This window comes from Phycodurus eques, chromosome 10 (assembly GCF_024500275.1).
Source record: "Phycodurus eques isolate BA_2022a chromosome 10, UOR_Pequ_1.1, whole genome shotgun sequence".
Classification (NCBI taxonomy): Eukaryota; Metazoa; Chordata; class Actinopteri; order Syngnathiformes; family Syngnathidae; genus Phycodurus; species Phycodurus eques.
The window spans coordinates 8,500,483-8,771,824 of NC_084534.1; the positions used below are offsets into that span (position 1 = coordinate 8,500,483).

The following is a 271,342-nucleotide window of genomic DNA, read 5'->3' on the forward strand; positions in this document are numbered from 1 at the left end:
AGGATTGCAGGTGAGTTGGAGCCCATCCCAGCTCACTTTGTGCGGGAGGCAGGGTACACCCTCAATTGGTCGCCAGCCAATCACATCGACTTTATCTTATTGAAAACAATAGTCACACACTGGTTGCTTCATACTTTACATGGCTTTAGGGGCTCCAATGGGTATCATGACGTTTTCATGTTTTCTGTCCCATCTTCTCTTCTCCTCTCCCCTGAGGAAAGCAAAGAATGTGAAGCGGTATGACTAATTTGTGGTTTCCCCCAACAATCTATCACCAGTTTACACTCAGCAAGGAGTCATTACACCAAGAGTCAGAGCACCGCAGCTCCCAACAGGCTGTGCAGTCAGAAATAACCCCTCAATCACACTTAAATGGCAGCAGGGGTGCTCAGAAAACAACAGACAAGGCTCACAGCAAGGAGCTGCCAACACTGCCCAGAGTGTGCAACAGACTGTCAATCTTGATCCCCTTTTGCACTACAATATCAAGTGTCCTTCACTGCTACAATTCTATGAATTGCGTGTAATTGTTTTCTTTTCACATTGTCTCTGTTTCAATTTTATTTCTGAACTGACTATTAACCACATTTCAAAAGATTTGTGGTTTAAACGACACTCTTGCTATACATCGATGCATATACCCAGAGAAAAATAGACAGTCAGGTTCACACGATTCTTTTGAGTCACTTCCATGATCTTCTGAATGCATGTAGTTATATCAGTTATACAGTACCGGTATTTGATTCACCAGGCACTCACACAATCAGTCTCTCAGTTTCAGGGAAGGCGTGACCAAGCTTCAATTAACCAAATTTGACCTGTTCATATAAATTTTATAACACACAAAATTCAAAAATAAAGGAAAATCCATTTAGATTTGAGAAGTTATCAACTTTGTAACTATTTGTGCATCAGGCTGTGTGTTTCCAAATAGATTTGTGTGGCTTTAACTAGCCAGAGATCACTTTAGTTTTCTGTTAACAGAATTCTAAATGAGTGAGCAGGATTGGGAATTAATGCACTTAACTGCTGAGTCAACTCCAAGGACCCTAACAGCTTAGTCAGACAGGAAGCACGGGCTCCTTGACAGAATACGAATTAGAAGTGGGCAAGACAAAGAGAAGAGGAGGAGAGAAAATGAAATAGATGGACAGTGCACTGGACGGTCACTGCCATCATGTATTCAGCACATCTCTCGAAATAACAGATGGCAAACATATTCAGTCATCATTTTTATGTGCAAACCTTCAGTTCACAATGTCACTACTATATGCATATGTATGATCAAGGCCTTCCTTTCATCCTCCTATCCTACTCCAGAAGAGTTTGGCAGATTATGACATAGTAAACATTTTTCTATTCAGAATAAACGGCTTATTGAGTTCTATGGACCACCTCCCACAACCTTCACATGACTGCTCAAGAACATACCACCTGCAAAGTTTGTCTACAAGGATAATTGGCCTTTGCTAATCGAGAGAGAGAGAGAGAGAGAGAGAGAGAGAGAGAGAGAGAAAGATTAAGATTTCAGCATGGCACGTATCCCCAAAAAATATGTTTTATAGTGATTTATGAAGATAAAATAGGGCTAATGTTGCCAGATGCACTGCCAAAACAACAATAGAAACATCTGCAACTTACCACAAGGTGTTTTCTCAAGTTATAAGTGGGCTGAAATATCCACGTTAGAGAGAGAAAGAGAGAGAGAGAGAGAGAGTCTTGTGATACCAATGAGCGTGGCATTAAAATTAATGCTCAGAAATGTTTTCATTTACAGTTTTCATTTACAGCTCCGCTTTTTCTGACATTTTGCTCCTCAATCAAAATTTTAAACACACCTTTCAGTGTGATGTAGCACGGTGTGACAGCTCTCATTAGATTGTGCAGGTATAACTAATGCTGTGGCCGCATTAGATTGTGCAGGTATACCTAATGCGGTGGCCGCTGAGCATATGTACAGTGACAACAAATTAATTTGGTGTCCTGATGTGAAAGTATGTCTGGTGTTCCCTGCATGGCTATTACCTTAGGTAAGAAGGCATTTATTGGACTGTTACATGCAAAGTTGTATTACTGAGCTGCTGTAGTCATGATTTAGCTATGCGCCTGGTACACACAACATGTTTGTCAGGTTTCTGTTATCTTCTACAGTAAATTTTTTCTAAATCTTAGCATTCTTTTTGAGTCTCTTTTTTTATGCAAATCAGAATTGTAAACGCTACAACACTCAACAGTTACAGTAAGACATACTACAGTACATAAAATAATGGTGGCATCAATAGATGGTCCTTCATTGCTTTGGTATCACTGGCAGAATCGAGCACACACGCATGCACGCACACACACTGTATAAACAGAGGGGGGCCAGCAGAGACCATAAGTGCTTAGATGTGTAAATGAAAGAATAAATAAAGCCAGATTCCTTTACAACCTTGAGAGTTCATGCTTGTCCACCCCTCAAAGTGGAACTAGATCATCGTTTCAAACCTAGCTGCTCCTCTGCTCCTTGCCTCCCCCCTTACAAATCTCTTGGGGCCATATTCTCCCATGGACAATAAGAGCGTTCCAGTCAATGTAATTTATCGACATGTTAAAACATGGGAAAAAAATATGAAATTACACACTTCAAAATACAAATAAAGTTCAAGTATCTCTTGACGAGATTGAAAGTAAATATGACTGTTGCACATGCACTTCCATGTGAAAGATGGTCTTTTTGAACATAAAAATAAAGTTAAAGTATCTCTTGATGAGATAAAAATTAAATATGATTGTTGCACATACAGTTCTGAGTCATAGATGGGAGTCTTTTTTAAGTGTCGTTATGACTATTTGTGGAGTCCGAGGGTAAGCATGAAAAATGCATGCAGGTGGGGAGGTAGGAAATGTCAATAGAGGAATCAAAGCAATCAGGAAAGTGCTGAAGGGGATATTGGTGTGATAAATCATGTTGTTCCTGACGGAGGTCACAGAGGTGGGAGGAGGAAGAGAGGGCGAGTAGAATAGCTTTGCGCATGTCGAGGCACAGCTTGCTTAATAATCCTTAAGGAATGGTTTAAAGATGGTTTAAATTAGTGGTTTAATTTAGAGTGCATCTCTTGATGTTTATGTGTGTGTTTTATTAATGTTAATGCTACTTTCTCAAGAATTGTTGTTAAATACATTCCCCCCTTGAACAAAAGCATAGAAGGACATAACACTCATCAGAAAGCTGACACCCAGCAAGAGCAGTGGATAATGATGTTTATTTATACAATCAGAATTTAGGGCAGTAAAGTAATATGCACTTTGAGAAGAAGAAAAATCCGTTTCTGCAAATTGACAAATGATGATTGAGCCCTGGGCTTCCAGCTGAAAATAGCATTTTTCTTTTTGCCATTCTGCCCTTTAGGATTGCAAAAAGAAACAATACCGAAATAATGTTATGTAAATATGTCATCATAATAGGTAATACCAAGAGTTCACGGTCTCAAGGTAGCCAGGCCCACCAGCATATCGGCTAAGGAATAACCAAGGCACAGTCACACGTGGATGGATATAAGTGGATAAGGGAGAGAGGAGTCAGTTGTCTGAGGCTCCATTAACCTTGTTTGTGTAAAAGCCCCACCACTATCCCAAACATATCCCACATTGCATAAGGAACCTCAGGGGACCCTCCACTAATTAACCTTGCGGAGACACCCTCAGCAAAGTAGGCCGGGGCCAGAATAATAAGGAGGCCTTTGCTTGGCCATTAGCAGGGAGATAAACACATCCAACTATCAAGCACCTTTTTGAGATAAAACCAATATTTGCCTGGTGTGATGAGTGCCAAAACTTAAGTCTTCGAGGCACATGTTTTAACCCCACATAAACCTTAGTCACCAAATAGATGTTTATTTAGTGAAGTAACAGTATGTGTTAAGTCAGTAGCTTATTAAAAATTTTATTTCCATCCATCCATTTTCCGTACCGCTTATCCTCACTAGGGTCGCGCGCGTGCCGGAGCCTATTCCAGATGACCCTGGGCGAAAGGCGGGAAGGAAGGAAGGAAGGAAGGAAAGAAAGCAGGAAGGAAGGAAGGAAGGAAGGAAGGAAGGAAGGAATACATAAATACAGAAAGGCTGTGTGGTCATTCATGTAAAATGGTTAAAAGTTAGAGAGTCTGAGTGAAGAATGTCAGCAGAGATTCAGAGCAGGGAAAATGTGTTGATGATAAACCAGATAAGTCTCCACATGGCGATGGGTTGCCCGAGTGAAAATACAGGTTAGAATTATGTATAAATAATGTCTTGGTTTCCAGTAAAAGTAATAACATGCTTTATTGAGGTGAGTTCAGGTGACTCACTCGGTCATTATGGATAATGTTTCGATGGAAAACAAGTACAGTAGATGAACACTGAATAATTTTTTTCATGGAAAATAATATACCCATCACAACATCAACAGAAGTAATATCGTGGGTGTAACATTGTCAAACGCACTCGAGACAAGGGGCACCTAAAACCAGAGATGATCAGCAGAAGGCAGCATCAGCCCTGCAATCTCTCAGAAAACCACTCTGGTGGCATCAGCCCATCTGATGAAATGTGAAGCTTTGGATTTACAACTCTGCAGTAGTCTCCATCCTGCTCTGTGGTTCAGAGACGTGGCCCCTCAACAAGACCCTGGCTGCAAGAATAGATGGCTTTGATAGCAGAGCTCTCAGAACCATCGAGAACATCAGGTGGCCCCAGCAGGTCTCCAACAAAGAGCTAAGAGCCCGTACATGTCAGCCTGCAGCATCCTGCCTGGCTACGCAGCGCCACACCCGCTGGTTTGGTCATGTCCTCCACCTACCATCAGACCATCCAACAAAAGCTATCCTCCAGTTTGACCCGAATGTGGCAGGATGGAGGCGGCCGGGAGGCAAGCCACCCAACCGATGGCTTGACAACACAGAGTTACCACGGAGGCTACAGAACTGCTGGCACAAGACCGCAAGCATTGGTTCAAACTGGTTCACCTGGTCGGCTCAACGCATCGGGACAGTACACTGCCCCCCTCGTAGGAGCCCTAAGAAAAATGAGAAGGTATCATTAACATAATCAGTTTCTTCACATAGATGAACAATTAGTTAACAATAATAGCATATAACCAAAGGTAATTTGAACAAATTGGTTATTTCCCATGTGTGTACCAAACTTGTAGCCCCTTTACATTAATCAGTATCCATGAAGTAGATCTCAGTTTCAAAAAGGTTGCTTACTCTGGAAAATTGAGCAAACAAACGTCAACCTGTCTCATCAGAAAGATGGAGTGACAAAAATATGCAAGTATGATGTTTGACAGGCATCAAACATCATACTTGCATATTTATATGCAGTCACATCATCTGATGAATCATGATGATGTGACTGCCAACAGAAGAATTAGAAATAGAACTATAGGCCTATGTGCCGTGAGGGCCTTCAGAGCCTTCTCTGCTGTCCTGAACACTATCAAAAGCTCTGACTTACAATTACAAATTAATTAAATTATATTTGTTAAAATACATATAATATAAGAAAATATATATGTATATAATAATACATACAGAACAGATGTGTGCAGTGGGGGCTTCAGACCCTTCTCTGCTGGCCTAACCCTTATACAAAGCATTGACCAATCATATTTTAGATTCACCACTGCGCCTTCACGCAGACTGAGTCACGTTGGCATTTTTCCCCTCCTCTGATTGGTTCAGCTGAATATATGCATGAGAATTGATTTACTTTTTTACTTTACTATTTAAGATGACAATTTTGGGCATGATTCAAAATTCATTTTCAAGCCAATTTTAGAAAAAAAAAGAAAACTCGACTTTGTGGGGCTATGTCAGCCAACATATTACTGTCAGGCTTGTTTTCAACCCAGAAAAGGACTGTGAGGCACTTTCAGAGCCGCATGTATGAGCTAGCTTACACAGACAGCCAGAGGAAAAGAAACGTCTCCATCAGCATCTCCAGCGAGTAGGATGTATTTAAAGGTTTTACTTTTTGTCATGTTATATTAGATAAATATTGATTGTGAAATATTTTGTAGTTTATAAACTACAATGGCAATAGATGTTTTCTTTTTTTTTTAGGTGAAGTATTGGAATATATATACAGTAGCGCGAGAGTATATCTTCGTTGTTGTCTGAGCCAAATTTTGATTTGTGTCTCGTCATGACATGCTACTGCACTTCAGACCATGAAAACCAGGTGGACGAGTATGCTTCCATGAAAGCAAGAGAAAGCTAACATCTTTAACAGAATATAATTGTGATTACTTGTCATGCTGGGATTTGCTCTGTGGACAAAAATGAAATGCATAAAAAGATGATGGTCCCCCTCCTTGTTGCAATATGCCACAACATGGCATTTTGTTGCATATGATCAGACTTCAGCTTTCTCTCTTCTTTCTCTTTATTCCTTCTCGAAAGTGTGTTTTACTTTATCTGCAAAATACCTACACAATGTTTGTGTAGTTGACACATCCCTACCTTGCTTCACTTCACTGAATTTTGCAGCAAAGTGGATGGATCTTTTGAACTTCTACCCGGGAGTAAATCCACAGAAATCAGAAAATTCCCTGACAGCACTTTGAGATTTTGCATCAAAAGGATACGATACACATCAATATATTTTCTATCTCCCTCCGTGACACTTTGTATTAAATCTCAACCCACAGGGAAACAGACATCAGATCTGAAAGGTAGTTGGCCGTTAGCCACATTTCAGTGGAAGGACTGAGGAAGCGGTCAAGGATGAAATTTGTAAGTATTAGCACCCCTGCCCCCTCATTGATCTAGGTGCATTTTATTGTGTAATGCAGCATTGTGTATTCCCAGGCCTCTGATGTCGGGTCGACTTTTTCAGAGTGAGGCGACAGCATGGCCCGTGCTCAGACACCTTCTGGGCTTCATGCATAATGCTCTTTGTGTTTCTTGGAAAGGATGGACGAGTGACAAGGAGGACTGAGTTCCTTCCAGAATCTTAAATGGTTTACGCTCACTTTCTTCCTCTTCTTGCTTTGCTCTATCTCCCACTCATTGGTAACAGTAAACATCATTGATGTGGCTCCTTGATTGGGATGGCATGAGAACAAAGGAATCACATTTCCCAAGCATGCTAGGGCTGTTCGTCTCTCAATTTTTCTATGTAACTTCCTCTTCCTCCAATCTGTTCCTGTACTGTTCTTTTTTCTCTCATCTTTTTTTTTTTTATCTTGCAAGGATGTCTGACCTGTGTCGTGTGTGTAACTTCAGAAGAGGGACCCAAGTCAATTTTAGACACAGATAATTGGATAAGAATATACTGTATATATTTACCGGTATGTGTGCCTGTTTTGTTGATAATGGCAGTGAATCTATTCTGACTGACAACAGGAAATATTTTATTGGTAAGCCTTTATTAAGAAATACGAGCTGATATTAACTTGTCATCTATACTCGTGATGTTTTTCATGGAGCCATTTAAAAGTACTTGTGTTAACAATTGCAGATGCATGCATTATTGAATAATTTCCTTCCATCACAGCTAGTATTTGCAACTGCAGTGCAAATTACATTCAGGAATACAACCACAAAGTAGAATTGACCTGAACTGCCATGTTGACAGCTCGCCGCAGACTTTGTCACTCTTCAGTAAGTTTTCACATACAACTGTCATTCAAAAGTTGTACAATGTATGTAATATGGAATACATCACAATCATATGTTGTGTAATATTGTACAATTGGGTTACATGGATAACTGTAGACCCTAATGTGGGCCTGGAGTTGGCCCTCAGGGCAGATAATGTAATAGCAGTGGACATAAATCCACTTGTGTGCTCCTTGCATGCAATTTATCAAACCCTGAGACTCCCTGTAGTGCTTTATAAAGCTCAAGACAGCCAGGTCTGCCACAAGCTACAGTACATTCATGCTCTATACAAGTTCAGGAAGAGAGATTAGTGAAACATAAATCAGAGTAGCTAGAGAGGAATTGGCCCCTGGCATAATGCAGCAGTGATTATGAACTCAAATGTACACACTTTTCAATAGAAACGTGAAATATGATCTTGCTTCAGGAGAACTGACAGACATTCATAAGAACATTATGAACAAGGGACATTCTCCAAGGTTAGGACATGGAGACCCGACAAGTTTACGTTTGACCAATAACTAATTGTTAAGTTCAAATTTAATGTGTGTCTTATGCGCAGACCCGCAGGAGACAAGATAAGGGAATGTTTCTTTATAGTCGTAGTCAATAGCATTTCAGGATATGCATGAGTTCTCTCAATAAAAAAACTGTTTCTCAACTTTTGAACTCAGCACACTTTATAATCAGGTCCATATCATTTTGGACAATTCCTTGCCTTTAAATTTCTGGCAAGGTCCATAAAGGCACTGCTGGATGTGTGTGGTGTGGAAGAAATGCCCTGACCGTCACTGAACCCTGACTTCAAACTCATCAAACACCTTTGGGAAGAACTAGAACAGAGATTGTGAGCCACGTCGTGTCATCCAACAACAGTGACCTCTAAATCCACCCACTTGTCTATTAGCTGGATAAATGGACAATATTTCCCACAGTCACTTTCCAAAATTCTGTTCATCTTTCCACAAAAGTGGAAACTGATATTGAACGACCAACTCTATTTCCCCCGACGCCCATCTTTACCGACAGTATAGGTCCAAAAGTCTCTACTATGTTGGCATTTTTGCCCATAATGCAGAAATGTATGCCAGTAAAATTGAGAGATGATAAATCATTCGTCATTTGGTTTATCCAAAATGTCTGCGACAAACCAAAACACTCAACAATGGGTATTTGTCAGGCAGACTCTCATGTAAGGTAGACCCAATTTCAAAATACCATTACTTAGAGCACATATTGATCAAGGAACTTGGTGCACAGGGAAAACCAAAACATTTACTGAGCATCACAAAGGCCTTCATGCTTCCTTTAAAGTTCGTCAGGGTGCGCAGCTTCAGATATGATCAGCTGGCATTATTTTTGAAGACGAGTTCATGTGATTGGAGCCCAGACTATGCCCCATGATAATTTTGGAATTCTCTGACAAATTCCTCAAAACAGAGTCAAATCAGTCCCCTGCTGTACTGCCTCAGGCATTATTTGTGAATGGTTCAAAGATCATGCTGGTGGGCTCTCACGTTACGTTACACATCTGCAGGACATATCAGCCATGAAATCATATGTGAGCTCCTGATGCTACTCTGTCATGTTTCGTAGTTAGATGCAAGCCAAAACATTGTGTTGTGCAAACATGGCTTTACATGAATAATGTGTGAGTATAAAATTGGTTTCCATGAGCGCTTTGTTGGAGCACTGACAAATAGGTTTTGAAATCTAAAAGGTACAATTTGTACTTATCTTTTCCCTGACTGACTATTTAATCAAATCTGTGATCTACAGGATATAAATTGACCCTTTGTAGTAAAATACTTTCAGATTTGTCACAATTCAGAGATTTTCTAAGCAAACCACACAATTTCTATTTCGTCGATGACACAGGGCGAGATGGATGCTGATGTGCGCTCCAATAATCTCATCAGACACGCTGTTCCACCTCAGCTCCTGCTTTTCACTCCCCTTTAGCGTTGCTATGATTAGGCCTCAGAATTGGATTTTGTGCAGTTCTATCATTTTTATGTTGTGTTGTGTTTGTGTGCCTAACTTACTTGCTTCTCCCCCTACTCAATTCTCTGCATATTCCATTTCAAACAAACATATCTGCTGTCACTTTAAAGACGTTTTGTATTGATTCTACTATTGTGAACTTATACAACTCCAATCATGGTTTTTTGGGGAAATGCACACTATATTTTCTTTTTGAGTAGAGGATTTGCATCTAAGTAGTAAATTGCTGTAGAGCCAGTGAGTGTCCATGGTTATAATTCCACAGAGTATAATGTTGAATGTGTAATACCATGCATTGTTAATAACAATATATATACAAACTAAGACGCAATATATAAGTTAAAATGCATCGAAGGCAATCAAAAGAATAAGCAAGATAGTAAAATCATTTAAAGCACTTAATGTAAAAAGTAGTAAAGTGTAGTGCTCAGTAGAGTGGCCCATTGAAGTAGTCAAGGATTTTACTTCAAGGAATTCATAACTTGTTATAGTGGGTTACATGCACACAAATGACAACTTTCTTAAGTATCACAAACACAGTCATCACTCCTGCTAGAAATGTTCTCCCATGTAGTAATAAATATATTTGTGCATAGCGCATCAGCATACTTTTGAATTAAATGAACAAATTAAGGCTGACGTACTGTATTTGATGATGAGACACCAATTATTAGTCTCTTTATTCATGATTATATAATGGTGAATAGATTTTTTGTCTATATATTCCCATTTGTAATGTTTGACCCTTAAAAATTATTCAAAGTGTGTGCATGGAGGGATCTGTAGGTGAGGAACAGAATGTGCAAATAAAGGAACATTCACTTTTAAATATAGTTTAGAGAAGGGAGAAGAAGGGGGTGAGCAGAGTCACTGACTAAAGAAGCAATCTGCAGTGAAACTGCCCTCAAGACATTGCTTGAGGTGCATGCATACACATATGTTCAATATACATATAACTGTACACACAGTCGCAGGATCGCTGGGAATCAACAAGCAGCTCGCAAACAAAGCATTCCTTTTGTGAAACAAATGAGTTGCACGCTAAATCTTTCCTCCTTCGTTACACTCACGTCACTAATCCATGCTTTGTGAACTGAGGCAAAGTCAAGCTGGAACAGAAATAAAAAACCTTGTCCAAACTCTTCCCACCTAATAAACTAAGTTGTGAATTGATTCATTAGTAAGTGTGTTTGGATACCTTTGTCTGTATTAGTGGTGTCCAAACTATGGCCCCATTTTCGACACACCGTCCAATTTTTTTGCAGAATGCACCATATACTTGTACAAGTTGTACACCCCTGACTATTCACAGTTTGGCAATAGTGACTTCGCCTATTTGCGCACCCTGGACTGGTCGCCAGCCAATCATAGGGCACATGTAGACAAACGGTCATTCACACATTCACACCTACAATGTAGTCTTCAGTTAACCTACCATGCATGTTTTTGGGACATGTAAACTCCAAACAGGGGAGGCCGGATTTGAACCCGGGTCCGCAGAACCGTGAGGCGGATGTGCTAACCAGTTGTTCACTGTGTCGCAATTATTTATATATATTTCTTTCCTGCTCCAAATCTGTTTTATACATGTCTTCACTGTGTCAGCCATTGTTCAGCGGTTGGAGAAAGTGTCTTCCTCCTCACATTTCCTGCCCATGACAGCTCCTCTCGGGGGAGATACACTCATTCCAGCTTGTTGGAGACAGAGCAGAGGCCAGAATGTACTTCCCACACAAACTCAAGCAGACTATACACAAGGGCCACTGAGACTAGTAGCTGACCTTTATTCGACCTTGTTTGGACTAAGTTGCTCTCAGCAGGCAGCGGTTGGGTGCCGATGCTCGAGACAGAAATACTCCATGAGGTGTTCGACACCATGATGACAGCCCCATAGCATCTGGCAGTTAACTCTGGGCAGCTCTGATGCCGACAATGACACAGACATCCTTTCAGCCAGGTTCACACACAGGTGGCATTTGGTTGCGCATACATAAAGCACTAAAACACAATAGTTGCATAAGAACCAAGATGTGAGCAATGTGACGTGAAATTATAGCAATTAGTAGTCACAGCCAGGCATTAAAAATGTTAGCAAGAAAACTTTTTTTTTTGCATTATAAAAATATATATACCTGCATACATTTAATTTTATAATACGTTAATTATGTAATCTTCCCCTTTCTGATGTTAAAGCTAAATTTCACCGGAAAATATAATTCATGCTTATATATATATATATATATATATATATAAAGCATCATATGCAAAAATAATCTGACTCACAACTTTTTTTTCTTTTCTATTTTTTTTTTTTAGATTTTACAATTTTGATAATTTCCACTCCCCAACCCCCGATGACCTTCGCTCCCGCTCCTGCCCAATCACGTGATAGAGTTCACTCCCATCCCGTGGGAATCATACAGGATCCGGAGGGATTCCCAAGAAATGTCAATGTAAAGTGCAATAAGTTCCCACCAAACTGACGATAAAGAGCCAATTTCATGTATGTCGTTTGCGTATACAGTATGCATTTAGAAATGAGAAAATCTATTAGTGAAAAATGCAATCAAAAGCCTGTATGCCATTTATTTTTAGAGTAATGTTGGCATTTTAAAAGATATCTACATGGATTTACCTGACAAGTCACATCATAGTTTGGGGTATATTTAGGTTTTTCACGATTAATATAGGCAGTTATAATCATTCACGTGACATTTAAACATCCACCATTTGTGAACTTTTGCTGTTTTGCTACTCCTATATTCTGGAGGTTCACGGTATTTCCGTTAATGTTTTGTCTCTGCATGCGGAGATGTTACCCGAGTTACATGGATACATGACCATTTGATACTTTTGTATACTTTTTGGACATATGTTATGAATATACTGTATGTACCATAATTAAAATTTCTCATGTATAATGCACATTTTTTTCCCTAAAAAAGTGTCAAAAGTCAATAGTGTTCATATACATAGGTATAGGGGCAAATGGAAAAAACTTTCACATCATAGGTATAGGGGAAAATGGAAAAAACCTTCACATTTTATAAATGTATGCCGCCATCTGACAGTGGGAGTGGCAGAAGTGACTCCAACCAGTGATTGGCAGGTGGGTCCAATCGATGGCGGGGTTATGCTTCTTGAGCCAGGGGAAGCCATACAGGAGGGAGAGCTGGGAGATGTCTTGGTTTGGCCCACCTCGGTGCTCTCGGTTTGTGGGGAGCCCCGTCTTTTGGTCTTATAGAGCATGTGGCAATGAAATGGCCTGGCTGTCCACATTAGATGCATAATTGTTGACTGAAGTGGCGCTGACGTTCCAGAGGGTCTAATCTAGTCTTGCCAAGTTGCATGGGCTTCTCCCGTCCAGTGGGGGATGATGAGGAGGCGGCATGGTGTTCAGTATGACACGGAATGGCTGGAGGTGCTGTGCCCCCCTCAATGAAAGCCTCCTGGCGTCCTACCAGGCTTCTCAGGGTGAGCCGCATAAAAGTCCCTAATCAGTGAGTCATCCAAAATCAGCTTGCGAGATATCCAGGAGCGTTCTTCTGGATCATACCCCTCCCAGTCCACAAGGAACTGAAAGCCCTTGCCCCGGGGCCACGCATCAAGGATGCGCGACACCGTGAAGGCAGGATGGTTGTCGATGACATGGGGGTGGAGGGGGTATGGCTGGAGGGCTAAGGGTACTGGTGGAGACAGGCTTAAGCAGAGAAACATGAAATGCCGGATGGATCTTGAGAGATAGGGAAGGTTTTAAATAGGGAAAGTTTTAACTACTGAGTTGGCATTGGTGATTTTAGTGATACGAAAGGGACCAATGAAGTGTGGAGTGATTTTATGGGATTCGGTTTGGAGAGGGAGGTCACGGGAGGAGAGCCAAATCATCTGACCCACCTTGTATTCTGGCGTGGCAATCCGCCAGCCGCTTATTTTGTTTCGGCTGAATGAGCTAGGGCAGCCCTGACGTCCTACCAAATTGATTCGACTCATTGAAGGTACTCCCTCACTGCGGGAACCGCCACCGTATGCTCCTGTTCCTGAAACAGAGGAGGTTGGAAACCATAGCATGCCATGAAGGGAGACATACCTGTGGCTGAGCTAGTGAGGGAGTTATGTGCATATTCAAACCACGGGAGAAAGGTGCTCCAGGAGGTGGGATTGCATGCAACAAAGCAGCGAAGAGCTGACTCCAGGTTTTGATTCGGCTGCCCCGTCTGGCCGTTGCATTGGGGGTGGTAGCTGGAAGACAGACTGGCTGCTGCGCCCACCGCCTTGCAGAACTCCTTCCACACCTGGGGGGAGAACTGAGGACCTTGGTCCAAGACAATTTCAATAGGGATGCTGTTAGGTCTGAACACGTGAAGGACTAGAAGGTTAGCGGTTTTGAAAGCAGAGGGCAACTTGGGAAGGGGTACATAATGGACACACTTGGAGAAACGATCAATGATGGTAAGAATGATGGTGTTACCTTCAGAGGGGGTCGGCCGGTAACGAAATCCAAGGCAATATGTGATCGGGGGTTGTGGGTTGATGAAAGGTCTTTCCTCGGGCACAGACGGAGCAGGCTAGGACGAACTCTTGGGTGTCTTTCGTCATGCTGGGCCACCAGAAGTGTTGTTGGATTAATTAAATGGTTCGGGTGATTCCGGGGTGACAGGTCAGTTTAGAGTTATGGGTCCACTGAAGTACTTCCGAGCGTGCAGAATCTGGTACGAAGAGCCGGTCTGGAGGTCCGTTCTTGGGATCCGGTTGGATTCTCTGAGCCTTTTTTACCACTTGTTCAATCTCCCACGTGGCTGCCCAAACATAGCAGGAGGAAGGAATTATGGGTTCTGGTTCAACTGGGCTGAAGGGGGTGAATTGAGGCGAGCGAGGGCATCAGGCTTGCCGTTACAGGAACCTGGGGCCAATGTCGGGCCAATTATACATTACCCGTGCTCTCACTGTAGTAGTCTTGCCACGCTGCAGTATTTGTTTTCCAGTAAATGCCCAGCGGGGTGTCATTAAACAGTGTAAAGCACTTTCATGGAGGGCAGAAGAACATAGGTCACATGTACAGGGTGCGTTCAGGGTGCATTGACATCAGGAACTTGCATACACAACCTGCACTGCGACACATTAATCGTTTTTCTTCGATCATAACATTTTTATGATAGAAGCCTGGATATAATCTCCTGAGGGCGTTTTTATTTTACTTTATTCATTTATTTTATATACACTTATAAAAATGGTAAGTATAACAATAATACTTTTGGGGCTGAAACAGATTAATTGTATTTCCATTCATTTCAATGGGAAACATTACCTCATTTTACAAACGTTTCAGGTTACAAACATGGTCAAAGAACGAATTAAGTTTTTAACCCGAGTTTTCACTGTATTTTATTTTTCTGAAGTTAACCACTGTAATTGATCAAGAACTATTTTCCCAAAATGTAGTCCAAGTTTTACTTAAATGACAACATTACAGTTGTGATCATAAATTAGATTACCCTGACAGAATATGTAAGATGTGTGGCATTCTTTAAAGGAAACGTGTTGTCATTCAAAGATAAGAGTAGCATCGTGTGCCTCTTGCAGGCGCACTATGTGAGCACCAGCACCATGGGAACCATTCCTCCTTTTGTCTTTGGGAAGTACACGACCAGTTTTAGTGTTGTTTTTATGGCAATATAGCCCCCTGGTTGAGCCTGTTGACAACTGCTGAGCACTGGTTTATGTATTTTAATAGCAACAATCTTACATTGGTAATTATATTTTATATTTGTCCGAGTAACGAGCGGTGGTAAATGTATTCATTGTTTGTCCTTTACTAGTTTTATTTGAAGTGCATGTGTTGTTAATTTAGTCCCTTCCTTTTGTTTGTTTGGCAGGGTTGTTTTATGTTATTTTTTTAGCATTTGGTTGTGTTTGGTTTATAGATTTTGTTAGCCAATTATTTGTTTGCTTCCAGTGTAACCCCACAAAGTCCCTTTTGCTTTTCTTGTCAGTTGCTGAGGCCCAGTGGTGGTACCGGTGATTTGGTGGTGGGATCCCCATCCCTCTTGTTGTTGTGTGCAGTGTTTTCTTGGGATTTGGGTGCTTTCACGGTGTGAGTGTGATTGCCACGTGAATCTGGGTGCTTTCCAGTTCTTTTTGATGGGCGATGCTCAAATCACCACTAGCCCCTGCACCCCGGTAAGCCTCAGCGCTTGTTAGTTGTCTCTCCCATTTTACCTGAATAAATGGTATTCTGCGCAGTCATTATGTACATATTGGTGTAATAAAGTCTTTTTTGAACTGGAACCTCGTTTCTTGACAATGAGTAAACATGTGTGCCTTAAAGTAATTTTATATCCAACTATTTCCCTGGGTGGAATTCCCAGGGTGGCGTTGTCGGGCAACTTCTTTGTCGAGCCAAACGTATAGTCGAGCACACTGGTATTCCACATGCATGAATATGTTACTAAACTACAGGGACTAAATTTAAAGATGCATAGCACATGCTTACACGACAAAAAATAAATATGCTTAGTGCCGCATTGCCATCCTTCACTGATAGATCCATTGTGCACACAAAGTGATTGGGAATGGTATATGAGACACAGATGACTCCAATGGGGACCCTGCAGAACAATTTTGGCGAGATTGGGTGCTAAAATCTGATTTACAACATACTCTGGTGAAAGGACCGTATTCATAATAAATTAGAATGAGCCTTCAAGCTTTGTTTGTGTTTGCTTTGTATCAATATTGTTTGCGAAGGAAGGCACACAGTTTTATTCAAAACAATGCTTTTGTAAATCCACATTTTTAAATGGAAAGTAAAAGCTCAGGGACACTATATCTTACGTAATTATTACTATATTTGTCACATGATGCAGAGAGTATGAAGTATTGTCTGGTTTTGACTGGCTTTTCTCTCCACTATGTTTCCACCCACAGCAATGCAAGCTCAACATTGATAAGGTCACGGTGTTAAACGGCACCTGAACAGTTTGAGAAATTCATCTGATGGATTGTCACAGACAGACGGATAGCTGAAAAGGCAACAACGGAACACTAACTGTCTTTGAAAATTTTAGGATATGATTCTCTATCTGGCAATCTCCAGAGAAATGTATCCAGGAGGTTGATGGAGTTGTCTGAGTGTACACTGGACCACTGGAAAAGTGGTTTGCATTGTGATTCACCTCACTATATTCACTCCAGCTCTGCTGTCCTGTGACTTCCAACCCGTATACTCGGTCAGATTCAGTCACACTTGGCTCACTTCCTTGTCAGAGAGCCTCAAGTAAATCTGGTCCTGAGGGTTATAATTTTATGAAGTGGGTGCGATGTGTCTCCATTCAACTAACATGATTACAGACTATCTATTTGCCTGTGTGAGTGCACACTGTAATCTGAAATAACACCTGGGCTACTACGTGATGCAAAATTGAAGGATTGCCAAAGTACTTGGCAAACCCCCAAAATGAATTAAGGTGGACCATTCCGCTCTGTCATGACCTTGGGGGGGGGGGGGGAGGCGCATACTGCTTACTGCTCCCTGGGAAACCAAGTGAATACTTTTTTTATTTTTTTAAATTTTATTTATTACTACTGCCTCACTATGAAATGTGTAGTGTATGTTAATCCTTCTGGGACTGGGAAGAGGAGAGCCAGTTTCCAAAGGAGTCAAACAATGGTGTTTGGGGGAGAAAGGGAGCATGAAAAACAGACAGAAGTGCAGAAAATTGGTTCTGCTTGGAAGAGGAGAGCAGTCAAAGGAGAAAGGGACATTGGGAGAAAAACGGAAAGGTGACAGGCGTGTGCAGAAACAGGCAGACGGGCAGAGCCAACGGAGGAAAGAGAGATGGAGCCAGTACACCCAGATGGAAAGACAAGGGCACATTCACGTTGCAGCTGAAAACCTTCAGAAATTGTCAATGTGAAACAAAGAGCAGGGTGACATCTATTTTTTTTCAGCAACAGAGGACTGGTTCCAGGTACATGTTACAGACATGCAAATTGAAAATCTTATGGCAATTGGCTACTTTATGTGTCCAATTACAGCATGACTACAACATTCAACTAATAAAATCATTTGATTCCAACAAAGTCACATCCAGACGTCATAGCTAGCAGATGGCTGGAGATTGCTCATTGCTCATCAGGGATAAGCTGAAAATGGTAATGTAGTTGATAGGTGATTGCTCATGTTCAAATAATGGTGCTAACAGTGTTATGAAATACAGAGTTTACTCAGTCCTTTATTGTGTAATAACTAAGTCCTAGGACATTCTGTGGACAGATTTTCATAGTGTGGTGTACACATGAAAATATCTTAACTTCATGTCTTCAATCCATGAACAAATAAGTGAACAATGCCCTCCAAGAATTTACATTTGTCTTCTATCCATCTTTTATGCCCCTTATGCCAAAACCAGAAATTATCCCAGGTAAAACTATGAGGTTACATAGAAATATACTAATTTGGTGACTGTACTCACATCTGGGCAGAGCATGGAGAATCATAGGGCATGATGCCCAATTTGGGTTTTGTGTTTAAATCTGATCTTTTTATGTAGTTGGTCACATTACAAAAACAAATGTGACCTCTAATGTGGACGAAATGCGTCTGTAAAGTTTGCCCACAAAACAAGACTTTACGTGGCTCATGCACACAATATACAAGGCGTGGTGTGTATACGGAAGTAAATGTGGTGCCTCGTCCTGATGCATTTTTTGCAATTTTAAGGATTGTGTGCTAAAACTGACCGATCACCCCATATACTTACTGTACATTTGTATTTATAAGTTCTAAAAGATCTTTTTGCCACTCTTTCGTCCGCCATTGCTTTTCACGCCTATCTGTTTTGTCGAGCAGTTGCAAAGTTTTTTGCTTTTTGATGATTTATAGGCTGCGATTGGCTGGCAATGGATGACTTATAGGTCGGATAAGCTTGACCTGAGCGTCAAGACTGCACTCGCATTGGCTACATATTATATCTATTATTAGATTATATCTACATAGGCCTGGGTCGTATTTGAAAAAAATTGGAATTGTACTGTACTGTTCACACTGACATGAAAAAAATATTTACCTAAATTGACCTGCAGTGTTAACGCTTCCACAAAGTCCCTGAACCAGAGTCTCTGAGGTTCCAGATACTTACATTCAAGGACAAAGTTATATTACATTCCGGGCATCCTGGTTTTGCTTGATTGGTGTATGACCAAGACTATGCCTGGGGATTGTTCAGAGCCACACGATTCAATTCAATTTCAATTCTTTAGAATGCGATTCAATTCAATTTCGATTATTTGGATTTTCTGAATCAATATTGAATTCAAAAGGGGAATATTGCAATGCATTGATTAATCGATAACTTTACCCACCCCTGACCAAGACATTATCCAGTGACCTTGGAATAAAAATCCTATGGTATTAAGACGATTTTGATTCCAACAATCTGCTACAAAGCACATCTCACGCATCTTATTAAGTACAAATGGTTACCAAATAATTTACTAAAGTATGATGCAGTACACTACAATTTTCCCCTTCAACCGAAAAATCACCTTTTAAATTAGTAATTACATTTTCAAGAGTATAGCTAACATGTAATTCTTTAGTTCTTATGAATGACAATAGGTAGCATGGTAGCAAGTGGTTGTAACATCTGCCTCACAGTTTTGAGTTTCAAGATTCAAATCTTGACTTTGGTCTGACTGTGTGGAGTTTGCATCTTCTCCCTTTGCTTGTGATTACTGTACTACAGATTCCTCCCACATTCCAAAAACATGAATATAAGGTTAATTGAAGAAATGCAATTGTCCATGGGTTTGAATATTAGTGTGGATTTATGTTTGTATGTATGTGCTGTTTGTTTGTTTGTATGTGCCTTGTGATTAGCTGGCAACCAGTCCAGGGTGTACCCTGCGTTTCGCCTAAAGTCAGTTGGGATGGGCTCCAGCTCAATTGCGACCCAAATGAGGGTCAAGCGATATGAAACATTAAATGATGAACGACAATAACTGCTACTCGAAACCGAGTATGAGTACGAACAAGTCAAGCCGAGAAGAATGACAGTAAAAAACATTTTTTCAAGATTTCTTTTCCCAACTTGAGTATATTTGCATGACATTGACTGTGATACTGTGTTTTCCAACATTCACGTGAGCAAATATTATAGGCAGAGCTGAGTGAGGTCCCACATAAAGGTTGATGAATGCAAAGTCTCCGCTCATATCAGTCACCTCGCACTGTCGCCATCTATTGAGTGGGTAGTGTGAGAGGTGCCTTGGCTGCACCGGCAGCTGTGGGACCAGCTGCTTTTCATCTCAGCGCACAGGCCATACGATTCTGGTCTGCTATCCTCCTGCCTCATCCCTACCTAAAGTGATCAGCATGCACATTGATGCATGCTGTCCGCCTGCCAGGAAGTAGAAAAGTCTATAATCTATGACTGCCATGAGGACTTTAAGGAGCCCAGTTCTTACCTTCCATTTCATATAAATGCTCTCCCCTCAGCCGCTTCCCCACAGTCGTAATGCTGGAGCTGTCAGTCGGCAGAGAGTTACGACCTTAGCACAGAGAGGGCATTTTGTCATAAAGATGAAAAGTGGATAAAAAGAATGTGGGCATTGGAGGACGATAAATTTGCTTAATTGCATTGCAGTGAGGTGCTTTCACAGAGCACATGCTTTTTTAATTAATGATACCATACCAGACCCGGCGCTACTGTGTGGCGTAAATGAGATGGAGCACTCAGTATCTAGACAGACAGACAGACAGACGGTAAATAGATAGATAGATAGATAGATAGATAGATAGATAGATAGATAGATAGATAGATAGATAGATAGACCGACAGACAGACAGACAGACAGACAGACAGACCGACCGACCGACCGACCGACAGACAGATAGTTACAGTAGGTAGATAGAAGCCGAGCAAAAAATGTTGACATGCTTGAGTGCTTGTATATTTTATGAAAATGTTGGTCAAATTTTAAATTGTAAACCTCGTACAAGTTTGACTTTATGTTCCGAGATACGAACATGATATTGTTAAAACCTTTTTGATCCCAGGATGGTTGGTTTCCATTTTTCTGAATCTTAATACAGCCTTTAAAATCATCCACCCTGTACAGCAGCTCTTCACCCACTCATCTCTAGACCATTCCTACCTACATTCGCTTCGCCATGCTGCTTGCTTAACTAGTTACCTATGTCCTTATTTTGTCTGTGACTAATGTTGATCTCCTGCATATTCTTTTTTCCACCCTTCCTCCCATATGTCTCATCACCCACTCATGCACCTTCTGCTATCCAGCCTGCTCTGCACCCATGAACCTGCCTGCATTGTGCCTCTGCTTTGCGGGCCTGCCCACTCACTCATTTGCCTGTCTGCCTTCCATCTCCTTCAGCCTTCCTTCCATTTTAACCATTTGTGCGAACAACGAAACTTCCTTTTTTCCTGTAGCTCCAATATGAGTATTGGATTTCATTCCTCAAATGAAATACCTCAAAAGGAAAATGCTTTGTATACTGGAAATAATAGGTGTTGATGTTTGTTTTTGACAATGAAATAAGGAAGGCATTGTGGACACTTTGTTGCTTTTCAAAGTTGATAGAAATGAAAAAGCCAATATGAAGGCCTTTTCTCCCAAACAGCAGCCGGGAAGATTTGCAAGGCATACAAACACATTGTATGATCAAAATGCATAGAGGAAAGCAAAAAACTCATCATTATAAGGAGCATTCCACTTTCAAGATATCTTCTAAAAAATAGATTACTGGTTTTGCAAACTGGAATGACCGTCACTCTCAACTGTTAGTCCTTGATGGTGGCTTATGCATTATACATGTAACAGCACAATGGGAAGAGGAGTCCCCTGCCCATCAATGTTTTATTTATTTTTAAACTTTTAATTTCTTCTGGCCTGGGATCCATTTGTGACATGCTGTTTTTGAGCCATAGACTTAAAATACCAAACATTAATGAGCTTCAATTCAATGTCAGAAGCACATGTTCATATATAACATAACATCAGTGGAGCAAAAACCTTTTCAACAATTACAGTCAGTCCTTGATTTGATGCATATGAGTCTCTGTCGGCATAGACAGAGGCTTTAATATTGCCGGGGGTTACTGTTCAGACAGGCAGGTGCCTAGGGGGTAAAATCTTTTAAATTAATCCTAAAACTGGATATTTTTTTCTTTCACTCTCGGTCTTTCTGTCTGTCTGTCTGCCTGCCTGCCTGCCTGCCTGTCTGTCTGTCTGTCTGTCTGTCTTTCTTTCTTTCTCTCTCTCTCTCTCTTTCTCACACACACACGCACACACACACACACACACACACACACACACACACACACACACTGGGAGAAGCAAAGGCAAAAATTAGATACTGTCCAAGCCACAGTAAATTAAAGTGCTAGAAAAAGAGATGCAACTGTGGACGGCACAAGTTTCTATAAGATTTTCATGGTTTCCAGCCACTGCATATGTAGTGGGGAAGTTGACATGTGAGTCTGATGTTGCCTCATCTTATGGATGGACGATTTGCTACTGCTGTCATGTCCTCAGGCTAAGGCATGTTGATGATGGTCATCAACATCATTAAAACAAAGTCATGGTGAGGCATCGTTTTTTACTGTGCTTTTGTATACCTTTTTAGCGAAGCTTTTAGCTAATTTATTTATTCATGGGTTTCTGAGTCAAAGTTGAACCCAACTCATTCTCGTGTTTTGTTTCTAAATACATTAAATGTTTGAAGTGCTGAAAACATGCAAAGACTGAGAACAATTTTGTACTAAATTGTTGAGATATAGCTTAAAATGCTTTTTCATCATTTCAGTTGGTCAGATTTGTTGGGCAGGGCTAAAAATTTGCCCTGTAATGACAGCGGGCTGGGGCGTATACTTTCTAGCATGAGGCCCTCCCCCACTATATAAACACCAAGTGCCCGTATTCCATGCAGTGGCCATTCGGCTGAATTACCACTTCCTCATTTATCATGAACTGACCCATTACTCCCAGTACAGCGTGCAATTGGCCATCAAACTATACTCACAACTTGAAAGAAATACATCTTCCCTAAAGTGTAATGTGTTTTGTGTTATTTGGGCTACAGTCTCTGCCGTCTGGCTCAACACGTGTTGCGTTGCGAGACGGCATCGAAATGGATGGGATCCGCCTAACAGTGGTTAGAGTAGCCGCCGGAGGTCCGACACAACAGCGTAAGGGCTGTCAGCTTCACAATTGCCAGCCCCACGTCGCATGCCGAGGAGAAGGAGGAAAAATAAATCATCCAAGGGTACTAGTGCACCTCATGCTACTGTTGTCGCCTATGATCCACCCTCTGATGGCCACAGAAGTGCGCTGTCCCGCTGGCAGGAGGGGAAATTGTCCCGCTGGCATTGCTGATGGCCATTCTGCCGGCTCAGAGGTTGATTCTCTGCAGCCCATGAGAGCGTGCGCAATGTCCATCGCTGGGAATTCTCCTCTCCCCATTTAGGAGCTGTGAAAAAAAAGGCACAATTTTGATTGACAGCTGAAAGTTCCGGGGAGGCGGAGTTTTCAGAGCATTCAGTGACACGCCCGTAGCATTTGCAAGCTGAAAGAATGTCTCAATTCTTGACCATTTTTAACCTTGATTTGTACATACTTTGCCATTTTTCAAATTCGTTCATTCATTGTCTGGCTTGTTAATGTGACTCTTCTGTGATGTGTCAAAAAAAGACTTTTTTTGGGGGGGTTTGATTGGTTCTACTTTAATGGTTTAACTTATGTTCTGTCTTTCAGTAAAATTTTAAATCTTTTTTTTTTAGAAAATATAGTAGACTGATAATTTCTTAACTGTATTTAATTATACTATATTTTATATTTTTTAGTAAAGATTTTAGCTAACTTAGAGGCAAGGGTCTGTTTTTTTTCGAGATCTCCTTTCTACACCAACCTGCACATTAGACCCATTAGTACTACAACCTGACATGCACAAATATTTATTATTAATATTATTTAGTAAACTTGTTGTCAAGAAAATAATCCAATCTACCAGTGGACAATGTTGACGTTGACAAAGTATGCCCACTGTATTATTGCAGTTGGGCTGCTGCTTATCAAACAGTAGTAGTAATACTACATTTAACATTATTAGAATGTAAATATTGTACCAGGCGTCACGGCAGATGACTGGTCGGCACATCTGCCTCACAGTTCCGAGGACCCGGGTTTAGATCCGCCCTTCGCTGTGTGGAGTTCGGAAGTTCTCCCCGTGCCTCTGTGTTTTTTTTTTCTGGGTACTCTGGTTTCCTACCTCATCCCAAAAATATACATGGTAGTTAAATGAAAAAAAACATTATTTCTATATGCCCTGCAATTGGCTGGCTACCATTTCAGGGTGTACCCCGCCTCTCGTCTCGAGTTAGCTGGGATGGGCGCCAGCATGCCGCAACCCTAGTGAGGATAAGCGCTACGGAAAATGGATGAATGGATTTTGTACCATCCAAACAGAGGCAGATGCAACCGTGTAGAGTGCTAGGACAGCCTCCTTTGTTATCTTTAAATTGTTTTTAATAATACCGTTTGTTGGGAAGCACTTTGTGTTACAAGGACTAGTGGGTCAGTAAAGTGGTCAGTGTTAATGGACTGCGGGGAGTGATTGAGGTGTGCACATGGTTTTGGCACCTGGGATAGAGGAAAAACGCTGGCAGCTATAGCAATATTATTGAGTGTTTGGTTGAAGACCAGCTCAAAGGGGAAGGGCTGGTACCCAACCAGAGGCCATCAGATTTCCGTCCTGACAGAATCAGCTTCACGAGTTATTAGTGAAGTTAACAGGCATGATTTACATTTTACCATTTGGCATTAGGGGAATTAAAAAAATACTACCCTGATTAATGTGCATGATAAATTCCACATGGCATCACATACCTTGAAATAAATGTGCATATACTTATAGCCACTGCTGATCTCTCAGGCCCTGACAATTTTCCATCAGAGTGTGTGCATATAAACTGCCTTAAGAGTGAAATTAGTCATGTTAATAACATTTTTATTATTCCATTAGATGATGGCAATGGGAGTGAGACAGTTTCACAAACCAAGGCAGGAACACAGACCATCCATTTTTAATAAGCTCATGTCCAGATCAGACATGGAGAAGGGCTCAACATCTCAGTGTATGCTTACTTCTCCAAGATCCACAGATGAAATGAACAAATATATATATTTAGTCTGAACTAAACATCGTTCATGATGGTAAACACCATCATTTCTTTTGATTCATTTAAAGCTTACACAAACCTTCACAATAATGCGCATAACGCCATGGGAAAAAGTACTGCGGCAGTTTTCCTTGCATGAACCATGAAAATGAGTCAAGTTCCCTGTACTCACTTACTTAGGCGGTAATGCCAAAATACAGACATTTCTCATCGACTGTACATGGATCATTAAAATATACCATTTAAGTAATTCTGCACTAAAAAAAAAAACAAATAAAACACTATTTTTTAACTGACACTTTTACCCAAGACTTATTGATGTATAGCAAGTTTTGTGGTTGTGCATATACGCAATATGGGGTGGGGAGGACAACACAACATTCACGCCCCTCAAGCAGGTAAATATGTGATCTTGCATGAAACACTTTGAAGCAGTCAGAAAACCCAGCTGGCTTTTAACGTTTTGTCAGCATGAGTGCACGTGTACCCTTTTAAACAAAGGCTCACTTGATTTGCCCCTGGCTACACCTGCCAGTATACTTTTTTGTCAAGGCAGCATGGAAATGTACATAAGAGAGGATTGACGATGGATGAAACAAAGCAATGTGACAAGTTAAACCTAAAGGCATGATAGGAAACTCCTGACTGTCTGGAGCATGTCTGCTCATGCTATCCAAAAGATACTGTATGTTATTTATTACAGGTTACATATTATACAGGGCAGCATGGCGGAAAAGTGGTTAGCACATCTCCCTTACAATTCTGCATTTGGGGGCTCTAATCCAGGCTCCTGCTTGGCATTCTCCTCATGCTTGTTTGGGTTTTCTTCGGGTACTTCAGTGTGTCTCCCCCCCCCCCCCCCCACATTCAAAAAACATTCATTTTAGGCTCATTTGGCTGGGGACCGATGTAACCTGCCTCTTGCCCAAAGTCAGCTGGGATAGACCTTAGTGAGAATAAGCGGCATAGAACATGGATGGATGGCTATATTATACAGGTTATATATTAAGGTTATTTCTATTAACAGAAAGAAAGGGATACAGGAATATGTTTTCATAGAAATGATACCTTGATGAAAATCTGTGCTCTCATGGCTACATTGTTTTCAATTGGACAACCACTTCAAGTTAATTGCAACATTTTTATTTTTTTTCTCTTTAAATTTCAGTTGATATATATATATATATATATATATATATATATATATATATATATATATATATATATATGTATAATATCAGTCACTGTGTAATTGATTGATATAATAACAATAATAATAATAATAATAATAACAATAAAGGGTTGGAGCATCAATCTACAGACAGCCGCAGTAAACCGTACTTTGCCATCAGTAGCTGTGTCTTGATGTTGCTCTACAGACAGAATTCAACCACATTTCACATATTTCTGTATGTATGGCTGTAGCGTGTATGAGGGTTAACTAAAAACGTAATTAATTTAGGAGAAAAGAATAAGCCGGAAGCGTAGCCTGCGTTACTTCCGGTTTAGCGTAATTTTAAGTTTAATTGTTAAAATCAAACTAATCTGTGTCGTACAGGGGCAACGCGTAATTTTTTATGTGTATACAACTTAGGGAAAGTGATGAGAAAACTTTTTATCTGTCTCGTAATCTGACGGTTGCTACATTTGATGAAATTATGAGTTCTAGATGACAGAGGCTTACTTAAACTCAGAACACATACAAAATACAACCAAGAGTGGAATTTTATAGAATATTTAATGACATCTACAAGGGATCTAGAGGGAAACACACAAAGGGGTCTAACCAAAGAAAGAAAATAACACTCATAATGGTAAAAAGAAGAAAAATTGGTGTACGAAAAGGGACGTAGAACATCGTGTGTTGGACTTATTTTTAACCATATTAAAGCTGGTTTATTCAGACTTAAATCAAAGTTGATATCAAATATAGAACGTATCAATCAATAACAGTCCTTGTTCCATATTTTTTTTATCACCCAGCCCAAGTTGTAATGTAACTGTAATTCATTTGAACCTGCTGCAAAACATTTGTAATAGGATATTATTTGTAACAGGTGGAATTGGAAGGCAGCATTTTTCTGTTGTTTCCCCCTGACTTAGAGGGATACACAGGAAGTACGATCAGAAGAGCAACTGGAGGAGGGAACTACATCCTTTACATTGTCCCTGTACAGGAAGCATTTGATCTAACACCTCTTCCGGACGTTGCCCCAGAATTTTCACTCATGCCAAAGGCTGAACGCAAGAGTTTCTTTAAGGTTATGCTATTGGTCTACATGTACAGCAATGTAACCACAGAGAATGCCAAACATCTTCATGTTCTTAACCAGAGTTACACAATTAGACTTCTTGTTGATTATAGCTAACTTCTTTCTAGAAAAAGGGATGATAGTAACTTCATCAAAATGCAACTTCCATATTTATGTTTAGATAACAGAGGTAGGATCTTCTCTCATCTGGGGTAAATAAAAAATAGGCTCATTCAGACTGTTGTCAATATTCTGTAATGAATTGTATGACTTTTTGTTTAAGCCAAGAAAACGAAAGTGCACCATTTGCCAGGAAGAATACCCAACTGAGGATTTAGAACAACATGCTCGTGTTTGCGGCGACTAAGAGAGTAATTTGGAAAGGTATAGTATCAGTTTAGTACAGCTTTTAATAGGAGAGTAACTGTACAGTTGTGTGATATATGTGGTGGGTTGTATTGGACTGCATGTACTGTATTTTAAGACACTAATGTTGCTTAATAGAGATCTTAATATATCATGTTTCTTTAATACACATATTAACTAAGCATCAATATATAATTGATTTGGATTTTTATATAGCTAGCACTTCTGTGAATGTAAATCTGACTCGTTAAAATGATTTATATATATTTGGAACTTCTCTTATCATGGCAACTATTTCATTCATATTAATGGGGAATGTTATCTTTCTGCAGTCCTGCTTCCTGTCTGGATTGCAGCCCTGTTGGGTTGCAGAAGCTGTAAAATGAAGAAATGTCATGGTACTAATATGTTTATGTATATGACCCCACATTGTGCTCACATTTTCTGTGTTTCAGGGTTATGTGCAAACAAACAAAAAAAAAAAAAGAAAGGAAAATGCTATGTTTTGTGCAAAAGTTTTTTTATGTTGCCCAGTTATGTGAAGAACAAATGCTATTCGTGTTTTATACAGGAAGGAAAATAGTGTTTTGTGCTCTCATTTTGTGTGTTTGCAGGTTATGTCGAGAACACATTTTACTCTTGTTTGATACAGTACAATACAATTAAGTGAAATTTTTTCTTATTAAAAGAAACTGGCGTTTTGGGCGGCTGGGAAAGGAGTCTGCATTTTTGCACCCTTGTATTTACTGGTTGTATTTTTTTGCATCTGAGAATGCTAATATATAAAGTTGATGGTGGGTTCTGAGCGTGGACCAGTTTCAAAAGTGTTATTATTAAGTCACAAGACAATGTTTTATTTTTAATTGGAAAACAAAGTCGTATGCAATTCAACCCGGACAGGATGCCTGACAAGGAAATATACAGCATCCAGTCAATTTTGAACAAAAGATAATATATGGACTTAAAATATTTTTCAACACCATATCAAAGAGGCACTGAATGAACAACAAATCATCTTTGGAAAAATAACCTCCAAACTAAATCTTAAATGTTGATACTACTTGAAACTTGCAGTCATGTACATAAATACCTTATAACAAAATTTGAAATTTTAAAATTCTACATTTTACAAGTTTGCTGAGAGTGTCTCAGTTCAAAGTTGCAGTGAATGAATAAGACTTCACGCAGTCTTCTCCCAAGATCTATTGTCTGAATATAAAGTTCCTGGTTACACAAGGTCGATTTGATAGGAATTTATTATTCCCTGAAAGACATGAACGCAATGGTCGGACAGGCAGGGGGCAAGGAATGTCTGACACTACCACCGTATCATCTGGGTCAGGATCAGTACTGTTATACTGGAGAAAAGGCTCCAACGACTGAAAGACAGTAAGGTTAGATTAGAACAATGAATACTGATCAAACATACTTAGGCTTGAAGCCAGGACCATTTTTGGGGGACACATAGTGGAATTTTTGTTTGTTTGCAAATTCTCACACCAGAAGAAGACTACTGAGGAAGATTACACTGGAAGCTGTCCTAAAACCAAAAAGAGAACTTGACATGCTTTAACTGCTAACCTGTTGCATTCTTGTCACCTGATTTAAAGCTTTATGAAATGATAGGGTTCAGTAATAACGATCTCAAGCTGTATAAATTACTATTGATTAAATGAAATTTAAAATAAACATTTAAGTTAAAATTTACATTCCAATAAAATCACCAAAAATACCAGGGGAACTCTGCCCTCCAAGTATGAGTAGGTTTATGGAGTAGGGTAGCTATTGGGTAGCTGGGAGAAAGGCCATGGAGAGCTTTCAAAGTAATTAGTACTGAAACTCCAATCCAAAACATGGGATCCAAAGAGATACTAAACCAGTAGTCATGTCTTATTTCCTAATGTGTGGGTTAGAGTACAATTTATGAATTATACTTGTCAGCAGTAAAGCCTGCCTCATTTTAGTTGAACACTTGGGCCTACTACACGACCATTTTGGTGGTCCCTAGAGAGAGCAAAGTATTTTTTCTAGGTGGGACTTGGTTTCAAATTTTTGAGTAATAGGGATCTAAGTAAAGTGCTTACGCGAAATCAAGTGTACCTCTATATCTGGTTCAGCCACAGGTATGGAGAATTCCAATGTCCCACAGCTGCTCCGGAGAACAGTTTCCTTCAGTTCTGATTGGATGCCTGTTCCAGCTCCTCATGAAGCACTTCAGATCAGATTTGAGCCGTGGGAGAGACACGTAATGCACACAATAGAGGTGAGAGGTCAAACAGTCCCCTTTCTTCCAGTGGATGAAGTACATCATAGTACTTACAAGGGACAGCTGACCACATATCACGCCACAGCCTCTCAATTCTGAGTACAAAATTAAAGATTGTTTTATAAAAGAAAACAAAACAGAAATGTAACACTTAATCCGTGTTTATGTTAGATTGTGCTGTAACTTAATTTGGTGGATTTTACCTTTGATTGTGGAGACTTGTGCGAGCAATGAAGCTGCCACATCCAGTTCCTCGTACAGAGAACATGCATCGTGCGATGTCAACATTTTCCACTCCATGGTCAGCATGCACTCAAAAAGAATTTTATCAGTCATCATGCCTTGTGCTGGGGTCCAAGGGATTAACCGATAATGAAGCCCATACAACAAAGAATAATGACCCGTTGATGTTCTTCCTACTTTGAGGGCAATCCATGTTTGTGGACACCATCCATGAAGAAGGAGAATGCTGTTGAGGCTTTGTTGTTGGTGGCAGCTTCAAGATATAGAATGTATGTAAAAGGAACGCGGAGATAGATTTCACTTTTATGAAGTTTCAACAAAGGCTAATAAAAAGAGAAGGTCGGTCTGGATATGACTACCGTCACGTTGGACAATGGTGCAGGAACACAGTAGGTTCTGTGAGCTACAAATCCAAGCTGTACCATCCTTGCCAAAACTCCTTCTCCATCCACCCGCTGCATAGTCGCCTACACCCTATGCCACTGAACACAGTAGTCTCTGGCTAACAGCTCACCTTTTACCAGTCTATGTCCAATATGGGGCATTCTTGTTTTTATGGACCTGACAACACGATCAAGTTCATCATCAGATATTTGTGAGTAGAATCCACGAACAGAAAGGCCATGTCCTTTCATACGTCTGTTCAGTGTTCTTCTTGAAACCGCATACAACCTTGAAAAATATCAGAATCAGAATCATCTTTATTTGCCAAGTATGTCCAAAACACACAAGGAATTTGTCTCCGGTAGTTGGAGCCGCTCTAGTACAACAGACAGTCAATTTACAGAACACTTTGGGGACATAAAGACATTGACAAAAACAATTGTGCAAAAAGATGCAGAGTCCTCTAGCACTTAGAGCAGTTCGAATGACTAATATTGCAATCGTCCGGTGCAATGACCATTGTGCAAAGGGCGCCGAGACTTCAAGGAGTGTATGCTAATATATATTATTCCACTATATAAATATATATATGTATAAATATTCCACTGGAAGACCAGTACATAGGAGGAGGATGTATGGATGGATATATGGATGGACAGATAGATAGCTAGATTAGATAGCTAGATAGATAGATAGATAGATAGATAGATAGATAGATAGATAGATAGATAGATAGATAGATAGATAGATAGATAGATAGATAGATAGATAGATAGATAGATAGACAGACAGAATATTGCAAGATGTTTGAATTTAAACTAACAAAAATTGAAAAAAAAATCGTTTAATGTTATCATCATATTATTACATATACTAATCCAATTGATGGATAACTGGTTTTGTAATCAGAAGTCAGGGATAAATTTCTTCAATTATCGTTCAAGTTATTGTTAAAAACGATTTGTTAAAAAAAATTAAAAATAAAAGGCTTGCAATATCTCAATGTTATTATTTATTACATATGAATTTGAAAATGTGGTGCAAATCATCAGTTGACACATAATATGCTTTTGTGGGCTGTTGTCATATACTGCCCTGCAGTTCAATTATAGGAGCCGGGAGGGCACTTTGCGTCCTCTCTCTCAAACTCCCCCCTCCCCTCTCTGTTTTCAGCAACCTGTCTCCAATCAGCCTCATCACCACCGGTATATAAGCCTGCCTGTTCCAGGAAATCCTCGCCAAAGTATTGCAGTTACTTCCAGCGGTACCACGGCCCATTTACCTCCAAGTAAGCCACACTATTCTTTGTTCCCTTTTTCTTTGTTCTCAGTGTTCCCGTGTTCCTGATCCACATCACTCCTGCCACCAAGCCAGCCGCCTGTCCTCCCCACTGCCTGCCACCTGTCGACGCCACCGCCTGCCAACGCACCCAGGACCACCTCCATAACCTTTCCTCAATAAATTGTTCATCATTTTACATCTGCTTCCGCCTGCTCTTGGTTCCAGGTACTCCCCATACGTGACAGCCGGCCACATAAAAGGACAATATACATTTCATTGACCTACCTGAGACTGCATTGTAGGTCTTCTGTATGAGAGGTCTGACAGGAGGCGGAGTCAGTCCCTCTGCTAGAGAAAGACCGCAATCAATAATAACTGTGTTGATGAACTCCATGTTAGGCCATATTGGTCAGTGGTCATGAATATGGCAGCTAGATACGTTAGCAAGTTACAATAGATGAGCCGGTTTAATAGCTGCTAAATTGTTGATGAAAAACAGAAACGCAAGCGAAAAAAAAAAAAAAAAACTCATTTTCAATATGATTGTGATTTAGTAAGAAATGGGTAGTCGTCTTCAATTTCATTTACTGGCATCATTTGTCTTGCTCATATACTATGAAAGATCATGAGGTTTAACATCACATATGAATAGGCTTGAATAACTAACAAAATTATATAAAATGTCAATGTAAAAAAATGCAGAAGTCCTTAATAGCTAAGCTTATATAAAAGAACTATATGTTCTTTTCTTGCGTTGCTGATTTCAAATCCATCCGTCCATCCATTTTCTTTACTGCTTATCCTCACTAAGGTCGCGGGCTGCTGGAGCTATCTTCGGGCGGGAGGGGGGGTACACATAGAAAACAAACAACCATTTGCACTCACATTCACACCTACGGGCAATTTAGAGTCTTCAATCAACCTACCTGATTTCAAATCATTAGGGAGAAAAAACAAATCTTTGTGACTAACAACAGATCCATCTCGTAAATGTATTCATATACGTTAGTTACAGGAAAACATGCCTGGCGGCCATCGATCCTAAGACTCTGGGCCTGGGGACAGAAATGCCTTTATTGTATTACACCTAAACGATCCTTTCATCTTCCAAATGCTATTGACAGCAGAGAAGCAAAGGATAGGCAGTGGAGAGAAAAAGACAAACACTTACTCACGCCTAATTATTATCCTGACCAGACCAATGTGTATAGAGGAGCTTCATGTTTACATACACCATTGGATGCATTCATAACCCATTCAGAGGGGTTAATAGCACTGGAATTCAGTCTTACAAATACAAAAAACATTTTGAGTTCACATTCTATCAACCTCTGTTGTCTCAAATATGCTTATACTGTACATGGTTTTAGAGGTGAACTTTAAGAAATCAAATAGCTCTTTTTGTTCACAAGATCATATTGATAACTCTTAAAAGGGCTGTATAGCGTGACATTGACTTGGTACAGACCCAGACTGCGGCCTGCCATTTGAGTGTAAATACTGTAGAGAAAAAAACATTTCTATTCAGATTCACACCTACACTAGACTAAAGTCTTGTTTTTGCAATGTGTGACAAAGTAAAAGAAAGTTCCCACAAAAAACAAAAAACAAAAAAAAGAACATGCCAACTCCAAACAGAGCTGAGATTCAAAGCCAGGATTCTGAGCCGAACCCCTGAGCTGTGAGATAGACATGCTAACCACTAATCCACCATGCTGCACATGCGTGATATAGTTACAGAATCTCTCCCGAACGTAAAAGGTGGTCCATACCGGTACTATCAAGCTTACTGGATAGCACCGTTAAACAGATCTGTAGCCTAAAAGATCCTGTGTGCTTCTACAACAGCAGTAGGACAACGGAGCCTGCATTGTACACATTAAAATTGATTTGCACAGGAGAGTCGAACGACAGAAGTTGTGAAAGTATTTTATAAAAACACAGAGACAAGACATCCAAATATATCTAGGCAATGTGTTACAAAATAAGCAGAACCTATTTATGTCAGTGAGCATCAGTGCATCCCACTTATAGACTAACAGTGCTGCTTTGACTCTTCCGCACAGGCGGACATGCTACACACTTCACATGCATAAAGACGGACTTAGTGGTCAGAAGGTTGCATCCCCGCGTCACCTGTATTATAGTATGTGGCTACATTGCTCCCTAAATAGGATGGCTACTTCCAGGGGCAAATAATCTTATTTGTATTGTCCAACTTAAATGACCCGAAACTGAGCTACAAAGAAACAAGGCAAAGACATCCACTGAGTGTAGTTTGTGGTGTTCACTTAGGTTCTACTTACTATAGATAGCTATGGCTGTCTGGGAAACTCACAGTGGAAGCGGGCGTCAGGCTGTGTTTTCCAACGCTAAATGCTTCTGGCATCTCAGGGACTTGGCTTGAGTTCTCCCATCCTGGCACCTCCAAAGAGGATGCAGGTGATCAAAATGGAAATTCAGGATGTCCTACTTCAGAAGCAAACTGGGGCTGTGAGTTTTTCTGGTCACAATGTAATGATTCATGACTGCCACGCATTCTGACCTATAATGTTTTAGAGGACATTGTTTCTATCAGTATCTCTTAAATTTGACCTTTTCTTCCAACTTTTTGACATCTGGTAACACAAGGTCTTTTAATGCTGATCAAAGTGAAATCGATGACGACAGTTAATGTTTCGTAGCGATTAAACGAGAGATTTACAATGTAGCCATGCAAGTTTCACTCTGAATTTTACTCTGAATTTAAATTCGTTGTACGATAAATTCTGCGACATGGGTTGCAATTTAGCATACATATCCCACCATAAGAAATACTGCAAATTGAATTGTTTAATCCCCTTCAATATTATACAGAGCTGCTACGCTGCCGCTACATCCCAGCAACTTCCATTTCCAGTTCTGCAGTCAGCACAGACGCACGCACATACGCATGTACGCACACACATACGAAAAATAAATACCCTCCTAAAACACGAGTGGAGTGAGTAGTGGAATCCTTTAAATGCTCACTGAAGTCTAACGTCATCTGCTAAAGAGACTTCAGCACATCTTGCTTGACATCGGTCAACTTCACAAATTTTGTGAGAGGAACATTTCTCCTGAGGTTTTCAGCAGCTGCAGACTTTAGGATTGTACGCATTCAGACGCATTCGAATGAGGACGTTTCACTATATGGCTATTCACTGCTTTTCCACTTCAAGTGATGGACGGACGCACGGTTACCTAATTGATGGAAGGCAATCAACTCAGAGAGACACCCACGCAATCTAATGAGATACAACAATAAAAGAACAGTGTCACTAATTCAGCCTTCATTCCAGTGATAATGCAGTGGTGTAGAACTGTACTGCCCAATATGGTGACTTATGTAGTTATGAGGCAACTGTTTGACCTCATGAGATTGTGAAATATTTATTCAGGCAACAACCTGCCTACCAGCTTTCCCAATCCATGCTTGTTATTTTGAGTGCTAAAGGGCGGATATCAAAATCTTTACCCCTTTGATTTATGCAGCCTGACCACTTTAAAGAACAAAGCGCCCATAGATGGCTTACTGCCTCAGTACAATGAATTCACCTCCTGTTTGAAAAGGTCATTAGTGACGGCTTGGACCCCTCTGGTTGAAACGCCGATATCTTTTCATAGGGCAAACAGGCCTAAAATGGTTCCTGCAGTGCCTTTCTGTCAAACCCTGGAGTCCATCACTTTCTGAACAATATCAAACAAAGCGAATCACGTCACCGCTCATTTATTTTTATATTAAAGACCTGACGCCCATGAGCAGAATTCATACAAACAACAAGTTCTGATTGATAATATTCTTATTGTTTAAAAAGCATAGTAAAGCAAGGATAAGTGGGAGACTCAGCAGAGTGAAGAAAATCAATGAAATTACTGTAGAGTTATAAAAACAGCAGGTGAGGGAACATGTTTTAGCCATGTACAAGTGTAATTATTGTTAGTGACTTCTTAGACTGCTCTCAGTAATCTGCCCCCAAGCACAGCTTTATAACATAAAATCCTGGAACAGTCTTAATGGTTTGATGGGTTTATTGAACTCTCAAGATTTTATATACAAAGTTCATTTGCATTGGCATCACCTTTCTCATAAATGCTACAACTGCTGGTCAGAGTTGTGGATCCTCATGATGCATGATGCTAATGGTGATGCTGTTGGTGATTTAATTGTTCACCAATTGATTGAGTATATATATATTTACAGTATATGCATACCTATAATTGGTGCTTTTTAGGTGCTAATGTTATAAATACGTCAAGAACTGATTAGTGACATGGCAATTTCATGAACATCAGATCAAGAACATAAAATTGATTATCAGAAAAGGGGTGAGAGTGATTTACTGTATGCTGGAGCAGCTTCAAGGGGGCCAGGAAAAGGCTAAGTATATCAAATCTGGAGAAGAATGAAACAAGACAGCTGTAGGGGGTAAGCTAAAGGATGGGAGAAATCAGCATTTCAATTACATGAAAGCAATTGTTTTTATCTTGAGTGCAGGTTAATGAACCTAATTAGTCTTTGCAGCATGAACCCTCTGGCATGTCAGCTAATCGCAAGAAGCTTTAGATAGTGCCCGTCAATTTTAGCTTACTAGAACAAACACGGTCTTATCGGTCCAGCAAGCATCACGTTTGGGGTTTATTATCAACTGTACGACCTCTTTTGACCTACCAATCTTGGCACATTTGTATGAGGTAGGCACAACCAAAAAACAAGCTTCTACATCCTTTGGAACATCCATCCATCCATTTTTTGTACTGGTTATCCCTCACTAGGATCGTGGGTGTGCTGGCACCTACCCCAGCTGACTCTGGGCGAGAGGGACGGTACACCCTGAACTGGTCGCCAGCCAATCCCAGTCCTTTGGGACATCCAACCCAAACTTTTTTTTTAAAATGATCATCTCACTATATGCTATACGATACTATATTCAGATCTATCATTAATGAAAATAAAAGCAAGAAACTGAAACATTTTCAAACTATCAAAAATAACATTGGACAGCATTGATTCCGCCAGAAACCACTGACACAATAAAACAACAAATTTGAAAACACACACATTATGCAGTAACAGTACTTCTTTTTTCCTAGGTCTCAATCCCAGCAATCGAATATTGCCGCATACTGGCATGCAATAGCTTTTGACTTCAGTTGGCAACCTATGTACAGTAAATGACTATACAACCATATATGCTCTATTTCTTTTGTTTTTTGTTATTCTCTTAGTATTGGACAGATTTATTACTAAAAATGTGAATCTATCTTTGTAGTTATAATTTTATGTTCTAAATTCACATTTTACTATGTTATAGAAAACATGTACAGTACATGTTAAAAATAACCATCCATGCTAATGACTCCTTATGAAGGACAGGAGCCTTTTGTCTCCTATTTATTTCCTTCTCCACATGGAAGGATGCGTTGCAACCAAAATCAAAGAATTCCATTGATAATATACATTTGAAGCAGCATGATTTAAAGACTAATGGCTCATTTAGTCATGAAGTGCCATGTTCTCCTGTTCGTGCAAAAGCGTTTTTTTTTTTTTTTTTTTTAAACACACGTGGCTTGCGCACCTTTCATCTACACACATTCACCCGTCCAGACTTCTGACACGTCACATTCAGCTCTCAGCGAAATGTGGTAGGACACATGATGGCCGTTGGCAGTCTGTGAGCATCAGTGAGCGTTATGGGCCAGGTATGTCCTGCACGCTCAGCATGAGTCATCCATTGCCGGACCATTGGCGGGCAGTCAACTGAATCAAAATGTGCAATATGATATTTCACCTTCACGGGGTGCTGCACTTACTTTTGCCTCTGGAGTGCGGAAGACGAAAAGCATGCATGACGGGCCATATTTGACAGAAAACGCCCACTTTTTGCACTGAGAGTGCATACCTGGCATGAGGGTTCATAAATGGTTCGATTTAAAGTGCCCCAAAACGTGAGTCCTTGTTTGTTTCTAAATACATTAAATATGTTTGAAATACAGACAAAATGTGCAAAGACTGAGAACAATGTAATACTGAATTGTTGAGATATGGCTGAAAACACTTTTTCACCTTCTAAATGTTCCTGATTTTGTGAGCGGGGATAATAACTATCCTCGTGACGGTCAAAAGGTTTGGGCATATATTTTTTGTCACACACTATACAAACATGAAGCGCCCCTATAACCATGCAGTGGCTATCCGGCGGAATTGCCACTTCCTCATTCATAATGGACCCAGTTAAACCAGTATAGCGTGCAGTTAGCCATGAAACTATGCCCACATTTTGAAAAAAATACATTTTCCATGAAGTTCAATGTATTTGGTGTTACTTGGGCTAACATGTCTCTGCCGTCTGCCCCTACGAGCGTTGTGGTGCGAGGGTGCAGCGAACCGCACAGGTTCCGCCACCCCGCGGCCCCACGCCAGCCCGACAGGGGTTGAGTACATGATGAAGGTCCCACAGAAATGGCGAAGGGCTTTCAGCCACTTGAATCGCGAGCGAGGAAGAGGAGGGAGGGTAGAGGGGGGGAGGGGGGGGGGTGGGGGGGAAGAGAAATCTGGCTTTGACTGCCGAAGGCTGCAACTTGCAATGTGCGCACCACGGAATCTCCCTCCCTCTCCTACTCGTCGCGATACGTCGCGGCTGACGGGTCCCTCCATTGATTAACGGCCCGTTGAATTTCAACGGATACAAAGGGGCAGACGGAATCTCTGTGGCCCTTGAAAGCGTGTGCTATGTGTATCGCTCCTCGGCTTGCAGATACGTAGATAGGAGCCGCGAGAGAATAATTATTTGATTGAACGCTGGAGGCAGGATCTTCAGAGCACCCAGCGACACCAGAGCGTGTGGAAGCTGAAAGAATGTCTCAATTCTTGACCATTTTAAAGCCTTATTTCACATACTTTGCGATATATATATATATATATATATTTTACCCATTCTTTCATTTTCCAGCTTGTTAGCATTATTCTCTTCTGTGGTGTGTCGAATTTACAATACATTTTTTTGGCCTGTTTTCTAGCACTTTAAGTGGACAGAAGAATGTGTGTAGCCAGAAAAGCCTTTTGTGACTTACACACATGGGAGAATATGGCCCTTTGTTTTAAGAGGCACATCAGAGTCATTTTAGGGAAACTAAAAACTTTGTTGTCAATGTTCAACTCAATACTTTCCATTCATTAATCATATATATATATATATATATATTTTAAAGCAATGTCTGTACAAATAGTTACGAAGCCATAATCTTGTGGACTTCTGGTTTGATTAGATTTTCATCAGGCAACAATACACTTCCCTCCAAAAGTATTGGAAAAGTGTGGTCTCGCAGACACTTGAAACTTGTAAAACTCTGACATCAATTCATGTAACACAACTACATGGTCACTACTTGCTACAGTTTCTACATTACCAACAGGCTCTAGAAAAGTGGCAAACCTCTTTGGGAATTTGAAGGTCTAATGAGAAAAAGGAAGAGGTGATTTTTCTGACAAGTCCAAATTTCAAAGTAGTTTTAGGAATTGTTGCTGTCAGTGACAGGTGGAGTAGACCCTGAACTAATCTCTGTCAGTCACAGAGCTGACACATAGAGACAGACAACCATTCACATTCACACCTTAAAGCAATTTAAAGTCTTTAATTAACCTTACGTGTTTTTCAGGGCCAATCCCTGAGTTGAATAATCCTTTGCAAAGCACAGCAGTGCTGACACACAATTGTGAATATCAATGAAAGACTGAAGATGCCATCATTGACTTCACCTGAATTGTGTATATTAACATGGCTTATTGTATTAATATTTACATGCTGATACAGAATAAGTCAGGGATGGTATTGTAAAGGGAAACTGAACTAACGGTTTTGTTTTGGAAAGCTTTCAGATGCTCATCAATAAACAAGAGGTTTATATTAAAAAAGGTGATTACGAAAATAATATTTTCAAGGTATTCCAGTTTAGGTAGGAAACAGTAGTAGTTTTTATCTGGTGTCTCCAACCCTGAGAATGTCACAGTATGAAGACAAGAGTGAGCACTATCCATGGTGCTGAACCATTGGCACATCATTTCCTTCATTGGCAAAAATAGGTCAGTTGAAATAGTAATAGTACTTTTTATGACATCTCACATGAATTATTGATTTAAATGTTTCTAAATAGCTAAGCTGAAAATGCATGAATAATAGTTCTCCTTTGTTGTAACATGAGTATATCTGCGTTGCTTCCCATCCACTTTAAACATACAACTTGAATGAAGTATAAAAGAGTAATTAATATAGGCATTAAATATTGAATGCTCAATCTTGGAAGAAGGCAATACATAAATCAAGAAGATTTAGAGATTTGGAATTTGCAAAAAAAGGTCAGAACATAATGATCAACAATAAATTGATCACAGATTGATAAACAAAGCAACATTGTTTATCATTGTTTTTAATATCATCTATCGTCGTGCTTACCGTGTGGCAAATTAATATTTATTAATTTCAAATATATCTTTGTCCATCTGTTGATGCCAGTGACTTATAGTGACAGGAAGAATAATTAAATGCTCTTCCATTAAATGGTAGAAAGTGCATGTCAGCTTTGTGTTCAATTAAACAGGCCCAGATTTCCAACTGAGTAAATGATTTTGTGAGTAAACTGAGATAAGGTCGTTATTATTTCAGTAGTCATACTTTTGAGACATTTTTGTTTGGTTGCGTGCTGTGGGATTTTAAAATGCGTGCCTTGGCTCAATAAAGGTTGGGAAACACTTCTATTGACTGAAAAACCTTGGTTTTTCAATCAATAGGTATAAATAGAAATAGACATCAATGTAGCCAGCGTATATTATTTAAATTAATATCTGCTTGACAAACTCTAAAAGTTCCTGCTTGTCAATAAATACTCAAAGCTACATGGAAAAAGTTTGATCCTCTTGCAGATTTAAAGGAAATGAGAGGAGCTGCTTTGATTGGCGGTGACTGAGGTTGGCTGGAAACACGCCCACAGTGGCGCAGCCCTGCCACTCTCAGATTCGCCAACCTGTGTTCATCTACAAAATTACCAACACTGATTTCACCCGCCTCTGGCACAGAGTTGCTCCGATTTATAGGTATACAAACCTTATAGTCTGCAATACCAAGAGTCTTGTCACAACACTTCATCCACAAAGACAAATACAATATATAAAAGCCAATTTATTGATGAGATATGTCACTAATGGTGTCATGCTCCACATGGACTTCCGTCGGCAGCCTAGGTTCAGTTCCCATTCGATGTGAATGTATAGAGATTTTACCATCTACTGAATTGACTTGGTCAGTAATTGTCCTTGATCTTAATTATTTAACAAACTGCTAGTAAACGTGGATTTGGCCTATCTTTGTTTGATCCATAACTAACAACCCTAGTCACTAAAATTGATTGAAAAGGAAAATAAAAGGAACTGTGTCCAGTCGAGAAGGAGACATTTGAAGCTTAAAGTAGGTCAGATGTGCTACTATATGCTAAGACAGCTCCAGTATACTTGTGCTTATGTGTGTAAGGCTGTCAATGTCGCTATGAATTCATCAGCCAGTAATACCCATGTTGATTGCACAGAAGCCAGTATCAGCCAACAGCACACTGAAAAAAACAATAAGATAAAAAAAAAACAGCATGTGTACAACTTAACTCACATTGCTCATTAATAATTTTAAAGATTTACCAAATTATTTGCTCAGAAAGATTTGGTCCCCAAAAAAACTTAAGCGGGAAGAAGTATTTTAGAAATACACACTTTAACTGTGTACATTAATCATCTGATATAAAACTAGAAATGTTTATATCCTAATATTCCCACCCAGGGTGGTGCAATAAAAATCTCATGCAGCCTTCCTGTTTGAAAACTCGCTTGTGCAGAGACTGATGGATGAAAACCGATTGCGGACATCTGTAAATAAAAATTACTGCACTATTGATGCACGCTGATAAAGTTAAGGCATGTATTGTGAATACTTATTTTAATGGCTGTTGAGACAAAATTCAGAAGTATGTTTTTTACTCAATTTTACCATTTTTGTTTGGCCAGACACATTCACAGTATAATATATTAGGCATCACATTTTGTCACATAGATACAAGAACAGCAAAACTAATGGTGACATTTGTGTGCTGCAGACATCATTAATGGCAGATGGAACACAAAAGTGCCTTATTATTCTTGGACAGCACAACTGTTATGTGACAGGGGAGCGCACCATCACTACAAAGCTAAACATCATCATCAAACTATTGTTAGCGTGAGTTCTTCATATCACCAAGAGGGATTTGGAATCCCTAATTAAGTCTTCAATGTCAGGAGGGGAACATCCAAGTTACTCCTCAAACATTTTAGCACCAATGATAGGGGAAAGCAAAAGTGCACAAATTCCATTAAATTCCATTAAGTGTGCAGTGTGCACAGTGAGTGGAAAAGAATATGTGGCACCCCAGGGAGTCTTGAAGTAGTATTTCTTTGGCCTATAACATCCTCTTAGTGGGAAATTGAATCTGTTTCACTTCTTCACTCCTGGCTCACTACTGTCTGATTTTAGGATAATATAATAAAAATATAATATAATGTAACATAATATAATCGGTGTCGGGCAAGTTATTCTGTCAAATTCCCTTCACGCACACACGCACACATACACACACACGCACACATGGGAAACTGAATGTGGGTCCTTAAATTTGTGTTGGACATTTTGGAACTTTAACAGAATAAAGCCATTTGTGACGCAGTCTAGGAATCCATCCATCCATTTTTTGAACCGCTTATCCTCACCGGGGTCACGAGAGTGCTGGTGCCTATCTCAGCTGACTTCGAGGGAGAGGTGGGGTACACTCTGAACTGCTCGCCAGCCAATCATGGGGCACATATGAACAAACAACCATTCGCACTCACATTCACACCTGTGGGCAATTTAGAGTCCTCAATTAACCAACCAACCTTGCATGTTTTTGGAACGTGTGTGTGTGTGTGTGTGTGTGTGTGTGTGTGTGTGTGTGTGTGTGTGTAGGGGGTAGAGGACCAGAGAAAACCCGCAAAGGCATGGGGAGAACATGCAAACTCAGCACACAGGGATGCCGGATTTGAACCCAGGATCTCAGTACTGTGAGGCAGATGTGCTTTCTAGGAATCACAGGAACAATATGGATATGAAACATTTCATTCAAGGTGCATCATATAAGACTTATTTAAATTGAAATCTTACTTAGGAGAGTAATGATTAGAAAGTGGAGAGAGTCAAGAGATTAAACTAAACCAAATGAACTTGTCCCAGATATTTTCCAGACTGCTTTCATATAACTTTTGATTTGAAAAGTAATTGAGTAATGTTTTTCTTCAAACATTTTAGCTACATATTCGCCCAAAATGTAATCTCTGCGACTTCAAAAGTATTTGGGAGCAAACAGTTTTTGTGTTGTGAGCCAAAGTCACGTCATTAGCCTCCATATTGATCAGTTATTAATTAAATGTCCATCTTGAGGGGGAATAATTCACAGTCTTGCAGTAATGTCAATTGAAAAAGACACACTTCAGCATCAGAGTCACAACAGACAGATAGATCAAATTTCCACCCGTAAAAACAAACAGTATTCATTTATGTCTCCACCCACCAAGTAGTTGGCGATTGCAGCCGTTAATTTGATTTGGATTACATTGTTAACTCTTCAAAGCGAAATTATTCTCTGTGATTTCTTTGTCAATTGAAAATGATGGGCTTGGCTGACCTTTTTTTTTACATATAGTTTTTCATACACTAACAATGTGTACCTATTTTCTTTTCTTTATTGTGTTTCATGCTGCAAACATACCTCCTGTGTTCCTTTGCGCGCTACATTTGCTCACATCCAGTGATGCTCACATCCAAGGTCACAGAGGTGGTAAAACAATATCCTCTGTGGCAGGGCCCGGAGGTGGATGAGGTCCATCTGGAGTTCCTCAAGGCTCTGAACATTGCGAGGACATCGGGGTCAGTGCCTCTGGATTGGTAAAGCGAGGTGGTGCCACAACTCACTCAGTAAGGTTTGCCGGTAAATTGAACTTCAGATTCAAGAGGTGCAGTATGGTTTTTGTCCTGGTTGTGAAATGGCGGAACACCCTCTACAACCTCAACAGGGCCCTAGGGTTGCATGCAATTTCAACTAAGCACTCTGCATGTGCATTGATGACTAGAAAAAAGTCCCTTTGGGAGTCCTGTGGGAGAAGCTTTGGGAGTACTGTATAGGGAACCCTTGATATGGGCCGTTCTGTCCCATAGGATTACACTCTGTAAAGGCTGCCAGGGTTTGGTGGCCTCACTGAATCAGCACTTCCAAATATGAGATCATTGTATTCAGTGTGAAAAGGGTGGTGTTCCCTTTTTGGGTCTGGTTGGAGATCCTGTCCTAAGTATCTTGGGGTCTCAGTGAGGGAAGACTGGCGTGCGCATCGATAGACAGATTGGTGTGTATGCAGTGATGAGAACTGCATTGGTCAGTCACAGTAAAGAAGGAACTGAGCTGAAAAGCAAACTTCTCCATTTACTATGTCCCTAACCCTCATCTATGGTCTTGAGCTGTTGACCGTGAACAAAAGAGCAGGCTCACTGAGGCAAGCTGCCCTTTTTTTTTGATCCGTAGGATTTTTGGGCTCCAAAGATACGGTCAGAACCTTGGTAATCTGGGAAGGGCTCAGAGTAGAGCTGCTGTCAGGAGGAGAGACAAAGCCAGATGGCCAGCCGAGAGACACAATCCCCCAACGAGTGCTGGGTTGTCCCTGGGATGTCATCCTCTGGGATGGACACAAAATCAGGAGGAGAGCCAGATGAAATGGCTCGGGCATTTTTTAGGCTGCCTCCTGGATGTTTCCATGGTGAGGTATCAGAATCAGAATCATTTTATTGCCAAATATTCTGAATCAGAATCACCTTTATTGCCAAGTATTCTGATTCTGGTTCTGATACCCCACCATGGAGACATACAGGAGGCAGCCTAACCAGATGCCTCATCTCATCTGGCTCTCCTCCTGATTTTGTGCCCATCCCAGAGGATGACATCCCAGGGACAACCCAGCACTTGGGGTATTGTGTCTTTCGGCTGGCCTGGGAACTCTACGAGATCCCCCGAAAAGCTTGACTAAGGAGCAGGGAGAGGGAGGTCTGGGATTCCTTGCATAGGTTGCTGTTGTTGTGACCCAAACTTGGATAGGTGGAAGAAGATGGCAGAATTAATGGATTGCTGGATTGATGGATGGCTTGATCGATAGATGTATGCAAGTATGCCTTGATGGAAGGATGGATGGATAGATGGAAGGATGGATGCCAATGGATTCCAACAGTGTTGATGACATGCTGAAACGAAACAAAATAAATTCATAAAAGATCCCCTATTGAGTGCAATTTTCCCAGAAATCATACAAAGGTGAGCAAAAATGTATATTTTCGCACTGATTTTACAAGTTAAAGATCTAGCTTGACTTTAAACAAAATGGTTTGGCTGCTCAGTGCCCTAAATTTTACAGGGGCTGGACAGGTTGTCACATTTACTGTGTGAAATATAATGCAATAAGATGTGGCTATAAAAATGGCGGTAGTTGTTTTAGAGACGAGCTTTTTGCAGCGCAGAGCTGTCACTTAAGTGTCATGAGTTTTATTCGGCTAATCGCTGATTTTTAATCAAAGATATATGAATCTTATGGGCTTATGTACCTGAGAATTGCACAAATATGTCCTTCAGCCTTTGCACTGCCAACAGTTAATGAAACATAATTTTTTTTTTTTTTTTTTAAAAACACCCTCTGACTGTAATCCCTCATGAGAACATTATCGAATGTAAATGCCATCTAAAAAATGTCGTGTATTATGCCATTCATGTGTCTACTTGACAGCCAGGTCCTTAATAATGCAGATGAATCTCTGATGTCACTGGATATGCAAGTAGAGTAAGGACATACTGAAAGCCTAAATGACATGAAACTGCGTTCTCCAGCTGAGATTCACCTCTGTTGCGCCAACTGACAGGAGATGAATCTCTGAACCTTCAAACAGAGGAGCTTCTGATCTCTTTCAGCCTGCTGCTGGTGATGAGGAGCTTCTAATCTCTTTTTCAGTTTGCCGCTGGTGACGGTGACCCTTGTTTCCCCTTTCGCCATTGTGACCAATTGTCATGTTCCTTTAAAAAGGCTTTAAACTGTTAAAGGACTGCTAGCTGAACAGACCGCTACTGAAAGTAAATGTGCGACGAACAAGGAAAGACTATATTTTATTGAAGATGTTTGTCATTTGCAATGTCACACGCTGTACACTTGGTGCAATTATATTTGTTTTACCTTTTTAAAATAAATTTCTTGTAACAAAAGGAAACAAGGTTGAATTTTTTTCATAGGAGAAATGGACACGCCAAAGATGTGTAATGTGGACAATGTTCATGAAAAGGTTGGATTCTGATGGGGAGATAAATAAAAAGTCAAGGGAGTTTTGGGATTATTTCACTGGGTTCTGATTTACTCCTCAAACAATTAAAATTGTGGCTTTCAGATTTTGCCTCAGTCCGAAAGGGAGTAAGGCAATCATTTGAGAGATGTACATGTCAATAAAGCACAGCAACCGCACCGTAGATTTTATAGCTGTAGGAAGAGAAATTAATTGATTGGGAAGTGATCTTTAATGACACACTAATTTATCAGTAATCCGTTAATTATTCAGACCTCATGGTGAGTAAACATTATATTATTCCTCAAGCATTATGTGTGGTACAACCTTGCCCATAGGTTATAGTTATACAGTACAACGAGTATGAACTGGGAGGTGAGATGCAATAAAGTATAAAGTAGACTTTTGGTATTAATATTGGTATTGAATCAACAAAGGAGTTAGGTTTGACCCCTTCGGACCGCTTTATCTTGACAGACATTTTAGACATGTTATGAACAAACAACCAATAAATGAATGATGAGGAAGTACTTCTCCTTCTTAGGAGAAGTCCTTGAGATTATTTTACTTGCCCATTGTTCTGGGTATTGGTCAATTTCACACGTAGGCCTAAAGTCAAACAAATCAATTTTTTACTGGTAATGAAAAACTCGGAGCAGCATTCATAAGCACTAAAGAGAGTTAATGGGGCTTGTCCTTGTCTAGTTAATCCTAGAACCTTCAGCACCACTTATTAAAAGATCCAACCTCTGCATTCATGCCAATGATGAATGGAGGTAAACTTCTGACCATAACTGTATTTCCCCTTTGCACTCAACAGATTTGTTGTGTAACACAGACAAACAGGGGAAGATCTTTGTCGATATGAATTTCGTGGATTAGCATTTCTAGCATTTCTACAAACTAAACTTAATTAATCAAAATGCTTGCAAAGCACCTTGTTAAATCTTCTTCCATCCATAGTATCGTTCCTGTAATTCTCTGAAAACCACGACTATGTCTTTCATCAACTTTGCGGACATCACATTTATTCCTTTTCAATCGAGTTTCTGTGGTTCGCTTCAATAGATGAGTCAGGACACAGGATTTAGCAGGAGAGAGGAGCTGATTACCACCGTGTTGTGTTCATTTGCACAGAGCCTAGTTAATTGACTCCTGACCAGTGATGCATTGGAAAAACACACATCTGCTGCCAACCTCCATGTGACCCCCGTCAGAGCTATAATAACGGAAGAGCAGCTCTTGTTCAAACTCATGTTCTTTCTATCCCTGATGTGTACAACAGGTAATGGGAGAATAGCACAGGAGGACGCACGAAGACAGTGTCCAAAGCCTTTATGTTTGTGATGTCGTTTTTTTTTCTTTTCATTCATGGTTGAAATAAAATTTGGAGAGGATTCTTGCTACCATTCCACTTTTTCCCGGGGTCAGAGATGACTGAAAAACATTAATAAATGCAGAGACCTACCATTTATTGCCACTCCATCGTTATCCATCCATGCTGGATGAGGACTAGATTTACAACTACAGCAGTAAAAAATGTTGTCCGTTATGCTGTATTCAAAGATTTCCCACTTTCAACATTGTGCAGTCACCGATAATGTTTGAAGAAAGGCATTACATTTCACTCATAAATGTTTTAAAGTCCAGCAGTATTTATATTCATCTAGTTTAATGGCAAATCTATATTAGAACCATTAGGCATACATTAGTGAGTGAAGTATATTTGACCTAATCCTGGTCCTCATCGAGAAGTCAATGGCTTGCATTAAGACGGCCTAAATAAAATCTATGGGCCAGCGATATTTTTGCACAAGTCACTTGAGTACTACTTTGGAGACCCACTCCTTCCACCTCCAGCTAATTGGCACATTTATAACTTGAACATGATCCCTCGGTGACTCTTGAACATCAGGGACCCAATCAATGCAGGCAGACCGAGAACACACGCAAAGAGTTAGAAACAGAAAACAACATTAGGATCATTGTTGATCATTCAGTAAACAGCATAACCGAATACAGTATACAGACACAGACACGATTCTCCTTGTAAATATTTAATAACGTTATTGAATAACTCCTCGTTTTCAACAATGGGCCTGATATACTCAAGGTTTGCCATGGAAATTGGGCGCAAAATTTGATTGCTCATGCAAACAGATGTGGATGCTGCTCTAACTTTGCATATGCTAAACAGGCAAATTTACCCCGGGGTTCATTTTGTGGGTGTCCACACGATTGGCTGGAAGGCTAGTGTAAACTGGCACCGCTGTTTTGCGCTTGCGGTGTTCCATCAGAGCTACCCAAGGTGCAATCTTAGCAGATCGCTTACAATATGGCCACCAATCTGTTAGATGGAACATGCAAATATTGTGCACGGTATTTGGGATCGTCATGAATCAGGCCTAATGAGTACTCATTTTGTTGTTTGTTGTTTGGATAGTTAACTGGCTTATAATAAAAAGAGCAGCATCTATCTGATTTTCATGGTAACCTCCTGTACATTGAAAAAAAGTCCTTTGAATGTCCTTAATTCAAACATGTAGCTCAGCTGCACATAATAATAATGTGTTCCACTAAACTATATTATTGGATTCTTTTTTAAGAAAAGAGGGGGAAATTAAGCACTTTTTTCAGTTTAGCTGTCTAGAAAACTGATGAAACAACCGAAGCAAATCTCATATGCTTGTACAAACTTTACTAACTACTGAAATGATCAGTCTGAACTTGTCTTTTTGGGTTAACAGTCCCCAACACTTTAAAAGTTTGTATTGGGAGGTAAGGTATTTGTGAATGGCAATGTATCTGCTGCATGCACCACATGCACTGTTTCCCACACTTGACTCGAGTGAAAATACAATAGATGCTTTGATTGTCTTTTATAAGCACGTTACTTTTTTCGAAAGTAAAATCGAGATTCAAGTGTCGAAGCAGCTCTGCCACTGCACGGTTGTCATGGTAATATGAGGCGATACTAGCTTTGGCACACCATGCAGGCGACGAGGTGAGTAGTGGCTCATTTATATGAAAACACGCATCTCTAGAAATAATAGACTTCAAAAATATAGATAATACAAAGTAATAAACATTAATTTACGCATGAATAAATGTTTTTTTTCCACTCTTAAGGAGAAAGAGAGAAGTTTACAACAAGGCCAGATCTACTCTATCGTACCTGCTTCAATAATTTAGCTTTGGGTGTTAATGCTGCGATTGTGAGATAAACTGCAACACTTGGAGGTCTCTGCTGTTCTCCACCTCCTTTGTCACCAAGTCAATTTCGAATGCTTTGCTTTGCTCTTTAGGTGAAGTGAATGCAGATATGGGGAGCTTTTCCCAACACCCATTGGCCACTGTGTTTATCTCACCAACAAGTCAGTGATAATCTTGCATGGTCTCATCACTTCCAAGGATCTATGAAAAAGTAATCATTGCATCATTTTATCGTGGTTATGTCCCAAGCAAAAGCTTGGAGAAGTAGCTTCCTCCTACAATTGTGCTGTCAAGGAAGGAGAATGATGTTCACTGCATTTTTACATGGCTTTCACATGGCTTTCACATGGCTTTCCCCAGTATTCAAAGTGCTTTGAGTTTTTAAATGTCTACAATTGAAATCCAATTTAATGGACATATTGACCCATGGAAATCACTTGCAAATGGGATCAGTTGTGCCCAGGTTAAGTGAGTGATTCGGCCAATGTGTGGTGGAATGCGGACAGCTGTAGTCTCTCTCTCTCTCTCTCTCTCTCTCTGTTCTCCCTCAATGAGTTAGCCCCAGCATGAATATTAATGGGGAATGGTGAAGAGCAGAGACTTCGTGCCACTGAATGGCTTTTTGCTCGGCCCTTCGACAGCAGAGCTTCCCTAATGGGTTCAGCCTGACTAGATTCAATCATGTCCCTTGATACCTTGTGAAGTGGATGTAAATTGACAATCAGAACCCTCTCTCCTCTTGTCATGCTTCTGCCTTTTTTTCTGCTGTTTTCACCTCATCCCCATGATAATTTTTGCACAATTCAACTTGCTCATACTTTCAATTTTCTCATCTAACATACATTTACATCTGCCTTGCCCCGTGTTTTGTGCTTGTGTATTTGCCGTTGACAGAGGGTTGTGCACATGCAACATATAGTTCTGTGTATGCTGTGATTCTACTGTATGTGGTGGTTTTATTGATTAATGTTTAGACATGATGGATGTTTCCCCTTTTTATTGATTAAAAAAAGGAGCTACTGTATCTGACTTTTCCCCCCCCAGTTCATTGAATTTATTTTTGGGCAGCAACAGCCAAAGAAATTAGTTGTGGCATGTGCTTCCGCCACCTAAAGTGTACATTGATGGAGTCATTACAAAACTCATCATGCTCGTAAAAAAATTATTACAAAAAGACCAAACTTAGTACACAAAGGTTAAAGAAAAAACATTAACATATAAAATATATAATATATATATATATACACACACACACACACACACACACACACACACACACACACACATATATAATTATACACGTACATATAGGGCGGCTTTGGCTCAGTAGGTAGAGCAGGTCGTCCAGTGACCCAAGGGTCCGTGGTGTGAAATCCGACTGCCCACCTGTTGCACAGAGGCAGGTTAGACTGTGTTTTCATAATTCACAGATGCGCGCAAGCCGGCGTATTTAAAAAAGGGGGTTCTGCGTCGCTGTGGGAGTGAACGCAGCCAATCAAAGCTGCTTGTGACTTAAAAATATCTGCGGACTTCATGCATCAATCTCCACCCCAGATCGTTCATGTGCCCTGACCCCGCCACCCCCCCATAGCTGCATGCCGGTCTCTGGAATGGTTGAAAAGCTATAATAATGATGAGGATTATAATAACGCATTCAATGAATTGATTTCTACTTTTAACGGAATACGTCTCACATCCACCACACACGTGCGCGGACCTCAAAATCTGCTTGACTGTGCCCCGATCGAATTCGCCAAAATCATGTTAGACCATCGGTCTACCTACAGCGCTGGCCAAATTGGCAAACATGCACAGCGAGCCCTGCGCTTGCATGAAATTCTAAATATGCTAGAAATTGCAGCCCGCCGCAGATGAAAATAGAGCCCATCATCTTTAATTGACAGATTCATGAAATGACAAAATCAGGGAGTGAAGGTTTAATTTCTCTCAACATTTTCTCTGCTCACTCCTCGGGTGATCTTCTCGACTCATTGTTGAATTCTCTGATGGGATAAGTTTACAAGTGAAGAGATGAGAAAAGTTAGAGGACCGAGAAAGTTGCAATTATATAAATGAGGTTTACATAAGGAAGGCACAGATGCAGGAATATCAATAACAAATCTTCAAATATCTGTCCATACATCCTTTTTTTTTTTTTTTTTTTTTTTAATACTGCTTATTCTTTTTAGGGTCATGGTTGAGGTGGAGCCGATCTCTGGGTGAGTGGCGGGGTACACCATGGACCTATTGCCAGCCAATCGCAGGGCACCCACTATAGACGAACAACCATTTACACTTATGGGCAATTTACAGTCTTCAGTTAACCTATCATGCATGTGGAAGGAAGCCAGAATACCCAGAGAAAGCCCATATCAGCACAGGGAGAAATGCGAACCCCACACAGGAATGCTGGGGCCGAGTCTCAAACCCCAAACCACAGAACCTTTAAACTGAGTAGTCTTCCATGCTGCATTGAAGTAACCCCATACCCTAATTTGGATATGTCATACAGCCATGCTTGTAGACTATGCTTGTCACAGAACAGTTTTGGAGTGTTGCTGCAGAAACTGAAGCTGTTTTAACTGTACTGTATTCATCAATATTGTATATTTATTGTAGTTTTCTGGGCAATGGAGTATTCCTTCCAATCAAAGAGAACAAGATGTTATTGGTTCAGCTGATAGCATACATAATTAGCTGTGATAAATTGTATAAATTTGTATTGTGATACGCCATAATTTATTTTAAAGGTCAACAAGCCTTTCCCAGGAGTGAGTATCATTGTAAGAGTAGGTGATGTATGGGAGCTCAGTTAAGAGGCCATTGCCATGGGGAAAGGAGCGGTCACAGTAAATAGCCACTACATCGTCAAGGGGAATGGATGGAGTGAAGAGGACAAAATCCTTGTGATTACACCACTTCATGCATTCATTTTTGACTGTTTTCTGCTATTCACCTGTGCTCTCTCTTATCCTCTCTATGACCCTATTCTTTTTCTTTCTTCCTTTTTCAATTCTGCTTCTTTCATTCTTGCTTGCCTGGTCGGTGATCGCTGAAAGGAAAGTGGAATTGGCTGCCTTCCTTGCAGTGATTTCCTGTGAGATTTGTCAGAGATTTTGTTTTGCAGGAGTGACTTCTACACCTCACTGGCTCATCACCCCCCCAAAAAAAAACAAAAAGTCAGCTTGCCACATTCTGCCATGACCACAATGAAACTAGCACACAGGACCACAAACTTAACATGGAAACAGCTTTGGAAACAGCTTTGACTGCATTACGCAAGTGATATAATATTACATTCCCGGCCCCACCGTGTGGCGTTTGCATGTTCTCCCCGTGCCTGCGTGGGTTTTCTCCGGGCACTCCGGTTTCTTCCCACATCCCAACAACATGCGTGTTAGGTTGAGTGAAGACTCTAAATTGCCCAAAAGTGTGAAAGTGAGTGCAAATGGTTGCTTGTTTAAATGTGCCCTGCGATTGGCTGGCAACCAGTTCAACAAAAGAAAACAGCTTGTGCAGCAAAATTGGCACTCCTCCTTAATATTTGGTTGCACACCCTTTGGCAGTGATGACAGCCTCCATATCGTTCTTGTGTCAATCTATAAGCTTTATGCACTTATGCAGAAACCCCCGAGCCCATTGGTGGACACCAACGGTGAGGGATGCCATCAAGCTGAAGAAGGAGTCCCATCAGGCCTTTTTGGTGATAGATCACTTATATTCCTCCAGCATAGTTGGAGTCGCTTACATGGGTCAGTGGTCATTCATAGTTGTCCAAGCCATTGTCCTCCCTCATCATCCCATTCCAGCAGAGCAAGGAAGCCAAAGGTTTAATCCCCACCTCCAGTTTGAAATCACCTCCTACTTTTTCTTGATTTTTCAGCTTTTTTTTTTTTTTTTGAGCGATGGAAGGGCTGCTTTAGCCACTGTGGAAAGCGACAAGCTGGGTCAAAGGTGACGGAACAGGGTAATCACTTTATGGAACATTCCTACCCTGCTAAAGTAAAGCTGGTGTGAGGAAAGTCAGCATGTATTGACTCTGTCCCTCACCAGCCTCGGCCCGATTGTAATGCTCTATTCACTCACTCACTTACCCTGAGAAGCACAAAGCTGCCTGCTCATACAGAACTTGTACATGTAGCTTGAATGCAGTGGGAGAGAGAAGGCAGACTGATGTCTGAACGGTTATTGTGAACACGACTGACCTGTGACACTCAATCATCAGCTTCTCAATCTCCTATCGTATGTTTTCATCACATACTGTACCCATTAATGTAATTAATGGGTAATGTAATGTAATGCAACTGTATATGGAGGAATTCAATATGTCTCAAGTATATGACTCAGGCAGTATGGTAGTTATCAGTCATGCTTCTTTTCTCAGATCGAGGATGGATCAAGCCTGTACTGCTTCAAGAACACAAGAGATCAGATCCTTTTTGTTTGAGTTTTGGTATGCATGACTGATTTAAAGATAGGCTTTTCTAAAAGCTGTACCAATAAGACATTGACAGGCTTGATTTTATTCATTGTTAATGTAGTTTACAGTGGTGTAGAACTGCACTCTAGTATATTGTCAGCTGTTTGTAATACTGTATGACCATTTAAGAATATCAAACCCTCATCCATCCACAATAACAAATATATCTAAAGGGTGACAAAAATGCAAATGTTTTTATACATTAGGGTTAATTTCACACCTAGTCAAGAGTGTAACTCAACAACAATGAATATAGGTATTTATCACCATGTTTTAGCAAATAAATGACATACCCTTGGAAATATCCTGCTGTTTAATTCACTTGGACAGACTGATTCAGACACTGTGGTGATCGTAGTGGGGGGATGAAGTATAGATGATTCTAGGGATCCATAACTGAAAAGAGTGCTAAAAAAAGAATATTTCAATTTGCGGCCATTAAGTGTTGAGAGCACACTCGGTCAGACAACACAATCAAGGACAATGTCAATTGCCCTGGTTTTGTTAAAACAGTCCAAATGCTGACAGTTTGGAGTACATTATGGTCATGATGTTTTAAGCAAGTCAAATCAAGTCTAATCTGTGTAAACCTCGTGTTGATTGATGTGTTCAGGTTTAATTATTTATTCTAAGAAGTGTTACTTGAAATATCAATGCAATCCTTGGCTGACATTGTGATCTTTGTGTAGCCCTGTGATTGGGTGGTGACCAATTCAGGGTGTACCCCACCTCTCGCCCAGAGTCAGCTGGGATAGGCTGCAGCACGCCCGCGACCTTAGGGAGGACAAGCGGTAATGGATGGATGGATGATCATTGTGTAAATAGGTGCTTTTACCTTGCTACCCTTTTTACAAGCTTTCTCCAGGTAATATGGGTGCCTATGGTCTCAAAAAAAAAAAAAAAAAGTAACAGAATGTAACAGACAATCGGCTATATCGCACGGCCCCCTGCCCCTATTAGTCCGTTCTATCAAGGTGCCACTGTACTTTGGATTTGGTTTTCACCCGGTGCTTTGCGAACTCAAATGTCATGGTACTTCCTGCTCTGTCCGACCATCACTTCAAAAAATATGAAGTCTTGGTCCATTGCCATCATTCTGACCACAACCAAAGTATAGCAGCCGTACTATTAGTTCTTCAACTACTACTGCACTCGTTGAGTTATTACCCTCAGCAATTGCCCTCATTTCCTTCTTATGTGGGTCCTATTGATTATCTCACAAATTATTTTAATGTGGCTCTGTATAACACTCTCGACACCGCAGCGCCATTAAGACTTAAATCGCATCATAAGAAATTTACTCCTTGGTTCACAGATGAAACCAGAGAACCTAAACAAGCAAGTTGGAAACTTGAGCATGTTGTGTCTCGAATTGTCGCCTCCGGATCGGGTGACGCCTCCGGTGAGTTGCAATCTCGGCCTCCGCCTGTGCTCCTTCTGCACCTTGGGCCACTCTCCTCAGAAGATGGTGGTCAGATGATGGACTTGGATTTGAATTTAACTCTCAAAGTTTTTAAGAAGTTAACTTGGATTTAGACTTGAATAAAACACTGGAGCTGATCACTGAATGTTTAATCCAGGCCTCAAACAAACAGAGCAATTTGCCAAGATGACAAAGAACTGCCTGAAACATTCCTTTCTATACACTTTTTTCACCTTGTTCTAAATCCACCTCTTGGTCCTGATTGGCCAGAACCAAGTTTCCCTAAAATGGCATAGATTATAATTGTGTCACAGCAGGCTCAGTATCGTATGTTACCCTAACTGTTGGTTTATAATCGTGTCTCAGCATCTTAATTGATATTTTTTAATATAACGAAATCATGCAATTTATCCACATGTATGTTAGTTTTTAATGGTGTCTGGTGTTCTTCTAATACAAAATATAACTAGCTACTAATTGTTCTTTTACTTTTTAATAGTGTCTGAAGCTATGAGGTAGTTATGGCCTTTATCTCCCTCTTGGGGGCGCCGTTCGTTCATTAGGCCATGCCAGCGAGCGTCAGTGATGTCACGGGTGTAATGAGTCTCTTCCAGTAGGCAATCGTAAAACATTAGAGTTGGGAGGTCTTGCCAAGTTAGGGCCCACGCAATCGACTCGTTGGCTACCCATCGGATACTTTCAGCTGCACAGTAATTTCTTGACCTTCATCGAGTGTCACCCTTCTAAGAAGGGCCCCAAAGAGGTATTTTCCACTTCCCAAAAGTAGCCTGTGGGAGGTCAGCATATTTTACTATTCAGCTTACTACAACCCCAATTCCAATGAAGTTGGGACGTTGTGTTAAACATAAATAAAAACAGAATACATTGATTTGCAAATCATGTTCAACATATATTTAATTGAATACACTACCAAGACAAGATATTTCATGTTCAAACTTTATTGTTTTTAGCAAATAATCATGAACTTAGAATTTCATGGCTGCAACACGTTCCAAAAAAGCTGGGACAGGGTCATGTTTACCACTGTGTTACATCACCTTTTCTTTTAACAACATTCAATAAACGTTTGGGAACTGAGGACACTAATTGTTGAAGCTTTGGAGGTGGAATTCTTTTCCATTCGTGCTTGATGTACAGCTTCAGCTGTTCAACAGTCTGGGGTCTCCGTTGTCGTATTTTACGCTTCATAATGCGCCACACATTTTCAATGGGAGATAGGTCTGGACTGCAGGCGGGCCAGTCTAGTACCCGCACTCTTTTACTACGAAGCACTGCTGTTGTAACACGTGCAGAATGCGGTTTGGCATTGTCTTGCTGAAATAAGCAGGGGCGTCCATGTAAAAGACGTTGCTTGGATGGTATCGTATGTTTCTCCAAAACCTGTGTTTACCTTTCAGCATGTGTCTGAAGTGTTCCTGACCCCATGTGGTGATATCCTTTCCACATTGATATCGGTTTTTGATGCAGGGCCGCCTGAGGGATTGAAGGTCATGGGCATTCAATGTTGGTTTTCGGCTTACATGCCACTTACATGCTGCTTACATGCAGTGATTTCTCCAGATTCTCTGAAACATTTGATGATATTATGGACCGTAGATGATGAAATCCCTAAATTCCTTGCAATTGTACGTTGAGGAAAATTGTCCTTAAACTGTGGACTATTTTCTCACGCACTTGTTCACAAAGAGGTGAACCTCGCCCCATCTTTGCTTGTGAATGACTGAGCAATTCAGGGAAGCTCCTTTTACACCCAATCATGGCACCCACTTGTTCCCAATTAGCCTGTTCACCTATGGGATGTTCCAAACAGGTGTTTGATGAGCTTTCTCTGTCTTTTTTGCCATCTGTCTGTCATGGACTGCCCTGCAGTTCTGTTTTGGAGCCTGGATGGCGCTTTGCGCCCTCTTGTCCTCTCTTTCCCCCTCCCCTCTCTGTTTCAGCTTCTCCTCAAGCCACGCACCTGCCTCCAATCAACCCTCATCACCACCTACATTTAAGCCTGCCTGTTCCCGGAAATCCTCCCCAAAGTATTGCAGCCACTCCTAGCGGTACCACGGCCCACCGTACTCATGTAAACTACTCAACTCCTCGTTCCCTTGTTAACTCTTGTGTCTCCTCGTTCCCAGTGTTCCTGACCCACGTCATTCCTGCCAGCCCCCTGTTCTGTCCACTGCCTGCCACCTGTCCACGCCGCCTCCTGTAAACACATCCAGGACCACTTGCATAACCTTTGCTCAAAAAACTGTTCATCATTTTACATCAGCCTCCGCCTGCTCTTGGGTTCAGCTGCTTCCCACCTGTGACACTGTCCCAGCTTTTTGGAATGTGTTGCAGCCATAAAATTCTAAGTTAATGATTATTTGCTAAAAACAAAGTTTATCAGTTTGAACATTGAATATCTTGTCTTTGTAGTGTATTCAATTAAATATAGGTTGAACATGATTTGCAAATCAATTTATTCTGTTTTTATTTATGTTTAACACAACATCCCAACTTCATTGGAATTGGAGTTGTAGATGATTACTTATGAAGAAGGCCATTAAAGAAAAAATCATATTAACTCCTTGCAGTGCTAATATTCCACAAGCGTAAATGGCGTGCGACTAAACTTGTGGTCTTCCGTTAAGCGTGGGGGGATAGTTTTCTGAAATACAAACAAGCTCTCATTTCCCCTAAAACTATTATTCCAAAATAATTTGTCTTAATAAAAAATACCCCTAAATACTTATTTGATACCGTAGCAAAGCTAGCCCAAAAGCAGCCTACTTCCAACAGCTCCCCCTATTTAGCTGATGATTTCTTGCGATTTTACCCAAAAAATAAAATAAAAAAAATAAAAATAAAAAAATTGAGCTCATTAGGAATGAGATTATGGACACCGTGCCTTAAGTCCGGTTGAATTTTTCGATCACTGAGACTAATATGAACACCATTTCAGATACCCGTCCTGCTATCCTTTCTCATTTTGAGATAGTATCCCTTGACAGACACATAAAACTCGTTAGTGCGGCAAAACAGACAACATGCTTGCTCGTCTCTCTTCCTGGGGAACTCGTTAAAGAGCATTTTTCAATTTTACGACCTTCAATCTTAACTATTATAAATTTATCACTCTCCTCTGGCGCTGTACCTATAGCTTTCAAGACAGCCGTGATTCAACTCTTACTCAAAAGACCCAACCTCGACCCTGAGAGTCTCTGCAATTATAGGCTGTATCAATTCTCACATTTATTTCAAGAATTCTTGAAGAAAATGTAATATAACCTCTTGGTTGTGCAACATTTGCACAACCAACATTGTCCCAGATTATCGCACTACTCGTCACTTTAAACCGCATACACTCCTTGAAGTCTCGGCGCCCTTTGCACAATGGTCATTGCACCGGACTATTGCAATATTAGTCATTCGAACTTCTCTAAGTGCTAGAGGACTCTGCGTCTTTTTGCACAATTGTCAAAAAAAAAAAAAAATTGTACTGGCATTACCAGATAGCTAGCAAACCTTTACTGCTCAGTGACTGTTTTTTTTTTTTTTTTGTCAATGTCTTTATGTCTCAAAAGTGTTCTCTGTCAATTGACTGTCTGTTGTCATACTAGAGCGGCTCCAACTACCGGAGACAAATTCCTTGTGTGTTTTTTGGACATACTTGGCAAATAAAGATGATTCTGATTCTGATAACAGCTTAATGATCACAAAACTCTGCAGCAAGACTTTTGACGAAGACGAGAAAGTTCGATCATATTACCCCATTCTGGCCAACTTACATTTTCTCTCAGTCTATATGAGAAGTGATTTTAAGGTCCAGTTACTTACTCATAAAATATTACACGGGTTAGCACGCTCTGATCTTGCTGACTTAGTTTTACCATATGTTCTGTCCCAAACCCTACACTTGCAAAACACTGGTCTTTTGTTGACTCCAAGAGCCAGAAAGAAGTCCACAGGCTCTCAAGCATTTTCTATTCAGGCACTAGTACTCTGGAATGCTCTACATGCAGATATTAGAGCTGCTACCTCAGTAAAAATGTTTAAATCACAATTTTAGGCTCATTTCTTCTCTTTGGCATTTAGCAAAAGTACATGTAGGCCTATTTTACTTACACTTGTCCTATCTCACCGGCGGACACATCGTTTCACAATATTTTCACTGATGTCACCACAAATCTACCGTGTTGGCTCAGTATGAAAAGGAATTGTTTTCGATCAGAAAGTAGTCCGGGAAAGCCAGCATATGATTTTAGATATAGTTGTGCCTCAAAAGTGATGGGATCGCAGAAAAGCAGACATGCCGTGTTTGCTTCAGGGTGGGAGGAGACATGTAGAAAGTCAGACTTGAGCATACCTAACCTGCTAGCAAGCAGGTTACATTCATGGAGTTGTTACTGCGGTGGCTGATTTGGAATTCCTCTTCCTCGGCTCATTGAAATGGATTGATCAGGCTTACCCTCATCCAGGGTCAACTTCCTCTGTGTTTTCATGTCACCTGCTTGCTGGAATACCCCCCTGTGCATAAGCAGTGGCACAGTCTGAGGTGATAGCTGTTTGAAAAAAAATGGAGGCCCCTGAGGAAGGAAACTGGGAAGAGAGGGACGACAATCCAAATTGACTGTGGAATGACTGTCCTTGTCTATTCTCCTGACACGTCGCTTAGTCTGGTACTGAATAAAACAGGAGAACAAATCAAAAGCACAACAAGAAAGAAAAATAAACAAAAAAGGGTTGCTGTTGAGTGGAAATCCTGTTTCCCGACTTCATTGATTGATTGATTTTGACTTTTGAACATAATACGATTATCCATGTTCTCCTCCATCTTCTCTTAATGTATGTAACCAAGCAACTGCAGCTGCCGAGGAGCAGGAACGGGAGCCTGCCGCAGCTGCCGAGGAGCAGGAACGGGAGCCTGCCGCAGCTGCCGAGGAGCAGGAACGGGGCCTGCAGTCGCTTCCTCAGCCTGCCGCCATTGAGGTTTGGGAGTAGAGGGTAGGGGAGTGGAAGAGTGCACAAGGTCTCGGGAAGGTGAACTAGGAAAAATGGCTGGTACTGAACATGGTGGCTTGGGGGCAGGTTTGACTGGACGTGACTTAATTGGAGCCGTGGAACAACATGTGGGAACAGGTGAAAAATTAAGTGACTTGTGAACAGGGAAAAAACGAGGGGGCAAAATTTGACCTTTACTTAGGCGCCTCCGTTGGCCGCCACGCGGCGGTCCCGGGTAGATGGCCAAACGGGTGCCCAAGAAAAGGTCCAAGGGAAAGGTTTTGGACTCACTGGGGTTGGAAATGCGGAGACGTGACAAAAACTGACGAGGACGGGATAAACTAGGGAAGGAAACAGAAAAATCTAAGTCTGTGTCAGAGTCAGAATCAGACAGAAGGTTAACTAAATCGGGGCCATCTTCACAATCAGAAAAATCAGAATCTAAAGAAACATGTGGATGTAAAATAGTAGGGCATGGTGAATAACTAGGACAAGTGGGGGGACCCGATGAAAAGGACAGAAAAGACTGAACGATAGGGCTTACTGGAGGAGGGTAGGTATGGATGGCAGGCTGAGGACGGTGGGAGGCAGTTTGGTGGTGTCCAGGGTGACGCCATCTTCTTCCCGCTGGGTCCTGCTCTGGTCGGTTCATTCTGTCACGTACATGGTTAAGGCGAGGGCGAGTAACGCAAGGCAAGAACATGGTGGACCCAATTGCAGGGAAGCAAGGCAGGAGTGCGGGAGTCTCAAAATAATATTTAATCTTCAAAAAGGGAAAACTAAACAAAGTCCCACAACAGATACCAATCAAATCAAAGTAACAAAGAAACACTCAAATATCTAAAACTGGAAACAAACTATGACCTGTGAGTAAGACGTGGAATAGAAAGGGAGAATGACACCTGACGATAACATACCACAATGATAAAGACAACTGACGACTATGACATGGCAGAGACATGTGACAACAACAATGAACCGACAAGAACTGAAAGAAACCAGGGAACTAAATACAAACAGATAGACGAGACAACGAGGAACACCTGGACAAGACATGAGTGGCTGGAGAGAGCTGATTAGTCGACACAAAGCAGACGAGAACAGGTGGACACAACAACTTAATGAGCACACGACAAACATGGAACACAGGAAAACATGGAACAAAACTAAACACAACCCAAACCAAAACACAGACCATGACACACACGCACACAGCTTTGGCTGTGTGAATGTGTTTTTTCTTCTGCGGAAAGTCACTGAGGGATGCTCATCCGCTTTTTCTGTCAGATGCAATAGGGACTGGCCGTAAAACCCAAATCCACACTCACCACTGCAAGAACTGGTAGAACGAGCATAGCCAGCTGCTAATGGACCGTTTGCTGATTGCAAAGCTCTGATGAGGCACTCCAGCACCTATTGAAAGTCCCGCGCTTGGAACATATTTCACTCTCAAGCCTCAAGTGCTGGAGGGTGATGACGGGAAGGGGCATCCTCACTCACCCTCTGTCCACACCCTCTTAGCCATTTTTCGCACATGGACACACACAAACAATGATCCTGAATTATAATGAGCTGACGGCTAAACTTGCACGTCTGCCCGCGTTGCGGACGGGAGGCTGGGCTGTCAAGAACGGTGGGTTGATCAAGTATGCTTCGTGTGCTGATGAAGATGTGATGCAGAAGTGGGCAGTTTGACTTTAAGGCGTGCGATGCGACTCTTTCAACTCTCTCTCAACTCTCTCGCTCGCTCGCTCTCTCTTCCCAGCTGGGCTACGTTGTAATGCACACATGCTCACTCACACGAGCGCTCTGCCTGGGATACAGACTCTCTACTTAGTGGCTCGGAGAGAGGACCGAGGCTCACAGCTTCTCAATGAGGGGACGCGGCCACGAGGAGACAGAGCAGTCATTCCTCGGGAGCCTTCCGCTGCATGCGTGACAAAGTGTGTGAGGGTGTACAAAAGAAGCTCCCGGTCATCGCAACATAGGGCTTGGAGGAGAGGAGAGCAAGGCAACGGCTGAGGCAGAAGGAGAGGAAAAGAGAGCTCCACGTGTGAAGCTGATACAGCAGTGACATGATGAGCCGCCGCTTGCGTCAAGCAGACCTGAGGCTGCGCTGGGCTCGGTGACTCTTTGTGTTTCCGAGGAATTCAAAAGAAGACCATCCAGGGACTATCCAGAAAATTAAAAAAAGAACCGCCTTTTGGCTAATCTGGAATTTCAGGCAGGCATCCCAGGTTTCCACAGTATGGGTGAATATAAAGAGGCGTGAGTCCGCTGGGGGAAGCATCCATTCGAACCGAGCCTTGGTCCTCCTCAACTTACTGCTCAGGTAATGGCGTGCGTCACACTGTTTTTTTTTTTTTTTTTTGGGGGGGGGGGTGGGATGTGGGGATGTGGTTACATCTGACGGGAGAGCTGCAACTTTGTGAAACAAACTGTCACATGCTGCTCTACATTGATGTGACTGCAGCAAATATGTGAAGGCTGAAATTGGGCGTGTCATGCAAACTCAATACTGATGTGATGCGTTAAGTGTTTGAAAATGCAAAAAGTTTACATGCAGTTGTTAAGTCATCGTGACGCCGACTGCTGCTGCGGGGGTGACAGCGGTGTCGTGCACGCATGTGTGTGATTACATCCATGCAAGTCTACGATCTCACCCTGGTTTGAAGAAAACAAAAGATGCGCTCTGGTCGAGGTGCGGCACTGACTGCTTAAAAAAAAGAGAGAGGGTTGGTTATGTTATAATATTTAGGCATGTTTTTGTCCCCCCCCCCCCCCCCCGCCCCCCCCCCCCCCCCCCCCCCCCACAAACCTTTTGGTAAGATGTTTAAGATAATTTATGCATGCCTAATTAGAGCTTTAGTTCGAAATTGTATGGCTGTATTCCGCTACAAACGCAGAGTGGAGCGTCTTTCCCTCACCAAAAGAATGTTTATGGGTGAACAAAAAAAAACCAAAACAAAACAAAACCAAAAATAAAAACATAGCTGTTTGCTGTCTGGTTAAAAAGAGAGCAGATTTAATTCACTTAATCACAAATTAAACAAATTATCTTATTTAACACAAGTTATTACTGACTCATGTTTTTAAATGAGACGTAAGCATGCGTTTCAAGGATAAGAAGAAACAATCAGATGGTCAATCGTTTTCTAAAATAATTTTTTTCAGTTTCATTAGTGATCCTGAACTTTCTTAAATTATCAAAATATCAAACTTTTCAGTCTCAGATACAGGTCAAAAGGTTTTAGTTCATAGATTGTATAAACATTGTTATGCCTCATAGTCACAACAAATCAAGTTTGCTTTCCTGGTACAACATTAGAAGCATTTCTTAAAATTCAATTAATCTTCATCTGTGAGAGGCTTTGGTTTGATTTTCAAAATGACACTGTAGAATATTCATATTTAGGTCACATTAGTTGGTTCCATTACACCATACTTTCAGTAAAAAAAGTGTCATGTAATATTTGTGGTCAGTGGAAATGACATTTATACCAGACAGTGTGGGATATAAAGAGAAAGGGAATGCAAATGATTAATTTACTCTTTTTTCCTGGATGGTAATCAACAGTCAATCACAGTTCAGTTCAGAGAAAGTGTGTAATGTGCCATAATGCAGTGTATTCAATGGAGACACAAACTAATAAGACCCGGAAAAGAGAGTATCTTTAATAAATCAGACCTTTGCGCTGTCACCATATGCAAAGGCATTGATAGAAGACATCAGCGACTGTTTTTTTTTTTTTCATAATCGTTTTGTGTTATACAGGTGACATGTATTTTATTTGGAAAAAAAAAATCATGCATGGTTGTAATTGAGGAAACCAGATGAACCTTTTTCCGCATGTATTATATGGGGTCAATGTGACTCAATGCCAAAGGACTGGATGTTCTGGGTGGGTGTGCAGGTTTGAATGATATTGCTCATCAAAACTGTATGGAAGTCTATTTCTTTCTTTTTTGAATACCAGCTTCCTGACCACTGTTGAGCTGCATAATGGTGTCACAGTGTATACTACGGTTTCTTCCCATGTTCCAAAAACATGCATGTTATCTTAATCGAAGACTGAATTGCCCCGATGTAGGATTGTGGATGGGAGTCGATAAGTATTTGACATTGACCTGTACCAAGTTGTACCCAAAGTCAGCAAGGATAAACTCCAGCTCACCCACGACCCTGAACAGGATAAAATGTAAAATAACCTATGGGATTAATACCCTGTCTTATTTAGAAATAAATAATACACGTTTTATTCAAATTGTGTGTGTGTAACATTCAACAGAGATATGATTTTATTATTAGTTTCAATGATGTCCAACGTGATCAATGTGTGGGTTGTCACCAGATAACCTTTTTTTAAAAAAAAACTAAACAAAAAAAACAAAAAACAGGCTTATATATCAAAATAATGGAGACAGAAAGTTGCTACGGTCGGCTGATGACCAGTCCAGGGTGTACCGTACACCACCTACGGCCCAAGTGAGCCGGAATAGCCTAACAAGGACAAGTGGTATAGAAAATTGATGGGTGGATGGATGGACAGGAAGTTGCATTAAAATGTTAATATATTTAAATACAATCACCAATGAAAACTAAATAGTGTCTTTGCTCCATAACAATACAGAATAGAGCATTCATGAGTTGTTAATGTTCTAAAAGTTTTTAAGAAGTACGCCTTGTGGTTTTCACTCTCAGTCTATGCCAGTGATTTGGGGATGAAGATGCCTCTCCTCCCAAGTGACACAGATTTTGGGGTGGGGGTGGGGGGGGTGATAAAGGTCCTGCTGCTTCCTGCTGAAGTTGCAAATTGTCTCCTTTACCTTGCTAGAATTTTGGACATTGTTGTCATGGTAGCTGGCTTTGTCTCTTTCGCTCTCTCTCTTCAAGTCAGCTCACTGTCTCAGACAAGGCCAAGCATGGGGTTTTACATCAGCCAATTTAAAGTGATGCTGATGCACCCCTGCAGTCATACTGTACGTAGCGAGGAATCTGCTGCAGTTACTGCCATTATATAGGTTTATTTTCATCCCCATTAACTAACTACAGTAACACTCATCCATACACATGAATAACCTCCTCCAGTTACTATATATAGCAAAGGTCCCTCCGATAAGACAACCCACAGCACGCAAAAATCAATATAAGAGTGAATGTGTATTATACATAAATAAGCAACTCAATGACAAAACAGTAGTTGTACTCCCTGTGAGCTATTAAAGATACAAACAAAGCAAAGAAAACCAGCGCTCTTTCTTTCCAACAACCTGATTTACACACTTGCTCATCCAAGAGAATTTAATACAGCCATCCATTGTATTTACCACTTATCCTTATTAGAGTCGTGGGTGAGCTGGCACCTATCCCAGCTGACTTTGGGCAAGAGACAGGGTACACCCTGAACTGGTCGCCAGTCAATCGCAGGGCACATGTAGACAAACAACTATTCACATTCATGAACAATTTAGAGTCTTCAATTAGCTGAACAGGCATGTTTTTGCAAACACAAAACACTCCAAAAAATTGGAGTACTCATGCAATCACAGGGAGAACAGGCAAACTCCACACAGGAGGGCTAGAGTCTGGATTCAAACCCACAACCTCTGAAATGTGAGGCAAACGTGCTGATCATTGGTCCACCATGCCAGAGAATTCATGCCTGTAATTGGAAGCGCCAAGTAAATTTCCATAATTAATTTTCAAACTAAACAGTGCCATTGTACACGGAAGTAGATGTTAGCACATCTTCCTCGAAGACAAATGAGTTTCAATCAACTTTCTGTGTGGAATTTGCATGTTAACCTTGTGTTTTCTCTTGAATACTACATTCATAAAACCATGCCTATTAGGTTAATTGAAGACAAAATTGTCCATCGGTGCATACGTGACTGTGGCACATAGTGATGGACTTTTAGTCTATCAATAAGTGCTTTGTACTCCACCTCTTCCACGGTGTCATCTGGGATAGTCTCTAGTTTACCCATAACCCTGGACAGGATAAGCATCTGAAAATGGATGAATAACTGAACTAATTGAACATGCCAAACAGACAAATGATAGTTTTGTAACCGATGACATGAGCCTAAGACAAAGCGCCTCTGCATTAGCCAAGACACAGTTCTACTGACTAAAACAGAATTTGGTTTGTATGTGTCATTAAGCAGAGAGCAGCTTACTTTATAGGCATGGGCAAACCCTGTGACACTTATATTATCTTCTTTATTAATAATGATTAGCAAATAAAAACCCTCACTCTATGACAGGTATGATAGTCCTATCTTTTGTTTACTGATATCAAGTGTGTGTGCGTGTGTCTAAATATGCACAAAGACAAGTTGTATTAATACTCTGATCCCTTGTCTCATAATCTGTGCAGAATGTCCTGGTTTTTGGCCATGTGGGTCAACCTCAGCTTCTTGTTGTTGTGTCAGGCTACACTCTACCAGACCATCCAGCAGCACCATGTGGCCCGGCCTGGCCGCACTGACATTCTCACCCTGGGTAAGTGTACAGCTTTGTCCGATTTACAGCACTGTGTTTGGATGTGAGGTGTGACTTCCTCCACTGGGTCTACACTTCCCAGCTTTGGCTGTGTAAAAGCAGCTGCTGTTATATGCCAGGATGATTTGCCACAGTTGTATACTGTAACATGATGATTCACCATGCTTGCAGCCATACACAATAACGACAGAGGAATGATGACTAATTGTGCCTTTAATTTGCTTCAGATTTACTCATATGCCCATGCTCATATACACATTAGGGTATTTATGAAAAGATACGCAATTTGATGCTGTGGCGTTTCCTTCTACACTTCATCCAACATTGTTAGTTTGTTGGCAAGAAGATGATTTGGGGTGAGAAATTGGTGACAATTGCACCCTGAGTCTTGTTGGCAAATGACTACAACAAGCTTGAGGCAAAAACCCCCATTAATGTGCTGGTAGCCAAGGGAGCTTTGATCTCTGTGCCTTGGATGGAAATGACAATTATGTTTCCCTCTTTTGTAATGAAAACCTTTGGCAATTAAGCCAGACGCCTTCTGCACTGCAGGGGCAACTGAGAAGGGAAGCAGTCGAGGCAGATTTAATTCTCTGATTATGAAAAAGCTTACTAGCATCGGTAATGGTGTAAGAGGGAGTGCTACGGGTAAGGGGAGCTTTTTTAGTCGAAAGCAAAAAGGCTTTCTTTAAGCCTCTAACAATGAGCGTTCCATCCCTTGCTGAACCGTCAGACATTAGCGGGGATTCAGTCCAGAAACCAAGCGTCTGTTAAACAGACGCTATCTTCTGCTTAGTTCTCCCTGTGCTATGCATTGCATTTGATGCACAGAAAAAAAAGGCACAAAAAGCCAAATACATGCCTGTTTTAGAATGCTGGCAACTTTAAGCAGCATGTCAGAAAACTTACTTACAGCAGTTCTATGATGAAACAGCTGACACATAAAAATCCAAACTATGATCGGAAGCTCTCCAAGCATACTGCTGCTGTTAATTGGAACAAGGGGTTGACGGCTGAGCGACAGAGAGATATGAATGAATTTTTAAAGGATAGCTTTCCTCCCAGAGTTCCTTTTTTTTTGACAGGTGGCAATTCGGGTTTGGTGCCAAAAATGTACAAGTACGTGCAAGCCTCAGTAAGTGTCTTTTGAATAATGCAGTGGTCCCGGAGGGAAACAGCGGGAAAAAAATAGCCTTCCTCCCCACCCTCAGCGTGGATCGAGAAGAGTCGTCCAGGATGGTTTCGTCTCAGAGCTCTCTGGAAGTTTCCTTGTAAGACTAACTAACTGCATTAAAATTGGAAGTCATGTACTGTACATATTTTGCACGTTAATGCAGAATCTTCCTGCTGGCAAAATTGTGGTTTGACATTTTCGTGGATCACCCAAGGATGTCCGAGCTTTGTTCAAGACATCTTTTGATCTTTTTAAAGATCAAATTTGTTGTATATGTCACTAGACTGATTTCATCTGTAGGAGTTATTACTGAATAGTAGCACCAGAAGGAACATTCACTCAGACACCCGTCGGATTATATGTTGTTTTAGCTTGTTTCTTACACAAGCAAGGAAAAGTTTTCAAATTAGCAATAGTTGTTGTACAGTCATAATGTCAGGATACGTTTTGATATTCTACTCTAATCTGCTGGTGTCCGAGGGATTATTGTCAATCACAACTACGCACTTGGAGATATACTCTATGCCTAACCATTTTTTTACTGCTCGTGGGCAATGTAGCATCCGTACAATTTACTGTATCATGTTTTTCTTCTGAAAAGGATTAAGCTGACATTCAATCTTATTCAGCCGTTGAGTGCCACTAACCAGAACTGCTTTCTCAAAATTGAAATGTTATGATGACTACTTGAATTAGAATTGATTTTATAATTTGAGAATGTCTCCAGTTTCACCGAGGCTGGTATCCTCAGATATAAACAGATGTGGCTGTGTGGCAAATACAGATGCATTATTGTAAAAGCTATTGCCCCTTATACTTTAACACTCTGTCTTCTAAAATCAAATGATTTATTTCATGTCTAAAACCAGAATGAATGCATACTTGATACCTGCTCATGAGACACGTCACTAGGTACACTGATAAAATCTACACACAGCCCGGTGGCAGTCTAACGGAAGCGTGGCTGCCATTCTGCGCCTACGCTCCCTCCGACCACCACCAAATATCCAACCACATTCATTCGTAGGCAAAATGGGTTCAGTGTCTTACCCGAGACACAATGACGAGATGCACTCAGGTGGGTATATGAATCGACGACCCTGCGGTTGCAGTGTGTGCTCTTACCCTCTGCGGCACGCTGCCCCTAACACAAGAGACAAATTAAATAATGTTTGTTTTTTTTCAAATTTATAGTGTCAGGAAGGTACCAATATAACATTGTTTTTGTGGTTGCATTGCAGTGGTGCCAGTGTCGGCGTCATTGGGGGACATTGAGTTACTGTGTCCCCCGCCCCGCCCCTTGCAGTGTAACCTTTTCATGCCAAACTTAACATATTTTCTTAATCACACAACGCACAATGCTCCAAAGAATAAAAGACCGACTTGGTTCAGCTGGCATTTGAGGGACGTAACCAGAAAATGCACAAGTAAGTGGAAGGGCACCGTCGGGTACAGAAAAATGCTTGCCGTCTCAACTCTTCTCAAGCTAAGCCATGGGTTTGATTTACCCCATCGTTGCAAGCGTGCCTCACACACAGCATCTCAGCTTGTTATTTGTAATAAAAGTGTAAGAAGTCAACCAGATTATGTAATGACTTTTGTGCATTACAAATGGACAAAAAATAAATCACAATTGTCCTGTTGGATAACATTTGACAAATCACCCTATATACCTTTTGCAAAAAAATGCTGACATTGCATACACCAAAATTAGTTCAATATCTTTTTTTTTTTTTTTTTTTTTTGCCATCCAAAATGTTTCTATGACAAATGGGTTCGCTGAGGCAGAGATTGAGTAACCAGTCGCCTGACTGCTTTGTCACCTGTTCAGGAAGCAGCGCAAGTCTCTTTCTGGCAAGCCTCTAACCTCCCTCACGTCCTGCTTGTGCACCTGAAGATTGATGGTGGCCTGATTCTGTGCAGGCAATTCCGCTCTCTCAAGAAATAATCCACTTCATTGACAGATGTGCTGAATGTGACATGACACACACAGGCCGGGCCGACACTTTATACACCTGCTAGAGCAATGTGTACAAGTGCTCACTGCCAAGAAACACTGGAGAAACCAGGCCATGTTAGACAGCACAAAGTATTAAATTCTATTACAAGTAAGTGTATTAAAGTAAGTGTAACCAAGTCGTATTGTACATCTGTCAGGGCTGCCAAAACAAATTATAGCTGGCTAATCTTCACATCATTCACTCAGGGTCACGTACTTGTACGACATGTCATACAACATTGTCATTATGTTGTCAAAAAAGGAACTATACTTATTGTTACGCTAAAAAAATGCATACAGACAGCATATTCATTGTGCATCAATACCCAGAAGGGCACTCTGAAGATAACTGCATTTTAGCTGGTGTTTTATTTTACTATGAATCTGACAGAGCAGTTTACGAGAGCCTCAGATCTAATAGACGACCGTTATTCCTGGGCCAGGTGCAGCTGTAAAACTGACCCGTAACTCTTTTGAAGCAGCATTGAGCGGATGTCGTGTTAACCATTTTTTTGCTCAGTGTGTGTTCGGTTTAATACACACTTCTCCTGTTATTACACAACGTAGCTTCTGTTGAAGGTGATAACAAAAGGCTGAAATTATATCCATTTTGACTGGCAGCTGCTGGTCTGCTAATGCACATTAGAAAGGCGAAATCACAAAGAGAAGGCTTATGGTATCCAGGGGTGTCCAAACTCATTTTTGTCGTTATGGTTTCTGTCAGAGGGCCGTTACGACTGTGACTCATTATTATAGATACACGGCAAATTGATGGCTAACTAGTTTTTAAATTAGAAGTCAAGGATAATAGTTTGTTCAATAATTGTTGAGGGTTTTTAGTAACAAAAAATGCTTTCAATATCTCAACGTTGTTATTTATTACATAATTTGATGACACATAATTAGAAATTTTGGTACAGATTTTAGCAAGAATCATGCAAGTTGATGCACATGATTTGCTTTCACGGGCCACATAAAATCTTGTGCGGGCCGGATTTGGCCCCGGGGCCTTGAGTTTGACATCGGTGGTATAAGCTATAAAAGTCTAATTATGGATAATTTTGACTTATGGATACTTTTGACATTGGCATTTTGACACAGAGCAACATATTGTCCAAAGCCTAAGTATACCTCCTAAGAGTTAGGTGAGTATGCCTTTCTGCGGCTTTTTTGCAACATGTTGTCAAGGAGAAGGAGAAGCCTCATTAACAAGGGGTGATCAGAGAAGAGGAGAGCTCTCTTCGAGACTTCTTGGGGAAAAACAGGCAAATTAATTTTCTTAGCCACAACACATCAAGCACATAATCACATGCAAAGGGTGTGTTTTAATAAACTCAGCCTCAATGTTTCTCACAACCTGTCCAAACACTGTAAAGCTGGACCAAGTCTCTACGTATCCATTAAACTTGAGGTTTTTATTTTTGGATCTGAGGGTTGCATTCTTTTCTGGCAGAAGGAAACAAGATGCAGCATGTGAAACCCTGCGCTTTATTTAGGGTAGCTGTGTTTGGGCAGATGAGGGCGGATATGAAGTGATTGTCATGGATTTTGTTGTAATGTTTTGAAATGCAAAGAAATCTTTTTCAACTTGGAGCTCATTTCCATAGTTGAAGCAGACTCATCATTACAATGGCTGTGAGTTAGCAGGAGAAACACACGCGCGCATGGGCTGTTTCTACATTGTCTGAATTGGCAATCTTGAAGTTTCTCCTGTGGAGGTGTTGTAGCTCCTATGAAATTCATTCATCGACACAACTCACAAGAACATCTTTCCACATAAGCTGTCCGAGCTTTTGTTAAACCATTAAATCAGCTTAATTTCCATCCTCATTGTAGTGCGGGGACTAATTAGTGTGGGAAATTCATGGCTAAATAAAATTCAATTAAATTCCTCCACGCGAACACAGTATATGCTGTGGTAGTCATATTTTTATGATGTTGGTGAAAATAAAATGCTCTGACAGGCAGTGTGAGCTCATGGGGAATACAGGAAAATACTTTACACACAAAGTGCACATATACATGACATAAAATAGCAGTTTTTTACTATTCAAAATATAGCGCCAACACGACTCGAATCAGACTGGAGTCGCCAATCTTAGGACTTGTGACTTGCCTGGCCAATACTTTGGAAGACTCAACTTGAGAAGTATTTCTTTTTACAGTTGAAAATCTGCATTTTCAACATAGTGTTCTGTTTGTTTGGTATTTCTGTTCACACCAAAAGAAACACAAGAATTTTGCTGTCTACTCCAACCACTTTCTATCTTTCAAACACACTCAGGGTCACCACTCTACTTTCACTCGTTCCCGCCCCTCTGACTTTCTCATCTAATCACATATCAAGACTCAGCCTGCACACATTTATTGCCTTACAGATCAGGGGAACTTATAGAACTCTTAACACAATTTGACATTTGACTTAACATATAACTGCTAGGGTCATTAGAGATTTCAAAGGCACATTCTTAGCGTCAATAAATTAGGTAAACTTTTGCCAGCTACTCTAATGTAACTTGCTATAACACAGCTCATTCGTATGGATTGTATTAATGTAATGTAATATTAGTTTTTTTTAAATGGTCACCACAGCATATGAAACATAACCTTTAAACATAACCTTTAAAAGAAGGGAATTGTCATTTGGTTCACTATGAACTGTGACACTGGTCCTAAATGAGCCACCCGAATGAGTGATTGAATAGGGTACATATGTGCAACACACTTCAACATTCTAAGAAATAGGTCAAAGCAATTCTGGCACAGGTAAATGGTGCAACCCTTTGGCAGAAGACTGGGTCAAAGCACCCTTAGGAACCTAGACATCTAAATTGTCTTTTGTTTTACACAAGCTGTCTTAAAAGTGCTACCAAAGATGACAAAATACGATTTTCAAGTTCCCTTTGTGTCGTATCGTATCGTATTTGTATAAATAAATGATAGACTTATATTTAACCTTTGTCCAAAGACACCAGCCACAAAGAAACAAATTATTTGCAAGTTCAGAGTCAAACTATCATGCCATCAACCCATAGTTATGCTCGTTATCGCAGCTTTCACAGGAAGTCCGCTAACCTGTTTTCCGGGTTTAGTGACTCTACATTCCGCATAAAGTGGATTAAAGTAAACGGGGAAAAACGAAAAATGCAGACATTTTTTTCCCATTATTTTTTTGCCATAAATAAAAAATGTTAAGGTTGGTTACATGTTTATGTCATGGACAATGTTTACTATTAGATGTAATTTTCTATTAGCCATGTGAGAAGCACATCCAATTATATTTGAACTGCAGAAAACAAACAATGCATTTCGTATACATGAAATGAATTTCATAATCAAAGTTGTTTTTCCATTTTACTTTTATGTAGGGCTGGGGGAAAAAAGTTAACTAACTCGGCTAAGTCGACTACAAAACGCAGTGTTGGAATAATGACAAGTGTGGGGTCAACATTTTGAATTAAAAAAGGCTGCAAATAATGTCCTTTGTAATTACTGCCAAGTGGCGCTGGTTGTAGCCAAGATATCATGTTAAGATTGCTGCTGCTTGTATGAATATGTTTGACGCAGCTGGGAAGTAGCAATGCTAGGGTAACCCGTCTGCTTTTACAACACTTGAAAACTGGTCCCGTAGTACTGAACATCCCAGTCTCGACAATGTACATCCTATCACCACTTTACTGGAGTAAAACATTATTCACTCATCTTTGTGCCCGGGTAAACTCGTCTTGGTGCACGTTGAAGCTTCCACACAGAGCTTAGCTTAGCATAACTTGCTCCCCGTAAACAAAGAGACACTTTTAAGAACCATCCAAGTCTGTTTTTAACACATCACATCATAATACCCGGATCATACAACATGACTTTTGACCCGTTTATTGGCCGATTTGCTATCGTGGGTGAGTTGACATATTTTGTCGGGAACGGCCGTCATGTATATGGGTCAGTTAACCCATTATGTCCAACGGTGCATAGAGTTGACTTATTTCTTTCTTTTTTTGGCTGACTCACAGTTGAGTATTCCTCAAAGTAAACTGGGGTACAAATCAGTTACAATCAATCATATGACTATTCTACAGAAGCATGTACAGTATCACAACACCCCACTGGATGCTCAAACGCATTTGATTCAACTTTAGAGTCACTAAGCGCAGTCATGCTTCTTGTGGTGCCTTTTGGCTGTTGTCAAGTGCCACGTCACTTTTCTTCGGTTTTGAAGAGTCGTTTAGTGACTCAAGCTAGGCTGGTTGTTGCACTTGAATTAATGGGTATCTAAATGATATTTACCAGCACCGTTACTTTATTTTGTAAATGCTCTTCAAACACCAGATAATACTATTCAGATTTGGTTGACATTCTCAGACTGGAGCGGTATTAGAGGTAGTTTTTAAACATTGTTGTTGCATTTTCTACGCAATACGATGTTTGTAATAGTTTAATTACCCTATTCAGCCACATGAAGAGGGTATTTAGAAAATACTGCAAATGCCAACCAAAATATTAAACAGATGAATACCTCTCTGTCATCGTTCATTAACATTGAACATTATTATCTTTGTAAAGCAGAATTGTTGGCACAACCATACCATTGTTTTGAATGATCTTGAGCTATAATGGGCTGCCTCCTCAAAAGAGCAGCTACCTGTACGCTTTCCATTTTTCAGCTACCTCACAGGTATGCCGTTGAGTCTTTTGCAGTCTTATAATTAGTAGCGGTCGACACTGGATGGTGGACCAGAATTTCCTCGAAGCTGTCCGGAAGTCTTTCTCCATGGCCTCACCGAACTCCTTCCATACCCGGGTTTTTGCTTCAGCAGCCACCAAAGCTGCATTCCACTTGGCCAACCAGTACCCATCAGCTGGCTCAGGAGTCCCACAGGCCAAAAAGGCCTGATAGGACTCCTTCTTCAGCTTGACGACATCCCTCACCGTTGGTGTCCACCAACGGGTTCGGGGATTGCCGCCAGGATAAGAACCGACCACCTTATGGCCACAGCTCCGGTCGGCCAGCTCAGCAATGGAGGCGCGGAACATGGCCAAGGCCTTTGGCCACCGCCCAAGGCCTTTGGCCACCGCCCAGCTCGTACTCCACCCGACCCCTATGGCCCCTCCCACAGGGGGTGAGCCCATGGGAAGGGGGGCCCACGTTACCCTTTCGGGCTGTGCCCGGCCGGGCCCCATGGGTGCAGACCTGGCCATCAGGCACTCGCCTTCGAGCCCCACCTTCCAGGCCTGGCTCCAGAGGGGGGCCCCGGTGACCTACGTCCGGGCAAGGGAAAACTGAGTCCGTAATTTGTCTTCATCATAAGGGGTCTTTGAGCCGTGCTTTGTCTGGTCCCTCACCTAGGACTTGTTTGTCATGGGTGACCCTGCCAGGGGCATAAAGCCCCAGACAACTAAGGCTAGGCTCATTGGAACACACAAACCCCTCCACCACGATAAGTTGACGGCTTCCAGGAGGGGTTAATATACATACTCTGCATACATACATGCATACATACATACATACATGCTGGGTGTATCAGTGTCAATATTATATTTCACTCTTGCACTAATTGTATCAATACTGCTGTAGTGTAATTGAACTCTATGTATTACTTACCCAAGACCAACAAGCAACACATTAAATATTTAGAAAAGATGAAATTTAAAGTTCCTAAAATTCCTCTCAAATGCTGCTATTGTATTTTTTTTTACTTTGTTGGTTCTTCTTTTATGATTAATATGAGTGTTCAGCATATTTGCAAATATTGCTGGTGTGCCAATCAAATTTTCTTCATGGAATGAATAAAACATCTACAGTATCATCCATCTATCTATCTTTCATTTAATAGCATTGTTCCCCACTTTGTTGCAATATAGCACTATAATGATGAAATACATTGACTTACACTACACGTTTAAGTTCTTTCTCACCTCTGCAGCTCTGCTCTGAAGATCACCTTGGCCTTTTTGTTTCTTTTTAAACCCTTTAAACGTTAAACGTCTGTGAAACGTTTTTTGGCCTGCTGAGATACACCACCACTGTATTTACCACAGACAGTAGGGAGGGAATCTCTGAACGGAAACAGAAAAGAAAAGTCAAGCTTTAGTTTATCATTAATTTTGGCATCCTCCAGTAGTCTCACAAACCCTACAGTTTCTCTCACAGTGGTAGTATCAAACTCTCCTGAGTCCTTCTAGGTACCAAAACACTGGAGCAGGTCTTCTTTGTGTTCACAGCTCGCCCGGGAAGTTCCACCTCACTGTGCTTGCTGTTGGGAGTCTGTTCGCCACCATGCTATCAAGCATGCAGGTTCTCTTTGGAGATCTTGAAAAAATTCAGCCAGGTCTGAGATGAAATTACGCACTTTGGGATATGTGTAATCACCTGCTGCATGATGAGGTTTAGTTGGTGAGCATAGGAATGGGCATAGTGAGCGTTCACATGTACATCCTGAACCTTCTGTTGCACATCACCTGTGGCTCCTCACATGACACTTGCACCATCATATTCTTGGGAAATGAGCTTGCTCTTCTGGTCATTAGGGAGAATGGAGCTCAGCCTATCCAGAAGTGTTGTGGCAATGGGATCAGCGTTGACACTTTGGAGATGGATGAACTCAAATAACCTCTCTTGGACATGATGGGCTTTGTCAGTTTAGCGGACCACAATCACCAGCTGACACTGAGTGGAAATGTCCATTGGTTTATCAGCCTGAATGGCAACAAAATCGGCACTCGTTTCTTCAAAGATGCACTCACTCAAAACTGACAGCATGCAGTCAAGGAGTTCATTTTGTAGTCTTCGATGTTTCCATAAACACAGTGGCAGTCTGCAGGTGCTTGTGCAGAACTCTATCCAGTGATGCCACGAAATCCACTAATCCTCTAAAAACACCAAGATTTTCTGAGCCTTCACCTTCATCATGGCCACGCAGTGGAAGTTCAAATGCACAACAGAACTTAACACAATCTATTATTTTAGAGAGGATGTGCCTGTTTTTTGTCAACCTCCTTTTTGTGGTTACAAATACCTAATCTCTAGCCTTCATCAAGCTGGCAAGCAATGTTTACTTTCCCAAACAGTGAATTTGCTGTTTGGGAAAGTAAACATGGCAAATTCACTCGAAGCAGTGAATTTGCCATGTGGATCCCAGAAAGCTCATGCGTTTTGCCTTTACAGCAAAGTGTTCTAAACATGTCAAACCTGTTCTTGTCCATACAGAATCACATGGAAAAGCAGGCAGGGAAAACAAAACAGAGCATTTGTCTCGCTGCATGACGTTTGTCAGGCCCTGTTGCGAAACCAGCTCCGAGAAAAAGACCTTGTGTATTCTCTCCCTCTCTATTTTGACTTCTGCTTGATTTTAATGTTCGGCTGGTCGCGTTCTTTAAAGTTGAGCTTCTCCTGGTATGTTCTTCTGCTGCTCTGAGAGACTTCACTGAGTTACTTAAGGTCTCTTCCGCCATTTTTCAAAATCTGGACATAGCTCTACTTGGCTCTACAATGGCGAAAACATAGAGAGGCGGGGGGAGAGCCCGTAGACCTGAACTGAAGTTGATTGACACGAACGGCGATGTTCATTTCTTTTTAAACCCATTAAATGTTAAACGGGCGCTGGAATGCGACATCCGCTCTCTGCAATACTGAATTTCTTGCTTTAGAGTACGACCCAATGCGCACGTCAAACTTTTAACAAGAGTTTACCGTAAAACCTATGAGCGTCCTGAGACCGGAAATTACGTCATAAAACGAGAGAGCAGCAATGAACGAATCCTTTTTACTCTTCATTAACTGTATACAATTTATCCTGCTCAACTAAAACTACATATACGGATAATTTGTAATTATTTAAATCAGCTGGGATAGGCTCCAGCCCGCCCGCGCCCCTAGTGAAGATAAGCAGTTTGGAAAATGAATGAAGTTTTTTTTCTTATTCTAGGTAGTCACTCCGCTGACCGGTAGGGCAGCGCCCCTGGCACCCTTATTGACCAGCCGCCACTGCCTATAATCTACCTCCACGCTAGAGATAGTAGATGTTTGATAAATTGAGGATTTAATCTAAGCTAATCAACACCATGTGGTCTCTCGCTTTTACAGGCACACATGCACGGATGCATGCACACACACAGACACACACACACACGCGCAGACACACAAAATGCCTTATGTTGTAATGAAAACAGCCTTTCAAGACAAAACTAAGCAATAACTACTGGATTATTCAGGTACCAAACAGCACTCTCTTTGCGCCTGGCCTTCCCACCCCACAGCCTCCCTCCATCTCCTCACTCCTATCAGCCCCTCAGACGATTTGTCATGGATCAGATGAGACAATTTGTCATGGATTAGTGCACTTAAATGTCTGTGTGATAGTGGAAGCAGTCACTGGAAAAGCTCAGGAATCCCATTACATTGCGTTTTATGGCCAGAAAGACGGCGGGAGGAGTTCAGGTTGGATTGGCACTTTTCTTAGCCTGTGTACCATTTCTCCACTAATTCCTCTGTATATCATCAGACATTATAAAAGAGATGCATTGATAGGTCTAAATTTGGAAACAAGACCAACGATGCAGATTAAGCTGCAAAAAATTGCTCCTCCTCCTTTCAAAGTTGCTCCTCAAATTAAGAAATGATTAGCAAAACTGCTCTTCAAAGAAAACAACTATTTTGAGCCTTGTGTTTGGGGGTGTTGCTGAAGTGCTTCAGCGAATCATTATCCACTAAAAGTATGAGTCCTGTCTTGGTGCAAGCCAATCAGAAGAAGAGTAGGGCGGGTTATCGTTTATAAATACAACGGAAACAAGACTTTTTTTCCGCACTTAATACATTTTCATTGTTGTGGTAACACCCAGTGCGCCGCTCATGTTGCAACGAGCCGCTGGCGGAACAGCTTTGGCTCCGTAGATGCAAACATTGAGGACATTTTAGGGAAAGTTAACTATTACGTTCACGAGCCCGCAGGCTGACTAGCTAGTGTGCTACGGAGCTAAACAGCTCACTCTGGCTCGTTCGATTGTTGTGACATCATTTAAAATAGAGGTCACTAACTTGCATTCCGCATCCGGAACCAGAAGCAGTCCCAGAAAGGTTATGATTCAAGACATACGGGGTTTAAGCGGCACAATATATTACAGTCTTTACGGTAGTGATGAACTGTAACGACTAATCACATGCGAGTTCCGCCAGCCTTTGCCCTCAGCCAATCAAATCTGCATCGCAGGCGGTCATTACTCAAATCACAGACCAGACAGCGAGAGAGAGAGAGAGAGAGAGAGAGAGAGAGAGAGAGAGAGTTAAAGATGGAGAAAGATCAGAAAATGACCGACAAAGGAAGGGAACAAATGGAACTAAAGGTGGAATGGGCAGAGTCATTTTTGTTTGTACTTCTCAGTGGGAAGTTCCCACTGGGAGATCTTATTACAATGTATTACAATACACACACTGGTTGCCAGCCAATCGCAGGGCACATATAAACAAACAACTATTCGCACTCACATTCATACCTACGGGCAATTTAGAGTCTTCAATTAACCTACCATGCATGTTTTTGGCATGAAAGCCCACGGAGGCACGGGGAGAACATGCAAACTCCACACAGGCGGGGCTGGGGATTGAACCCCGGTCCTCAGAACTGTGAGGCAAACACCCTAAACAGTCGCCCACCGTGCCGCCATCATTATATCAGTGGCATAAAAAGATAAATAAATCAAATAAACATCAACAATACTATCATTTATCTTGAAAGTTTTTGGGAATATATATTGTTCTAAAGTACATGCGCTATTGTGGCAGGCTTAAACACATAATATTGAGAGACACAAAAATATTGTGCAAACAGTGTAAAGTATTAAAGATTAACAATGTAATTAAAATCTGCAATATAGCAGGACCGTGAAGCAAGAACCGTGATTAGGTTTAGGATTACTGTATCTGCATTCCGTGATGATAAATTGCAGGGACTCAGCGTTCCAGGGTTGGGACTCATTGTTTCCATGACATGTGCATCCCAGTACTCACATAGTCTCAAGTGTAAAATGATCTACGGGAGTGCTCTATCAAGAGTTCAATTTCTATTTTTAAAAGTTCTGTTTTTGTTTTTCTACATAATGTTACTTATATACTCACCTCTTTCACCTCATCTAATTTTCATACGGTGTCATAGATCATTACCATCTTTATTTATACAATAAGATATGCAGGTTCTCGCTCACCTCTATGTCCCTCAAGCCCTTTAGAACTCTCCGTTTTGAGTAAAATTGCCATCTTATGTTAATGGGGTAAGCGAACGTTCTACCAGGTAATTGTGATGCAGAGGTGCTACGCAATGGCATCATTTAAATCTACTCTGTTTTGTTTCTGGCCGAGTCACTTTCTTTTCATTTACTCTGTGGCAGTCAAATTAGGTTTTCTTGACTATATTTGTTCAAATCTGTTCCTGTTGTTTCATTGCAATCTATTTTTGTGCACCTGATAGTGTTGTACAATACCAAACAAGCATATGTTTGTCGTGACAGTTATGGAAAAGTGCCAGCCAGTGGATTTTCCGGTGAGTATTTAGCTTGTGATGGGTATCTTTGATATAAGTGATGTCTCCATTTACGTCCACTTTATGCAGTCATGTCTTCTCATTATATTCTAATTTAGCAGCATATAATCAGTTTGTAGCCAAGGTGACTTTGGTCCATGCGAAACTTCATTCGCACCCTGGTGGGACAAAAATTGATTATTGGGTTTGGAATTATGGAAACACGAATTCTCTCACCCGCATACATGTGCACATGTCCAATGAGTGATTGAAAGTCTGTCTAAATTCTCCACCCAGGGTGCTCTGTCAGCATTGGCTTAGGTCTGTTTGTCTTGTCTGATCTGCCTGGATGAATATGTGCGCCCGCTGTGCTGAGGCAGGGACATTGTCTTCAAGACATTGGGTTCATCACAGCTTTAAAAAGGCTCAGACTCGTGAGATGAACACAGCCAAGTACCTGAACAAATACACAATGTAGCTGTTTTACCTGCTGGTATTACATGTGCCAGTCACTTGTACAGTCCTTGGACACAATGGTGACAGACTGTGGAAAATGTTGGAGGACAATTAGTATCCAGCAGCTCTGCAATGTGTCTTCATTTGCTCCAGTATCTGCAGCACATGTCAGCCTCACTGAGCATGGCTCAATGCCCTCATACCTTCCCGCTTTGTGCCTGTTGGGCAGGAGAGAGAGAATGAAGAATGAGATGGCATCTGCATGTGACTCTCTGTAGCGTAATGACCCAAAGGAGCTTTCTCTCTCTTCCACACGATCTGTCTCCCCGTCTCCTGTCCTTGATGCTTTTTGACCCTCACAAACTTAATCTTTCAAGGATTTGACTATATACATCAGCCCCCCCACCCCAACACACACACAAAATATGTTATTTTTATGATGAGCAAAGTACACATAAAATTATTATTAACTCAGACAGGAAATTAATTAATGTATGGATTATGTATGTTTTTTCCCATTGCCCTCTGACATCAGAGGTTTGAAGTAGTTTCAGTAGTTTCCAAGCTTTTGTACTAAAAGACCTGCTTTTAGGTCTGTGCATGGAGTGCACTCCATGCCGTATTCACGTGAATAAGGTATGGAGTGAATCAGGGTTATCACAAGGATTATCGTAAGAATGATCAATTTCTCTATGAAACCTCCTTATTTCATTGACTGAATGGTGTAGGCGGACAAAACACTCTTAATATTAAGAGCTGATCTAGTTAAATAGCTTCCAATGTGCAGTTTTTTATTATTACGGTATGTACCTTCCTGTATGAATGTTTCTCGGAGGCATGAATGGCACCAATGTATGTTAAATGGTATTGAAATTGAAGTGTAATAAAACTGGACCTCTGATTTGATCAAATGTTATTTTTTTCTGCTGCGATAGAATTGAATCTATGTACATTAATCTATGACATCCATATTTTCCTCATGGTTGATGAAAAAGAAAGGAAAGAAAAGGGGCAGGTTATTTAAAACAGTCTCTTTCACAGTAAAATTGGTTGATTATTAACTGCCGTCTTCTTAACACCCACAACCTAAAAACAAGTGGAATTGAAAATGGCTGGCTTTTGAATTATTTTCTGATGTAGACATAATGCTAAAGCTATGTCTTCTACTACTACTACTACTACTACTAAAACTACGACTCTCAGTGGCTTCGGTCATTCCATATTGCGAGACCAATGGAATTTAAAAACAATGTCTCCAATACTGGTTGTAAAATGGTCAGTGCTTCTGTCTCACAGTCGAGAGGTTCTTTGTTAGAATCTTTACTTAGACTCTCCTGTGTGAAGTCTGCATGTTCTCCCCATGTGTGGGTTTTCTTCAGGTACTCCAGCTTTCTCATACTTTGCAAAAACATGCTTGTTAGGTTAAACGGAGACTCTAAATTGTCAGTATGTGTAAATGTAAATATTAATAATGGTTTGTCTGTGGCAGGCCTGCATGCGTGTTCTAAAAAAAATAACGCACCAGTGATGAGACATTGTGATTTCCTTGGAATGTTGTACAAGTGATTCTTTGAAAATATAAACACTTGTAGAGATTTATAGAAAGTTTATCATGTTGATATGTATTTTTCCTACCTTCCTTAATTCATTCATTATCATTGCTGATAATTATTTTCAGAAATCTTTAATACAATTTGTGTCTTAACATAGATGAATATGAATAATAACATATAATTTAAGGTAATTAGATTATTTTTTTTTTATTTCAGAAGTGCGTATCAAAGTGGTAGCCCTTCACATTAATAAGACCCAAGAAGTATCTCTCAGTTTTGAAAACATTGATGAGCCCTTGTCTATACTGTATGTACCATGCAGTTAACTGGTGTCCAGGTGCACCCCGCCTCTTGCCCATAGTCAGCTGGTATATGTCCCGTGGCAATAATGAAGACAAGTCAGATCGACAGTGGATGAATAGATGTTTCTAAAACTACACATTGAATGCCTCTTGAAAAACAATTTAATTTCCTTATTGTCTGCTTGTGCAAATCAAGCAAGGTGCTCTCCTTCCATCAGGATCAAGAAATCAAGGTTTACTTTTAGCAGATGCCAAATATAGAGTAATAGTATCCCTACTTCACATACGGTACAGTCTATGAGTGATTTTTTTATTTTTTTATTTCCCCTCAACATTACGCCTTGCATGGCAGACAATGAGCTACCAGAAGGACATAAAGCCACTTCTGTCTTAGCACTAATATGAGCTGTAGCCACCAGTATTACTCATTCACAACCTTAGTCACTTAATCTTCTCATATACACTACTAGTGGATACTCTGTCTACACATGACAGAGAATCAATCCTCTTGAATGTCTTTCAGAGCTTTTCTTATGAAGTTTTTGTCTTGTAAGGAAAATCTCCTCCTATCTGGTAAATCCTTGGAAAACCAGCATATTGTTGCAGCAATGTTATTACAATTCAAGGTTATTCGCAAGAATGGGCAGTTGATTTCCGCAGCAAATGAGATTTGTCACCCACAACTGACGTTGAGACAGGATTAAGGAGGTACATCTTTAAAGACCTGTATGTTCGTTTCACTGCTATTATGTTTGTTTCGCTGCTAGTATGTGGTCAGTGCTATGGGGCGGGCATGCTGGAAACATTAAGTGTCATTCTTCATATTATTGACAGTTTTCTAAATTGACACAAGTTTAAGTCAGGGCTCTGGCTGGAACCTTAAGTGCAGCAGACATTTTTTTGTAACATTGGGAAGATCTGTGCCTTGCCGCAATTCTGTCTCTGAGCTCTTCAGGCAGTTCCTTTGACCTCATGATTCTCATTTGCGCTGACATGCACTGTGAGCTGTACGGTGGGTGTTCTATAGACAGGGGTGTGGCTTTTCCAATCAAGTCCAATCAGTATAATCACAGCAAAGGGTCTGAATACGTATGGCTGTGTGATATTTCAATTTAAATTTTTTAATAAATCTGCATATATTTCAACAATTCTGTTTTTTTCTGTCAATATGAGGTGTTGTGTGTACATTAATGAGGAAAACATGAACTTAAATGATTTTAGCAAATGGCTGCAATATAACAAAGAGTGAAAAATCTAAGGGGGTCTGAATACTTTCCGTACCCACTGTAGCTGGGATAGGCTCCAGCACACCCGTGACCCTAGTGAGGATAAACAGTACGGAAAATGAATGAATGAATAAAGTTCTTTCTTTGAAATTAACAACAACGATAAGTTTCAAGTGGCACAATTACAGTGCTGACAGGAAACATCTAATGATGAATGAATGACCTTAGCTCCTTTGGCCATCTTGTTTTCGATACTGTATCATTAAAAATTGTTTGGATACTCTGATGTGCGCCAAGATTACTCTTCGAATAAGGACATGAAGAGACAGTGACAAGAACCATTTACAGATGCAGGTGCCAATTACCATGCTATCCGGTTACTTTGAAGAGTTTACAAAGTAGAATCATTAAGATATTCAACATTGAACTTCTTTTAACTGCAGAATCTACAGTATATCCAAAAGTGTAGTTTTCGTTTTAATGTAGTGTGGTATTGACTGATTCAAGTCAACAGTCCATAGGGAAAATTCTAATCTGGAAGGTATCTCAAATGAAATATGTTAATCAAATCATGCGTTATACTATATGCTGACAGACTGTGCCTGTAAAAGCTTTTCATAGTAGATGGGTCTTGAGATTGCCAGGGGGAAGGATGAGATGGTTGGCCTTGTAAAAGCAATGCCACTACCGGCTGTTTTCTCATGAATCATTCCTTTTAAAATGAGGGCTGGAATGACAGCCTAATAATTATCTTAAATAACCAAAGCGCAATCCATGCATGCGTTTATAGTGGGTACGGAAAGTATTCAGACCCCCTTAAATTTTTCACTCTTTTTTATATTGCACCATTTGCTAGAATCATTTAAGTTATTTTTGTTTCCACGTTAATATACACACAGCACCCCATATTGACAGAAAAAAAATAAATTGTTGACATTTTAGCAGATTTATTAAAAAAGAAAAACTGAAATATCGGGTTGGACTCTGCCAAGGCTGCCCTTTGTCACGATTAACTTTTATGGACAGAATTTCTAGGCGCAGCCGAGGCGTAGAAGGGGTCCGGTTTGGTGGCCTCAGTATCGCATCTCTGCTTTTTGCTGATGGTGTGATTCTGTTGGTTTCATCAAGTCGTGACCTTCAACTCTCACTGGAGCAGTTCGCAGCCGAGTGTGAAGCGACTGGGATGAGAATCAGCACCTCCTAATCTGAGACCATGGTCCTCAGTCGGAAAAGGGTGGCGTGCCCTCTCCAGGTTGGGGATGAGATCCTGCCCCAAGTGGAGGAGTTCAAGTATCTTGGGGTCTTGTTCACGAGTGAGGGAAGAATGGAACGGGAGATCGACAGGCGGATCGGTGCAGCGTCTGCAGTGATGCGTGTATCGATCTGTTGTGGTAAAGAAGGAGCTGAGACGAAAGGCGAAGCTCTCGATTTACCGGTCGATCTTCGTTCCTACCCTCACCTATGGTCACGAGCTGTGGGTCCTGACCGAAAGAACAAGATCCAGGATACAAGTGGCCGAAATGTGTTTCCACCGCAGGGTGTCCGGGCTCTCCCTTAGAGATAGAGTGAGAAGCTCGGTCATCCGGGAGGATCTCAGATTAGAACCACATTCTCCTTCACATCGAGAGGAGCCAGATGAGATGGCTGGGGCATCTGATTCGGATGCCTCCCGGACGCCTCCCTGGTGAGGTGTTCCAGGCACGTCCCACCGGGAGGAGACCCTTGGGACGACCCAGGACACGCTGGAGTGACTACATCCTTCGGCTGGCCTGGGAATGCCTCGGGATCCCCCAGAAGAGCTGGATGAAGTGGCTAGGGTGAGGGAAGTGTGAGCGTCCATGCTAAAGCTACTGCCCCCGCGACCCGACCTAGGATAAGCAGTCAAAAATGGATGGATGGATGGAAATATCACACAGCCATAAGTATTCAGACCCTTTGCTTAATATTTAGTAGAAGCACCCTTTTGATCTAATACAACCATGAGTATTTTTAAGAATGATGCAACAAGTTTTCACACCTGGATTTGGGGATCTTCTGCCATTCCTCTTTGCAGATCCTCTCCAGTTCTGTCAGGTTGGATGGTTAACATTGGTGGACAGCCATTTTCGGGTCTCTCCAGAGATGCTCAATTGGGTTTAAGTCAGGGCTCTGGCTGGTAGTGTAATTTCGTTCACGAACGTTTAGTTCAGAAGAAAATATTTTTAGTTAACGAACTGAACCGAATCAGTTTATGAAATTATTCGTTCTTTTATCTTGGCCGCCACCCGCCGCCAGGCAAGTGAGTCAGCAGGGAGCGGCAACACAACTGCTGAAGGATTATGGAGGCCACTGTGCTCTTAGAAACCTTAAGTGCAGCAGAACTGTTTTTGTAACCTTGGCCAGATCTGTGCCTTGCCACAATTCTGTCTCTGAGCTCTTCAGGCATTTCCTTTGACCTCATGATTCTCATTTGCGCTGACATGCACTGTGAGCTGTAAGGTGTTATATAAACAGGTGTGTGGCTTTCCTAATCAAGTCCAATCAGTATAATCAAACACAGCTGGACTCAAATGAAGGTGTAGAACCATCTTAAGGATGATCAGAAGAAATAGATAGCACCCAAGTTAAATATATGAGTATCACAGCAAAGGGTCTGAATAATTATGGCTGTGTGATATTTCAGGTTTTCTTTTTTAATAAATCTGCAAAAATTTCAACAATTCCGTTTTTGTTCTGTCAGTATGGGGTGCTGTGTGTACATTAATGAGGAAAAAAATTAACTTAAAAGAATTTAACAAATGTAAGGGTGTCTGAAAACCTTCCGTACCCACTGTATATAATAGCAATCTTACTAGCTACATATACATTTACAATAGTTTTAGCCATCTATCCATCCACTGATCCTGTTCAGGGTCGTAGAGAAGCTGGATTCTGTCCCAACTGAGTGCGGGTGAAAGACAGAATCCACCCTGGATTGGTCGCCAGTCAGTCACAGGACTAAGAGACAGACGAACACTCACATTCACACCTACAGTCACTGAGCAAGAATCAATTCCACACAGCTGTGTATAGCACCAGTCTTATAATGTAACACAGTATAAAATCTTTGTTACTGGACTTAAGTAGAATTTTCACTTATCTGTACTTTACTTCGTTATTCATATTTCAGGAAGCTTTGCTACATTTTCGAATTCATACCCATGATGACTAAGATTTAACCAAAAATTAAAGTAACCTGCTATTTTCTGCTAAGATACTTTTACTTAAGTATTACTTTCAGGTACTTTTGAAAAGACTGTGTACCACAATACCATCACTGACACAAAGTTCTCATTTTTATTTAAGCTAAGCTATCATGTTCAGCAATGTAGAATGAGCAATATAACACACGTGCAGATCAAACTGTCACTTTCAACTGTTGGACGGAATATGAAAGCGCATAAAACGAACCTAGCACCACTTCAGCCTTAAATCAATGATGAGATATTTTCTTTGAACTTGGGAAGGTTAAAACCCGGTCAATACCAGTCGAGAGTGGAGCAAACCTCTGAGTGTTTCTCCACCCAGAGATGTGATGTGCCAATGTTGGTGGTATTGGTTTAATTGAAGGGTGAACGCTACCCCCTCGTAAGGTCTTACAAGCTTTCTCGAACAAGCCATGTCATCCTGAGGTGAATTGGTAGAAGATGAGTACAGATCTCATAAATCCCCTGTGGCAGTCAAGACTGCCTTTGCCAGGAAACTAGAATTAGATTCCTTGTATATGGCATTGAAGCAGTAAAATAGAGCCATATTAATCCTTTTCACGAGCATAAGGGGCTTTAAAACAACAATATGACTGCCATCATCCACATCAGACTATACAAATCAACACCAGTGGTGAAAATTGTAACTTAAGCATTTTTTTAACAACACAACACAAAGACACACACACAGACACACACACACACGATGCAAGATGCATAAAAGCTGTACTGATATTCACTGCCCATACTAGATGTATTGTACTGTACATAGAGATGCATACACACGCATGACATACAAACACACAACTACTAAAGGCACTTATACAAACTCCTCACACAAGGACCACAGAGCCCAGCATCAGCTCTAGCATATCTCAACATACTTTATGTAATTCCCCAAACACACAGGATAGACCCATCTAGGATACGATACCACTGTGCAACAGTTCAAGCAACCTATAATAGATTTTTTTTACCTGATTTGTTACAAATACACGGCTAAGGTCAAACAATACATCTTTAAGGAAAGAAATGAAGGGTTATGATAAGGTCTGTGATTGCCTGGCGACCGGGGTGCATCCTGGGCTGGGGCAGTGGTTAAGATCATCATGTGCCGCAGTGGGGGACCTGGTTCAAGACACCAACCGGCAGAAAGAATGTTGGAAAAAACACCCATCAGCTTGACAGAGCTTGAGAGGTCTGATGTGGATTCATGTATAAGTACTGTATGTATGTTTTAATCAGAATCAGAATCATCTTTATTTGCCAAGTATGTCCAAAAAAACCCACAAGGAATTTGTCTCCGGTAGTTGGAGCCGCTCTAGTACGACAACAGACAGTCAATTGACAGAGAACACTTTTGAGACATAAATACATTGACCAAAAACAGTCACTGATCAATAAGGGGTTAATAGTTATCTGGTAATGCCGGTACATTTTGTTTTTATTTTTTTGACAATTGATCTTTGAAAAGCTGCAGAGTCCTAGCACTTAGAGCAGTTCGAATGACTAGTATAGCAATATTCCGGTGCAATGACCATTGTGCAAAGGGCGTAGAGACTTCAAGGAGTGTATGCAGTTTAAAGTGACGAGTAGCGCGATAATCTGGGACAATAATGTAATGTATAGAAGTGTCCCACAATAGCAAGTCTAGTGTGTATTTCTTCACAAAGTTTCTCCTCAACTGTTTCACTGCATCAAAATGTATATTTTGCACTGAGTGAATTGAGTCACTCCTCTTGCTTAAGGGTATGTGTGCATCTAGGTTTTTAAGAAACTGAATTCACCAAATGAACAAGGGCAATTGAATGTGTGTTAACTGTGAATCTGAAAGAAAAGTGCTTTAACAGTGAGAAAAATTGTATCATCAATCTCTTGTCCCTTTTCCAATGACTAGACTACTCTCAATTGTCATTTAGAGGTTTCATTGCATCCTAATCGGGATACTTTATGCTATCCTGCATTATTCTCCTCTAAATAACTGTGTGCCTAGTGACATTCTTCAGAAATGTATTAATATGCCTTCAACATTAGGATACTGGGAAATATTTATGTATAGCTGGAGAGAAGAGCAAGACATTGACAGAGTGAGTCAGCCATTAGCTCCTGCTGGAACTCAGCCCAGCAGATGGAGGCCATTTAACTATTTTTTTAAATACTTTTTAATTTTTAATTTTTTTTTTTAATTGTCGTGCCTATGTGAACATAAAACATATTGTATTATTTTTCTCTTGACTTGTAACCCATCATAGAACACGAATAATTTACCAATAGTGACATACAGTGGCAATTGGAAGCTTTACAGTGCCAAACAAAACAAGTTCAGTTCAGTGACTTGTTCAACGAAAGCGTCAGCGTTGAACCTCTATTTCTAAACCGATCAAACGAATTTAAAGCAGGGACTCTATTCTCACAGGACACATTTTTATCCACTTATCTAAGGCATCTACATCACCTTTTTTTGCACCATAGTTTAAAACAAATAAAAACAATTATTAAAAACATCTTGAATTAGTGGGAGCCCTGCGCTTGGTGTGTGTGGGAGCCCTGCGCTTGTCTGTGGGAGTTAGTGGGAGCCCTGCGCTTGTCTCTCTCTCTCCAAAGATGGGACAGGCTCGTTAGCCTTTTTTAGGTTTTTTGTTCCAGTCACCTGCCATACGGCTCCGCCAGTGACCTGAAACGGAAGGAAGTGCTTTGTCCTGTTTTGCTGAATGCTGAAGTTGGTTACGCATAACCCCTATTATATAAAAAGCTCTTTGCTAGTTTGAATTAAAACTCTTTTACAGAAAGTTGAACTTCGTGACATGAGGGCCATGCATGGCAGACCAGGTGAAAGAAAGAATAAGTCCGGTAGCATTAGTTTTACGATTGACATTTGTATTATAAATCAGAAACATATAAGTATGTAACAGTGTTGCACAGAAAAAAAATCTGTATAGCTCTGATGGTAGACTGAGCAGTCTTGCTTGTTTTTTTTCACATACAGCGCTGACACAGTCAGATTGCTTTGGTCTTTAGTGCTTAACGATGAGTAAAATCTACTGCAGGATAAACTGACATTCATGACTAATTTGCACTTGCAAAGTGTCCATCCATGCATCCATTTTCTGAGCCGCTTCTCCTCACTAGGGTCGCGGGCGTGCTGGAGCCTATCCCAGCTGTCATCGGGCAGGAGGCGGGGTACACCCTGAACTGGCTGCCAGCCAATCGCAGGGCACATACAAATAAACAAACATTTGCACTCACAGTCACACTTACGGGCAATTTAGAGTCTCCAATTAATGCATGTTTTTGGGATGTGGGAGGAAACCGGAGTGCCCGGAGAAAACCCACGCAGGCACGGGGAGAACATGCAAACTCCACACAGGCGGGGCCGGGGATTGAACCCGGGTCCTCAGAACTGTGAGGCTGACGCTCTAACCAGTCGGCCTTGCAAAGTGTCATTATTAAAAATTTAAAACGTGGGAAGTTGAGAAGTGACTGAGTAAGTACATCAGTTTTGTAAATTACCCTTTAAGTCACACATTCACTGCCATGCTTGAAAATGTTTTAATATTACAATGACATGTTACATTAATTAAAATTAATTAAATACATTCATTAAAATATAAAAATAAATCAAACCAACCAATAATTAATTATAAAACTATGCCAATCATTAGTAAAATTCCATTCATGGCTGTGACTGCAGAGATGCCAACCTATAAAAATTGTCTTCCAGAAAAATTTGTCTGAACTTCCATATTTTTAAATTTATGTTAACTTTACCACGGGAAAGTTATTGCTGTATGTAATGTAGTAGAATAAAATAATTATGAATACTGTTCAGTTTGAAAACATAATCATCACTCTATAATTGTAATCGTTAAAAAAATTATGGCTTCAATATTTGTTATTTTACTGTCATTACTGCATCAACCTTGTACTGGCGAATGCATTTGTAGCCAATGTGTTTCCGGTCCCTGTGTTCATGTAGCTGTCTAGCGTTATCGTATATTTCAGTGTTTTCCTCTATAAACACGTACTAATCTGCCTGATGTTTTGCTCTTCAATGTGACAAGTGTACTGTACCACCCAATCACTTATTTTGGTGTTTTGCGACTTCATCTTATGATAGCTTAGCAACTGTCTGCTGTCTAACGATAGTTCTCAAAATGTAGTTTACTCGCTGTCGTGGAGGCGATGATTATTGACTTATGCTGTGTTGACAACGGACACGATGCGCACGATTACCTCTGCAGCTCTAAATCGTATTTTGCCATGTTCACCCTTTGCGGCACGGCATTGTGTTTAGCCGTGTTAGCTGTAGTTTGTAGGTTAGCTAGTGCGGCGCAAATACATAGCATGCCACAAGCATTACATTATAGCCGAACAGCGGAAAGCAGCAAGATTGAGCGACAATAGAGACGCTGCAGTTTGGATAAGCCGCTAGCATAATGACAGTAAAGCCACGCAGTTCCCACAATTAATTGCAACATGAAAATTAGATTTTTTTTCCATAATAAAGACATTCATTTTGGTTGTTAATGTGTGTTTATGTTTCCACTAATTAATTGAATGTGTGCTTTATTTAACTGTCACATTTATGGTTTATGGTGCACAACCATGTCATTATCAAACTGTGACTAAGTTGTGTGTAAAATAATGACGCCCTAGTCAATTCAACTACATAGTCACCAAAGTCAATGTGCATTGATTGTTAATCGCAAATTTTTCTTAACTAAGTAGTGTACATGTTGGCATGTTGGCTGCGGCAAAGCTATGCGTTAGCAACAATAAACAGCATGTTATTTTGGTCATATTATTTCACGGACAAAAGTCTTTCGGCCGCTGAAAATGTGGGTGCATCACTAAAATATACATTAAACTATAGGGATATACATCCTTCCTGTGTACACATTTAGGTGAGATGACAGTAAGAATAGTGCATTTAAGTTGTCTTTCATTCTATTTTTAGTGTAATTGTCTTGCCGTCTTTCTCTCCCTGTGTCTTGTCAAAGGGTGGACATATTTTTGTGGATCCCATTCAGCCCTTTATCTCGTCATACTGGCGAATCCATTTTTAAAAGGTTAGACATTAATGGCAAGAATTCCCTCCGTCTCTTCCTCCCACTTCTCAGATAGGAGATTACACATTTCTCCCCAAGCAACAGACAGAGACTAATCCATGGTGTGCGATTTTGGGCCTAAACTTGCACAGCGGCTGACAGCTCTGCTGGGCCAGCTTTCTGATATCGGGCATTTAAGAGACCACAATAAAATTTCAGCTTTACTGAGACACTAAACACAAACACATTGCTACCAATGAATGTGCAGTGTCCGGCTATTGGTGATCAAAACCAAGGTCCAATAGTTTAAAAGCATGGAGAATTGTCTGTGGCTCTGAATCATTGTCAGTAAATATATGTTCTGGATGATTCTTTCAAAACATTTTTAACATATTCTTATTCTAATTCTTATTTTAAAACCTCTTATTCCCTGGAATGGATCACTTACAATCATTACAGCAAGAATTATTACTGACAATTTACTTCTTAAATACAACACTTACAGTACACATTCTCTTGCAATGCTAGATATTATTATAGTAGCGTGTATGGCATAGTTTCCAAATTTAGACCAAAACACTGGATGGACTAAAACACATAGGCAACACATATTATTTATAGTTACCTGTGGACACTTGTCTTCGAGATGCCATCACTCGGCATCTCACTGATGGCGTTGAAATAAACACCTTTGTGCTGGCAGTTGATTTACTTTACTGTAAATACAGCCTTGATCCTTTGACAATGGTGATAAATTGCTATTGTGTATGGATCATTTAAATAGCCAGTATTTTCAGAAATACAGTAGACTGTGGGATATAGGGACCGAGCCAGACCGCAAATAGCTAATTTCCGCAAATAGTATTATAATGAGGCAAAAGTAATTCTAATTGTATATAATAATAGTTTAAACCATGACCATGACACAAACTATAAAACCGCTGTTAAATATATGATTGGATGAGTGGGTCAGGGGCTGGAGGCAGAGCAATTGAGTATTTGAGAGTATGTGTGTTTTGTGTGGGTGGAACTTTCCACACAACAACCCTGTGACTTCCACCACAGAAGTTTGGTTGAGCTGTCAACTACTTTGATGTTTTTTGGGCGTTTATGGCCAACAATAACCATTCGTTGTCTCAGTTAAAGAGACACTACAGTCTATAAAATAAATTTTTTGACTGCCATGTTACAGAAAATGGCGAATAGATGTTTTTTCCGTGAATATCTGAGGTTTGATAGCCCCCCAAAAATCTGTAAACAGGTATATTTGTGAATCCCAAACAGCTAACATGCGGGGGTCCACTGTAATCCCTTTGACACAGAAGTCCAAGGTTCCACATAGTGCCAGCTTTGTTCATTTTATACAAAACTAAGCAAAAACAGTGTAATGCCATTCCAGAATCTGGTGCATGACATGTAACACAATGGCATTGGTGTGTGACATCTTACACTGTTAGCTCTCATCTATGCCACTCTTGATTAATCTCTGTGACCGTCTTTGCCACTTCAGTGCCCCATATCTATTTTCAAACATGCTTTATTATGCACAAATTCACTGAGGAATAACAGATCAACATTCTGCCTTGAACAAGCTCCGTGACGCTAGACTTGCGGGGTGTGGTTTAACAGTGTTGTTGCTCAAATTGTCCTCTTAGACAAGCGTTTTGGGATACTCGATTTATGATTGAGCCAATGAAGCTTGACTACACATACACATACAGTACACTACATGCTCTTTGTTTAGTATGGCATAACGAACAAATATTACATTTAGATTTATTTATTTATTTTTTATTACTCCCAGAAAACTTATAGGTAAACCCATAAATAATCACACCATGGCAAAAGTTTTACTTCCATCAAAATTCTAATTGAAGAATCAGTGTATTCTGGCTGTAAACGAGACAACGTGCAAAAGACTGTAAGAAAGAAACTATAGATTGTACCATTCTAAAGGATTGGGGTAACTTCTAACTTCAAGTCTACATTTAAGAACTGTATTGAAGCTATTAATAATTATAGTCATCGAACTTTGTCCATTTGTTGTTTTTGATTAAAGACTTTAGAATCTTTAGTACAGTCTTAGAAGACACTATTTTGTCGTTATAGTGTTTAAATTAGAGCTCAGTTCCTTTTTGTCTGTATTATATCCAGCTGTCATATTACCACTCCCCTGACTTTTTTCCCCCCATACTACAACTCATTACTTAGTACAATTTGGCAAAAAGACCAACACAGGTGGTTGACTGTCTCATTTTATCACTTTTGTGTCCATCTCTGTATTTTAAATGGAAACGAGAAGAGGGAGAGAATTAACCCATCTGTGGCAAAATGATTCATCAGTCCTTTCTCAAGGTTGATGACGCTGACATCAGTGTTAGAGGCAAACAATCTCTCAGCTTCTACTGCAGCAATGTTACCTGTTGTCAAATATGCAGCAAAAAAACAAAAACAGAAAACCTTGCAGATCTATTGTTAAGAAAATATTCATATGCACTAGCTTACTTCCTTTGATTTTGATTGATGGGGAAGGTTATATTTCCTTTTAAACTTATTTAATAACCTTCACTTTGCTGTGAGGTAAACATTTCACCTAACAAGAACCTATACGTTTTCATAGTTTTCTGCCCTAATGCAATCCTGCTCATTCCTGACAACCACTAAAACACCTTTAACCTTTGGCTAATTGTGTTAATTTGAGTGCTTTTAACCTTGTTTAAAGCACTTCCACTAATTTAGGGGAAATGAATTTAGCAGTGGATGATTTATCACTTAGCCATTCACCTTGCCACTAAAGATGTTTGGCAGAAGCGTTAACCAAGCTACTTGTACGGTGTGATATATTAGCCATGCACATTTTACTGTCCCTGGGTTATAATGCATTAATGTGCTAGTGAGATTTAACAGGTAATATATAATGAAAAAGTTAATAACTAATTAAGTTAGTGAGAGCCGAAAGCAGTATAGTGTCGTAATAGTGTGACTTTTACGACACAAAACGCACACTCTCAGTAAAATGGGCCAATCGTGGGTTCAGGACAGGTTATTGCAGTCGTCGGGAAGTGAGGTAGCCTCTCTTCTATCTCAGAACAAGGCAATCCTCTACAGCCTGCACCATTACATGCGTGTCTCCTGACCTTACCTCATGCTTCACTTGGCAGGAACACTTTAAGGCCTTTCACCCATCCATTGCCATGCTCTATCTCCAGCGCTGACATAACAGAGAGGATCAACTTTTCATGATTATTAATTTCCCCTTCGATCTAGGTGCTCAGAAGCTGAGGTTAAGTGTTTTGTGTGATTGCTGTTTTTCCAGACTGTACATCTTGTTTTAATAAGGACATCAGTTTCTCACTTGTGGCATTTTGAGATGCTTTCAATTTGTCACCTTTGCCTTGCACCTTTCCTGTTGTGTCTTCCTTCCTTTTTCCTGGGAGTGCAAGTGTGTTATGTAAGTCTTGCGTGCGATAGTCCTCCTCACTGCAAACATAGGCAGACGCTACTGTATATGGTGTGAAAAGCAGCTAAACTTTGAGTTGGAGATTTGTTACGTGACACAGAGACACTCAGGCTCAAGCCAGTCCAATATACATTCACGCAAACCCTTATTGGAAACATAAATCAATTACTTATTCTGAATTTTTTTCCACAATTTCAAACAGTTCACAGGTGTCTTTATAACATGACTCTTGTAAAATAGGGTAAAGAATTGAAAAGAAAGTTAGAACTGCTCTGTTGTGGTTTATAATTACCGCAATATTGGGGCCAATTCCCATTAGCATGTGTATGACTTTTCATATTACTGTATGCTAGCATTAGGGTAGCTAACGTTTGCTGTTTAATTCTTTGTTTTACGTATCAGTTTTACAGTCAATTACAACGGGGAGTGACAAGCATGCACGTTGTGCCTCTCATTTGGAGAATGGTTCGCTATCTGTCAAAATGCACACACAGCCGATCTGGGGGAAAAAATGGTACTAAAAGGACATGCAGTAGTTTGAAGGGAATGTGCCACGATACATTGCAGGACCTGCCATGTGACTTTTGCGCACATATAAATTGTAATAACGATGCTCCAATCATATTTCATGCAGCTCTAGTAGTTAGGTAGGTAGGTAGGTGTACAAAAAAGTGTACCACAGGCTTTTTACTACTGCAGGTAGTACTACTCAAAAGCGTTTATCAGATCAGAAGGAACCCAAAGAAGGCCTGAACTCACACTGCAAAGGTCACAGTTGCCTCCGTTATTCATCAAGTCCACAATACCTAAGCTGGCAAGTGTTGGGAAAGAAAAGAGATGGCGATGAAGAGATTGCTTTAAAACGGTGTCCCCTCTTTCTTTCCACAGACAGCCTTGAATAAAAGTATCTTGCACTATTGAGGAACAGAGGACTTTCATAAGACTAAAGATCATAATCCGGACCAAATGAATGGTGGAGCAACAAAAAGAGACGCAAAAGCCACATGCCCTTCTCTTGTGTGATGTCGTGTTTGAAAAATAAAACAAAACAAAAAACTTGGAAAATGCTGCCACTACTCTTAACAATATCAGCTCTCATATTGTAGGAATAAATTATGTTATTTACAGACCATGCTATGAAGCTTATAGAATAGTGACTTGCTTCCCCATGTACCGTACAACCATCACGAGCCAGCAGCAGTCATGATGCTGAGTGAATATTAAGTGACATCTTCAAAAACCGGTCAATTCTCAACTGATTTTGCAACAGTGCCCAACATTTCCTAGGCCGTGTGACCCTTGAATACTTTTAATATACACTCAAAAATCCAGTCCATAAGTAATACTGTACATGATTTGAAGAATAAGTACAGTACAATACAATATATAGAATAGTTAAGCAACAAATAGAAGAAAAATTCACCCCAGCGTCAAACTGTTACAATTTACGTTTATTGACTGTACGTATATTGTTTAAATAACCAGTAGTAACAACCATTCTTAACAGTTAAATGCTATCTAGTGAGACAAAATGAAACAAACTCTTTGTTGATGGGTGACTTATGTGGAGGTGAGAAGAGGGATTGCTGAAGGCAAGTCAACTTCATGCCTTGCACTTTTTAACGCTCCTAACAGCCTTATACAAGGGTACAAATATGTTAATTACAGTAAAACCTATTGTATGTACTCAGCCTCAACTTTGATGAAGTGTGGCAGACAGGTGAAGCTTTTGTAAATGCAGAAAAGGAGCGTTACTGAGTGTCTGGGAGGTGAGTCTCTTTACATTGACACAGACACCAAGCTGTCATACAGTTCTGCACTGAGCAGTCAGGACAAAGAAATTTGCACGATACATTTCTGGTTTTATGGTCATGATCACACTTTTCTTCTCTGCCATCCCTGGTTCTGGTTTTTGGTAACGTCACAGATGCAACATAAAATTCATTTCACCCATCACTCATTTCACTCATTTCTCGTACCTCAGGTTGGGAATGGGTGCTCATGACTCAGTCAAAGAAAGAGGGCCGTAGATCTGAAATGATCTGTCCAAAAATGTTTGAGGTACACTCATTCCTGTTATACATTTAGGAATACAATGACTGATCAATGGGCCAGGACCCTCGAAAGATTTTATACCTTTGGCTCTTGACCATCACAGCTGGAGAAACTTGCTTGAGTCCAAAAATTTGCCCATGGGATAACTTGCGGGAGATTGTACTTTTATGAACAGAACTGCAAAATAAGTTCCTCATTTTTATTTAAAAAAAGAGTCAAATTTACCATTGCTGATGCACCTGAAGTCAAATCTTTGATCACACCTTGTGGTCTTAAACCATCAGAGAAAAAAATTATTGCTATTGATTTGAACTGATATCTGATTTAAGATGCTGCAGGTAGCTGAGTTCAAGGTCATCAGCAGTCTTACTCAGTGATGACTTCATGGGATGCTACACATCGGCCTTCCTTTTACGCCCAAATATGTGCATTATTACTGCATCATCACATCCTGTAGTAAATTACATTTTCTTAGTATACTTTGGAGAAAACTTGAAATCAAATTTAATGTAAATGGTCTGGAAGAATAGTCTTCATTCATTCTCAAAATAGTTCGGATTTTCGCAGATTCTCTTCAGTTTTCCTAAGGGAGCATAGTACATCAGTGTAGACTTTTCTGACTTGATTGATTTATTATTTCAAAATATGCAAAGACTTTAGTATTAGCCGCTAGAAAAGCGCTCTCAAATCAGTGACCCACAGCAAACCAGGCTCTCCAGAAATCCTGTTGTCTTTGCTGCTTAGGGAAATATTTTAGCAAAGCATGTGAGGGGAGATCTATAGCTCAACACATATTGCTTTCTTCTCCCTAACCTCCTCTGCTGTATTCTGTCAACACACCACCTCCGCAGAACAATGAGAATATTCTGTGATTCCCCCATTGTGCAAAGAGAGCACACTCCTCCGCTCAACTTTTTATTCTTATTTTATTATTTTTTCTCTAACACGATACTGTATCAGCAGAATTACTGCGGAGCTTCTTCGCTGCTGCAAGAGCCTTGCTAGAGTGTGTCAAGCCTACAGGGGTTTGCGGCTTTGATCTAATGCACAATACCCAGTGTGTGAGGGAGGAAATCACGCATATGTGCTCACACACCCATACGCAAATGAGAACAAGGCTCACATCCACCAACAAATGCTCACACCGAATGCACACCTGCCACAACTCTCTCTTTCTCTGTCTCACACACACACACACACACACACACACACGCACACACGCGCACACACGCACATTCCCTTTGATTAGAGCTCCAAGCTTTCTGTCGTTGATCAGGAGAGGTGACCTAAGGTCTAAAATGATAGCGGGAAAAAGGAGCCCACTGCTTCTAATTTAGAGGAAACCAGGAATCTGTTCATAGACAGAGGAGTTATTATGCTTAAGGGAGGAGCCACTGAGGGGGAGAAGCCAATGAGGTGTGAGGAAAACTATGCCAGGGGGAACTGATGTCAGATTTCCCACTGTTTTACCGATTAAAATTCATCCAGAAGGATTTTCAAGTGAGCTTTTTGTATATGTGTGTGTGGCTAAGCATGCAGTATGTGCCTTTCCATTATGATGCAGGGTGAAGGTGCAGTTGCCTATGCATATATCCAGTACGGCATGAATGTTGTTTGTGCTGTGGTAACAATGCACACTCATAGTGTGTGAGTGGGCAAGACTGTTTACTGAATCGCCTTCCACTTGTTGGTGATCTACAGGCCATGCAATATTAATGGTAGCATACTCTTACTTAATGATTCATAAATTGCATTCCAATACTCCCCATACTGCTTTTCCTTGCTACTTTCCAGTCCATACCTGGACCTTTAGTTTGGTTTAAGAAAAAAAAGTGGCACATGAGATGAAAATCAAGTTATCGTATTTCTGGCACAGTATATTAATCATGAATTGTCTGATAATGTCAGTAAATCATATCCATGAATGAATGCTCCCATAGGGAAATGTTTTAGCACCCACGCCACGAACTGAGCTGATGTTTGGCCTGAAAACTGCAGTGACATCACCAAAAGGAAGAAACAAACAAATGGTTTATTTACTGCAATAAAGGCTCCATTATTAGTCAAAAGGTTTGAGGAACATTTGTTCTCTCTCTTTCTCTCGCTCTCTCGCTCTTTGTCTCTCTCTCTCGCTCCACTCATTAAGATATGGCAAGGACTCCTGCTAATTTGGGCCAATCAAACAGAAAAAGATTCATTTATCACCCCGCTCCAATCACACCACCAGGAGTGCATGGAAAGAAAATAAGGTTGTTACCCTAAGTCTCTTTCGATTGTTTCTTTCAGCTCTCCAAACTTCATCTCGCCTATGTATTTGATCCACAACAAATATTATTTTAACTTTGAGACAGAACAAAATCTACTGAAAACATTTACCTACTGTATATCCAGTGTACAACCCCAATTCCAATGAAGTTGGAACGTTGTGTTAAACATAAATAAAAACAGAATACATTGATTTGCAAATCATGTTCAACCTATATTTAATTGAATACACTACAAAGACAAGATATTTAATGTTCAAACTGATAAACTTGATTGTTTTTGATACTGATAAACTTGTTTTTAACAAATAATCATTAACTTAGAATTTTATAGCTGGAACACGATTCCAAAAAAGCTGGAACAGGGTCATGTTTACCACTGTGTTACATCACCTTTTCTTTTAACAACATTCAATAAACGAACAAAGGTAACTAATTGTTGACGCTTTGTAGGTGGAATTATTTCCCATTCTTGCTTGATGTACAGCTTCAGCTGTTCAACAGTCCGGGGTCTCCGTTGTGGTATTTCACGCTTCATAATGCACCACACATTTTCAATGGGAGACAGGTCTGGACTGCAGGCAGGCCAGTCTAGTACCCGCACTCTTTTACTACGAAGCCACGCTGTTGTAACACGTGCAGAATGTGGTTTGGCATTGTCTGGCTGAAATAAGCAGGGGAGTCCATGAAAAAGACGTTGCTTGGATGACAGCATATGTTTCTCCAAAACCTGTATGTCCCTTTCAGCATGAATGGTGCCTTCACAGATGTGTAAGTTGTCCATGCCACAGCCCCATACCATCACAGATACTGGCTTTTGAACTTTGCATCCATAACAGTCCGGATGGTTCTTTTCCTCTTTGGCCCGGACGACACGACGTCCACAATTTCCCAAAACAATTTGAAATACGGACTCGTCAGACCACAGAACACTTTTCCACATTGCATCAGTCCATCTTAGATGAGCTCGGGCCCAGAGAAGCCGGCGGCGTTTCTGAATGGCTTTTGCTTTGCATAGTAGATTTTCAAGTTGCACTTATGGATGTAGCGCCAAACTCTATTTACTGACATTGGTTTTCTGAAGTGTGAATTTTAATTTAATGAGTATTTGCTAAAAACAATAAAGTTTATCAGTTTGAACCGTAAATATCTTGTCTTTGTAGTGTATTCAATTAAATATAGGTTGAACATGGTCAACTCAGCATTTAATCATTGCATAATATGCTGATGTCACACCTTATGAAAGTTAAATGTTAATGATTTTGTATGTGACTTTGCACATATTTAAGTCATATTTTTAACATTTGTCAGATTATAAATTTTACGTGTTGGATTCAGGGTGACCTGGGATCAATCCCCGCCCCCGCCTGTGTGGAGTTTCCATGTTCCCCCGTGCCTGCGTGGGTTTTCTCCGGGCACTCCGGTTTCCTCCCACATCCCAAAAACATGCACGGTAGGTTAATTGAAGACTCTAAATTGCCCGTAAGTGTGAATGTGAGTGCGAATGGTTGTTTGTTTATATGTGCCCTGCGATTGGCTGGCAACCAGTTCAGGGTGTAGCCCGCCTCCTGCCCGATGATAGCTAGGATAGGCTCCAGAACGCCTGCAAACCAAGTAAGAATAAGCGGGACAGAAAATGGATGGATGGATGGATTTGATTTTCCACTGTATTTTAGAATCATTAATCGCAAATTGAACATTATTCTTCAGTGGTGCTGGAATCCACGTTTTAAATATAGTTTTTGCCCCTGCTTCACTGTATGTTTAGGGACAGAGAGAGCAAGTGTGCAATCAGTCAATTTTTTTTCCCTGTAAACATTTCATAAACCAGGTTCTAGTTGTTCCTCAATCACCCACCAAAACTGTGCTCACTTCTCCAAAGGTCACTTCTGAGACTGTATTAAAACTATGGCCTGAGATATGTTTTCCTCTGACAGGAGGATGTTGTGGATGTTGCTTGGGCTTGAGCTGACCAATGCCTAATGAAGATTTATTGTCTATGCTATGGGTAGAACAATTTACAAGAAGCAAATAAATCAACCTAATGCTGTCGTGCAAATAGCGTGCGTAAAAGGTAACATTTAATAGTGCAGATGGCAATCTACATTTGTGTCTGTTGTCGTTCCGATTCAATTAAAAGCAGAGAGCAGGCCTTGTTTTATGTCTTAAACGAACATAATGAGAGAGCTGTGTGGCTGAAAATATGGTGAATTTGGAACAAATATATATGAGCACGTGAGTGCTATTATGAGCACATCAACACTCATCTTCATTTTTACTCTCCTTTTTTCAGTTAATTTAATCTCAGCAGGAAGCTAACAAAAGATTGCAAAAATATATAGCTAAAGGAAGAAGCTTTTTATCACTGCAAGTAAAGGTTGACTATCACCCAGCATAATGCAACACATTATGAAACATATTTTGAGCTTCATCAGCGTATGCTGTACATGAATAAAATGAATCACAACTCTGGATCAAATTTACAAAATAGTTTCATTATATTGAAACAAAGGTTACTACGTACGTAAGTTACTACTATTTTACTTACCGGTGTACAATGAGCTCCACTGTGAACTAACTGAGGGCAAAGGAGGAGGTTTGCTGTGATTCAGTAAAATTTACATCCAGTATCAAGTCAGCAAGATAAATAAAGCGTGCACAGCTTGGGTATTTCAAGTTAAAGAGTTTTAGGTTCAAGGTGCAACAGCAAAAAATGAAACACTTTTTTGACAGATTTCATTCAATACTATAAAAATGTATTAACTACAAAGAATATAAGAGACACACTGAAAATACAAACATGATTACTCAAACACGATGAAAATAAAGGTGTGATATAATGAGAAAATCTTGTGTATTGCACAAATGTCCAAATTCCCACAAAAACGCAACAGTGTGAGACCAGCAGCCGCTGTCTCTCTTTATAAACCTACTTCTTAAATGATTTTAAAAATAACATAAGCATATAATTGGACTCCCCATCACATCACCTTAATGTAGACTGCTCATAATGCTGATTGCTCATTAAATTTTTTTTTTAGACACAGTATGTCAGCACAGGTATATGTTTGTAACTTCCTTGGGGCTTCTTTCTCATAAAATTATATCTTTTGTATTTGAAATATGTATTTTCTCATAAAATTATAATTTTACACTCATAATATCTAATATCATAATATATCCCTTCTTGGAGTATTTTTATTCTTTTCAGTGCGGCTTAACGCGCCTTTCTTCTCATCACTTCTTTTTTCCGCCTGCAACTTCTCAAGTGAACAGTAGAGACAACACGTGGGTTATTAACTGCACCCACATTCTCTGTAATAATCTCCTAGAATCAAACACAAGATTTTCTTTGGCATGCAATCATCTTCCATCTTCTTCAGCCAGGTGATGTATTTCAGCCAGCAGCAAACACCTCTACGTCCTCTTCATCTCTCCATTCACTTTGGGGGTATATTATGATGAGTGGAGACATGTGCTCAAGGCCACCTAGGCTCTTTTTCATCTGGAGCCCGCCACCACATCTCAATTCCAGCAGGCTTGGAAGCAGCAGTGATGCCCGCCACGGGCGACCCCCATTTCCCAGCTTGAGGTCACCACTATCTACTGTATAGCTGGAATTAGGGCTGTGCATGTATATACAGTATGTTGATTAAATTTTTGGGGAAGACGGCACTGGGATTGGACCACCAGATGTGACTTGTCTTCCAGTCTGACATTACGTGTCTACGTGATCGGTGGATTCTTGTCTGAGCTTTGTCTCTTTATGCGGTTGCCTCAGGGTGTTCCGGGACAAGTTGCTGCTCAGACTGTAAATGTCACTACCATTCCTATAACTGCATACATGTCAGTTTGTCATATATAAAGAATAGACTGCAGAGAATAATAGCTAGCCCTTGCTTTCAATTAGGTTGACATATGTTGGTAAAGCATTTTGGTGTCATATACTGTACTGTATAGAGAGAGACTTCAAATAGTTCAAGCTCTCAATGACCTCCCTTCCCACCAAGTAGTTAGTTTAAACTGATGTTCCACACCATGTTTAAGATATCATAGTGGTTAGAAAAGGTTAGGAACAGGAAGGAGTGGAATGTTAATAGCCAGGGGTGTTTCTGTGATGCTGCTCTATAGAGAGACAGCCCTCCATCTTACTTATCTCCTGTTTGCTCAATTTCCTCCGTGTACATCAGTGCACCTGGGTCTGACTGCAGCCTCCCACTGCTCTTCAGCCACAGCCATCCTAATATAATAGCCAATCCCGCACCCCACATTCCCAAATCAGGACCAAAAGACATTTTGCTTTGTTTAAGATATCCAGTGAAGGAAACTGTGTCCCCGAAGCCATTACAAAACCAGACACACCACATTCAGCTAAAAGCTCATAGGAGGACAAGAACCCTCTCTGGTGTCAAATGGGGCTGTATCAATTTAAACAGTTTTGGGCTGTTTTGTTCTTCAATCTGATTAGGAATGTGGATGATAATGTGTATCCAGCACTATAATTATCGTGTTGACAATAATCTACAGTGAGCGCATCTCAGCTCTTCATGATTGACTTCCAATGAGAATGACTAATTGGGAGCCAAAAGGCTCGATGTACAAATTTAACTCTGGGTTTACATAAAGTTAAGAGAGGATATTTGGTGAGCAAAAGCCTGTCAGTGAAAATATTGAACCATGAACAAGAACACAGTGAGAAGTCTTTAGCATACAGTATGATTTAATGGTGCTGGCCAAGAAAAATAAAAGAATAGTATAACCCTAATGTACAGAGATATACAATGAACTCTTGAGTTTTCTCACCGACTTCAGGCATAGTGGGGGAGTGGTTAGTTCAGCTTCATCACAGCACCAATATTTAGTATGATTCCAGATTGGGGATTGCTTGTTCTCCCCGTTCCTGTGCAAGTTTTCCCCTGGTACTCTGGTTTACCCAAGAGCCAAACCTACAACCCCAATTCCAATGAAGCTCGGATGTTGTGTTAAACATAAATAAAAACATCATACAATGATTTGCAAATCATGTTCAACCTATATTTAATTGAATACACTACAAAGACAAGATATTTAATGTTCAGACTGATCAACTTTATTGTTTTTAGCAAATAATTATTAACTTAGAATTTTATGGCTGCAACACGTTCCAAAAAAGATGGGACAGGTGACAAAAATGACTGAGAAAGTTGAGGAACGCTCATCAAACACCTATTTGGAAGATCCCACAGGTGAACAGGCTAATTGGGAACAGGTGGGTGACATGATTGGGTATAAAAGGAGCTTCCCCTAATTGCTCAGTCATTCACAAGCAAAGATGGGGCGAGGTTCACCTCTTTGTGAACAAGTATGTGAGGAAATAGTCGAACAGTTTAAGGACAATGTTCCTCAACGTACAATTGCAAGGAATTTAGGGATTTCATCATCGACGGTCCATAATATCATCAAAAGGTTCAGAGAATTTGGAGAAATCACTGCATGTAAGCGGCAAGGCCGAAAACCAACATTGAATGCCCTTGACCTTTGATCCCTCAGGCGGCACTGCATCAAAAACCGACATCAATGTGTAAAGGATATCACCACATGGGGTCAGGAACACTTCAGAAAACCAATGTCAGTAAATACAGTTTGGTGCTACATCCGTAAGTGCCACTTGAAACTCTACTATGCAAAGCAAAAGCCATTTATCAACAACACCCAGAAACGCCGCTGGCTTCTCTGGGCCCGAGATCATCTAAGATGGACTGACGCAAAGTGGAAAAGTGTTCTGTGGTCCGACGAGTCCACATTTCAAATTGTCTTTGGAAATTGTGAACGTCGTGTCCTCCGGGACAAAGAGGAAAAGAACCATACGGTTTGGACTGTTATGGACGCAAAGTTCAAAAGCCACCATCTGTGATGGAATGGGGCTGTGTTAGTGCCAATGACATGGGTAACCTACACATCTGTGAAGGCACCATTAATGCTGAAAGGTACATACAGGTTTTGGAGAAACTCTGATTCTGATTCTGATATGCTGCCATCCAAGCAATGTCTTTTTCATGGACGCCCCTGCTTATTTCAGCAAGACAATCCCAAACCACATTCTGCATGTGTTACAAAAGCGTGGCTTCGTAGTAAAAGAGTGGAGGTACCAGACTGGCCTGCCTGCAATCCAGACCTTTCTCCCATTGAAAATGTGTGGCGCATTATGAAGCGTAAAATACAACAACGGAGACCCCGGCCTGTTGAACAGCTGAAGCTGTACATCGCGCAAGAATGGGAAAGAATTCCACCTACAAAGCTTCAACAATTAGTGTCCTCAGTTCCCAAACGTTTATTGAATGTCGTTAAAAGAAAAAGGTGATGTAACACAGTGTTAAACATGACCCTGTCCCAGCTTTTTTGGAACGTGTTGCAGCCATAAAATTCTAAGTTAATGATTATTTGCTAAGAAAAAATCAAGTTGATTAGTATGAACATTAAATATCTTGTCTTTGTAGTGTATTCAATTAAATATAGGTCGAACATGATTTGCAAATCATTGTATTCTGTTTTTATTTATGTTTAACACAACATCCCAACTTCATTGGAATTGGGGTTGTATGTCTGATTGATTAATTTACAGAGTGCTCCCTTGACCAAATGGCTGACACATTATAGAATAGAATCATCTTTATTTTCATGAATATGCATGCACATGAAATTTGTTCTCTGCATTTTACCCATCACAATGAACACACACACTTGTTAGTGGAACACACTGAAGCAGGGGCAACTTAAGCACCTGGGGAGCAGTCCGAGGTATCAGTGTCTTGCTCAAGGACATCACAGCCATGAGTCCTGGAGATGTTGGTGAATGGTCCAGTTAGGGTCTTGAATGCAATTCCCTACAGTGGAAGGCAATGAGCTTAACTATTGGGCCACGGCTGCTATCTGTATCTGGTCCCCAGGCAGTACATGGTTGCTGTTTGCTGTTCATCAGTAATGGTTTAGGTGCAGAAAAGAATTGTTGTTGTATGTCGTACATGTGGCCAATAAAGTAATATGGACCCCGAAACCTTGCAAGCTTTTACCATACCGTTAAGGAATTTAGCATGGTACAGTAGGTTCTCGAAAGGCACCATTCTTGTATGTACTATTGAGAACTAGATTCCAACATGTTTACTGACGTGAGCACACACTAAGGCCAAGCATTGTAACTTGTCCTTTAAACCTAAGTGGACAGCCGACATTAGAAAAGAGAACCCCGTAAATAATGAGGCATTTCAGGCAGTGGTTAACAATCAATACCACCTCCACATATATAAATTCAAACCTTTCTGGATTCAGATGGTGGTATTGTCAACTGAAAGGGGCTATTTGTCCATTATGTATGACAATATGAATGGTGCTACCATGTATGCTTCACTATAATGACCTAAATGTCTATAATCCTCCATCCTTCAAAGGGGCCATTTTAACACTGTTTGCAAGATTTGAATGTAGCCTCACTTTACTAATCCCTTCCCCCTTCGAGTCTCTGACCAAAGCCACAGTCCTCACTAAGGTCCACGAGACATGCACTGCATGTAATGTGCACTGTAAACAAGCCACCTTTGGCCACGGCTGCTGCATTGGTAGCATGACTTATTGGTAATGGAATTTTACTATAACAGTTAATGTTATTGGTTTGAAGCTTTTATTTTTCGAATGTACAATCAATCGAAAAATCAAAGAGATGCGATACACTTACCTTTCAAGCAGAAATGATGCTAATTCTGCATCACTTCTGAATCTTTCCCGTTGCCTGAGGTCTCTCCCCTCTGCTTCTGTTTGCTAGTGTTATGCCCAATTGTTGGAAAACAAGTGTAGTGATTATACGTCAAATAAGAATTGTAATTAATTTAGGATAAAGTAAAAAGCCGGGAGCGACGTTTGCGTTACTTCCGGTTTATCGTAATTTTGATTTAATTGTTAAAATCAAACTAATGTCTCGAAAAGGGCACCACATCAATTTTTCCAAGTTTAACTTGAGGCAAAATGACGAAAAACCTTTTTAATCAGTCTCAGAATCTGGAGGTTGCTACACTCTACAACATTTTGAGTCCTAGGTTACAGAGGTTTACTTAAATTCAGAACAGACACAAAATATGACCACGAGTGGAATTTTATGGTATATTTAATGAAACACACAACTATAACTACAAAGTACAACAAGACAATAACACCAATGGTAAATGAAAGAAGGAAAATAAGGCATACGAAAAAGGAAAAGAGGACATCGTGTGTGGTCGCTGGGCAAAAATAAATGAGCGTGTGAGTGTTTAATGCGTTGAGTCAGAGCGAGAGAAGGCAAAGTTTGTATTTTGAATGAAGCTAGTAATTTCCCCACAGTTATTACACACTGATGTTATACATCATAGTAAGGATTGCAGTGTCGACTCACGAACGCAGATCAGCTGGTTTTTGGGGTGGTCTTCCTCCGGACCTCAGGCAGAAAAGAAGGAGGTTCGGTCGAAGAAAAACCAGATGCACAAAAATAAAAAGAAATAGGAAAGGAAAGTTGTTGTCCCGTTTGGGATGCGCTCATAACTTCCCTGCCGGTTGACCTGGTGACACGCCGAGGTCCGGCCCTCAGAGACGTGCGGGATCGCCGGTACAGCATCCCGGCAGTTGCTCGCTGAGGCCCCGCCGACCGATCGTGGCTCGGAAAAGCGACCGGAGCCGCATGGTTGACTTCTTCGGCTTGGTTGCGGTGGGCGTTCGCGCACCTGGTGGCACCCGGATGCGCCCGAGGACAAAAAGGGAACAAAAGAAGTGGGAGGGGGGGGCCAGAGGCCACCCAGCTGGCGAGCTGCCAGCAAAGGTACGAGGAGAAGGAAAAAAAAAGCCTCAACTCAACTCCAACTCTCTCAGGAAGGTGTGAGTTTTGAGTTAAATACCCCAGGGGCGGGGTGTAGGAAGAGGGAGTGCCGACTTGGAGAAGACCACGTCCACCAGCCTGAATCTTGAGTAAATGGGTTTTAAAATAATATTCATCTCAAACACTCTCAACTTTGTACACTCACGCATCGAATCATTGTTTAAACTTTGGTCGTGGCAGATGGGTTGCTTATTGTTCAACACAACATTTCGTACTGTTTGGTTTAAAATCATGAACAGCTTTCAAAATCTTGCAGAGGACCTGTCAAAGTGAGAATGGGAACACAGACACCAAGGCATACATTTGGAATATTTCTACAGTTTGCAAGATATAAAAAGGGACATTTTATCTTCCGTTAACAAACATCAAAGGCAAGTCCAAAAGTTCTGACGCTTGCAGTTCCTCTCAACGCCAGTGGGTGGAGCCTCACGCGCATGGGGGAATATTAACCACATAGTCTTCCCCAACCATTTGGTCCGTGAAGGTGTCTTTTGAAGACAGGAATCAAGATTTGACGGGAAACTGCTAATTAGGTTAAGGTCCACTATACGTATCCCAGGCACTATCCTAGTCGCTGTCTCACAGCAGGGCAGCGTGGTGGAGTAGGTTTCTCAAGTGGGTGCGAGTCTCTGTGGCGCCTTGATTTGCGAAGCGCACGTCTGCTACACAAGTGATGAGCATTTTTTTTTTCGGGGGTGGACATTCTACCATAGTTTTAGCAAAGCTCCTAAAGCTCAAGGTAACAGGTCAGAAGGAGGCCATGGGGGTGTGCCTACTATGCATGTGGCCTGTAGTGCACAGCAAATGATTGACACCTTGTCAGTCACGCCTTCTGTCTCTTATTCTTTTTTTATTTCTACATGGTAGTTTCTTAAAAATCTAATTAGAGGCACTTTTTTCACAGATAATTTTACTAATTTAGTCCTGTCAGGTCATACAGACAGTTTGAACAAATATGACAAAAAAAAGCTCATATGAGATGAGACAAATCCATGGCACTGCTTTCCGATATAATGTAAATGCAATATAAAATGTAAAAATTAGCAGTTCTTTTGATGTGGTACGGTGCCTGCACCGCATCCTCTCCATCGCATAGTGAGGGAAGCTGAGAAGATCATCAGAACCTCTCTTTCCTCCTTGCAGGACATTTACAGCACCCGCTTCACCCATCCGTCACACAGCCTCTGCAGTCTACTGCCAGCAGGCAGGAGACTGCGGAGTCTGCGGGCCAGGACTAGCCAACTCAGAGATAGTTTTATTCATAAGGCTGTCAGGAATCTGAACTCTCTGCCCGCTCTGCCCCCTCTACCTCTTCTGCCCTCTGACCACCTGAACTCTGACGCCCCGTAAACATGTAGATACACACACACACACACACACACACACACACACACACACACACACACACAAGCACGCAAACACTCACACCAGACTCAGGGTCGCACCAACCACTTTTGCAGCTTTGGGGTTTTGTCATCTGATTTATAAATGTCTTATTTGCCTTGGTTCTCTGACCTTGACAATGTTGCACACGTCACCTGACCTTTGATATTTGCACATTCAATTAATACTTTTTATACTGTATATACTATAGTTTATTTAGTTTTATATTCATGTTACTATTTGCACACTATTTGTCTTTTGTAGCACCGCGGGCCCTTGAGTACCGTAATTTCAATCCTCTATGTGTTACGCATATTGAAGAATTGACAATATAAATACCTTGTACCTTGTACCTTGTACCTTGCTTTATGGTATTGGGATTGTATGTACAGTTTGTAGTCACATTTAATCCACTTTATTATGCATGAAAATGCCAACAAGCACAAAATGTGCTTGTTAGCTGTATTTCAGTTGTGTACGTTTTGCCGCCTGAGCTTTGCTTTACAGTGCTCAAGGGTTTTGCTGCTTTGCTGCAGTAGTGTCTGCCCTAGCAGACTGAACGTTATGGGGTCCAGTAACATCCCAAGGGTACGCTCTTTCTGGTCAAAGAGGAAAAAAACCGCAGGTGAATCGTTAGGAAATTCAAACCCTTAAAACCCAAGCACAAATCAATAAGCAGAGCTGCTTATAAGGAGCATGCAAACCAAACAAGCTTCGACTTCCCGATTGCCATACTATCAACATTTCATGATGATGTGACGGAAGCAGCAGCATGCTGAGAAGACCACTTTGGTCGTGTCTGTCGTGGTCGAGACGTGATCTGTTAATACCCCTCAGAGATGAACAAATAGATGACTCCCATGCACACACATGTAAACTGCAAGAAAACAATTGCACTCAATAATACGCAGACCTCCACCAAGGCCGAAGAATTCTTCTTTGGATCACAATAAAAATGTAATTAGTTCATCCTGAAACTGAAACGAAAATTTCACAGAAACCACTACCGATTGTACCTGTTACAAAAATGGATCTAGATTCTTGAATTAAATTTTCAACTTCGACAATTTTCTTCAAGCAAATGATGGAACATGAGAAAGGTGCTTCTCTCATTAGAAGGCTCTCTCTGATACAGTTATGTGATGGTAGATGTCTGGCTTTATGTGACTATTTTTCCCGCTAGTAATCTTTTTTCATCTGCTAGAATGTAATTGCGTCTTGTTTAGCCCTAAAACTCCAAAGTATTTAACCCCTTTCTCCAGCACTGTCAAATTAAGTAAAGTTACATAAATTTAGCCAAGTGCTGAAACTGGGCATTCACAGATGTAAAAACAGCTTGCAGAAAATTGGTTACAGAAGATCATAGGCAATTTATTTCCAAAGACTATAAGTCATACACTCCTAATAAGCGCATTTAGATTTAACATAGACATTACATCCCAGTGAAGCATCCTGTTTCTCTACTCTCAAATTATTGCTAACCTACAACACCGCCAGAAGGGTGACCTTACAGCAGACTTTTATCTTGTAAAAAACACACTTGTAAAGGGGATCAGGCAAGTGGTTTCTATTTAACAGGCCCCTCTCTAGCTAATGCCCTTAAATGATAGATTAAACAAGGAGGCTCTTGGTGGTGGGGAGATTCGAGAGACCGTGAGAGAAATTAGAATTAGGGGAGGGAGATATAAAACTAGTAGTGGTGTCACCACACAGCAAGTCTCACACTCATAAATTCTAAATAATCACACTTGGAAACAAAAAAGGTTTCATCATATTAGTGGCTTCACAACATGTTGCCCTCGTGCTGATTAACAAATGCTTATGGTCTGAACCAACCACCAGGGTTGGGAAGAGAGAGTTCAAGCCTTTTATGGTGTTGTGGATGTTGCAATTAATAACTCAGTTGCACAAGCACTACCTCAGTTTCACATTTGTCTCTTGAGAGCAGTCATTTAGAAGGAATTGATTGGAGGTAGTAAGTTAGACACAATCAAACCTGGGACCATAAAGAACCAGATGGCACAGGGCTACATGTTCCTTCCACTAGTCTTAACTACAGGAACATTAAACACAACTGCACTGCTATACGCACATTATCATGATTCAACACGAGAAGTGGCCAATGTCAAGAGGAAGTCGAGAATGCTTTTTAGCGTTATTAGACTGTCTGGTGCTATTGTAAAGTGATACAACAAATTGCTGCGTTTTTATACCATTGTGGCTTTAATTTCACTTGCAAGATGGTGTATCTCTTGTATCAGCTAGGAGTTAAGTAAGTTAACTTTTCCTGCCAAAGAGAGCCACTTAACATTGACGTACTCATGCAGAGGTATTTACCGCTTCATTTACCACCGAGTGGACATGCCGGGCGCTCTGTCCAGTGATTCTCCTCATGTGTCATCCCTTTCACACATGCATATTCATGCTACATATTTATGCATGCTGTCTTTCTGACTGAAACATTGCAAAGCAATCGTCCGGTTACGATCTTGTCATGTGGCTGAACACTATTTTTCATTCAGCTGGTGAAGCTGTCTGCTCCCAGCTCATTCAACGCCCCTGTCTCTTGCATCACATTACATTATGTTGTCCAAAACAGGAGCAAATACATAATTGATCACACATGTAATTATAACAGATTATTGTCACATTATAGGTATTTAAATTTATACCCCTTATTATCATACATATTCCATGCAAACTCTCTTCATCTTTTCCAATTCTCAAGACACGTTCTGACAATATGTTTCCTACAATTCAGATATTATCTGTGATGCTTCGTGAAGCTTTTCGCTTCTCCTCTCCAGATCAGCCTGATGATTACTTATTGAGATTTTTATTTCCTCCAACGCCCAGCCACTGTGCCTGAATGTCACAGTGTATTAGTCTAATAGCTACATTCATGATCCTCCCACTCTAAAAAGACACATTGTACTATTTGTTTAGAAGGCAAAGACGACTCTTTGGCTCTGCCCGTATGCTAAAACGAGTCCCCGTAGGGGCAATGAGAGTTTGGTGTGTTTTAGAATTCCTGTGATCATGATAAAAAAAAAATTTCTCCCATTGTCCAGTAAAAACAGCACTAAATATTTTATGCCATCGACCTACAATGAATCTTTTCTTCATGTGCAGTAAATTATATTGCTCAACCTGGGTAGGCATGTACTCAGTGAAGCGAAACTACCATTATTCTAATATGAATTGCCTCAGCGCTCAGACTCCTGCTTGTATGATAGTTTAAAAAGCATACAGTACAGTATAGGTTTTGACGGTCAAGCCTTGAAAGTATAATAAGGTAGCTCCTGGAAAATCATTAAGTTTTTCAAAGCCTGCTTTGCTTCAAAGAAAATCATCGCATAAGAAAGGACTATTAATATTATCGTATATGAATACCACATTGGAAAAAAGCAACAGTTTTTAAAGCACATAATGCAACCTCGGAACGACACTCAACACAGATCACAATTAGATTGTTTTAGTTTCTCGGTAGCCTTCTGTTTGCTCTCCGATGTTGCGTTCATCAGAATGTATTGAAGAAGAGATCAGATGGAAAAATAATAGTAAAAATGAAAGTCGACCTTGACTCTGAGTCACCTATTGATCAAGGTCCGCCTCGAAAGACAAAGTAATTAATTATTCTTCCTCTATGAATTGATTTATTTTATGTTGTTCTAACCTAAAGGTTTACAATTTAACAGACAAGTACCTGCAACTGTCCTGTGTTCCAGATTGAAGAAACACAGGGCCATAAACCTAGGCGTCAAAGAGTAAGCACCCTTTTAGCTCTGTATTTTTTCTATCAACCTAGGTGCACTATAGAGCAGGTTCATGTGTAAGGTTTTTATGTGAATGTTTAATTTCTATAATTATTTGACTGTCAGGCATGTATTTATGAATCTATTCAAATTAAACATACAAGTACCAGGGAAATCCTGCATAATTCTCGTACATAGAAAAAATATTGATCATCATAGTATAGAGCCAATCAAGGTTTTTCTGTCTGACGTGAGTGTTGCATAATGGCGAATCGGGCCGCTATGATCACCTATTTCCTAATCTTTAAATATTCAGTTGACTTAATTCCTCATGTTAATGAGCAATGTGTAAAATGAAAGGCCCTTACATCACAGAATGCTCAAACTTTGCTCATCCTCAGCTTCACATTCAGTCAAGATGAGGATCCACAGGAGATTTTCACACAGTACACCAGTTTAACTGTGTGCATCTGCGCAGGCCTTTTCATTTTACACTATAATTTAATGATTCACTGCACACGGAAATAGCAGGAGTGCCCATTGAGAAGAGCAACATGCCTTCACAAATATATTGCTTGCTGTTGAGAATTTGCATTGAGAAGTAACTTGTCGGCACAGATGATTCAGAGATGATAGATTACGTATTCAGCGTCTCAAGGACTGTGCAGTAATTACAAAACACAACCCGATCAAACTGCCTTCACGACATCTGTTCGTCAAACTTTACGAAATATCTCCATTTATTTGAAATGAGTGGTGGTATCACAATGGAGGCTGCACACTTGATAGCAGTTATTGTTATCGAAGCGCACCCTTGAGCTATTGAAAAATACCTCAATAATACCACCGAGATCCAACTGCACTTATGAAATGCAAAGCTCACATCAGTGCAAGGTTCAGAGAGGAACATTACTTTCCTTTTTTTCCAATCTGACCCCTGATGTCATTTAAACACTCTTCCCTCTACTAGTTGTTAATAGAGACAAACAATGTTGTGACTGTTGGCTTGTTGGCCAGTTTAGAGACAGTGAACACTGCAGCTCAGTACATCACAATCTAAACACATGCAATAGTTGATTACAATTGCCCAATAGAGCAAACGTTTTACCAAAACACAATCAGGTAACACAGACACACCACAGCCAAAATAAAATAAATAATCACTAAACTGAATCATGAGCTAATTTTTTCCAGCTTGGAATACTGCAACTCACTCCTCTCTGGTATCAGTGAAAAATCTTTATTTCGCCTTCAGGTCGGTCAAAATGCAGCAGCTAGGCATCTCACTGAATCAAATACATATATCAACCTAATTTTAGCATCACTGCTTTGGCTTCCAATGTGTTTTATAATTGATTTTAAGATTTTACTGATTACTTTTAACCCCGTATGAGCCAGCCCGTGGCCTCAGATCCACAGTTGGGCTTTAAAACTAAAGGTGATCGAGCATTCTCTATCAGAGCGCCTCGACTTTGGAACAGCCTGGTCGAGGAGCTGAGAATCGGTGATATCTTTTAAATCACTTCTTAAAACTCACTGTCGTGGATTTGCTTTTATGTGATGTCATCCCCCACTACTGTATTTATTTATTATCTGTTTATTTATTAATTTATTTGTAATTATTTACTTTTACTTATTCCTAATTATTTTTTTGTGTCCCTTGCGACTGACTGGCGACCAGTTCAGGGTGTAGTCTGGCTTTCGGCCTAAATCGGCTGGGATAGGCTCCATCACCCCGCCACCCTGAACAGGATAAGCGGTATCGACGATGGATGGATGGATAATTATTTTCTAGTAGTAGTGATGGTAGTTGTATTTTTTATCAGTATTACAATTTAATATTGTTATTTTTATATGTGTATGTATGTATATACTCTATATGAACATGTATATATAGTACATGTTCATATATACATATATATGTACTGTGTATATCCATCCATCCATTTTCTGAGCCGCTTCTCCTCACTAGGGTCGCGGCGTGCTGGAGCCTATCCCAGCTGTCATCGGGCAGGAGGCGGGGTACACCCTGAACTGGTTGCCAGCCAATCGCAGGGCACATAGAAACAAACAACCATTCGCACTCACAGTCATGCCTACGGGCAATTTAGAGTCTCCAATTAATGCATGTTTTTGGGTTGTGGGAGGAAACCCGAGTGCCCGGAGAAAACCCACGCAGGCACGGGGAGAACATGCAAACTCCACACAGGCGGGGACGGGGATTGAACCCCGCACCTCAGAACTGTGAGGCTGACGCTCTAACCAGTCGTCCACCGTGCCGCCCTGTGTATATAATAATAATAATAATCTTTGCTTTTCTTGTATCTTAAAATGTATTTATCTATTTTTGTCATCCTCTTGTTTTCTTGCATAGCCTGCATATTTGAAGAATTTTTGTTGTTGTTCTTGTTGGTGTTTTAGCTTGTTTTTTTATGATATACGAGTATGAGGATCTTATTTTGTTTCAAGTACGCAATTCTGTCTGTCAAAACACTTTGTAAACACGTTTTTGAAGGTGCTAGATAAACAAAGTATGATAAAAATACAAATATGGTCCAGTATCTAAATCTAGAAAAAACACTTTATTTGCGCTCCATAGTTTAACATTAGCCTACTGTATTCACTTTCTTGTAAAAAAAAAAAATGTTGCAGTATTTACAAACCTGATTCACTAACTAGGCTTAGAGTTAATGGGTTCTTTCGTCCAGTTCCTTAGTTAGGAACTGGACGATGAAAATGATGAAAATCATTTTACACTGATGAAAATCAGTTTACACATTTTTGCTTGCTCACTAACAAACAAAAAACAGGTAAAGCTCCAGGACCTCTTGTCTGTCAAAAACATTGCCTTGGCCGTTGTCTTAGTTTGGCCAGCCTGGCTGAAGTCGTCTCAGATGTCAGGTCAGTGGATGACAATGGGAGCCAAATCTGTCATAACTTCTGTAACTCTGAGGTGGCTCAGAGGCTTTAACCCCAGTGAACTGTAATCATTGTGACCTTTTGAACCAGGCTTTGCAACAAATGAAGCACTGTGCTCAGAGCAAAGGAAAGGGTGGTCAGGGGCCAAATGGTGGCTGGGGAATGGGTCAGTGATTACAGTAAGAGGCCCGGTCCTTCATCGATCCCTCGGCTCAGGGCGGGGAGGCTGAACGACTGAAGTCCTCACCGACACTGAGAGCCAAAAATGGAGCTGATTCAAGGAAAGAGGAAGCAATAGAGGGCAAGGAGAGGCCAGGGACACGAAGAAGCAGAGGCACGCACTATGAAGTGTTTCTAAATAAGAAAAGGAAGGGCCATGTCAGGGAGCGTTGTATACAGACACAATGTGTGAAGGGAACCTACTGTGACCACCCCTGGAGGAATGTTCTCTTCTTGCTTCACTGGTGAGCAATATAAATACATAAAGTATATTCCAACTGATTTACTTTGATCCTTGTGCTTTCATGTATGAATACACTCACTACTATATATATATACAGTGGGTACGGAAAGTTTTCAGACCCCCTTTTCGCTCTTTGTTATATTGCAGCCATTTGTTAAAAAACATTTAAGTACATATTTTTCCTCATTGATGTACACACAGCACCCCATATTGACAGGAAAAAAACGTAATTGTTGAAATGTTTGCTGATTTGTTAAAAAAGAAAAACTGAAATATCACACAGCCATAAGTATTCAGACTCTTTGCTGTGACACTTATATATTTAACTCGGGTGCTCTCCATTTCTTCTGATCATCCTTGAGATGGTTCTACACCTTTATTGGAGTCTAGCTGTGTTTGATTATACTGATTGGACTTGATTAGGAAACCCACACAACTGTCTATATAAGACCTTACAGCTCACAGTGCATGTCAGAGCAAATGAGAATCATAAGGTCAAAGGAACTGGAAGGTTACAAAAAATATTTCTGCTGCACTTAAGGTTCCTAAGAGCACAGTGGCCTCCATTCCTGAAATGGAAGATGTTTGGAATGATCAGAACCCTTCGTAGAGCTGTCCGTCCGGCCAAACTGAGCAATTGGGGGAGAAGAGCCTTGGTGAGAGAGGTAAAGAAGAACCCAAAGATCACTGTGGGTGAGCTCCAGAGATGTAGTCGGGAGATGGGAGAAAGTTCTAGAAAGTCAACCATCACTCCAGCCCTCCACCAGTCGGGGCTTTATGGCAGAGTGGCCTGATTGGAAGCCTCTCCTCAGTGCAAGACACATTAAAGCCTGCATGGAGTTTGCTAAAAAACATCTGAAGGACTCCAAGATGGTGAGAAATAAGACTCTCTGGTCTGATGTGACCAAGGTAGAAACTGTTGGCCTTAATTCTAAGTGGCATGTGTGGAGAAAACCAGGTACTGCTCATCATCTGTCCAGTACAGTCCCAACAGTGAAGCTTGGTGGTGGCAGCATCATGCTGTGGGGGTGTTTTTCAGCTGCAGGGACGTCCTGTCCTGACTGGTTGCAATCGAAGATGAATGCAGCCAAGTACCGGGATATCCTGGACGAAAACCTTCTCCAGAGTGCTCAGAACCTCAGACTTGGCCGAAGGTTCACCTTCAAAAAAGACAATGACCCTAAGCACACAGCTAAAATATCGAATGAGTGGCTTCAGAACAATCCATTAATGGCCAAGCCAGAGCCCTGACTTAAACCCAATTGAGCATCTCTGAAGAGACCTGAAAATGGCTGCCCACCAACAGTCACCATCCAGCCTGACAAAACTGGAGAGGATCTGCAAGGAGGAATGGCAGATGATCTTGAATTTAATGGAATCCATAAACAATGGTATCAAATAATCTGCCTTTACAAAGAAAATAATTCCCTATTGTAATTGATGTATTATCCATAAATGTTCTATACTGCTTGTCCTCATTAGAGCTGCGGAAGAGCTGGAGCCTATACCAGCTGATTTTGGGCATGAGGTGAGGAACACCCTGGACAGCTTGCCAGTCAATTGCAGGGCAGAGTGGTTGTATTTTGCATTGTTCAGCATTATAATGAGAGGTCTGCCTAATAATTCCTTACCTCAATTAATAAAATGAAGTTTCAAAATATTAGAAACACCTTTCGCATGAAGTAGACGCGGTAACCATGAAAAACGTGTATAGTATAAAAGTAGTTTAAAGATGAAACTTTCAATGAATTTTCAGGCCACTCACCAGCCTGTGCCACTTTTTTGCATTCTGGCACTTATTATTTTCTTTTATGAGCCCACTTCATTGTTTTCCCTCACAGTCATTTTACCCCCACTGAGCTAATCAGGACTCTCCAACAGTATACCTTCAGAGAGTATAGACTGTAATTTATCAAAACACACACATGCTGTGCACCCACACACCATCTCTACTTGCAGAGGTTTTAATCGGTCTTGTCTGCGCTCTTTCAGTTGGTTTGATGCATAAAGATACCATATGTGCAGATACACGACTAAAAACTTGCTGTACATACAAAGAAAATCATACTTTTATAGCCACTATAAAACATTAAAATTTTCTCACAAAAATATTAAGTTAATAATACGGAGAGAACAGCAATAATGTCATGGCATTACCTGAAAGCGCTTCGCATCCAATCAGAGTGCTGCAGACACACAGCACAGTAAGCATTCAAACTGAAGTGGGGGAGATACAAGAGTAAGTGAGTAAACATTTTTATATCATAAGAGATTAAATGCTGCCAAGGTGAAAAAATGACAGTCAAAAAACAAAGTAACTTTGGACACATTTTAAAGTTTATAGATAGTTCGAGGGCAGAATACAGACTTTGCAAAATTACATTTTCAAATCGGCGAGGCTCCATAAACAACCTGCATTGAGCTTATGTGTACTGTTCACCCATTACTTCAGTTAGACATGAAAAGCAAGGGAACCTGCTGTTAATCTGCTAGTGTGTCTACTACAAGTGTCGCTGCACCTACAATAGTTTGAAAATACACAAAAATACACAAAAATTCTCAACTTTTGTATTTTTCAGTGTATTTTTTGTAGCACACTGAGTATGTGAAATAATAAAGCACTATAAATAATGTATACTCAATATAATATATTTGTTTGAATTAGTAATTGTTTTCTAAACATTTGGTAATAAATTAATTGAAGCAACAAAAAAACAAAAAAAATCAGAAGCCACTTGGGAGCCGAAAGAACGGACACTTATTAGGGAGCCGAGTCTAAAGAAGTGCCGAAATTCCCATCACTACCGGCATAGGATTTGAAGGTTGCTATGATATTAGTATCAAAACACCCACAATATTTTCATCTAAGTTACAGTCTCTCTCACAATTGACACACAGTTTTTGAAGAAATTCAGTTTTCCAGTTTGCACATGAAACCCACTTTGCATACCAAGTCGTTAGTCATGCAGTGAAAGCACCAAAATAGATGTGTGCATGCTGGCTGTATTTCCTACATTTTAAATCCCAGTTTGGAGATGCACATTTTTAAAAATGCCTATATATGTATTCTATCATGTATTTCAGATAATTTCTTTTTCAGTTATTTCTTGGTCAGTCTTCTTCAGTTAAAAACAAATGTGTTAATTGGGACATGGGTTCATTAAAGCCCAGATAAAAATGATTGGGTTACGTCAGACGAATAAATATGTGACTCACTGTGGCGGGCGGAGACCCCAGGCAGGGAAAAACTGAAAGTTACTTCTTTAGTGAGATGTAGGCTACAAGCCAATTTGATGCATGCTAATAGTTGAAAAGGGTTTGCTTATCGGTTGGTGCTGACTAATGCTAAAGCCATATAGATTGTATATATATATGTATATATATTGTTTGTGTTTTCAGCTTTTTATGGCAATCTACTGGGTAACTATTAAATAAGCAGCTAATTTACTGTGGATATTTATGTCAATAGAAATAGCTAATATGTTTCATTTTGCGGCAAGGTGGCCAACTGGTTAGAGCCTCAGCCTCACAGTTGTGAGGACCCGGGTTCAATCCCTGGGCCTGCCTGTGTGGAGTTTGCATGTTCCCCCGTGCCTGCGTGGGTTTTCTCCGGGCACTCCAGTTTCCTCCCACATCCCAAAAACATGCATGAATTGGAGACTCTAAATTGCCCGTAGGCATGACTGTGAGTGTGAATGGTTGTTTGTTTCTATGTGCCCTGCGATTGGCTGGCAACCAGTTCAGGGTGTACCCCGCCTCCTGCCCGATGACAGCTGGGATAGGCTCCAGCACGCCCGCGACCCTAGTGAGGAGAAGTGGCTCAGAAAATGGATGGATGGATGGATGTTTCATTTTTTAGTTTCAAACTGCCCGTATACATTTACAAGGCAGGGGGATAACTGCACTTTAGTTTGTATGGTGTGATGAGGCAGCAGCGCCTTTCAAGATTTCCAGATGGATGTGGAAATCTATGTAAATTTAAAATGATTTCAAAATAAGTTGTTTTATAAAAGGCACATATGCAGTTTATAGATCGACTGTGATCTTTAAATTGTTTTGTAAACTAGTTTTTGTTATGACATATGAAATTGCTCATATGATTTTGAAACAAGATTTGCAACAGGATAATAATCAATAAATGTGAATGTAGTCCCAAATGTAGTTGTAATTATGTGCACCCAAGAATTAGTAAAAAACTGAATTGTTGTTATTTATAGCTTATAAGACCACAGATATAATGGTCCGGCCTACTTGAGATCAAATTGGGGCGAATGTGTCCCGCAAACTAAAATGAGTTTTTGACTGGCTTCGATTATTCAGAAGCTCCAAAATTGCATTGTTAAATAGATGATATGTCCTAATAATTTCTGTTGGCATTCAGACGCAGTGCTTAAAGACGCAAAATTGGCCAACGCCATTTGTCTCAGGTTTGATAAATAACTATGCGCATGCAAAATATTTTTGGGGCATATACTTCTCCCGGAATGCGTCAAATGAATGGACTGTGCGGCAATTTTTGGCGTTCCTCCTTGGTTAGTAGATCAGCTTCAACATCTATTTGCCTAAGTTCAAGTTGGTGGCCCTTTTTGCATTCGTAAACCATTACTCAATCACATCCTGTGTGGGAGGTTGGAACATGCAGCAACGGCAACACTCCTAGCAAGGCTCACTTTACCATCACTCCCTGTACCCCAAAACTGCTAATTGAAGTATTGCATACTTTGGTACACTTTTTTATTAATTTGTCATCCTAATATATCACTGATTAATTTTATGTTTCTCTTTAGGACACAGAAGCAAATCCTAAAATTGTACATTTCCATGGTTGTCAAACAGCATTGCCTGTGTTTCATCCCACTGCACGCGAAAACAACACAAGTCTTCCATCCAATGCCCATGGGGATGCTAAATTTAGGCTCCACTTTCCATATTTCTTTTCATCGAGGCTAAGGCCATTGCCATCATTTCTTCATCTTGAAAACAGTTACTCCTTCGGTGGTGTTAATCCAGGGCCACGTCAGCTGAAGGCACTCAATGTGGAACTAAACCAAGAAAATTAGATTTTTCTCAAAGTTTGACTCAATTATTATCCAGTGTAATCCAAACAGGCGATGGAGGTTTAATTTGCGAGTGAATACGAATTCAAATGTGAAATCAGCAGTTTGGACGAAATATCTGAACAATTTTTACAAACTACAGTAGTCGGCTGTCCACTGTTGTTTGTGAGTGAAGGGGCACTCTAACTTACAATGCATGAATAATTCATGTTCGGCTTGCAAAAATGCATTCAAGCCATTATGTATTCATCTTTGGCGAATGAAGACAAACTCCCGCCAAACTGCTTGAGGCAGTGAAAAGTGTTGTCTGCACGCAGCCAGGAAAGTACAGAACATTAAAAGGAAAAGTACTCTAAGGGCCTGTGGTGACAGAGGGGGTTCTCAAAACATATTGGAACCTGAAGTTAAACGGTAAGCAGGGTGCAATCGTATTTATTATTTTCATAGAGACACCATCTCAAGGGGATGATGCTTTAAAGGGGTCGACTACCATCAGTATTTACACCATCACCTCCTGTAAACTTGATAGGAGACCACAAAGTTCACTGATGAAAAGTAGCCTATGAAAAATTTAATGTAATGAGCTCTGCATTGTGAGGCTCTGAGAAAAGTCCTACCATCAAGCCTAAGGAGCATTTAATTTTCTCCATAATACCTTCACTTTATTCAGTCAACAGCTAATCTGGTTGACTTCTTACACACATATTACAGTTACTCAACATCTGACATTTAATGATATTGTTAATTGTAATTTAGGAGGATGTGGTCAATATGTCGTCGAAGGGGGCCACATACAGTTCTCAGGATGTAAACTGGCATGTCTCCAGCAACCAGTCAAACTTCTACAATTTCAAGGAACAAGGCACCCTAATTCCCCTAATTGTTCTCTGGATGCCCCCTAGCCCTCTCCAGTGTGTCACTTATGTATGGGTGTGTATGCATGTATGCGTGTTTGTATTCATCACTCATGGGGACCGCTTGCTGTCTGGGGACCGGAAATCAGGTCCCCAAAAGGGAAACCATTTTAAAGTATTCTAGCAAATATTCTGGGCATGTCTATGCAGTGTAGGCTCCACCACATGCATACAGTCACCACACAAACCCATTCCTTCCAAATGTAGTAGGTTACCAGTGTTGATGAAGACACCTTGGCTGGCCATTTTGAAGTCGTTAGGGCAGAGATTGCAAATAAACCTTTCATCAGAGGTCCAATGTATATGCCAGCTAAGGTAGCACCCATTTTTATGACATATATTCAAATGTGGTACTAGCTTTCTAAGGTCAAGTGATTTTATTTCCCATTTCAGATGAAAAACGCTTCAACGCAAGTTTTAAATGACCATGTCATTGGTCGATGCCTACCCAAAAAGAAGCACAAAAAGAATGTACAAAAAATATTACTGCCTGTATTGCTCCAAGCTTCATGAAAAGATGGCTTAGCACTGGAAATATCCACATAAGGACCAATGTGATGTCGCCAACGACAACCCAAATGGTGACCAGAGTGTCCAAAAGCTGCTTGATCACATTCACAACAGGGAGAATTTTACACACAACGCCGGGGTCATGGAGTCAGGAGAGGTGAACTGGTAGTACCATTTAAGCAACCAGATAAAGACGTGCAGGGAACAGGGAAATGATTTCATGCACTGTGCCGATGTCAAGGCCTTTTTACAAGGAAGGTCTTGCCATGACGTGCACAGTTTTGGGCTTTAACCGGGCTCAGTACCTCTGAAGCCATGGACGAACCTCATTAGGTCAATGAGCACATATGTACAGTACATGGGGCCGATGACTCACCACGAGTAGGCAGCTTTGGGATGTCATTGTTTCATGAAGTCTGACCCAATCACAAGATGAGTAGGGTAATTTTCAATGCAAGGAAGGTCACCTCTTTAAAAAGTGTACCATGCAAGACCATGCAGCCAAGATCAGCAAACTTTTGAAGTCACTCGAACAAGGACGATTAGCCGAGCCTCATTTGGAGCATGTTTGACCACTAAGGCGGCCATAAAGGATGGAGCCTTGTCGACTATGGTTGATGGAAAATGCTACAGGCAGCCTCGGAAGAGGTAAGCACCGTGGGTTGCAGGCAGTGAAAAGACACATGCATTGTTAATCGCCTCTAGCATTTGAACAGCAAAGCATGGCTGTGAGAAGTGCTGTTATTGCCCGGGAATGGAAAAAATTTTAAATTTTACGTTTACAACTTTATTCAAGGGAAACTAAACCAATTTTTTTTTTTTTTTTTTTTGCACGAATACGTTGTATGTGCCAGCACTAGTCAAAACACAGTGTTTAATAATAATTAATATTGCATTCAAGGAATAAAAAAAATTAAACAGAATAATTTATCAATCTTCATTCATCTCAGGGGGCCTCGCGCATTGCTTTCGCTTTATGCGGAACTTTTGTATGACCAAACCCAGAAAACAGGTTAGCAGACTCCCCGTGCATACTGCGATATGCTAGCATATTAAACTCGTTTTTACCTAACTAGTAAACTATTTTGATTTTTAAAAATGTTGACAGGATAAATGTTGCTACAAGTACCTTATTGCTACAAATTTGAAGATGGATATGAAAATGCCACACGCTATGAAGCAAAAAATGATGTCCACAGGACAAAATATAGTTGCGCAATAAATTTGTCTTTGTTTTACTGTATGTACACTGTGTTTACCACCCTTATCACTGAAATGATGCGTGCGTGTTTTTATTTTCTGTGATTTAAGAGGGTTGTAGCACATCTATTTCAATCACCCCATGTTTAATCACAATTCACAAGTCTTCATTTTCTAACTAATAAAAGACAGCAGAGAGCTGATTTTACTAAGTGAGAAGGAAACGAGCAGTTACGTGTGTGTTTATCTGGTTGGCACCTTCTTTTTTCGACTGTTTATCTGCATCTCTGTTGGGGCGTGTGCAAGTTCCCGCTGTGTGTTTCTGAATGTGTTTGTGTTTACTAACTGCCAAAGCAAGGAAGCAGGCAGCTTGTCGTGTCAAGGGCTGTGGGGATGTTCAAACCTCAGCCATCGTGTGTGCAATACAGATGTTAGAGTGGCTTCACTGTTTTCCCTGTTGTTACCACTGTTCTATGATGAGGAGATGAACGGCCTTTGGGTTTTGACATGATGAAGGCAAAACAGAATGATAAATGGTCCCACCAGCTTTCATCCCGCCCAACGCCTCCATTTCTCCCCGTTTCCACCACTCCACCCTGCTCTAGATAGCATGAAAAAAACAGCAGATTACAAAATAATACAGAGGCATCTACACAATGAGCAGAGAGATACAAGGCTCTGCCCTCATGTTTTACCAGCTGCCATATTAGAAAACAGGCCATGAATTATTAAGACAAACCGTGATCACTGCTGTACTAGAGTGATATCACCATACACCTTTTCATCCCTTAACACTGGCATCCCTCAGGGGTGCATCCTCGGTCCAGTCATTTTCTCCACTTGCAATATATGCTGCATCTTTAAAAAAATAATAATAATAATGAAACAGGCCCTATTGGACTGTCTTTAGGATGCTATAAACATGGATAGCGCAACATTTTCTTAAGTCAGAGGAAACATTACATGTTGAATTGTAGGTTGCTTTAATGCATGTAGCTGTGTCTTGAGAGAGTACCTACCCATCAAGTGTGAACTTAAACATCAAGTAAATCTATTTTGAGCTGCTGATTTCTGAAAATGTGTCTGGAAGCAAGCCGTTCTGAATTTGACCAAATTGTTACGTTGCAGAAAGCAGTGGCTTATTTTTATGAGACAGGTCTGTCCCCTCAAAACAGCCTCATTTCCACAAGGCTCATAATATAATATAATAGAGCACAGGTGTCAAACTGAAGTCCCCGGGGCCAGAGCTGGCCCAACACATGAAGCAAATCATGCAAATCATCTACATCGTTTCTTGCTAAAATCTGAACCAAAATTACAAATTGGCTTAACTTTTACTTTTTAAAATTAATTAATTTATTTATTTATTTGTAACCAGACCCCTTTTTAAAATAAAATGAACATCTGTTTAACAAGGCTGCACGGTAGATGACTGGTTACCACATCTGCCTCACAGTTCTGGGGTCTGGGGTTCAAATCCCGGTCCCGTCTGTGTGGAGTTTGCATGTTCTCTTCGTGCCTGGATGGGTTTTCTCCGGGCACTCCGGCTTCCCCCCACAACCCAAAAACATGCGTGGTAGGTTGATTGAAGACTCTAAATTGCCCGTAGGTGTGAATGTGAGTGTGAATTCTTGTTTCTTTCTATGTGCCTTACAATTGGCTGGTCACCGGTTCAGGGTGTACCCCACCTCTCGCCAGATAGCTGGGATAGGGTCCAGCACGCCCGTGACCCTCGTGAGGAGAAGTGGCTCAGAAAATGGATGGATGGATGGATGGATGGATGGATGGATGTTTAACAAGGCGGCATGGTTAGCACATCTGCCTCACAGTTGTGAGCACCGGGGTTCAAATCCGGCCTCGCCTGTGTGGAGTTTGCATGTTCTCCCCATGCCTGTGTGGGTACCCTGGTTTCCTCCCACATCCTATTAACATGCATAGTAGGTTAATTGAAGACTCTGAATTGCCCATAGGTGTGAATATGTGTGCAAATGTTTGTTTGTCTATATGTGTCTTGCAAGTGGGTGGCGACCAGTTCAGGTTGTACCCTGTGTCACGCCCAGAGTTAGATGGGCTGGACTCCAGCACGCCCGCAAGCCTAGTGAGGATAAGCGGTACGGAAAATGGATGGATGGATCTGTCATTTATTTCTGATTTCAAAAGTAGTTATTCATCAATTTGTTGTGTATATGTAATACTAGGCAATTATAAATTTCTGAGGAAAACTATAACTACAATGTGGTCCGCAACAAGAATGAGTTTGAAACCTCTGTATAGAGTGTAAATTGTGCTATAATTAGTATCTATAATGTATCTAATTGAAATTAACAGAAAACTGACATTGTCATCAACCTCTGTGATCAGGACTTTCTGATGACAAACAAGGCAAACCAGTTGCCAGAGTTGCGTTTCTTTCAACTCACAAATTTATCAGATGTAAAGCCGTTTTATGAGTGTGAAAGAGTGATTCAAGTCTTCATATCAGCATAATGGTAACAGAGGTACTTTAGAATGGGTAATAAGTCTTTATTCTAACAGTCTGCTTTGTTGTCAAAATCTGGCAAATGGGATCGCGCCACACATTTTTAGCTACCAGTGTGATATCTCTCGCATCTTTTAAAATCACTGAGGTCTGCAAATTAGATATATTTAGTTGTCCAGATTAAAAGAAAGGGGGCAGCCTTCTTTACGACTGATGCCAACTGTGGAACAACCTGCCCCTCCATGAGACAACCTCACAAACAGTGGACCTTTAGAAATATAACACCTTCCACTTATTTTTTTGGTTTCGTGATTGATTTTTATTTTATGCCTCGATTGAACTCCTGTGTGTCTTATTTGTTATTATTATTAGTATTATTTTAATAATACATCATAGTTTTATTTCAATCTGATCTTTGCAGCACATTGGTTTAAGTCTGTTTTTGTGTGCTTACAAATAAAAAAATATATGACCTACATTTACCTGCTATTATTCTTTATTTACATATTAATTAGTTGGGGCTATTGGTAGTGTAGTGCTTCATATAGTTAGCAGGTTGTAGTCCAATATCATGAAATGTATTCTGAAAAATAAAATTGACACTTCCAATACTTTTATAAAATGCTGACCTGAGAAGGAACGTTAGCACCTTGAATGGGACTCAGGCGCGCAATGTTTCCCCACCTTTATTGAACCAAGGCACCCATTTTACATCTATCACCATTTTACATCTATAAATCTTTGCGGCACACTCCCAAAGAAAAATGTTACAAAAACTATTAAATAGGTGTCAGCACACGGACGACCGTCATGAGGATAAATGGTATGGAAAATGGATGGCTAGATGGATGAGTACTGAAATAATGTCTCAACTCACAAATATACTTATTCAGTGCAAAATCTGGGCCTGTTCCAATGAACACGAAGCTGATATCCTCGCAGGAAGCCATTACATATTCCATTGTATGAATGGCAACACATGGATACCCAGGGTTTTTGTACGTTCTGCTAAATAATGGAACAGCATTTGATTGGTCTGCTTATCACTATATGTTGCTGGCAAAGATAGATGCACAAAGATATATATGTATCAATAAACAATATTTTGGGACAAATAAACTCACTGCAGTAGCGTATATTCTACCACTCACCCATCTCTTATTTATCACAGATTTTGTCATTAAGAGTCTTACATATTCAACACAGACACGTTGTCAAAAAGAATATCTCACAAATGTAACCGAATTATCAAATGTATTATCCCCAAACACACACCAACACATAAATTGTACTTTAATGGCCCATGACTCACCTCTACCAATGTTTTAGCATTTTTGTAGTGCAATAAAAACATCACCTCCAGGGCTGAGGTAATAAATGGAAAAATTCTGAAGAACGAAAAGAGAAGAAAATAGTTACTCGAAATATGAGCAAGACACTGACAATCTCCCAGATATGCCATGTGTTTACTGATTTTTCATGTGTTAATTTGGCTACCGTACAAGCTGATGGCACAATAAAAAAAAAATGGTTTGCCTCCTAGCTAATTTGAGACATGGCCTATAAAAGGGCACAGTTAGGTGATAGTCTGATGGTCTTGATGTCTATGTGCTAATTAATTCACGGAGCCCACTGGCAGGACAGGTGCTAATGTTGCTAATGAATCCATGCATTTCCTCACAATGCCAAGTCACCCACACCCTCCTAAACAGAGAGCAAAAGAGATACCCCCTTCCCTCGGTATATAAGTAACATTAATGTCTCATGATGTCAGTCCGCTTTCATTAGCATTTTGACTGTTCACTCTGTTGCATCCTCCAATCACTCCCATTAATATGATCTGCCTGTGTAAAAATGCTGTGTAGCGTAGTCCAACTTCTATCTTTATTCTTGCGGGCAGCAAGAAAGGGACCAACAACAAAAGTGTCCATGAAGTGTCCACTGCTTGTCAATGAAAAGCTATTTTCCAAAACACTTCCAATCCATTTTCATTATTCTGAGAAAAAAGACATGTATCCAGATCAGCAAATTTTACATTTGTCTTAAATCACTGGCCCAGTCTGTGCATGTTCAACTAAAGATAAGACTCCTTACACAATAAATGGGGTGGCATGATCAATATTTTTTTAAAATGTGTCTTTTATCACATTTCGCAAAAGAGCGCTACAATTGCTCACGGGTGAGCGTTATGTATCATTATATAAAAGTCATTGTACAAGAGTTTGGCAATCATACAGTAGTTATTTTCATCAGTGTGGTTGCATTTATGCTGGAGTAGGAGGAGAATGGGGGCATGATTTATTATGTCATAGCATGCCAGCGGAAAACCTTCCTGCAAGATTCAGTAATGCTTTTTAAAGTGCTCTATAAGTAAAGTGGAATTAAGTTATTTTATGCATACTATATTGCATAACGTGTGATCTATGGAATACTTTGTACTGGATGAGCTATTATTTACTGTTTTACTGAGGTCTTTTTTTTCATTTTGTGATTGGTAAATATATTGAATTAGTATTTGAGATTAATTTGTATACGTTTGAAAGGAGGTTTTAGTTTTTGTTTTGTGGGTTTGGCGCCACTATTTTCTGGACAAAAATGGTTGGTTGAAAAGTATTCACACGTGTTGGGATTGTTTCAAGGATGGCTTTTCTTACTTTATAGTACTGAAGGAAGTTACCACCTCTAATTTGAAATTTTTGGAATAAGCTTTCACATGACATGAGTCCATTTTTTTTTAAATATGATTTAGGCGGTCAATTCCACTTTGTTCCCATGTGCTGAAGTGAATAGGTAATTTGTTAGTCTCAAAATGTTTGATCCAGTGTTGAAGTTTCATTTCGAGTAAATAATCATCCCTTCCTTCAATCATGATCTGAACACTGATGCCTAGAAAGAGACAGTTAGCAGGTGTCTATAAAAGGGCTTTTACACAGTTTTTCACTGTCTCCCTGTCACTGATTATTCAGCTGACGTTCGGCGTGTGATGAGGCTCAAGGAGCTGACTGACACTCTACAGGGAGAACCCTCATCTTCATCTTATCTGCTAAATGATTTTCTTCATACACAGATTAAAGAGTTGGACAACATTGACAGTTTCACATCTCATTTAAGGTTTTCATTGCACCTTTAGTAGCAGAGCAGCAATGTGTCTTTCTCAACCATAAGACAAAACTTGAGGGGCTGTTTTTTTGTGGGCAGGTTTCCTTACAGGGCAAAGCAGCATTTCCATTCATCATTCACCATCTTCGTATGATATACGTAGCAAGCTAGTTTTACATTATGTATTGTGAGCCAAGTGTTTTTTTGTTTTGTTTTGTTTTTTTGCAGGCCACTTGGCACGGAAAGAGCAACCAGCGCCTCTCTGACTAAAATGATTTTTTTTTTCTTCACTGTCTCACTGATTTGCCTTTTGTTGCAGTTCTATTTTAATCTTATCATCGCAGTCTGGCACTATGCAAAAAGACCTTCACTTTACAAGTTAATTATTAGTTCAACTAATCCTATTGGCCATGCATGCACTGAAACAGAAGCATGTCTGCAGTGTCTTCAAGCTCAAATCATCTCAGCAGCATCATTTTGGTCTGCTTTCATCCATTGCATCAAGTTCAATTGCAGGCTTGAATAATCATTCCCAAATGTCCAGTCCCAAAACTATGGCATTCAGCTTAAAATGCAGTACAGCCATCCTATTTTTCCAGATGGTGGATTTTGGGATACTTGAACAAAACTTCAATGAGCCATACAGAGCCGGGGGGAAAGAAATGCTTTGTTTCAAGCTACTGGTGAAGAAGTATTTTGAGCCAGAGGAAAAGAACCACACGCAGTTTGAATCAAGGACTCGGGGAAATGTGGTTCACCACAGAGTATAAATATTCAGTCAACGTGACTCCCCCTTTGGGATCTGGTTGGACCATCAATATGATGGATTAGTCTTTGCCAACTTGGGATACATAATCACTCAAAGCAATAATTAAAGCAATAATTACATTAGTCCCACGGTGAAACGTACAACACACCAAAATGTCATTGTACAAGTCCTAAAGCAAAATAAACAACTCACTTGAAGGACAAGTAGAGAGCACACATCTTCATAGGTCATCTGTATTGACATTGTTCAGCCTCTTTACATTATGTGTACATGACACTCGGTTAAATATACAGTAGATTGTTGTAAATTCCTCTGGTGGGTGTTTGGAATATGCATATCCCCGCTCGACCTTGTGTGACACATCCACTGGCTCCCATTCATAGTGTGTTTATCAGCTCATTGACGTGAGCGTCATCCAGAGACACGAGCAGATTCAGCACGTTAATAAGGTCTTTATGGATGAGAGCGTTGACTTGACTGTGACTCTCCAGCTGGGAGCACGGCACTTTGAAACTCTGCGTGAGCATGTGTGTTTGTGTTTGCTAACAGGTTCACGATGTAGCCTGTAGCAAGTGAGTCTAGCAGGGCTCAAGTAATTCATTTATCGCCAAGTGACAGCTTCAGCTGTGGGGCAGTGGCTTGCCAGCCATTGATAAACGGATAGGATTGATTTATGCAGAGGTCCAGTGCATGTGTGCCAGTTTGATTTTTTTATTTATTTATTTATTTATTTTTAATCTTTGCTGACATTTTCTCATATAATGGAGTCCTGGTTGTTCCATTGTGGCCTGAAGCAACGCTTTTATTTATATTCCGGAGGTCTTTGGAGAGTTCCTCAAGTTGTTTCTTAGTGAGGAGATCCATCAAGCTGGCAGAGGAAAAACAGCAGAGAAACAGAAGTCAATTGGGAGCACAGTGCACATCAGAGGAAACAATAGTTCCTGAATTATTGAGTCCTTCCTGTGCCATCAGCCATTTGCCCCAGGCTTAATGGGTCTCTAAAAGGTAGTGTGAGACAGGCCAAACAGTCTTTCTTTTTATTTTTTAAAGGTTAAAAAAACAAAAATGAGATTTCCTTTTTAAGAGTGCAGCTCGACTCAAAAAGCTTACTAAGACACAATATTATGTTTTATTGTTCTACTTACACTTTGCAGCCCAATGGGGGGCACAAGCCAGTGCAAACTGTAGGCCGGTCCCAAGCCCGGATAAATGCAGAGGGTTGCGTCAAGAAGGGCATCCGGCTTAAAACGTAGTAATAGTGCTTGCAAGAGCTCCTCAATCATATCCAAGTAAAGCTCACGTGTGCCTCTGTCTCAGTGACATGGAAGTGGCAGGCTGTACACTGCAGCTGTGTTCTCTGCAAACCACAATGTCACTTGGCACACACTTACCCAAGACTGCAACTGTGTTCTCCCACTGCCAGTTTGGGTGTGAATGCTGTCAGGTCATTCAAATCAACACATGGAAAAGGCAAACACATTTTCTGTTCCTGTTTTTTTCCAGAGTGTTAGCAACACTAATCTAATTCTAAATGTAATTCACTCAGCCATTATACTTCATCATCATGCATGCAATGTTCTTAAATGGAGGGTGGATGTAGGGCCGAATAGCTCATATTAAAATTTGCATTTATTGTGTCACAGGAAACCAGTGAAACAAACACATCTAAACATGTTACAGCATGAGGTGCTTGGATAACATTTGACTAAGTTTTGATTCACTCTGTCTGAGCTGTTATATTGTAGGAATACTAATGTTGTATGTTTGTGGGTTCTAAATTTAAAGTGCATTTTAACGTGTGGAGTGAATAGTACTCATACATGCTATTACATAAAGTCTGAGGAGCTCAGGTATTCAGAGGCTCTCGGGGTAGCGATGCTGTTCCTTCCCATCAAGAGGAGTCAGTAGAGGTATTTGCACTTGTTGGGGTGCCAGCTGGACGCCTCTCTTTGGAGGTGTTCCGGTCACATCCAGCTTGGAAGAGACTTTGCTCGAGGGAACGGATAACCGGTTAGAACAAGCAACCTTCAGTAAGAATGGGAGTATGTTGTTAGGGAAATGAACACTGCTCGGTCTGCTGCCATTGAAAGCCTAAACTTATTGTTGAAAACAGTTCACGCTTTCAAACCACTTAACAGGGGGGTGTTGCATCACAGTCATCAAGATAGGATTTCACTACATACTGATACTGTCCCAATCACTGTACAGATGATCAGGTTTTGGGCTGTTAAGTAGCTTATATGTCCTGATCAGTCTTGATCTATTAACTTCTAACAGAATGACATTTCATTACTAGGTTTTGAATGCACCAACCAATTACAGTCTGTGTCTGGAGTAGCTTTGATTGCACCATGAAAAAAATTACAACTTTTGCGATGGGTATGTCTGTCAGCTCATTAGGTTTAAATGTTCCCATTTTATTTCGATATACCACTGCTGATTGGTTGCTTCTGAATCTCTCGAGTTTGATAGGAAGTCAGGTATTAGCTCTGCATGCATTAACTGTCCCACTTCAAAGACACAACCTGCCAGCACCAATAAACAGACACGATATTCACCAATTAGACATCAAAAGCTGCAATGCTTTTTCGCATTGCAACTTTTGTGTATGCTTACCAAGGCTGACAGGAGTTACGTCACACTTCAATCTATCAGAAGTCAGTTTCTGCTTTGAGAACTCCTCCAAGGAAGAAACATTTGTCACCAGTGAAATCAACGAACCAACGTAATTCTTACTGTCTAAAAAGAGGTCGTTTGATGTATGAGTTCATCAGATCTCTCTCTCTCTCTCACACACACACACACACGCACGCACGAACGCCTGCGCACACACACACACAAACAAAACATGTTTAAGAAGTCAATGGGTAATTAGTAATGTTACTTGTCAGAAACAAAAGAGGCGACAGCACCTTCATTGCTGACTGAGCTGTGGAATCTGGCATTGTTTATGGCTCAGAAAAAGGTGCACTGTCAGTGCTAGAGTATTGTATGACAAAGTGTTTAGGGCTGCACAATATTTAGTTTGAGCATTGTCATCCTGATGTATGTATGCGCAATAGTCACGTCGCAGGGTCAGCTGCCATCTTGGTGTACTGTAATATACAGTGAATCAACTGTAATATTAAAAATGACCAGTAGAAGGATGTGTTTGGACATGCTAATAAGATTAGCACCTTGACATTACAGTAAATTATAACGCTTCCAACAACACACGGAGCAGCCCAGAGTGTTGGATACTAATCTCTTTGTATGATAACTATGAAAGAGGATCCGGAAAACAATGTACACCTGCTGCATGTCCTATTTCACTCATCATAATGAATCTAAAGCAGGCAGGCATGCCGCAGCTGCGAGTGCACGAGGTGCGTTCAGCAACATTGCGTAAATGGGATTGAATGTGTTCATTGATTCTTTTGTAGTACAATACATAATTATAAAAATGGTTTACTAGGAAAATTATGATTTGTATCAGAATGCTTTAGTTAAACACTGTATGATCACACTGTGATAATATGGAATTTATTTAGTTTTGTAGTATAAGAGTAGACAAGATAAAATATGTTGTTAATATAGTCAGCCAGAGCTGCTGGGAATGCAAAGTTATCAATGTCCTTTCACCATCGTTCCTGTCATACTGTGTTGCGTGTTTTTGTTTGCACATTAAGGACAAAAGTCCTCTTTTTGTTTTAATTCTTCATTTAAAAAAAAAAAAAAAAAAAAAAAAAAAAAAAAAAAACACCATTCAAGCAACAACTTTATCCTCATGTTTTTTGAGATTGTAGGGTGAAAGCTGCAGCTGGCTACTCGTATGTACTGAATGGGTGGCAACAATGGGAAAATAAAATACCAGTATTTTAAGGGTAATAGTCCATCAGCAACATACAGTATTGGGGGAAAAAATAACTATGAACTAGTTCAGTTTTGGACCGGTGAACTTAGTTCAAAATGTAGAATTATGAACTATGGACTGAACTAGTTATTTTTTGGGGGAATGGTGAACTGATCTTTGAACTAGTTAGAGCAGAAAATGTACTTTCCCAAAACTGATCCTGTATTATTTCACATCACAATATATACCCCAGGTTTAAAAAAAAAAAAAAAAAAAAAAAATCGTGCAGCCCTAAAATTATTTACATACATTCCCTGATTATATCCAATCACAGATATTCTATTCACACATGATCATATAATACACAGGTGAAGCACTTAAGTTCCCACAGTTTTAGACTTGATTGGTCTTGAGAATAATTCCTGAGTCTTCTATGCCTGAGGATTAGAATACATTCCATGACCAGAAGAATTTTTATAGTGCTCTTAAAACCAAGGACAATCTGAAGTACAGCAACACTACAAAATGACAAAGATATATACAGTAATTCTGTTCCACAAATTATAAATAGGGATTGTCTAAAAAGGACATTATCATGTTTGTAAATATGTGTTGATTTGTCATAAATGTTGTGAGGCAACATGATTAGCATGTTGCTAGTCAGAGGTTCTGTTTTTAGGTCCTCCTCTGACCTCTCTTTGTGGCATTTGCAATTTTTCACCGTGCTTGCGTGGGTTTTTTCCGGGTACTCAGGTTTCCTCCCACAATCCCAAAACACGCATGTTAGGTTAACTGAGAACTCTAAATTGCCCATACGTGTGAATTTCAGTGTGAGTGGTTGTTTGTCCACAAGTGCCCTGCAATTGATCAGCATCCCTGGCATTTGTTTACCTCAAATTAGTCAATTCCTGGCAGACCTGTTCAATGAATTTGACAGCGCTCTCCATCATGCTCATCAGGTTACAAAAGAAAAGTATGAATTTTAGGAAAAGCTTTTATCCCTCTTGCAGTGCACTGACACTTTTCTAGCAGCTCGTTGTGGCCCAATAACTTAGCAAGGCACTTTGCTTTTAATTTTTCACAACACTTGGCAACACATTTCATCATTTCATTCTCTGTGTCATTTTCTGAAACACAAACACCTCGCTGATAAATAATTTATGAACCACTGGTATAAAACCATTAGTCCTACACATATTTTCACAGAGAGCTTTGGTTCCTAAATCTAATGCTACCCAAAGCATACTTGTTTTTATATTGAATGCAGTATTTATGGATGAGTAAATGCTTTGTGAAAGAACTTCCAAGACACCCTGAAAAAAACCTTCATGGGAACATCCCCTGTCTAGGACCTGTTTTTACACTTCATTTAACTGGGAATGTGTCTATTTCAACTCAACTCAGCAGCCATTAGTGATGACTCAAAATTTTAGTATGCCAGCATTACATACACATGAATAACCTCCGTTTTCAAGACTCAAGATCATCCAGGGCCTAAACAATTACAAGGGACCGTGTTCTTCTGAGTATGTGTCACATTACATTTGCACTGACAGGAACGAAGGAGGGAAGTGAGGACGGAAATGCTGTAGGGATTAATGTTAAGCTCGGGAGCCCATTTCTTCAAGGCATTAGCTGCCTGGTGGAGCGCAGAGGGCCTGACAAGGAACTATGACACGGCACGTTGAGCCGTTTGGAGGGTTTACAACTGAATACGTAGACATTTCATCAGACCGGCAGTATGTGGATGTAAGCTGCCATCTTGACACATGCCCACTTCACAGACAAAAGTTAAATAAATGGGCATTTGGACAAGGGGCAAGGAAGAGGAGGATCTCTTGGGCCATAAGCCCCCCCCCCCCCCCCCCTCCATGCTCCCTGCTCCTCCACAAAATACTCTGCTTCATGCTTACAAAACAAGAGCATAATGTTATGGCAATTTTGTTGAGAAACATTTTTGGGAAAATATCTCTAGTTTTGTGTGCATTGTTTGTAATATTACATTAAAATATTTCTAAAATACAGATTGCCACAAAACTTTGAAGAACAGGGTTGGACTTGACCAAGGAAAAAAACTTAAATTATTTTAGAGCTCTATTGGAAGAACCTTTGCCGAAGCCAAAAATGTGCTCTATTCGTACCGCTCTCAGAATCCGCATTTCGATAGCTTCTTGGCCCATATCCCAACCTTGTGCAAAGTTTTCAAAGTTTATTTAAGATGTTTTTGTGTAATCCTGCAGACACACACAACCAAAAACATTACCTTCTCAGCGGAGCTAACAAAGTATGTCAGCTTTAATAACCAAGAGAAGGCATATCCTCATCAAGGCTCCAGGACACCAAATATAGCGGTTGATAAATAATACAGCCATGAATAAATTTACCCACACAAATCTGTGTATGTAAATAAGTTTGTCCTAAAATATTGGTCGAGTTGAAGTGATAGAATTCTAAAAACAGTCCAGATGATTTCAAATTGGTGCTCTAGCTGTGTGACCTTTGAGTGACTAGAACACATGCAGACAGCAGAGTGCAGTCTGATGAATAGGTTTGGTCTTTTCCCAGCTGGGAGAGCAGATGCTGAGGGGAGAAACAGAACACACTTTTCTATGCTCCTGCTCTCACTTTTTCCTGCCTACTTTTAATTTCATATTAGTGTTGTGAGGGAGAGGGTGGCTGCGGTTTTGAAGGGGTCTGCGGCCCAGGAGATGACACACTATTAACTCTCCTGGCGTTAATCTTAATGGTTCATGCGAGAGGACTGTACGCAATCCATTTTAATGCAATTAGCTCTTGCCAGGAAGGATGACTTATTCAATAGGGGCATAATTGCATCCTCAATTTTTATTTTTTTTTACACTGTGTTCATTCTTGAGAAGTAATTACTTTCATACGTGGTTAAACACATTGCGCCGCTGACACGTAGAATACGTGGGATACTGCAGCCCTCAGATGTACACAGTCAAATGGGATTAAGTTGAAAAGAAAGATATCACACAACTTTACCTGATTATTCAAAGTAAAAGTATTAGTGCTCAGCATCGTGTCTCATCAGGGCTGGCATTTACACAGAATTACAACACAACACAGAAAAAAAAACACCCCTGGCAGGTCGTGTGATTGTTGCCTTCGAATGTGTAACTTTGACAGTTGCGTTTCTGCCCAGCAAAACCTTGTCGCTGCTTTTAATGATTAACAATCGGGATGGACAAAACAAACAAACACAAATCCTCAATATTTAACCCTTTCATGCTTGAATTATGATAACCAACTTCTGGATTTTCCCCCCCCCCCCCAAGTCTTTTTATTTCTCTTTAGTCATGAAAAAAAAAAAAAAATCACCTTCACCTTCAATTTTTTCGAACATACATTTTTCAAGAAGTTGGTGATTAGGTGAAAACAATTTTTGATCATGAAATAACAGTGGGTTTGATAGCAAATCATTGTGCAGTGTCTAAAACCTGGTAGACATAAAGACAATCGGGCTGTTTTTGTACCGATTCTGCTCCTTCCAACCAAGCATGTCAAACGCCAGACAATCTTATGTCATATGATTATCCTGTAAGATTGTCCTTAGGTCTGAATTATGCTAAGAGTGGATTTGTCCCGATTTTAGGGTTAAAAACAAGTCGAGGCTGACAGTCTTAAATAATGAACGTCTTCAATATTCACAATCAAAACTCTTCATATGTGTGGGGAAAGCTGACGTCTCCCCGAGTCATGACGTCGTGAATTGTGACGTGCGACAGAATATAGACAGTCAAAAAAGCGCCCTGCAAAAAAAAATTACAAATCTAAACATTAAACAAAAAACCAGCAAACATGTCCTATCCAATGTCGTATTTTGTATAAAAGTGATTCCACAGAAGACAACAAGTATTTTCCGAAGCAAGTCTTTTTTTTGACGACAACGGTCCCACCTCCAGCCCCCTCTGAAACATTCGGACAACATTAGCACGTGCCCTGAAGTGTCTGCTCATCTTCCTTTTTGTGAGATCACGTGTGATCACGCGAGACTTCGAGATCAGCAGCTGAACATAATCTTTATGTGTGTGGTGTCCTGTGTCGAAATTATTGGAGCACACCACACACCATACAACCGAAACTATTAAACACCTGACTTTTTTTAATTTTATGTGTTGAGTCTGTCACAGATAAAGAAGATTCGCAAAATCCTTATGTGTCTATGAGATCTTAGCCTTTTCGGGTATGTAAAGTTTACCTTGACTGTAATTAATGCTTGCCCCAAATGGCCACCACCTCCCACAATGCAACACAGATTTTACATTGTATTGTGGGATGTGGCGGCCAATAAATGAAGCACGGAGCCAATTATGTTTATGCAGTGTGAGAAAAAGCACAAAGTTCCGAGCCTTCCGTGGCCATGCTAAGACTGTTCGTAAACTGAAAGTAGTTGTAACCTGAGGTAATTTTTCTTTTCAGAAATTGTCCATAAACGAATTGTTCGCAAACCAGGATTCCACTGTACTCGTTTCCTCTCTTTCATGAAGCATAATGTAATTTGAAAACATGCGGAGAAAGAAGATTACAAAGATGATGATATGAAATTGAAAAGTTGTTTGTAAAACCAAAAATTGAAGTTTTACCATTTGTAATATAATAGATTATTTATAAGCCTAATATAGAGAGCCCAGTGAGGCCAGTGATTAGCGAGTGATGTCTGTGTAAAGTCCGGTGCAATGCAGCAGGAACAGACACATAAGCCCGATCAGCTGCCACCGGGGAGATTGTTCCTTTGCTCTAAAGTCTATAAATAATGAAGATGAAAGTAAATTAGGACTAGAAAAATTGTAGTGTGGCTCTGAGCAGCCCATGGTCCCCCATAAGGGCTGGGGGGAGTGAAAGACTACGTGTCCACCCACAATTTGTCCCAAGTCTCCAGTTAGACTTGGCAACTGCTATGATCAGCTGTTATGCAACTATTTCACTTCTTTTCATGCTTTTATTTTTGTAATATTGAGTGGAAGGAGAATTTAAGCCCTTTATTGCTAATTTTAAATTCAGTGGTATTTTCCTTCCATCCTGACATGCAAAGTAATCTTTTCCAACTTGTCAAACCTTCAGGTGTCCTCATGTCTTTTTTTTTTTTTTTTTTTTTTTTTTTTAACTACCACCCCGATTTGCTGACATGGTTGTCAGAGGTCAGCCCTTTCATGGCCCCAAGAGTACAGATGTGCCCTTCATGGTGGCTCCGTGCCATGTCCAGCTGCCATCACAGGCAGCTGCATGTCAAGATGTATTCGCATGTCCTCAAACATCCTCTGTGCCTGCTGACCAGTAACATTTTCAATAAATTCTCAACCTGTTTTTACGCAGCTACCTTAGACCATTTGTTGGATATGCTGACCATTGAAAATATGAAATCTAGAATCTACTACACAAGCTCCCTTGACACAATCAATGTGAGATCTGTTGTGGAAGACCTGCAGGTCGATGATAAAGTGAGTTGCACATCTAAACCCCAAAGCATGATCTTAAGTCTCTTTAACTGACACCTAGCAAAATAATTTTTGTATATGATTATAATCAAAATAATACTTTCCTAACCACTTCATTATTCAATGCAACATCAGGGTAGAGGCAGACAGATATTGATCTCCGCGGACATATTTAAGTCGGCAGCGGTTTTCACCAGCTCATTCTGCATTTAATGAGGGGAATGGCTCACGTTGTCTGTTGCCACACCAGCGGTATATTATGAAGGTCATTGCTTCACAGATGTGACTTAAATTTAAAATTTTTAATTCAAAAAGAATTAAACCACCGTAAAACTTACAAAAATACCTTAACAGGTCTTAATGCTTATGGAGACGTTTATTGGTAATATTTATGGAACATATCTTCTTTTTTCACATCATTCTATCATGGTCTGTGTTTTTATTGACTTTGTTTTGATTAGATTTAGTTTTTGTATTGTCATTTCATGTTTTTCCCCTGCCCCCTGTCAATGTTAATATCTTGTCTTGCTCGTTCGAGTTTCGTTTCCACCTGTTCTCGTCGGCCCTCTCCATTGTGTCACGCAATCAACTCCTTCCGGTCACCTGTTTCTTGTCTCAAGGTGCTCATCGTTGTCTCATCAGTTTGCTTGTATTTAGTTCCCTGCTTTCTTTCAGTCTGTTGATGCATTCCTGTCATATCCTATGTTTCCTCGTGGTGAGTGTTTTGTTTCCATGTGTTTTTTTGTTACTTTTTGAATTTAGGTTTTTGGAATTTATTCATTTTATTAATTTAGTGCTTGCTTCCATGATCCTTGTTCGCTTTTCTTGTTTGGCAATTAAACACCTTTTTGATATTTCTGCACTCCTGCCTGGCCTCCCTGGATCCTTGCACTTGTGTCCTCCGCATTTTGCACCACACCAACACCACTAAACCCAATTGTGACACATTCTCTCAAAAAAGCCCTTTTAAAGTGACGCTATATCAACCGTTTGATTGTACTGTAATTATGATTTGATTTGATGCTAGCTGCTAGTTTAAATGTTGTCGATGTCATGCGTGATGGCAGTCTGTCTTCTGGAATCAGCTACCAACATCCAAAGAAAAACAAAAACACTCACCCAGTAAATCCTTTGTTGCTAGGTCCCACACAATATGCTGATGTCTGATGTGAGGTCAAGGATGACAGCTGTTTGAAATCCAACATTTTGGACAATACTAGGACAAATTTTGGGACCTCTAAATTGTTCAACAGTTTAGGTGTTGAAGTGAATTGGATGAGTTATTTTGCCATTAGCTGAATTCTTTTACTCACATACTGTATATGTACAGTATATTAGCTGAAAGCTAAGGGGTGGTAGAGAAGTTGGGTTCGATCCTGGGCCCCTGTTACCATGCAGTTGCACCTGATGCTGCTTCATTAGGTGAATGAGAAGAGTGCTATAATGCTTTTGAGTATCTTGAAGGTAGAAAAGCATAGCGTAATGCTGTTCAAATGAAAGCCCAAAGAATTATTCAATATGTTTAACTACTCATCTGAATGGCTGCTGTGCAAATACAAAAGTCTGTCTCATAAGTTGAAAAGATGCTATTGTAACTTCAATCCATTTTCTGTACCGCTTTATCCTCACTCGAGTCGCACACTGGAAATTGCTGCAGAAATTTACCATAAGGAGAAAACTGTGAATGGCCCTAAGTGTGAAGGCACATAATACCCCTCACTATAAACCACTTCGCCAGACAAAACTGAAAGCAAGCCAGAATTTGTGGTAATATTGTTCTCACTCCATGCAGCGGCATGTCATGTGGTGCACACATCCCGCCAGCTCATTTATAAATGAACCTCCAGTATGATACAGCCCTAGGGAAAAAAAGAGAGAAACATGTCGCTGTCTAACTGAATTTCACTGACACGGTGTTAATATAGAGCAGACTGGACCTAACAGTGGAGGGACTTTGGTGTTGAACTCCCTTGTTGTACCTTCAGGCTGCAAGCCATGGTGAAGTCTCAGTGTGACGTCCATTTCATTGACTTGGTGCTGCAATATTCAACATTTGATTTCAGCGCTCTGTGTAAAATAGAGGTTGTGGCATTTTGACAGTGTAATAGTGTTCACTTAAAGGGTGTGACGTTTGATTGTGTGTTTGAAATTCTCTTGACAGTCACTGTGTTGAAGGAATAGCCATAAAGATGATTAATGAATGAATGAAAAGAGTTTATTAATGATGTTTTAAGTAGGGTAGAGTTTGACTAAGGCCAAACAATTATATTAACATTGTGTGTGTGTATATATATATATATATATATATATATATATATATATATATATATAGTATAATATATTAAAAGATCAAGGACAGAAAAAAACAGCTTCTGATTAATATGGAGGAGCTATTTCTGCTGCTAAAGAAAAGAAAATGAGCCATGCCATTCATGTAGTTAGTTGTCAGTAATCAAGATTACATAGTGGTTGATAACTGAAAGTAAAGGAGAAGAAGGAACCTGCTGTCTTCTGTATTCATTCATCTGTATCCACTCTCCATCATTTAGTAATTTCTGCAATGGACGATACCACATACCTGAACAAACTGTTTGGGTGATATTTTATTGTGTACTCTTGCACACAAACTAAACGACAACTCCACAAATAAAAACGTCACCTCCACTTTGTGCTTGGTGGAGTTAACAAGTGAACTCAAGAATTTAGTGTCACTAATGGAGCGGAGGAATAATAGTTTGTTGTAAAGCACAAATGTACAGTACTCAAAGCAATATGACAAAACAGAGCACAGATCAAAATTCACGTCATTTTACATTTCACTATATTTCTACAACCTACAAGTTGTAAAATTCTGTTGAGTACTGTCCTCTGTTAATTTTTGACAAGCTGATGCTGCCCAAGCGAGAGATATCACATTAACCTTGCCCATCCTCGTGCAGCGTCTGCCACAGGGCATCCTCCGTCAAGGCTGCCCTTTCACCAGGGGTTTGACAGGTTCGCTGTTAGACCTGAGCCTAGCAAGTCGCTGCCGAAGATGGAGAGGTGTGAAGCACCGTGCCTGAGTGAACTGCAGTGGGCCTCCATGTGGCTCTGCTACTAGCTGCCAGCCCACCAGCTGACCGTTTGAGCTGACAGCTCTCTGGCCCAAAGCACAAAGCTGGAGGAGGACTAACAGCATCATGTTTATAATAGGACCGTAACCAAGTCTATTTCCGAGCCACCTACAACATCCATTATCCTATGAAATAAATGTCTATTTAAATTTGGAAGGTGACGTCAAACTGAATGGGGGCTACTCTAAATGTTTTACCCTTATTTAAAGACATAGATATTGTCTGTAGGGAGGATGTGGCTGGCATTTCCAATCACAGACTGTTCGAGCACAGTAAATAGGACCTAGTGTCATATATTGCCTGCAGTTCCATTATTGTAGCCGGGAGGGCGTTTTCTCTCTCTCTCTCTCTCTCTCTCTCTCTCTCTCTCTCTCTCTTTCTCTCTCTCTCTCGCTCTCTCTCCATCTCTCCCTCTCCCTTCTCTGTTTTCAGCACTTGTCTCCAATCAGCCTTATCACCACCGGTATATAAATCGGCCTGTTCCAGGAAATCCTCGCCGAAGTATTGCAGTTACGTTCAGTGGTACCACGGCCCATTTACCTCCTGTAACTCACCCTATTCCTCGTTCCCTTTTTGCCTCCTGTGTCTCCTTGTTCCAGTGTGTTTTTCCCCCATGTTCCTGATCCACGTAATTCCTGCCACCAACCCAGCCACCTGTCCTCACGACTGCCTGCCACCTGTCCTGTTCCAGATATTGGCAGGTGAACGTGGGTGGGATGACGCGGCATTTTTTTCCAATGGCCTTTCCGAGCAGCTCGCAGTCCGGGACGAGCCCTTCTCTCTCAAGGATCTTATCGGGCTTTCCATCCATCTGGATAACAGACTGCGAGAGCATACACGAGAGAGGAGGGTTCGCTCGCGCAAAAACCCTCCCACACCGAGCGCTGCACCGTCAGCTTCACACCTGCCTCCCGCACAGTCTTCCGCCTTTCCGTCACTCCCCGTAGCCACTGAGGAGCCCATGCAAGTTGCTAAGACACAGCTAGATCCACAGGAGCATCAGCGTCGTATCGCCCAGCGGATGTGTATCTACTGCGGTCAAACCGGTCACTTTATTTCCTCATGTCCCCTCCAGCCAAAAGACCAGGATCATCGCAACCTGAGAGCGTCGTGGTGAGCCAAACCTCAATCCCCTCAAGCTCTCCTTCTCGCATGACCATTCCTGCTTGCATTATAGTTTTGGCTCTTAACACCCCTATCAGTGCCCTGATTGATTCCTGATTGATGACAATTTCATTCATGAAGCCATAATTCACCAGCTCCAAATTCCTCTCCAACTGCTTCCATCTCCGAAGAAGGTCACAGCCTTGGCTGGCCGTATCATCTCCGCTGTTACCCACCAAACTGTGCCATTCACCTTGCTTATTTCAGGAAATCACCGCGAAAACATTTCACTTTTTGTTATCCCTTCTCCTGATACCCCCTTAGTCCTTGGAATTCCCTGGCTTAAAAGACATAACCCCACCATAGACTGAACACACTTAGCCATCACCGGATGCAGCCCTCACTGCCACTCGCACTTCCTGCTCTCAGCTACACCTCCTTCTGGTACACCACAACCCTCTTCCATGCTTGTTGACCTCTCCGGAGTCCATGGAGAATATCATGATCTCTCTCCGGTATTTCGTAAAGACCTGGCCATTTCTCTACCCCCCCACCGCCTGTATGACTGTGCTATTAATCTTCTGCCGGGGCCCCCTCTTTCCTCCAGCCGTTTCTACAACCTTTCCCAACCTGAGAAGAGGGAGACTATATCAGTGACTCTCTGGCTTCTGGACTCATCCGAGCTTCCTCTTCTCCAGTTGGGGCCGCCGACTTTTTTGTTGCAAAGAAAGACAGCACTCTCCGCCCATGTATTGACTTGATGGTCTCAATGATATCACCGTGAAGAATAAATCTCCGCTTCCCCTCATCGACCCCTCGTCTGAACCCCTCTGTGACGCCCAGGTATTCACCAAGTGGAATCTACGGAACGCCTACCATCCGTACCCGAGAGGGGTACGAATTGAAGACCGCCTTCAATACCCCTCTCGGACACTTCGAGTGTCTGGTCATGCCATTCAGTTTAACCAACGCCCTTGCAGTTTTCCAGACATTTAATACTGACGTCATCCGTGACATGCTCAACCGGTTTGTATTTGTATACCTTGATGACATTTCTCCCGCTCCCCCGAAGAACACCGCCTCCATGTTCGCCAAGTCATTCAGCGTCTCCTTGAAAACCGGCTATATGTTAAACCTGAAAAGTGCGAATTCCACCTCTCTTCCATACACTTCCTGGGCTACGTCATCTCCAAAGGTCAACTACAACCCGACCCTGCCAAGATCCAAGCAGTCGTTAACTTGCCCACTCCCGTCACCCGCAAAAAACTACAACGTTTCCTTGGTTTCGCCAATTTCTACTGTCGGTTTATCTGTGATTACAGCAAGGTCGCTATTTCCCTCACTAGCCTCACATCCGCCAGCTCCCTCTTTCGTTGGACCCCGGCAGCATCCCAAGCATTCAACTGACTCAAGACCCTGTTCACTAGTGTGCCCATTCTTCGCCACCCCGACCCCTCCCTCCAGTTCGTGGTCGAGGTGGACGCCTCGGACACGGAGGCAGGGGCTATCCTCTCGCAGCGGGACCTCATGACCCAGAAACTGCACCCCTGTGCCTTTTTTCCCCGTCGTCTGTCATCTGCCGAGAGGAACTACGATGTCTGGCTCCAAAAACGGCATACCTGATGCCCTGTTTTGACTTTATTCACCCCCCACCAGCTCTGACAAACCGGAACCCATGCTTCGTTCCTCGTTCCTCGTTGGTGCTGCCACTTGGCAAATCGAACTGGTGGTTAAGGAGGCCCAAAAAACTCACCCGGATCCCAAGACTGGGCCTCCAAACCGACTGTTCGTACCAGATTCTGCGCGCTCTGACGTTCTTCAGTGGGCTGACAACTAAAAACTCACCTGTCATCCTGGCATCACCCGCACCATTCAATTCGTCCGGCAGCATTTCTGGTGGCCCAGCTTTGTTCAAAACACCCGGGAGTTCGTCCAAGCTTTCTCCGTCTGTGCCCGAGGGAAGTCTTCACACCTGCCCCCAGCTGGGCTGCTGCGTCCATTGCCTATCCCTAGCCGCCCTTGGTCGCATATTGCTCTGGACTTCGTTACCGGTCTATCTTCCTTCTTGTCGATAGTCCTTCCAAATCTGTCCATTACATACCTCTCCCTAAGCTACCATCCGCCTTCGAAACTACTGACCTCTTTTTCCAGCACGTCCGTGCAGCATTGACCTGGTCCGCCGCACGCAACAAACAGCTCGCGGACCGTAATCGCTCCCCGACGCCTGAATACAAGGTGGGCCAATCTGTCTGGCTTTCTTCTCACGACCTCCCACTTCAGACTGAATCCCGTAAGCTCACTCCCCGTTTCATTGGTCCTTTCCCAATTACCAAAATCATCAATCCCACTTCCATCCGGTTGAAGCTTCCACTGTCCTTGAAAACCCAATATTCGACGTCTCGTTGCTTAAGCCTGTCTGGACCTGCACCCTGAACCCTCCGGCTGAACCCCCTCCACCCCCCCCCCCAGATTATTGATGACCATCCGGCATTCACGGTGACGAGGCCTACGGGGAGGGGGTTCCAGTAACTAGTCAACTGGGAAGGGTATGGGCCGGAGGAGCGGTCGTGGATTTCCCTGAAACTAATACTCGATCATACCCTTTTGGGCGACTTCTACGCGGCTCACCCGGGGAAGCCCGGCAGGACGCCTTGAGAAGGAGGGTACTGTCATATACTGCCTGCAGTTCCATTATTGTAGCCGGGAGGGCGCTTTGCGTTCTCTCTGTCACTCCCCTCCCTTCTCTGTTTTCAGCAGCTGTCTCCAATCAGCCTTATCACCACCGATATATAAACCTGCCTGTTCCAGGAAATCCTCGCCGAAATATTGCAGTTACTTTCAGTGGTACCACGGCCCATTTACCTCCCGTAAGTCACCCTATTCCTCGTTCCCTTTTTGACTCCTGTTTCCTTGTTCCAGTGTGTTTTGCCCCCCGTGTTCCTGATCCACGTAATTCCTGCCGCCAAGCCAGCCACCTGTCCTCACCACTGCCTGCCACCTGTCCACACCGCCGCCTGCCAACCCACCAAGGACCACCGCCATTACCTTTCATCAATAAACTATTCATCCTTTCACATCTGGCTCCGACTGCTCTTGGATCCAGCCACTCTCTATTCTTGTCACCTAGTTAGCAATGATTACATTGGGTAGAAAAAAGAACAAAAAAATTGTAAGTTTTCTATGTTTTATAATCTGATTTAGGACAATTTTACATCATTGACTCTGAAAATGACAAAAAAAGGAAAAATTCTCTTGTTCGGCTCAGGTTTTTGCGCCATGTTGTTAACAATCCATCCATCCATTTCAACACCGCTTATCCTGGTTAGGGTCGCGGGACGCTGGAGCCTATCCCAGCTGACTTCGGGCGAAAGGCGGACTACACCCTGAACTGGTCGCCAGTCAGTCGCAGGGCACATATAGACACGGACAACCATTCGCACTCACATTCACACCGTCACTGAGTGGGAACTGAACCCACGCTGCCTGCACCAAAGTCAGGCGAGTGTACCACTACACCATCAGTGACGTTGTTAACAATTTATTAATCAAATGTTACAAACTTTGCTTACTGTAAATTGAATAGCAGACATTGACAAACGTAATCACCTATAAATTGTCATCATTGTTCAAAATTCAGTGAATGAACCACGATGTATTTGACTATAATCCAGAAACAAATTAGAAGAGTATTTGGGGACTGCTAATAATTTAACCATTACAATTTATGTAAAATCTTAACTACAAATTAAATTAAGTGGGTTTGTGTGTAAGGCATCCAAGCAGTGAGGAGAAGTCCAAGAAAGGAAGTTGAGGGTAAACAGATTGTTTTAAAACAAAAAAACTGTTAAAATAAAAAAGTTATCTATTTAGTTGATTAAAATATAATTTGTGTTGAAAAACAAATCCAAATGTTACTATTAACAATAAATACAATATTGCTGTGAACTAATGTGTTCTATTTGTTAATGTTATGCTTGTTGAGTTAATCAGCTTTTGACAAAATAAATATTATTAATAGCTCTATACAACATATTTGGGACTTAATTATAATGCATGCTACACATTATAATGCTCTGCACTTTTCCATGAGGACCCCTGGTATTGTGCTGCTATAGGGCAACCATGAGAGGTTGGGTGATGCTCGGAAAACAGTATACTGTGCCATGCTGATCACACTATCAGGCCTCCACAACAAACAGAAAGACAAAAGGCCTCACAACTGAACTTGGTGGGTCTGACTGCGCTGTCTCTTTCTTTCTGTAAATCTGCAAGCTGGATTTCATTGTTTAAGCTGTCTGTGTTGTGCTAGAGTATTGTGATATGTTTTCCATTCTGCAGAATACTGTAACTGTATGATGTGATAATTACATGCAGTCACAAACAATAATAGCTGTGAAGAGGGTTAGAAGAGAATTACATTTTCCATCCATTTGAGTTCACTGTGGCCTTCCTTTCATGACAGTATGTTTCGTTCCTTCAGTTTTCACACTTGCGTCTCTCAGGAGTCTGTGTGCATTGGCACAGTAAGATTGTCTGCAAACGGACTGTCAGCCTTGGTTGGTAGGAGACGGAGTAGCTGTTATTCTGACATTGGCCTGAATAAAAGCTTGCCTGCTCTTCCAAAACCCATCTGAGAAACAATGAGGCCGGGTAGCAAAGACTGCAAGGTAGGGAGCCAGCATGAAAGGGAGGGTTTGAATATGGATGGAGGGGCTGCTGGGGAGACGTGAGAAGGGAAAGATCCACAGAGGCAAAAATGCACCTACCAGGAAAGTGACAACACAAGCAGAGTGCTGCTGTGCTGAGTCTAGTAAGGCCTCTCAGTCATGTGACATCCAAAAGCATTAGCACTTGGTGAGTGCTCAGGGCTGGACTACACGCCTAACAAAATTCTTGTCTTTAACAAATTTATTTTAAGACACAATTACACTGAATTTACACTGCAGTGTGGAAAAAAAACTCAACTTTATTTACTGAGCACTTTAAAAAGAAAACAATTGCAGCTGTAACAAATAGCAAGTACAGGTACTGTAATTAAAATACAGTTCAGTTCAGTAAAAGAACACTTAATATTGGTGGCAAAGACAACACAATATTAAACAAGATTAGATAATGAAAACAGTAATTGTTACATCCTCTTTAGTTGGCTTGAAGCCCCCTCGCCTTGACCAGGGAACGTCAAAAATATTGCACTGGCCATCATTCCTTTTTTTAATACTGTGTGCAAAGCTGATGTTCTATATTTATACCATATTTAATGGGATATGTTTTTGCTATAGTTTTGAGTTACCACGGGTGTTTTTTAAGCCATCCATTACACTGGCATGACCTATATCCAAATTGGGACATGTGAGAAAAAGTAAATGTCCCTTGAACCAGATAGTGTAAATTCAGCTCTTGGATCTTTGCATTTATCAAAAAAACAATCCGTATTTATAAACCTATTGACACAAAATGAATGATATAAGATAGATAATAAAACCCGAACCTCTCAATTACAAAGCTTTGAGAATGATTAAAGAAAATCACATTTCTTGTTCACCAGACAGACCATACGCGTAGCACCAGTGGTTTCAAAGCTATTGCTGTTCTTTTCTGGTCCTGTTACGAACTACAATTAAATACATTGAAATCATTGACACTCGCATGTCAAAAACATCAACTTTAAATTGGAATATTGCGCTGGTTCTGCAGTTCCTGGAATTTTTTATATCTAAAGAAGGTCCCCCACCCCAAAAAAACTCTGAGTTACTGTGTTAACCTGATTGAAAGAACTACACCAAGGCTTAAATTAAGTAAAATATACCAAGGAGTGGCTGTGTGAAATCCCCCGTTGAATCTGTTTGAAAAAGAGCTGATAGAATCCGGTAGGTACTGTTTGTGCATGCACTATAAACCAAGCATATGAACAGAACATCCATCCATCCATCCATTTTCTGAGCCGCTTCTCCTCACTTGGGTCGCGGGTGTGCTGGAGCCTATCCCAGCTGTCATCGGGCAGGAGGCGGGGTACACCCTGAACTGGTTGTCAGCCAATCGCAGTGAACAGAACATACAATACTGTATAGTTTAGGTTACAGTGATCTGTGAGGAACTGCTTCAGTATAAACGAGCTGTGATCCTTCCTTTTTTTCCCTTTTTTTTAATCTCACTTGTTTCATAGGTTAATTGAAATTCTTGACCCAGAAATACATCACACATTATTTTCATTCAAGAGAAACACATTACTCTCACTACTAGCAAAGCGCAAAATTACCAACATATTATGAATACAGTATGACGACGTGGCATATAGTTATATTTCAGTCTCCAAACATGCCCAGGAATTCTTTTAGGTCTTTTTTTTTTTTTTTTTTTTTAAATCACACATTGGATTATTGGATTATTCTACATGCCCATGCCCCAAATGTTTCTGAAAGTATCCAGGGGCTATATTGTTCATGTATTTGACAACACTTTCCCTGAATCATGCCTCACTCTTCCTTGCCATCGATCAGCATCTTGCTGTGACAGCAGGAAATCACATCATATTACTGGCCATTCGCTAATGTTGTTAGCAGATATTGTTCTGAGGCGAGGTGTGGACTCGTTCAATATGATTAGCCCCTATGATGAATTTGCCCTGTTATTTGGAGACTGTTAACTGATGACAATGATTGACCTGAACCAAAAGCCTTTTGGACATTTATCGATGTTACACAAGTGTTTTTTTCTTTAATGACTGTAATTTGATGATTGTGAACTTTGTAGCTAGAAGTAAGTCTCAAGTTCGACTCCACAGTGTTTGAGACAGCTTGATTCCATATTCAATAGGATATATCTGTAAGCACTATTGGGGTCATTGCAGAAAAGAAGCAAATGCCTGAAAGGAGCGGATGCAGATGGTCAGGTCTCCAGGGTGATAAATTGAAGCTTTACAAAAGCAGCAGTGCATAATTGTGTGTGAGTGTGTCGCTTGTGCTTGTATAGGCATGATCCTGAAAAAAGCCCAAATCCTAATTATTTTGGTGTCTGTCAATAAAAATGAGTTGAGTCACACTTGATCAATATCCACCTGAACACAGCCTCTCTATTTATTGATACAGTAAAAATAGCTCATGTAAAAACACACATTCTCAGCGATAGATAGGCCCCGTTGTTAGATATATATCTGAATATTATTACTTCGGGTCAGCTTGAAATGTTAGACAAATGCATACTTCCAGCTCTGTGGCAACTAGGAGTCTTAGGCCTGCTGCGACGCAGCCAAACGCGACTGAACTAGAAAATCACAAATTACAGTTAGCGACTTACACTTGCACACCCGGCGACTGTCCCTCGCACACATACAAACTCGCTGCTGGAAAAATTGCTACCCCTGGTTTTCCCATCCAGAAACAACATTTTGAGATGCCACATAAACTTTATAGTAATATTTTTTTAATTGAACCACAAACAACATTCTGCAATTTTCAAGGATGTGGATAGTCCAGAGCCCAGTAGCTACTGTATGTTCTAATAATACAGAGCGAGGAAACGTGAGAAATAATGGAGGGCGTGGATATTTGAGAGGTTGGTGGATATGATCTTTCCGGTTGGCTTTCCCCTGGAGACGGAGACGTAATTTTTGCTGTGAAAGCTCATGTGATACAACACTTTTGATTGGCCAGTACACCTGCGCCGTTTCAATGCCATTCACCTCTCATTCCTGTCACATCGCTGCAAAACTGGCCACTCATGATAAATAGATGCAGAATCCCGCATATTGTGTGTCATTCGCGATCGTCCACGTCACTCGTTCTGTGGCAAGCCTTATTAATGAAATATGTATTGCATGCAACATACTATAAAGAAATGTGTGCACAAATGTAATGTAATAAAGGCCAGATCTACAAACACCCACTGCCTGGTGAACTGTGGTGACAGGCTTAGTCTCGACATCATGTTTGAAGTGCAAGTCTAGTAGCTTTAGTAACATAACTAATTATTCATCATTTAGACTTTTAATGTGCATTACAAAAACAATGTCCAACTTAATACACAGGCTTTAGTGACTACCATCATTAATCATGGCAATGTTTTCTATTTATGAATATATTGCACTACTTATAAATTCATGTATGCCTAATGATGTTATTTGATTCTGACATATCAGAAAATGTTGTCTTTTTGATTATGTAAAACTCTTTGCTCTGAAATCCTCCCATATTGTTCCAAGCTGTTTGCCCTTTTAATTGTGTCTTTATACTCACATGTACAGAACCCAGAAAACAACACAAAAGTGTTTGATTTTTACTAAGGGCAAGAGTGTGCTTTCATGAACCGCGACCCCTCCTTATTTGGTTCATATTGAAGTTTAAGTACATACATAGAGGGCGGAGCTACAGGTTAGATTTATTAATATTATACTCATCCGTGTATATTGACCTACCATTGATCTAACTCAGGCTGGACGAGGAACAGGGTTGGATTGGGACAGTAATGCCCACCTGTGCCTTCCCCATCTTGTGAGTTATGCAAGGCACGTGTGCTACATTTTATTCGCTGAGCGATATATTCCGAAGGTTCGACTTATTAAACTGCGCTCCAGAAATACATAAATTAAGCTCTGAACTACTATTCTGCTTACTGTCAGTCCATTTATCATATTTGTTCTTTATTTTTTTTATTTGATTTGAATGTTTTTATTTTGGACATGAAAACAATAAATACATTAAAAAACTCAACTCAACTCACTCAATTACAAGTACTTCTACTACTACTACTTTTCCCACTGCTACTACAACTACTACTACTGCTGCTGGTAATAATAATAATAATAATAACAATGTGATATTATATATATATATATATATACGCACAAAATTGGGTCTTACGGCGCTCACTGAAAAAGAGGAGCGCTTTCACCACCCGCCATAATAATTTGAACTTCTAAAATGAAAGTTCCCCTGAAAGCCACTTGTTAAAGAATAACTTAACCCGAATCACATCTTTTCTCAGTCTCCTGTTTAAGGACGTTTGAATGTTGAGGTTTTTTTTTATTTTTTTGTGGGGACATTAGGTGTTTATTTATTTTTTTGTTCAATGTTTTTTTACTGATTTTTAATAAGAACATACTTGACATAGCACTAATTACTCAGTAAAATACAAGCATAAGTCACTGTTCACTAAAACAACTATTTAAAAAAAACAATAATAATTACATGAGTATATTAAACATGAAAAAAAACTATCACACTTCATCGCCTTATGTTTATCTATTGTTGCTTGAGAAAGTCCACACCTCATTTTTACCCCTAATTACATAGGTTTGCTTTTTAACACACATTGCCGTTTCTTTGACCCAGGACTGTGTAGAGGATAATTCAGACTCTCTCCAGGATAGCGCAACCATCCTTCGGACCTGCAGGACATAAAAATTAATCAGCATATGAAGGGACATCAGTTTAGCACTGACACCATAACAGTAATCGCCTTAGTTGGTCCATTCAACTCACTGTACCTTTGCATACAAGGATGTGTGTCTGAGTGATGATAATATGACTTTATGCCTGGCCTTTAATCTCCATCACGTAGAATACAGAGGCATTTGGTCACCACCACAGAGGATGCTGACGCACTCAATAGAGCCAGTTAAAGCAAGAAGCATTTTGTGATTCATTGACACATCTCTGCAAACCTTCTCTTTCCATCCCCTCTGTCTTCCCTTTCCCTCTTCTCTGGTTACCTGTCTTTCACTCAACTTCTCTGTATTTATATGTGCATGGCTCTGGCCATCATAAGAGAATGTGACAATTCAAGAGCGCATGCACACAAAGAGGCCGAAGGTGAACGTTGCTGTCAGTTTTGTTGTCTTTTTGCCATTTAAATTTTGGTAATGATTGTGCTCATGTTTAAATTGTTGCTAGGGGACCTTTCCCTTAGAAATAAGAACCCACCAAACTAAATTGTGTGTCATAGGCTAATGGAGAGCTACAGATTACCTTGCAAATCCTATATACTCAACTAGAGCAAGGCAAAGTACGGCCCACGGGCCATATCTGGCCCGTCCACAGACTGTGATTGGCACACGCAAAGTCTTTATCAAGTCAAGTTTAAAAAAAAAAGTGTAAAATATGCTGGGCTTTTATTTTGATTTGCATGTGTGTGTACAAGCAAGCAAGAGCAACAACCGATCTTCAATGTGACAATTTTGTCACTAAATTTAGCGACTTTTCCTATTTTTTAAAACAACGACTAGCAACAAACCCAACAGTGGCCCAATGTTCGCAATATTTTCATTTCCTGCACAGTGGAAAGACGGTGAATTACTCTCATAACAATTTGGCAGCCCCCACTAGGATCCGCTGAAATTAGTTAGTGGATAGTGCTAAAAATGTCAGCGTACTTTGAAAATAAAGAAAAATTCATTTACACCATAGATATGTATTTTTTGTGAATGTTGATTAAATTGTGATTTAATGTTATATGTATACAGTGAAAGCTTCATTTATGAACACCCCTGTTTGCAAACAAATCAGTTTACAGACAAATATTGCTTCGCTTCAGGAACTATGCTTTAGTTTGCGAGCAGTCACACCATCCATGAGGAACACACAGTTGCGCGTAACACTGTGAACATTGTTTGTTCTGTGCTTCATGTATTCCACATACAAACGCATATCTTTTAGATTTGTGCTCTAAATTACCCCTCCCGAAAGGGATTGTGGAATTATTATAACAATTCAAGTTTGTGAACTGAGCTCTCACTGTGAATGTCATTTTAATATGACTTCCTAAAAGTTTAACATTTTTATTTCCTGATTACAACAACATATACTATAGCTACAGAAGTAGTAGCCGATTGAGACAATACAAATTACTGAACTGTTTCAGTTTCTCACATAGCCTCTTTTACTAAATTAATTGCCCACTCCTAGCCTTTTTTATCTCTAGCCTGTATAGTATGTTTTTTTTCTTCATCATCAAAAGTGAATCAATAGTGTTACCAAAGACACAAGTGAAAATAGCAGCGATGGATAATCGAAATTGTTATTCCTTCCACTTTTGTGTCATTATCTGTTTTCTCTCTCTGCTACAAGATTTTCTTTCTCCTTGGCCATTATGAGCATGCTTGAGTCTTCTGTTCCTCAGCGCTCCTGGGGCAACTATTATTCAGTCTGTTCATATTAAGTCTTTTAAATGAAACATTCATAACTCAGGTATGTGGTCTAAAAACAATGCCTGCTGCTGCTTCCAAGAGGCTGTCGTCAATCACGTCTATTAAAGACAACCACAAGCTTTCAGTCGACCTCAATTGCTAAAACACAAAACACTATTGTTTGAACCAAATCCTCAGTGCCCCGAAACCACTCATTGAATTGATCACTCTTTTAATAGAACCCTAAGCACTTTTCACCTAGTTAAACACAAATCGCGAACATATTGTCACCTACTAAAACATATTCTGCACTCTGATGCACATGTGTTGCAAAATGATAAACACGGCTACACTGTACAAAAACAACCTATAGAATTTACCCAATAAATTTAGGGTAAGAATTTGCAACCACTTTATTTGGGTAAATTTAAACCACATATTTTTGGGTGAAGAACACCTTAATTCAACAGTGATAAATTACTTACAAAACTTGGATAAAGTTTCCCACACATTTCTGGTTACATTTGAACCACAGCACATGATTTGAAGGGTGCTCATATACTTTATGTTTCTCAACATCTGTGTTCTCTCTTAGTATATCTATTTCACTAATGCAGATCAGCCTATTTTGACAGTGTAATTAAGACCTATTTACTTATACAAAGACTAGGTGGATTTTACTCAACCTTTCTTGGTATCACTTTTTACTGTTGTCAAATAGGTGGTGTAGTTAAAATGTAACCTAATTTTTAGGGTACTTTACCTATCTAAATTAGTAATGCAAATTTTAGGTGATTTACACGGATAATATTTACCACTCTCCAAAATGATTTTTTACAGTGTAGCAAAAGTGAAAAGCACAGGTGTCTCAACATACACACAGAAACTCAAAATTGATCACACATGTGGCGAATGATGTGAAGAAACCAATATAAACCAGATTAGTGAGCACTGGTTGTTGACTTTTTACTCTGGATAGAAAATCAGAGAGACCTGAGGCAGAGTAAAAGTAGGAGGTGGTCTAAGACGAAGATGAGAGAGAGGAGGTACAAGACAAAGATCAATTACATATTGTATTTCAGATGAAATGCGGGCATCTTTTGTAGACCATGTAGTTATCCACGTTTTGACAATGAGGGAAGCGGGAAGCGGGAATGCAGGAAGCGCAGCCCAACCTAAGCACATTCACTTTGTCCACATAACCATAAGATTCAGAGATGTGAACAAGTAGGCCTAATTGCTTTTTTTGTTACGTACTGTACATGTTTACAGTATGAGTCTACACAGAGCTGTAGTGTGTATTGGTTTGGATAAAAATGTAATTAATTTGGGAAAAGACACGAAGGAAGGTAAACGCCTGCGTTCACTTCTGGGTTAGTCCGATTTACGTTTTTACCGTTAAAATCAAACTAATTTTGTCACGTAGAGGGCACCACATCACTTTTTATAAGTATAAAATTGAGGGAAAGTGACGAGAAACCTTTTAATCAGTCTTATAATCTGAAGGTTGCTACATTTTATGAAATACGAGTTATAGATGACAGAGGTTTACTTAAACTCAAAACACAACCAAGAGTGGAATTTTATACAATATTTAATTAAATCTATGAGGGATCTATAGGGAAACACAAAGAGGAGTCTGACTACAACAAGCAAACACGAATAATGCTGAAAGAAAGAAAATGTGTACGAAAAGGGAAATAGAACATCGTGTGTTGGAAGTTGAAAACATGAGCGTTTAATGCGTCCAATCCGGACGACAGTGAGAGAGAGAGAGAGAGAGAGAGAGAGAGAGAGAGAGAGAGAGAGAGAGAGAGAGAGAGAGAGAGAGGGGACAAAGTTGGGATTTTGTCTGTAAGCTAGCAATTTCCCCGAAATTATTAGGCATTAATATTGCACATCCTGGCGGCAATTGCAGTGTCTACTCAAAAACGTAGATCACCTGGTCTCTGGGGGTGGTCTGTCTCAGTCATCTCGGGAAGCACGGAGACAGGTTTGGTCGAATGAGGAAAGGGATGCAGAAAAATGAAACAAAAACAAAAGAAGCAGAAGAAGAAAAATTGTTGTTCGTCACGCCTCGTTGTGAGAATATGACCGCCTCTCTTCCTGCCTTTTCAGGGACTCGCTAGCAACTTCAGAGTGATCACGCTTGTCTGGAAGCGTACCTGGTACTTTTAGTAGCAGCTGCTCTGATCGCCTAGCGGTGGCCCATGTTGAGGCTGGCAAGCCGAGTCTGTTCTCATCTGGGCATTTGCGCTGGCCAAACTGCGTGTCTGAACAAAAGTAAGGGGAAGGGTGGCCGAAGGACGCCCCATAGCTGGGGAGCCGATAGCAAGAGCGAAGAACCAAGAGAGGGACTGGCAGCGGGAGTCAGGGGTTAAATACCCAGGGGGCGTTTTCACAGAGGACTGAGGACCAGACAAGACAACACCCATCAGCTTGAATTTAGTCTACAATTTTGACCCATAAAATGGGTTTAAAATCATATATTAATATAAAATTTGTACTTTGTACTCTCTACTCACAGGTCAAGCATATAGAATGACTGTTTATACTTTAGTCTTGGCAAATGAACTGCTTGTGGCTCATTCCATGCTGCTTGGGGGGGTTTCAAAACAGTTCTCAAAGTTTTGCAGCTGCCCCGGTAAAGTTGACACACTGACACAGACATCAAGGCATACATTTGGAATATTTCTGCAGAGTTTGTGAAATCTCAAAACAGACATTTATCTTTGGTTCACAAACAACTGAATGGAAGTTCACGGGTTGCAGTACTCTCAAACGCCAGTGGGTGGCGCCTTGCGTGCACATTTGTCCACCTGTCCCTTTTGGCTGCTGTCAGTTCAAACGAAGAAAAGGACTCTTTGATGAGTGTAAACCAAGATTTCGAGGGGACGTGGTAATTACCTTAGGGTCCAGTAGGCGTCTTCTTGTGGTAGTCTTACAGCAGAGCCGCTTGGAAGAATGCAGTTTATCAAGCTGTGGGGGAGTCACCGTGACACCTCAGGTTGTGGGGAGCATGAATACATAGCTGTGACTAAAAATGTGTTTCAATACATCAATGTTCCATTATAGTTCTACCAAAAGAGTGATAAATTTAATAAGTGGGTTGAGGGCATTGAAGATTTGGTTCAGACAAGAGGGTTGTCCTTTTCTTTGTTTTAACAATTGAGAAATTGTATCAATAAGTTATATATATATTGTTTTGCTAAATACATTGCTTTTGTGAAAAATGTAAGATTATTTCTGCAGCTTTATGTTCTGATCAGTGTTTTCCTTTTTTCTACATTGAGTGTAATGAGGTGGCACGGTGGACGACTGGTTTGAGCGTCAGCCTCACAGTTCTGAGGACCCGGGTTCAATCCCGGCCCCGGCTGTGTGGAGTCCCCCACAGTGGCAGGCGATGATCTTAACCAGGGGGCCACAGGTGCCTTTATAGTGATTTACCACAGCGGTACCACTGGAATTACTGTATTATTATCGTCTACGTGTGGTGAACTGGTTTCAATGAGCATCCAAATATGTTGACATGACTCAGGTTATTCAAGCTGACTTGATCTCACCTATGCATATGCTGTTAAGATATCCATCCTTCTTCTGTCCATCATATAGCTACAGTTTTGTAGCTTGTGGGTCCAAAAGTAATCAATTATAGACTGTGGCAATAATTAGCCAGACAGTCAGGTTGTAAATTAGAGACACACATTAACAGAGTGAGGATGAAACATAACCCTGTGCGCGGTACACGTGTTGGGTGATGCAATCTGGTGCGAACCTTCAATCAGACTTGAGAATGATACAATACTTATATATAATACTAAAAAAAGTAGCGCAGTGAGCTGATTGTTACAATGCAGGCTATAAAAGTAACCACAAGAAAAACTGCACTGCTATCCTTGTTGATAGGACGTAAACTTTATAATATATACTTTGGTATTAGTGTTACTGAAGGTGTAGTGCTACACTCGCCTGACTTTGGTGCGGGCAGTGTGGGTTCAGTTCCCACTCACTGATGGTGTGAATGGTTGTCCGTGTCTATATGTGCCCGGCGACTGACTGGCGACCAGTTCAGGGTGTAATCCACCTTTTGCCCGAAGTCAGCTGGGATGGGCTCCAGCGCCTAACCAGGATAAGCGGTGTTGAGAATAGATGGGTGGATGGACTTTGGTGTTAGTTAAACATTAAATTGCAAATTCAGTTAATTAAGTAATATGAAGAAAACATGGATGGATAAAATACAAGTGAAACATTTAAAGTCAAATTTCAAGGGTTTGGTCAACTTTCAGTTTGTTCACAATTAACCATTGTTAAGTAGAATGTCAAATTTAAACATTGCTCTGTCCCTAATTGTTTATGTCATGTTTGTTGTGAAGAGAGAAAGTTTACAGTGAGAAAGCTGGTTCTTTTTGTACTAAGATTTTCTTCTGTTCATGCAGTCATTTTAGCCATATTGTACTGAGCAGTCACGTCTGGAGATACAGTCATTTATTTTGTTAATTTATGTTGTCATCACCTTTTTCCTGTTTGATTTTCCATCACCACTACCCTTGTGTGGTTCAATTGGTAATAGGTACACCAATTTTAGGAGGGAAAAAAGCACAATTTGGATTTCAGTCAGTGATCATCCGAGTATGTTAAAAGTAGCATGGCAATCTGGTATGTGTTAGCGGTGTGTGTCACAAACACAGTGATTGTCCAGTTCTTCCAAAAGCCAATTAGAAATGCAACTACCTCCTCTCTCCACCTGTGGGGATACATGGCCGTATTTTCACGTTTGTGCGCTAGTCCTTTTTTATGTATCTGGGCTTCCACACTTTTCATTTGCATGTATTCTTCCTTCCATCTAGACCCACCACGTGTTAGCTGGGAATGAACATGGAAACGCCAAAGAGTCGTGATTCATTTACATCTCAGTCTACCTGGAAATCCTGCAACATGTACTTCTCTTAAACTTGTGAATGTCATTTAAATCCGTAAAACAGATAAAGTAGGCGGCACGGTGGGCGACTGGTTAGCACATCCACCTCACAGTTCTGAGGACCGGGGTTCAAATCCGGCCTCGACTGTGTGGAGTTTGTGGCGTTCTCCCCGTGCCTGTGTAGGTTTTCTCCAGGTACTCCGGTTTCCTCCCACATTCCAAAAGCATGCATGGTAGGTTGATTGAAGACTCTAAATTGCAAGTAGGTGTGAATGTGACTGCGAGTGGTGGTTCGTTTATATGTGGCCTGCGATTGGCTGGCAAACAGTTCAGGGTGTACCCCGCATCTTGCCCAGTCAGCTGGGATAGGCTCCAGCACGTCCATAAACCTAATGAGGATAAGCGGTATGGAAAATGAATGAATGAATGAATGAAATCGATAAAGCACACTGAATTTAAAAAGTACTTATGTAGCGGATGTAGTGTGTTTTTAGAGAGCTTGTTTTTTAGTTGGGTATGAAATAAATCAAATTAAAGCAATTTAATCAGAATACTGTCCTTATGACTAATGACATGTTCGAAGGGGAGGGCACGGTGGCCGACTGGTTAGAGCGTCACCCTCACAGTTCTGAGGACCGGGGTTCAATCCCCGGCCTCGCCTGTGTGGAGTTTGCATGTTCTCCCCGTGCCTGCATGGGTTTTCTCCGGGCACTCCGGGTTCCTCCCACATCCCAAAAACATGCATGAATTGGAGACTCTAAATTCCCCGTAGGTGTGAATGTGAGTGTGAATGGTTGGTTGTTTATATGTGCCCTGCGATTGGCTGGCAACCAGTTCAGGGTGTACCCCGCCTCCTGCCCAATGATAGCTGGGATAGGCTCCAGCACGCCCGCGACCCTAGTGAGTATAAGCGGCTCAGAAGATGGATGGATGTTCGAAGGGTCATCAAAAAAAAAAGGAAATGTGCCTTCTGTGCTCTACATTATTTAACATAATTAGCTTGATACTTTAACAAACTCAAGCGTGGCATGATAGGCCTGGCTGGAGAGCCGCTCCCCCAAAAGCCAACACAGTTGAATAATGGGCTGAATAAATTCATTCAATGTTCGTTAGCCCCAGGATTTACAAGCGCAGCTGGCAGATGTGCGATGGTCTTCCGTTGCACCATTGTTACACTGTCCTTTTCCATTTCTCCTATAAATAGCCTCCTACATGAAGTCTTCAGGTCAATGTGTAGGTGTAGTGTAACTGCATGAGTCTGGGGAGAAATGAAGAAAATAAAAAGAAATAAACTTTGCGACACTGGCAATTAAAATACATTTGATAGCTTTCTTTCTTTCTTTACATTATTATTAGTACGGATGGAGTGAATTGTCACTGCATCCAAACTTTAAGTGCAATATGATGTTTGACTTATTGAAGCCTCTGGAGCCCGTAAGAGAAAAAGAGGAGACAGGAGAATGTGCGGAAGGCCAGATTTAACAGGGAATGACCACATTTTGGGGTTGCTCAATACAGAATGTATATCTGGCGTTAAGGTGTGTAAATGACAGACTTAAGTGGATGCGAGAATCTGTGCAGCTAGAAAAATGCGTAGCTGCGTGCCTTTTCTTTCTCAAGCACTTGGGAGAATATGGCCATATGCTTTGTCAGTTGTTTTATTTCTTTACATGCTTTACTCTTTTGTTGTCTAAACCCGCTTTTTATGAATACATAGCCCCCCAGTATTTGCAAAATTTGTCAATGTTATGCATATGTTTAGGAGAAGAAAAAAGGTATCAGCAGTCTTTGTGTATGGTGAGTACTGGGGGGGAAACAGAGAAAAAGCAACCAACTGCAGGAAAAGCTAGCATCTGCTAATTTGAGTCATCTCTTGTTGCATTAACTGAAACACACCCTTCTCACTACTGTTCATACACAGTACCTTAAAATTAGAAATTGCTGTGAGCGTATGTGTTGGTTTTTAACTTCCCAACCTCCTTTCTTTGAAATATCAACATGGATTTTTAGACTCAGAATCATCTTTATTTGCCAAGTATGTCAAAAACACACAAGGAATTTGTCTCCGGTAGTTGGAGCTGCTCTAGTACAACATCAGACAGCCATTTGACAGGAAATACTTTTGAGACATAAAAACATAAAAACACAATACAGAGAGTCACTGAGCAATGAAAGGTTACCGGTAATATGGTAATGCAGATTTTTTTATTTTATTTTTTTTTCTGACAATTGTGCAAATGATGCAGAGTATACTAGCAGTTAAGAGCAATTTTAAATGACTAATAGCACGATAATCTGGTTCAGTGATCATAGTGCAAATGGTGCAGAGACTTCAAGAAAATGAAGCATTTTCAAGTGACGAGTAGTGCGATAATCTGGAACAGTCTCAATTGTGAAAATGGTTCAGATACTTCGAAAGCATGAGTGGCAAGTATTGGTCAACAACAGATATGCAAATAGTGCAGAGTCATGAGACAACTAGAGTGAGTGCATGAATAATGTATAATTGGCCCGACAGAGATGTGACACCAATCTCAAGACAAAATTGGCCGCATGTTACAATGGGATTGTAAATTAACTGTTTGAGAAGTTAATGGCAAGAGGGAAGAAGTTGTTGGAATGTCTGCTAGTTTTAGTTTGCATTGTTCGATGGCGTCTACCTGAAGGAAGGAGCTGGAAGATGTGGGGACCAGGATGTGGAGGGTCCAAGAGGATTTTGCATGCTCGTCGTGCAAGTCCACAAGGGTGGGTAACAGGGTACCGATAGTTTTTTCAGCACTTTTGATTATCTGTTGAACTATGAACTGAACTTTGAACAAGTTTGTTTGAGTACTGTCTGTACTCTATAGCTGTCCATGTACAATATACCTGTCTGTGTCTGATACTGCCCCCAGTGTCCAAGGCTAGCAGCAGTATAATGGCCATTCAATTGATGCAAAGTGTGACAAAAATGGTTTGATTCTTTTTTTTAATTCTTTTTGTGTTGTTAAAAGGAAAGGTCATGTCACACTTGGTAAAAATGCCCCTGTCCCAGGAACGCATTGCAGGCACCAAATTCAAATGAGAGCATATTTGCAAATGATAAACTTCATCAGTTTGAACATTATCTTGTCTTTGTAGTGTATTAAACTGAATATAGGTTGAAAAGGATTTGCAAATCATTGTATTCTGTTTCTATTTACATTTTAAACAACATCCCAACTTCATTGGAATTGGGGTTTGTACAATATTAAGAGTGCTATTTATGTCATTATAACAAAAAACATTTGGTTTGTTTTTTGGGGTTGCTGGACCTGATTAATGGCATTTACTTTCATTTCAGTGGGCTATGATGATTTGAGATATGACCCTGGTTACGGAACAAATGAAAATCGAATCTCAAGTTACCACTGTATATCTAGTCGGAACTTCTCAACACCTGCTCAGGCTCCTTCTCTGCCAGAGAGATGACAGTCCACGTTCCTGGGGCTAGCTTCTTAGCTGGGGATTGGGCCACCAAATTCCCCGCCTTCTGCCGCCACCCAGCTCTCTAAGCTCTTCCCAAAGGTGATGAGCCCATATGAAGGCAGTATGTGCATCTATTCTATTAATGATTTTGAGCAAATCATCTAATTTAACTAATCAACACTGCAGGTCAGAAGCTGTAAAATAACTTCAGGAGACCCCGATTGCAACCTGAGAAATTATTAAATTCCTTATTTGGAAACAAAGTGAACAAGTTTAGAAGTGGCGGTATGCTGCTAGAGTGGTTGCTTCATCTGCCTCACAGTTCAGAGGTCGTGGGTTCAAATCCAGGCTATCTCTCCAGATAGCTCTCTGTCTGGGATGCTCAGAACTACTTCGTCTAGCTCCTTCCAGAATTTCTCTTTCACCTCTAGGTCACATCCTACCTGTGGGGCATAGCCACTAATCACATGATACATAACACCCTCAATTTCAAGTTTCAGCCTCATCACTCGATCTGATACTCTTTTCACCTCCAAGACATTCTTAGCCAACTCTTCTTTTAAAATAACCCCGACTCCATTTCTCTTCCCATCTACACCATGGTAAAATAATTTAAACCCTGCCCCTAAACTTCTAGCCTTACTGCCTTTCCACCTTGCCTCCTGGACACACACTATATCAACATTTCTCCTCATCATCATGTCAACCAACTCCTGAGATTTTCCTGTCATAGTCCCAACATTCAAAGTCTCCACATTCAGTCCGAGGCTCTGTGCTTTCCTCTTCGCTTTCTGCCGAAGAACCCACTTTCCACCTCTTCTTCTTCGACTTCGACCCTCAGTAGCTGAATTTCCACTGGCGCCCTGCAGGTTGACGGCGCCGGTAGCGGACGTTGTTAACCCGGGCCACGACCGATCCGGTATGGAGTTTTAGGCCAGAGACCCTTCCTGATGCAACCCTCTGCATTTATCTGGGCTTGGGACCGCCCTCCAGTTTGCACTGGCTTGTGCCCCCCATAGGGCTGCATAACTGAAGACCCTAAATTGTCCATAGGTGTGAATGTGAGTCCGAATGGTTGTTTGTCTATATGTGCCCTGCGATTGGCTGGTGACCAGGTTGTACCTTGCCTCTTGCTCAAAGTCCGCTAGGATAGTCTCTAGCACACCTGCGACCCGAGTGGTACAGAGAAAGCTTGTTTCGCTTTAAATTCTCAATAGATCAAATTATAATTTGATGTTCTTATAATTAATGAGAAGAAAATATAACATTTGGTTCCCTTGGATCCAAAATACAGTAATTCCATATGCGGGTGTGACATTTTACACCTTTCATCTATGAAGATCCTGCAGCCATTTACACTTATTCGGCAGGGGGCAAATGCTTTACTTAAGCTGAGGTTTGTGCTCGCTGAGTTTTAAATCAAATGGTCCAAAACCCGGGTGGGATCTACCCCAGTAGATCACCCACTGCTGTGATGCAGCTTTCAGTCCCTATTTTTATTTTTTTTTGCCACTCTGATTGAGGCTGACAAACTTGGAGAACCGACAAGGCCTGCTGAGAAATCACTGTGTTGTTTCCTCCCTTGGGTTGTCTGCAGGAATGCTACAATGATGCATCTTCCAAAAAAGACAGCAACTTCAATTTACCGGATAGCATGTACTGTAAGTTGAATCTCTAGCTGACATGATTTTTACTAGTGTAATCGTATTCATTATTAAGTTCAAATAAGTGAAGTCTTTCAAAAAGTGAAGGGGACATGTCCCCAGCGTAACAGACGCCTGTGTCTACTGCTGCCAAAAAGAGGTTCATTTCTCACTGAGATGAAGGGACAGACATGTCTTTCAACCTGAATATGCTCTTCCATGCCGAGAACAAGGAACACTTTGAGTATTCAAGAGTTAGAGAGAGAGGGACTAAACATACCGAGAGAAAGTGAGTGAGGCAGCGGCCTGCTTTGTGAGCCATTTGATCACACACTGTGCTGTGAGACGGCGCTGATGCTTGGACTCAGCGATGCCAACTGCTCAGGGGAAAGCATCCTGTCGTGTGCTAGTGTATTGGCTGCCACTCTGAGACGATTTGAGGTGACACAAAAGGGGAAATTTTGCATAATGCTCTAATGCTCATAATGCTCAAACTTTTCTTAACTTCAGTTCCATATTGACTTTTTCATTTCAAGCCTTTTGGCAATAGTGTTGCTGCAACTCAGAACTGTCCGACTGAGCTGAGGTTGAAAGTGCAAATTTTCACAGTTTAAGTCTGATGAGTTTTCAATTGAAAGGTTGGACATTTTAATAGAAAATCTGTGACAACACAGCAGGAGACGTCTGGTAGTAAAAACTTTGTTTTGAATAATGACTTACACAACAGCTGCCTTGCTGTGTTCTGACCCTGTTACTCTATCTATCTTAATGCTAGAGCCATATTGTGTGTAAAGAAAACAGAAATATTTCCCTGAAAATAATGTTTGCTAATTGTCCCATTGAATTCAAGATTCCACAACTAACCAGGGTCATAAACACAAACTTCATTATGCCGACGTCATGCAAATCAAGCACAGCCACACGTTTAAAAAAATAAAATAAAAAATAACTCTGAAAAGGTTAGAGAGGGCTCTGTGTGCCTGTCTCCAAGCTGTCCTTCTTCAAGGTGAGCTCCCTTGCACCATCATAATTAAGTGTTTGCTGCGGTATAATTAAATAGCGACCTTTGAACTCAAACAAGACCTCAGATGCATATTAAGATGGATGGTTTGGATCTATTTTTACAAATTCAAACCCAGACATGCACACACGATCGGACAGCCTTTTAATCATCACCCCTCAAATGTCATTAAAGACCAGTGTCCTCCATCACCTTTTGATTTCTACAGCCCATAAATTCAGGGATTATCTCATTTATTTATAATTAATTATTAGATAGCACCATAAAGGTGGTAATAATGAGGAGGAGGCCAAAACTGCTCTTCACGGGCAAATTCAAGGGTCTTGGTTTGTGAAGTTGTGGATGTTCCTATATTTTTCTTCCCAGAGCTATAAAAACAAGCTTTTGGCAATACCTGGACAAACAAACACAATTTTGCGTGCTCCAGTTTGGCTATGATGCAGCTGACGGTTCAAAATTTTCCATTGGTGAGAATGTGCCTGATGGAAGACAAATATCGCTATGGATCGTTTTTAAAGTATTTAGTCTCGACACGCTCGCATACATCCCCACACATAACATGAGCTAAAGCACGTAGCTAAAGTTACTTCTGAGCTGCCCTTTGAGTGCGCTCATGATGTAATAAATTAATGTCGGGATCACTTTCAGTGTTAATGTCACACGTCCAATTAATTCGCTCTGCAGTAATCCTGTCTTTACTTTTACTACTATAAATTACCACCCAACACAGTCTGATAGATCAAATGTGGGAGAACATTGTGACCAGCCTCTTTATTTTCAACAAATGGAATAATTAGTGATGACATTTATGCTCATGTACAATTAAAAGCAAAAACAAATTAATACATTCAATTGTTTTTCATTTTCTGTGGCTTTTTTTGCATTCAGGCCGAATATAATAATAAAAATAATAAGAATAAGAATAATAGCCAGTACGGAATTCGACTGGTTAGCACATCTGCCTCACAGTTCTGGGGACCGGGGTTCATATCCCGGCCCCGTCCGTGTGGGGGTTGCATGTTCTCCCCATGCCTGGTGGGTTTTCTCCGGGCACTCCGGTTTCCTCCCACATCCCAAAGACATGCGTGGTCAGTTGATTGAAGACACTAAATTGCCCATAGGTGTGAATGTGAGTGCGAATGGTTGTTTGTTTGTGCCCTGTGATTGGCTGGTGACTAGTTCTGGGTGTACCCCGTCTATCGCCCAGAGTTAGCTGAGCTGGACTCCACCACGCCCGCAACCCTAGTGATGATAAGCGGTACGGAAAATGGATAATAATCATACCCATACTTGTGTGGGTTTTCGCCGGATAATCACTCCAGCTCCCTCCCGCATTCCAAAACCATGTATGTTTGGAATTGAAGACTCTAAATTGTCCTTAGGTGTGAATGGTTGTTTGTCTAGATATGCCGTGGGACTAGCTGGCTACCACGTCACAGTGTACACCACCTTTCGCCCAAAGTTAACTGGGAAAGACACTAGTACACTCGCAACCCTAAAGAGGACACTTAGTATAGAAAATGGATGGATAAAAATAATCACAAGAAGAAAAAGATTACTGGTAATCTGGGGTTTACACAGTTTTGAACTCACCAAAGCTCTATTTTAATTAGTAAGCATAATATGTTCTACTTTATTTATCCTGAAATAATGCCCCGTTCTTAAAGAGAGAACTAAAGCACCTCTTAATTCTGGTCGCAACATAGGGCAGAGCAAAGGCGATCAATAGCATTAGAATGTAGTTCCTCCACTCACTTATCTTTGTCCCATTGTGTGATGGATGTAGTCGAGGGGGGAGCATGGAAAAAGCTCAGTGCATAACTCAACGCCAAATGTAGTTTATACAGAAATGCAAGGGAATGTGGTCGAGCCCCTGTTAACTTCACACCAAACAATGGTTCAACAAGAGATTTAGTGGAATCTTTTCATAATGACAGGATTTGGGACTGATGTGTTTACCCCCACAGCTCACTCTTATTTACCGACTGCACTGGAAATACTTCAATGACATATTATGTTTCATTTGCCCTCCTGCCTCTGTCCACTACTGTATAGAGTGTCTCCTGTGCACCACAGATAAATCACTTCCAGCCAGCTTATTAAAAGAAATGAAGGAATTTATCTTGGTGACTGCTGGCGTTTCCGAGTCTTCATCTGACTGATTCATTAATACTGAGAAAACAGTGCTTTGATCAGGAAAGTGTCAGTGGTTTTGCTTGCCACCTGCTGTTCTACATGCTGAAAGACCATGTCTCCAGACTTGAGCTGGTTATCATCTACACTCCGCAGGGATGTTTAACTCAAATTTACGGTGGGCCAAAAATAAAAAATTGGGACAACGTCACGGGCCAAACTCAATATTTAATGAAAAATCACTGCAATGTGCATGTTTCCCTTTTCTGCAGAAATGTAGCGTTAAAGTTTATCATTGACAACAAACTTAAATTTTGCTTAAACACTGAATCTGGAATAAACAAACTTTAATATTATAAACATGAGAAATCAAATTTGCGATAAAAAACATCAGTGGTATTTGTTTGTTGTTTTGTATTTAAATAGATAACATGAATTCTTCTGTCGCTATCTTCTATTTATCTAGCTCCAACTACCTTTCTCTTTGATGTAAATCTTTTTTCAAAGGCCAAAAACAAAACAACCCCAAAAAATAAGAATGTTCTTCAATAAAAAGCCAAACCTCAAACTATTAACATTGCCTGCCTAGGAGTTGATAAAGGGCATTAAAAAAACAAAACATTAATTCAATTATGTTATATTCTTTGTTACAGCCATATTGCTCCGCACACAACAAACAGGTCTGTCTTTTACTTTAGTGAACAGATAATCTGCCTCCCACCTGTCTTGGAAGTTAACTGTTTTCCATCTTTTGTTTGGCCATTTTTGGGAAGGGGAAGTGTAAATTTGCTCGAGGAGACTGGTAGCATAGTTGCTAACGACAGCAACAGACTAGATTGATGGGCCAACACACGAGCAAAGCATTCTGGGATTTGTAATATTAGTGGCGCATGTGCTATATACTGGCGGGCCAGCTCTAATACACATTTAATATGGTCTTGCGGGCCAAATTTGGCCCACGATGTAATTATATTTGGCCCGCAGGCCTGAGTTTGACATATAAGGTCTACAGTATTAGACAAGAGCTAACTCACCGTTCATTACCTGCATGGTATCCGTATTCAGTCTGTGAGTTAATCTACAGCGGCTGAAATAAGTATATAACACGTCACCAATTTTCTCATTAAATATATTTCCAAAGGTGCTATTGACATGAAAATTTTACAAGATGTTGGGAACACCCCAAGTAACCCATACATACAAAAAAAGTAGAACAAATAAGATCAGAAATTATGTGTGTTGACAGTATGTTTTGGATCATTATCCTGCTGAAATGTCCACCCTCGTTTAATTTTCGTCATCCTCGTAGATGGCAGCAGATTTTTGTCAAGAATGTCTCGGTACATTTGCCCATTCAACCTTCCTTCAATAATGTGAAGTTCACCATTACCATTTGCTGAAAAGCAGCCCCACACCATCATGATCCCACTTCCGAACCTCACTGTTGGAATGGTGTTTTTAGGGTGATGTGTAGTGCCATTTCTCCTCCAAACGTGGTGTGCAGTATGGCATCCAAACAGTTACATTTTGCTCTCATCCAACTAGACTATATTCCCACAGTATTTAACTGGCTTGTTCAAATGGTGTTCAACAAACTTCAAACGAGTTTTAACGTGCTTTTTTTCTTTCAGCAATAGGATCTTGCATGGTGAGCGTGCATACAGCCAATGGCGGCAGAGTGCATTATTCACTGTTTTCCTTGTGACAACAGTACTTGCTAATTCCAGGTCTTTTTGAAGCTCTCCACAGGTGGTCCTTGGCTCTTGCAAAACTCGTATGATTATTTGTTGCACTCCTCTGTCAAATATCTTGCGAGGAGTACCTGATCTAGGCAAATTTATGGTGGTATGATTGGCTTTCCACTTACGTTTTATGGCCCACACCGTGCTCAATGGAACGTGCAGAAGCTTAGCGCCTGTAACCAATGCCATCGTTATGTTTTGCAACAATTAGTTTGCGATGGTCCTGAGATAGCTCTTTGCTCTTACCCATCATGATATGTGTCTTGACTCACACTTGGCAATGAGACCTTTTTGTAGGCCATCAATTAGGACTGAACAGCTATTATTCATTTGCACTGACAAGGGGCTGGATTGCTGTTTGGTTATTGATAGATTTTAGGTGTCGTCTTGTTTTTCCGTGCCTTTTTTGCACCTCCCTTTCTTCATATGTTCAATACTTTTCTCCCTGTGTCATTTCACGTTATTACACACAACTTAATTTCTGATCTTATTTGTACTACTTTCTTTGTATGTATGGATTACTTGGGGTGTTCCCAACATCTGGTGAAAATTTTATGTCAATAAAATTGGAAATATATTTAGTGAGAAAAATGGTGACGTGTTAAATACTTCTTTCAGCCGCTATATAGGCTAACAAAGGAGTTGTACAACAAAGATCACTAAAAACAATGACAACTTTGATATAACAACTAATTTTGGGATTTTTGATTGTCTCTAATATAACAACTCAATAAGAGATCGAGACAACATTATATATACAATTGTTTACACACCAACGCTCACAAGGACTGGGATAAAAAAATTACATAAGTTCTCACCCCCAGCAAGAAGGTGGCAGAGTGTTCCTTGGGGCTGGAATAATTGGGAGTGAGACAGACGGCTCTTTTACTGTGCCAGAAAGTGTCAATATGGCCTCTGAAAAGAATGTTAATTTCTAACTGACCATTTCTTAGGGAAAGAAAGAAAAAGCAAGAAAAACTTGCCAACATTATCCCATATGTTTTATTCCATTCCATTTTCTGTGCTGCTTATCCTCACTGGGGTCGCGGGCGTGCTGTAACCTTTCCCATCTATCTTCGGGCAAGATGTGGGGTACACCCTGAACTGCTCGCCAGCTAATCGCAGGGCACACATAAACAAACAACCATTCACACTCACGTTCACACTTACTGGCAATTTAGAGTCTTCAATCAACCAACCATGCATGTTTTTGGGATGTGGGAGGAAACCGGAGCACCCGGAGAAAACCCACGCAGGCACGGGGAGAACATGCAAACTCCACACAGGCGGGGCCAGAATTTGAAACCCTGTCCTCAGAACTGTGAGGCATATGTGCTAACCAGTCGTCCACTGTTCTGCCCATATTTTTTATGATTAAAAATGTATTGCGTATATAAATTGCTTAAACTATTCAAAATGACCAAAAACTGCATATGGCTATTAATTTTTAACACACAGTAATAAGAACAACCAGTAATAAAACAAACAATGTTTGTATCCAGTGTTGGCCGAGACACAATATACTGTAACTGTGATTTCATTGTTTGCAAATTAGCCATTTTTATTGGTCTATATTTTGAAGGGCTCAGCATTAGCACTTTTAAATTACATTACTTTCAAGTTTTACTTTTTGAGGGACATTTTCTTACCGTCTTTGACGGAAGACTTTACAATAGGTGATAACAAATCTCGTATGCCAGGAAACAGCATAGCTGATCTGCATGCTGTGTTGTTTATCTCTTAAACGAGAATTATAAAATACAAAAATGTCCTCTCAGCAAGGATATACTGAAAGCCTTGTAAAGTTCAGTGACTATCTCATTCTCTTTAAGGAAAGGAGGAAATTTTTATTTAATTTGTTTTCCTCTCATGTGTTGTAATAGAAGAGACAACATTTTGTCAAGCTCAATGTTTGGCAACCAATTTCATGTCTTTTATTTCAGCCACCTGCTGGTCCGTGTTGTTTCATCCTCTTTGTCTCTCATTGGGCTACAACTGAAGATGTTTTTGTTATTTAAGTTGGGTTGGTTTCTGAAATCCAAAACTTCAAAATCAATCAGAAATATAAAAAAGATGACTACTGTTCGGTATTAAAACCATAAACGTTTGGTGTTGTCGCAATGCTTAACTGTGTTGTCTCGAATTTCAATTTATCCCCCCTGCGGTCACCACAGTGAGCCACTCACATAATTTGTTTGGCACAGTTTGTTTGCCGGATGCCCTCTGTGACACAACCCACCCAGCAGCAGCAAGTCCACTACACTACCAGCCATGAAACAATTCTTCCTTAGAATATACTGGAGTACCTTGAGATGCATTATTTTTTTTTCAGTAGTTATATTAATTCAGACTGTTTTTCCAAACAAATATTTAAAACAATTAAAAAAGTGAAGATCTGATGAAAAATTCCGATGATGAAAACTCAACCAGTGATTCTCAACCAGTGTGCCGCATTAGTGTGCCGTGAGCGCTCTTCAGGTGTGCCGTGGTAAATTGTCAAAATTTACTTAAGAGTTCAAAAAATTATTTATTTCCAAGAAATAATGTCTCCTTATTCATCTATTTATCCCAGTGAAGCATTGTGACAGACAGAACAAATACAAGCTCTTCTATTAGATGTTAGGAAGTAAATAGAGTAATTCATGTATCCACTTTTTGTGACATTTTTGTTTGTTGGTGTGCCATGAGATTTTTCAATTGTAAAATATGTCGCTTGGCTCAATAAAGGTTGGAAATTACTGCTCTACCTTATATTTAATGGTAGCCCTTTTAAAGCAAATAAAAATGTGTAAATTTAATAATTCTGACTTTAAGTCACACCCCAACGCTTTGCTTTTAAAACCACATGAATTCACCCGGCCAAAACAAGACAATAAATTATAATAATGAAAATGTTGTAATGAATTAGAACAAATGAAAAGTACACTATGATTTTTATACAATTACAATTACATTTTACAATTTCATGATATAATGATTGATGAGGTGGCACGGTGACCGACTGGTTAGCACATCCACCTCACAGTTCAGAGGACCAGAGTTCAAATTCAGCCTCAACTGTGTGGAGTTTGCACGTTCTCCCCGTGCCTCCGTGGGTTTTCTCCGGGTGCTCCGGTTTCCTCCCACATCCCAAAAACATGCGTGGCAGGTAATTGAAGCCTCTAAATTGCCCGTAGGTGTGAATGTGAGTGCGATTGGTTGTTTGTTTATGTGTGCCCTGCGGTTGGCTGGCGACCAGTTCAGGGTGTAGCCCGCCTCTCTCCCAAAGATAGCTGGGATAGGCTCCAGCACGCCCGCGACTCTAGTGAGGAGAAGCTTTATGGAAATGAGATGGATGGATTATGATTGATTTAAAAAAAATTTGAGTCTTTTAAGATTTTGGGAGGCGGTTAATGTTTCCTTGCCAATTAGATTAGATTATATTTTCAAATAAATTGTTTGTCTGTTGTTAAAGCATGTACATACAGTTCGTAAAGTGTCTTACAGACCTCGTCTGGATTTTTGGAAAACATAATTATAATGAAAATCTTAACTTCCACATGATTCCCACGACAACAGCAAGTCGGTGCACGGTACAGTAGAGGCTACAGCAATCTTTGTCCCACCCTGTTAACCGGTATTTGTTTTATCTGAGGCCTCAAGCAAATGCAAACCAAGAGGCACACAGATTGTGCCAAGTGCCACCTGGCATATTAACAAATGATGCCAAACAAGAATGTGATGAATGATTCACCAACTTGAGCCCTAAAGGAAGCAATGGATCAGGGGACATTTCTGTGTTGAAAAACGATGGCATCTGACACAGTATTGACTCTTGACAGACCGAGTACCTTTTAAGCACTTTTAAACAGACTGCCATCATGTGTGCTATAATCAAAGTAGTCCGTGCTTCATTTGTATGAATTGCTCTCTATTGTGCAAGTAGGAATACAATTAACTCGGAGTAAACAGTGTCATACGTTAGATAAGAAAGTCAAATGGCACTACTTGTGGTTTTCGCCGATGGTCAGCCGTATGTTGCTGAGCCTTGAGATATTCTCTCTGATTTGATTTGTGAGTGAGAAACACCATGCAAATCCATCATAACAATTTATTCTGGTTAGAGCATAGGTGTCAAACTCAAGACCCGGGGGCCAGACGGCCCGCCACATCATTTTATGTGGCCCGCGAAAGCAAATCATGCTCGTCAACGTCTGTGATTTTTGCTAAAATCTGTACCCAAATTCCAAATTGTCATAATAATAAACAATAATGTTGAGATATTGCATTTTTCTGTTACCAAACCCTTCTTCGACAGTAACTTAAACAATACTTGAACAAACTATTATCCTTGTCTTCTGATTTCAAAACTAGTTATCCCTCAATTTGTTTTGTAATGGTAATAATATGGTTTGATGATAAAACATTTCACTGTTCTTACGGCCCTCTGAGGGAAATTATAACTACAATGCGGCCCGAGACAAAAATGAGCTTGACACCCCTGGTTTAGAGTACATAGGTGTTGACAGATTTGGGTAATAGAGTGAACATTAATGTACAAATTACCCCATTATGGAGTTAATAAAAAATGTGTCAAGACAACTAAAGGAATTCTATCAGTCTTCATTTAGGATCATCAGGGAGTGCTGTACTTGCTACAATTGCCACAGCATTATTGAACTATTCCAGCTGACTTTGGGCAAGAGGGGGGCTGCACCCTGAACTGGTCGCCACCTAATTGCTGGACATAAATAGATAATTAATAATTTCCACTAACACTGATAATGAGGGCATTTTAAAGTCGGCATTAACATGCCTGTTTTTGGAATGTGGGATTAAGTACCTGGAGAGAACCCACACAATCTTAATGAGAACGTGCAAACTCCACACAGAAGGGCCTGAGCTACGATTTGAACCAGGGACCAGTGGACTGTGATGTAGATGTGCTAACCACTAGTCCATCATGCTGCCTTTTTATTTATATTTGAAAATATATGAATGTTGTGGAATTATATTCCAACTGATTTTGGTCAAAACATAGAATTTAGTGGCCCAAAGAGTAAAACGTTCTGTATAAAGGTTATGCATTTAACTGTAAAAAGCTTCTTGAGCACTGCTGACAAAGCTGGCATTCATTAAAGATGTGGCTCAATTTTCAGTGAATGGCAGCTTTGTCACAAGTGATCCAGGAAGCACTTTGAAGGGTACGTACCTCTGCTGGGTGTATCTATAAAGAGAGAGCAAGAGAATGAGACCAAAGATATTCCAGGATAAGTATTGGACAGAAAGATGGCGGTGCACTTTGTGTGCATGTTTGTGTGCATGGCAGACACATAGAAGACATGACCAATCTCTCACAAGAAGCTTCATCAGAGTGAGGAATGAGCTGCCAAGGAGGATCTTTCTTTAACCTACCTCGGAGAGAGATGGATGGGTGGATGGGTGGATGGATGGATGGATGAATGGGTGGATGAGTGGATGAATGGATGGATAGATGGGTGGCTGGGTGGTCAGGTGGCTGGGATGGATGGAGGGAAGCAGAGCAGAAATGGAAGACCCTACGTTCTTCATTGCCTGTCTAGACAGCCTGTCTGACTGTCAGGAGACAATCACTTATCTCCCAATCACGATCTGGAGCAGCAACAGAGAAACCGGCAATGACCAGAGAATTGAAGCTGCACACCACATTGATAAAAAAAAAAAAAAAAAGAAAAAGAAAAACCAACAACATTCTGAGCCTGCTGCTTATGGCACTTCATTTGGTCGAGTGTATCGCTTTCCAAATTGCTATGCTTTTTGGAGGTGATGCTTTACAATTACAGTACAATCACTGCATGAAAAGTAGAATGTTATGCTTGCTTTGAAAATTGAATATAAACATTTTTCTGATGATGAAATATTACAAAATCAATGTGAGATTGAGGAGTGATTTGTGGATGTTCTTGCTCTCACCTTCTCATTTTTCTCATCGCAAACTGCGCTGCATTAGCATTCACCCTGAGTTCAGTCCCAGTTTGACGTGCAGCCGCTTGATTTCACAGTCCACCCTGGTGGCATGGATTAAATTCACAAGTATGTAGGGGCAACACCGATGAGAAGATTTAAATAGAATATAATTCCTGAAGTACAAACACTGTCAATATTATTTCTTTTGCGCGCATACTAAAAAATAAGTCATTATGCCATACATTGGTATAAACAGGGTATAACAGGGATTTGAAAGGGAGTATAACTGTGGGCACCGGTTAAAATACTGTAATGATTCAAATTTTTGATTAACGACTATACTCACCCATGGCACTCATTAGATATTAAAACTTGAAAGATGGGGACCAGGTTTATATGACTGAAGGATTGCGTTTCAAATCATGATTGATTCCTCCATGCAGAGCTTGGCAATGGAAATGAACTAAATGCCCTTCATCAAAAACTGTGGGGGAAAAGTTAGTACTTCTTTATGTGAGATAGATGTCATTAGGATAAAATGTTGGACATTGTTTGGGGGATGAGTTCAAGCTGTGAACTTAGTAAGTAAGTATCTTACCAAGATACTTTGGACAGTTCTATGATTTGGGGGAGGCCCTTTTCTGTTCCAGCGCACAAAGAAATGTTAAGGAAGGCATAGTTGTTTAAGTTTGGCCTGGAAGAACCTGATGGCCCTGACCTCAACCCCATCAAGCACTTTTGAAATGAGCTATAATGTAGATGGGTCAGGCCCTCTCATCGAACATCAGCAAACACTGAAATCACAGATGTTATCTTGGATGAAGAGATAAATATTCCCATACACCAATTTTTTGTAGAAAGAGAGAAACTGTTGTAACTGCCACTTCCATTAAATTTCTCTGTTTGTGTAATGCACTAGTTCCCCAAATTCATCTTGACCATACAGTGTACCTTTAGAATATGCAACAAGTAACTCTGGCAATCATTGAGACTACACTTGGAATTAGAAGAAGTCATCAAAGGTTGGTCTTTTCAAGCCAGCATTGGACATCAGCGGTTTTAGGATTTGGATGGGGAACTGGAGGAGAGGGAGAGCAAGAAGCACCTGGCAGACATTTACACATGGAGAAAATTGGATAAATTGGACCATGAGCAGCAGTCACTTTTTGGGCCTTTGTGTTTCAATTTAAGCCTGAAAATAACCACCAATATTTCTACTTTGCTAAAACAACACACAAGACTCTTGTGTGAACCCGAACAATGAAACACTCAACAAAACTGTAGAGTTATGTGAGTGGAGAGGAAACCTTTTTGTCTTTGTCATGTCTGTTGGGATGTGAGATGGATTCTTGCTGATGATAAAGTCATCAATCATCTCTTCTGTGTGTGAATCCTCTCACACATTCTTGCGGTGCAAGCAATGGACCAGGCTCATTTTTCACTATTGTGGCCTCAATTGAAAGAGATGAGACAGAGACCACATCAAGATATTATCTCCTGCTTAAAAGCTTATCAAGGAGACATTAAAGATACTGAGTGACGGCTTTGTATTTTGATGGCTATCGCTGTGAGTGATCTGATTTTTAATTTTTTTTATCTTGCTGCAGAGTTTGTAATATAACCCATTCACAGGCCATAAAACTGCGTACCAACTCGGCCCTAGCTAGGCTCTATTATAGTCATTTGTCATACCCATGGTTCTTTCCCACAGGTAGACAATTTGTTCAAAAACCCCATTTCAGCACCTTGTGACATACAATATCAAAATAGATACTCATGGTCTCATGTCAACTAGCCCACGGTTAATCTGCTGTACATTGTTACACTGTGCTATACTCTCAGTACTCTCAATTCCAGACCCTAAAATCAATGCAGAATTCTGTCTAAAATGTACTGTATATGGATTTCTATGTAAAGAATAATGATCAAAGCTATGAATGGTACTGTCCTACAAAATGGCTACAATCCATGTCAGGATTGTCACCACTATTGTTGTTATATTTTCTGTTTTTACAACCCCAATTCCAATGAAGTTGGGATGTTGTGTTAAACATAAAAAAATAACAGAATACAATGATTTGCAAATCATGTTCAACCTATATTTAATTGAATACGCTACAGAGACAAGATATTTGATGTTCAAACTGATAAACTTGATTGTTTTTAGCAAATAATCATTAACTTTGAATTTTATGGCTGCCACACGTTCCAAAAAAGCTGGGACAGGGTCATGTTTGCCACTGTGTTACATCATCTTTTCTTTTAACAACATTCAATAAACGTTTGGGAACTGAGGATAGTAATTGTCGAAGCTTTGCTTGATGTACAGCTTCAGCTGTTCAACAGTCCGGGGTCTCCGTTGTCGTATTTTATGCTTCATAATGCGCCACGCATTTTCAATGGGAGACAAGTCAGGACTGCAGGCAGGCCAGTCTAGTACCCGCACTCTTTTACTACGAAGCCATGCTGTTGTAACACATGCAGAATGTGGTTTGGCATTGTCTTGCTGAAATAAGCAAGACAAAGATGTTGCTTGGGTGGGAGCATATGTTTCTCCAAAACCTGTATGCACCTTTCACAGATGTGTAAGTTACCCATGCCATTGGCACTAACACAGCGCCCCATACAAACACAGATGCTGACTTTTGCACTTTGCGTCCATAACAGTCCGGATGGTTATTTTCCTCTCTGGCCCGGAGGGCACGACATCCACAATTTCCAAAGACAATTTGAAATGTGGACTCGTCGGACCACAGAACACTTTTCCACTTTGCATCAGTCCATCTTTGATGAGCTCGGGCCCAGAGAAGCCGGCGGCGTTTCTGGGTGTTGTTGGTAAATGGCTTTTGCATTGCATAGTAGAGTTTCAAGTTGCACTTACAGATGTAGCACCGAGCTGTATTTACTGACATTGGTATTCTGACGTGTTCCTGAGCCCATGTAGTGATAGCCTTTACACAATGATGTCGGTTTTTGATGCAGTGCCGCCTGAGGGATCAAAGGTCACGGGCATTCAATGTTGGTTTTCAGCCTTGCCGCTTACATACAGTAAATTCTCCAGATTCTCTGAACCTTTTGATGATATTATGGACCGTAGATGATGAAATCCCTAAATTCCTTGCAATTGTACGTTGAGTACCATTGTCCTTAAACTGTTCGGCTATTTTCTCACGCACTTGTTCACAAAGAGGTGAACCTCGCCCCATCTTTGCTTGTGAATGACTGAGCAATTCAGGGAAGCTCCTTTTATACCCAATCATGGCACCCACCTGTTCCCAATTAGCCTGTTCACCTGTGGGATGTTCCAAACAGGTGTTTGATGAGCATTCCTCAACTTTCTCAGTCTTTTTTGCCACTTGTCCAGCTTTTTTGGAACGTGCTGCAGTCATAAAATTCTAAGTTAATGATTATTTGCTAAAAACAATAAAGTTTATCAGTTTGAACATTAAATATATTGTCTCTGTAGTGTATCCATTTAAAAATAGGTTGAACATGATTTGCAAATCATTGTATTCTGTTTTTATTTATGTTCAACACAACGTCCAACTTCATTGGAATTGGGGGTTGTACTTGAGGTGTATATACAGTACACATTATTTCTCTTCTGGTTAATTCATGACTATGATACAGTTTTAATTTGAATCAAAATGTGTTCCATTTGTAGGTTGGTTGGTTCTTGGTACATGGTTTTATATCATTGCTTCGTGAGGAAGTATTGTTTATTTATCACGTAACATACTGCAACTCCATGGTCAATAAGTGCAGGTGTATGGTTTATGTCCTTTATGGTGTAGTGATTAACTATTGCTGCAAGAAGATGTTGGGTTGGCTTTTTGTGTGTGCTAAAACCGATATATAGCCTTAATTATATCTTCTTTTTATGATGCATTTTTAGATTTCCTGTGTTCAAAAAGCTATTCTTTTTTGGCTAAAAAGAAAATCTCTTACCTGACTAACAGTTTCGGCTGACACTTCAGCCTTGGTCAACAGCTCTAACTAAGGCTGAGTTCTCTTTACCCAAAACAACTAATTTTTCTGAGCTCATCAAATCTAAAAAAAATGTGCTGATACTGAGTATTGTCTTTTGAAGGAACAAAGGGATTATTTTACCACAGTTTGAATGCTGCACACCAGAAAAAAATGGGAAGTAGAATAATTTCCCCTTTGGGCAAGCTAAAGAAATGATCATGTGTGTTTTCTTGCAATAAAGGTTTTTAGTTTTAGTATTTTCCACTTTTAACTATGTTCAGAAGTATTTCCCCTTTTCATGATTTAGCCTTTATATACAATTAGAAATATGATTAATTTGAAAGAGATAAAGATAAGATTGGAGTAAACATTGCCTTTAATTCAAAAGTTTTGTTTGTTGGCTTTGATAGTTGCAGACAATGTAGCCATTACTAGAAGGTGGCAGATGTTCACCCTGACAGTGTGGCAGAAATCCAGAAACCTCGCTCACAGACACGTTTTCAGAAACAGGCAGATACAAAAATATTTAATGTTGTTTAATTATACAGTGCGGGACGTTGACTGACTGGTTTGCACATCCGCCGCACAGTTCTGAGGAACCGGGTTCAAATCTGGCCCCGCCTGTGTGGAGTTTGCATGTTCTCCCCGTGCCGGCATGGGTTTTCTCCAGGTACTCCGGTTTTCTCCCACATCCCAAAAAACATGCACGGTAGGTTAATTGAAGACCCTAAATTGTCCGTAGGTGTGAATTCGAATGGTTGCTTGTTTCTATGTGCCCTGCGATTCACTGGCGACCAGTTCAGGGTCTTACCCCGCCTCTCGCCCAGAGTCAGCTGGGATAGGCTCCAGCGAATGAATGAATGAATCTCAGCATTACTCCACTGGTCACCGCCAGCCATCGTTTTCCTAATTATTGGCCATGCAGCTTCAAACCTATGCATCAGTAAGGGGTGTGAGTTGTGGCAGGACAACGCGTGGGTACTTCACCATGAAAACACGCCTGCTCACAAAGCCCTGAGCATCTGACAGTTCCTGGCCGAGAAGACTCCCAGATTCCAAAAACTTGCATGGAAGCTTAATCGAGGACTCTAAATTGCCCTTAGGTGTGAATGTGAGTCGGAATGGTTGTTTGTCTATGTGTGCCCTGTGATTGGCTGGCAACCAGTTCAGGGTGTTCCCCGCCTCTCGTCCGAAGATAGCTGGGATAGGCCGCAGCACTCCCACGACCCTAGTGAGGATAAGCAGTACGGGAAATGAATGAATGAATAAGTAAATAATTTGACACTTAATGAGGAGGCAGGCACTCCAGAGACAGCTATTTGTGTACAAGCATAAAGCAATTTTCCCGACATGTCCGCTATAAAAAGATTTTGACAACCTCACATTGAGTTTGGGGACTGACTGCACCTACTTTAAAGAGGTGTGGCACCAATCTGGAATATTCTATTAAATAAATTAATGAATGAATGAACGTTCATTCGTTCCTTCAAACAAACAAACGAGTAAATAAATCACGTGCCCTTTGTAACGTGGAAGAAGCTAATGTAATAAGAAAACATGATTGAAGTTGATAAACATGATTAAAGTCGATAATTAATATTCAATAGTATCCTGCACTCAGAAGATACAGTACACATCTGTTCATGACAGTTTCATGGGCCTCCTTTCCTCACAGTCAGCACTTTGCTGTCCTTGCCACAACTGAGAGCAAGGTCAACCTCTAAATGTCACATTTGACAGGACCACTTCTTCGTGTTGCGCACACAAATTTTTCTCGCTTTTTCGACTGATCATCTTGTGGAAGTGAATCTTCAGTAAAGTGATCAATACCGTATCGACTCATGAATGCATCATCTAAAAGTCAGTTTCCATGTTAATAAGTTAGCTGGGCAGAAAAAGAGAAAACATGGAGTGAATGGTACGACGTGTGCAAGAAGTCTCATCTTTTTGTAGTTGGTACTGACACATTTGAGCAATACACAGTTGACCAGGGACCAAATGGAATTGCAATTACAAGGCGGAGTTCAGTGCACTGCTTCTGAATTTGTGATATCATGTGAAATTAGGTGTAGACACAGATAATTGAGGGGCAAGTGGAAGGTTGACATACTTTACAACTTATTTTGATGGTACAGAAATTATGTTGAGATGAGGTAGGTTGGCGGAAAGAGGTGAGCAAGAGGACTCTGGTAGGCAGAGGCAGTCAAAATGGTGAGACTGGAGCTGAGCCAGGACCTGAATTGAGGAAGCAACTAACAGGCTGACGCCAAATAACAAATTGAAAATGTGGCTCGAGTAAGTATGAAGAGGATACAATCGAGAACGGTTGTGGCAGATTTGTGAGCAACTTGATTATGGTGATGAGGTGCAAATGGAGCAAGTGTGGCTCTGCACACCTGTTCCCATTTTCACGGCCACTACCACTGAGAGAGAGCTACTCAACTGTGAAGAGTTGTCTACAGAGAGGGTGGTGAGGCCAAATATACTATTTGAGGATGGTGGGTCATCAAAGTTAAAGTCTCTGTAAAGTGATTACATTACATAAATATGCATTTGTAGATAATTTCTGAAAACGTGCTGGGACTGAGAACTATGTAGTACTGAAATGTGGAGATGTAGCATTCGTTTCTTTTCACCACATTTTTTAGGGGGCTTGGGAGGCAGCTAAAATGGCTCCCCATGCCATACTTGGGCCTCCGGTATGAATTGCCCCTCCCCCACCATTGAAAAACTTAAGATAGTTGGGCAACCAGTGGGCAATCCCAATACGTCCCCACCAATGAGTATGCGTTAGCTTGTGTGCTTATTTTATGATTATAGTCCACAGTATCTATTTCATTTTGAAGGTGAGCCTCTAACATGATTTTACATTGTGTAAATTACCATTGTTTTCATAGGACATGTATAGACTGCTATCTACAGTAGTGATATTTGATTGACAGCTAACAGTTGAGTGGGACATGGTTTCAGCACATTCAACGGACACGCCCGCAGAGTTTGAGAGTGGAGAGATAGACTTGATTTTCTCACAGTTTTGCAGTCTCATTTTATATATAATACTTATATACTCAATATACTTTTATATACGGATTTTTTTTAATCCTTCAAATTCTGAAGGATTGTTAACAACACTCTTCTCTGTAGTGTGTCAAATTTAAAAGACTAGTTTTGCTTTACAGGGTCTTTAAGAATGCATAATCAATTTATAGATTTAACGTGAATTTATTGTAAATCTTGCCAGACAGAACATTAAAATGTTACAAAACATTGTATGTACACTGCCATGCGTACAGCAGTGTACTCTTCCTTCACATACAAGAGTTTTGCATTCATTTTTAATGTATTATATTACACCTAATGTTAGGTGTCAGCCAATGCATTATTCATAATAAATAATGTATGGTGTATAATACACCATGTCTGAACCTAAATGTGTTATTTTAGAGGTAATTACATCGCCTTGAGAGGTAGTCACCACGATTTCTATGTCAAAACTCATTCCCAGTGGCTTTTTTCTTACTAAATATTCCAGTCATGTCGGGTTTTTATTTTTACAACCCAGTATTCCAAATTTACAGTAGATTGCACAGTGACTTTAGAGCTTCTCCTGTTGCTACAACCTTGATTTGGAAAAGGAAACAGCCCCCTAAGACATGGGGTCATAAATGTCTGATGATACCAACGTCTGCATCACACCAAACTATTAAATATGTTGGTAGAACTTTATTTGCAGTCCCTTAGAAAAACTTTCGACACTTTCAGTTTATCTCTTACACTTTTTGGTGGAGGCGAAAAAAATAATCACGCATTGTATTAGACCAACTGTGCACACGAAAATGTTTTCTTCAAAAGAATGCCAATTTCTCAAGGCTATTTACTGGTGTCATTCAAACGGGCAGTTTCGGTTATTTCAAATGGACAATTTAGTTGCTCATTTTGCCATCCAGCTCTCTTTTACAGTGCGCAGTGACCTGTGTCGTATGGACGTTGGATAGAGTTCAGGTCATGCCAACCCAACTACGGGGTGCAGTAAAGCATAAAGAGGTACCGAGGCACCTGCATGCACTTGGCATACAGATATTTGTGTGATATTGTAAAGCTATAACAAAGCATACACACACACGCGCGCACGCATACACACACAGAAACACACCAGGAAAGAGAATTGAAATCAAATGTGAGGCGTGATTAATAGAGGTTTGGTGACATTATACGATCCATTTTTGTGACATTGTGCATTTAAATCAGAACAATAATGTTTCTGGCCTAGCACTACACTATTTCTGGCTTCACCCTCCTGTCACAGCAATATCAAATGTGAAGTGCAAGTGACAGCACACCATGGTTTTCTCTTTTTACTGCAACTTTATCTTGAGCCACCATTTATTATGCAACATAATATAACTGCCATGCTCATACAAGAATATCTGTACACCTGAAGACCATTGAAGTGGGTTACATCCTGCATATATTAACTATAATCACCATCTTTTTCTATTCATGTGTGGGGTAGCTTCAGAGAACTTTTCATGTGTTTTCTCCAAAGTAATGTGTTGTTTTTGTATGTCTGCCAGCTATTTGCTTTCACAACTTTTCCGAACAACCACAAATGTAATAAAAGCTAGAATTGACATTTCCACTATGAGGAGTCCCCTCCTCCACCCTTCATTCACAAGGCTCGAGCTTGGCAGTGGGTCCACTTGCCATGGGCCTGAATGAGTCCATGACATGGAGTGTTATATATGCCAGGGTATTACGAAGCCTTTCTTAATCCGCTTTGTCATGCTGTTCCCTCCGGACTGGGGTAATTTCATGGTGCTGAACTGATATTGATAGAGCTTTGGTAAATGAGGCACGCTGCAATCGTTAACTTTAATAACCATAAAGATGTGAGCAGTGGAGTCACACAGGCCCGCCAGAAGAAGCCCATACAGGTGATTAAGAATCGACCCGGGCTGTGGCCAGCATGGCCTTGCATCTCTTATCCATACTAATCAAATTACCTGTAAAAGACGTCAACACGATCACTTCCAGTGTTACTGCTGCCGTATCATTTGCCTACTTAGTAAACTGGAGCTAATTGTGACGTCTCCATTGAACAAAAATAATGTTTAAAGCATGTTCTGCACTGTTTTAATCTTGTCTCAAATGCTTATTTTATTACAGTGACATTCAGGTTTCTCTTAAAAAAAAACAACATTGATTTGCATGACTTTAAATCACTAGATCAGTGGTTCTGTCAGTCAACTGTTGCTCTTGAAGGCCTCTCTGCCCCCTCCCTCTTCATTGCTACACTGACTCCTCCTCTCTCTCGGGTTCACACTCCCTGTTTGTGTTACCTTTCACTGTAAAGTCCGTTTGTTTTGTGTGGGTGATGCTGCTTTGCTTCAGGGAAACAGCCCCGGCAGTTGCCCCTCCTGACAGTAGAGAGAGAAAACCTCACAACGGTCAGAGAAACCCAACAGATAACTAAAATGTGGTGATTGAGGCTAAAGCCACTCGAGCACGAACTCAGTTCAAATAGCTTCAAATAATTTGTTAGTTTTGTAACTTGTCTTTTTACTAAACATATCCCAAAAGAATGATCAGTCACAAAATGGGTGCTAAGAGACGACGGTTACTGGTTTCTTCTTTTTACAAATAATGACATCAGCAAAATGACTACAAAGACAAGATATGTAATGTTCAAAGTGAATAACTATTGTTTTTAGCAAATAATCATTAACTTTGAATTTTATGGCTGCAACACATCTATTAACAACATTCAATAAACGTTTGGGAACTGAGGACACTAATTGTTGAAGCTTTGTAGATGGAATTCTTGCTTGATGTCAAGCGGGGTCTCCGTTGTCGTATTTTACGCTTCATAATGCGCCACACATTTTCAATGGGAGACAGGTCTGGACTGCAAGAAGGCCAGTCTAGTACCCGCACTCTTTTACCACGAAGCCACGCTGTTGTAACACGTCCAGAATGTGGTTTGGCATTGTCTTGCTTAAATAACCAGGGACGTCCATGAAAAAGACGTTGCTTGGATGGCAGCATATGTTTCTCCAAAATCTGTATGTACATTTCAGCATTAATGGTGCCTTCACAGATGTGTAAGTTACCCATGCCATTGGCACTAACAAAGCCCCATACCATCACAGATGCTGGGTTTTGAACTTTGCGTCCATAACAGTCCGGATGGTTCATTTCCTCTCTGGCCCGGAGGACACGACGTCCACAATTTCCAAAAACAATTTGAAATGTGGACTCGTCGGACAACAGAGCACTTTTCCACTTTGCATCAGTCCATCTTAGATGAGCTCGGGCCCAGAGAAGCCGGCGGCGTTTCTGGGTGTTGTTGATAAATGGCTTTTGCTTTGCATTGTAGAGTTTTAAGTTGCACTTACGTATGTCACGCCGAACTGTATTTACTGACATTGGTATTCTGACGTGTTCCTGAGCCCATGTAGTGATAGCCTTTACACACTGATGTTGGTTTTTGATGCAGTGACGCCTGAGGGATTGAAGGTCACGGGCATTCAATGTTAGTTTTTGGCCTTCCCGCTTACATGCAGTGATTTCTCCAGATTGTCTGAAACTTTTGATGATATTATAGACCGTAGATGATGAAATCCCTAAATTCCTTGCAATTGTATGTTGAGGAACATTATCCTTAAACTGTTCGAACTGTTTTCTCACGCACTTGTTCACAAAGAGGTGAACCTTCCCCCATCTTTTCTTGTGAATGACTGAGCAATTCAGGAAAGCTCCTTTTATACCCAATCATGGCACCCACCTGTTCCCAATTAGCCTGTTCACCTGTGGGACGTTCCAAAATGGTGTTTGATGAACATTCCTCAACTTTCTCAGTCTTTTTTGCCAACTGTCCCAGCTTTTTTGGAACCTGTTGCAGACGTAAAATTCTAAGTTAATGATTTTTTGCTAAAAACAATAAAGTTGATCAGTTTGAACAATAAATATTTTGTCTTTGTGGTGTATTCAATTAAAAACAAAAACATTGAACATGATTTGAAAATCATTGTATTCTGTTTTTATTTATGTTTAACACAACGTCCCAACTTCATTGGAATTGGGGTTATAAAATAACCTAATCGGTCATATCGTCATCAGCAATTTGAGTCACTGTCTACAATGTCTACAATACAATGAGCATATACCAAAATGGCAGTAGTTTGCCTTCTACACAGAAATATGACATGTACATGTTGTGTCACGTCCTCCCTTTCTCGTAATTTCCAAAGAGATGAGCGTCAAACATCATAGCACCACAGATAATTTAGAATTATCCAGTGTGGTCTATTTCTACCCCTCCAAGGGATTTATCTTCCAACACTATCCATTTTAACTGGTGCTGTTACACAAGTAGGCAACCCTAAATGAGGACTGTGTAATTCCTGATCAAATATACATTCATATTAGCTGCCGAGAGGAGGAACATGAAAAGTTGTTTTCGAGCATTGCCTGCAAGGTCCTCATTTGGAATACACTCAACAATGCTTGGTAGCATGTTTAAACATTATGCTAACTAATCGGGGGTGAGTGCTGTTGAAGTTCCAACCAAGTCATGAAAAGATAAATTCTTATGAGCATCATAAAACATATATGCAGTGAGACAGCTGGCATCAAGCCACTCTGATGCATTTTTCCCAGTGTATCTTTCTACTTTCTATTTATGTTTAACACAACGTACCAACTTTCCAATTCCAACTTCATTGGAATTTGGGTTGTATAAAATCACTTTCTGAGTCCTCGGTATCACATCTGGGTTCGGATCCTCTTTCAGAGGCCTCGGATTTCGAGGTTTCTGCGCAGGATCTTAGCTGCTCCCAGTATTGCGCTCTGCAGGAGCCATCCTCCCAGCTTGGGGGTTACTCCCACCAGCACCACTATTGCCTTCAACACCCACATTTTCTCTAGCTCTTCCTTCAGTCCTTGGTATTTCTCCAGCTGTTCATGTTCCTTTCTTCAGATGTTGCTATACATCTATCACGACCACTGTCTTATGATGTTTATGTGTGTGTGTATCTATCTATCTATCTATCTATCTATCTATCTATCTATCTATCCATCCATCTATCTATCTATCTATCTATCCATCCATCTATATAGATGCACATGGCATTACAAAACCCATTTAGGCAATAGACGACCTGGTTGACTGAAGCAGAAGCATCTGCTTGATTTGAGAAACAGAAACACAACTCAGCTTGCAGGTGGAAACATTTAATTTTCACTTGAATGCATTCCAATTAAGTTGTAAAAAAATAGTTCTTGGGGGTCTCTGGTTTTCCTCACTGCTTTGTTTATTCCCTTGGCCATACAGTATGCTAATATTTTGATAACTGTGTGATAAAAGCTGTGAAGAAGCGAAGAAGGAAGAAAAATGTTAGCTGAGAGCTCATCTCTTGGCCACAGAACACATTGTTGATTCAGGAGCCAATTATTATTATTTCTTCTTTTTTTGCAGCAGTTTGAAAAATGTATAAGCAATGAAGACAGAAGACAGCGATTGCTTGATTAGTGACATTTTGTCACTCAAAAGCTAGAAATATTCTGCATATGTTTGTGTCATTATTGAAATTGAGTTAGCGGTAACACGTTTAATTAGTTCAATTAGTAGTATAGGGACTTACTTTAGATCAATTCATTGTTATTGTTCTAAATTGACGTACCGAACGGAAATGACTTGTATCAGATTTAAAGTCGATTGCCTCGAAGTGACTATACAATCTCACCGAAACACCTCTGGAAAACTATGCCTCCAAAGTTAAGAAAAATACGGAGCTCTAACTATTTCTATGCATTGTCATGCAACACTTGAGTTCAGTATGCCTGGGTTAGTGAGTCTTTTGTGGTTGTGTTTTTTTATATGTGTGTGCGTGTGTGTGTGATGCTACCACAGAAATGCATACCAGTTGTGGCAAACTGGAATTCTGTTCATAACCATAAAATCGAAAAAGGACTGGCTGTTCTTTACAACATGCAGTAGAATTTGGTGGTTCAGCCAACGTCTGCCTGACAGTCAAGAGATTCTGGATTCAAATCTTGGCCTTCCTGTGTGGAGTTTCAAATTCACTGAGGCAAATAATAGAAATTGTGTCGTTGACCATTACTCACCAACAGTACCAGTTACCAGACCATGTTCCCCTTTTGTAATTCTAGCATTTTTTTAGCCATCATCCCATTACACAACCTGTTGTAGTTTTGTCATCAAAATTTCCGTGCTCACATTTATAAATTCCATCCATTTTCTATACTGCTTACTTTAATCAGGGTTGTGGTGAGATTGAGCCTGGCACAGTTTACTTTGGGCAAACGAACTACACCAGTTTGACTATCCCAGTCAATCACAGGACACATACAGTATAAAGACAACAACTTACATGCACACAGTCACTGGGTGGGAACTGTACGTACTCTGCCTGCACACAAGTCAGACAAATCTACCATTACACCATCAGTGACTGTTTTTTAATTTTGAATAAGTGGACGACTGGTTATCACATCTGCCTCAGTTCTGAGGACCGGGGTTCAAATCCTGCCTCCCCAATGTGGAGTTTGGATGTTCTCCCTGTGTGGGTTTTCTCCGGGTACTCCGGTTTCCTCCCACATTCCAAAAACATACATGGTAGGTTAAGTGAAGATTCAAAATTGTCCGTAGGTGTGAATGTGAGTGCGAATGGTTGTTTGTTCATACAGTATCTGCCCTGCGATTGGCTGGTGACCAGTTCAGGGTGTACGCTACGTCTTGCCCGAAGTCAACTGAGATAGGCGCCAGCTCACCTGTGACCCTAGTGAGCATAAGCGGTTCAGAAAATGGATGGGACGGACATTTGGGGTACACTTTTAAACTATGTAACTGGATTGTTGCTGTTTCCATGTAAGCTGATATAAAGACTTGCCCCAACCCTCCCTCAGATTTACAACACTTTCTCATTAATTGGCGTTTGGACTAAGCTGAAAACAATAAGGCATTGGTCTCCTTACACATAATCACCTCATCCTGTCACTCAATGGCTGCTGTCACTGTGAGCCACTGAGAGAAAAATGACCAGCCAATGGCACCATCAATGCCCTTCACTTCCCCTCAATAAAGTCTGTGGTGCACAGCCATCCACTCCATCTTAGAAGGTTGGTTTAACCCCTTTCGCTGTCTCACAGGCTCAGAGGACAGCATCCATCACAGCCCACACTCACGTCTTGACAGCATAAACAGTGTACAGTTACCATTGAGCTGTGAGCATCCGAATAAACAATATTTCAAATGAAACATGCCATTATGTCAAATGAGCCAACAGGATGGCGGGACTTTGATTGCAAACTTTTTCATTTGTATTATATTGATTGGCCCTGTACAATGGTACTCTGCTACACAGTGAACCCCTTCTATATTTGGAGTAAGAATGTTTCCTCAAAATATGGCCTAGTTGTTAGCACATCTGCCTCGAAGTTGACAGATTCGGCTCGGGCCTTCCTGTGTGGAGTTGGAATGTTCTCTTGTGCTTCATGCATTGTCTACTCGTCCAAAAACATGCCTAACATACATGTGGACAGAGGTTGTAGGGGTAAATGTGAGTGTGGATAGTTCATTGTATCTTTGTGCCAAGCGATTGACTCGTGACTTGTCCCGAGTGTACCAGGTGCTCTCCCCTGAATTCCCCTGTGATATGTTCCAGCCCATTTAAGCATATATTCTTTATAGTGGATCAAATTCAAGAAAGAAAAAGGAGCCACAAAGTGCTTCAGAGTTTGAATGGTGTAAATATTGCCCAAAATATTATATATATAATGTATAGTATAAAAACTAAGAAAATGTTACAGTGCCAAACTACACTGTAAAATACAATAACTTTACCAATAGGGTGAATCAAAAGTCAACAAGTTTGTAAAGGCAGACATTTTTATATTTACACTTTATTTATATATACTTTATATACTTTGAATAGATCTCATTAGAATGTACAGCATGTAGTGACCGGTGAGAGTACCTGTAAATACAACAATTACCCAAAACAACACAGTAAATCGTGTTTAGTAGCCACTCTTAAAGAAAATCTATGCTTTCTTCTGCTTCTACCACAGTCACTGATGGTGTAGTGGTACACTCGCCTGACTTTGGTGCAGGCAGCGTGGGTTCAGTTCCCACTCAGTGACGGTGTGAATGTGAGTGCGAATGGTTGTCTGTGTTTTTATGTGCCCTGCGACTGACTGGCGACCAGTTCAGGGTGCAGTCTGCCTTTCGCCCGAAGTCAGCTGGGATAGGCTCCAGCATCCCGTGACCCTAACCAGGATGAACGGTGTTGAAAATGGATGGATGGATGCTTCTACCACCTCAGCATCCCCGTAGTATGTGTGGAGTTGATTAAAGTGTTATTTATTCATATATTGATTTATTCATCTCTTTATTTTTTCTCAATCCCTGTTTATACTGTATCTCCATTTTTGTTTTCTGTATGGGTTACATCCTAAAATTCTCCCAATGGGGGGGTTGTTTTCTGCTCAGATATTCAGACAGCTCCACCAATGCAAAAAAAATATCTAAGACTAATCAAGAGAGAATACATTTTAATGAACAAGAAATGTTCTTGTATGACATTTACAGGTCAGGATGTGTCAGAAATTTAATTGATGGGAGAATACGGTATGTCTGTGGTCCGATGGCTACACGTGTGTGTATTACGAATCAACAAAGCATGCCAATAAAGTTACTCAGAAAATGTGAGGTTTTGCAGTGCCTGTGATGCAATGTAAACTCCTCACTTACTCATCTTTGACTGGAAAGCAAGTGCGCAGGCCAGAGGGCCACCAGTAAAATATTCAACAAACCAACACATGGTGGGGTTTGGGGCTTTAACACACTCAAGGGATTTTTTTCCCCTCCTACTTTTAGAGTCTGTGTTGCGCCTTGTCCTGCCCAAGAAACTCCTAACAAGTGTTGAGAGAGGTGGATTAATAGTGCATGACAGAACGGTCCATCGGGACTGCAAATGTTTGCCTCCTAATCCAAGATTCAGTGGCTTTTGGTCTGACCACAACAGACATTGATGGAAATGGGAGAAGAAAACTCACCCAACTTGTGTAATCCGCTTGAAGGACAGTTCTGTAATTCATTTCAAACATTTGAAGAGACAATTTCAGCCAAAGAAACACACACTGGTTGTTGTCAGTGAGTATAAATGGGTCTTTTCGTGTGCCCTGTAGAGCTCGCTGAGTAAGTAAACGATACAAACACTATGGTTCCTGCCATTTGGTGGCCTTCCCCCATCTGCGTGTGCTCTACAGTCAGTAGATCTGAGAGGATACATGTAACATCCTGTTATTCTTTCCTCCTTTCTTCATCGTCCTGGGATGGGTTCTGCTTTAATTGTTGGACGCAGGTGTCTGTTGCAGTGCCTGTCAAGAAAAGATAAAGAGTTTTTCCCTGGGCGCAAAGAATCGGCGTGCAGTGATGAAGGGCCTCTCTCCTGCAGCTCCGCTGGCTGCATTAGCCCGTCGCTTTATAATTGTGTGAAGGGGGCACTTCCAATGGCTCCCTCATTACTCACTGGCATGGTCGCTACCTGGCAGGCACATACACCTCGTCCTTTAGCACTCTCTCGCTGTCTCACTTATTCCAGGATGTCCCTTGCCTCCATCAGTCCCTCCCATGAGCAATCCCCCTGATTGCTATTTTGACCCAGTATCCCCATTGGCAGATATTGTCTTTTCTTCTCCAAATATTTTTTTCTGACGTTCTCCTTTGTTAGCCACCATACTATTGTATTGCCTTCACACTGAGTGATGTCACCTATTTCTTGGAGTTAATATTTCAGTGTTGTATAGCCTGTACGTGAACCTCAGAGATCTCAGTCATTCAGGTCTTTTGACTCGCCGGTTGCTGAGAATTTCAAGACACTGGCCACTTTCTTAATTACATGTGTAGTTGAATTAGATTAAATACAAAAACTGTGACCAAAATGCTCTCATGTGATGGGATTATCTTCGAGATACGTGGAGTGCTGCCTTACTCACCTTGCTGTTGGTTTTGTGATTTATGTATGGGACTACATAACACATTGTTCTTTTAACAAAGTGCTTTCCCTGTCTGCTTGATGTGGTGCATTTAATATTTTACCCATCTCATTAATTCTGAAGAAATATTGGACCTATTTCTAAGTATGAAGCGCTGTAATTTAGTAACAACCCTCCAGACTAATGGTCTGTTTTAATGACACTGACATACATATGGTCGGGAAATGAAAAGATGGAATCATTAAAACAATTTGAGAATTTGTAGCATGTGACAGATGACGTGAAATCAGCGTGTTTTTCGAAGCCTTTTTCATTCGGAGCACACTGTTGCGGATGCCTTTGTTCATTGTTTGTGGCATGTCTCTTCACGTTTCTTCACACATAGACAAACCACGTTATGCATGATTGTGTATTTCTCGTCCATTTGTCCACAGAGGGAGGTACGTGTGAGGTGATTGCAGCCCACAGATGCTGTAACAAGAATCGCATAGAGGAACGCTCTCAGACCGTCAAGTGCTCCTGTTTACCAGGCAAAGTGGCAGGGACAACGCGCAACAAACCCTCCTGTGTGGATGGTGAGGAAATACCTCTGATTATAGTTACACATTTATTTTATTAACGACAGAAATGTGTGACAAGTAGATCTCTTTATGGCTGCTTAATAATTGCTCACTTCATTAAACATTCCATTAAATGACAGGTCATAAATAACAAGGTTTAGAAAGGAGAAAATACAAGAAAGGAGGAGATTAAATATAAATCCATGTTGTTGTTTTTTTTTTTAACTTTTTAAAGTTTAAACAATATACTACCGGTACAGCACTGCACGATGGGTAGAATACTAAAATAACAGAGTTAAGCACTTACCCAGTACATAAGTATTATTTTCTGTGCTAATAATACAAATCCATTGAACCGTTAGGCAGGCTGCAGTTCTGTGCTTCTGGGCATCAAGTGGTTGATCCAAAGTTTGTGAACAACTGAGCAAGGAGCATGTTGCAGATCACAATGCCCACGGCAGATCAGACTGATAGAAATTAATAACTAATAAACAATTCAGCGAAGCTCCAGCATAGTGCACCTGAATTGCACCTTTCTGGGGGGAATAAAAGCAGGCAGGAAGTCTACATCAAACTTATTCAGACACAACTGTGATGCCCTCCTTATGGCAAGAAGCTCATGTATTGCCTCCCAATCTCAATCATTTCACCTCAACCCCAGCAGGAGATCAAAGTGTTCACCCCTTATGAAAAATGATGCAAAAAAATCCTCATTAATAGGGCTGTTACATGAAGGGCCAGACAGGCACTGGATGGACTCCACAGGGCTGGTTATCCATCTGACAGTAAAGATGATCAAGGAATATGAATTAACCATGAGACAAAGCTCACACACACAAAACGAATTCTGGGTTGATGAAAAGCCGAGTCCTTGGTACTTGAGACATTCTGATCTTAAATGGAAATATTTGCTGGAAACATTTAATTGTTCTCATTTGTTGCAAAACTAAATTCTCTTCGACAGAGTAGACTGTAAACCCTGTCTCTTCACCTGACTGAGATGTCCTTTGAAAATCTCTCAAATAACTTAGTTTATCCATACTTTCAGTCTGCCTTTGAATTTTCATGACATAAAAAATTTGAATACTGAAAGTACTGAAATCAGCACACTCTACAAATAAGAATTAAAAACAAATTGCAAGTGTCATCCTGGCAATCACCTGTCATGATCACTTGCGGTATTGGAGCCTTGACAATACAATTATGAATTGTGGTTGGGAACAATTATTTCTAAAAAGATGAATCAGTGCCCAAAGTCGGCTGGACTCGGCTCCAGCACACCCGCGATCCTAATGAGGATAAGCAGTAGGCTACAAAAATTGGATGGATGGATGAAGATGAATCAGATGAAAGACTGCAATGAGTATACTGCAAATATACTGTAACTCAACCTTTTCAATATCCATAGTTGCCTGTTTTTTTTTTGTTTTTTTTTTAACAAACAGTGGCTCCTCCAAATTGTTGTTCAACCAAAATGTTCTGTAAAAAGGTGTCATGAAGGCGGCACAGTGAGCGACTGGTTAGCACATGTACCTCACAGTTCTGAGACCCTAGTTAAAATCCGGCCTCACCTGTGTGGAGTTTGCATGTTGTCAACGTGCCTCCCATATCCCAAAGACATGTATGATAGGTTAATTGAAGACTCTAAATTGCCCTTAGGTGTGAATTTGATTACGAATGGTTGTTTGTTTATGTATGTGCCCTGCCATTGGCTCGCGACCAGTTCAGGGTGTACCCCGCCTATCCCCCAGAGTTACCCAAGATAGGCTCCAGCACGCCCGTGACCTTAGTGAGGATAAGTGCTACGGAAAAATTAATGAAGGAATGTGCCATCAAGTCACACACACACACACACACACACACACACATGGCGGACAGGCTTTTCTCAAGTTACGCCATGTGAGGCATCAACAAATCATGTGAGTTTTCAGCAAAAGTTGGAAGATTTCATGTTTACGTCCGCCGCTATTTTGACTTTATGCGCATGCGCACATGCGGAGTTGTACAGTGGCTACCAAGTCTTGTTGTACGACCAGCTGATCATGACTCATGGATGTCTGTAGCCGTCTCCACCGAGCGATAATCTCCAAAAATAAATTGGATAAAGTTATGCAAGATTCAGCCAACACGTGGTGGATGACTGATGAGAGATAGCGGCTAACTAGCAACGAAATAGCTGGGCCAGTGCAGATGATGCTTCCAGCCAGCATGACTTTACCCATTTTACGGCGTAAAAACAGACCACAGCCACAATTGGGCGAGGTATCCTGGGTAAATTAAGCCATTTTAAACTAAACAGAAAAGTTTTTGTGAGACGTGGTTGTCAAATCACTCGAGCCAAAATATGTCAACGACAGCGTACTCTCTTTCTGGTGTTGTGACGAAATCTGGCAGCCCAAAAAAACTGCGACCAGGACATAATCAGGGGGCTATATATAGTTTAGTTTGCAAATTATCAAACTGGATTTTTCTTTTGTTGGAGATAGACATATGGGTGTCAGCTCGAATAAGATCATTCTCTCCCTGAACAGGATAAGGAGTATTGATAATTGATGGATTTATAGTCTCCACTGCAGGGATGTCCAACTCATTTTCGTCATGGGCCACATCGTAGTCATGGTTTCCCTCAGGCTAGGCAGCTGCTACGACTTTGAAATTCATATAGATGTGGTATAACCACCTCATCATATTATTACTTATACACAATGCCACTGCATTTCATTGTTATTATACATATAGTATTGTTAACAACAAACTGGATTTGAAATCAGTAGCTGTGAAAAATTGTGGCAAACATATATTAAATTATGCAACGATTGATCAGTTTATGGCAGTAGCTCAGTCTGTAAGGACTTGGGCTTATGCGTCGGAAGACACAGGTTTGAGTCCCACTATGGACAAACAATGTAAAAAGGGCAACTCATATTCTTGCTGGTTACTGCCAAGGTGCCCTTGTGTAAGGCATTATCCTCACCACCTCAGCTTAAGAGGTGCAGCACTCTGCGCCTCTTTCACAATGAATCTCTCCTCACATGCCTTCATGTGGCTGATTTAGTTCAATGTGGTCTATGCAGCGAATATATTGGAGTGTGAGTTGAATTTCCCCTTGAGGGACTAGAATGGGTATAATAAAAGATAGAATAAACAATAATACTATAATAATAATAATAATAATAATAACAACAATGATAATAAAAGTTAAGAAGGAATTTGGTGAAAAAAAAGTTTGTAAAACCAGTTCAAGTATAGACAAGTTGCAATTTTGGAACCTATTTTCTTCCAAAATGAAAAGAACAAATCGACTTAGCAAGATTTGTTTTAAAGGGTCAAACAAAATGATGTCTGACACTTGTGGTCTACAGTGATTGTGCCTGTGAGCTGTGCATTCTGAGCAGAATTGAGCACAATTCCAATAGTGGGAATGCATTGTGGTGGAACAAGGTGTGTGGCAGCATGGCAGTAGACAGCCTTTAATGTCGCTGTTGCACAATTAGTGAAAAAAAAAAAATAGATTTTGTTTAACCTACCTGGCAACAACTTCACTTGAAAAGACAGCAGCTGAATGGTTGGAAGACAGTCGATCACTACTGTGTAAAATGCAGTAAATGGTCCCACTTTGTATGTCTTTGACATTCAGTGTAAGATGATGAAAACAGCACAGTGCTTATTTTTTCATTTTACTCTCATGGGCACAAGCATGGCGAGTGAAAGCTCTTCACAGATTCATGTAGGTAAACAAACTGATGTGCGTGTTACCCCAGATGTACATCACAGCGGTTTACTATGAATACATTTCTGTAAAAATCTTTCCGTCACAATGAGATCAAAAAATGACTCAGTAGTCATTGCTATGCTCAATGAACATAAGAATTTCTGACTATATTTTGCAGAGCAAGGGAATTTGTTTCACTGCGTCATGAAGAAAGTTTCAAGTAGAAGTTGGGTGAAATCAGACAAATCAAAGAATACCTGACAAAGATGCAGGCACAGAAGTAGAAACTATTGTTAACACTTAGCACCTCAGTAGGTTTGAGTCCCCTGGCCAGAAATCTTCAGAGTCAGTGAATCGATTAACAAGCACTTAAAAGTGGAACGGTGATAAAAATGAAAAAGACAAGCCACTGAACAGCAACACAGCAGTATTGACCACAAATGTGCCACAAATAAGATGACCTCAACTTCTTATAAAGGCAATTTCTTTATTTAGATGCCTCACATTCCACTGAAATCCTTTTCACCAACTTTATTTGGTGCTAAAACCACATGATATATAAAGATTATTAGTGAGGATAAGCGGTACAGAACATGCATGGCTGGATGGATAGTCACACATACTGTAGTAAAAACACCTTTGACCAGTCTTGATCAGTGGCAGACAGTTGTTCTTTGGTGGACAGCGTTCCCCTTACTATGTGTTCAGACTTGGTGGAGTGAGTGGACTGCCCCAGACTTTCTCCCCACCTCATCACTCCGCTGGGGGCCATCTGCTGCCACTGTACCATACACAGGTTACACGCTCACACAGATTAACAATCTTAGAAAAATGAATTGTTATTATATAAAAAGAGTTTGTTTTAAGTAGTCATTTGTTCTGGACACGCAAGCACAGCCTAGAGGAAAGTGTTCATCTTTATCTTTCGCCAAATTTGTAATTTTGCTGATGGGCTGTTTTATCGGTTATTTGCATCTAAATCCAACATCAAAGAACATGGTGACCATAAATCCCATTGCTGTGTGTGTTGTTTGCACCCAAGCATCATAGGTTCATTGGGCAAATGCTAAAAATCAAGCAATAAATTATTCAAGTTGCCGAGTGTTCCCCATAAAGTTTTCGCCTGGCATGCTTGTGACACTGAGGTCACTCATGTCTCGGACCCCTGTCAGCGATCGGGCCTTAGAACTGGCCCCACTGTTCTCACCTTTACAGTGCTGCTGTTGGTATATCACAGGTAACCAGTAGGACAGTTTTGGTGTTTTAATAGAATTTTAGTCCCAGCAGTATGGCACAATTTTACACAATTTATACATTTTCAACAATTGCCACAAATGTATGACCAATAACGTTGCAATGTACTTTCTTGGTACAAATCTCTATCACACTGTTATCTATCCATCTATCCATCCATTTTCTGTATCGCTTATGCTTACAAGGGTAGCAGGTGTGCTGCAGACTATCCCAGCTGACTTCGGGCAAGAGACGGGGTACACCCCAGACTGGTCGCCAGGCAACCGGGGCACATAAAGACATACATCCATTCACACCTAAGGACAATTTAGAGTCTTCAAATAACCTGGCATGCATGTTTTTTGAATGTGGGAGTAAACCAGAGTACCCGCAGAAAAACCCACACAAGCATGGGGAGAACATGCAAACTCCACCGACCGAGGAAGCCGGAGCCCATGACCTCTGAACTGCATACACAGATACATTATTACTTAAATTGAAAAATCAGTTTCTGTACATTTTTTGGGGTGAGTTGCTGCATGGATCGAAGAAGAATGATGGTGGTTGAAAATGTTGGTGCGGCTCGTGATATAAGGTACTGTGTTTATCTGTATCATTATCCGGAAAGAAGAAATTTATATACAGGTACAGTATTTTTACCATCTCAGTCACAATAGCATTAATGGAACTTTCATTTGTCCAAATTTAGAAAGGCACTGCCCATCTTTCCGTCATCTTTTAAAAACAGAAAGAAGCCTAACTTTTTTTATGACATGCCACAAAAGTAAAAGTTTTTCACTTACTGTCTCACTTCAGTGACATTCTGGTTATGTTTGGTCATTAATACAGGGTGGGCCATACATTTCATACATACAGTGGGTACAGAAAGTAATCAGACCCCCTTAAAATTTTCACTCTTTGTTATGTTGCAGCCATTTGCTAAAATCATTTAAGTTAATTTTTTTCCTTATTAATGTATACACAGCATCCATGTTGACAGAAAAAAACGGAATTGTTGAACCTTTTGCAGATTTATTAAAAAAGAAAAACTTAAATATAACAGCCATAAGTATTTGCTGTGACACTTCTATTTGACTCGGGTGCTGTCCATTTCTTCTGATCATCCTTGAGATGGATCTACACCGTCATTGGAGTCCAGCTGTCTTTGATTATACTGATTGGACTTGATTAGGAAAGCCACACACCTGTCTATATACCTGTCTATATAAGATCTTATAGCGCACAGTGCATGTCAGAGCAAATAATAATCATGAGGTCAAAGGAACTTCCTGAAGAGCACCGAGACAGAATTGTGGCAAGGCACAGATCTGGCCAAGGTTACAAAAAAAGTTCTGCTGCACTTAAGGTTCGTAAGATCACAGTGGTCTCCATAAATGGAAGACGTCATCATGAGACAACCAGAACCCTTCCTAGAGCTGGCCGTCTGGCCAAACAGAGCAATTGGGGGAGAAGAGCCTTGTGAGAGAGGTAAAGAAGAACCCAAAGATCACAGTGGCTGAGCTCCAGAGATGCAGTCGGGAGATGGGAGAAAGTCAACCATCACTGCAGCCCTCCACCAGTCGGGGCTTTATGGCAGAGTGGTCCAACGAAAGCCCGCATGGAGTTTGCTAAAAAAAAACAAAAACTGAAGGACACCAAGATGGTAAGAAATAAGACTTTCTGGTCTGATGAGACCAAGATAGAACTTTTTCGGATCATGCTGTGGGGGTGTTTTTCAGCTGCAGGGACAGGACGACTGGTTACAATCAAAGGAAAGATTAATGCGGCCAAGTACAGGGATATCCTGGACGAAAACCTTCTCCAGAGTGCTCAGGACCTCAGACTGGGCCAAATGTTCACCTTCCAACAAGACAATGACCCGAAGCACTATAGTAACAAAGGAGTGGCTTCAGAACAACTCTGTGACTGTTCTTGAATGGCCCAGCCAGAGCCCTGATTTAAACCCAATTGAGCATCTCTGGAGAGACCTGAAAATGGCTGTCCACCAACGTTCACCATCCAACCTGACAGAACTGGAGAGGATCTGCAAGGAGGAATGGCAGAGGATCCCCAAATCCAGGTGTGAAAAACATGTTGCATCATTCCCAAAAAGACTCATGGCTGTATTAGCTCAAAAGCGTGCTTCTATTGCATAGTGAGCAAAGGGTCTGAGCAAATTTAAACAATTAATTTTTTTTTCTGTCAATATGGGGTGCTGTGTGTACATTAATGAGGACAAAAATGAACTTAAATTATTTTAGCAAATGGCTGCAATATAACAAAGAGTGAAATATTTAAGGGGGGCTGAATAGTTTCCGTACCCACTATACATACTGATTTTATAAATCAAAAACATCAAACCATACAGCATGTGACATATGTTTCAGATACCCAGTACCCTAAAAAGATGCATTTGAGGAATGTATTACTATTAGTAGTAGTAGTAGTTGTAGTAATAACAGCAGGTAGTAGTAGTATTATTAGGTAGTAGTAATAGCATACTATTAGGTAGTATGCACAGAAAAAAATAATACATTTATCAAACGCAGCTGAAACATGCCGTGTAGTGTTACTCAAATACCAAATCAAATGGTGGGCTAAGAATTTTCCACAATACTACAAGAATAAAAACAAAAACAAAACAATTTTAAAAAAACATCTGAAGCGAAATGTTGGTTCCAAAAAGCTTAAAGGTGATATCGTAAAAATTATAAGCAATGATGCAATCATCATTTTTAATGATGCTCTCGCAAGTTTGTCATCTATTTTCTCTGACATCATCAATATACTGTTCCCAAGGGACCAATTGCGTGAATTCTGGTGATTTTTTAAATATGCTGTGATTAATCAACCACCATTATAGTTGTCAGATTCTGTCTTTGACATTTGGCTCTGCGGCAGCATCACTCAGCATTCACGCACAATTTCTTACGGGATTGCAATTTCTTATTTCAGTTGCTATTGAAGCTTTTTGGCTGGAAATACAGAGATTTGACGACAGAGTGTGTGGGGAGGCGTCACGCTCAGTAGGGGTCTGCTGTCAGATTAGCCCTGTAGTGGGAATTGATTATTAGCTTTGACAAGGAGAACTATGTCCTAGTTATGTCACAGCCAACGAGGCTCTTAGTGAAGAACATCCCTTTTAACAAGTCAAACGCTCATGTCTCTGCAGCCTCGCTCATCGCCGCACTTATCCCAGTCTATATGAAATTTAAGCCCCCAGCCATACTTTGGACACCCCAAAAAAGGTGAAAATTGCACAACACACACACCCATTAATCTCTACCACAGGCTGGCCGATGCTACCTACCGATGTTGTCATGTAGCTGCTGTAGCAGTAAATTCTCAACAAGAGGCACATGCAGATGCACGCTCATCGTTAATCACTGATGTGGAATGAACCCTTCTGTTCTGCCGCGGGTGCATATAGCCAAGCATGGCAGGTTGTCATGGTACATTTAAGATTCATCCAGGGGGGAGATACACATGGATGGTAAGTGAAAGAAGGAAAGGGAAATGCTGCAAATGTTACATTGCTGGTCAAGCAGATGGTGAACGGTTTACTTGTGCTACAGTAAAATGTGCACGACCCGCTCCAAATTAATTTGGTCTTATTTCATCCAGCATGCATCACAATCATCTGTTTGACAAATAGTGCCACTGCATGCGTTAAAAGCTGTTTACAGTTCCAAAATAATGGGACTAGTAAATGAAAGAAAATAACTGAATGTCACATCATCCAGCCTCCGTTGAGCCAAACCTGCCGCACATATGGATATTCACATATGAAATGAACAGAATGAATCCATGATGAGGTTCAAATGGAAACATTAACATCATTCTTTTTTTCTGATGAACACACATCGGAAAAGTAGGACAAACAGTGAATTCGTCTGGGTCTGAAAAGAGGCTTGTGTATTTTGGGGAGTTGGGGATAGCTACTATGAGCTCTTGCAACACAATGTGATCTGATTCGAGAAACACAAAAACAAGGCAGATCTATGTCCTGGGGTAAGTGTAATGAAGGAATAAAAACAATGGCATAACCACACAAAAAAAGGGATTGGTTTATTAATAGCCATTAGCACACTGTCTGCACCTTTTCCACAAATCTCTGGGCAAACCCATGCTATGTTTGTGTCATTAATACTGGGCTTGTGCACTTTTAACTGTAAATGAATCCCCATTGATTTGAAAAAAAAAAAAAATCTTAAAATCTTCATTTTGCAGTGATTCATTGAAAGGAGGTCAACCATGCTCTCAGCAGCGTGCCAAGTTAAAAGACATTAACTATTCATTAAACCCATGGTCACGTATTCCCATTTTGACTCAGACGTAAATCAATTCTCCTCGTCACACATCAGATGTTCAAACATTCTGCTACCTGTCAAGGAGGAATGTGTGATGGACTTCCATCCATCAGAGCTCTCTCACCATTGATCTGACAGATTCACTTGTAAAAGGTTCACATCAATGTATGTTTATCAATTCAAGCCCCACGCTCTCTTGTTTGTCCAACAAAGCAGCTTGTAACTAACATTTTGAATCAAACACTCATTCAGTTGTTTGTATTTTGTATCTGTGTATTTCTAGCCCATTCATCATGTTTGTACACTACTTTGTCAGGATGTATTGATGCCCGATCCGGCCAGATCCTGACAGCCACAGTGAGTTAAGAGATTATTTTGATTCTATCTTTCAGAGGCATCCTAGAAGCATAACAGATTGTTAGAGAGCCAGGTACAGAGAAAGCATGGATTTGGGAAGACATTGAAAATAAATTGAATAAAATTGAATAAAAAGCTCTGAAAAAAAGACGTTGCTAATCATAAATCGCAAACATGTTTGGTAATGTATCTGTTTACATACTATCTGGGCAGCACTGTGAAATTGTGGTTAGCACGTTTGCCTCAGAGCTCTGAGGTTCAGGGTTTGAATCTCGGCTCTAGTGTTCCTGTGTGGAGTTTGCATGTTCTTCCGTGCCTGTTTGAGTTTTTGGCGCGTATTGCGGCTTCCTCCCAAATAAAAAAAAAAAACATGCATGTTAGGTTAATTGAAGACTCGTGTTGTTCTTTCTAAAGTCAGCTGGGATAAGCTCTATGTCACCTGTGACCCCGAAGAGGACAAGAAGATGAAGAAAATAGATAGATGCATATGCTAACTGTTGGTATACAGTATACAGTAAGTGCCCTTCCATCGCGGGGATTACGTTCCTGACCGCATCGATGATAAGTGAAAATCCGCCAAATAAAATAGGGTATTATGTTTTTATATATTGTGTGTTTTTATAACATTTAGGGTACGTAAAATGTATTTTGTCTTCAAACACAATTTTAAAACAATACAAACATATTTAAAAAGTTACTATAATATATTGAGAGAGAGCAAGAGCAATGGATAACAACAATATTGTCAAACAGTATAAAAAAAAAAAAAGTGATCCGCAGGGCGAGAAGCAAGAGGCTTCTACTGAGCAATGAGCGAAGAACACAAAAGCTAACCAGTGGCAGGGAAAACCATAGAGACGCTGTGATTGGCTGAATCAGTAGATACACCGTCCCTTAGTGATGCGCGAGATTTAAACTCATAAACAAGGCTGCAAAATGCCGCTAAATTGCAAAAATACACCCTATATTAAATTAATTACAGTTACAAAAAATAAGTACATGTTTGCATCCTTTGGTTGAATAAAGGTTAAATAAATTTTAAAAGTAAATATGTATAATTATATATTTTTGACACACAAAAAAAAAAAAAGAAAAAAAAATTAAACAATTTTTAAAAAAATCGCTCGCTCGCTTTGCTTATGCCACCACAGAAGGGTGCCAAAAAGCGTCAATGCATGTATTGCATGATCAATTACATTAATAACCCCAATTATAGACCCTGGAAAGGCATGAACATAAGCATTTACACTGTGCATTTAGCACATCTGCCTCACAGTTCTGAGGACCGGGGTTCAAATCACGGCCTCGCCTGTGTGGAGTTTGCATGTTCTCCCCGTGCCTGCGTGGGTTTTCTCCGGGTATTCCGGTTTCCTCCCACATGCCAAAAACACGCATGGTAGGTTGATTGAAGACTCTAACTTGCCCATAGGTGTGACTGTGAGTGTGAATGGTTGTTTGTTTATATGTGCCCTGCGATTGGCTGGCGACCAGTTCAGGGCGTTCCCCGCTTCTCGCCCGAAAATAGCTGGGATAGGCTCCAGCATGCCCGCGACCCTAGTGAGGATAAGCGGTCAAGAAAATGGATGGATGGAGTTTTAAACCTTTCCTGTGCAACCTGTTTCCCTTTTTTTTTTTTTAAAGTTTGTATAATTTATAAAGACCATCTTAACTTTGTGACGTGATCACTAAATATGAGGGTATTTAATTGGATGACCAATTACATTTCAAATAGCAAATAAAGTAAGGGTTTATATTTAAAATACTTACTGGCTATCAAAATGTTTCTTTCACTTTGGCCCGGATAATAGTGACTTTACAGTAAAATAATTAAGTTAAATGCCATCTTGTTTTTAGCAGCGCTTTGACAACATGCTGATTATGTAAACTCTCCTCTAACCCCCAATAATAGGAGCCTGATTACAGATTTCAATTAAGATACTTATAAGTGGTACAGAAAATGGATGGATGCACGAATGAAATATCTACTTTCCAAGGCAATGTTGGACCTTAGACTGTCCTGTCATGGCAGCCAACAACACAATATTAATTGTGAGTGGACATTTTATGAATTACGAGCTTTTATGAACAAAGAAAAAAACCTCAAGGTTGTTCTGATAATTTTGAGTTCAATAGCTGCCAGTACATTCATTATGAAAATGTAACATTGAATTTAATATCCGGCACATACATGTATATACCTTATCTTCTCGTCAACTGGTTCCACACTATTTTGTAAGATAAATGCATTGCATTCATTAAAATGAATGCAATAGTTGTAAAACAAAAATGTAATATTTTGTGTGTGTATGTGTGTGTGTGTGTGTGTTGAGGCTAACTACATGTTCATGTGAACATCTTTCCACACCATGGGAGCCATGGCAACACCCTGCCATGAGGCAACAAAAAAAATAATGACGTTACGAGAAATATAAATTATTTTTTAAGGGCTTTTTCCATTAGGCTTTATTTACACTGTGGCTTTAAGTTTCTTAGTAATTCAAATTTAGTGCTGGACGCATTTCTTATAATTTTCTCAACAACAGAAACAAGCAACATGCCGGGAAAATGTGTAGATAAACAACTACAGCGGGTCCTTGTTTAATAACAGTCTCGACATACTGTACATTATTTTGAGGTTGTGCATGGTGCACAATTATTTTGTCCAGCGGCTTTACAATATGTCATCATGTGGCACAAGATAGCAGACTCAATAAGGCCATACTACAGACTCCTCCTCCCACTTGTTTAAATGCTTATACTGTCATCATTACGCCACTAGCCACTATTGCCAATCATTTTTCTATTCATTGGCCTATGCATCTCCGATGTACCATACGGTCTCCCCTCGCTATTCTACCGCAAATGGCAGAAATCTCCAGGTAATTGACGCCCCCCTAAAAATGTTTATATTTGCCCATAGATGCCACAACATGGCAGCAATTTTTTGTCTAAATGAAGGTCCTAAACTCACTTCAACAGTAGTTCCTTGGCACCAAGATGCAACAAAATGGGAGCAAATATAATACATAAATCACATTTGGAGCCATGAACTCAACAAGCCAATTTATGGCTCGTGATAGAAATAATCGAACATTCAAAATACAGATCAGTTGCACTTCTATCATTTCTATTGTATACGCTTTTAATATCACTTAAAATAACTTCAATTGAGGTTTATGAAACCCTGTACGTTAATAAAGTTTTCATGCAAAGTTGTTCTTTTTTACAAGCGCAAGTGAGGCATATTCAGTCTCTTGCTTCGTTTTTTGCTTCCTTGCTTTGTCTCTTTTCCATCTGAAGCAAATGATGTTTGCGGCTGTTGTAGTTATTTTCAATTTCAAGTCGAATCAACATTCACATTGTTAAACAGGAATGTCCCAAAGTTGGCAGTGTAACACTATACAAGTTGCCTCTGTGTGTGTGTGTGTGTGTGTGTGTATGTGTGTGTGCTCTCTGTGGAACAGTGGCAGCATTTAATGCATCAGTATCATTTGATGAACCTGATGAAACATTTCTTCTCCTCAAGCTGTCTTCTGTGTTTTTCTTAACAAGGACATATTGCTAAAGGTGGGTTTTGTGCCACCGAAACAGCTGAATGAGTACTGCTGTCAAATGCATATTTATTCCAAGAATTGAGATGGTGAGAAAAACAAGCTAGAGTGACATTGGATGATGGTGCATCATGTGCTAATTAGTGAATAACGTAAACATCCATGGGGAAATACAAAGGTCTGATTCACAGCTGCTTTGCCAAACATCTTGCGAAAACATTCAAATATCATGTTTACAGCTTAATGTGGTGGAACTGTACTTTTGCATTGCGATTGCTCTCCGCATATTTGCTCATATTACACTGATGAAGGGTAACCTACAGGGTAACCAACAATGCAAAGTTATAGTTTGTAAAAGGCTTTAACAAATTCCACCATCTGACCTCACATACGTCTACTAGATTTAAAAAAAGAGGGGAAAAAACACGATGTTCATACTGAGCTCGAGCTGTAGAAAATAAATCACAAACATATTGTGAATACATGTGAATAAGTGACTATCCATCCACTTGTCCTCATTATGGTTATCGCACACATTGACACAACTAAATCCAGGTGTGCAGAGTTTTTTCTTTGAGAAGTGATCTCCTTTACTTTACAACACTGCAACACAGCACATCAGCAACAGATACAGCCATGTGACGACAATCGCTGGACATTGTCTACTGAATTCGAGGCATGAAACTTCACATTCCTCCATCACTTGCGATAAAACACCTGTTGCTTTATGTACTAACTCAAAATATGTCTATGTCATATGCAAGTGCTGTACACTCATACAATATACAGTATACAGTATATTAGTGGCCAATAGTTACATAAATTGCTATATTACTCATTTGCTAATTACCATACGTCACCATTTCGAACTTATACACGTATAAGAGTATACACTCACACGTATATATATATATACACTCTTATCGACCTGCAACACACAGCACATCAGCAACAGTTGCAGCCACATGTGACGGCTTTTTTTTTTTCAGCAATGGGGTCTTGCGTAGTGAGCATGCATACAGGCCATGGTGGCGGAGTACATTCGTCACGGTTTTCCTGTTTTGACAACAGTACCTGCTAATTCCAGGTCTCTTTGAAGCTCTCCACAGATGGTCCTTGGCTCTTGCACAACTCTTCTGATTATTCGTTGCACTTCTCTGTCAGAAATCTTGCGAGGAGCACCTGATCGAGGCAAATTTATGTTGCTATGATTGTCTTGCCCCTTACGTATTGTGGCCCCAACCGTGCTGACTGGAACGTTCATAAGGTTAGATATGCGCCTGTAACCAAGGTCATCATTATGTTTTGCAACAATTAGTTTGTGATGGTCTTTGCTCTTTGCTATCATGATATGTGTCTTGACTCGCAGCTTGGCAATGAGACCGTTTTGTAGGCCATCTATTAGGGCTGAACCAGCTGATATTCATTTGCACTGACAAGGGGCTGGATTGCTGTTTGATTATTGATAGAATTTAGGTGTTGTCTTGGCTTTCCGTGCCTTTTTGCACCTCGCTTTCTTCATGTGTTCAATACTTTTCGCCTGTGTCATTTCACAATTTTACACACAACTTACTTTTTGAGCTCATTTGTTCTACATTCTTTGTATTTATGGATTACTTGGGTTGTTTTCAACATCTGGTGAAATTTTCAGGTCAATAGCACCTTTGGAAGTATATTTCGGAATAAAAATGGTGACGTGTTAAATACTTATTTCAGCCCCTGTATGTACTTTAGAGATGTATACAGTATACTCACACAGACAAAGACAGCAAAGGGGAAAGTGATCCCTGTGATAGGAAGATGAACAAATATTTGTTTTTATCAAATAGCTGGAGGAAGAATTGAGTTGATGTTAAACAAACACAATTTGATTTTATTCAAAATGAGTTTACTCACACCCAGACTACAAAATGTTTCATTTCCATTGGTATAAAACCAGCTGGAACAGGAAGCATATTTGTGCACAAAACTTGTCCTGTGGCAATTTTCTACAATTGCTAAAGTTGCCCTAACTGTGGGGCAGTAACTGTTTGTGGTATTGTTTTCCTATTTCAAGATGATAAAGGATACATATTTTGGTATACCACCGACATGAATATTTTACATTCTCCAATATACAGTAGCTCGACTACAAATATTGTCTATAGATGCACCCAGTGTTCTTGCATCTTTGTAATATGATCTAACCTACTCTTTTATGTCTTTTGGTGACCTTCCCCAGCATCCATTGTAATTGGGAAATGGTGGTGTGAGATGGAACCATGTCTGGAGGGAGAAGATTGCAAGACTCTGCCTGACAATTCTGGATGGATGTGCTCCTCTGGGAATAAAATCAAGACCACAAGGGTGAGACCTCAACAAATGTGTCCACGCCCATGTGAAGTCATAATTCACAGATGTGTACGTACATACACAAATGTGCCTTTTCATGTACATCTTAACAAACATTTAATAAACACATATTTGTACACATAATTCATAAAATATGAATGTGGTAAAAAATTTCATTAGAAGTTAATTTGAATTCATTGAATGGGAGTTTTTTTTTTTCTTTTTCAAAATGATACAAAAAAGTAGCAAAAGACTTCAATTTGTGATAGTACCAAATCCTATGGAGTGTTGGGAAAGTTCATTTTCTTCGCGAACTAGTTCAAAGTTAAGTTCACCGTTCCAAAAATGAACTACTTCATCGATCCTTTTTTTTTTTTTTTACGTTGCTGACGGGCTATTACCTTCAAAATACTGGCATTTCATTTTCCCATTGTTGCCACCCATTCCGTCCACACTAGTAGGCAGCTGCAGCTTTAACCCTACAAGATCAAAAACAGAAGTCAAAATTTGCTGCTTGAAGAGTATTTTTTTTTAATGGGGAATTAAAACAAAAAACAAGACTTTTGTCCTTATTGTGCAAACAAAAACACACAAGACAGCATGAAAGGAACGAGGGTGAAAAGACATTGATAACTTTGGATCCCTCACAACTCTGGCTGACTATATGAAACATATATTATATTTTATCTATTCTTATATTACAAAACAAAATAAATTCCATCCATTTTCCGTACCGCTTATCCTCACTAGGGTCGCGGGCATGCTGGAGCCTATCCCAACAATCTTCGGGCGGGAGGCGGGGTACACCCTGAACTGGTTGCCAGCCAATCGCAGGGCACAAATAAACAAACAACCATTCGCACTTACATTCAACACCTACGAGCAATTTAGAGTCTTCAATGAACGTACCATGCATGTTTTTGGGATGTGGGAGGAAACGGGTGTACCTGGAGAAGACCCACGCAGGCACGGGGAGAACATGCAAACTCCACACAGTCGAGGCCAGATTTGAACCTCAGAGCTGTGAGGCGGATGTGCTCATCCAGTCGTCCACCGTACCGCCTAAAAAATAAATTCCATATTCCAGTGTGATCGTACAGAGTTTTAACGTCGGCATTCTGATACATATAATAATTTTCCTAATAATAATTTTTTACAGCTTTGTACTGTATAACAAAAGAACCACCACAGAACACATTCCCTCCCATTTACGCAGAGTCCCTGAACGCAGCTCACATTTTTAGGCAGCTGCGACGTGCCTGCCAAGAATGGCGGCCGTAGCCGCACTGAATTGGTTGCCAAGCACTGTGTTTATCCCCCAACATATGAAGACTCGTATATAGTGTGTTCAACCGGGCTTTGTCCTGGAAGTCACTAACACAACCTGTCACTCTTGAATGAAAATTAACTTCCTTTCAAAAACCGTTCACAGACGTCAGAATGAGCGCGTTCTCAATGTTCATCAGGCAGAAATGAATTCAATTCACGTTGGCCCAAAATATGAACTAGTTAATAAATTTTCATTCATTGAACTCGTTCAGGTAGAACATTGATTTTTCATCAACGTGTAAGGGAAAGTAAGGAACTCCATCCATCCATCCATTTTCTTTACCACTATCCTCAGTAGGGACACGGGATACTGGAGCCTATCCAACCTATCATCGGGCAGGAGGCGGGGTACACCCCAACTGGTTGCCAGCCAATTGCAGGGCCCATAGAAACAAAGAACCATTCACACTCACACCTCCGGGCAATTTAGAGTCTTCGATCAACCTACCACGCATGTTTTTGGGATGTGGGAGGAAACCGGAGTTCCCAGAGAAAACCCACCCAGGCACGGGGAGAACATGCCGAGTAAGGGACTCAAAAACAAAATGTAACAGCTTGTCCTATAAATGTAAATGAAATTTAAATTGTTAAATCACAAGAATATGAATAACATTTTTGACACCGTAAAAAAATAATAAAATAAAATAACAATGAAAATCTTTTTCTGACGTACTTTACAGCTAAATAAAAATGTGCTTCAACTCAAAATTAAACACAAAAATCAGGCTGGGGCAAACACAAACCAATTGTCAATAATATGGAAAGGATAAAACAAGTAAGTGAGAATCCATCTAAAGCTGAATCTTCTGTAAGAATGCACAGAAACCAGTAAATGTGTGACATCATGTTAATCAAGGTGGACTCTTCATCGTATGCAACCTATTCGAGCGCCCGTAGTAGCAAAAACAATCACAAAGTGGGAAGTTAGAGTGGCCAGCACCTCAGGCCACACTCCTCACTCAGATAAAGTTAACAGCCACTCTTCCTCATTGCTGCCCTTCGGCGCTGAGCGCCGCATACAAAAATAATAAAGGGAGTTAAGTCCACCAAGCCAGCAGTCCAGCACACCGTGACAGGTTGATCACCCGATTTGTATTCGTTTAAGCAACTCACACCCACCGCCTGAACACGATCAGCGTCTTTTTTTAATGACAATGACTTTGAATAGAAGTAGTTTAATTTGACGGTAGGGGCAGCCAGTGAAGGTTATACTTCTAAAGGTTGTCCTGCAGATGTATACAACAGCTCATAGACTTTCACCAGGCATAAAATCTCCAGAAAGGAATTGGCCGTTTGGGGTCTTCACGGCATTTTAAGGTAGGTGCAGCGCTTTGTTCCCTCCAAAGAATGCATCTTAATCTCAATTTTGTCCTTTGCACCAGTCAAAATACAGTAGCGTGAGATGAAAGTTAGATAATTGAACCTATTGAATAGAAGATATTGTTTGGTAATTTTACACACATTGGGAAGACTACTACTCTAAATTCAATGAGTGAAATGGCTCAATGAAATCTTCCAATTGGTGAGGCTTGAGGCTGTTTTCTATACAATACACATATGTCCTTTTCTCTTGACCCTCTCTTTGCAGAACACCCAGCCATACTCCCCTTTTTAGCTTCTGGAAGCAAAATGCAGAGGAAACGGCAACCGAAATTGAGCTGCATTCTTGCTTCTATAAAGGTTAGTTTTTCTCAAGCTGTTCTTTGTTTTTCTTTTTTTTCTGGTCACCCTCGCGTCATCGGCGTCAGGCAGTAGAAGTGGGACCGAGTCATGTTCAATGACGTCTCATTAACCCAAATGCTCAGCGCAAAATAATCAAGTGTGTTTACATGCTGCGCATGATTAGGCAGGCGTGACACAAATGCGAAATGCGCCACCACCCACAGTAAATATTCATCACTAAGAACCAGTAGAGCATTGAAGAAAGGTACTGTATATGCCTTTTCATGGAAGTGGTTGGGTGCTCATCTCTAAAACACACGGTGCACCGATACGAAAACCTCTGTTTTCTCTCTGTTGAGTGCGTAATACGGTGGCTTATTTCTTTCCCTTTGTTCCACGTCCTGATCTTGTTTTTGGCAACTGTGCAGGTCTGCTAACAGGTCCTTGTGCCTCTCTGCCAATCCTATTTGGAACTAATCTGCGACATGCTACTTACTGTTCTCTGTGTGTACTCCCAGTTGTGAATACAAAGTCCTGTTTGATGTGTTCGATAACAGAAGGAATTCTGTGTTTGTTGTGCACGTATGCTCGCATGTGTGCTCAAGAACCCCAGCCAGGCCTATTTTATTTCAGTTTTTGGCTCTTGTTAAAGGCCACTTGATATACCGATCCTCTTACATGGGTCTCGTTGGAGCAGCTATCAGCACACTACATAGGCCACGGTCTCCATGAAAGGCCTTTTATCCTGCACTCTGCTCTCTTCTTTGATCCAAATTCCTCATTCACCCTCCTCTGAAACCAAATGGCTTCATTTGTGTTTGTTCCTTCATGAGCTCGAAAGCCCACAATACAACATTTGTTTCTTTTCAGAGGACAATTGACCAGCAGGTTTGCATTTTGCTCTGAAAATCCTTGCTGAAGCACAAGGCTGCAGGCACACACACACACACACACACACACACACATACACACACACGCGCGCGCGTCTGCACCCATTTTATAGAAATTGGCTTGGACTCTTAAGAAGTCGTCCAAAGCCACTTCCTGACATCCATCTTTCATCTTTTCTTTCTTTATGTCTTTCAGACAGGAGGGAGTCCTTCATTGCCTATTCTGTAGTAGCAGACAGACAAAGCAGACAGACCATTTTGTTTGTGGAAGTCACAGTGTCAAAAAGGCTGTGGAACACCTTCCAAAACGCTTGCCCAACATAGATCTGCATTATCCGGTCCAGTGGCTAAATCGATCGGTCAATTTCGTGTGCTTCGAAACAATTATACATCTTAAGAGAGACTTAATTAAATGGGTTGTAATTTAGACGCTTTTTCTCCCACGCATTCTTTTTGTTTCACCTTGCATTTAACGATGCTGCAAGGAATGTTATACATTTTATAAGGTGAAAGCTTGAATAGTGAATTAATGCCAACAGAATCAAGTCAGTGATGCCGAACATACACAGTAAAACCCTCATCTAAAATATAATACATTTACAGTCATTATTAGCATAATGCAAAAGGCTTGTGAGAAAAGGGATTAGATATATTTCAGGTCATTTATGAACTTAATGTTGTTTGTGTTTGTTTGTTTGTTTGTTCACGCTTGACATCTCGCAGATGTCTTAACCTCACATTATGAGGATTTAAACCCTAATTGCTATACTCGTGGTCAGTGGCCTGTTTGTATTTTCCATTTTCTATCTATTTTTTTAATACTGCTCATCGTCGGGTGTGCCGGAGCCTATCTCAGCTGACTTGCTGATGCACCACCCACTTACACGAAGCAGTAGTTACAGTAGTGATGAGACATCCTGACACCCAAATCCTCGTAGATCTTTTTACTCATTAGATAACTATATATTCTTTGGCTATGCTGTAGCTTATGTTTGTCCCATCTTCCTGCACAGTCTGACTGTATCGTCATTGGCTGTTTTTTGTTTTTTTCACTCAGTGATCATGCAATCGTTGGTGTAGATGTACACTGGAATTGGTACATCGCGACCACTTGGACAAAATTAAGCAATTTACTGACCAACGTGATAACATTTTGGAAATACATCTCCAAGGTTAGGAATGTGTCTCCTCAAAATATACAGGAAAAGGTAACAATTGTAGTATCTACCATGTTGCACTTTTTTTTGTGTTGTTTGTTTGTACAGTTTTTTTTATTTATTATTATTATTTTTTTAATATAAATAATTTAAATTATTTGGTCAAAGGCATTGCCTTAGGTCGTTTCACATGTTTTTTTTATTCTGTTTGTACAATATTTTAGTGTTATCCATTACTCTCTCCCTCATCATATTTTATGTGTTTAGTTTTTAATTTTAAACATTTTAGGACAATATATTTTCCCAAAAACTATCACAACGAACGATAGTATTGTTGATGTTTTTTTATGCCATTGATAGTGATATTAGAGCATAATAATTCAAGTACATCCTTTTTAAGAATAATTAACTCAAATAATATATTGAACATTATCAATAAAAAATATAAATAAAACACTCTCAGGCTCTGATCATAAAAAATGCACTTGAACAAACAAACATTTGGCAGAGATTAACAGATTACACACAATTTTGCTTTAACAGGCAATATACTGCCAATCAAGTTGGCAGTTCCAGTTGGTTAAGAAAAAGTGCAAAGTATAGCAAGAATAACAGCACAAGTAGATTAAAGCAACCTGTTTTGGTCAGGATTTGTACTACTTTTCAAGTCTGCAGCCTTTTAACTTATTTCATTTTGCAATTAAACTTGTAAAAACAACACAATGTATTGTTACGTTATTGTTACATTCATGGTCAAAGTAGACTGTTATCTTAAAAATGTGTCAGTCTGCATTGAGAAGATGCATGCATGTGTTCCAGTCCAGTCAACCACTTGATCATTCCAGGGACATTGAATGCATCTTCATCCTCAGCTGTTCCATCTGGAGAAATTCTAAATTAAGACTGTGGGACACAAAAACAAAACTCTCTTTATCTGTAATTATTTTCTTTTTGTCAACAGAAAAACTGGATAGATATTGTACATAATCAAACTCTTGCAGGAAATCCTACAGGTTATTGCGGATTTGTGCTTACCTTTTATGGGAATTCCGTCTTTAAGCCGTACTGGTTCGAAGTGCTGAATTGTATTTAGTAATGTAATCATCATAAGATGATAAAGAAATGTGGCCAATGGCCAAATACTGTACTATACATTACGGACAAGTCAGTATGGTAGCTAACGTTACCAATATAGCGAACGGTTTTTAACTGGTAAATTGTTGATAAACTGCGGCTGTGCACTTCTAACATGTTACTCGCATAATGTTACAACATCACTTCTTCCTAGTACAGCATTGACAACATATACAATAGATACTTATAGTTCCTTAAAGGTCAGAGGACAAAGATGTTATGGGGTCAGTAAAAATTCATATTTACATTGTTTATATGTTATGTAATACATACACGTCATTTCCAGCAAGTTGTCAACTATAGTTTAGCTAGAATTAGGTTTTTATTATGCGTATTGAGCACTCCCTAAACAAAGCCGAAGCTCAAGCTGCCGGGGTATACTTAATCTATCCACCGCAAAGTCTACCGGAAGTGCCGTTGCAATTGCCAAACACATCGCGCTACACTCTATACACAATGGCGAGCAACGTGTTGGAATATGAGGAGGAGAAGGATTTCGATCCATAATTTACCTACTATCGCATCCTCACTTGTCGAACATAGAGTCATGAATAAAATATAACAGGCATGCTCTTGGGGTCAAGCAGAAGCATGTCTTTTTATCCAGTCATGGCTAGAAATAATGGCACCCCAGGGGTGCCAATATATTTTAGCACGACTATACGTATTATAGTATATATTCATATACTGTATGTTTCAGTGACACGGCACAAGCTTTTACATAGTATGCAGTATTCCTATACATTGTGTGCCACTCGCTCGAGTAGCTTGATAACACGCTGCACAGAAAATCTTTGCATTGTTTGTTGGCTTGCCATATAGGTATAAGTAGAGACAACACTACTGAAAAGTACTGCGTGGGTCTTTTTTTTCCTACTGCCGAGTGCATAACAACCATAATAGAGTGGTAGGTATCTACAAGGAAATCCTCACCTCTTGCCTGCGCCGCTTTGCCGCTGCACCGTGGCGGCTGCGAGATTTAGTTCTCTTGCTGGCAGTTGAGGTCCCGATGGCCGTAGGAAAAATAGTTGGCAGCGCAGCTGGTTTCATCCTCTGCCTAACTACACCTTTGCTGTTCTGCTAAGTCTTTCTCAAAACACGCCGGTTCAAAGGGATCAGCACAGAGTTCTTTGACCTTTAAGGTGATCGAAAATTGAATTTTACATTCTTGTCGTTGTCTCTGCTCAGTGTTACACGAAAAGAACAAAAATCACATCCATGGGCATTAGCTGTCACTCAAAACAAATTAGCCGATGAGAAAGCTTTCCTCATAAAGCCAACCCACCCGAGAGGTTTGTGCCAGAAGTCACAGACAGACACGGAAACGCACGCAAAAAATTCAGAAACATATGCGAAAAAAGCAGAAACGCAAACACAAAATACATCGCGAGCACAAAAAACAGAATCGCACGCCAAATTCTGTCATCGCGAGCAAAAAAAAAAAAAAAAAAAATTTCATTGCAATTACTAAAGTCTCATTTTTTTATTTGCAATTTTAAAAGTTTTGCGTTAATCTTTTTGGCACAAATCTGATTCCATATTTATGCTGCTTAACTTTCTGAAATTGTACTGCTACCAGCTCGCCGTAAGAAAAATTAGCTTTGAGTATGCTAGTGCCCGCATTGAAAAGTTCGCACGCACGCGTGCATACATACACGTGCACACAGGAACGCACACGACCAATCAGGTGGAAGGCTCCTGCCTTGTCCTCCACTATCTCTGATTGGTTTAGAGACCAGATGGGTTTCACGTGTCTGCTTTTAAGTCACGGAAATGTTTTTTTTATTCCTCAAATGTCTGGGCGTTCAGGCCGATCCTCTGTCTCATTTTTTTAGCCGGACCATCCAGAAATTGGGGCACATATGCGACCAAATTAGTTGGACTCTAGGAGCCCTGTTGTTAAAAAAATGAATACGCCGGATTTCCAGCACCACGCCGGAATACTAATCCATAGCATTGCATCCTCATACATAGATTGCTCTTACTTTATGTGTCCCTGCTCATTTTTTTGCATCTCAGACACGGGACGCACATTAAACGAGATCTCTGAAGCGGTGTATCTGTTGCTTGATCAGTAAAAATTGTGGACTATGAAAGTCTATGGGCCTGATTTATTAAAGGTTGTCGTGTGCAAAAACGGGCGCAGACTTGATTGCCCACGCAAAAAGATGTGTAAAATAATCTACTAAGGCACGCAGGATCGTGTCTGCCAAATGTAATAAATAATCCCATAGTTCATTTTGAATGTTCTGTGAGGTGTATATGCAAATCAGAATCTGAATATGAATTATTTTATTGCCATGGTAAGTGAAAGGCACATCAATGACATGAGCATCGGGGGGGGGCAGGGTATGTATTTTTCTGCTTGTGTAGCCATTTTTAAAATGCCAAAAACAAAAATTATCATGACATTTAGTCGATTCAGCAATGCAATTTTTGAGTTTATGAGTGTTCTAAGCGTCGGCTTGGAGCCAGTCAGCTATGACAAAACTCCTTTCAACTCTGAATCTCCTTGCATCATTGTCATTTCAGTGCACTGTTACAATAGTCTCGTTCTGGCCTCTCCTAGAGCAGTTTTTCAGGTGTGCTGTCCCAAAGATAGGCACTCAGGACATCTTAAATCAAACAAAACACTGGCTTTTATGCAATTAATGGCTTCCCCAAACTTATCGAAGCAATGGATTTTTTGTATTCCACTAACACTTCTAACTTCATCTTTGTGCTTGCGATGCTCTCCCAAATGTTCCATGGTGAAAACCATCAGCCCTAACTAAAGTGCACAAACCTTTTTAAATACGTTGGTCTCCACTGCTTTCCACGTTTTACCAACCACAATCTGTTAGAATGAGTGAACATGCAAAAACTGGTCCTTGTCCTAATCTTCTGTAAATGTCGTCGCCATCAAATCATCAACGGGTGTGAGATGAAAAAAAAAATCACTTTTTAACTTTCAGGTCAAATATGAAATTCATTCAAATGCTAGCTTATTATTTTTTTGTTTACATTGCCCCCCACCCCTATTATCAGTGTTAAATGCCACGAAACGGGACGTTATCAATAATGTTGCGTGAAGTCTTATGTTCAGAGGTGGGTAGTAACATGTTACATTTACTCCGTTACATTTACTCAAGTAACCTTTTCGATAAACTGCACTTGTCAGAGTACACTGTACTTTTTACTTGTACTTGAGTATTTATGTGAAGAAGGATCGATACTTTTACTCCGTTACAATGTTCAACATGCCTTTCGCTACTTTTATTTATCTATTCTTGCGTGTGCACGTCTCTTTTGAGACTCCATCTTCGACTTCCGCATAGGGCGCCCGTTGCGCCAATCAAACGGGATCACTAATGTCATTTGACTCCAATTCACCAATCAGACGACACAAGGCAGTCACATGACCGTGCATGTATCCTTTGCGAGCCAATCAAAATGACTGATTTTGGGGGGTGGGGGGAGGGAAAAGCCGTGCGAGTGTGTTCACAGACCAAAAAGCAACAGCTTTGTCATGCAGCTATTCAATTGTGACTGTCCAAACTTGAATATTTCAGCCCACTTCTAACTTGAGAAATCACCTTGCGGTAAGTTGCAGAGGTTTTTGCTGTTGTTTTGGCAGTGGATGTCGCAAACTTAACACACGCACACACACACACTTCATCACTAAGTCTGGTCAGCAAACACCTTCTTCATGAAGTTATTGAAGTGAATAAAAAATAATGTTTCTTTCGGGCACAATGCATGTGTTGTTGGTTTTGGGGCAGTGAAAATTTTAAATGGTGGCAGGTGTGTGTCGACTCCCATATATTATTTATTTTTTGGGGATTTTTGTGATCTTGATTTTAAAAAGAAAAAAGAAAAAAATCAGAAGTTACTCACAAATTACTCTTTACTTGAGTTGTTTTTTCACTTTTTTTTTTTTTTTACTTTCTTACTCTTACTCAAGTAAATATTTAGATGACTACTTTTTACTTTTACTTGAACGTAACAGTACTCTTACTTGACTACAATATTTGGCTACTCTACCCACCTCTGATTATATTTTTACGAGGGTGCTATTGGCAGTTCGCCTGATTGTTTTGACAAATTACAATGGCAGAAAGGGTATGGCCATGTTTGCAATAAAATCTTTAGCTTAAGTAATTGTTCTTGGGTCCTTTCCTGTCACTAACTGAAGTCAGATTAAATGCAATTTAATGCGGCCAATGAATGCATACAGCTTGGCGCATAGCAAGGATGGGATATGTTAGAATTTCATCCACTACATGGATCATTTTCAGAGGCAAAGGACACAAAGGAACAAAGGACACCTTTATCACATATACCACCCACATGCTTGTAGGTTGAAGTGACAGAATTTGCATATAGCTCTTCGAGGCTAACACATCTCTGGTGGATCATATCTGCGATAGAGAGTGGGCTGTAATGTCCATCCAGTTACAGCTCGTGTTCTGGCAGAGTTCATTTCCCACTCCACCCTTTTGAAGCAAATGCTGATCACACACGGTCACAAGACTGTTTTATTTAAAGGTATTTGTGGAGATGAACACATTGTATAGACAGACAATGTGACTGAAGTAAACCCAGGCTTGTAATTTAAATTATCAATACATGACAAGTGTAAGTAGAGTGGGGAATTGGTTCCCAGAGTCACTAAGTGTTTTGCTTCTAAGTCATTGCTAAAATTAATATAAGGGACAAGAGTAGATGTGAACTTTTGGAATTTGGCATCATTATGTCAAAGATATAGGATATACCATCAATATATTTGGAGTAAGGTGTTATTTTAAGTTAAAAATAAAGCAAAGAGTAACAGCCGCAGTGCAACACTCAAAAGGCTTAATGCAAGGGAGCGTACGTCCTTCCTTGGGCTCTAAGATGATGTTTTAAACAACAATCTAGTAAAAAGACATAGTTTGTCAAAGCATAAATAACTGAAACCAACCAATTGACTAACTCTAGGCCATTACTAATTTCCAGGAGTTCAACATTCACAACTCAACACTTTCAGTTATTTAGTTTGAAAATGTGTTTCATGAAAGTGAAATTGTAACTTTATAACACTGTAGGATTACAGATTTAAACCATACATCAAACTATCATTCCCTAACAAACAAAGCCAAAGCAACGGAGGGAGGAATAGAGAATGAATTATTTTCTACTGTATGAACAAAATCGAAACGTATATGGCGTATATAGTTTTGGCGGTGACTCAAATCTTCCAGTACCTGTGCAGCTTCAGTTTTTTTTCCACAGTGCTTCTATATTGTTGTATCTATCCATGCAAATTGTGCTTTTTTTCACACACAAAAAAAACATTGGTATGTCTGAGTGAAGTTTAGAATATGGCTCAATGTAAAAATAATAATAATAATAATAATAATAATAAAAATTCAGTATATAACAGAAACATTTTATCTGGCCAGGTCTATATACGTTAAACAATAAACCACGAGAGGACAACATCACAAGCTACTTTACATTAATCTCATGAAGTAGCAGTATTGGCACGAAGAGAAGACGAACTATTATTATCCATTCCATCCTCTGCTTATCCTCATTAGGGTTGCGGGTGTGCTGGAGCCTATGCCAGCAGAATTTCGGCAAGAGGTGGGGTGCAACCTGGACTGGACGCCAGCCAATGGTAGGGGACATACCATCCCCTCCAAAAGTATTGGAATGGCAAGGTCAATTCCTTTGTTTGTATCGTAAACTGAAGACATTTGGGTTTCAGATCAAAAGATGAATATGAGACAAAAGTTCAGAATTATTATTATTATAATTATATAATTATATAGATTTTATTTCATGGTATCTAGATGTGTTAAACAACTCAGGACAGAGCACCTTTTGTTTGAAGCCACCCACTTTTCAAGTGAGCAAAAGTATTGGAACAGACATTATTAAATTAACTTAAAGTGAATAACATTTAATATTTGGTGGCATAACCCTTATTTGCAATAACTGCATCAAGCCTACGATGCATTGACTTCACCAGACTGTTGCATTTTGCATTTGAAATGCTTTTCCAGGCCTTGACTGCAGCCTCTTTCAGTTATTGTTTGTTTCTGGGTGTTTCTCCCTTCAGTCTCCTCTTCAGAAGGTAAAATGCATGCTCTATTGGGTTAAGGTACAGTGGTTGACTTGGTCAGTCTAAGACCTTCCACATTTTCTCCCTGATGCAGTCCTTCATTCATTTGGCAGTGTGTTTTGGGTTATTGTCTTATTCCATGATGAAGCTTCTCCCGGTTACTTTGAATGCATTTTTCTGTAGATTGCCAAACAAAATTGTGTTGTAGACATCAGAATTCATTCTGCTGCTACCATCATGAGTCACATCATCAATAAAGACTAGTGAGCCCATACCAGAAGCAGCCATGCAATCCCAAGACATGACATTACCTCCACCATGTTTCACAGATGAGCTTGTGTGTTTTGGATCATAAGGAGATCCTTTTTTTCTCCATACTTTGGCCTTTCCATCACTTTGGTAGAGGTTAATCTTGGGCTTATCAGTCCATAAAACTTTGTTTCAAAACTTTTGTGGCTCATCTCTGTACTTCTTTATAAAATCCAATCTGTCCTTCTGATTATTTTTGCTTTTGTTTGCATCTTGTGATATGACCTGTATATTTCTTCTCTCGAAGTCTTCTTCGAACAGTAGCTTGTGATACCTTCACCGCTGCCCTGTGGAGGTTGGCAGTGATATCACTGACTTTTGTCTTTGGATGTTCCTTCACAGCTCTCACAATGTTTCTGTCATCAACTGCTGTTGATACACTTGGCCGACCTGTTCGATGTCTGTTGCTCAGTACACCAGTAGTTTCTTTCTTTTTCAGGACACTCCAAATTGTTTAATTGGCTATGCTCAATGTTTGTTGAGCTGTGATCAAATTTCCCTCTTCTCTCAGCTTCAAAATGGTTTGCTTTTCTCTCTGGTCTTAATGTCTGCTTAACAGCGAATGCACTTGTCACAGGTGAAACCCAAAGCCAAAAACAAGCACTATCTAATGTTTAAACAATCAATCTAAAAGGCAACACCTTAGCAACTAGAAACCCCCATCAGTCACATGTTCCACTTCTTTTGCTCACTTGAAAAGTGGGTGGGTTCAAACAAAAGGTGCTCTGTCCTGAGTTGTTTAACACATCTTGATGTAAATGCCATGAAATAAAAGCTTGAATTCTGAACCTTTGTCACATATTCATCTTTTGATCTGAAACCCAAATGTCTTCAGTATACAACAAAAACAAAGGAATTGTCCTTGCCGTTCCAATACTTTTGGAGGGGACTGTATGAACATAACAAATATAGTCAAACTGAACTCATCTCAAATCAACTTTATTTATCAATTTTAACGCTTTCGCAACGACCGCCGCTGTACAAAGGCTCTGCAAAAAAACCTACCAAAATAATAATAATAGTCATAAATAACCAAACGAACTTTTCTCCATTCAAAATACCACAGCTCTGTTGACATTGGCACGTCGCATCAAGGAGATGCACAGTTTTATTCCCTCTTGTTCTCTGTTAATAGATAAGAGAGGAGTGATTTAAGTCTCGTTTGTACTGGGATGAGGGAGCTAGGATCATAGATGTCACAATCACAGCGTGCTTGACGTCACTCGTTTGCTACAAGCTAACTTTTGAAAGTAAAAAGTTACTGTAATTTTCTGACAGCCAAAGTTCATCTCTTGAGTAACACACAGAGTAACACACAGGCAGAAAGAATGGTTAAATTCTCCAGTGCCATTTAGTCATCTTTCTCGTTTCTCTTTCTCTAAAATGGGACTGTTGCCATAATGCTACCTGTTAAAGCACAAAACAACAAGCGCCCTATGGCTGTACCATTGCAGTCCAGCAGTAACAGTGTTATAGCGCTGACATTCTCCTCAACAAAAGCGGTGCTGTTGCAAACATGCTGCCATCAAAACATGACCGTTGAACGCCTTTGATGAATGCTATGGCAAAAAAATGCAGAAACAATCCACAACGGGTCCACACAACAATATATGTACATTAATTGACAAAAACCTGTAGAAAGTAAAAATTAAAGTTAAAGCTTAGCGGAGCTCTTGTAACAGGGTGCCAACTCTAAGGCACCACATTTGCACTTCAAACAACCGTTCACACCGAAGGACAATTTTGAGTCTTCAATGAACATAATAACATGCATGTTTTTGGAATGTAGGAGGAAACCATTGTACTCGCAGAAAACCCGCAAAAGCAGTATTTTTAGAAATTATTAGGAATAATATATATTTTTTGTAAACGGACCTGAGAGCAAATTCAGGGGCAAATACATATATTACATGCAAACCAGTAAGCATGGGGTTTGAATGTAATATACGTATTTGCACCTGTATTTGCTCTCAGAGTGATACAGCTCAAAATATCACAAATATCATCTTACACAATCAGGTGCACACACCTGCCAAGCCTGCTCCAAATGTCACTTCTGTATTGTTGTTGTTTAGGATCAAGAGCTTAAGAATTGGCTCAGTTTGCAGGTGTGTTCATCAAAAAAAATAATATATATAAAATAAAATACCTAAACTGAAATGACTCAAAAATAAATACAATGAAACCTTTAAATGAAACACCCCAGAAGTCATTCAATTTGGAATTTGACCAAAAATCATTCCATCCATCCATTTTCTGTACCGCTTATCCTCACTAGGTTTGTGGGCGTGCTGGAGCCTATCCCAGCTGACTCTGAGCGAGACGCGGGGTATACCTTGAACTGGTCGCCAGCCAATCACTGGGCAATTTAGCCTTCAATTAACCATGCATGTTTTTGTTGGAGGAAACCAGAGTACCCTAAGAAAACCCTCGCAGGCATGGGGAGAACATGCAAACTCCACACAGGTGAGGCTGGATTTGAACCTAGGTCCTCAGAACTGTGAGGCAGGTGTGCTAACCAGTCGCTCACTGTGGCGCCTTGACCAAAAATATTTTGAAAAGATATGTGAAGTATGTAGAATAAGATGGGTAAAATTCAAATCAGGATAGTGCTTGGCTGTCCGCTGCTGCCTTCCTGTGTGAAATTTGCACATTCTCCCCATGTTGACTTGTTTTTTTTCCATTTGTGTGGTTTTGTGTGATCTGAGTAACTCCCACAATCCAACAAGATTCATATTATGTTAATTAAAGACTAATTGAAGACTACATTGCCAATAGGTAAGAATTTGAGTGTGATTGTCTATAGCTGAAGTGGTTTATTATGGTACACACAAGGGTTGAGCCAACACTAAACTAGTCTGAGGTATACAGTAGTTTGTACATGAAGTAGACAGCATGGGATCACACTAATGCCTAGATCAGACTACAGGATTTTGGCCTCGATTCTGGGCCGGTTAGCTATCGCAGCCGATTTCCTAGATCGGGCCTGACGTATCTTGTCACGAACGACAAAACTTCTTGTAGTATGACATTATCCACGACCAACGATTTGGCCCTACGATACTAATGAATGTCTTTGGATATCTTCCGCATAGTGTGACATATCAAAGACACCTCTCTGACAGCGCACCTTGACATCGACCAATAGGATTGGGTATTGTGACCCCGTGCTTCCCGTTGTCAATATACTTGGTCGCCATTGTCAACATTTATTCATTTGCCAAACCAATGCTTACTGAAGCTTTAGAGCATGATTCGACAGAACGCCGGCATGTTTACCTACCGTCCCCCCCCCGCCAACACAATACACGAGTGTATCCGGTCGCATTGACCGGTAAAACATTTTCTGGTTCCGCCACACCAACAGTGTTTGATTTGTCAAGATAAAGCCCAGTGATCGTAAAAGATGGGATGCGGTGGTCTCGGAATACATGTCATGTAGTGTTACCACTGTCTGACCGAGATACGGCAAGATTCTATGCCAGTAGTCTGACAATCGGGAAAGACCCAATTTGTCTGGTAGTCTGATCCAGGCATAATGTTTCTGAGAGAAGACATCACCTCGTACCTCTCAAAAGAAGCAGCAGTGCATTTTCCTCCAGTTTCCTGCATTGTTTCCTTTTGTCAAAGCTTTCTGTTTTTAGTAACCAGCAGAATTCAAGTGGTGATACAGTGCTCTACAAAGCACTAAACAGTTCAAAAGACTCCCGTTGTTTGTGAGACTCAACGAATCGAGCAATTCCTCATGGTCTAATCCGTGTACATTTTTGTCCATTTTTGTTCTATCTAAGCAAGTGTGTTTTTTCTTTTTCTCTTTTCTTCTCCTTTGTTACAGATTCATCCCAGGACCTAACAACGAGCTCCCATCGCAGGACTTTGCGCCACCCTTTCTCTTCCTGACGAATAGTGTAAACCTATTACATCCAAGGCTGGTGACTGGATTACCTGGGACCACAGAAAGGATATCCACCTAGATAAAACAGCTTTGCTCATGTGGTGCCAAGGATTTCAAACCGCGCTAATCCCCTGTTTGATCAAGGAGCCCCATGTTGATGAATCTCCTCATCCACACAGCTGTGGCCAGCTAGCCACCAACTCTCTCCCAGTTCTTTCTCACTCTGTGTGTCTCTCAAAAACTGAAGCAGCTCAGTCGGGGTCATTATGAGGTTGTTTGAACATTATATGAAGACTTTCACCCCGCCTGTCTAAAAGGTAAAGACATTGAGAAGCTCATGCGGACTTGAGCATGGAAAGAAGAGCACAAAGATGGAAAAGTACCCTGATTTCCCTTTTCTGTCTTGCGTGGATAGCTGCTTTTGTGTTTAACTTGCTTACAAGATGGCTTTGTCAGGACTACCTAGGAATGAGAAAGAATGAGCAGCCTATAAGGAGTTCATCAAGGTTTTCTTTTTTTATGACTTGAAGGTCTGCCCTTATGGTCTCACCTTTGTGGCCGATAATGAACATTTGATTTGACTTATTGACCTTAAAGAAATGTACATTCTACAGCGCTAGTTTTATTTGTATGTAAGAACACATGTGTGTGTGTATATACATAATTATATGAATAAAAGACATGTAAGACAGCAGATCGAACAAACTGAAAGGTATATTGAAGACTCTATTAGGAGTTTAACCCCACACATTGTTTTTTTTCTCTTTGGAGTAAAAGTGGAATTCATACTTGTGGAGAGCCCTGCATTGACGTGTACAGGAACGCTTCACTTGTAATGGAAAAGGTACAAAGATAACTGTAAAAATAAGTATCTGTCACTGGTCATTTTGCAGTGTTGGTGGTCAAGCCAGAACATGCTGGTAAAGATGAGGAAAACACTGTATAGGACTGCCTCACTAATCAACATTGTCTGAGGTTTCAACTCAGATTGGCAACCATTGCAAAAAATAAAACAACAACTGCAGGTAATTGGATCATTAATGTGTCTCTTGCTGCTGAAAGTGGTCATAAGTAATCTGTGAACGTTTGCTGTGTAGATGTATTTTCACACACCAGACTGTGACAATTCAGGTGAAATATTCCAAAACACAGAGAGCAGGTATTGATAACTACAGCGAGAAATACTGTTATCCCCTAGTAGAGATACAAGTACATTACAGGAGAGCCTCTTGAGAAATAAAAAGTCATTTTCTATACTGATTTGGAGTCTGTAGTTCCCTTCTTATGGTGACTGATATGTGAGGAAAATGACTACTTGATGTGTTGTAATATCTTGTCTTTTATCTGATCTATTAACATTGTGAAGAGACGTTTTGCTTGAGTGAATAAACAAACAACAACACATGCCGAATATGAACTGCGGCTTCCAGGTAAACGAACATGTAGTAAACACACAAACAATTCAGAGGTGCTTGATTTATATTATTCCTCTGCTAGTAGGCTGGATTTATCAGAATAGCACATTTCGATTCATTCAGGCAATTAGAAGAAAGATTTCCAATATCATGCCAAGCCAAATGCAAGATGATTTCAATATCAATCCCTTCTCTGCTCATTTGAGAGGTATTTCTCCCAGAGGTTGTGCTTCTATACATTCATCATTGCAGAATGTGTCTAGTTTCATGGCGCGCAGAACATCACTAAACTATTATGAGATAAAAGACAAACGTGACAAGTTATGAGGGAATATTCCAAATTTAGCAGATTAAGATCTTTTTTTCACAATGATGACCTGTTTACTTTTTGTAGTCACGTATAAAAAGATTAATTTGGCGGCCTCAGTGAAACCATTTCGCCAGCGTCTTGTGAGGATTATGCAATTATCTTGTGCCTGTGTAGAAAATCAAGGAATTCCCCTCGCCCTGTACAATTTTGAAGCGAATTTCTGATTTGAGGTGGAAAGGGTGTTTTTTTTCTTTCTACAGTTTTTAGCTCAGTGCACAAAAGATGGAGTCTTGCTGTGGAGGGAGGCCCTGCTCCATTTTAGGCAGTGTAGACAGGACTGCAGCATGAATAGATAACAATACATGGTCCTCCTCCGTCGACGGTTAAGTGCAATCTCGAAAGAGGGGGATCCATCCAAGCCCAATGACCTCCTGGGGAGACGGAGAGGCAGCTGTGTCCTCATCTCTCTGGATGGCTAATCAACGACTGACAGCAAGGAGGGTAACCCTTTTAGCTCGTAAATCCCAAACTGTGTTGCTACATATTGTATGTGCCTAACTTCCAAGGGCATCTCAAATGAATGAATGTCCCATGCAGATATTAAATGTTTGAAGTTTTACTGCTTCCTCTACCGTTTGACTGCACTTCTTGTCTGCACGTTATTATCTTGTTCATATTAACTATTTCACGTAACTGTAATTTTGGCAAGCATACTATTGGCAATGCTGTGCTCTATAATTCTAGTTATTATGGTCATATGTCATTGTGAATGGTGCCTTAACAAAGAACATTTACTGGCCATTTCTATAAATGACCGCTAATGTGCTTTCAATATTAGCAATTTACATTATTACTGGAAACCTTTTTGACATGTAAATTAATACCCGTGACTATAATGACGATAAGCGGAACAGATAATGGATGGAAATTAATAACAGTCTTGTGTTTAAACTGATTGCCACCATTGTAATAGCCAGAAGTGGTGGTCTTGACAAGTCACGCTGCACTCACTAACGCCTTAAACTTTCTTTGAGACGAGTTCCGGGCCAACTCTCCAAATCTAAAAAAAAAAAAAAAAATCAAGAGACACAATCTGGCTCGTGTGCAATATAACTCACTCTTGTGATGTAATGTCTCATGCCCATCAAACATCAATGCAGTAACCTTTAAGACAAATGATTTCCAAATCTGTGCTTGGTAACAAGTACTGTAATGAAAGGCAAAGAATGGCTGCGCTTCACTACTCCACCATGTTTTAGCTCCTTATTTCACAACACAAAATGAAAAACTTGGAAACCAGAAGCCTTTTGAGATTTCACACATCCCCAATTAAAGAGTGTCTCCACACAACCAAATGATTGGTTGACACTTGAAGGAAAATAACAGCTGCTTTTACAAAAATAGTGAGATTAGAAAATGGACGATATCAAAGTATTTCTGTTTGAAGCAATTTGTTTCACTAGCAGAGAAAACATGAATAAACACTTTACAAAGTCATGAACATCCAAACCTAAGTGGAAGTGTAGTTTCCTTTTCACAATGTCATTTAAGTTAACTGATTCTCTAAAATGAATAATGACCATGTGAAGCTGACTATCACATCAAATGCATTAATTAATGCAATTAAATACACTGCTTGGTAAAATAAAGTGAAAGCATGATCATCACAATGTAACTCAGACATACATCCAGGATATCAACCAGTCCATGAATATGGAAGCGAAATTGATTTTTAATTAGTTTCACCTTGTCTTGTGCAAAAGGGATAACTTAACATAAGGAATGGTATTCCACCTCATATAGACAAGATGAGGATCCTTTTTGTATGATTCCTGGCTGTTTATGCATTTTCCCATGCCCCTGAGGCATGGGAAAATGGCCATGAATCTACGCAAAGTAGGCAAATCCATATGCATTGATCAGGTTTGGTGTGTCTCCAAGCACAATAGCAAAACTGTGAAAGAAGCACCAAGAGACAGGAAATTACCGTAGGAGAGGCCAAGAGTCTCATGCCCATTGTTAGACCGCACAGTGGTGTAGAGAGACCGAGGTCCCATCCAGTACATTACAAAACCCTCATTCATGTCGTTTGAATGTGTCAGCAGTTCCTGGGTGACAAAGGTGTTGGTGCGACTGGCGGGCCCACCCGATCCTGTTTTGGGACACAATGTCTCGCTACATCTAAGGCGACCACATCACACCACACAATATCCAGATTGCCCTGATCTGTCTGGGTCCAATATCTCACCAGGAGGAAGTCTAAATGTTTTACAGAGGGACATGTGGAGGCCATGCACACTACTGAGCCACATTGTTATCTTAAAACCACTAAGCATATAAAATTAATGTACTCAGTCTTCATTATATGTTGTTATGCTTCAACCCCCTAAAGGTCAGAGGACACAGATTTTAAAATTGTTCTTGATAATTCTAGAACCCCTTTACAAACCACATCTGCTATTTCGAATTGATTATATGGCAGATATACAGAAGTTAAATCGATATGATGCAGAATGCGCCTTCTGCTTTTTGTATCCCACACCTTCCGGTCTTCTTCTCTTTCCGGCGCTGTGACGTCACACAAGCCAAACATCCTGTTCATTCGGCATTGTGTGCTATTGTTCCATGCTGTTGTTCCTGTCCTGGTATATTTGTTGTCGATTTATTGTTGATTTGTTGTTTGTTGATTTAACGATGCCACAATGGTTTAATGTGTGACATTTGGTTGTACAAATGGTTCAGGCAGCGGCAAAAGTTTTTTTTTTTGCTTTCCAAGTGAAGAAGGAATACGTGACCAGTGGATGGTGAAAGTCAATCGAGAGGGGAAGAAACGTTATCAGTGCCTAGCAAGCATTTCAAACTCTGTGCTGATCACTTCAAACCGGCGTGTTTTGAGAAAGACTTAGCAGAAAGCATTGGATACACAGCTAGAGGCTGAAATCAGCTGCGGTGCCAACTATTTTTCTTACGGCCATCGGGACCTCCACCACCAGCAAGAGAACTAAATCTCGCAGCCGCAACGATGCACCAGCGAAGCGGTGCAAACAAGAGGTGAGCATTTCCTTGTATATACCTACGACTTTATTATGGTTTCTATAAACTGGGGAGTAGGAAAAAAAAGACTCACACAGTAGTTTTCAGTACTGATGTCTGTACTTTTGCCTGTATGACAAGCCCACAGACACACGGCAAATACTTTGCGTGCGGCGTGTTATACCGGAACTTGACCGAGGGGCACACAATATATAGGAATACTGCATGCAATGTAAAAGCTTGTGCCGTGTCACTGAAACACAAATGAAGATATTATACGTATAGTCGTACTAAAAAATATTGGCACCCCTGGGGTGGCATTATTTCAAGCCATGAGTGTATAAAAAGACATGCTTTTGACATGCCGTCACATCGAGCCAGTGGCCACTCTCTTTTTCTGTTGTACAGCTGCTACTTGGCTGCTCGTCATCATCTCTGTTCCGACCTCCTCATCGGCTCAAACATGTACGCTTTGACGATGCAAAGTTCAGTTGGGTGCTCCTGTACGTCGAAATCCTCCTCCTCCACATATTCCAACACGTTGCTCGCCATTGCGTATAGTGTGTAGCGCGCTATGCTTGTAGATTGCAACGTCACTTCTGGTAGCCCTTGTGGTGGATAGAGTAACCACACCCCAGTGTCTTGAGCTTCGGGTATGTTCGGGGAGGACTCAATATGCGTCATAAAAACCCAATTTTTAGCTAAACTATGGCTGAAAACGTGCTGGAAGTTATGTGCATGTATTACATAACATATAAACAATGCAAATATGAATTTTAAGTGACCCTATAACATCTTTGTCATCTGACCTTTAAAGGACCTTTCACACTGCACTTGGCACAGTGCAGTGTGGTGTCAACCAACCCATTCATTGTGTGTGCACCTGGCGCGAATGGTTAATTCTGTAATGAAACCTCGGTGGATCCAAATGGACAGATGGTGGTGGAGGGATTTCAGACTGAAAAAGACATGGTGACAAATACATATTGCGACGCTGCGACCTACATCCAAACCAGTGGGAAAAGGCACCAGGCTACTTCCTGTTGAGTCGTTTTCCAAACGGCGACAAATATAGGCAAGCTTGCGCCGTGCCGCCGCTGTCCCTGCACCGTCCTGTGCCCCAAACCGCCATGGGTGCCGCAAAAACAAAGTGCAGTGTGTAAGCACCCTTAAACAGCTATTCATTTTTATCTTAAGCTACTAAGCTGTGAAGTCTGATGTCTAAGAACAAGATCTAATTTCAATCCACTTACTTCTGTGCCCCTTGCTCAGATCATTTCCAAACTCTCACTTTGAGTACAACGACAAGCCTTAACTAATAAGCAGTTAGGAGAACAAACAGATTCCTGAAAAAAAAAAAGAAAAGATGTTTAATCTTATTCACAAATCAAAATAGTATGCCTTAAGCCTGTAAATGCCACGTATGGAGAGGAGCTGGACCCAAGAGCAGGCGGAGGCAGATAAATTGTGATGAACAGTTTATTTAGGAAGGTAATGAAGGTGGTCCTGGCTGCCTTGGCAGGCAGTGGCGTGGACAGGTGGCAAGCAGTGGAGACGACAGGCAGCTGGCTTGGTGGCGGGAATGATGTGTTTAAGGAATTTGAGGGAATACTGGAAACGAGGAGAGACACAGGAGTCGAAAAGGGGAACAAGGAACAGTGTGGCTTCCGTGAGGTATGTGGGCTGTGGTACTGCTGGAATAAGCTGCAATACTTTGGCAAGGATTTCCAGGAATATGCAGGTTTATAAGTAGGTGGTGACGAGGGCTGATTAGAGACAGGTCCTGAAAGAGAAAGGGGAGGAGAGAGAGAGGGCGAGAGGGCGCAAAGTGCCCCCCAGGCTCCAATAATGGTATTGCAGAGCAGTTCATGACAGTAAAAACTATGTCAAAATAGAACTGTTTCTCTGCCTTGTTTCTCGTTGTGTTTTAGTGGGACTGACCATTTGTTTGATGTGTGTATTGCCTGGGGTTTTAACATCGACAAAGCTCGTCCAGGCCTCTTAAGTTAAGTAGGGTACATCTAGAAATGGTTAAAAGAATACCTTACAATACAAGGTTTCCAGGGTGGCATATTTGTTGCAAGGCCCCATATTGACATTGGAAAAAAAAATCTATTCATTTTTATGTAAATGTAGGAAAACGATTCCGTCTCGATGGACCAGACTAACATCAATATTTAATATAGCTGATTGGACAGACACACAGACAGGCAGGCAGACAGGCAGGCAGATAGATAGATAGATAGATAGATAGATAGATAGATAGATAGATAGATAGATAGATAGATAGATAGATAGATAGATAGATAGATAGATAGATAGATAGATTAATTGATTGATTGATAAATACTATAATCTATTTCATATAGGCGGCACGGTGGCCGACTGGTTAGAGCGTCAGCCTCACAGTTCTGAGGACCCGGGTTCAATCCCCGGCCCCGCCTGTGTGGAGTTTGCATGTTCTCCCCGTGCCTGCGTGGGCTTTATAGTAATGCCGGAGCTGAGATTCAAACCCTGAACTGTGAAGCAGACGATCTAAATAGTAGCAACACGGCCACGTGCCCTCTCAGCACTCTATTGTTTTAAAGGGGACATATTTAGCAAAACCAACTTTTTCTAGAATTTGAGATTTTATATTGTCTCTATGGTTAAAATCACTCATGCATTCCTGAGTTCCAGACGTTTTTTTGCCAAGAGAACTGAAATCAAGTCATTCTAATTTCTCAAGCTTATTTACGTCACTCGCGAAGATCTACGCTTCCAAGCCAGCGCTATCAACGTAAGAAACACAAGTGGGTTTTCTACACTTAGGCAACCAATCAGAGGAAAGGGGGCAGTCTTAGCCAAATATGGACAAAGCGGATTCAAAACTGGGTCAAACAGAAGTAGCTATCAGAGGGGCCTTTCTGGACACTTGGACAAAAGCAAGGTGTTTTTTGAAAGGAAATTGAGACTTTTATACTAAGTCCATGTTAGAGATTCATACTATGGAGTTCTAAATAGCCAAAATACGGGACCTTTAAATCCATGTCGAATAGAGAGGGTGACTCATAAACAACTCCATTATTTTATATGTACAGCAAAAAATTTTTTTGTTATCAGTTCATAGTAAGGAGGATTTTACCATCATCATAGTCAATATCAATCCATCCATCCATTCTCAGTACCGCTCATCCTGTTCAGGGTCACGGGGGCTGGGTCACAGCTGACTTCGTGCGATAAGCGGACTACACCCTGAACTGGTCATCAGTCAGTCACAGGGCACATATAAACAGATACAACCATTCGCATTCACATTCACACCATCACTGAGTGGGAATTGAACCCACGCTGCATACATCAATGTCAGGCGAATGTACCACTACAGTATTAGTGATTCATACGTAATAATCATACATTATTTACATATACAATTTTGATGGTATATAAATAAATGCAGGTATTCCTGATAGATGACAAGGTCCATATTATTCTGGGTTGAAGCACTGTGGCATTAATGCCACTTGGTATTACAGCAGTAATCATCATTACTATGACAACCACAGCAATGGATGCAATGATTTAATAGCAATCTTCAAGATTCTACTACCCCTTTTCTAATGTCCCTAATACATCTCATTAGAGCTTAACTATCGTGTTGCTGCAACATTTGCATTTTTCAAGATGGATGTTTACCGATGACTGTATATTGTCATACTGTGCTATGCATCTTCTGAAGTATTTATTGTAAGCAGAGGGATGACAAAATGATAATGGCCAATACATTAATTGATGTGGATGCTTTTGAGCAGATGGCGCTCCTTGAGGCAATAAAACCAGGTTACCTAGTTGCTGGTACAGAGGAGTGATGGATTTGAGAATGTCATATCAGATTTTCTTTTCTTAACTGAAATTCATTCATATTAAAGAGGAAAATCAACATTGTATATCATCATCAAAAAAGATTTTCTTTGAATATACTCACACACACACACCAGAACCTAACTTTCCGCCATCATGCTGGAGGCTTGATTTGCCCAATGCTCAGTTTTATTCCTGAAGAGAAAGTACAATGGAAGTCAAACTAAGCTAAAGTCCAGCAGTTTAGAGTACAAACAACTGATGATTAATTCCAGAAGTGTGTTTTGCTTTTTCTACAGTTTTTTTTATATTATCCGTAATGCCACATGAGAAGTTTGCCACTTGTAGCGAAGAGGAAAAGGTGTGTTGATGAGTACAGAAGCAGAAACAAAACTACCTGAGACAGTAGAAGGCATCCTTGCCTAACTTAAATACAATAGATGCAATGGTAAACATAAACCTTTATCTCTCTTCCTGCGATATTCGTGTACGGCAGGGGCTATAGCTGACCTGCAGCTGTGCACACCTGATTACTATTGCCACTCATCGACTTGTCCAGAAAGGCCCGGCTCAGATTCACCGCTCTGCCAAATAATTCTGTAGACTTCAGTCGTGTTTCCCTCTTTTCCTGCTGAATTTACCTCGATTGATTTAGGCTTCAGTTTTTGTCCTTGTGTCTCTGACAACTATTTTATTTAGCTTTTTTTAAAAGTCTATTTGTTGTATGTAACTTTTATTAAAATGCTCCAGGTGCTCATGAAGAGTCTAAGCGGGGCTCTATTTAAATCAGTGGTTCTTAACCGAGTTGGAGGTAGGGAACCCTGCAAGTTTCATCTGGAGTTCACGGGACCTATCCTAATTTGAAAACTAAAATATGGTTTATTTCAGATTCAAAACAGGTATATATTTTATTGTCTGTGTGGATTCTCAGTCATACAGGTCATGCACAAAATGAACCACGCATCAGTTGGACACGAAATCATTGTGTTAAAAGAACAAAACCAACAAAACATAAATTTCACATAAAAAAAATGTAAAATGCAATTCAATGAAAATGTAATGTAAGTGAAAGTGAATTTTGCTGTTGCCATTCCCCTTGGTAAGTGCCACACATATCAGAGGAATGGGCTTTGTGAAAATTCACAACAAAATCTGTTGCTTTTCTTTATGTTATTTCAACAATCCTCAAAAAGGGTTAATTGGTAAGAGTAGATTTTTTTGGGCTCTTTTTTATTATTGGATGAGCTTTCTGGCGCCACAGCAATGCTATCAACTCAGGTGTATTGTTGAAATGCTGTTAAATAAAGATTGTTTAAAAAAAGAACAAAGCATTTCAACTCGAGGCGCAGCGCCGCAATGGTAAACGCCCATCTCGACGCAGCGTTGCGTTTTGAACGGCATGAACATGGCATTCAAAATGCAGTGTAAAAAGGCTTTTACGGATACATGCATGCACGCACACACAGTGTGTGTCGAGTCCTCCATTGAACCCCAACGACTGCCTCACCGAACCCCTGGGGTTCGATCAAACCCAGGTTAAGAACCACTGATTTAAATTGATGATATTGCAACTTCACACATTGACGTTTTTGCTCTCCGCAGTAGTAGTATATGAGTTTATTCTGTAGTTCTACTTTTATCAGTGTTGGTATTCGCACAAGTATTAGTATTTTTACTTAAGTACTGAATGCCTGTACTTTTGACATCTCTGCTGCTGGCCCAGTGCTCATCAGTGTGCTTGTTATTTCTTGATCAGCGTGCCTTCTGCCACCTTTAACTTCAGATAAATTCTCCTGCCTTTGATGGGTCAAGATTAAGGCCTTTAACGCTGCCAGCCGACATACAGTGGGTACGGAAAGTATTCAGACCCCATTAAATGTTTCACTCTTTGTTGTATTGCAGCCATTTGCTAAAATCATTTAAGTTCATTTTTGTTCACATTAATGTACACAGAGCACCCCAAATTGACAGAAAAAATTTAATTGTTGAAATTTTTGCAGATTTATTAAAAAGGAAAAACTGAAATATCACACAGCCATATGTATTCAGAACATTTGCTCAGTATTTAGGAGAAGCACCCTTTTGAGCTAATACACCCATGAGTCTTTTTGGGAATGATGCAACAAGTTTTTCACACTTGGATTTGGGGATCGTCTGCCATTCCTCCTTGCAGATCCTCTCCAGTTCTTGGAGTTGGATGGTGAACGTTGGTGGGCAGCCATTTTCATCTCTTTCCAGAGATGCTCCATTGGGTTTAAGTCAGGGCTCTGGCTGGGCCATTCAAAAACAGTCGTGGAGTTGTTCTGAAGCCGCTCCTTTGGTATTTTAGATGTGTGCTTAGGGTCATTGTCTTTTTTGAAGGTGAACGTTCGGCCCAATCTGAGGTTCTGAGCACTCTGGAGAAGGTTTTCGTCCAGGATATCCCTGTACTTAGCCACATTCATCTTTTCTTCGATTGCAACCCTGTCTCTGCAGCTGAAAACCACACCCACAGCATGATGCTGCCACCACCATGCTTCACTGTTGGGACTGTATTGGACACGTGATGATCAGTGCCTGGTTTTCTCCACACATGCCACTTAAAATTAAGGCCAACAATTTCTATCTTGGCCTCATCAGACCAGAGAATCTTATTTCGCACCATCTTGGAGTCCTTCAGGTGTTTTTTAGCAAGCTCCGTGCGGGCTTTCATGCGTCTTGCACTGAGGAGAGGCTTCCGTCGGGCCACTCTGCCATAAAGCCCCAACTAGTGGAGGGCTGCAGTGATGGTTGACTTTCTAGAACTTTCTCCCATCTCCCGACTGCATCTCTGGAGCTCAGCCAGTGATCTTAGGGTTCTTCTTTACCTCTCTCACCAAGGCTCTCCTCCCCCGATTGCTCAGTTTGAATGGACGGCCAGCTCAAGGAAGGGTTCTGATCGTCCCAAACGTCTTACATTTCAGGATTATGAAGGCCACTGTGCTCTTAGGAACCTTAAGTGCAGCAGAAATCTTTTTGTAACCTTGGCCAGATCTGCCTTGCTGCAGTTCTGTCTCTGAGCTCTTCAGGTAGTTCCTTCGACCGCTTGAATTCATTTGCTCTGACATGCACTGTGAGCTATAAGGTCTTATATAGACAGGTGTGTGGCTTGCCTCATCAAGTCCAATCAGTATAATCTAACACTGGACTCCAATGAAGGTGTAGAACCATCTCAATGATGATCAGAAGAAATGGACAGTACCCGAGTTAAATATATGAGTGTCACAGCAAAGGGTCTGAATACATATGGCTGTGTGATATTTGAGTTTTTATTTTTTAATAAATCTGCAAAAACTTCTAAATTTCCAATTTTTTCTGTCAATATGGGGTGCTGTGTGTACATTAATGAGGAATAAAATGAACTTAAACGATTTTAACAAATGGCTGCCATATAACAAAGAGTGAAAAATTTAAGGGGGTCTGAAAACTTTCCGTACCCACTGTATATACAAAAATACTTCAGGAATTCCAGCTATACAGTCAGCCCTCACTATATTGTGATTCTTTCTTTTTTTTGTGGTATCACTGTATCGCAAATTTTTAAATCGTACATATCTAATTTCACATCACAGATTTGTCATTGATATGATATTGTGATATGTAGTTAAAGCAGGAGGAAAAATTAGAAAGGTGGAGGCATGTGCTGAAAAGGAGAGGAATGCAGATTAGTTGAAGTAAAACAGAATATACTGTATGTGCATGAATGAGAGAGGTGGACGAGTGAGGCTACAGGGAGAAGAGACAGCAAGGGCAGATGCTGTAAATACTTTGTGTCACCAGTCCAGAGCAATGGTGAGTGTGTTAAGGAGTTGAAGAAATGGTTGGAATGAACAAAGGAAATTATCTGCTGTGTTATGTGATGGAAGAGTCTCTGCTTAGATTAGGGGGAAGGTTGAGAGACTGTGGTGATGACGCACTTTGAGACAGTGCCAGTGAAGGGAAAAGTAGATCTGGTGGTGGGGGAAATGAAGTTATGAAGTTATTGAGGTTCACTTTAGGAGTGAGAAAGATTAGTTGGCTAGTTAAACTGGCTAACTGGTTAGCCGATTAACAGCCAACTAACTCTACACTTTTATTCGCTGACTCTTACATCAATCGACAGAGCAGACCGCACATTTTAAAGCCACACACATTCAAAGTCATAAATACTACAGTGTAGAATGTGAACATGGTGATCTCAAGTAGACAAAACGAATACTTGCACCTCACATGAATATTTTGTATTGCTGTTATGCAGACCACTAAAATATATACAACTGCGACTACAACAACAACTACTACTACTACTACTACAAATATATGCATATATTTCTATAACCCACTTTATTTATAATGCACTTTTCATTCTGTAAAATCTCAAAGCGCAACAAGCACATCATGCAAATGTACAAAAGGGGCTGGGTGCTTAAGATAAATTGAAAGCCATACTCCGAAATATGCTTCTGGGAGTGTGGAAGAAGTTTTGCTGTGCAGAAGGAGTTTTCCTGGTTGGGGGTTGCTGGGTGAGGATTTCTTTGAAATAATAAAATGCATCAATGGTCGCTAATTTGTCGCTCATTTGTGGATGTTCATTTATTGCAGGGGGTTCTGGAACGTAACCCCTCCCATAAACGAGGGACTAGTGTACTAAAACACCACTAACAGTATTGCTCTGACAACACTTTCATCTCCATTGTGTTTCAGGTTCTTCAAAGTGAGTAGGTTTACATTATTTTACTTTTATTATACAATGGTGAACTTTTCTCTACACTATGATAAGTAATGTTTAAACATTACTTGCATTTTCTGAAGAGCTAATTATCAGAAACAGTTTCACTCTGGATTAAATTAATTCATTTGATATTATTTCCCAAGGGAAACAATGGTTTCGGAATTACAGTTTGTAGGTCAACAAAAATAAAAGATTGGTTTAGACTTTGGAAGTTCCAGTGTATTGCCTTTTACAATAATGCAAAACCATGTGGCTGCCTTGTTGATGTGAATGTGATTAAAGTTTAAATGAACTGGTGAGATTAAAACCTCAGACCATAACAGTTCAATCTAATTCCAATGCATTGCAAAATTTGCTGTGTACCTCTGCCCTTTTATGCCTTTATCGATCTTCATTACAACCCCATAAAACATCTTATTCCTTAGAATTTTACAGTGAATAGTTTGAAATATAGAATAGAAGTATAAAAAAGGAGGTAGACGTTTTTTGTGTGTGTGGAGGTCAGAACATTGTATAAGTCGTGAAGCCCTTGCATAAAATAGTCCACAGCAGCAGGCTGAGCTTCGGGCAGCTTTCTGCAGACAGAACACGCCAGCCCACACACGAAGCCGAGTGAACTTATTGTCAAGTCGAAAGTTTTGACAATGCTCAGAAAGAAATGTCCTTGCCTAAGCACTCAACAGTTTATTTTCATACCACTAGGCTTTTGCCAAAGGAAAACCATCAATATCAGGTAAAGTCTCATCGACTCACGGACGTAATGTGCAGAGCATAAGAACAGCGGTACCAACCTTTTTTTCCGGGTCGGACCGGTTCTTGGAAGTACAGTACATCTATTTTGCGGACCGGCAACCATCCGTCCCCCGAGGGGGTGGGTGCTGACAGAAATTCCAGGAGTGAATCACCGACAGGTCAGGCTCGTTACCTCATAAGTTTCTAATCATCAACAGAGGGGGGTAGGAGAGGATGGCGTTTCTCTGAAGAGGCGGTGTGGGGGCGATGTGACCCATCTCCCGAACGTGTGTCTATACAGTGGCGTGAAAAAGTATTGGCCCCCTTCTCCGATTCTTATATTTGTGCATAGTTTACCCGCTTTAATATTTAGGATCACTAAAGAACAGTAAATATCAGACAAATATAACACAAGTGAAGTTAAAATGTTTTTTTTTTTTTTTTTTTTTTGTAATTTCATTTATTAAGGTAAAAAACTAACTAACTAAAAATATATATATATATATATATATTCAAATTCACCTCGCCCTGTGTGAAAAGGTAATGGCCCCATAAATCTAGTAACTGAAATCGAGCGTTTTCTGTCACTGTCAATGCGTCTTTCACATCTCTGTGGAGATATTTTGGCCCACTCTTTCTTTCAGAATTGTTTGAATTCAGCAAAAATGGAGGCTTTTGAATGGCCTTTTTAAGGTCATGCCACTGCATTTCAGTCAGATTCAAGTCTGGACTTTTGACTAGGCTACTTCAAAACTTTCATTTTGTTATTTTTAAGCCATTCAGAAGTTGACTGGCTGGTGTGTTTTGGATCGTTATCCTCCTGCCCAAACTAAATGCAATTCAGCTTGAGGTCACAAACTGATGGTTGAACATTCTCCCTCAGGATTTTCTGTGAAAGAGCAGAATTCATGGTTCCATCAATCTCCGCAAGTTGTCCAGGTCCTCCAGGAGCAGGCCAGCCCAAGACCATCACACTACTACCACCATGTTTGACTGTTGGTATGATGTTCTTTTTCTAAAATGCTGTTCTACATTTACGCCAGATATAACGAGACACACACCTTCCAAAAAGCTCAACTTCCTCCTCGTCACTTCAGATAAGATTCCCAAAGGTCTTGGGAATCATTAAGATGTTTTTTTGAAAATTATTATTCCTTTATGTTATTGTTGCTCAGCAGTGGTTTTCATCTTAGAAGTCTGCCATGGATGCCGTTTGGCCAAGTCTCTTCCTTATTTGTTGTGTCATGAACTCTAACTTTAACTGAGGCAAGGGAGGACTGCAGTTCTTTAGAAGTTGTCTTGAGTTCCTTGGTGGCCTCCTTGATGAGTCATTGCTCTTCTCTTGGGGTAATTTTTGTAGACCAGCCACTCCTGGTAAGGTTCACCACTGTTGATGTTTTATCCATGTGAGATTAATGGCTCTCCCTATGGTTCGCTGGAATACTAAACCTTTCGAAATGACTTTGTAACCCTTTCCAGACTGATAGATGTCAATTACTTTGTTTCTCGACTGTTCTGGAATTTCTTTGGATCGTGTCATTTTGTTGCAGCTTTTTTAGATCTTTTGTCTGACATGATTTTGTCAGGAGATTTTCTATTTGAGTGATTTCTTGATTGAACAGGTGAAAATTAACCAAAAATTGTAATTAGCCACAATTAATTCATGACTTAACAAAGGGGGTAATTACTTTTTCACACAGGCCCAGGTAACTTTGAATAGTTGTTTCTTTCCTTAATAAATGAAATCATCATTTGATAACAGCATTTTAAGTTTGATTGGGTTATATTTGTCTGAAATTTACATTTGCTTCATGATCTTAATAAAGTGGGGAAACTATGCAAACATATAAGAATTTGAGAAGGGGGCCCATACTTTTTTCATGGCATATATATCTATATCTATATATATATATATAGATATATATAGATATAGATATAAACACACACATGGCCCGGTGGTTGGGGACCACTGCATTAGAGTATGGAAAGGAGTACAGTGGTCCAAAACTCCATTCTTCTGTCTGCGTAACTTTAAGACAGTTGGGCTATGAAAGCTCTCTTCTCGTTGAATTTGTGCGTCCATGGCTACAGCAAGCTGTAAGGTTCTCCCCTTTCAACGATTCCAGCCTCGAACACGCAAATCTGTTTTTCTTTTAAAGGCACGAGGATAGACAGAATTCATAAAGCCATACTGGAGAGCCTAGTCAGTCTCAAATTGATTCAGCACTACTGCTTGATCAAGCCAGGTGAAATATAAGTACATGCATGACCACTCCACAGTGCCAACACTCTCAGGTGTTCTGGGTTGAATCTGTCTAAAGCTGCCAAATTGACATTTTATATGGATTACCATAATCTGCTACACAGGTGCTAATATACAATTACATTTGAGAAACAAATCAATCAGGAGTAGCAGCAAGCACAGAAACACACAGAAGGGCAGATCAGCCACCCCTACTGTGAGAATTTAATGTCAACATGAGCACAGAGCAGAAACCAATTTCGATGTTATTCCCACGACAGGACTGGGGTATGACTGTCCGGAGCATTGCTGTTTTGTATTACCTTCCTCACCTTGTTTTTCCTCAAGCTATTATCCCAAATAGAATGGCGTATTTTTCTCAAGACGTTGGCTATTGATCCACATTGGCAGTGAAATACTTCTGCCCGACCCATCAACAGTATTTATTTATTTGTCATGACACACTAGGGTGCCAATAGACAGGTGGACGAAGTCTTGTTAGTTATTATCATGCATGGCTGAGATATTCTTCAAAGCACCGCAAATTAAAAGTCATTAAGTTATATGGCAGCCATTTTTGTATATAAAGCTTGAGCTGTCATATTATACAATACTGTGCAATAGTCTGCCACCTCTAGTTTTGTTGTTTTTAATACAATTTTTCACACACTTTGGATCTGCATGGAGGTGTACATATACCATAGAGATTTTCACTAGTGGTGGGTTTAGTATTCTCAAGAACCAGTTGCGCATTTCTTTTTACTCACTTTATTTTGGAGCGAGTACACAGAGGTAATATGGCATCCCTATCCACCAGACGCTGCCTTCTTCTTTGTCTACAGCCGATTACAGGCAAAAGGCAGAAAAATGAGCCAATCTGTTTCAGGCGTCAGTGCTATGTAGTCACGTTACTTATTCTTCAAGGACCTGCCTGCTTGTCTGTGGTTGGTACCCACCAGTGGTGTGCAGAGGACCCTCCTTTAGGTGTCCGGGCACCTGCCCTTTTGCCCTTAATGCCCAAGGTGCACCTTTCTCATTTATTATTTTTTTTAACATATGCGCGAGTGTGTATAAGCCTGTATGGGGCCTTTCATCAATAAAGGCTAACCCAACATTGTTTTAATTTATTACAGAAGTAATAAAGTTATACATGTTTGAATAGAGAAAGACCGTGCATTTAAGAGGGCAGGGGCTGTGGGAAGTCTCTCCATGTACTCGCGTGAGCGCCTCATTCATGAGTGAGATTCATGTTTGTCAGACATAAAAGTTCCATAAGTTTCACCAGAATTCCTTTGCTACTCCTAAATCATACACACAAACACAAATTTACAGCCATTAAAACGATTCAAATCCTTTTTAACATGCTGAAAAACGCATTTCCAAGCTACGTTGACTTCACCATATGCCATGGCTCACACACCAACAATCAGACCGATCAAATGTTGGCCGAAAATGTCATGTATATTGAGTAACTCTTTTACATATTAATGTCGACAATATATCACAAATTAATAGGTCATGTTAACGTTAGGAGGGATAATGTGGAGTGAGTCGGTAATTGTGAAAATCGACCGGCAACGAGATGTTTGTGTGACTTAGTGTTCCACTCCGCTCCACTCCAGACCTTCCAAATCAAAAGTTAGCATTATGATACACTACAGTATGCGTCATAGAGGGTACCTCCGGAAATTCAATCTGACGCTCTCACTGTGCTCTAAGAGCTAGCTGTGTTCAGAGAGGGCGGGCACGCTCCATTTTCTATGAGCGTACATTTGGAAATTCACTCCAAGCGCACTCTCTTCACTCCGGAACGTTCAGAAACTCAGAGCGTTGTTGGGAGTGTGCCGTTTGGTTATTCCGAGCGCCAATCTCCAGGAGTGCCGGACTGACTGCCTGACTGAGGATGCCGAGCGGCCGCAGCATCTGGTAGGACGAGACGTTTACAGATAGAACTGACACATTCAATATGGCGGATGCAATGAAATATCTTTGCCAATGGTTGGTAGCGTAGCCAAATATTGTACTCAAGTAAGATTACTCTTACTTTAGAGTAATACGGCTCAAGTAAAAGTAAAAAGTAGCCCTCCAAATATTTACTTGAGTAAGAATAGGAAAGTACTCAGTTAAAAAAAAAGAACTCAAGTAAAGAGTAACTTGTGAGTAATTTCTGATTTAAAAACAAAATTGAGCATGAACGTCAAATTGGGCAGACCGGGCATTCCTTAGGAATTAATGGGTTAGTGTTTGATTCCAAACTTCAGAAAATAGGCAATAATGCCGATCACTTTTCCAAAAGCTAAGTACCCATGCATGTCTTGTTATGCTTAATTTAAAACACAAAGGTAATTTGTTTGTTTTCACAGAGGACTAAGGAAATCAGAAAGGAGTCCAATTTGACTAAAAATCTGAGGATTTTCAATTTTAATTCGTATTTCAAAATAGTTCAATTCCTTTTCACGTCCTTTCCATCTTGTGTCATCATTGGACAGTTTATTATCTGGCCAGTTGTGAATTAATTTTGAATTTTAACTCTAAAGAAGCAATTTTCATTCATGCATTTCCCTTTTATGATAATGGTTTGGTAAATTCAGTCAAGATCCGGAGTGCAATGAATGTATTGTTAAGATATTTTATTTACTGTCTTGCAAAGGGTGCTCGATTAATGTGTTTAACTTTACACTGTAAAAAACAAAATCTATGTAATTACAATTGAGGGCAGAAAAGTAATGCTATGCTCTGGATGGAGAATGTGAGGTGGACCATCTTCTAAGATCCATCCATCCATCCATCCATTTTCTGTATCGCTTGTCACGGGTATGCTGGAGCCTATCCCAACTCACTGTGCGCCCTGAACTCGTCACCAGCCAATCGCAGGGCACATAAAAACAAACAACCATTTACACTCACATTCATACCTACGGACAATTTAGAGTCTTCGATTAATCTACTGTGCATGTTTTTGGGATATGGGAGGAAACCGGAGTACCTGGAGGAAACCCACGCAGGCACAAGGTGAACATGCATACTCCACACAGATGAGGCCGGATTTCAACCCGGGTCCTCAAAACTGTGAGGGGCATATGCTAACCAGTCGTCCACCATGCCGCCCTTCTAAAATCAATTTCTCAATTGTGATTCATTGAATAAATTCAATAACATGTATAGAGCTCCAGGAATGACATGGGAATTTTATTTTGGCCACAATAAAGTTGTGACATGCAAACAAAATGCTAATATATGACCACAAAATGCCTGTTCAAAGTTTTGTTATCCCAGTAGTCAGCATTTTTTCATTGTTGCATCTGAAGATGCATCTCAACAACAAATAACCTTATTTGTAATTGCTCTTATTTGCAGCTTACAATACAACTACAATTTCATATTAATCGTCCTTAAAACTTTTTAAAATGATAACAACCGGATTGATATTGAATTATTATTTAATAAACATTGCCAAGGGCCTTGGGTCAAGTGTCAAATGTTTCTTATGAGTTCAAATTTCCAACTTTCACAGATCATCATGCACTTATTATTAAAATCCATCCATCCATCCATTTTCTGAGCCGCTTCTCCTCACTAGGGTCGCGGGCATACTGGAGCCTATCCTAGCTATCATCGGGCAGGAGGCGGGGTACACCCTGAACTGGTTGCCAGCCAATCGCAGGGCACATACAAACAAACAACCATTCGCACTCACAGTCACACCTACAGGCAATGTAGAGTCTCCAATTCATGCATGTTTTTGGGATGTGGGAGGAAACCGGAGTGTCCGGAGAAAACCCACGCAGGCACGGGGAGAACATGCAAACTCCACACAGGCGGGGCCGGGGATTGAACCCCGGTCCTCAGAGCTGTGAGGCTGACGCTCTAACCACCGTGCCGCATTATTAAAATCCTTATGTAAGAAAAAAATTATAATTCTTGAGGTCAAAACACATATCAGTACTTTTTTCAGTGCTCTGCCAGTTGGAAGTAATTTCTTTCGTTAATGAATCCACAACACATTTATACTTTAAGACTATTGTCTTTTCTCACACTTAATTTAATAATTTTCCACATAGTGTATGTCCTATGTACATAGCCCATAATACAGTATGTAACAATGTGGCACATGACACCATCAACTTCAGTAAATGTCAGAATGTATCTTTCAAATTTGACTGACTGACTTAATATTGAGCTGTTTACGGCATGAATACAAATACCCCTCACGGCATGCATCTCATTATAAAATTCAACAACTGTTTTCTGATAACACTACGTAGTACACATAAAAGAATTCTTGGTGTTGTATATTAAATGAATTTTAAACAAATGTATTTCAAAGGTTCTCCAGGTGAAAAATTGTCATGCTTTTATAGAACATGCTGCAGGCACATGCAAGGGGACAGGTCCCATGTCACTGCTCTCATTTCACATATCAGCGCTAGTGCATTTTTCTCAGCGCTCAAAGCAAAACTATTTAAAATCACTCACCATGTGAAAACCTTAGTAAATGAATGTCTAGACTGTGTCATAGATTAAAGTGCACATACCTTCTTCTATGATTCATAAGTAGGGTGTGTGCACTCAGCCCCACCCAAAGAAATCTCTTTTTAACCTGAGCACTTGCAGAATTGCTTTGACCACACATACAGTACTTATGGTACGAGTCTTTCAATGTTGGTGATTGCCCTAAGGTTCGATCCAAGTGATGGAAACAAATGGATAAATGGCATGAGACGAAAAAATGGAAACCATGCACCTAATCATATGGAATTTCGTAAAACCACTGTTCAGGGTTACAGGTGAGCTGGACCTAGCTGACTTTGTTTGAGAGGTGGAGTACACCCCCTGGACTGGTCGCCAGTCAATCTCAAGGCACATATAGACAACAAATTCACTTTTACATCGCAAGGCGATGTAAAGCTAACATGCATGTACGACAATTAATTTCTGAGGCTGGAATTTTGAATCTCCAAAAATCTCAGTGAGCACCCTAATAAGGGTTAAAACCATCTTCAAGCATCACCTTGAGCTGGATCTAAAATCCAATCCGTTTACAAGCTTACCTGAAAGCCCACCTAAGGGTTTATTGCATTAATCACACTTGATGATACTAAATGAAATCCATTTAAACACCCCCGGTTGCACAAATAATTTGTGTAGCCAGGTTGAAAGAGTATGGAGTCAAAGGCTGCATAATTAGACGGGACGATTCTGAAGATGTAATTAAGGAAATTAATAAGGTGTCAGCCCCCTTTCACAGGGTGACCCCTCTGATGATTAATCACAGGCAGGGCTAATTTGATTTGTGGCAAGGAAAAGAATGATTTGCTAAGTCAGTTATGAGAGCTCAACTCGAAAGCATATGAAATTAATAAAACATGAAGAGTGGTGGTCCTGAGGAACAAACAACCAATTGAAATCCATATGAAGCGATCAGATTAAAGAAGTCTCTGGATAGATACTCTTGGCTGCAAGGAGAAGAACTGCAGTATACAATGTTGATAAGAGCATTAAACACTTCCACAAATCCTAATATCTGTAAATATCCCACATCCTATTTCATCCAGTGCCACGGTGGCCGACTGGTTAGAGCATCTATCTCACAGTTCTGAGGACCAGGGCTCAATCCCCGGCCCTGCCTGTGTGGAGTTTGCATATTCTCCCTGTGCCTGTGTGGGTTTTCTCCGGGCACTCCGGTTTCTTCCCACATCCCAAAAACATGCATGGTCGGTTAATTGAAGACTCTAAATTGCCTGTAAGTGTGAACGTGAGTGCAAATGGTTGTTTGTTTATATGTGCCCTGCGATTGGCTGGCAAACAGTCCAGGGTGTACCCTGCCTCCTGCCCGATGATAGCTGGGATAGGCTCCAGCACTCCCGTGACCCTTGTGGGGAGAAGCGGCTCAGAAAATGGATGGATGGATGGATCCTATTTCAACCTGGTCCAAGGATGCATGACCACTCAACATACAGGCATACTTCATAAAGCTCAGTTGATCAAAGATTCATATCAAAGTATCAAGTATCAAAGATTTAACTCTGGGCATGCATTTTGGTTTTTCAGCGTTAAGTGAGCAGACTTGTATCACAGAGGCAAAACTCCAACATTACCATAAAAGTCAAGTTGTTATCAAAGTTATCATCATAAAAATATATAGAGAGTATTGTATACAACCCCCAATTCCAATGAAATTGAGATGTTGTGTAAAACATAGATAAAAACAGAATACCATGATTTGCAAATCCTTTTAGAACCTATATTCAAATGAATACACGACAAAGACAAGATATTTGATGTACACACTAATACATTTGATTGTTTTGCAAATATTCACTCATTTTGAATTTAATGCCTGCAACACATTCCAAAAAAAGCTGGAACAGGGGCAAGTTTACCACTGTGTTACATCACCTTTTCTTCTAACAACAAGCGAGCAAAGTGAGGACACTAATTGTTGAAGCTTTGTAGGTGGAATTCTTTTCCCAATTTTGCTTGTACCGCTTCAGTTGCTCAACACTCCGTTGTCATATTTTGCGCTTCATAATGTGCCACACATTTTCAATGGGAGACAGGTCTAGACTGCAGGCAGGCCAGTCTAGTTCCCGAACTCCTTTACTACGAAGCCACACTGTTGTAACGTGCAGAATGTGGCTTTGCACCGTCTTGCTGAAATAAGCAGGAACGTCTCTGGAATAGACGTTGCTTGGATGGCAGCATATGTTGCTCCAAAACCTGTATGTACCTTTCAGAATTAATGGTGCCTTTACAGATGTGGAAGTTACCCATGCCACGAGCACTAACACAACCCCATACCGTCACAGATGTTGGCTTTTGAACTTAAAGCTGATAACAATCAGGATGGGCATTTTCCTCTTTGGTCCAAAAACAATTTGAAATGTTGACTCATCAGACCGGCGGCACGGTGACCGACTGGTTAGAGCGTCAGCCTCACAGCTCTGAGGACCGTCAGCCTCACAGTTCTGAGGACCCAGGTTCAATCCCCGGCCCCGCCTGTGTGGAGTTTGCATCTTCTCCCCGTGCCTGCGTGGGTTTTCTCCGGGCACTCCGGTTTACTCCCACATCCCAAAACATGCATTAATTGGAGACTCTAAATTGTCCGGAGGCATGACTGTAAGTGCAAATGGTTGTTTGTTTCTATGTGCCCTGCGATTGGCTGGCAACCAGTTCAGGGTGTACCCCGCCTCCTGCCCGATGACAGCTGGGATAGGCTCCAGCACGCCCGCGACCCTAGAGAGGAGAAGCTGTTCAGAAAATGGATGGATGGATGGACTCATCAGACCACAGCACACTTTTTCCACTTTGCGTGAGTCCTTCTCTGATGAACTCGGGCCAAGTGAAACTGGCGGCATTTGGTCTTTGATGGTGGGTGTTGTTGATATCTGGCTTTCTCTTTTGATTGTATTATGAACCATAGATAATGAAATACCTAAAGTTCTTGAAATTGTACATTGAAAATTTTGTGTTGGACTATTTACTCACATCGTGGTGAACCTTGCCCCATCCTTGCTTGTGAACAACCAAACCTTTTGGGGATGCTCCTCTTATACCCAATCACGAGACTCACCTATTTCCATTTAACCCATTCACATGTGGAATGTTACAAATCGGTGTTTTTTTGTTTGTTTTTTTAGCATTCCTCAACTTTCCCAGTCGTTTGTTGCTCCTGTCCCAGCTTTTTTTAAACCAGTTGCAGGCATCAAATTCAAAATGTGAGAATCTTTGCAAAAAAAACAATAACATTCATCAGTTTGAACATTAAATATATTTGTTGTGTATTCAATTGAATATAGCTTTAAAATGATTGACAGTATTCTGTTTTTATTTATGTTTCACACAACATCCCACCTTCACTCACCTTGGAATTGGGTTTTGTTCATACTCTTTTTATCTCCTGTTTAGCCTTTACTGTTTTTGTGCTACTTTGCAGTAATTTTCTTTTATACTTGTGTGAGTATTAAAAATGTTGAAAAGTGAAATGTTTCAAGAGTATCTGGGATGCGACTCCTCATGAAATGACGTATCTTCATCATCTTTCAAACATTTCAGTTTTTTTTAGTCATGGCCTTGTTTTAACTTTGAATAAAACAAATCATACACTCAATAATTTATTTTCACTTCCGTTGCTTCAATAAATGTGTCTGTTTTACCCAAACTTATCACGGTGTGCTTGATCATGGTGACATTGTTGATGTATCGTTCTCATTGTAGGCAAGTTGCTTTCATGAGTCGTGAGGAATTAGTGTGCTTCCTATTTCCAAATCGGTTGCCAAAGGCGAACGGGTTGACAAAAAAACTGTTACTATACAAAAAAAATAGCCTGTTCTAGACTTCAAAGACTTTTTGTCCTCCTCAGAGTTAACGCCGCAGCCATGCCGCTCTCTCTGCTGTATGTACAATAGACAATAGATATAGCCATCATCACATGGCCGCCATGTCACTGCCCCACATTCAACATGGCCGCGACATAAGCACGGGAGGATGTAGTATTACAGGAAGTCCTCGAGTTACGACGTACTCGACCTATGACGTTTCGACTTTACAATGCCCGTGCCTCGTCCGGCATTTTGTCCCCAGCACCATAGTGTTTCTGCTTAGCTAGTGCATAGTGTTTGTGCGCTGGGAGTATCTTTGCCTTTTTTCACACTCTCAGCAGTAATGGTAAGTACAGCATCTTATTTTTTTTATTTTCATGTATTTTAGTTTCTTTATACGAAGTGTTAACCTTTCCTGCTACAGTCACCTGACCGTGGTCGGGAGACGCCTTCTCCAGTGCCGAGGTTGTCCTCCTCGGGGTTAACTCCCTTCTCTCGTTGCACAGCTGAGCTGGTTGGCGGCAACAATAAAGGCACGAAGCACCGATTTGCTGCTTTAATGGCTTTATTATCTCCTCTGCACATTCAGCGTCAACGGGTCCTCCGCTAATCGCTACTCTTGCCAGGTCGCCGTCACTACACGAGTGTGTATACTGAACACACTCGCACCACCGCGCACTCCTTCCTCCTTCACAGTCCCGCTGGATAACGCCTGCGCAGTCCCGTCTCACTCATACATCGACGCACACGCCCACACACACTGAGCTTGCTGTCACAATCACGTGGGACAATACCCGTGACAGAAGTATTTCGACGTAAATTTCGACTTTTACGGTGAAATCCGATTTACGCGGAAAAGAACAAAATTTACAAAAGAACAAATTCACAAACATAACTAAAGTTCAAACTAACATAAAATTCTAATAGCGTGTGCTGACTTTGATGCGGGCATCGAGGGTTCAGTTCCCACTCAGTGACAGTGTGACTGTGAGTGAAAATGGTTGTCTGTGTCTATATGTGCCCTGCAACCGACTGGTAACCAGTTCAGGGTGTAGTCCGCCTTTCACCCGAAGTCAGCTGAGATGGGCTCCAGCGCCCTGCGACCCTAACCTGGATAAGTGGTGTTGAAAATGGATGGATGGATGGATGGATGGATTCTAATAGCGGACAGAAATAAAGCAACTTCTAACCAAAAGAAGAAGATTACGCATAACAAAACACAACTCAAGCAATTACCTAATTTACAAATAACAAATACAAGGAACTAATTTACAGTATTCAAACATAGTGTAGGTAATAAGATGAAACCACACATACACACACACTCACATACACGTACCCACACATGCACGCACACTCGCACACAAATAAAGAGATCCCGTTACGTTTGTTTCGTTCAATGTGCAAAAAGAGTCAAGAGTTGTGGCAAGACATCTCGTGGCTGCTTCACCATGACAATGCGCCTGAGCATCTGACAGTTCCTGGCCAAGAAGAATGTCACCATGCTTGAGCAACCTACCTACTCACCTGACCTGGCGCCATCTGATTTTTTTCCCCCAAGCTCAAGGGGATGATCAAGGGGGCGATGAAGATGTGGCTGCCCATAAGGATTGAGCTTCAAAGTGCCTAATGGCTAGATAGAAGGATTAAGTAGCCACAAACATCCACATAATTTCTAACAGTTAATTTGTTCTGTGGCCTGCAGCATAATATTTTTGCTGGCACCTTTTCAGGCTCCTAATAGCAGACTAACCTCTGCCAGCAGTAGTAGCAGCCCTGTAGGGCCTTGAGTCAGAGATCATTGTCATGTAACACCTAAAGATAGTCAAATGTCAGATGGTACAGAAACAGAAGGGCCACAGATGGCGCTGCAGCAACTGGCCCTGCTTGGCCTTGAGCATTGTCACAATAACCATGCAAGTAGGCCCAATCACGCCTGCATCTCGCCCCCTAGAGGGCTGCACCAGTTTCTTCACGTGCACAGCGACATGCATGCCCTACAAATTGTTCTGAATGCACATCTTTACATGCAATTCGCACACATTTCTCTGTGAGATATGAGAGAGAATGACCCCTTAAAATCCCACTTTGTAGATCTCCATTCATTACCCATTTTCTACCCTGGTTATTCATAGCGTGGTACGATAGCGAATAACTGGAGCCTGTCCCAGTTTACATCTGGCGAGAGGCGAGGGTACACGGACTGGTCGCCAGTATGGATGGATGGGATGGATTTTACAAATCCAATTCCAGTTTTGATACTACTTAAGAAATTGATTCCTTAATCGATTCTCAAATTTGTAGTTTGGGGGAGAGAAAACATCCAGGGGACTTTAAATAGATTTTTTTTTAAATTGAACAAATAAAACAAAATGAAAAACGACTGCTGGATAGTGCAACCGCAATTCCAATGCAGTTGGGACGTTGTGTTAAACATAAACAAAAACAGATTGCAATGATTTGCAAATCATGTTCAACCTATATTTAATTGAATACACTACAAAGACAAGATATTTAATGTTCAAACTGATAAACTTTATTGTTTTTAGCAAATAATCATTAACTTCGAATTTTATGGCTGCAACACGTTCCAAAAAATGCTGGGACTTGTCTTTGTAGTGTATTCAATCATATATAGGTTCAACATGATTTGCAAATCATTGTATTCTGTTTTTATTTATGTTTAACACAACGTCCCAACTTCATTGGAATTGGGGTTGTAGCATATCCAGGCTTTTCATTATAGCATTTAAACATTAGAACCGAAGAAAAAACACTAATGTGCCGCAGCGTGGGTAGTGTATGCAAGTTTCTGCCTTGTAAATGCACCCTGAACGCATCTTATGTATCTCGTCGCAAGGATGTGACGTTTGTTCTTCTGCCCCGCCTGAGGGTTTTTAGGCTGTTTAATGACACCTCATTTGGAGTTTACTGTAAAACTAAACGCACAATCAAACAAAAACACAGTGTATATTTAAATGCAACACATCTTTTTCAAGATCGCTAGCTTGATGTTAACACTCAATGGAAAACCCTCCCACATATAGTTGAACTGCCCGAATCGTCGTGATGAACGAGTATCTCGCGTGAGGAGTTTCTGTGCTGGAGACTCGAGTTAAAATCTCCACTGAAGCTTAAATTAATGTTACCTAAAAAATACCAAAATTGTTCAACTGTTGATTATTTAGCATTCTAAAGGCATGAATGAACAAATGTGGTATTATTAGTTTACATCTGATTTTAGTGATATTTTTGCTCATAATGCTCATAAGACTAAAACAATGAGCATTTAAGTACACTGTTTTAAGCACCACCCCATTCAAGCAACCTAGCAAAATCACCACACAAACTCTGCAAAAAAAGGAAAAGCAAACACTTATAAAGAGATATAAAACCAATTCTATCATAAGACACAAACAATATGAGCGCTTAAGCACACAATTACAATGCAAACATGCGAGACTTTCATTCAAATCATCTCGGACAGAATAGCTTGATTGCATCCAAGTTTCTGTGTTTAAAATAACTCGACGACGTAACTACAAAAACTTTAAAAACGATTGTGATTTATGACAAATCTTACCTTGAAATCGTCTTACACGTAGATCTATAACCAGAAGATTCCAATGATCGCTCCACAGCTTGCGAGAAGTGGCGGTTTGAATGGTAGGTAGTGAATGGTAATGGTTTTAGGGCTTTTTCAAATCTCCCCCTCTCTCTCCGAACCATGTTTGCAGCACCACAACCAGACGTAGTGGTAAAAAAAATAAAAATACCACATCTGTAGTGGTTTAGCACTAGCATTGAAAATTAATCGGATTCGGTTTAGGGCTGTTTAGCTGAACTATTCACAGTGTCCGACGATTCTAAGGTATCGTTAAATTTGTAACTGGTTGTCAATTACACAGCACACATAGACAAACATTCACATTCAAAATCTATTTACAGTTTCTTTTAAAGTGTTTTATTTAACCCAAACATTGATGTGCTGACCACTCAACCACAATGTTGCTTATTCCAGATCTCAATAAAAGATAGTTGAAAAATCTTGATTGAACAAAGAAAATAACTTGAGAATGGTCAATGGAAACCAAATCATGAACCCTCCGAGGGCTGGATTCATGCTAAAAATCACGCAAGTGGGAAAATGAAATCACAGGCAACTTCATGCATTCCCTACAATGTCTGGCTATGCACCTGATGATATAGTTGGTCTCTTGGGAGATCTCCTGTCTTTGATCGTGGCCACCATTTGTGACTGTCTTGCTAATGACCTTTTCTTTGAGCAAATCGGATAAAGAGGTGAAAATGATTCCTGATCAATTTTTGCTTCCTAACTGGACAGGTTGTTATCCTGTAGAACTGACTTGGAGTTATTTGATATGTTTCCATGGCAGGTCGAGGGTACCATAACGACTGATTTAAAACATGCCATATACGTGGCACTCTTTTAATTGAGGTACCAACCACAGTGGCAAATTACTGAAAGGGTGAAGCTAGACACAAAAACAGACCGTTGCCTGATCAACAGCATTTTCTTTCAGGCAACAGGAAAGGAGTCCATCCATTTTTCATACCGCTTATCTAGGGTATCACTAGGGTCACGGGCATGCTGGAGCCTATCCCAGCTATCTTCGGACAAGAGGCGGGGTATACCCTGAACTGGTTGCCGGCCAAACGCAGGGCACATAGAAACAAACAACCATTTGCACACACATTCACAACTACAAGCAATTTAGAGTCTTCAATTAACCAACCACGCATGTTTTTGGGATGTGGGAGGAAAACGGAGTACCCGGAGAAAACCCGCGCAGGCACGGGGAGAACTTGCAAACTCCATACATGCGAGGCCAGATTTGAACCCGGGTCCTCGGAACTGTGAGGCAGATGTGCTAACCAGTCATTCGCCGTGCCACCAACAGGAAAATACTGTGGAAAAAAGTTTTTTTTTCTCAAACAAATCTTTTCTTCTTGTAGTAATACTACTAAGAATAATAGGAAACAAAACATGCCAAAGAAGAGAAGATGATGGATGATCTATGTCACTGCCTTTTGTTTCCTCTGACATTTTTACCTGCTTTGTTAGGATCACAGCAAACTTTCTGGAACATGGGACTTGAGCATCTCAAAAAGAAAACTAACTTTTGCATTCTAAGATGACTGCAAAAGTTAGTTTTCTTCTTGAGATGTACCCACAGGAAAATACAATGCAGCAAACAGGCGCAACAGCTGCAAACACATCTGTTGCAGACAAATCATTTAGACAGGTTCCTTACCAAAGTGATGCTCTTAGAGTGATTACTCCTTAGTAAAAGCAGTGGTCAGGCTCTAAATGAATGATCCCTCATTCTGGCTGACAAACTGACAAGGAGCGAGGCCCAGAATATCCTTTTTTTTTTTTTTTTTTTTTTTTTTTTGGACGGACCGCATCCGTCAACTGCATTCATCATTAGCAGAGAGCGAAAGCTGTAAACAGGCCACGTCATTACCAAGTCTAATTGGGTCCAAGGTCTGGCTTCAGACAAACTCTTCAGCACATACACAAGGGCATACAAACAAGAACACAGTCTTTTTCATTGCAGCCAACATGGTGGCAATGAGGTAGCATTCAGAACACCACATAACCATTTATTTACTCCAGTTTATACTTTCTGTTTCGTGTTTAACAACTTTAGAAAAATGGCTGAATTGTGGTAAAGGCTGCACAAAAACTCAAAATGGATAAAAACTGTCAATTTGTTTACGCCACTAATTTTCAATGTGGTAGGAGCAGAACGCAGGCAGGCAGCTGTGTATGTATATACATTTGTTAATTTACATTTACATTTTAAATATGTGTGCTTGTTTTCATGTTCTTGACTGACTCAACATTGGCCGTTAGCTTGGAGAAACGGCTGCAAGTGAAAGCTATCCCCGCGAGAACGTCAGGACTTGAAGTTAAAATCACTCATGAGGACATTCACTCCGTAGTACGTCGTTCCTTGCGCAAACGAATCACTCATCGTACTAGCACATTGCTCCTTAGCGGATCACAAATGACGAAGTTCAACGAACAAATCACTCGTGTCTAACAGCTCGCCAAGGAAGAAGATTAATGAACGAATCACTCTTTAGTTCAATTAAGTTCCTCCCCTAAACAAATCACTCTTCAGTTCTTCAGTACGCCAGTACACCAGTACATTCAGGTCAATTAACTCGGTGCTGCCTGGTGCTGGCTGCTCATTGGTCATTCGCCGAAGTGAGTGACAATGCTGGCGAATCGCAAATCACATGGCAGTAAGTTCAATAAAGTCCCGCCCCCACCTGCACGCTGACTGCTCATTAGTCATTCAAGTTCAGAAGTGAGTGACAGAGGGCTTCAGCAGTCCCGTTTCCCCTCCCAGCCGACTCGCTCGCCTCACGGCGGCGGGTGACGGCCAAGCTCAAAGAACGAATCATTTCATAAACTGATACAGTTCAGTTCATTCACTAAAAAGATTCCTTCTTCTGAACGAAACATTCGCAAACGAAACACTAATTAGATGTCGTTATAATAATAATTAACGAGAGTATATTCTCTTACAATTACGTCATTAAATGTTTATGTAGAAAAAAGGTAATGGGCGCTGGATGGTAAAGTGTGTGGAGAAGGACATGTCCGCACTGTCCCTCCCGCAAATTAATCTCAGAGTGGGGGACATGTCCCCTCCGCATATTACGCCAATGGTGCTCTCACAATTAGTGAGGGTTGGGTCTTCTACTGGAAGGCAACCAATCACAAGAAAAGGGGCGGTCTTAGCCAAATATGGACAAAGTATCCAAAACTAGGTCAAACAGAAGTAACTGTCAGAGGTGCCTTTTCTTGACACTTGTATGACAAAACCAAGGTGTTTGTTTAAAGGAAATGGACACTTTTACACAAAATCTATGTTAGAGAGTCATTTTATGGTGGTCTAAATAGCCAAAATATGGGACCTTTAAAAAGTAGATTGCTCAAATGTAGTGCAGACTTTGGGAATGAAGAGGTTCATGAAACTGGTGGAATGGAGAATGTAGGTGGTAGTATAAAAGGTGAGCAGGGAGCAACGATGGGATGGGGTCTTGCCATTGAGTGTTTTATACTGTTGCTAAACATGTACTTGTGAATTTGTCTGCGTGAGTGTAGAGGGCCAATTAACTAGGATGTACAGTTCACAGAAGTGGATGTGAAAGGGCACACCAGTGACAAAGCGGGTGGCAGCATTGGTACAGTAAATGATGTCTAGCTTACGGAGCTAGCTTCTTGTCGCTTGTCGATCTATATAGTACATCTCCGTAATCGAGGATTGGGAGGACAGTCAACAAGAAGCAATTTAACAGAACATATATCCATCCATCCATTTTCTGAACCACTTCTCCTCACTAGGGTCGCGGGCGTGCTGGAGCCTATCCCAGCTATCATTGGGCAGGAGGCGGGGTACACCCCGAACTGGTTGCCAGCCAATCACAGGGCACATACAAACAAACAACCATTCGTACTCACATTCACGCACCTACGGGCAATTTAGAGTCTCCAATTCATGCATGTTTTTGGGATGTGGGAGGAAACCGGAGTGCCCGGAAAAAACCCACGCAGGCACGGGGAGAACATGCAAACTCCACACAGGCGGGGCCGGGGATTGAATCCGGGTCCTCAGAACTGTGAGGCTGACTCTCTAACCAGTCGTCCACCGTGCCGCCGCAGAACATATAGTGAGGATTTATTTCGGTAGAGAGCCTAATCAGCTTTTAAATTTCAAGAGAAAAAAAGAGAGTTCATGTGCGTTTCAAATATAAGTAAACTGTGAAGCCAGATTCCTAGGTATTTGTACCAATTGAACAGCTGAACCATAAAGTGACTGAATATTGCTGGGGTGCACCTTTTGTGGGAGGTTTCTGTTGAAACGCATTTTAGTATGACGTGTCAAGGGATTTCAGAAGTGTGAGTGAGAGCGTTTCTGTAATGTCTCTAAGAGCAATTCACAAGCACCGAAAAGTGTATTTCACTAGAGTGTGTAAGAGGCATTACAGTTTAAATTGGAACCTTTCCAGTTTTTGAAAGTAAAACGGACCTCTTCAAAGTAGTTCACCCCACTAATGTCAGCCCAACAGCCAGCAAATAGCTTGACAAAAGCAGTAGCGTTACTTCACAATGTACTAGCATCAGCTGAGGCCATCAGAACCTTGTCATATGCAACAGCAATAGGACAGCACCCAATTCTTTTAACTCCAAGTGCTGGCATACTGGATGGTTGTTGTTTTGTCCGGAAAAGGAGCACACTGTTAACTATAACTCCCATCAGGAGACTTTATCTTGTGCACCAAATGTATGCACTTTAGCAGTTACACCTATGCTACGTCATTTAATCCAGTGGAAATAAATGCCTCCTCCTTGAGCCGTCACCCTACCGTGGCGGAGAGATTTCTCTGTCCCAATGTTCCAAGGAGCTAAATTGACTCGGTAGGGATAAAACTTTGAAGAGCTTTTAAATTCCATCCACACGCCTTCCTATGAGGAAGCAGAATCTGGGGACTCTGAGGCGGGATCTCCTTTCTCTGAGGTTGAGTTGTCAAGGTCGTGAAAAGGGTCTTTAGTTGCAGGTACCACCCAGAGTTCCTAAAGGCTCTGGATGTTGTGGGGCTGTACCGGTTGACTAACCTCTGCAACATCGTGTGAAAACAGGACACGCTGGAAAGACTACGTCTCTTGGTTGGCTTTGGAACATCTCGAGATCCCCCCGGAAAAGCTGGACGAAGTGGCTGGGGAGAGAGAAGTCTGGGCTTCTCTGCTTAGCTTCATACACCAGCAACCAAACCGTGGATAAGTGGAAGAAAGTGCATGGACGGATAGATGGATCAGAATCAGAATCAGAATCATCTTTATTTGCCAAGTATGTCCAAAACACACAAGGAATTTGTCTCCGGTAGTTGGAGCCGCTCTAGTACAACAGACAGTCAATTTACAGAACACTTTGGAGACATAAAGACATTGACAAAAAACAATTATGCAAAACGATGCAGAGTCCTCTAGCACTTAGAGCAGTTCGAATGACTAATATTGCAATAGTCCGGTGCAATGACCATTGTGCAAAGGGCGCTGAGACTTCAAGGAGTGTATGAGGTTTAAAGTGACGAGTAGTGCGATCATCTGGGACAATGTTGGTTGTGCAAATGGAGCAGATGCTACTCTGGCATGAGTGGCCAGTATATGCAAATAGTGGAGCATGGCGAGACAACTACAGTGAGTGCAGGAGTAATACATAATTGGCCCCACAGAAATGTGACAACGAACTCAAGTCAAAAAATTGCCAGCTTATTGTAATGGAATTATAGGTTAGGTGTTTAAGAAGTTGATCGCAAGAGGGAAGAAGCTGTTGGAATGTCTACTAGTTCTAGTTTGCGTTGATCGGTAGCGCCTACCTGAGGGAAGGAGCTGGAAGAGCTGGTGACCGGGGTGCGGAGGGTCCGAGAGGATTTTGCACGCCCTTGTCTTAGTTCTGGCAACGTGCAAGTCCTCAATGGTGGGTAGGGGGGTACCGACAATCCTTTCAGCAGTTTTGATTGTCCGTTGCAGTCGGAGTTTGTCCTTTTTTGTAGCAGCACCAAACCAGACTGTGATGGAAGAACACAGGACTGATTCGATGACCGGTGTGTAGAACTGTCTCAGCAGCTCCGGTGGCAGGCCGTGCTTTCTCAGAAGCCGCAGGAAGTACATCCTCTGCTGGGCCTTTTTGAGGACGGAGTTGATGTTGGTCGCCCACTTCAGGTCCTGAGAGATTGTAATTCCCAGGAACTTGAAGGTCTATATACAGTATAGACATATATTTATGTAACTTTTTTTTTTTTTTTTTTTGGAGCACACTTTTGCGTTCTCCAAAGGCGTACCTTTGGAGCACACGCTCTCCTGATGGGACCGCCAAGGTACAGTCCGCTCCGTGTCCGGAGGAAAATAGTGATGCGATGTGAATATCCAGCATGTCCACACTTGGCATTAAAACAGTTGGGTCCTGTCAGATTGTTGTTGTACTACTGTATTTGACAAGATTCTGATGGTCTCCACTGACGGCAGTTTATTGCGAAGCAAATCTTATAGCAGGGCTTTCAAACAGGTAATAAAAATGCACATGAGCTTTCGCACACAGAAATATACAGTATGTCTGTAAATGGCACTGCCGAGCAAATTCCAGAAAACTGATGTGGTGTAAAACAGTTTAATGCCTCACAGTTCTGATGACCCGGGTCCAAAACCCGGCCTCTCCTGTGTCGAGTTTGCATGTTCTCCCCGTGCCTCCGTGGGTTTTTCTCCAGGCACTCCGGTTTCCTCCCACATCCCAAAAACATGCGTGGTAGGTTGATTGAAGACTCTAAATTGCCCTTAGGTGTGAATGTGTGCGCAAATGGTTGTTTGTTTATATGTGCCCTGTGATTGGCTGGCAACCAGTTCAGGGTGTACCCCGCCTCTCGTCCGAAGTTAGCTGGGTTAGGCTCCAGCACACCCACGACCCTAATGAGGATAGGCGGTAAAGAAATTGGATGGATGGATGGATGGATATTACACATTATGGATATTAACTTCCGTATTATACACTGCTTATATTTTCATATTTATACCTCTCCATTTGTATTTATTGGTCAAATGTGACGTTTCATATACTGTACTAGTGCTGTAACACTCGAGACTGGGCTTGGTCTTAAGACCGGTCTCAAGACCACATTTTGAAGGTAGTGGTCCTGTCGCGGTCTCAGACTGGTTTTCTGTCGAGAGCATTGAAGACCAGCACTGATCTGCTATTCTTCAACTTCATTAATGTTATAATAAGGAGAAGCACTTGGTAAGACAACAAATACCTATAATTCATGTTTTACTAAGCTTCCACCACCCCCATAATTTTGACTGCAACCTTCGAGGAGTTGTGACTGCAAAGATGTATGTTTAACAGTTACTTATAACCATAAACTAAAGCTAATGTTGCCGTACGCACAGCCAAAACAACAAAAACCTCTGTAACTTACCACAAAGTGTTTACTCAAGATTGAAGTGGGTTGAAATATCAAAGCTTGGGCAGTTACGAGACTGCACTGCGTAATAAACCTGTTGTTCTTCATTGTCTGAAATGTAAACATGATTCACGTGATTTTTTTTTTTTTTTTTAATATGAGTCACTTAGATAGGCCAGCACAGCCCAATAGAAGGATTTGTCTGTGGTCATGTGACTTTCATGTGCTGTTTGATTGAACTGAAGTCAAACGTCCGTAGTAGATACGTTGGATTGCTGAAACGGCGCCCTATGTGGAAGTCGAAGACGATGTCTAAAAATAGATTGTGTATGCAATAATTGATAAATAAAAGTAGCGAGCGTCACGTAGATCATTCTAATGGAGTAAAAGTACCATTCCTTCTTAACAAATACTCAAGTAAATGGAAAAGTATGATGCATTAAAACTACTCTGAAAAGTACAATGTATCCAAAATGTTACTTGAGTAAATGTAACACATTCCCACCCACCTCTGTTAGCACATCTGCCTCACAGCTCAGAGGTTGTGGGTTTAAATCCAGGCTACGGCCTTCCTGTGTGGGCTTTGCATGTTCTCTCCTCATAGTGAAAAGGTTGGTTTCCCAAGCATTGTTAAAAGGTTACAGTTATTCTGTAAATGATGCACTTTTGGGATCATTTTGATGCCCACAGATGCATCAAACAGCTAAAATGGAAGAAACAGCAGGTTAGAGTGCAGCACACTGAAGTCTGTTAGTGGGATTCCAGAACATCTCAGCGTGACGGTCTTACATCCCAGCGGCAGTGCTTATTCTCTTAGCAGGAATTCTGATCTATCAGTTTAAGCAGGAAGTGGTGTGAAAACAGCCAGTGGCTGAGACAGGACTTGGCTGCATTACATCTTCGACTTCATCGGGAGGGAAGGCCTGGAAAATGAGCTGAGGCACAGCTGACGAGCAGCGCCATTTCCTGACAGGCTGTGACAGTTAAAGCAGTGGCGAGAGACTCTCAATGAAAAACTGGATTAGGATTACATGATTGCAAGTGAAGAATAATTCCCCCAAAACGTGATTAAATAGTATGGTACTGATCAAGGCATAAAGTCTGAAAACACATAAAATAACATCAAAACAATTTACAGTAAATACACAAGGGTGGCTTCAATAATGACAGCACGGTGATGGAGTGGTTACCAGGTCTGGCTAACAGTTTTGAAATTATGAGTTCAAATCTTGGGTATGCCCTTCCTGTGTGGCGTTCTCCCCGTGCTTGCATGGGTTTTCTCTGGGTACTGTGTCTTCTTTGCACATCCCCAAAACATGCATTTTAGGTTAATTGAAGACTCTAAATTGCCCATAGGTGTGATTGTGAGTGTGAATGGTTGCTGCTGCAAAGGGCTCCAGCTCACTCACGACCCTAATGAGGACAAGCGGTAAGGAAATCGGGTGGGTCATTTTCAATAGCCTGCAATGGACTTGCTTAATTCAAGAGGCAAAAAGTGAGAGAAAAGCGCTGACTGGGGAAGATGTTTATATAATATGGAGTGCAGCGCTTTGGAGTAGAAAACATCATCAATATGCCCTTTTTAAGAGACAGGAAGAGTAAAACATGCTCTGAAGCTTGATAATGCTCTTTCTAGCTGACACATTTATTGTTCTCTCTACTTCTTTCCTTGTCTCATGTAATCGACAATATGTCATGCAATGGATATAATTGTAATAATGCAATTTGGTTTGGAGGCGGATTGAGAGAATAATTGGAGTCAACCCCAGCGAAGTGACAGGCTAATGATTTAGCTTGGCCACTGGCTATTGTGAGAAGCGGGCGCTTTCAACGCTACTGAGCTAATTTCCTCTGATGATGGTCTTAGCTCGTTGTGCTCGTGTCAGCACAAAGGAGTGCGTGGCCATGAGGCGGACAACTAGATGATGTAACCCACCCACCCAATGCCAAACAAACACATGTCTCTTGTCGAGGAAAGGCCACCCACTGTTCTCTCTTACTTCAGGCACAAAATGAGCAAAAGTCCCAAAAAGGCCTCATGTGTTCAGCAACACAAACTCAGTATGGAACCAAAGAAAGTTGCCAAGTGGAGGGCCAGCTCCATCAGCTAATTGCAAGGTGACACAAAACACCATAGCTTTGAATCACAATTGTAGTGAGGAATGAGTAAGCGTGGGAAGCAGACTTTTTTTTTTTTTTTTTTTATGTAACTGTATCGATATGCAATATGCAGGTGACATGTTTGTGATGTCTCCTGAAAGACAAATTTGCATTTCAATGGAGCACAGTCCAAACACTTAACAAAATAACAAGGGAGCAGTAACAAAACAATAACAAAATAACAAGGGAGCAGCTTTTTTTACAGTGACCATTGCAGAGAAAATGGCCACAACATGATATCAAATCCTCTTGATGATTTATACATTATTCTGAAATTCTCAAGTGTCGTAAAATAAATTGGTATGGCCAAGTGATTTTATGTATCTGTATGGACACTCTCGTGTGTGAGTATAAGTGTGCATTGTGTTTACATTTCAGTATTTGTTATCATGTCACTCCTTGCACAGCAAGTGAAAATTAATCCTTGTACTTTTGGCTGAACATTAACTTGGCAGTGGGGTAGTACCAAACAAACGTACAAACGTATTGCTTTTGTATAGATCCTTTGGATTTTACAGTATTACAATTTTAATTTATAATTATATACACTTAGCGACACGGTGGGCGACTGGTTAGCGCATCTGCCTCACAGTTTTGAGGACCGAGGTTCAAATCCCGGCTCCACCTGTGTGGAGTTTGCATGTTCTCCTATGGTAGGTTGATTGAAGACTCTAAATTGCCCGTAGGTGTGAATGTGAGTGTGACTGTTTATTTAGGAACTGGCTAGCAACCAGTTCAGGGTGTATCCCGCCCCCCCACCCGAAGATAGCTGGGATAGGCTCCAGCACGCCCGCGACTCCAGAGAAAATGGATGGATGGATGAATACATATACTTTTACAGACAGTATTACAAAAAAAAATCATTAAAAAAAAAAAAAAATTAGAAATACAGTAGGGCACAGCTACACAGGAAATGCCTTGCATATGAACATGGAATCATCAGAGCTGGACAAAGTGAGGCCTTAAAGAAAAGATGTGCACAGGTTGGGGCCAGAACAGCTATTCTTTCTGAAGCCTCACTCATCGCTTCTCAGCCTGAATCGATGTCCCAAAACCCCCCAAAGCCAGATCCTCTTACAGCCTATTAATTATTCAGGCTGCCTCTTTTTTACAACTATTGCTGTTTACAAGCGCTGCCTGGCCAATTGTAACTGTTAGCGTGCCTGCTGAGCCTCCATCACAACACGTTGATTACAGAGCGATTTAGCTGTATTGTACCATCCTGCTCTTTCTCCGCACCGCTCACATCTAGTCTGAGGGGGGAATCTGTCATGCTGGCATGAAGGAAACCACAGAGGCTGACAGATGAGGATACAGTGGAATAACAGAAGCCAAAGGAGCTTGTTGTCTAGGCTGAGGTTTGACTCAATTTGGGTTGGGCAATGGCTGTCTGCTCACAGCAGATGTGCAACCATGTTCCAAATGTTCAGTTTTACCATGGCACGGAGGAAAGAAAAAAAACACGTTTAAGTTTGTTTTTAAAATCCCTTTAATATCTACCGTAAGCGTACGGTATTGAGCTGTATTCATTGAAACATTTTATCTGCTTTCAATGTCCATATTGATTTCAAAGCTTTCAATGGCAAAGCTCAATTGCAACGAGCACCCAAACGTGCAACATGTCCCATAGTACATATACCAGAATGTCTTTATCTTTGTTTTTCATCCTTTGAATACCTGTCTTGTAGTTCTATACCTCCAACTTTGTGGTAACAGTTCGGGGAAGGCCCTTTTCTGTCCTCAAAGGCAATTTCGGATGAGTTTTATATGGAAAAGCCTCTCATCGATCATCAGTGACCTCTGATATTCAAGTTATTCCTGAGCCAACAAATTAGAAGGCAGCTGTGAACATTGGTACTTATGTTATTGTTCTAGACTTAAAAACGATTTCTACTGAAAAAAAAATCCACCAAAAAACACTGAGTAGTAATCTTAGACTTTGTTTTCTGATAATTTTAAGCAGAATTCAGTCCGCCCAAGTTTCGATCGAAAACTGTGTGACTGACACATCAGCCTGATGACATCGGTGGCAGAAGAACGGCAACTCTGTTATGTGTCAAAATTTGGTAAATGGACTGCACTTATATAGCGCTTTATCTCCACTATCACAGTGCCCAAAGCACTTTACAAAGCCTCACATTCTCCCGCTCACACACACATTGATACACAAATGGGTGACTGCTGCCAGGCCCACTGGGAGCAAATTAGGATTCACTGTCTTGCCCAAGGACACTTTGACATGCGGACAGTCAGAGCCGGGATTCAAATCAGCTACTCTTCGGTCACTGGACGACTCGTTCCATCTACTGAGCCACACCTGCCCCCAAAGTTGGAGGTGTAGAACTGCAAGACAGGAAATCAGAGGATGAAAAACAAAGAGAATTTTGTAGAATTAAACAAATCAAAACAAAATGGGATGGACTAAGCGAGAAGAACCCAATTTGCGGCGACCATTTCAATGATTCTTACTTCAAAGATGAAGGGTTTTGCTCAGAGTTTGGAAAATAATGGCTTACTTTAACCATGGCTGTACCGTGGTCAAAGGTAGAACCTGGGTTGGTAAACACCAGTTTCTGTGCCCTAAATCCTCACTAGCTGGGACCATCTGCCTCCTTTCTAGCTAGCGCCACTGTGTTGGATGCTGCACAACTTTCTCCCATTCATTCTGCCGCGGTCATCGTCCCCCTCCAGCGATGGCTCCTTTTCGGCTTCTGCCATGCCACTGCCATGAGCATGCGTACAGCTCCTCGGGCTCGGGCTCAGACGCCTCCTTCCGCAGAGATCATCGTCTCTGTGGAGAGATATAGACCTCCTCACCATCCACAAGGCAGCCATCGAGGCTCCTGCAGGGGACTGTCGGCACTCAAGGCTCAACGCCGTAAACATAAAGCATTCTTGGGTGTCTCGAAAGGCACTATATGAAGGTAATTTATTATTGTTATTAAAGAAAGAAAAAGACTCAGCACTCAACAACAAGAGAAATGAAGTTGAGCTGCTCATTTCCTCATTCCGTCTTTCTCTATTGTGAGAGAGGGAATGGAGGGAATGGAGGGAATCTCTTTTCAGAGGTTCAAGTGGGCATAAGTAGAGATCTCCACATACATTTTGGTGATGATTGATTGCAGTTTTCGGACAATTAAGCGACGTGTGTTAAGCGTTTTGGTTCCAAGCTACTATATGCGGAACGTCACGTTAACAAACCTGGAAAACAGGTTAGAGGACTTCCTGTCTATGCTGCGCTAACGAGCATGACGGGTTGCTGACACGATAGCTTGAACGCAAACTTTAAAGTTTTGAAAAATGTTGTTTTCTTTGATGCCTGGTGTCTTTAGACAAAAGTTAAATACATGTATATCATTTATATATACAAACACAGTATGATATATGTAAACACGAACAAAGCCTAAATATCGAACGTTTTATTCTTTGCTGGCTCTGTGGGGACCTCTTGTGTTCAACAAAAGACATTGTAGATATGTAAAGTGCCTACAGGTCACGGTCCCCCTCGTCATTCACTCGAGCCGGGAGTTAGTGCTCCATCCTGTTTTGCTAAATTTGGAAGTAGGTTGCGCATATACCAGATTGTCTCCAGTTCTATTGATGACATCACACCGAGACATCTATTTTATTTGGTTGTAAAAGAGGCAATTCATTATTTACCGATTGCTCCAAAATGAATTGATAATATTAGAAATGACTGCCGGTTTCATTTTCTTGAGCAAAAATTACATAAAGAAAACATGTTAATGAAATCTAGGCCATCTGGATGGGATAGGGCCTTTTAAATAAAGTGGAATGATCACCATAGGCAACCACACAATGCTCTCTCTCGGTCTCTGGCCACATGCAAGAGAGGCACAGAAAGCAGGAGATTCAGCTGCAAGCAATTTGTCATATTGTTCAGAGAATATCTGAAATCTTATACACCGCATACATACCATCTACTCCAAGATGAAGTGCACGTGTATTTTAATGTAATATATGCATGTTCCTGTGCATTCAGGTTTTCGTGTGATGTAAAATAGGTATATGCATTTGTATGAATTGCTTGCAGTGTTTTTCACCTGCCTTCACAACGCGCGCACACACACACCACAGTTTGGATGTAGATGCCCAACCCAAACAATGATAGCAGCTTGTTAATATGCATCGGTGTAGCTACCGTATTCGCCACACACACGCACGTGCACTGCAGGGCTCCTCTTTATCAGTACCATTCACATTGGCACTGACACATGCATTGCCAAGACTGTCAGGCTATGGCCATGTTAATGTAGCCAGTTAGTATAACAAAGACTCTGGTCAATAGAGCCTCCAGTGGCTAATTGCTTTCGAGAGATAAGTGAGTTTGACGACACAGCAAGGAAAGGCTCAGCGAGAGGAAGCAGCTTGGAGGAAGATGTTAATGAATCTCTTTTCACTCCACCATCAATATCAGCCCTTCACAGGCCTCCTGGAAAATTAATATTAACGACACTTTTGATTGTTTTCTCTCTTTTTCGCGCTTGGTTTCATTGAATTTTAACAGGCTGTGTTGTGGTGTTTTTGTCACATTCAGTACAGTGTAAGAGAGTGTGACTAATATAATTAATCCTCACACCTTCACCTGATGACTTTTTGCAGAAGCGAATAGATTCGCATGGCCGCTATTCCTTTACGCGAGCTGCACTTGAATGCTGAATGAAGGGGCCGACTGAATTATGCTCTTGAGTTAGTTGAATGATGAGAAAAGCTCTGAATACAATTAAATTTGGTTCAGATAATGTGTTTTTCTGAGCCTCAATGTGTTCCCGTCTGAGCACATGTGACTGTGCCACAGTGTTTGGGGCTTTAATAGTGGCACAAATTAGCTTGGTTTAATGTATGATGAGCTGGGCAACTAGACATGCTGATTATGTTTTCTCTCAACTTGTCTTCCCTGACTACATTGACAAAGGTATTAGGACGGCGAGCCATTACACCTACAGGAAGTGAAAATCGGAAATAAAATACTACGGACTTGGTCGAGAACAGCTTCCCTCTTTCCTGGAAAGACTTTCAATTAGATGTTTGCGTGTGTTTGTGGGAATTTTTGCACATTCATTCAGAAGAACATTTCTGAAGCCAAAGGTCACTTATTGTGGAAAATCTGTTCTTGTTCGTCGCAAAAGTGTTGGATGTGGAAAGAGGTCAGGGCTCTCAACTTCTTGAGAACAAATTCCATAACCTGCTGTAGATGAGAAAAAAAATGCGACTAGTTGTAGTCCCTTGGGCAATGACAGAGACAAATAAAATGTCCATCCATCCATTTTCTGAGCCGCTTCTCCTCATTAGGATCGCGGGCGTGCTGGAGCCTATCCCAGCTGTCATTGGGCAGGAGGCGGGGTACACCCTGAACCGGTTGCCAGCCAATCGCAGGGCACATACAAACAAACAACCATTCACACTCACAGTCACACCTACGGGCAATTTAGAGTCTCCAATTAATGCATGTTTTTGGCATGTGGGAGGAAACCGGAGTGCCCGGAGAAAACCCACGCAGGCACGGGGAGAACATGCAAACTCCACACAGGCGGGGCCGGGGATTGAACCCGAGTCCTCAGAACTGTGAGGCTGACACTCTAACCAGTCGTCCACCGTGCCGCCACAAATAAAATGTCTTTAATAAATATATATATATATTTATACAGTTCAAAAGCATTGACAAAGGGTTTATGGTACAATGTTATGGGCAGTTTTTCTTAGCTAAGTGACATTGACAACTCAAATCTCTATGGGGGCGTGGTTAAATTAGCAAGTGCTGGCTTTGCGCAAGCGCCATTTATTTGCAGTCTGGACTTGGAAGGGTGGTGAACATCTCCTGTGCTGGAAGGAGTCTGAGAGTCCCCAGAAGTCTCCAATAACATCACAGAAAAGTATTCATTTGCGCGGTCGGAAAAGTTAATAAATATAGAGATAAGAGTAGCCACTAGTTTCATTGCATGCCCTAGCTCCGCCCCCGGTAATGGTAACTAAAGCCATACTTGGCAGTTAAGATAGAACCGCCCCCTAAAAACATAGTGATTTGCATGTGACAAGTGGATGTTAGGTGTGCTGAAAAATGTCAGGATTTTTATTATCACAACACGCGAGGGATGTTTAAAATTTTGAAATATTTTTTTATACTATCGCTCCTATGAGCAGACACAAAAGATTTAGGGGGTAATAAGGGGTCCAGCCCATCCTATGGTTAATCATTTAATTAATTGTTCTCCAAGATTGCCCTTGATATAGTGTGATTTACAGTCAGTTAATGTCACGGAGTAGTTGTGCGTTGACGCGTCAGGCTCACAGATGACAATTTTCATGGTGGAGAAGCATTACTGGGATACAAATTGGACCAATGTGGTTATGCAAGTGCCCTCTTGGGAAGCTTAGAACATAAATAAAGACTCACTTGAATTAATCTTCGTCTGCCCTTTCTTTCAAACGTGTGTGCTTTGATTTTGTTTACGTTGTTGCACATTTTTTCGTATCCATTCTCATTAGCATGTTATTCCGCAGTCATATTCACCATGCTGTCAGTTTGCTTGTGTGGGTTCAGGATTCTGGGTCACACCACGCCCCAAACCATAAAGATAAAAGCAACCAGTCTGTTCGTTTTGAGTAAATAACACATTTTTAACATTTTTATGACTGACACCGCATTTCAAACAATGAATACATTTTTCGTAAATGTTAATACATTTGTTCCTGAAATGGGTTTAAGGGGTTTAAAAGTGGTTCCATGTATAAGCAGTACCTGCATATAGCTGAAATCCGCCTCCTATTAAGGGTGAATAATGCTAATATAATATCCCACGAGGCTAACTTATGAATGTGGTGTTCTTCTTTCTCATAAAAATGGCAAAAACAGGAAAGGATGTGCATGACTTCTGCTGCAGTGGTGGCAATCCTGCACAAATGTTCTAAATGTACGTGTGGTGAAGATTTCCTTGACCTTCGGGTCGATTGCTAAAATCGTTCTCTGACACGATCTGTGTCTTTAAGACTTGAAGCCGAGGTTGCATCGTCATACAAGAGCCAACGGGGAGCAGTGCAAATTGTTCTCAAATATTGATTTTGCTGCAGAGAGCGTGTAGGACGATGGAAACGAGGCGCCAGGCTCATCCACTGAGCATCAAACCTCAGGGGGAGAGTAAAAGAGAAGGAAAGTGAGGTAAGACAGAGGAAGAAAAAGTATGGGGAGGAAACAGTCCTCGTATAGTTTGA

General features: G+C 40.7%; 1 protein-coding gene across 3 annotated transcripts; it reads left to right on the forward strand.

Annotated features, from left to right (window-relative positions):
* Nucleotides 1-61,989: 61,989 nt before the first annotated feature.
* Nucleotides 61,990-227,570, forward strand: LOC133408796 (chemokine-like protein TAFA-1). 3 transcript variants are annotated; one of them, XR_009769319.1, is made up of 6 exons: nucleotides 61,990-62,504; nucleotides 66,553-66,677; nucleotides 194,252-194,392; nucleotides 209,762-209,886; nucleotides 212,789-212,880; nucleotides 226,276-227,570. XR_009769319.1 is itself a non-coding variant. In XM_061688029.1 (5 exons), the coding sequence occupies exons 2-5, from the start codon at nucleotides 66,554-66,556 to the stop codon at nucleotides 226,291-226,293; spliced, it is 408 nt and encodes a 135-aa protein (XP_061544013.1). In that variant the 5' UTR covers nucleotides 61,990-62,504; nucleotide 66,553; the 3' UTR covers nucleotides 226,294-227,570. The 3 variants fall into 3 exon arrangements, 2 of the variants coding, with proteins under 2 accessions (XP_061544013.1, XP_061544012.1); XM_061688029.1 differs by lacking the exon at nucleotides 212,789-212,880; XM_061688028.1 differs by lacking the exon at nucleotides 212,789-212,880 and having other exon boundaries at nucleotides 226,287-227,570.
* Nucleotides 227,571-271,342: the final 43,772 nt, after the last annotated feature.

Excerpts from the sequence above, each read along its gene's own strand:
- LOC133408796 (XM_061688028.1), top strand. The coding sequence starts at position 66,554 with ATGTCCTGGTTTTTGGCCATGTGGGTCAACCTCAGCTTCTTGTTGTTG. Across the intron at positions 66,678-194,251 it reads CACTGACATTCTCACCCTGG|AGGGAGGTACGTGTGAGGTG; the intron begins GTAAGTGTACAG and ends ATTTGTCCACAG. Across the intron at positions 209,887-226,286 it reads ATAAAATCAAGACCACAAGG|GACCTAACAACGAGCTCCCA; the intron begins GTGAGACCTCAA and ends GATTCATCCCAG.